Below are 288,358 nucleotides of genomic sequence, written 5' to 3'. Positions count from 1 at the left end.
TATGACCAGAGCCACTGTTATGGTCCTAAAATATTTATGGCTTATAATACAACTGATATATCTGTCATGATTTGTCTTCAATGAACTCAGAACCACACACATATAGAGCTAAAATTGAGAGTTTATTGAAAGGTAGATGGAATGGTGGATGAAGAAACCAGAGAGGCAGGACTGAACTGGAACACGGGTGTAGATGAGAGCAGGAGCTGACGGTCCGGAGAGTTCTTGGAGACCAGAGCACAGCAGCAGGATCCACAGCACGGTAGAGAGGGAACCAGAGTGCAGCAGCGGGATCCACAGCACGGTAGAGAGGGGACCTTACTGGTCAGAGTCACAACAGGATAAAATAGCTTGACTAGGTGAATACTTGCAGATCTGAGTCTTAACAGGATAGCTGCACCGAAGAGGCTGGAATAATCAATGGCAGGCTAAGGTATTGAGATGTAGAGGTGGCAGGGTTCCAGCAGCAAGCAGGGAACACTCAGGTAGACAGGCAAGAAGTAGGTGTTGTCTGATGACGAACCAGCAGAGGAGTGAAAGCAGAGGGAGGCTTAAGTAGGGAGGCTGGCAGGTGAAATGAGTCTGACTGATTAATGACCAACAGGTGTGACTGACTGCAGAGGGAGTGAAGGAGAGCTGAGTGAGGGGGAGGAGGAGCTGAAAACTAACAGAACATAAAGTCAAATCATAACTAAAACCCTAACAAAGAGGAAGAACTGAAAACTAATAGTAAACAAAAGCCAAGTCAAAACTAAACCCTGACAATATCATGTGTAGGTTACTATATAGTTAACAGTTATCTTGCACTCACCAATCAATTAATTAGGAACACCTTGCTGGCTTGAGGTTGGTCCCCCTATTACCTTCAGACTTGCCTCAGAGATTTTAGTCCATGTTGACATGATTGCATTACACTGTTGATGCAGACTTGTTGGCGGCAAATCCAAGCAGCAAATGTAACATTCCCATTCCACCACATCCCAAAGGTTGCACTGAGATCAGGTCACTGGAGGAAGATAGGCAGTGCTTCCAACAGTCTAGGTGCAAAAGATTGGTCTCCTCAAGTTCCGAAAGCGCGTGGTGGAGAGGTTGATTATTGCCATGGTTCTCAAACTGTGGGCCGCACCATCTAAAGGGGGTTTTGAAGGCATGACAGGGTTAGAACAGGCCTCTTTTTTTTTGTTCAGATACAATGCTGGTGTAACACAGTTAAAAAGGTCTGTGGGGACATTATAGATCAACCCTGCTAAATGTGACGACACCACCATCTGCTGTTTGGGCTGGACCTGCAGTCAGTGGTATGAGTAGCAAGAGATTCTGGGTAATCCTCACAGCAACGACTTCATTACATTGATGTATACATGTCTGTGAAAAGATTATATCAAGAAACTTCTTAAAGATTGTAAAACTTAATGTAATTGTATTTTGTCTTTGATAGTCATGATAATCTTGATATTATTTTTGCCATATTTTCAGGTTGTCTATTTTACGTCTCTATTTTATTTGTGATGAGGTTCATGGCTAGTTAAAGGTAACACGTGCTGCCTGTCCAGAAAAAGACTGTGCTGTGTTCCCAACTATTTGTTTTGATATCACACTAAAAACATTTAATACAATTGTCAATATTATATAAATTATATAATGTGGCAATGTTTAAAATTGGCAGTTGTTAGAAATTATTACAAGTATAAAATTTATCTAACTTGTAAAATGTAAAAGGAATTCGGAGCAACAGTTTTACTCCTTTAAGAGAGAAAACAATAAAAGTTAAATTTTTGACTCATTTTTGATTTTATTGAATTCTTCAAAGGGGGATGCAAAAGAAAAGTTTGAGAACCACTGGAAAAGGTAGATCTGAAGGTTAAGACAAGAATTTTAACATGAAATCTAGACTGCCAGTGTAGCGACTTTAAAAGAGGGGTTACATGAGCTCCTCTGTCTGAGCAAGTAAGTGGTTTTGCAGCAGAGCTTTGAACAACCCAAAGACTAGCCAGTTCCCTCTCATTAAAACAAGTAAACAAACCCTTATAATGGTCCAGTCATGTAGAGATAAAAGCACGCTATATCATCTCAAGTTCACCTGGTAAAACCATTAAACTAAGTTTAAAACTTCAAGTGTCACATAAATGTACACCCTTATCAAAGTAGATCAAGTGCTAGTGACACTATTTCATAAGTGCATGAGACATCCACTGACTGCTGATCGTTACCCACTATTTTGACTGACTGTTGGCCAATCCTGCAACTACCTGTGACTAACTGCTTGTAACTCTGTCATTGCTGATGCCTGCTCTAGCCCTGCCAGATCTTTGTAAAGTAAATCATTCAAAAATCAATTGATGGTCTCCCTGTTGAGTTATACTCAGTTAGAAATATTCTATATTTTTTTTTTTTAATTGGCATTAATAATGTGAACATTGTATGTCTTACAGGTGATTAGCTTGGATCTGGTCACCCGAGAGTGAAATACCTCAGCAAGTTAAAGGTAAGTCTATAGAACTGCAAAGCTTTCAATGACATTGATGAATGAGTCCCCACCCCAAAATAACAAAAGATTTGGATGAGTGGATCGCAGACCCAAATCATGAAGGTTACATGCGAGCCAAAATAACACCAGAGATTGCCCTAGTTAGTTTATGCTGCCGATATTCAGAGTGGAAAACTCCTGGGAGAGATGATTTTCCACTGCGCTTGAGACATCCTGCCAAGCCTGGCAAGAGACAATGCACTGCTGAGATGTGATATGTTTAATAATGGAGGCAAATCAAACCAAGACTATTTTTATTCTCTCAGCTGTGAAAACACTACAGGGGAGCTCTTAAGAGGAATGCCTCTGTAATATTAACTGGTTCATTATAAAGTCAATAAACTAATAAAAATCTTCTGTTTTGACACCATTATGAAGCATACTCAGTCATTTAAAGAGATTTCTTTTACAGATGACACCCGAGACCCCATGCCACATTTCTGCTTCAAAAATGTTTCTTTTGTCTTGAAACAATAACTTGTCACACCATTCATTCACTTTCTCTGCTTCACTACTCTTGATTAAATTATCTCTCTTCAGCTTCCTTAAGGTTTTCCTCTCTGCCCTAAATGCTTTCCATCTTCAGTGCACTTGATACATGCGCATATATTGGTATAGTTATTACTGATAATCTAGCAGTTCCTGATGTAATTTCAGTTTTAAACAGTTGAATTTATAATTACCCAGTCATTCATTGTCCACACCAGCTTTTTCATATAGGGTCGCATGACAAATTTAATCTTAAAGCTAAACTATTGACTTTGCCCATAATGAACTTTACATTCCAAGTAATTTTGATAATAACAAGATGCAAGTGCAACTGTTTTTAAATGATGGGCAGTATATATATACATATGTGTGTGTGTGTGTGTGTGTGTGTGTGTGTGTGTGTGTGTGTGTGTGTGTGTGTGTGTGAATGTGTATGTGTATGCATGTAGTTTTTTATCTTAGTTTTTTTGCATGGTTGTCACACGTAAGTGTTTAGCCACATTGGATGGTTCTTGAGCACAGCAAGTGTTCTAGGTTTTGCTGAAGAAAAACGGTCCCAGACCATCACACTACCAGCACCATATTTTACTGTTGGTATGATGTTCTTTTTCTCAAAATCAGACTCAGAGTCATCTTTATTATCCAGGTATGTCTACACACACAAGGGATTTGATTGTGGATAGTACAATGCTCACAATGTGCTTATGTATACAATAACATACTAATGCAGTAAAAAGAACAGTCTGCAGTATAGAAAACATATATAAACACACTATAATCAAGTGAAGAAGTTGAGACAATAATAAAATGGTGCGATCGGTGCCGCAGTGATTAGCGCGCATGACCCATATACGGAGGCCTTGGTCCTCGATATGGCCGACCCAGGTTCGACTCAGACTTGTGGTCTTTTGCTGCATGTCTCTCCTCCTCTCTCGTGCCTCCTTTCCTGTCAGCCCACTATAAAAAAAAAACGAGCCACTAATACTGTAAAAACCTTAAAAGAAAAAAAGAATTGAGCAAGTGTCCAAAGGAAGCAGGAATAAATATTATTTCCATTGTTATAATTATGTACATGTCGGAGGTGGAAGTGATTTACAGGTGCACATACACATACAATCATACATGTCCACAGTGTGATGAGTGTATAGAATGGGAATGCTGAAATATATGAGGGTTATACACAATAGTATGTACATGAGGTAGATGGATTTGGTATACAGTATATACAATATGACAATCCGTTTAAGTCTGACGTCACAGGTGAACATCCGGGTCCAAGCCGGCAAATCTTATCTTGAACGACAATGGCGGAGCCGGTGAATCTGTTCACTATTACCTAGTTCTTCTGTGAGGCATCACTGAGGGTGAAGAAGGGTTTAAACTCTTTCAACTCTAACCGAGTGATCAGTGTGGCCATTTTGCCTGGCGGTATAATTAAAGGTAGCCTCCAGGCATCGCTGAAAAAGAAAAATCACAAGGTTGAGGGAAACGAAAAAATGACAGCTGGAGTTGTTTTTCTTTGTCTCTGGTCTATTGAGACAGCACAGAACACAGCCCTGTGGCATATTGAATAAACGATGGACTCGGCGGGCTTGGATCCGGAAGCAGTAGTTGAAACATCACAACTTAACGGTCCCATATCAAGAGTATGAACAGCACTAAAATAGAAAATAATGCAGTTACTTTTACACCAGATACAATGGGACACACACCTTCCAAAAAGTTCAACTTTTGTCTCATCACTCCAAAGGATAGCCTTTAATGTTGTTTTTAGTCAGCAGTGATTTTCGTCTTTGTAATATTCTAGGTTCTGTTTTGGTTTGTTCACTCTCCTGCCTTAGGTTCTCTGGCTGCTTTGAGTTTTATCTTGTCTATGTTCCTGTTTTGCTTGTTTACAGTTAGTTTATCCTGTTTTGGTCATCTGTGTTAGTCTTGGCTTTATCTTCTGTTTTAGTTTTATACTTCGGGGTTGTTTCTTATAAGGTCTGGTGTAGTTTGTTTCTGTCCACTTGTCCTCTCAGCTTTTTAGGTTTGGTTTCTGATCTGTTCTTGTTTTGAGCCTCAGCACTGATGTCTGGTCTAATTACTCACTCTGCACACCTGCCTAACTCCACCCCTGCTGCAATCACCTCTCACCAGTTTCACCTGCCTCCACCTCCATATATACTGTTGAGACCAGACATCAGTGCCAGGTCGTCTTGTTGATCTTGTCATGTTTTTTGGGTGAGTCAATCCTGATCTGATGTTTGTTTTTTTGGAATTTTGACCAAGTTTTTCCCTTCCAGGGAACCTGAGTTATTTTGTCATGTTACCAGTCAGTTTCTGTTCCTATGAAGTCCTGGATGTTTTTTATTAGTCTTTTTGATTATTCAGTCCTTTTTGCATTGCTCTGCTTTTTGTTAAATAAATCCCTTTTTTAAGAACCTTTGCTGGTCTGGCTGAATTCTGGGTCCGCTGCCGTGATTCATTACGGTCTTGGACTTCGATCATGTTGGCTAATTTTGCCCAGTCTCTTTCTTATGGTGGAGACATGAACACTGACTTCAACTGAGGCAAGTGAGGCCTGCAGTTCTTTGGATGTTAATGTGGGGTCTTTTGTGACCTCTTGGATTAGTAGTCGCTGCACTCTTGGGGTAATGTTTGATGGCCAGCCACTACTGGGAAGGTTCATCACTGTTGCATGTTTTGGCCATTTGTGGATAATGGCTCTCACTGTTGCTCGCTGGAGTCCCAAAGTTTTAGAAAGGGCTTTGTAACCCTTTCAAGACTGATAGATGTCAGTTACTTTATTGGTCATTTGTTCTTGAATTTCTTTGGATCTCGGCATGATGTTAAACCTTTGAGGATGCACGTGAATTGACGGTGTATGTGACTTTGTCATGCTGGATTTATTGATTGAGAACAGGTGTGGCAGTATGCACTCATGCGCGATAAACCAGAGTTAACGTATGTTTTATAAACCTTCCCTTAATACTAAGAATCGTCATTGAAAAACTGCATTTTGTGTTCACTTGTGTTGTCTTTTACTAATACTTAAATGTTCTGAAACACTAACATGTGACAAACAAGAAATCTGGAAAGGGAGGAACACTTTTTCACGTCATAATGTGTGTGTATATCGATATATATATATATATATATATATATATATATATATATATATATATATATATATATATAATTATTTTTTTTCAATGCAGCAACGTGTGATTTAAAGCACAAGTGGAATATAGGTATGAGTACTTGACAGAATGACATCCACTTTGGTCGAGAAATTATGAATCACAGTAATGAAATGCATTAAAAGAAAAAAAAAACATGCCACTTCTCTTGATGTGCTGTCTGAAGTCTGATCAGAGAAGGTGACAGTATGAGGAAGTCAGACACAGGATTTGTGTTTATGTAACATCGTCTGTGCAAGTAGTATGGAAATCTGTGTGAGCTTAAGTCTTCACACAGACAAAAATGATGCAATGTCTGCGAAACCCTTTTCCAGACATTTTAAAATCAGCCAGCGCAGGCTTTGTGCACCATTTGACCCCTCACAACGCCCCCAAACACATACCAGCAGACTTATATCCAGGACTTCAAAGGTTGCTACATGCACGTATATTTTCTACCTAAGGACCTTCTCCAAATCGATTACTTTAACTCCAAAGTTGACCTTTAAATAACTATGATATTTAAGTTTACCGATTTGGTTTATTTCTGCAACTTTAATTTAGCTTTGAAGAAAGTTTAGATTTTTACATCATCCATACTTTAAATACACACCCACCTGAAAATAATTTGTAGCACTCTACTGATACCAGCAATGAAACCTCTACGATATCACTGTGTCTGCACTTTATGATAACAACCGCATGTTTAATTTAATAGATTGAGCTACTTATCTGGTAATGCATATGCTAAAAATTGTAAGATGCGCTTGTGTAGTAATTTAACATACAACGCACATTTGCCCAATAACAGAGCAAACCAAAACGTCCCTTTTATGTTGGTAAACATTCAGTTTCGACGTTAATGCTGTTTTTATTCAGTAAATTAGGTACATCAGGTCACACTCAAAAAATGATTAATCATATGAGAAACACTGTGACAGGACACTGAGGTTTGTTTCTTTTTGCTACTGTAAAAAATGGGAATGGCAAGAAAACATGTTTTTTTTCTTGATCCTCTTCTTGATCCTCTTAAGTCAATGGCTGTAAGGAATTTAGCCATCGATCCACCCATCCATTGTCTATACGCTCTGGTCATTGCAGGTTCGTGGGTGGCCTCGTGACCATCTCCAGCTGTCATTTGGCTAGAGGCAGGACACGTTGAACGGGTTGCGAGTACAGGGCGGAAAATAACTCTTGTGAATAAATGACTTGTATCCATAACCTGCATTGACCACGTGAAACTATTAAATAACTAAGTATATACAGTAAAATTAAGAAATAATTTTATTTCTGTAGTGAGACCTCTCTTCCAAACCAGGCTAGTACCTCTCTCTCTGAGCAGATTTAAGATAATCTTCATGTTCAAATTTTGCAATCAGTTAAGACTTTCTGGAACAAACTTACGCTATCCTCCCTGTAGAGAATGATCGTCATTTCTTCTATTAATCTTTAATAAAAAAATAAAAACAGTTTCCTTGTCCTATGTGGTTATTCTGTATGCGGGTCAAGAAATTATCTCCGATCATGACACATAATAGAAACTAGTGGGAACTCATCACATAAGAGACATATGGCATCACAGAAAAGAAGAACATTGCAGAGTAAACATACTCAAATGAAAAAGATGCATTTGTTAGTATTTTTCACTCTGAATTTATGTTACTGCAATCAAATATAAATTTTGTCTTTGTCTTTGTGCACATCTTGATGCAAGATAATATATATTTTGAGAGAGTCCTGGAAATGAAAATAAAACGATCAAAATAACCACGAACTACAAAACATAGGTTCTGTTAATAGTGCTCAAATTACTACGGCCTTTAGAAGTACCAAGTTATACCTGCTGGTGCTGCTGTTAATCTTCCAGGATGGAAATGTCTGGAGGACGTATTTAATAAAGGCTGAGAGACTGTGCAAATGTGCATAACCTCTATAATAATCTGAGGTCCATATTAAATTTAGTGGCTTGAAAAAAGACCAACAACATAACATTAACTGTGGGCCTGTGTCACAAAACTGATTTGCAGTCCTTTACATTGCTTTTCAAGTCTTGCATTGCTTTTGATAAGAGAAACGTATACTTTGAGCATTTCCAAGTACAACGCATTAACTGAAGCAGAAATGAATACTTAAATGCATGATTTAAATATCAAAATTAAATAATCACATTCATTGCTAAAAAAAGCACATTAAGTTCCTTAGACGAAATGGTCAATTTTTAATTGTAGACAAATACACATCAGAAGAAACCCGAGGCCACAGATGTATCAAGAGACGTGCTGTGCTACGGGGAGCACCTGAGCAATCAACAGCTAGCCAAGACTGAGTCGTAAGATCACAAAAGCCAAAAGATATGTCATATGTCTATTAGATGGCATTTCAAGCAGTTAATGTGGCTCTATAGCAACGAGATTGTTGGTATAAATTAAGACGAGAGGTCATATGAGCAGCTGTCTAGCATACGGGGTGTACATCTGTCACAGTGGCTCAAAGTTGGAACCAACAGGTATGTGAGGGCGCTAAATTTGTCAAACTAATCAGTATTCAGTACTAGAAGCATTCGTACTATGCCAGTTGTGCTATACAAATAAAATTGCCTTGCCTTGCCTTACATGCTACACCTCTATTTTGCATGTTTGTGCTGTTATTACAGCTGCTAAATTGTTGTGTGTGAAATCAGCTCATTCAATGTAGGTTTTAAGAAATCTTATTTCACAAAGCTTATAGTTACAGTGGCTTAGATTATCCTGAGCCATCTCTGTAGTTATGCTGCTATAGGCTTAGGCTTCTGGAGGACATAACAATCTATTTTTCTCACTCTGCTGAGTTATCCTACTGTTCTCCAATTGACATTGCTTGCTGTTATTTCAACTTTTAGTTCTCTGTGTCTTTTTCCTTTTCATAGTAGATACACCTGGTCTGGCATTCTGTTAGCTGCGATACCAGATCAACTGCCATTACCATATACCATAGAAAGGGTTCCTGGATCAATGTGTGCTTCTGTGCTTTTTCTGTCTTTGCTTTGTCTTCTCTAACCCCCAGTCAGTTAAGGCAGATGACAGTTCACACTGAGCCTGGTTCTGCTGGAGGTTTTGCTTCATATTAAAGGGGAGTTTTCCTCTCTGCTGTCGCTTCATGCATGCTCAGTATGAAGGATTGCTGCAAAGCCATTAGCAATGTAGACGACTGTCCACTGTGGCTCCATGCTCTTTCAGGAGGAGGGAATGCTGCTTGTCAAGACTATGCAATCTGCAGGGAAACTTTTTGACCAATCTTCCTGTATGAGTTGATTGAATTTGTAAAGTGCCTTGAGACAAAATGTGTTGTGAATTGGTGATAAATAAAATGTAATTGAATTGACTAATTCTGAATGGCTTTGGAGAATGTGTCCTGCAAGCCTAAGGAATCCTACAACGTGCTGGAAGCAGTGTTTCTAAGTAACATGTATGATTTCAGTATTAGTTCAGTCTGTTATGGTTTGTTAGGTCCAAAGAGTAGTTGGCTCGGATAAAGGCCGTTTTGTATTCCCAACAGAAGCGTAATACACCCGAGTCTGTTTGGAATCGGACCACATCAAAAGTATATTAGTATAATCACACGAAAGGTTCTGACCAGGTCTAGGAAAAAAACTCAGGTCCATTTAAAGGGACCAAATAGTAGTTGCCATGTCTCAGATGATTAAGAGTGTGCACAGGCAAATAAGTTCTGAGTCAGACAGTCTCTCAGAAATAGATAGAAGATATTGACCTCCCTTCAAAACGTTTGAAACCCCCAGCTGTTGAGCAATACAAATCTAACTACTAACAAGCACATCATATTGAATTATAAAATTTGTAAACACTAGAACTTGTGTAAAGTCAATATCATAAAATTACATAGACCAGAAAAAGAGACAACTTTAAAAGTGCTAATTACTCAGAGAAACGAGACAGTGTGATGTCAGTCTAACCAACAGCTCTGACTCTGCTTGATATTTGTTGCAGATAATCTGTAGTTGTTAGAGTACTGATTTTGCAGTCAATACGCCTGCCCCACTATATGATTGCAAACAATTTAAAATTATCAGCCTTACATTTTCCTACAATTTTATTTAGTACACCGTGGTTCAGTGGGGAGACACTAAGTAGGAAGTCTTAAATTATCTTGTCAATAACAAGAAACTTTAGCAAAGATGTTACAACTTACAGAGAAGAAAGTTCGCAGCAAAGAATAAGAAAACAAAAAGAATGGTCACTTTCAGCTTAGTTGATTTGATTTTTTTTTAGATGCCTTAATCAGTGATAGGGTCAGAGTTTTTGCTGATTTATGAGTCAAAACCTTTAAGGTTCAGAGACCATTGCTCTGCTGGTCACCTAGCAGAGAAAGAGACTGTGAGTGGGAATAGCATGACAAAGCTTGTTATTTTAAACTCACACAGGGAATCAGAAGGGCTTTCAGGACCCCAATCGACCTTGGAAAGGGAGCTTTTAAAATTTTGAGAGACCCTTGTCGAGCGTATTGAACTTTTCCTTTGTCTGGAAAGCTTTCAGTCACCACCCCCATGCCTTTAACCCCCCAGCCCTCTAAACCCCCACCCACCCCCACACATGCATGCATACACACACACACACACACACACACACACACACACACACACTGAAGCAGTGAAATGTCAGTTTTCATGAAGCATGTATTTTAATCTGATACACTTTGTTTTTTGCTTTTGCATAGGTATTTATAAATACGGGTGAGTGAATTTAAGAAACTATCTGTGCTGGAATTTACTAAGTATTGTTTAAAATAGAAAATAGTCTGAGGTGGAGTCTTGATATCTACTTCAGCATAAATATCTGTTTTGTTTTTCCTTTAAACTGATAAAGTAGAATACAGATTACCTGCCAGGAGAATGAATAGTGGAATTAATAGAGGAAATCACCAGCTCCATAGATAAAAAGAAGTTTGAAATAGCTCTACTTGTTGATATAAAAAAGCATATTGATCAATAAAAAGCATTATGGTGTATGGGGGTGAGGGAGATGTGGTTCTGCAGTGGATGAAGTGCTATTTAAGCAGCAAGATACAATTTGTTAAAATGGGTAATCATCAGTCATCATGTTTGAACATTGCTTGTGGTGTCCTCCACAGGTTAGTATTGGGACCAAAACTGTTTATTCTCTACATAAAGTACATGATGTAATGTTTCAAAAGTATTACAATTAGTTTTATTTGCAGATGATACAAATATTTCCTGTACAGGTGTGTGCTTGTAGCAGCTTGTGGATATTAGTCCAGAGATGAAAAAAACTTATCTTACTGTCAAACACTTGTTTGACAAAAAGAAACTGTCCTTAAATTTTGAGAAAATTAAGTTAATGTTTTCTGATTATTATAAAGAAAATAAAGATGTGAAAGTCATAATAGATGGAGCAAAGCTGGAAAGAGTAAATTAAGTTAGATTCTGGGGTGTGATTATCGACTACAAAATCTGCTGGAAACTTCACATTAAATATGTTTCGACTAAACTATCTAGAAGCACCGTAACTCTTAGTAAAGCAAAACATTTATTGAATAATAAAGCATTACACATTCTCTGCTGTTCACTTTTTATCCTACCTGAGCAATTTTGTAGAAGTCTGGGGTATCACGTACAGGACATAACTGAAACCGATATGCACACTGGAGAAAACAGCCATTAGGATGGTTCATAAGGCTGGCTATCACAAGCACACAAATCCATTATTCATTCACTTTTGCTTACTGAAATTCTCAGATCTAGTAGAATTTCCAACCTCACAGTTGTAAAGCCAGAAATAAATAGCTATCAGACAACATAAAAAAACTTTTTTAGAGAGAGAGGAAAGGTATAATTACAAGGATGACCTAAATTTTAAAAATCTTATGTGCTCAAACAAATATGAACAGAATGTGCATTGCAATAATTCATGTGAAGGCATGGAACAAACTCAGCATTTAATTAAAGCAAACCAAAGAAAAGGCTCAAAGTGGTTTTCATAAAAAGAAATAGGTAGAAGGGCAGTAAACACCGAAAGGTGACTTTTAGCCACTGCACATGGGTGTATACTTTTGCAGTGGTTGTGCTTGTGTGGGCTATGGGCTGTAGGTAATACGTGTCTGAATATAGATGTGCGCAGATACATGTGAATGTGTATATGTACAGTATATTGATTGATATGCTTACGTAATGGACTTTGGGTGGTATGGTCTCGTAAGTAAAGTAGGAATCAGGAAGATTGTTGGTGTTAAGGACTGTAGGAAGGATAAGAGGTATGACTAAATAAGTTTCACTTACTCATACCCTTTCCAGACATAATCTCTAAATAATAAATATACTGCAATTTTTATATATATATATATATATATATATATATATATAGATATATATATATATATATATATATATATATATATATATATATATATATATATATATATCTATATATATATATATATATATATATATATATATATATATATATATATCACTTTATCGCCAGGATAAGTTTACCATCAGATTCTCAATGAAAATTAAAACGATTGATAAGAGTTTTATTTAAAATTGTTATAATTCTTATTTAGAAACTGATTGAAAACAGAATAGTCAGGTACAACAGGAAATCAAGATTTCCCTGCACAGTTTATGGGAATTGTTACAACCCATAATGTTCATCTGTCTCCTGTCAAAAATCACCTTCAAGCTCAAAGTGTCATATGCAGTTTTCAAACCTGGCCCCTGCACTTCCCACACACCTTTGAATGGCACCTGCTAACAGATCCTGCTGTTATCTGCACCGAGATAACACCATGAGTGAAGTGACAAAGCCCTGGGACCTGCCTGTCAACTTCAGAAACATCAAAGGTCCGGGTGCTTGTCTCCAGCTCCTCAGCCGTGACAAAGCGCTGTCCTGTGGCAAAGCAAGGAGCTGAGGTTCAACGAGGATTCAGGGATCACAGGTGTATTTTCATTTACATACAAATAAAGAACATGAGCAAAATTAATCCCCTTCAGAATAGTATTTGTTTGCAGGATGTTACCTCAGAGTTTTGATTCTGAGCATGAGGATTTTTTTTTCATGTTTTGAAAGGACTATGTTGGGTTGTAAACTTAGAGCCATATATTTTTTGTATAAGATAGAAAACTTAAGGTGTCGTTTTCTTACCAAAGGCTGGGAGATACAAAGGCACTTCAGCTTCTTGTCAGCTTCACCTCTGCTACAAATCCCACCCCTGCTGCGTAGGAAAGAAAGCTGCAAATTGAGGGCTGTTCTTAAATGCTACAAAGCCTCTGGAGATGGGAATGCCAGGCTTTTCTAATAGCTTTCATGGTGTTGATGCCTGTATGGGACACTCGCATAAAGGCAATGGATGAATGAGAACGTCTGTGTTTATTAATGAGGCAAAGATAGGGATAATATGACAGTAATTAGGAGGTTTTTATTCACAGATTCTATGCTCATAAAGCTATCAGTAGCGAATGTAATATAATAAAAACTTCCTAAGTGTATCTTATGAACAACCAGAGATAATTGCAAAATAGGATTCACCATCCCGATTTATCAGTTATTTATACCTCTGTGTTACATATATGAAACTTAGCTTTCCAACGGTATTAGCCATATCAGGGAGTGTTATGTTACTTCCAGCTCAGGAGACAAGGCAATGCACAATATTGGGCTCATGGGAACAAGGGAAATTTTTAGCTTTTAGGTTGCTTTTGATTTTACAAACAGGGAACAGTTTTACACATCACAAACAGTGGTTTAGTATGTGTGTGACAAGAGCACAGTAATAATGTACAGGTGTGACATTATTTTGTGTTTTGTTTTATGCTTGTTAAATACTAATATGGCCCTATTGCTAAAAAGGGCTGAAAATTGTCCCTTTTGTTTTCACCAAAAGAGGTTTTATGAATTTCTCTTCAATGTAGAAATTATGTCTGACCACTATTATGTACAACCGTCTGAGTCCATATTGGTTCAAAACAGCATGCACATGAATTCTATTTCTTTCCTCTTATAATTATATATATATATATATATATATATGCAAGCAAAGTTACAAATCTATTCCTGCAGTTGCTGTTATCTCACTTTTTGAGTTAGGCACCTTTAAGACTCAGAACAGTAACTGGAAAACGAAAAGTAGAGGATGGCAAGCTTCAGAAGTCAGAAGCACTCTAGGAGCTTTCTTCACTGTCATTAGATTATTACATCAACTGTTTTTGTCCTCGAGTGATAAATATAGGAGAATAACAGCCGCAGAAAAAGTAATTGCTCTTTCTGTTTCTCTTTTCTGTCCTCTCTTTTGTAGGTGCACCAAAAGCGATGAAGCTTTACTTTTGGCCAAAATAAGCCCCTCTTCTGCTTCTGCAACTCTCATCTATGTCCAACTAGACTATTCTGATAGTTAAAATAATAATAATAATACTAAAAAATAATCTCCACTGTATCCTGTATGGACCACTTTTTTCTTTAAATAAATAAAATAAATGCTAAAATATCTAGAATTTGAAGTGGAGGTGTTTTATTTGATGTTTGCATATTTATTATTTGTATACATTTGTGCACTTCATGTTTTCAATCTATTTGATGTTTTTTTTATGTGTTACTTTGTCTTCCAATAAAACGCTTTGAAATGTAACGTGTTTGAAAGGTCCTACAGAAATAACGTTGCCTCGCTTTAACCTGTTTATGCCCAGAAAGGTTTATCAGCATAAAATGCCCCATCATTATGGGAGCCCATTTCCACCACTCTGATGGAAAAAAAATAAAAATTCTATTACAAGATAGTATCTCAAAATTATGAGATCTAGATAAGAGAAAAAAGGTGAGAAAGTATTTTCTGTGTTGTGCATGATGATGCAAGAAGCCTAAATGGTCATATGAAGTTTGCTTGTGTGACGCCATCTCCTCTCTTGCTTTTGATTGCTGCATGGAGTGCTCCTCAATTTCCACACTGGTGCATTAAAACAACTGAGAAAAATATGCATTGATCTGTGCCAATATTTTTCTAAGTACACCTATTTACGCCATGATCCACGGACTAATTTACTTTTCAACACTCCTCTATTCTCCTCCCAGAGCTGTGCGGACAGTGTCACTGCTCCACTAATTTTTTTCCCACCATTTTCTCTATTTGTGTCAGCTGTTTTGCCAATTACAACCACTTTTGCACAAGAAGGCAATCACAATTAAATGCTGTCTGCTGAGTATGAAATAATATCAAATAGATGAAGTAGTAAAATGACCAGTATAGCAAATAAAACATAACAAGCAATTCAAAACGACAAGGCTGTAAATAAGGTGTATTGATTTTGATGCTGTGTGACAGTTATTTAATTTTGCTAAAGGAAAAAAAAAGGTAACTGGTTACACAACAACTTTTTGGGGGCGTCACAGCTAAGGAGGTATGGGTACATATGCAAATGCCAATTTTCGTTTTTCTTTTCTTCAATTCTTTTTTTAATATGTGTAGAGTTTTGCTAATTTCACTTCACCAGCTTAGGCAATATTTTTCTGATCCATCAACTAAAATAAGATGATTATTTATTACTTGAAGCCAAGGATATGTTCAAGCTGCAAAACGAAATTTACATTGATGATCAAAACGGAAAAAAGGTTAAACTACTAACCAGCTACTTACCAAAACAAACTGCTGCATCTATCACACTGGAAGTTGCTTACATTATCAATCCTACAGCAGCAATCGCAGGAAAAAGTGGGTAGAGTAAAAGCAAGGAATTTGTTTCAGTTTATTAACCGATTATGAAAATAAATCATAGCAAGAGGAACTAAATGTGAACATTTAAAAAAATCTCAACTAGTGAAAATAAATCATGAGCTAAAATTAAACTAAAGGTTACCACGTAAAAAAAAAAAAAAAAAAAAAACTCATTACTCAGGTTAAATAAAATGAAAATTATCTTTCTAAATGAATTATTCCAGATGCTGTCCTCATTTTGAACCAGGAATTATCTCTTAATATGTACTCACTTCAGTGGCACCAGGGACATAAATTATTGCAGCAGTTTGAGTGCTTCCCTTCAAAACTTCTTCTGAAGGTTCATATTTCCTTGGATCAACAAGTTCCCCCCGTCGTAACACCTCTGTGCTTCTCCCCCGAGGATTTTTGGGATGTATGTGAGAGAGTGAAAGCATGCAACACTCTAAAGGTTTAACATGTCAGTCTCCTGGTGCCTGAGAATCTTCTTATTCAGAACAGGTGCGGCTGCAAGGTTCAAAGAAAGAGTCAAAGTCTCAAAATAGTAAAGATTCTTCTTTTGTTGGATTTTGTGGCTCTGAATGAAGCTTAAAGCAAGAAGAGTTGCTTGTTTAATTCCCCTTTGGCCATTTTCTACCCAAACTTGGGACATTTTCTCTGGTGCAAAAATAGTTCCTACTTGTTCACCACGGTGTAGTTTTTTTCCGCGGCAGTAACAAAGTGGCTAAGCTTTGTAATGGAAATGAGCTTAAAAATTCATGCTGCTTATCATCTTCAAGGTTTTTGTTTTCAGCTCGGTGTCCTTGTAGTTTTTTTTTTAATAAAGAGTGTAAATTCTTGGAAAAATATTAACATATCTGCTATCACTGTTGGTTTCTGTTTAAATATGCCGTGGAAAAGGAAAATCATCAAAGCAGCATGAGTTAGTGAACACTGAAATATTAAGAAAGTCTCCGTCAATAGCTACCTTGACTGACTTTGAATCCAAAATACAAATTCTTAAGCAGCATTTATAATGAAAAAAACAGCATTCCAAACACATTGAAATATTGCATTGACATTAATGAGTATATATGAGGAAAGAAGAAAGTTGGTATACCAATTGTTACACAAAAAACAGTTCTATACAGAAGACTAACAATATTTTAACGTAGTCTTGATCAATGGTTCTTCAGACTATCCAAAGGTATTTTGGTGTTTGTTTTATGTTTTTATTTCAGAGAAAAGGTGTGTATGGGAATTTGTTAATGGGTGTCTGTTTGGGTGGGTGGCGGGTAACCCCCTGACCTAGCAATGGAGAATCATTTCATCAGCCGTGTTTCATTTCCTCTTGGAGATTATTGCAAATATGAAGGAGTTTGAAGCAATTTGATTGTGATGTGCTTTTTCACAGGTTCTCGTTGGACATTTTTCTAAGACGACTCTTGACTTAAGTTTGTGTGTGAAGATCCAGTAAATTGCGTCTGCTTCAACAGTATATGCCCATTGGCATGGGATGCTACTTCAGTACTTGTTTTATTGTTATAAACAACATGCACAACAAATGTGGCAACAGTGTCAAATATCTTCCCAATTTGAAAAAAAATGCCAACAGACTGCTTCCAAACACATAGAGGTGAAATGAGTAAAATGCAAAACAAAAAGCAGAAGAGATTATACATATAAGACAAAAAGAATAGTAACTATTAGAGATTGATAGAAAAAAATATTATAAACCACAGGATTCCAAAAAGGTTCAGTTTGTAAATCATAAAATACATCTTCACATCTTGTTTTTTTGTCCATACATTTCAGAACAGAGAAAAAAGTGGCAGAGTTCCTGGTGAAAAGTGGGGAGGGATGATTATGTTTATAAAAATGTAAATGAAAAATTAACCCATAACAATTATTACATTCATTAAACACTATATTGTCAAAGGCATCTGCTCACACATCCAAATTATTGGATTCAGGTGTTCCAATCACTCCCATAGTCACACGTGTATAAAATCCAGGACCTAGGCATGCAGAATGTTTTTACAAACATCTGTGAAAGAATGGGTCGCTCTCAGGAGCTCAGTGAATTTCAGCAGAGAACTGTGATAGGATGCCACCTGTGCAACAAATCCAGTCATGAAATTTCCTTGCTCCTAAATATTCCACAGTCAACTGTCAGTTGTATCATAAGAAGATGGAAGTGTTTGGGGACACAGCAACTAATCCACGACATGGTAGGCCACGCAAACTGATGGAGGAGGGTCAGTGAATGCTGAAGCGCACAGTGCCAAGATGTCAGCAACTTTTTGCAGAGTCAATCACTACACCTCCAAACATTATGTGGCCTTAGATTAGCTCAAGGACAGTACGCAGAGAGCTTCATGAAATGGCTTTTCATGGTCGAGCAGCTGCATCCAAGCTGTACATCACCAAGTGCAATGCAAAGTGTATTATGCAGTGGTGTGAAGCACGCCACCACTGGACTCCGCAGCAGTGGAGACGCATTCTCTGGAGTGATGAATCACGCTTCTCCATCTGGAAATCTGATGGACAAGTCTGGGTTTGGCGGTTGCCAGGAGAACAGTACTTGTCTGACTTCATTGTGCCAAGTGTAAAGTTTGGTGGAGGAGGGATTATGGTGTGGGGTAGTTTTTCAGGAACTGGGCTTGGCCCCTAAGTTCCAGCGAAAGAAACTCTGAATGCTTCAGTAGACCAAGAGATTTTGGACAATCCCATGCTTCCAACATTGTGGGAACAGTTTGGAGCTGCCCCCTTCCTCTTCCAACAAGACTGTGTACCAGAGCACAAGGCAAGGTCCATAAAGACATGGATGGCAGAGTCTGGTGTGGATGAACATGACTGGCCTGCAAAGAGTCCTGATCTCAGCCCGATGGAACACTTTTGGGATAAAATAGAGCGGAGACTGAGAGCCAGGCCTTCTCGTCCAACATCAGTATGTGACCTGATAAATGCGCTCCTGGTAGAATTGTAAGAAATTTGCATAAACACTCCAGAACCATGTGGACAGCCTTCCCAGAAGAGTCAAAGCTGTGGTGGGGTGGACTGATGTCATATTGAACCCCTATGGATTAAGAATGGAATGTCACTTAAGCATATGTGAGTCAAGGCAGGTCAGCAAATACTTGTGGCAATATAGTGTATTTTTAAGCTTCTCTTATTTTCTCAGAGTCCCAACAATAATTTCATTCTTATTAAAATTAAAAATTAAGTCTGGAGTTTGGAGGAAAAGCCACCAGTGCACAACATCCAACAAAACCTTACAATAAACACATTCATAAAATAGATGTTCTGTTGACTCAATATCCCCATCACAAACTGAATAAGTGTTATTATCAATAGGACAATGCTGTCTGAGGAATTCTTTGGAGGGGTAAACACCTGAGGAGATCTTGGAGAGGAGTCCTTTTGCATTTTAAAGAGTGGGAAGATTTAAATAATTTGTTCTTCTACTTTGGTCATTTGAGAATAATTGAGAGGTGTACTTTGGATTTGATATAGATGGAAACAAAGCACTAGTTAAAAGTAGAATTTGTGAGTTTGTTAGCAGTGATATTTTGTCCATGTATCAAAAGGCCTGGCATTTCAGTTATTTCAGTATTCACTATTTCAATATTCACAAATGTATCCATCTGCAAAACTTAAGTTGACAATTGAGTTCACCTCAGGATATCTTTGCTTCTTTTTTGTCATTGCCACAGATTTTTTTTCTTCACTACACTCAAAGCAAACTGGAGCATGGTGGGCAACCACAATAACTGTCCTAGTGAAACACAGTGACTACATACTACTGTTTGAAATAAAGAAAGCATGAAGTCAGGGATTTTTGCTTCAAGAACTCTTTGTATACATAATGTCTGTTTACTGTCAGCACGGGAAACTGAAGTCAGATTTCTTGTTTGTGCACTCAATCTTGGCCATTAAAGCCGATTCTGAATAAAGGTGATTCCATTGCGATAATATAGAAATATCAGTGCTCAATATGGTCACTGTTTGATAATTTAGCAATAAGTTACAGTGAATAATAAGGGCACTGAACCTATTAAAATAAACAAACCAAAGCTGTTGAACTCACAGTGTGTTATTAAAAGATAAGAGTTGTTTGGTTAGGGTTGTAACAAGTTATTAGCACATGTATTTTGTGATACTAACCACTCCAATTAATTCAACCTGATAAAACACATCCTTCCTCAGTATTTTAAAGTCTCTGGATAATTAATTATGTATCTCTGTGTTGTGTGTTGTGGATTTTAAAAAGCCCATTATTTTTTTTATGTAGCTGCTATATTTACAAAGCATGGCAGTTCATTACAGACAGAAGACTTACTTCATGAGAAACATTTTGACATATCACTGCAGAAAGAGCTACAGTTAATCCTTCCTAGATGGAACAGAGCCCTAAACTGTGGCTTGACCAATTGAACTTTATATTTGCAAAGCAATAAGACCTAATATTGTTAAATGCCCCTTGTCTTAAATAAAAGTTTAGTTGGAAGTGGGATGGTTAGGAGTAAGTATGACAAGTCAGTATCTTATCAGCCCAAGAAAGTAATCAGATCGTTCTCAGTTTGGAAACCTTTGTAATAATCCTCATGTGGAAGTCAAACTAATATTGTGTTCCTTTTCCCTCAGAAGCTGGAACTCGGATCAAAAACCAAAGGAACTCATTCACCAGAAGAGGCTGCATATACATAACTGCTTTCATAAGCCAAAAACCATCGGAAGAGCAAATAAATGGTGTATGAGTACAATTATCACTATGTATTAGATGCCTCGCAGCCAAATTGGATTTTAAGATCAGAATTTAAAGGCAATTTTTTCGACTTGGAAATTTGAAAATATGAGTGCAAAAGGATAGCTCAACACGTTTAACAGCTGCTCTAGCAAAACATTTATTGTATATTTTAAAATGAATGCAATGTTCAATCAATGTTCTTTATTGACTAAAGATTATAGAAGTTGATTCACAAAATATTTTGTAGAATGTTTAAAGTTGTGTTAATACAGCATCTTAAATGTTGTAAAAACAGAAAATAATACAGTTCCGCTCTTATCCATCAAATGTTTGAGTGTTGTAGGTCCCACAGGCAGGCAAGGTGTAGACAGAACTTAGTGCAAAGTGTAGTTGGAGGAAAAGAGCAGACAATGTGCCCACAAAGGAGCCAAGGAGAAGGAGAAATCTCATACAAGACAGGCCGTAGAGCAATGTAGTTATCCCAATTGGGTTTTCCTCAAAGCTGACAAGAAACCCAAACGGGACTCCAGCCAACAAGGAGGACCCCAAACCCAGACCTTGACTAGTAGTCAAGGTCTGGGTTTGACTACTCCCAAAGTTGTGGGAGTTTCAGAGAAATTGACATGTTTATTTGCAGATATACAACCACATTTGCTCCATACCCTAGCTTTGTTCTAGCTTAACTGTATATTTCGCTCAGTAATTCATTTAACACAAGCACCTCATGACATGACTCAGTTCAACATATGTTTTAGTCATTAGCTCATGCTTTCACTGACACTATGTGCATTTCTGTGTAGTTAGCTTATACCAATCAGAAAGCGAGGTGAGGGATTCTACGAGAGAGAAAAAAAACAACAACTCACCTTTAAATCATAGTGCACAAGGCGTTATTTTTGCTACTTTAACCAATGGCTATTTTTTTGTTATGTTTTTTTTTCCTCTGTTAAAATTAGTTCACATACTATTGCCATTATTCTTCCTGGTCGCCCATGTTTATTTACTCTAAACTCACATTTGCTCTTGAGAGGATTCTCAAGATTTTCCAACTAATATCTGAATGATCTTAAGCAAAATCTGTTCATGTGTGGTGTGTGGAGCTTGCCCTGACCGGGCACCTGTTACATGTGATGTCTCTCAGGCTTTGAAATATGTCGACTATTTATAAAATCCTGCCTATACAGAGACATGAACAGTTCTGTGGTTCACTCTTGCATTCACCACGTACACCATCTTAGCTAAACACTGTGGATAGTTATCTTTAAATATTCTTAGTCTTGGAAATTCAGTTTAGGTCGGCATCCTTTGCAATTTAAAGCAATCATCATCTCATACTATTGTTGATTACGATTTATATATTATTTATGCAAAACATAAGCTACTGATGCATAAAGCACCACATGCCCTCTGCTGGCAAAACTCATAGACAGGCAACAAAAAAGACGTTAACAGTAGTTTCTCCCAAAGAATGTGAATGTAATCATAAAATAAAACGGTGGGTTACTATTTTAATGTGTTTATATTTTTCTTAGCGCCACACTCTCTCACAAAATTAAATGTCTCCTGACATTTCTGTTTGCATGATGCATGCAACACACCCCCACAGGCCATGATCTCCAGAAGGCATTACTCTCAATAACCTGAATCTTAAATACCTTACAATCCCTCTGAACCAAAGTTGGCTGACCTAAACTGTCTTAGCTCAGTACAGTCGGTTGCTGTGTTTGTCATTGCGGTCACGGTCTCACAGAGTCAGTCTCACCTCCATTTGATGCTAGGATGCTTCCTGGCATCAAATGGAGGTGAATGTAGTATAAAGCACTTTTCAGTCTTCAGGACTTGACACAGTGTTGTACAAGTACAGGCCATTTACCATTTTAATAGAAAACTCAAAACCTAGTGAAGGATTAACAGAATTGACCTTGCAGGTTCATTGTTTTAGAGTAGACTGTACCTTCAGAAGGATGACTAAAACTGTCTGCAAAAAGTGATGCAAGACACTTCAAATATGCAAAAATGCAACTGGATGTTGTGATTTTATCGAATAATTTTTATACGTGTACAGTATATGAATACATTTGCAGTGAGACCAGATTTACTGCTTCTGTTGGATGTTTTTTTATTTATTTAGATGTTACTTTGTTTTTTCTGGTGCTTAGCCTGCTCCCTCAGCAGCCATCTCCATTGAAAGCAATAAGTATTGATTCCTTACTCAGCTATAGGAATATTGATTCCATATGAACCTTCTGCAATAGATTACTAGTGTGTGAGGCTGATCATAATCTAAACATGGTCTCATTGATTTCAGCTCATATGCAGTGCTCAGTAAGCAACGGTTTTTAGCATGCGACAAGCCACTGGCTTTGCAGGTGGTGAGAAAGAAACAAGTCTTAAGTAGAGATTCAGGTCTCTTTCCAAGTCTGTCAAACGAAGAAATTCTTCATTATCCAGAGAGAATGGAGTATATGGACTGTACCAAGTTTTGAAAAAAAAATAAAAATGATGATGATTGCCTGGGTCTGACAGGGGGGTAACTCCCAAAGTAATGAACTTAATGTGAAGCTGACTGCTTGAAGGTTCACTAATAACATTACAGTATAAAGTGATTTTAAATTGTAACCCCCAGAAGAGGATTATAATGCAAATGAACATTCAGTACAAGTATCCAATTAAATATGCCCTAACTTGTTCTCATGTTTTAACACCACCAGTTGGAAAATATTCTGTCTTCCTTTCATTAAGAGGCTTATGCTACAAAGGCAAGATATGGCCCAGGAAAGGAAAAGCCTTTGATCTACTTTTGGGACAAAGTCTTCATCCTGTAAAGTGACAGCACAAATTCAAAGACTTTACTCTTTAGTAGACATTGTGAGGCCATAATACTTACATGGAAGGAAGCATCAGTGCTCGTTCCATCCTTTCCTGTGTTGCCAACAAACAGTCATTACTTAATGCCCTATATTCCTTTTCAAAAGGTCCTTTTTGTTGAGAAAACTATCCTTTCTTGTTTGTTTTTTTCATTTCTTGTTTTATTTTGTTGCACTAGTGGCCTTTATTTGACTTCAGAAACTGTGGCTGAGAGAGAGGAAAAAGACATGTGGCAAAGGTCCACAGGCCGGGACTCGAACCTGGCATGGCAGCGTCGAGGTTTGAGGATCGCATGCTCTACTCCGCACCACCACTGCGCCCCAAAATGAACCTTTCCTTCATTACCAAGAGATTTACAGATAGTTACAGATGCTATGTCATCAACGATATGGTAGTGGGTATGACATGGCAGGCCAGTTTTAGATGATGGATTTTGTGGCACTTCTGGCTTTTATTCACAGTAAACAGACAGGAAATGGGCAGACAGAGAAGGGGGAAGACATGCAGGAAAGTTCCTGAGGTCATAAATCACAATCCAAACACCTGTGTCACAGACAAATAGCCTTCTTAATGGATCACCCACCAAACAATTATGCTACTACTTGAAAAGCTAGTTTTGTTTTGGTGTTTTACAACTACTTATTCATGTTGAGAACCGATATAAACTTTATATAATGGAAAAAAGTATGAGACAACAACTTTTACCGTGAACCTTAAACATTACTTAAGGATTTCTTGCTGAGAGAGAAAAGATTACATTTTGAAATGTCCTTACTGATTACTTTACTTGTTAAATCAGAACATTTGTTTTTCCAGTTTGTTTACAAAAGGTACTGAACAGCAATTACCACTCCAGCAGATACTCCTCTAAATAATATTAGCACCAAACAGTTCCTCTACTGACTTTGATCCCTGATCTCCTCCCACATTTGTTTGGAGGGCTGGTCTGAAGTCTGACTACAGTAGCTGCTGATGAATGGACCAAATTACTCCATGTGTCAGAATGTGTTCTCTTTTTTGCCTTGACTGTAATTATAACAAATGAAGTCCAGATAGAGACACATTTTTTTTGCCATTCTTCCATGTATGAGAAACAATTAATTCAAAGTGAAAGGTCTGATTCCAAGACAAATGACTTGACTCAACTTTCCTCTGCAAGCAATGCTAATCTTTGCCAAAGAATTAATGTGATGCAAAGATTTGCTGACTGAAGGAAATTCATCTTTTTCAGGCGAAGTTAACCATAATCTCATTCCACATAAAATTGTTTCTAATATAATGTAATCTTATGTAATGGTGAAAAAAATGGAGTGGAGTGCAAAATATCCAAATCACAGTTACTGAAGTCATTCACACATCCTAAGTAGAGATGATAGATATTGGGTTATGTGCAAATAATGCTTAGGCTCTGTCACATTATTGGGAGAAGATTATTGTAATTAAAATTGATCCCTCACTAGTATACGAAGGGTTGATTTAATCGAGGAAACAAAGCAAAACAATTACATTATTTTAGCCATCAATGTAAAAGAAAATAGCAAAAAGGAGGAAAGAGTTTCGATACATTTTTGTTATACAATATTTAGAAACCACAAAAAAAAACACTATACCACATAAACATGTGGTGGTGTTTCAGTGGGCACGCGCAGACAACTCATGTGAAAGAAAAAAACATCAATACAGTAATGGATCAGACACAAACATTTCCACATGTTGAACATGGCCTTTATGTAGGATGGCAGGGGATACCCTGGAAGACTCAGAGGATGCTACTAACAGCCATAACAAAGCCAACATGTTTATAGTGTTCTTTTTAGAGGGAGGCACATGTGGGTTACAGTTAGAGTATTATATTTTGAAGCTGGTTAGATCTGCCTCAGTGTTCCGCTATCTCCTTACTACAATTTGTATTTAAGATCTAGCAGCTCATGATGAAAATAGGTTTGAAAAAATAATTTTGGTTGTTTTTATACAACCATCGTTGTATAATGTTTTTATACAACCGCCTCCCTGGTGAGGTGTTCTGGGCACGTCCCACCGGGAGGAGACCCAGAGGGAGACCCAGGACACGCTGGAGGGAATATGTCTCTCGGCTGGCCTGGGAACGCCTTGGGGTTCCTCCTGAGGAGCTGGCCCAAGTGGCCGGGGAGAGGGACGTCTGGGCCTCCCTACTGAAGCTGCTGCCCCCCCGACCCAACCCCGGATAAGCGGAAGAAGATGAATGGATGGATGGATGAGAAATATTGGTATTAGTGGATTTTTTTATTTTATAGATGGGCATCAGAACCTTGACAAATTAGAGTGTAGTGTCTCAATACAAACCAGCTTAAAAAAGGTATTTGAAAAATATTATCTTGATCTAAGGCGGCTAAAAATAACTTATTATATATATTATACATTTTAGGGACAAAGGTACCCCTACAAGTCATTTTTTTCCAAGTCATCAATATAGGTTTATTGTAGGACAGAAAATTCAGATACAGTGCATGGAATATGAAAAAAAAGATGTTGCATCCTATTAATATCTTGCCACAATCTAAATTTTGTTTCACAAGTGTCTCTTCACAGATAGTATGTTTACTATTCAACAGTTTAACTGGGTTTGAGTAGACAGCTTTTGTCCAATGCTGATTACTATGTAATAGGGTCGTCAAGACTAAAGAAAACTTTGTACTCATATTTTGTATGCATGTAATAATTTCTGTGTTATATATCTGGACTAATTAAGCACCAACGGAAAACATTATGATCCACTCTGAATTACTACTGAAACATAAAGCCCACTAAGGTCTAATTTTATACCCCTTCTTCGTCAGAAGAAGAGAATAAAGAGCTGTTTTCTAGATATACTAGTGAAAATGGACCCCTTAAACCTGATACCTGAAGCCTTGACACTCATCGCTGCACCTGCCAGACAAGCTCTTAACCTTGAGTCATTACACCACTGCACCGTGTCGGATGAACTTCAGCGAGTGGGCCAGGGAGGTGATTTTTGTGCATGCATACAGGCCAAGGAGTGAAATGGCTGAGGCACTAGAGGTGGAGTGCACCAGCATCTCAGTAAGAAAAGGGGGGCAATTTTCTCTGAGAGCGCTTGGCTCTGCTGCCAAGTGTCAAGGCGCTGAGATGAGACAACTCTTGGATTGCCTAGAATATCTGATGAGCCTCAATGTAAAAAAAAAAAAAAAAAAAAAAAAAAAAGAAAATACAACTTCAGAGGGTTCCAGGCCAATCAGACACTAAGTGGCTGTCAAGGCAATGCTCTATAATGTTACAACGGCACCAATTCCACCTCTCGTAGTCTGTGCTCCTTCATTTGAGATTGATGTATGTTTGTGTTCCTGCACTCATTGCATTTTTGACATTTACAAATTAGGATTCTGTCAACTGTAACACTTTAATTAAGTCACATCAATAATAAAGGGATAAATACTTAATGTGCATATTGTCTGATGACTCATACTGAGAAGGGAAACCAGTGAGCTACAACACTGAATTTAAAAGTTAGATGACTAAGCAATAAGACAATATGTTTAGGAATTGGGTTAAGATAATATCGAAGAAAAGGATTCCCCTCATGCTAAAATAATAATGAAAAAAAAAACAACTTTGAAATTCCAGCAAATTCTAAATTAGTTGCAGGAAGACGGTTAACATTAGTGAAACATCTAAAAAAATGCAGCATGGAAAGATATTCTGCTTAAGGAACAGTAGCTAGTCCATATTATTTGAATATTATAGATGTTCAGTAGCATCACTGTCGGAAAAAAACGTAGACTTTGAAACAAAGTAAAAACTGCATAATATTGTGATTTTCAGTGCATTTAAAAAAAGTCTGTTATTTTATTTTTTTTGTCACCAATTGTCTTTATAATATTAACTCTGTGGAAAGTGTTCACTGAAATCTGTTCCTCTAGAACACTGTTTCCATTTTAATGTCTAGATAGAGAAAAATAATGTTTTGGAAATGTCTTCTTTCTTTTTGTGGTATTAGTGGCCTTTATTTGACAGTTTACAAGATAAGAAAGAGGATATGGAACACAGCAATGATGATTACTTGGCACTGTGCATAGGGTGACTTCTCTATTAACTTTTGTGTGAACTTCTGGAATTGATTATAAAAATGCTGGGGCCCTGGTGCCTGCAATAGTGTACTCTGCAGCAGAGACCCAACCAGGTAATTTTTTCAACAACTAAATTTACCTTAATCCAGTTAATCACTGCAAAATGTGGGGATGGATCACACAGTGTTCAAACTTCACTTTGTTATCAGCATTACAATTAAATTATTTTTTTTCTAGATCAACAACTATTGGAAAGTTGTGCTCATTTAATGCTCACCTGTTGTTTTCCAAATAACCATGTGCTTCAGTTTGGTAAATATGAACCCTCAACAATTTCCATTGTGGAGTACTCTGGGATACTGTGCTAAATGGGTTGAAGTCTAACTTGCTAGGCTGAGTATATCAGCTCCCTGATCACTTCAGGGAGAAGAGCAAAGTTAGTGGCTAAGAAAAAAATCAGTGGTGGTGATAGTGCACTAAATAAAAGCCACTAACCTTCTCAGATGTCGAAAGGTAGTACTGGCACTGGGGATTGATCCCAGCGGCTCCATTTGGATGTTTTATTTCACATGATCCAAATCTGGTTGATGCTTGGCAGGGCAAAAGCTAGCAAGGAAGCCATTGTCAGTTTGAGTGTCATGCACGGGGAGACAGTACACAGGGCAGAGGTTTCTAGAAGTACTGGGATCCAGGCGAGCAAATCGGTAACAGGAGACACACACACCGTGCAGAGGTTTCTAAGCGGGGCAGAGACAGGAACAAGGTCTGTGGTCCAGGCTTGGGTCATACATGGCAGGCAGGAGAATCCAGAAAGGGGCAGAGGCAGACAGGCTTGGTCAAAAGACGAGGCAGACGGCTGTCCAGATATCAGGAGCCAATAGGAGTATTTAATAGGGGCAAGGCAGGCAGGAGAAAACAGGAACGAGACAGGTCAAGATCAGGAGGTCAAGATCAGGAGGTCAATACAAGAAGTGCTGGATGGTCTGCTCACACCATGGCTTTCAAGAATCTGGCAGTTAGCCATTGGGAGAGCCAGGAATATATAGTGCTCCTCCCAGGTGCAGCAGCTCCAGGGATTAGAACTGCCACAGGTGTAACGTATCAGCCTTAATTGCCGGTTCAGCGCAGAGAGCAAGACGTGCACACAGCAGCTTCTCATGCAGGAACAGAGAGGAATCATTACAGATTGGCATGTGGGTCAACCAATAGATCTGATGATACCACCGGAACGCGAGCGATAGAGGGAAGTGTGGCCAATCTTCGGACCAATCCTTACCACTCGGTCCTTTCAATTCAGGGCAATCCCTGAATTGACACACACACACACACACACACACACACACACAATGTGCTTTTAGTAAGGCAGACTCTGTGCTATGTTGCAGTCTGAGTTAGACTGAGCATTTTCAGAAATATAATTATATTCTAAAAATGGTTCTCGTTGGGTAAAAACAAGTTTTTCAAAAATCTTCAAAAGAAAGGGTAAATGAAAAAATAGACCTAAAATAGACCAGTAAACAACCACACATACAATCTGATGTGTATGCTCAGACACAAAAATCTAAAGTTCAAAACAAAAAAAGAATATTGTAGGAGTGCTGTGCGGGGAAGTGAAGCATGAGGAGCTGAGGGGAGATGGTCTGAGAAAATGTTTTTGCTACCTGGTTTGATTCACGTTTCCGCCAACAACAGAAAATCCAGGACGTGAGATTGTTAAAGTTCATTAAGGATGAGAGTGGTATTTGTGAGGAATCTGGAGTTGAACAGGGACATCCGAACAGAGCACTGGCCACTCTGCTTGGAAGCACCGACACCAAGTCAAGATGCCCCCAAATTCTGCAGCATTTACAGAGCTTGACATGCCTGCAGTCAGAAGATGTTTCCCCAGTGAGGTGAAGCCTGCAGTAGCAATATTCAGAGCGACGATGCACATCAAAAAGGCAGAGTGACATCATGGCTGGTGTGAAGATGAAGCAAGGCGTGCCTGTCACTTGATGAGGTTTTGGAGGGTACAAAATGCTGCTGCGCGTCTTTAACAAGAACATTTTTGCATATTTCCCCTGTTTTAGCCTTGCTACATTGGCTGCCAGTACATTTTAGGATTCATTTTAAAATATTTTTATTTGCTTTTAAAGCTCTTAATGGCTTTGCCCCACCTTACCTGTCTGAGCTGCTACATCTCTACACACCTTCCCGTTTCCTTAGATCAGCTGACTAGTTGTTACTGAGGGTGCTGAAAACAAAGCACAAGCAAAGAGGGGACCGTGCTTTTTCTGTAGCAGCTCCCAAGCTGTGGAATGACCTTCCTTTGGGCATCAGACAAGCCTCTTCCCTTTCTGATTTTAAATCCCCTTCTTAAGATCCATTTCTTTTCCTTGGTTTTTAGCACAATCTCAGATGTTGACTTTGTTTTAGTGCATTTTACTTTATTTAATTTTATTACTAACTTTGCTTATTGTTTTGAGATTGATCATTTGTATTTTTTGAATGTGTATAGCACTTTGGTCCTGTGGGTGTTTAAAGTGCTTTATAAATAAAATTGGTATGGTATGGCATGGGAGGTTTATGCCTCCCCTGCAACTCTAGCTGCAGTTAATGTTATGTTACTGTATGGAGCTAAATCTGATTCAGTTTCTTTGTACAGATTTGAAACCATAACAGCTCAAACTCATGAAAACACATTGGGTCCAATGCTCCTCGAGCTGAATACAGTTTGATGGAATTATATGTCAGTGTTTTTTTGTGTAGGTTTTAGTACTTACTTACTGACAGTCGAAAAAGTTTGCATTGCAGCCACACATTTTCAAAAGTTTCAATGCATTACCACGCACTTTTACCTGAATTATTTTGGGTATGAATGGTGCTATACAAAGAAAGTTTCCTTTTCAGCATCAAAAAGGTGTCCAACGTCTCATCTTGGACACGTATGTACATAGAAGTCAGACACGCTGTCAAGAGCCTCAACATTCTGACGGCACCTCTGACAAAGTGGCTCCCGTGGGGAGGAGCTACCCTGTAAATTTCCTCTGCTGGACCGGAATTAAATCAAGAGAGCGGCTTAGCTTTATTTATTGAATATTATAACATAATATGCACCATTTCTGAATTCAAAAATAATTCAGATGCATTTTATTTTGGTGAGCATCACCACCTACTGCAGGAGCTGCCCCCTGACAGGGGTTGCTTTCAGCACTATTTATGTCTCACACGAGACCAGTTTGACAACCTACTGACCGACATCGGTGCCCGCCGATGCACGTCAAACCAAATTTGCAGTAGAAATGCACAGAAAACATCCAAACGTGCAGTGCAAGATGCAAGATGCAGCACCCCCTGAAGCCCCCTCAAGACGTGTCCACCATAGAGTTTGCATGTAAATCCGATGCCCTTGTTGTTTCAAAAGGCGTTTAGTCTGAACGCAGCATTACATTTTGGACATCTGTATTCAATTATATAACTGAATTTAAAGAACATAGCCAAGCACTGAGTATTTAAGTACTGTTCTCACCAGATATTAAATAACTATTTTGGTAGTTTTACTTGTTCTGTATAATTTATTGTAAGAAATGGAGCAATCTATTTTATATGTTTTTTGCATACAAACAAGCAGATTGTAAAAAATCCGGATAACCTGAGAGAAGGTACTAATTAGGTTTAAATTCATACATACTGTTTAAATTCATACTAATTACAAATCATAATAGGTGATTCAAATATACTTATTGCATGAATTCTTGGTATTTGTATTCTTTGTATTTTAACACTCCCTGCAGACGCCTGTAATGCCCTCCTAACTTATTCACCAGTCTTTGCAACACTCCACCAATATACCATTACCCTTCAACACTCCAGTTTCATTCTGACTGACATTCAATTACGTGTTAAAGGGCAATCTACAGAGGACACTCACAAGGAAGTGAAGTAAAATAGCTCAACCAATAATTGCAGTGGGCCAATTCACTCTGAAATCAGTTTCTTCCAATTACCTCATGGATACAAAGCAATGGAAAAAGAAGGTTAAATACATTTTAGATACATAACACTTTTAGACATGAATGATCTCCTTTCTAAAATAAATAAGTTAAACAATCCACCAAAGTGATAATGTTGAGAATAAGAATTTAAGTTATTCTTACTGAAGTTGCTTTTTTCTTCCTTACAAAAGTTTCAGTGATCATTTTGTGTTAACTGTGCTCCAAAAATAAAGCACAGTTATATGTTACAGATGTGCAAAGAATGAAAGTATAACGCTTAAAATATTTATATCCTATCAAGCAGCCTTTTTCGAGGTATTGCACAGACTGATATTGACAGCAGTGACAGCAAGAATATTTTTGATATAGGATATACTGAGCATCTCTAGAGGTAGGCATAACTCAAGACTGCTTAGCTTTGCAGCAAGCTTTTTCTTCCTGTTAATGTTTTAAACTCATTTCTTTTTTAATAGTTATTTATTTTTTATTTCATTTTTTGCATCTTTACACCCAACTACATGCTTTAGAAAAAGCAGTCTGCTGCCCTGTTGACTTTAGAAAAAAAAAGAATGTCACAGATAAAGGTGTCTGAAATGTCCCAGATATATGTTCTGTCAAAATAAAGTGTGCAAACATGGAGCCAAAGGTGAGGTAAATAATAACACAAATAATAATAGTAGGTGCTACGTTACATTAGTATATAGGAAACTTTTGTGTACTGTTTGGGCACTCAAAGGTTTCCGCAATACTAACTGATCACATTCAAGTGTCTTCTACCTGTCTATCATAATGGATTAGCTAACAGTTAGGCAATTGCAGAGGATATTATTCCCTGTCTTGTTGAAGATAAAGAATAAGAATATGAAACTTCAGGGGGATATGTATGACTGCTCTTTCATATAGATAGGTAAGAAAAATCCTGAAACCTCCCAGCACCAGCCCCCTCGATTTGTTCTATTAGTTGTGTTATTTCGTCATGCACAGAGCGCTTGACACTCTTTGTAAAAGTTCCTCTTCATTTGGCAGCTTGACTAGTGCTCTGTATGAGGATTGTATGAATATTAATTTCCCCCTTGAACTTTTTCAAATAAGTTATAATGACTCCTTCTCTCTCCTTCCAGGTTCTCAGTTGACACCACTTCCCCCAGCAATTTGCAGTCTAAACTGAGTGGGAGTACACTTGACAATACTTGCTGTCAATGTGTGAACGCTTGCATTTTGAGATACATCAAACACATTTCAGCAGATGTTCATCTGAGCTCCTGTTCTGACTTTTACACTCAGATTATGACACACTTAAGGTGAAATAATTAACTTTTGCCACCCCATAGTGATGAAAAACAGCACAGACGGCTGAATGACAGTGTAGATTAAAACAAATTCGGCGCCCACATCCTTCCTCCTGCAATAACTTCACAAAGACAGACTTTCACCGGTGTGTTTACTCACAGCAAGTTCCTCGACACAATAATATCACTGCCACTTGTGGATGTCTCGTCTCGCATCGCTGTCCTTTGTTTATGTTGCTTCTTTGAGGCTCCCCACCTTTCTCTGTTACTGGTGTTCAACAATAGTCCCCCTGTATACCGCTTCCAAGTTTAGCTCTTGCCTGGCTCATTTGAAAGTCAAATACCCGTTTTGCTTCTCCCCACTACCACATTTCAAGAGCTGCACGGTGGCTGCAAACGCTTAATCAAGTCGTAGCGGCAGTGCGGCAATCAGAGATAACAGACGGGAATGTGGGTCATCCTGTGCTGTGCACCGAGCTAACCCAGAGCCACCAGAAGCACAGAGATGATTTGCTGACCCTCGCTTCTGTGGTCCAGACTGTGCTTCTGTCTGATCTCTTGACTGGTGCTGTCACATCAAATCATAGAAAGCGTACGAGGAAAAGGAAAAGAATCCAAAACATAGTGTAAGAAAAAAGGACCAAATTCCCCAGCTGTATGACACGAAACTACAGCAACAAACTGCAAATACACCACGCAATCAAAAAGAAGAAAGAGAACCTATGTTGTAGACAAAAATAAGCTTGTTTGATGAGTATGGAAGACTGAAACTACGATCAGTAAAGTGGTACACTGTCTGGACACAAGGGTTGAATACATGTAAACCATAGTAATGTAGAACACCCAGGCCCGCTTCAAGAAGGCCAACAGCTGTTGTAACTAGCCCCCAACATCGGCCAGACCAGCATGAAGTCACAGTTGATATCTGAACTGTGTGGTCTTTATCTGTGGATGGGCATGCTCTCATTAGATGCTTTTCCCAGAGTGCCATCTTATGAGGGTTAAAGGTCCTTGTATGCTTAAAATGAGATATGCAGACAAAATCTGTGGTCACTTAGTGCCTATTTTAGTCCATCTTCAAGGAGCTTGCAAATGCCTACCAAAATCAAACACCCCTGGTAAACAGAAATCTATATAGGAACAATTAAGAGGAGGTTGAGATAATTGGTAAAACTTCTCTTCAAGATGCAATGTGGCACCTCTTTTTATGTCTCTTTCTGAGTATATACCTTATAAAGCTTTCCTTCTCTGTTGCCATGTTTTTCTTTGTCTGAAACTTTTCTCTGAATTAGGAAGCTAAGACATGCAGATGCAGGATTTCGCTAACATAGTGCCGAGCCACTCGACAGTTGTGAGAGACGGCCAGTAAGCCTCATGTCAATCCTCAGCACAACCTCGCTAAAAGTCAGTCAAACTTTGTCAAGTGCTTGCGAAACTGGCTTGTTCTTATATGGGTTAAACAGGCCATTTATTTCTCCACAGAATTCAGATTACATATCATGGTGTCAATATACATAAAAAAATGTCTTATTGTAATTGACATGTGTCAGTTACACGTTTTGCTTAAACAAAAAAAAAAAAAATACATATTCTTTTATTTAAGGGCACAAGGTAATAAATGACATTACACAACCTGGAATTAAAATGGATTGTTGGAGAGTTTTCACAATTTTATTTACAGAACATACCAACAGCTTTGAAGATGTATTCATATTTTATTTTAAAGCAAACAAAAAATAGGACTTCAACACTAGTAAGTAATGGCTTTTTTTCTGGCCACTCTTCCGTAAAGCCCAGCTCTATGGAGTGTACGTCTTGTTGTGGTCCTATGGACAAGTCATCCAGTCTCTACTGTGAAGCTCTGCAGCACACAGGGTAACCTTTGGTCTCTGTGTCGCCTTTCTGATTAATGTTCCCTTTCCAAGTTTGTGAGTTTTGGTGGATGGCCCTCTCTTGGTGGGTTTATTGTGGCAATGTGTTTTCCATTTGCTGCTTTTTCGTGTTTTATTTTAACACAATTTCACTTCACCAACTTAGACTATTTTGTGCAGATTCATCACATAAAATAAGATTCAATAAATTGCAGGTTAGAATGTAACCTAAGTAAAAATCTAATCTAATGTTCCCAGATATTTCTACCAACATGTTATCAGCAAGAGAGAACAAGATTGTTTCTCTTGTTATAAAAATGCCTCTCTAAAAGTTGCAGACAGAATTGATGCAAATTGTAGAGTGGATATTTTTAAGAAATGTATGAAAATATTATGACATACAGAAAGTTTAAACATGATTACTCTAGATTATTTGCCGATTCTATAAATCTGTGACACCATGTCTTAGATACTGCAATCGATTGGAAAGTCTAAAGTTGTTCCAATAATTTCCTTAAATATTGGAACTGCTTTGTTTGGTATTTAAACTGGACCCTGGTTAAGAACACCGTTTCCGGTTAGAATGCAAAGATTAAACAATTTTAAGGCAAGACAAACTATGAAATAGCTCTGTTTCATTTTTGAGGTAGTGTTTTTTCATTAGTTTTTAACAAGTCAAACTTTTTAAAAGTTAAACATCAATCCATCCATTGTCCTCCATATATCTGAGATTGGGTCACAAGGGCAACAGGTCCAGGAGGGAACCTATCCATACCCTGGGGTAAGAACCCCAGACATCCATCTCCTCAGCAACATCTTCCATCTCATTCATACTGATCCCAAGGTGTTCCCAGGCCAGACGGCATAAATAGTCCCTCCAACAAGTTCTGGGTCTTTCCCCCAATACAACGTGGCCACAAAATTTCCAAAGGGAGATGCCCTTCTGATTGGATGCCCAAACTACATTAACTGACTTCTTTGAATGCGGTAAAGAAACATGTCTACTTTTAGCTCCCAACAGAAGACAGAATTTCTCACCCTATCTCTAAGGCTGAGCCTGGTGCAGACTGACAGAGGCAAGGCTGCCTTAAAACTGTGCCACTGTTGACCAATGCAGGTGTAGTGTCTTGCCCAAGGACACAACGGCTGAGACGGTTGGAGTCGGGGATCAAACTGGCAACCTCCCTAACTCTTGTGCCAGGGTCAGAACATAAACAAACCAGTGAACTGAGAGCATTGCTTTTTGGCTCAGCCCTTTCTTCACTACAATATACCAGAGGAGTGCCCACATTACTACAGACAAAGCCCCAATCTGCCCATCCATCAGTCGTGAACAAGACACCAAGATATTTAAACTGCTCTGCTTGAGGCAGATTCCCCACCTAGAGGGGGCAGTCCACCTTTTCTGGTCTAGGACCATGGCTTCAGACTTCAAGGAGCTGACTTGGAGATAGATATTATTATTTTATTTCAAGTTCAATGGACATATACACAGAAAGGTAAAAGAGACAAAATGCCAAAAAGGAGAAAAGGTGACAAAAATAGAGTAGAGGGAGAAGAGAGTACAAGATAACATCTTCAGAGTCTGCTTCTACACCTGGCTTGGTAAATGGCTTGTACTTGTACAGCACTTTATCAAGTCTGACGACCCCTAAAGTGCTTTACACTACAGTCAGTCATTCACCCATTCCCACCATGACAGTGGTGAGCTGTGTTAGAAGCCACACCTGGGGCAGACTGATGACTAATGTGTGTTAAAGCCAAAAGCAAGGCTGCCATACAGCTTGCCATGCGGGTGAAGTTTCTTGCTCAAGGAGACAATGACTGAGACATTCAGAGCATGGCATCAAACCGGCAACCCAATGAAAACTCACAAACTCTTAAGGCACCATCACTACTGCAGATATATATATATATATATATATATATATATATATATATATATATATATATATATATATATATATATATATATATATATAAAGAACAGCAAAATCAACCAAAAAGGTATCACAGGCACAAACAACCAATGCCTTGATAACTACTATTTAATACAAGACATATTTATAGTATAGAATGTATAGAATTGTGTCTGTAAGCACCTGTATAAAATCTAAAAATAAAATAAAATTCCAGATTATCAAGACTGCAAATTAACCCTCTGAGTCACTTTGGTTAATGATTAATAATAAACACATCTTTCTCAGTCAGATACCAAAACACAAAAAGTGGTTTCCTTACACAGTAAAAAAAATCTATAAGAAATGGTTTTACTTATGCTTTTTGAAAAATGTAAATAAAGAACATTTACAGTTATGCTTGAACAGAGGAAAAAAAAAATCATTTGAAAAAGTCGCGGGAAGTTTTCTGTAAAAATGCCAAGAACAATGGGCCCAAATACAAAAAAGTACCATGTTGAGTGACTGAATGTGTTCCTCGGATATGTCTTTCGGAGAATTATTAAAGAAGGCACCTCTCTGTTTCACTGTTCTATCCCTCCATGGTTTTTTTCTGTGCTTGTTAAACACCATAGGATATCCATTAGGGTGTGCAGCCTTGCAGAGGTCCAGTGGATCTAAATTCAAGGCCTAAGAGCTGAAGGGGGGAAATGTCTGCCCAATGTTCCTTACTTTGTCTTTAACAGCATGTTCAACAAGGCTATGGAACTCTACTGAAAATGTTAAAGCCTCAAAATTAGATAATTCTTATTTTCTGGCCTTATATTGTATTTTAGTCATACTGGGTGTAATTAAGTAAGCACAAAATTGATAAAAGTGATCAGATTTTATTTGAAAAGCTGTAAGACATCACCATCAATGTCTGTATTCAGAGACTAACAAAGCAGCATGCCTGTCCTCATCTCTTCTGTCACACTATGGTCATTGAAATCATGCATGTGCCTCTGCACTCTTAATTAATTCCGTCATACTCTGCATGCTGTTTGCATATTCACATCATTTCAATATCAAAAGGGCCTCTGAAAACCTTGAATTTAAAGGACAGCTAAGAGTGACGGAGTAAGCACAAACTCTCAAAATGAGGCCAAGGTTGGAAATATAAATTCTTAAAAGAAAAAAAAAGCCAGTGTATAAAAGAGAAAGCCATTAGTATGTATTATGTGGAATAAACACAAGTATGAACGTCCTTGAAGGTTGGAAACCAGGTTAGGGAAGCAGGATGTTCAGGATTTGTTGCTTGACATTTGTAAAATTTTCCAAGGATAAAATTTTGTTGATTTAAGTTCAGGTGTTTAATGCTCAGTTGTGAATAAGCACTTTTCATTGCTACATTGTTATAAATGAAATTGGATCATTTAGTGCAACTGCCTTACTTAGCTCATCTTATAAGACAAAATTGATAAGGCATCTCCTAAGTGTAAACGTCTTACATTTCATTTGTTTCTTAGAGAGAAGAACGCTTGGGACTAACCTTCAAAAGTCACTTAAAAAAACAGAAGCTGAATTAAGGGAAAATCAGGATAAATTGGATGGTAGTAACCCTGAATTTATATAGTGCTTTTCTTGTCATGCTAACCACTCACTCACACTTGCTAATGTGCACTCATTCATACAACGGTCAAGAGCCTTGCCTAAGGGCAGATCGACACGTGACAAGGAAAAGCTGGAATCAAATCAACAACTTTCCTATTGCAACAAGACCAGTCTACCTACTGAGCCAAAGTCAGTGGTTGTAAAATGTATTCATACATCTTTTTCATGAAAAATTATTCTTCCTAACCCCACTACTATTTGGTTAAATATTCCTGTTGGAGAATGCATCCTGGGAGAGCTGTGGTGCAATAACACCTTTAACACAGTCGTACTAGAATGTGCCGGGACATGTCAGATTTGTTAGTTTTAACACAAGCACTGAGGCTTCTGAATAGAATGACAAGATGTACTGTTCTGAGTTGTTTGATAGAAAAAAACTGAGTTGTTGTTTTTTTATGCATATCTGATGCCACCACTGTGTGTTTACTTTTAGAAGTGAAGTTGTACCTTCACACCCAGAAATCTGTTTTTTTTTTCTGTGTATCTGACCTCTCTTACAATAATTGGTTATAATTCATAGTCCCAGTGGTTAAAGAGCAGTCATCACAGACAGGGGTATCAGAATAAAGTTGGCCTCTTTTACCCATTCCAAATCCAAGTTATGTGTGTTTGGGAACACTGTACTGGTGGAGCATTTAATTTACCCAAAGGTTCCACCATTTAGTTGTTGATTTGTGGTAGTTGAATTAAAAGGTATACCTCCACAATAAAATAAATGTGTCCATAAAAACCAAATACAGCTTTGCTGCAATGCAGTTCTAATATTTTGCACTATGTAGACCTCTCTCAGAGAAAAAGAGAGCTAACCCCTGAATGTTTTGACCAAGTCATAAATGTTGTTAAATCATTATGAAAGGTTATTTAGTGACTTTTCACATTAGCATGGGTTTAAAACTGAAGTGGGTGACATTTTTAAGATGGCCTAATGAGCACAGACAGAAACTCTACCAACAGGAAAGCAAATTATTCTGTACACATCATTACGTGTAATTCAGGAAATATTCCCGAGAAAAAAGGATTTTTTATTTTTGCCTCTTGTCTGGGAAAGGTTGAGATTTGCATATAAATTGACCATTTTATTTTTCCCATTGCTACCCTTCCAGCCTTTATTTAATTTGCAGACATGTTAATGAGTTCTGCTGGTTTGGCACAGAGTGGGACTATTCATACTGTATGTTTAAATACATGTTTTCTGCTTAGCCAGTGGCCTCATTTTTTGATTAGAGTGCTATGTTCCAACCTTTTTAGACAGGTGCATATCGTATGTTGTTTTTTATGCTATAAATGTTCCTATAAATCTTTGGTTTGAATAGTCTGCTTACAAAAGTTGATAATATATTTTTCTTTACAGTAGGCTGTCTGAACTCCTAATGTCCTTTGTGGTAATGATGCTTGTGTCCCTGCAGGTATCATGTAGAAAGGTACTGCAGGAATAAAGTAGATTCCGGCGCTACACTGCTGGTAGATGTTCTTTTCTTGGCTGGATATCACTGTCTGCAGGGCGTAAGTTGTATCTTGTCATTTTGCTTTACAGCCTCTTTGGATGCATTGTCAATGAGAAGTGCAACTGAGGGGAAATATTGAGGTGTTGAGCATCAGTGCAAGTCTGTTTTTTGCAACTATTGTTAGTTTTGCAGGAGAGAAGTGAATCAGAACCAGATGTAAGAGGAAGAAGTATGCTGTCCAAAGGGGTTGATCAAAGTGGAGAGAGGAATGGGACATGAAGATCTCTTTATAACTAGGGGTGTGCTGGATTGTGAAAATCCCAGTCTCTATGGGGGATTTTAAATGTTGTTCTAGTGTAAGAGGCTTGTTGGTGGCAGGATCATATTGTGTGGCTGTTTTATTGCCAAGTACATTGCATAAAGTGAATGAAATTATGCATTCAATTGGGTGCTCCAACGAGACAAGAATCTTACTCGTATATCAAAACTGGTTTCATATGTGACAAAAGTAAGAGATGCCGAGCCCGCAGCTGAACCAAAATAAACATGGCAGTGCAGGAGGACACACGCATAGCTGCTATAACATGTTTTGCTAGAATCCATGATTTCTTCTTTGAAAGAAGAACAGCAAAAAGTGACTTGACTAGCTTACCTTCGAGTGGTTTCTCATGACATCTACTGTTTATATATTGTCATTTGATACAGTGATTGGCTAAAGATAACCTTTGTTAGGCAGGAACTATGTGTTGCTTTGCCCAATCAGCACAGAGAGTTCTGCTGAATGTCCCTCCTTTTCCCAAACTGATTAAATGGAAGCAGTCCCAAATTGAAACTGTGCAGAACGGTGAGTGCTACACATTATTAATCTGGCTGGCCAGGTTAGTTTGTTTGTACATTCATGCAAATTGCAGTTCTTTTTAACATTGTTTTGTAAACTGACTACTGTTTTTCTACTCTTTTAAGTTGAGCACTTCAGTTGCAGGAAATGCTAATGATTATTTGTACAATTTTAGCATGAATTTTCCCCCTGGAAATTTTATGCAAGTTTCACATTTTCTTACATTATGTAAATTAGCTGCTGTTTTTCTTCTTTTTTAACTTGAACATTTCATTTTTACAATATGGTATATTATCTATTAATAATTCCAAAGTATTTCCCCCCTTCTGATTCCTCAACTGCTGTACAGCTCATTGTGTTTTGCATTTTTTGAGAATTTTCTCTATGAAGGCTCATTCTTCATTTTTCCATGGGTGCTTCTTTTTTTCTGTGTTATATGTCCATTCTGAGCAGGTGTCTCACCAATATTTTCTTATAGTTACACAATAAGAATCTTGATTCTTCTTGATTCTCAATTCTTCCATGTAAAGCAGCAAAACAAAAGAAAACCCAGCTTCATAATACTTTCATCTTAATATTGTGTATTTTAAAGCCAGTTGGGATGCATGAATGTGAGGTGTTTTTTTTTTTTTTTTTTTTTTTTTTTTGTGGTAGTAAAATGTCTGTGGAGGAGATTACTTACAAGATTCAGACCAGACTAGATTCAAACATCTCTAATATATCAGGATTACCATCAGAGAGGTATTTTGCTGGCTTGCTGTTTCTCCTGATAGGACCTGGTGTGAAATTAAAAGAGAGATACTTAGAAATGAGAATAGAAATAGAAACTCTTGCACCCTGATTTGAAATAATTAGGTATCAGAAAGGTGTCATGAGCCATAAAAAATACATTGGAGCTTCTGGCCTCTGATGAAATGCTGGATAACTGAATAGTGGAGCTGAGCTCTGTTTGCCCGTGAATGCCTTGGTTGTGTGAAAACTACAAACAAAGGACAAATAATTCTGTGCACTTGTACTTTGGATTCCTGTCTTCACAAAGAGAAGAAAAGATGCAGTTTATGCATTCATAGCACATCACCTCAGTTTCCATGGCTCCACTATGAACACTGGCAGCAGTCTCACCAAATTGGTTGGAAGCCCTTAAAAAAAACAATTACGTTATGTACAATGTTTGTGTAATGAGCAATTCTTAGCGATCTATAATTTGCTCACAATGTAAACATTCACAACCTTGAGGCAAAGCGAAGGGCACTGACGCACAAAAGGGGACAAACTGAGCTGAAAGTTATCCTTGAGAATTTTTTGCTTTTGTTGATGGTTGGGTTGCTGTCAGGATCTTCCTCCACTCTTGGTGAAAAGTAACAGCCTCCTTTCTGATAAGCTGTAATTATATTGTATTCATTCATGCTGCTAACATTAATCATAAAACACTCAGAGTCAATAGCAGCCTGCTGGTCAAAGGCAGCAGAGAATAGTCAGGAGAAAACAAAACACATGTCACAATTTCAAGTGGCCATAATGGTTTTGGCAATCAGCCCCAAAATGAGGAAACTTGATCTTGCAATAAAAATGTTCTTTAAAAATGTTAAGTAGAGAAAGACCTTTATTCCACCCATATCTAATGTTTGAAAAATGTGCCTAAAGGAGGCGGTGCCCAGTGGACCAGAATGTGCGGGTGTAAGGTCTGGGGGTGGTCTGAGCTAGAAAAAGGTAAATAAATGCTAAATAAACCAACTTAATACTAAATTAATAAATCACCTGGAAATAAATAGAAAAATAGCAAATCATGTACGAGACGGAACCGCTTTAAAGCTATAGTGGGTAATCCTGTTCATAAACACTTCTGTTATGTTGGGTAAAACCATCCTTCCATCCTGAAAGTAGTCAATACATTACATATTCACAAAAAGTAAAAAAAAAAAAAGAAAAAAAAAAAAAAAAACAATCTCTCCGGGAGCTGCAGGTCTGTAAGAATCTAATCAATTGCTCCTCCTCATACTGAAGAGCAGGGACTTTTGGTCCTGCTCTCACTCCCCACTGTCCCTTAAGTTCCATGGGTATCACCTTATCTATTGGTTGTCAATAATCGGCAGTAATTCTGACGGGCTCACGTAACGCCTGTGTGCGTGCACGTTCCTTGTTAGTTTACACTTGCTGGCTGAGCATGCAGACTTCTAGTTTTAATGTATCCGGTTAGCTTAATGGTTAGCTTCGGTGTCAGCCGTTCATTATAGCTCCTCTGTTCTCACCGTATACTTTGAACATGGCTGAAAGTCACAAGAAGCAAACCGTCTACACGTTTATGAGAAGAAGAGGAAGGCCTCAGTAGAAAAAAAAATAAAACCAGATTGGATTTGGGAGATTTTTTTTCTCCAGATCCCCTAGAGAAGCGAAAAAGTAGGTAAGACAATTTTGGGCAGTTATTCAAAAAGGGACATGGGGAAAGCTCCGGAAAAAAATCACAGAGCTAGCTTTAATGTCCAACAGCGGCAGAGCTACTTATGTAAGTTTTTTCTAGGTGACCTCACATTTTTTTGAGCCAGTACTGCTTCAAAACTCAAATGCAGTACACTTGTTAAACACAAGGCTGGGGGCCACACAGACTGTTTTAGGCACAAAAGCAGGAATTCAACAAATGTGCAGTAAATTATCAAAATCAAGACCAGGAAATGTAGATACCACCATAAGCCATCCATATATACAGTTTTTTAGCAAAATAAAGGTTGATTTGGGGGATGAGTTACCCTTTAAGAAATTCTGTTTTAGTCATTTTCAAGATAAATACAAAGTTAACTAGCTTTAATGTAGAGCTGATAAAACAACCAATAAACCAACCATACAGAAATGAAACAAGGAAAATATGTAAAGTTTTGTTAAATTTTAAAATTATCTGGGATGAGAAAATTGTTATTTCCATGTCTGAGAAAGACATCCACGTGATAGGTGACAGGAGCAGCTGGAGCTTAAAGGAGCCTCTTTGAAGTATTCAGCCTCATAGGTTTGACAAGCTAAAAACAGTCACCTCATGTCAAAAGTTTGCACATCAAAGGTGTCAGGAAATGGCTGCATTTATTGTCGCTGAGAAATCAGCTGGGTGTGTCTTCTTTATGTCTGCATTTACTTATTGGTGAGATTCTGGTGCTTAAAAGAAATTCTGTGTTCTTCTCACTGAATTTTTCTTTAACATCAGGGTTTTTAAATAGAAAGGAGCACTGACTTGCTTTTTTCGTTCTTTGTTCTTCCTTTATTTTCAGTTGTGATGTCGTGGATTTAGGTTTCTTGGAAAACAATCATTACAACAAACATATCTTAAATATAAAAGAAGAGTGATTAGGTGGAAACAGGCCTAGGACACATATCCAGCACGCTGTACAGGCAGACCCTACCAGCTCCAAGCCCACACCATTCACTGAATTCAAGACGTCCTCACTGATCACAGCCAACTGATGTTCCTGCTTCCATCCAGCGGCCAACAAAATCTATACAAAGCCAAGGAATAAGACGACACAAGTAATGATCTCATTGCAGCAACTAATAGGCACCCCAGTCATCAACCTGAGAAGTTGCTCCTCCCCACCTTCGTTTATTCAAACTTTTTGCTAGATTTTTGTTTGTGCCATTATAATTTTGAAGATATTAATAAAGTTCTCAGAAGATCACCACCCCCCCCCCCCACACACACACACACACACACATATTAACCAAATCAAATCTGGTGTCAGTGTGAGTTATCTTCAGTCTTAAGACAGACTGAAGGCAATTCTCATCCAGCAAAAGAAAAAGCAGGAAAGCAGGAGTTTTTTCTGTAATTACGGGTAATTCTGCTGCTGAGAGTGACACATCGTAAAGTCCCTCCTCTCGCTCTGTGATTGGTCCACTCTGTTTTGGGTTGGAGAGAATAGAGCCTTTCCAGACTGACTAAGGCCACGTGTAATTCAGTCTGGTTGGCCAGGCTACTGGTTTGCAGCAAATTAACCAGGCTACGCAACGCATAGTTTTGTCAGAAGTTGATGTTACACATGTAGTAAACAGGAAGTAAAGCTTGCGAACTAGCATGGACCACACATTCAATAAAAATTGAGAGAGGTTATCAACAATGTATTGCTATAAGCTGTGACATTTCCATGTCAACTAGTACTGGAAATGTTCATGGTGTCCAGAGATGCAGAGAAAGAAATGCAATTATATGGTAATTATGGCAAGACGGCAACAGCAGAATCAGTCGGATGAGGTAAATGTTCACTATGCCTGAACTTATTCGGCAAATGTGTTTCCAGCTACTTTTTTGTGCATGTGTTCTTTTGCGGAAAAGCCAAAAAACAACTAAAGCAAGCGTAAAAACTTTTTTTTTCAAATTTTACCATTTCCATTAACCTTTTCTAATGTGTTATTTCAAAACGGGCATAAGAAAGTGTTGATGGATACACGGCTAATGTTGGGCCGGGTGAACATCGCCTGCCAAAAATGGATTTTTGGTTGTATAACATATTGTTATACATATTGTTATTGAATCCTCCGAATCATGGTGTTTTTCTGGACCTGGTAAAATGTGTTTTATTTTTTAGACAATTAGTAGGCAGATTACCTGTGAAATACAAAGGTTGTCAAATACCTCCAAGACCAGCTAAAAGGAAATGCTTGAGTGCATTGTAGAGGTTTATCAATAAAATAAATGGGAAAGATGTATTAGAGTCACAATTTGTTGCTGTGTAAGCTGACGAAACAGCAGATGTGGCTTGTCAGTGCATGATTGTACTCAGGTAACTCACTGAATGTACCACAGAGGAGACATTTCTGGGATTTTTCCCTCTTAAAGACAGGTGGATTGGAAATGATTTTGAAAGAAAAGCTCCAGGTGTTCAAATTCAAAAATAAACTCATTGCCCAGACTTATGATGGAGCTGCCGTGATGGGTGGTGCATCCTTCGGTTTGCAGGCTAAGCTGAGGGAGGCCTCTCCTCATCATGCCCATCAGTTAAGCCTAATCATTCAACAGGCAGGCTCATCACTTACACCTTTCAGAATATTTTCCACAAATCTATTTACTTTTAGGAACACTTTTTTCAAAATCCCCTATAACAACTGTTGTCCCAAATAAGTCTGTGGTAGGAGGATTCCAACACTGGGGCAAACAATGTGGAACTTTAAGAGCCGTGCAGTGCACATTTTGCGTGACTAGGAAGAAATCCTGAAGTCATGCTTTGAAAAAAATCTATAAAGATCCACTTGTGTCAATCAAACACACTCATTGTTTGTACACACTGCTCAAAGACAAACCATTTATTTTCTTGTTGTCATTTTTTCCAACTTGCCTTTATGCATGTGGAGAATTTACTTTTCTATGTAATAATAAAAACTCTTTTCCTTTACATATTTAGAGGGGGCATACTGTTTGGTGCACAGTTCTCTTACCAGAACCAAATGTTCTGTAAGCGATTAAGCCCCATAGTGCATCCGGGTTGACATTAAAAAGGTGAAGATCTTAAAATAACACTTATTTTGTGTGAGTTTCTGTCACCTCCACGAAAATGGCCAAACTGGGATGATCGGGCAATGCAGGCCTTTACGTAGAATTTCTCTGTCCGTTATGCTATCTTCTGTTGCCAAAAGGTTATTGGTATATGACTATGTTAATCTGATCAGCTGTATGTAATCACAAGCCAGATATCCAAGGCAGCTGATAGTTTACCAGGGCCAGGGACAACACTGTCTTTTGTGTCAAATAGTGCGGCTGCATGCTCTTGAGTTGTGCCAGTTAATATCATTCACTTAAGTTCACTTTTTTGTGGTCAAAAATGGCAGCATTTGTAGAACACTTGGTTTTACCAATGGTCTTAATAAATGACTAGATGGGGAGGGCTCAGTCTATCCGCTCCGAGGCGAATTATTTTGGCTAAAGAACTGATACGTCTTCATCCTTTCTCTCTGTCACGAAAGCTCCCTGCCTCAGCTTCTCCTGCTCCTCTCTGACTTTCAGACTGGCTCTGCCATCTTCCTGTTGTCTGTTCTGTTATAGCTTAACTGTTGCTCTTAAAGAAAACGTGTTGTGTCTTTTACACTAACTAACGGCTGCTAAGCTTGAATTCTACACTGATAAACATTATTTTCAGCTTCTTACTTGGCTCTGGATGGGCATCATTCTTCTGTGAGTCCCTTCCTGCTGCTCTTGTTCCAGTCTAACAACCCAGGAAACTGAAGGGCAGGTCACTGATTTGCATCCCACTTGGAATGTGCTTAGGAGGATGGGCCACCATGTGCTTAAAAACAGCAGTGCTCCAACAACAAATCGTGAGCCACCAGAATAGACAAAGACTCATTGATAGGTGTCAAAATGTTTCCAGAAAAACTCTTATTTCTTTTCTGTGGACCAGACTTTTGAAGGCTAGAGATTCACAAATTTTACTTCAGTAGCTTTATAGCCGTGCTCTCTGCCATTTTGTGCCTGCCAGTGGCGTTTTATGGGCTGAGGGTGGGTAAACCCAGAGTGGCACCTACTTCGTGTGCACGTCCATGCACCTACGTGCACATATATGCATGTGTGGCCGGCACAACACTGAGATAATCTGTGACGTAACCATAGTCCATCTAAAAATATACCTTTAGTTCTTCACACTTTAGTTGCCTATTCCCCCTTAAACGGTCAAAGCTCCAGTTCTGGGCGCCCCTCTTTCCTGGACCTGTGACAATAGACCCCTCCCCCCCTTCTGTCAACATGGATGCAGATATTATCTGGGGAAGTCTGAACGGACTCTTGCATGAGCCAATGGGTCTGTGGATGAGTTAGGCCCAGCTTGCATCAGGTTTCCTCCACTTGCCCCCTTAGGGGGCCAAGTACACAACTCACACCACACCATGTATTCTAATGATCCAAAAATGTGTTGATTTGTATCATGGAATATGCCTTGGAGAATCGACCTCCATGTGTTTAAAAACTGCAGTGCTCCACCTATAGATTGCTCAAGTGTGAGCCACCAGAATTGACAATGAGTCCTGGATAGGTATCAAAATGTTTTCAGAAAAACAGAGAAAAATCCTGGTTGCCTCTGATTTAAGCCTGCTTCTGGTTCCCATGGCCTATATGATTAAGAATTTGAACAGGCACATGCCTGTTTCCATTTTCAAGACTATTACTACTATGACCTATAAATACACGTTCCACAATGCATGCATTGTCTGATTTTCTGATTTGTTGAAACACACCATGGTAACCACTTTTCTTGGAGACTTGGCTTTAATTGGAAAATTATATAATTAAGTCCAACCTTCTTTGTGGGTTAGGATATAACCTGACATCTTTTGTAATCATAGTTACCATGCCATATAGTGATAATTAAAAACAAGTTATCTCTGCTGCAGAAAACTTCATCCAAGCTAACATTTTCACTGGTTGATTGGCTGACAGCTGAGTAACATCTTAGAAAATGTCTTGTTCATTATATTTAAATGGTAAAGCATTATGTTGTATTCTACCCAGAATCTGAAATGATTCTTTATTCTGTCAGTCTTTTGAAGCTTCAAGAACAGGAACCTGCCTGGAGGAACAAAGCCAACCAGTGTGTGTTTTGTGTAAGTGTGTGAGGACCACACAGCAGTAGCCGTGTTGCATTATGGTATTGATTGCTCATTCTCAGTGCTCCAGTGATTATAAGATTCAGCAGTCTAGCCTAGAGCTTGATTCCTTATTAATCCACTTCTCTCCCCAAAGCATGCAGCGCTTTTGTTGAAAATGTTTTGACAAGATAAAGATCTCACAGGCAAGGCAAAAGCTGTGGAACACCGATTCCAGGAAAGACTGGCAGTAATATGGTCATAGTAACAGAAACAAATGTTAAAACTGTCTCATTTAGCCAGTGACACAAGGAGAGCAGTATGTTTTCATTATATGCACAGAAATCTTTATGTTTTTGTATTTGCACAACTCAGCCATGTCTCCATGGCTGCTGTTGTTCCAGCTGACAAGAGGAAGAATTTAAAAGAAGAGCAAACTAAGTCATTCATGCACATTTGTGGAGATTATTTTTGCACATGTGACCTGTGACAAGCCGAGGAGGCTATTCATAAAATAAAAATGTGCAGACGTAGGTTCATAGCGATACATAATCTGCAGTAAACATAAAGACAGAGAGAGAAAACATCAACATCAACAATGTTTTTAGTAAAAATAAGATAATTGAAAATGTAAATATAGAGACCATGCATGTCCATGCACTGTAATGTATACAGCCCAGCTGACAGTTTTGCCAAAGCCCGAGACGACGCAATCTTTTCGCCCCCACCATCCCTACCCACAGAAACACAATGTCTTTGTCCCCTTTGTCTTACATGCTCTGGAAATCTCTCATAAAGCTTTCTGTATTTTATGTTGGATATGTTCTATGTAACTTAGTGCACTAGTTTACCGTTCCTCAACTTGTAGTACCCCAACTTACTAATTTTGTTTTAAAAAATCCCTGACTTTATTTATAATGGCCCTTGGAACTTATAGTTCTTGAAAGCTAAACCTGTAATGGTTGACGCTGATGAACTAGATATTCAGCGAAAAACAGAGTCACAATTTATTGAAGCGGATGAGTAATGACAGGTGAGGCAGGCAAGCAGGACCAGACTTGACCAGATGCAGGCTGGACCAGATGCAGGTAGTGACTGGCCAGACCAGTGAAGAAGGCAGGAGCTGTTCAGAACAGGCAACGTGGACTGAGGAACCACCAGAAGGAGCAGCTGGAACTCAGGGGAAAATAGGCAGACTTGTGCAGCACACAAATACTGGCAAGAGTCCAGCTGGCAGAGCACAAAGGAACTGGTAGAGGCAGAGCACATCAACAACAAGATGAGAAGAGAAGGCAGTGAGTGGATGACTGAGGCAGGTAAATGTAGGCAGGTGACCAGGTGACCAGAGTTGACGGTAATTACTGGCAGAAGGTGGAGTTGATCTGGGCTAATTGACTGGTGACTGAGCTGATTGGATACTGGCTGATTCAATTTCAGAAAAGTCCAGAAAAAAAAAATCCTAAATCATGACCAAACCAAATTATTGTTGCTCAACGCCAAAGCAACTATAAAATGTTTGTTGTGTGTGTTGTTGCCACTGCCTCCAGGACATGAAACCAACTGCGAGATGAGTGTGTTTAAAAACTTTATTTGCAAATATACAACATTATATTCATAAAGGTACTACAACAAGATACTGGGACATTAGGACTAAAATATAGTATGTTTAATGGACCTTTTTTAAATAAACCAATTAACATATTGTTGAACATAAAGGTAACAGGACAAGTGTACATTCCTGACAAATTTTCCACATAGAATAAATATATTCATCATACATTCTTAAAATGTTTTACTTGTGTGATCCATCCTAAATATGATATGATATTCTGCCTCTAAGTTTTTAAGATCTTTGACTTTTGACTCTCTTGTAATCAATAAGCCTGCTCTTAAACAATAGTTATAGGTTCTTTGAAGGTCCATTTAGGATTTTCCTTGGATTTTTGGTCCATTATTCTCTCATTTCCAGTCCAGTTATGGACCACTGGTAAGACAATTTGTGTTCACTAAGAAACGTAACTCTGACCGACAAGTCTTCTAGCCAGTCTATGCTTGAAAAACGACAGCTTCCCCTAAAGGAAAAAAAGAATAGAATCTTCACGCTCTTTGCTTTAAAGAAAATCTCCTTGAATGGAAAATATAATGAAATAAAATGGGATTAACACTTAAGAAAAGTACAGTGTAATAGCAAAATCTCTCTCTGAAAGGATTTCCATCACTGAATTCTGCAGATCCTTTTTAAACCATCAACACACCTGCAGGTCAGTGGGCTTGCTTCCCAAATAACCCCTGGGTGTGAATTTGTTTGCCTGTCACAGGTGCTTTACATCTGCAGCAGTTTTCCTTCCTTTCCTTTCAAACAGAGTCGGATTGACTCAGTGACCCTGAAAAGAAAGAGGCAGGAAGATAAATTCGATTGGCTGGCAAAGGAATTATGTCAGTTCTTCTGTCTTGCATTGTATGTTTTAAAGCACAAAGCCATCCAGTGAATGGGGTGCTGATTATTTTCAAATTCATATGAAGCTAGTGATGTGGAAAAGCATCAAGTATGATCAACCTGTTTTTAAATCAAATGTCAGGTTTATATGCATACTGGAAAAATTTACAAAGCTATATGGACAAGCTGTTTATATTACGATCTGCTAGAAAAAGCATTAAAAGTGATTTGTGTAAACACAAATATGGTATAAATACTGTTACATCTACAGGTCAGGGCTTCATATTTGTCTGTTGGAATGTTCCACCTTTGTAATATTTAAATGTTAAATTACGGAAATCCTTAACAAGTAGTACACGCACACACACACTAGTGGTCAGCAACTTTAATGTCCAAATTGTCCTTTCACCCCCCCCCCCCCCCCCCCCATACAGCAAAATAAAATTTGTTTAGAGCCACAAAAGCAATGTGCCGCTATAAAAAAATAAAATAAAAAATCCAGACAATTTCTTTTTGATTTTTTTAAAAGAGCAATCATCCTATTCCTATTTTAAGTTTGTTGCTTTTTTGTTTCGTGAAAGGCAAAAATGATTAACACTAACATTCAGAATATTGATAAATTCTTTATCTTTTTTGGCCAAAGGTATGAAGAGTTATTTTGGGGCATCAAAAGAGCTACTTGTGGTGAAGCCATAGGTTTTAGACCCGTTTACTAGGAAGTCAGAATGATGTAAACCTGTGTCAAATTCTGATTAGCACACAATGCTCACAACTAGGTTTGTGAATTTTTCTTGATTGTATTGTGCGCAAATACTTTACATTTTTAAAATAGTAGGTTTCTAATTAACTTCAACTAAAATTTTAACCTTACAAGGCTTTTTTTTTTTTTTAAGGGATTATTCACAGCTCTAGTGGCTCGCTTTTTATGACTGTTGGCTGAAAGGAAGGGAGTTAGACATGCGGCAAAGGACCGCAGGTCAGATTCAAACCCGGGTCAACCGCGACAAGGACTAAAGGCCTCTCTGTATATGGGTAGCGCTACCTGCTGCGCCACGAGCACGACCCTACAAGACTGTTTTTAAGTCCAACTGAGTGTATCTGACTGCTAAATAAAACACCATTCTGTCAGCTGGTATTGAGCTTATACAAACTTTAGAGAGCAAAGGATACATTTTGTTGTGTAATAAATATTCAAATAAAGTATACAATATATGCACCTGTATACCTCACCAGTCAGTAAGGAGAGATTAAGAAAAGTAAAGAAAGCTTTTACTTTGGGGGATGGACACAAATTCAAGCAACCCTTTTGTTTTTTCTTAGTACATTTTAAAAACCATGTTTCATTTTCCTTTCTCTTAACAATCATGCAATACTGCGTCGTATTTACACCCGATAGTCCAGTAGACTCGATTCAACTGGTGGTCATATTGCAAATTTTCAGCTGGTGTGGTTTTGCTTTAACACTGTACTTTGTCAAACCAACCAAACCATTTTACGAACCCGTTTAACCCCTTGCCTGTGGTGGTGCTGCACCAAGAAACACAGAAGATATAAGGATGGTCAGCAACACAGCACAACCGCGGAAATGTAAACAAAATGAAATGACAACAGATTTTAGTCGTGTTATTGCTATTCTGTGTTTGGCCAGTTTGCCAGACAAGCACAATTCAACAGTGGGGTCAGCATGAGTGGAGGACGAGGCAGGGGCCTTGGAGATGGTTAGATTTTACACAAGGGGAGTGAGACAGCTCCGTATGAGGTGGCGGCGAGCAAGCAGTGGCTCATACAGCTTCACTGAACTGATGTTACACTCACACAGAGGTCAAGCAAGGCGTTTGCCCTAAGGTCTATCATGTTGAATACATTGAAGTTTTGATTTATAACACTCTAAAATGTGGTAAACCTCTAAGGGTGTGAATACTTAGAAAAACACTATGCAAAAAGCTCTTCGGTCAGCTGCTTCTCTGCCTGCTGTCTTCCAGCACAGCATTTGTGCCCGGTACTTCTTAGCTGTTTTGCATAACACCGGTCCCAGATTATCATAATAAACATCAGAAAACAGCTGTGTGAATCATTTTAGTCGCACACACACATGTGACAGCTTTGTTCTGCTCCTCCTACAGGGGCACCAAATCATAAAATATATCCCGTTTGAAGGCAGTGAGTAACAATGTGGCGTTTCATTCAGCTGAGAGGGCCTTGTTGGATAACAGCCAGAGGACATGATGTGCTCCATTACTGTTGGTTGTTCATCAAACAGCTCACAGTTCTGTTTCTGTGAGGACGATAAGACAATAACTCCACCTGGCACCGTGCAAACACAGCAGCTCTGTAATTTTAAATTACGACACTCTGCCACACATTTTCTTATCTGAGGAGCACGTTTGTGTTAATAGAGTGTTCTTTTTCACTCTACACACATCTTTCAGGACTAAACTTTATATATTTTTCTCTCTGAAGTCATGCAACTCAGTCTATTGTCCTTCTGCAATTATGCACAATATATTGTGTGCCCTCACAAAAATGCCCTTATAGTTTTCTTATGTTTTTGCTCATCTTTTGCATGTAAAATTGGACCGGATTCTAGGTTACCTTCAGACGAGTCGATAGTAAACATTCAGAAAATAACACAAAAAAACAGGAGCCACAAGATACTTTTAACTGAAAAATATATTGAATTGTTTAGAAAAATAAAATACTGGTCCCTCTTGGTAAGAAATATTTAGTTACTAACCAGTGAATAAAATACCGCTTGAACATCTCTCAGCATTTAACAACTCCACCACTGAATTACCAAATACAATTCAAACAGTTGTCACTCAAAATAGAGTAAAAATTTAATATAAAGTTTCTTAACTAGAAAGAAAAGTTCTGAGTTTCTTACCTTGTTCCGTTAAGCTCTGATGATGGACCTTAGTTTAGTACACAGTTCTTCTGTTGTTTTAGGTCCTCAGTCAAATTGTTGAAAGTCATGTCATTGTCAGAGCACTCTTATAGGTCAGGTTGAGAATGTGGGGCTTTTACAGTCCAACCACAGTGTGGAGTTTCTTGATGAAGGAGCTCTTTGAATACTCCTCCAGATGAATGGGCAATTTCGCTCAAACTCCTCAAGAAAAAAAGGTGAAGGGTTCTGGAATTTTACCTTTGTAAGATAAATGTTATTCACAGACCATCTCATGCCTTAAGGCTCTAAAATGTAGGAAATGTGAGGAGGACTTTTAGCAAGCCTGACTGTCTTAAGCAGGGAAGATGGTTTTAAGCTGAGATTGTCATAAGCTTAAAACCAGCTGTTTGGCTGATCAACCGACCAAACACTGGACAAAATGAGCACATAAACTTCTATAACAGTCATACAATTATTAATACGCAGATAACATAAACTTTGTCATCCCCTTTGAGGGAAATTAGTTTTAGTGCCTCAATGGGTTAAAGGCGCGGTTTTTGTGGCATAATTTTACTGAGGATAAATAAATAATAGGAAATAATCATGTGAACATTTTTTTGAAATTTACAAAGAATATGTAAAAAAGGGGTGAGCAAGTATTTTCTGTATTGTACATGTTGATGTCAGCAGTCTAAATGGCTATTTAGAAGTTTGTTTGTGTGATGCCATCTCCTCGCTTTTGATAGGTGTAAGGAGCGCTTCTCACTGGTGCATAAACGCACTAAGGCATGCAGAGAAAAACATGCATTGATCTGTGGCCATACGGTTCAGAGTCTGTGTATTTGTGCAGTGATACAAGGACAATTTACCTTTCAACACTCCTCTATTCTCCTCACATAGCTGTCAGCTGTGCGCTGGGCAGTGCTGCCGTCCATTTGCTTTCTTGACTTTCTTTTCTCCATTTTATGTCAGTGGTTTCGCCAAATACAATCACTTACGAATAGGCAATCCCGGTAAAATGCTGACAGGTGAGTGTGCATTAATATCAAATAGATAAAGTAGTAAAATGACTGGCAAGTAAAAATAAATAAGCAAATCAAACTAATGATGAAGGTGTAAATAAGGTTTGTTCAAACATTTTGATGCTGTGTGACAATACATTTCGCTAAGTTTTATCAGCATGACACATTTCTGAATCCATACTAATCAGTTTATGTATCTTCTTTGATCACCAGGAGAGCATTGGTGTGTGTGTGTGTTTTTTTCTTGTACTATCAACCAATCACAGGTATTGAAAGACAGCGTCACACCTAACAACGGGGTCAATCACACCCCTTCACTCAGATAAAATTGTCTGTCGTCTCCTTACTCATACTCACTCTCAGAAGCCATCTGAATCTATCTTAAGGTAAGACTACTAGGTAGCAATTTTTAGGCTGAGATAGGAGCTCTCTAAGAGGACTTTGAGAATCTTTATGAAGATAGGCACAGGTTTCTAGGATTCCCAGAAAACCTAACCTGCATAAAACAGAGCTATTACTAACATCCCAATTCTAAGTCTTTCAGGTCATACCACAATCGCTGAAACATGTCTGTAACACTCTCTGTATTCCTCTCACTGTAAAACTATTTGACTATGAATTTACTTCTTTACTATTCAAGAAAAAAATAAATTATGTTTCTGTTTTTAGCCACACACAATTAGGAAATGTTTTAAACTAAACTGTTAAATGAAATAGTGTAACTAACTTTAAAATCACTGAATAAAACAAAAAAAATATGTGAAATTTACTTAATTTGATTCTCAACTGTCATCTCCAGGTACTAAACCAAAAACAGTGTTCTCATTTTCCAGTGCTGCCTATGAACAACATTACAGCAGTCAGAATGTCAATCAAGTTAAAGACAAAACAAAGTACCACATGCAAATATAAAACAGTATCAATAAGTTGAGCAAAAAAAAAAAAAAAATGTATTGCAACAGAATAGGAACCTAAGAGTTTTGCCACTTAGCTTTTCAATGACAGGCATTCAAAGAAAAAGCAGTTGCTATAGGACTTGTAATGGCAAACTTGAATGGCTGCCATACAGGGCGGCCTAGGTCTTAGCTTTAGCTTGATGGGTGTCCTCAAGTGGTAAAATAATGAAATGTCCAGACTTACATGGCAGGTTGTTGGTGCATTTAATGAGGTCCTGATTGAAGAAGGTTTTGGGGTTAATCCACATACATGTATATGTTTTTAAACATCCAGATTCCACAGGAGACAGTCAAAACATTGTTTGGGCCTATATCCAGGCCAGCTTCCACTCCAACAAAAGGCTTCGCCACCCATCCATTAAAGGAATAACCAACACTTGGCAACTCCCATACTCACCAAAATAAATGTGATTACATAACACGTAAATACTAAGTTTAAATGAAAAATTTCATGCTGATTTTTTTAACTAATAATTTTAAATATGACATTTTAAGGAGAACACACATTTTAAGGAGACAGCTTGAGTTGCCCGGATTTTCGGACTAGCAGAGTACAAATCTAGAGAGGCAACATCCACAATGCCATTAATTTTGGAAGATGACGTTTATTCCAACATGCTTCAGTTGAGAAGCAAAGCATAGTGCAGCTTAAACACTGGTTGAAATGTAGAGGCCTCAAAGTGACTGGGAAGTAAGCAGGAGAAAGGTTGAAAGGTAAAAGAGGCTGTCTTCTCCTCTAGCACAACAGATCAAATGCGAGAAAGATACCTGCTGAATCCACATAGAATGACATCTAATACAAAGAAAAATATATTATTACAGGCTTATGTTTCAAATTATAATAAGGCTTATGCCCACAAATAAATACAACAGCTTCTTTTCTAAATCTGTAAAGTCAATCATCCCGCTGTAATCAAACACTCACACCCCCTCTCACCTTCACACACCCCTCCCCAGACACACATAAACAAGATCACATACCCACATTTATACCCCTGCTGACAATTAAAAAGACCACCAGCCTATTTCATACATCGTTTTAGCACAAGTGTGTAGTGTATTGTGTGTTTACGATTATGACAATGAGACATAGTATCAGGGATTATATGATGACATTTTCATTTTGCTGAGAAAAAGACAAATCTACCTGCACAGACGTTGCAGTCATGGGTATTGGGTCTGGAAATTAGCCCCTTACCACCAACCAAATGTAGAGAGCACATATGGATTTGGTCATATTTTCCTTACAAGCCTGTATCCAACCTTGACATTTCTATGCATGTCTACAGGGTTCAGGACACTGAATTACAAAGCTCCCTTCATATGGTTGCAACCATATTGTAAGTTGCTCTGGCAGATACAAACCCAGCAGTGTTGTGTTTTTACCATATAGTGCATGGAATTCTTAAAGCTTGATGTCCTAAAATTAACCCTGACCTATCTCCTTTGAAAACATGTAAGTAGCTGCACTTGGGGAGAAGACAGTTTCACTCTACCCTGTTTAATCAAGGTCAACGCTTACGTGTTTTCTGTGTGAGACTATAAATGTTTGACAATGTTTGTATTACGTCTGCTCTGGTCAGCCGATATAGCAGAGTGTGAGAAGGAGATGGACAAATTCCAAGGAGAACAGAGCTGAGAGCAGACAAGAGGCCAAGCTGTGGCCTAGCCAGGGGTGTGATTACTTTGTCTCTGCCCTGGTTCTCAATAAGTAACCAGTTACTTCCCGAATTACTTCTTCAATAAGTTGCGGGGAAATCAATTATTATTTATTTTCCACAACACCTGTCTCTTGAGATGATTTTCAGGACAAATCTGTTCTCTGTTTGACTCACACAAGTTAACTATACAAGCTTTACCGCTCAACGTTTGTCAGAATCTAAAATGGCCACGGCATGTACATACACTGTGCTCTTCTAAATTTTGCAGTTTCATGTAATTTGAGATTAGCCACATTAGGTTCTCCCACTGGGCTAGCCGGCCATTGGCCATTACCTAAACCTTCTTGGGCACTAACCCCGATATCAGGGGGAGGAGTTTTTTTCCAGGTTCATTACTGTAAGTTCCCTTAGTTAAACACAGACATGAGGTAGCCACAGAAACCTCAGAATCTTAATGCTTATATGAGGCAACAGTGGTGCAGGACCAGATGTGACTATAAAATGTAGCCACAGCTGCTTTAAAGTCCTCTGAACTTCATAAATACAAGTAAAGCCCATTTACCACATAAATATTTTTTTATGATAACCAAACAGCTAAAACTAAAAGCTGAGGTGGTTTGACTGATGTCAATGTGTTGGATCTAGTTTGATTCTACTGGCTCCACAGATTAAAAATAGGGGTCATTTGTGAAATTCAGCCAATCCAAACTCAGCCATGTGTAAATAAGATAATCAATGAGAAGTATACCATTGCAGAGTAATGTAAAATACAAGTAAAACACACAAAATCTCCATTTGCCAAAAGGCAAATTGTCTAGGTATTTTTTTTTTTTACTAAAACCTCTGTAACTGTGGTTTAGTTTACCTTATATATACATTATATATTCAGAAAAAGGAGGTTCAAAATGTGATCTCTGTAAAAAGGGCGGTGAGGACAGCGCAGGGGATTGTGATATGCAATCTACAGGCTACTCAGTTTATGTAATACGAGTCCAGAGAAGTGCCAAACGTGTCGCCACTGATCCCATCCACCTGGGCAATGCACTGTTTGCCCCTCTCCCATCAGGTAAAAGCTTCAGAAACATCAAATCTAGAACCAATAAACTCAAAACCAGCATCTTTCCAAGAGCTGTGAGAGATATTGCCCCCTGCTGAGAGACTGTGGTCCATCATATGTTACCTATTTTTGCACACTCTTATTCTCAAGAATACCAAATTGCACATTTGTGTGAATGAAGCCTCAAGACCACTGCACAAAAATTACCTAATTACATGAGATTCATGAAGGAGGGACTAATCCATGTAACATGGCTCATATCATTCACAAACGGACAGAGATCAGAGCTCTCGGACTCTGATATGAACTTGCATGCTCTAATGTGTGAGGGGGGGGGGAAACTCCCGTAAATACTAAGTCTGTTGTGTCTGTGTGTCATGTTACCTCTGTACATCCTAAGCCGGTGTCTGCCTCAAAGTTAATTTCATCATGGTAACACATGGTGGCAATAAAATATTCTTGATTATTGAAAACTCTGACCAATCACTGCCCTTCACACCAAAGAGCAGGAATTTGCCAGAGGTTTGGTTCTGGTCTCAACCCCCTCTGTCCCTCAAGTTCCGGGGGAATCACCTTATCTATTGGTCGTCCCACATGCCAGTCATTCTGACGCACACACATAACGCCAATATGTGTGCGCGTTCCTTGTTAGTTCCGCTTGATGGCTGCCCATGCGCACCTCTAGTTTTTATGTATCCGGTTAGCTTAGTGGTTAGCTTCAGTGTTAGCCGTTCATTGTAGCTCCGCTGCTCTCACCGTATACTTTGAACATGGCTTAGAGTCGCAAGAAGCAAACCGTGTACACGTTTATGAGAAGAAGAGGAATGCCTCAATAGAAAGAAATAAGACCAGAGTGGATTTTGGAGATTTTTTCATGCGATCCCCTTGAGGAGCGGAAGAGTAAGGTAAGACGGTCTTGTCCATGTTATTCAAAAAGGGACTTGGGTAAAATTGCTACCTTTATGCGTACCAAGCCCTTTGCCTAGCCCTCTGGATCTTTCTGCCCTTGTCTGCTAGTTTGTGTATGACCTTTGACTGTATTTCCTCAAGTCTCTGCCCTCTGTCCCTGCTCTGAGATGAAGCTATTGGCGCAGAGATTAAAGAAGTTGGTGCTGCCAGCTGTGACGTCACCTCCCACTCGACTGTCATTCTCTGGATCCAAACGGAGCTCTGGGAACAGCTGATCAGACCCAGTGCATCCTCCCGATCTCTAAGAATGTTAGTGGCTTTATTTCTGAGTTATCTTGTTCTCATTGAGTTTGCCTCAACCACTAACCTATCTCTCTCCCTTTCAGTTGTCCTTGGCATTACATGTATACTGTATAATGCAGGAAAAAACCTGGTGAGGGGGAAAAAAATCCTCCTTTTTTAATGTTTTATCCTCATTTTCACTGAAACGACAGCAGCTGCTGTGATACTTGCACTTCTGAGGAAGAACTTCAAAGTGTTGGCTATTTTTGACACCAAGAGTGTTTAAATGGAATTTGTATTTGCTAAAAAAAAAAAAAAAAAAAGCATAATTAGATTTAAGCATGTTATTTTATGCACAAATTCAGGAGAATGCCTTAGGGCTTAATCAACTTTGCTAGCTCACCAAGACTGCCAAAATATATATTTTAGACACTCCTTTACTCAAAGGTGGAGCAGCTGCATTATACAATGTTCCTCTTATATGTAACATATGATTGCCACAGAGATCTACTCATCTCTGTGTCTCTAACTTGGTGCAGTATGCACCAATAACAACACTCTCTATGAAACATAGCTATGTTTGACACATTGTGTAGCGAAAAGTGGATATGTATTTAGAATATTAATACCAAGTGACTGAATGACACATTTCTTAATCAACAGAAGCTATCTTTGTGAACCAGGGCATTTTATTTGTCACAGAAAATGCACTAATGATGCCAATTAAGTGGTAGCAGGAAAGATAAAAGTGCATTTATTCAACATATAGTCATTCAATATATGCAACAGCAAAAGCACTGCGGGTGTAACTGCCTCAGTTAAGGTCAGTGCTCATAATTTGACAATAAGAAACAAAATGGCATCAATGGAAGAGTTTTAAGGCCAAAGCAACAGCTGACCTGAATGAACACAAATGTCCAGCTCAAATTGGCCAAAAGCATCTTAGTGATTCCTAAAGCTCTTTGTGAGAATGTTCTTTGGACTGAAGAGACAAAACTTTTATAAGGTGTGTATTGCATCCAGCATAAAACTAACAGCATTTCACAACATAACACCCAGAGTCAAACATGGTGGTATTAGTGTGATGGTCTGGGACTGCTTTGCTCGCTCAAGACCTGGACAACTTGCAGTAATGGAACCATGCATTATGCTCTCTTTGAGAAAGTCATGGAGGAGAACATACAACTATTGCTCAAGAGCACTTGGGTTATGCAGCAGGACAATGAACCAAAGCGCAGCAGCAAGTCTACCTCTGATTGGCTGAAATTTTAATTAAAGTCTGACATTAAATCTGTCTGAAAAATTGTGGTGTGACCATAAGCACATCTTCATGCTTAAAAATCCTCATGATAGCTGAACTACAACCATTCTGCTTGTTTAAGTGGTAAATAATTCCTCCTCAGTGATGTAAAAGAGCCATTATCAGTTATCACAAATACTGGATGGCAGTTGTTGCTGACAGAAGTGTCACAACCAATTAGGTTTGGAGGGAAATTATATATTCACACAGGGCTAGGCTGATTTGGATAACTTTATTTCCATACTAAATAAAATTATCATTTGAAAATGGCATTTGGGATTTGATCATATTATCTTTGTCTGATATTAACATTTGTTTGGTGACCTTAAAACACTACACTACAAAACATTACTTGGCAAATGCGGGAAAGACTTTTTATTTAGCTTTTCCGAGAACCAGAAGTGCTGAAAAAAAAAAACTCTGATTTTAGCAACTTTTAAAGGCATTTCGTGTGTTAGATTTTTTTTTAATTGACAATATTAACCCACAATATAATGCAGTGCATGAATGAGCCATCATAATTTCACTTTTTTTATTTCAGGTTTTGGTATTGTGAAAAGCTTATTTTCCATCTTTGGGTTCAACGACTCTCTGCAGCAAACTTCCTGATGCTGCAAATTTCCCTCTTCAATTCCCCCTTTATTTCCCTGTTGTTTCTGGTTCCTTGTAAATTGTCTTCTTGTAGTCTGCACTGTTGAAATTCTGTCAGAGAAAATGAAACAGAGATGGAAATGTTGTCCCAATGACTCCAGGGGGACTGTGATGGCTGTGATGGAAGTACAGATTATACTTTTATTTTATTATTTTCTCTTCTGTTGCAGCACTATGTTGTAAAGGGATGCGCACCAATAAATGGATCTTGTTTTATATTGTCATATCAGAGACACAGATCTGGCCTGTTTTTATTTTGTGAAGAGTTTCAAATATTTAAGGACTACTCTACTTTATTATTTTCAAATGAAAGTTATATCAGTCAAAAAGTTAAATCACTTATTGTTATTTATTATTCCCATATTTATCGCCAGTCACTGTGGATTTTCTGCACGGATCGAGTGGTCAGTAATGAGTCATTAAACGGGCTGTCTTCAAAAGGTAGATGTTTCTTCTTTCCCCCAGGGTGCAGCATTGACTGACTGAATGATTCAGGAAGTGACTGTCATCTGCTCAGTTAATTTTCTAAATACCACTGACCACATATCACACCTGTAATTGCTCATTGGGATGGGAGAGCATGTGCAGGAAATTCAATGCTGCCCTCAGAGAATGACACTACTGAGATTACTCATTTCCAGAGAAAACTGAATGGACACGTTCCTTGACCCGAAATGAGGAACTGTGCTGAACCTGTTGACACCGACACATTGGCAATTATTTCATCAAAGCAGTGATGCTGCTGCAGTCATCACCAGCTGTCACTGGTTGAATTGAATTTATGTCAAAGTGATGGATTGTTTGGGTATTGGTGGTTCTTTCTTGCATAGCAACGTTCAACTGAACTAACAAGCAAAAGGAAAAGGATAATAAGCAACCACCAGCATTCCTGGATTACCAGGTTTGACACAGTTGAAAGGACAAAAGTTGGAGGAATAAATGAAAAAAAAAAATACCTTAAAGCACCAATAGGTATACACTGAAGACTGGTTGTAGTCTGCATTAATTTATCTTTTTCCCATTTGCTTATTAATATATTCTCAGTTAAAGAGGGGCAAATAAAAACTCTATCAGACTAATGTTACTAATGTCACAATCCACATATTTAAAGGGGACATAGCATGCAAACTCCACTATTTTAGCCTTTAACTACACCTTGTTGTGTACTTGGAGTCTCTTGGATAGCTGAAAATTTGAACGTAATCTCTCCAGGCGCTGTTTAGATATCTTTATATTATTTTTGACCCATATTTTTCAAGCCATTCAGTTTTCTCTGTTTTCTGTTACGTTCTTTGAACAATTACTTCAAAATATTTAGTTTGGAACTGCTAAACAATGTTGTGAACTTCCAGCTCACTAGTAATGTGAATCCACAAATTTTATTTCTCAGAGCGATTTTGTAGTATCGGCTGTTATGCCATAGGCTGGTTGAATATGCTTATTATTATTATTAATTATAATTTGGTATTATAATTTAAATAATAAATCATTCAACTCAAAATTCCGCTATAACAAATATAGTTCAAATGGTGGTGATGTTAGCTATAAACTTGTAAGTATTTATACCACTAAGGCATTAGTTAATTTGCTGTTATGAACTCATTTATGCTGGAATAAATGATCAGGTCGGACTGTTAACCCACCAGGTTTATCCAGCAGGCTGTGAGAACCCCAATGTAACTGCAATTAGAGTTTAAATCCTTATTCCTTATCACCATCCAATGATATTGTCTCTGTATTAATATCAGATGTTAACTCCAAAGGAGGTTAGCTCTGAATTCTGAATACCCAGGCAACTGTGAATTGGACTGAACACAAAACAATGTCTATTCCGCAATCGTTGGTTTTATTGAACCAAAAGCAATTCCCTGTTACAGTAATTCTCTGATTCAAACAACTTTGGAATTCTTACTCATTACTAAACTAAAACATGCAAAATATATATGTGGAAATAAAGAACAAAACAAAAATAAACAATGGATTAAAATGAGCGGTTCGCAGATCTTAACTTAACTCGCAGTTGTTTAACACCGCCCTCGAAACATCGGCATTTGACGTATCAGCGTTGATAGACAGAACAGCTTCGGGAATCTCACTGGACGCTTTGATGTCTTACCAAAAGCTAGTTCAGCTAAGCTACCTACAGTTCAGATACACGTCACCCTCCCAAGATGGCTGCTACGATGACGTATGGAGGGAGGTCCTAATGACGTATCCACGCTTACGCTGATGGGATAATGCCTCGCTTCGAGAGGGCGCAGCTAACTGGGAGTTTAAAGCAAAGCCCGCGACTTGAGCTCGGACAAAGAGATTAAATTGATAAGAAGAACCGAAAAGAGAGAGGGGGGAAACAGGGAAGAAGATGAAAGAAATTAAGCAGTAACCCACGGCGGGGTTCTTGACGGATCACAAATCAACACAGCAAAATCAATTGTAAAATGCATGCACATACAAAGAAAATGTTCAGCAAAATAATTCCAACTTCGTCGTGGAATAAAAGCATTAACCAACACCTACAAAGTTCTAACGCCTGCCCAGGCACTTCTAAACACCCTGTTGGTGAGACAGAAATAAAAGGGGAGACCCCGTTACTTTGAGGTGCCTCGGGGCTGGTCCGGAGCGCTCCGAGTGTGGCTTTCTGGACGCGTCTTGACGAGCGCAGTTGTCCACAGGCTGCAGCGGGACGGGGAAAAAGCTCCTTCGTTTCTTCCTCCGGGTTCACAGTCGCTTTGTTGGCCAGACAAAGCGGGGTCCTCTTCGATCACTGGGAGATACGGCGTCTCTCAGTCTTTTGATCAGAGGGAATTTAAAAGTACTTATTTTAGTCGACCTCCTGTTATGTAAAGCAGGGAATAACCGTTGCGTCGAAAAATCTCGGTCCAGCGAGCAATCGAACACGTGGCGTGGGATTACCCCAACGGAAACAGCTGTGTGTGTCTTCTCGGGTTGGCTAACAGCCAGGGAAGAAGGAAGATTGTCGTGTGTGATCGGCTTTTATAGCCATCACCATAGCAACCTTATCTTGATCGGCGGCCATTTTGCCGTGTTGCGTGATGGGAGTTGGTGGCCATTTTGACCACATGAGTTGGTGGCCATTTTGACCACATTGCATCATGGGTAACGCAGTCCGTTACGTCCCGAATTGATGCCGTTTTCTGTCACGTATGAACTGGCACAACACGGCTCTAGGGTGCAGAAGCATAGACTCATTTACAGCCCATGACATTACAAAGTTGTGCATGCATTAGTGCAACAAAGGACTAGCCTTTGGCTAGTGGATACCCATTGTTTGTCCAAGATACCAGGAAGCGGGACTAAATCAAATTCCAAACAATGATTACCACTGGCATGAATACTATATTTCAGGTTGTTGCATTAATGGTTCTATGAACAATATTCTAAGAAAGGACTGAAGTTATACTGCATACCAAGGGGTAATCAGCCTTTCAGAGCTACCGAAGGCAGCGTTGGCTTCAGGCTATCAAGGACTGAGGACACTATCAGTAATGCATGTGTCTGCAGTGTTCATTTTATATGAGGTAAGGTTATCTGTCTGTTACCTGTTAACCCAGGTTTTTGTAAAAAAAAAATAAAAAAAAAATCATAATGCATAAACACACAGAGTCCTGATTCCTTGCCTTCTGTGTTTGTTTACACTAAACAAAGCCAGAGACCAAAGGCAAAGATGGAAAGGTAGGGATTATTAGCCTTGGCCTTTCTTACCATTTCTAAGCATATTGTCTCTTCCTTTACCATGTTAATGTAATATAATTTGACGGTGGCTTTGAAATTTTGCTCTATACAAAAGGATTTCAAACTTTAGAACACAAAACTCGGGAGTCAATGTCATAGTGTGTCCTGTGCATGTCTGCAAATTGTGTAGTCATTTACATCAAGTGATTTGCTCATAGCTTCTCTCTTCTGTAAACACTATCTTTCTCCACCAAATATTTATACATATCAGGCCACTGGCTATTGGGCCACTTGCTCATATCATTCAGTAACTATCCACGGATCGGGAAGCTGGTTTCCATTTGTTAAAGTTAGCTTTTTAATGTAAGCTTTACGGTCTTTCGCTAATAATGTACTCATGTACCTTGATAACACTGGGCTTCCTGCCATTGTCCCAGTGCTACACTGTGTGCACAGCTGTCTGTTTACAAACAGTAAATGGATCTATTGGATAGATCAAAATTATTCAGTTGTTCATTATACTGTCAGCCAACATACTACAAAAATGGTTGAATGGGGTGGAACACTCTGCGACCTGGAAGGGGGGGCGGGGTGAGACCGTACCAAAATCAGTTGCTCTTAGACACACCTCAGAACAGAGGTAAAAAAAGGGAATTTGGGAGTAAATTAACGAGGAAAGGAGACTATAGCATTGCTGTTCGACTTTATATAAACCACACATAAATGATGTCAGTGTGAAAAGGAATACCTGAAAAGCATGATATATACCCTTTCAGTCTGACCAAACCTCTAAACTCACTTATTTTACCTAAATCTTGATTAAAGCAGATTGATGGCTCCCAAAGCATCAGCTTTCACTCAAAGAATCTTTCATTTCGATGAAAAATCCAGCGACCTGCCACAAAGAAATCCTCTTTGTTCTCTACATAATGAGACATGCAGCATAAAGGTCAGTTAAATGTAAAATTACACACAAATTAATTAGAAGCTACAGCATCACAAATGGCTGGTAATTGCATAATGCTTGTACCATCCATGTGGCCTTGTAATCAGGACGTGCTTGCGATGATCATCAGTCATTTTCTGGTAATTTTATAAAGAATTACAAAAAGGCAACATGAGCTTCTCTTCTCAAAGTCTATCTGCATATTGCCATGTTTTCCATTTAGCTGATTCTGTTAACAAAGTGAAGAGGTCACTAGGTCACAGACACTAAGAAGGATCCACGAGCAGAGAAAATGCAACAAACCCAGCTTATTCCTTTTGACTTTGATGGATTGCAACAGAGGAACATAGGATCGGAGTCATGCATCTTCACCATGATGCTGTCAGAGGAGCGTTGAAGCAATGCAGATAAAATCTGTCAGATGGAGAAACTACAAAATAGTTTATATTGTACAAATAAGTTACTGCATCATCAGAAGTCAAAAGCCTATTGCATAACTTGTTGCGCTATTGAAGAAAGACTAAACTGCATCCTTCTTTGTTACAGCGTGCACATTTAACAGTCAACATCTAAAAAATACATGACAGTGTTTGCAATATGGCAATTGCTTAGCATAAATCATAATTCCTAAACAGTATCAGCACAGTCATGGGCCAGTTATCTGTATACCTGTGTGCCAAAGCTTTAAATTATATGATTGAGATAAATCACTTTGAGTTTGTTTGTTTTTTTGTTTTTTTTACCAAACACATTTTCAGTTACTAAACAGCAGCTGGATTACGTATTATTTATAATGCTATTCCTTTTCACAGTGTTTTAGAATCTCAGAACCACCTGTACTTATTTATTTTTTTGTACTAAATTGCAATAACAATGTTAACATTTGTTTTCTTCTAATGTTTGGTTAACTAATCAGACTTTTATCCTTTATCAGAAATTTAAGTTTTAGTTTTCTTCCATATATAATAAATCAATCAAATATCTCAACAATTAGATTCAGAAATCACTTTATCATCCCATCGGGAAATTGAACTTTGCCACACTGCTCCAGAATCAACAAAACAATATGTTTAAAAGTATGAGAACAACCTATTGAAACAGAATAAAACTAAGAATAGATAGACAGAAATATGACACACACACACACACATATATATATAAGTAAGCAAATTATGAGTCTGTTATATGCATCCAATTTGCATTAAATTATAGTATACACATTATCACAGGTAAAATAGTATTTCACAGTTATACAGTGGCATTATTTATCTCAACTGTCAGAGGTAGGAATGATTCCTTGTGCCTCTCAGTTATGCAACCTGGAAGTATAAACCGTTTACTGAACTTATTCCTATGGCTGACCAGCTCCTCACGTTGAGGGTGGAAAGGACAGTCTAAGATTGTCTTTATTTGGGACTGTATCCTCCTCTCCAACACTGTACAAGAGTCCAATTACTTACCTACAACATGGCTGGTCTTTCCCGTGATCTTCTCGAGTCTGCTAGTGTCTTTCACCCTCTAGCCACTTCCCCAGCATAAAACAGCAAGTTGGAAGCAACCAGCCACCACAGACTCAGAGAACATCTGTAGTATTGTTGAAAGATGTTGAAAGACCTGAGCCATCTGAAAACACATGGTCCTTCTCTCTGTGCCCTGTCAACAATTTTGGACCAGTCCAATTTATTGTTCCGTAGGTAGTCATAATCGCCCATCACATACACAGTGACCCCTTGGATATTAACAGGGCTCATCAAAGTACTGGTTTCCTTCAAGTTAATCACCAGTTCTTTTGTCTTAGTCACGTTGACCTGTACTTATTTGTTCCTGCTCAATGTTATAAAGTTTTTCACCACAGTCTTGTACTAACTCTCATCACTACCAAAGATACATCACACCACCCCTGAGTCATCAGAAATTTTGAAGGTGGCAGGTCTCTGAACTGTAGCTGAAGTCAGTGGTGTAGAGAATAAAAATGAAAGGAGAAAGGAAAAGTCCCGTGCGGAACCCCGATGTTGCTGATCACTGTCTGACACACAGCTCTGCAAGTGCACATACTGTGGTCTGCCAGTGAAATAATCCACAATCCAGGACACGGGTTGGGCCTTCCTCCTGCATTCCTGTAAACTTCACACCTAGGTGAACCGGCCTAACGGTGTCAAATGCCATTCCGATATAATATAATTTTGCACACTACTGCAACTCGATCAATTAAAGCAAACTCTCTGCTGCAGGAGAGGTTTTTTTCTATTGCAGGGGGAAAGCAGAGGGTGACTGGGGGACTAAGAGAATAACATTTGATTTGATTGAGGCTTAAGGTGAGTGGGTCTTCACTTCACATTGCACACACAGAGTAAACCAATAGCAAGAGATACACACCATGATGAGGGAGCTTGCAAATTCAATGAATTTAAATTCTGTTCAAATTCAAGACATTGCTGAAAACTGAAAGCTAAGATGCATTTTTTTATAGCTATACCCATTTTGTTGCCAGTTGTAGCTTAATAAATTTAAAGTTCTAAAACATCTGGTTCGCTTTATTGTTCTTTTACCATAATCATTGAACATAATAAAAATTACACCTATGGTATGGTAATAGTGCCACAATTAAGACTATTGCGCACACAGAGACAGCTGCTTATTTGTTGCAGGAGGCTATATCCATTCTGAAGCCAGCTACTGATTTGATTAATAAGAATAGGAATTTCTTTATTGTCCCTCTATGGGGAAATTAGGGTGTGACAGTGGCAAACACATGTAAATATGGACGATTTTTAGTAATGAGAAAAAAGAGTAGCAGAAGAAAAAAAAAGATAGGATGGCATAGGTTACAGAGTGGCCGGTACTCACAAATGAGAAGGAGAGTACTCGCGTAAGCATTGGAGAAGCTAGTGACTGGCATGCCCAGACTGGTCACCTACTGGATTGCCTACTTCCTCTGCAGACCATTAGCACAGATAGGCTAGCATTAGCATCAGAGAGGCTGGCTTTATCATTGGATAGCCAGTGACTTGCATAACTTGGATGGCCACCTACTATAATACACTTTAAAAAATAAAACTTTATAAAGAAACGTGGTTGACATATAAGAAATTTGTGACAGGTGCATTCGGAGGTGTTTTGTATATACATATATATATATATATATATATATATATATATATATATATATATATATATATATATATATATATATATATATATATATATAGTATATCAAGTTGCTGATATGACCAAATCCTACCAATGGCTAGAGAGGGCTGGACTGAAGGACAACACTGAAGCACTGATCGTGGCAGCACAGGAACAGGCCTTCAGCACCTGAGCAATAGAAGCGCAGATCTACCAAACCAGGTAACATCCCAGGTGCAGGCTATGCAAAGAGGCCCCTGAAACCATCCATCATCTCAGACCAGGGTGTAAGACACTAGCAAGGAAGGAATACAAGGAACGCCATAACCAAGTGGCTGGTATAGTGTACAGAAACATCTGTTCAGAATACCAACTGGAGACCTCCAGGTCAAGATGGGAGTCACCTCCCAATGTGGTGGAGAATGTCTAAGCTAAGATCCTGTGGGACTTCCAGATACAAACAGACAAAATGCTATTGGTCAACCAACCGGATGTTGGGATCATTGATAAGCAGCAGAGGACAGCTGTTGTAATCGATGTGGCCATCACAGTGATGGAAACATCAGGAAAAAAAGAGCACGAGAAACTGGGAAAATACCAAGGGCTAAATTCTGACTCTATTTCTTTAGAGTTCTTCACACACTGGCTTGCAAAAGTATTCAAACCCCTTGAACCTTTCCACATATTGTCAGATTACAACCACGAACATCAATATATTTTATTCTAAGTTTATGTGTGAGACCAACTTAAAGTGATTAGTGAAAATTATACATTATTTCTTTTTTACAAATAAAAACTGATAATGGCATTATGAGAACCCTTTTCTATTTTTAATGATTGACATGTTACTGTTGGTGTAACTCATTAAATTATATTTGATATACTGAAGGTGGAAAATTGTCAATGGATGCATTGATGGCTATAGCAGAAAAATAATGTACCTTCATGCTTCTAACAACAAACGCTTCAACAGCTCACCAGGCCTGTTTGGGAACTCTCCAGCAGTTTGGTTTACCACACTGTGTCTGCAGTGACAAGGGTAGCAAAAAAGTTGCAGTGGCTAGATTTATGCTTGAACATTCACTCCGTGTACCAGGTATCTATATTACTCAACATCCCTTACAGAATTTCTGTGACAGGACTATTGAACTGGTAATTGACTACTTTGTTAGAGAAAAAATGTCCAAATCAGTTAATCTGCAGGGTGCGATCTGTTCCGAGGAAGAGGTGTGAGCTCCTTGCATGCTGCTTTTTGTCACGCAGAACAGTAGCAGCTAGAAGGGTGAGAAACAGAAGGAAGCTCAGGAGTTATTTTACTATTCTAGCTTAAAAAAAAACTTCCAGACGTCACTTTCCATGCAGTTATTCACTTCTGAAGCGAAACTTCTTTAAACAAATAAAACACTTTAAAAATCATAAATACAAAAGCATTAAAGAGATGAGAAATTATTTAATTTGAACACTAGTGTCAATGACTGCTCTAAACTAATATTAGCCTCATTGAAAGAAAATCTGCAGACTTGGATTTTTTGTTTTGATGAGATCCTTCTAACAAATGATCCTTAGGAAAACAAAACCTGTCATGATTATATGGTTCATTTCCTCTGTAAAGTCAGACTTTTTTAATCCCACCTGTAATACAAGGTAGCCTTTGTGAGCCTTAATTTTTAAATGAGATGGGTAAAACACAGTTTTACTGTTTCATAAATGTATCTCTGCCAGTTTTTGAGCATGCAAAATTTCTTGTTTCTTAATATTCTGGATAATGTCATGTTTTGTACTTTTACAATAAACATTTGTGTGAAAGAAGTATATTTGTTCACTGAAACAAACTTGTGGAGAATAGAAATATTAATAGTATTTATGTAAAGGTACATTAAAAATATATTTATAATGTTTTGCTTATTCTGTAGTTTACTATGGATATTCATGAGAGCTATTGAGATATTCTATTTGATAACGCTATAAACCATTTAATGTTTCACCTCATCTTAGTCCTCCATCCTGGGATTGCCCTTTTTATTTAACCTGAGTACTGCTCTTTGGATACCCACTGTTAGAGCATCAGCCAATCAAGATCCTAAAAGACAACAAACCCATGACTGCGCAATTCTCACTGTGAATCCATCTTCACCCTGACAAATAGATGTAGAAACTTCAAGGAACAGCATAGGAAAGCAAAAATTTAAAGTATGTATATTGAATCCCTCTAAAAACCAATTCATTGGTTCACAGATTACCCACTCACATCAAAAAACTACAAAAAAGGTTCATACTAAGTTGAAACAAAATGGATTGACTGCACTCTCAAACTTTATAGGCGTACTTTTATGCACACAGAATTACACACAGTGTGGTACAGTTATGATTTTGTATAAACTCCCCTACATAAGAAGATGCATGGGACTTTGTGGTGAAACAGTACTTTCCTTTTATTTATTTTTCTAGAGAGCATATGTTTTATCACAGGTTGGAGTGTTCATAATCAACAAATTGAGACGAATTGGCACAATTTGTGGCAGTAATTGGCATGCAACTATCACACAGTGTTCCAGTATCTGGAAGTGACAGGAGCTCTTGATCCTTATATCCACCTGCTCTGCCTGCACTATATAATGATGCCAAGTATCAATGCCCATCTAAATGTCTTCAGGAGCACTTGGGACAGACGTCACATATCCTCTGCTGGAAACTGTCCGTCTAACCACCTGCGAATCTCTTGGCAAGTGAAGCAGAACCAATGCAACCACCATGATCAACATTCATTTTATAATGATTTTTTTTTTTTTTTGTAAAACCCTGCCTTGACATTTAATTCAAAATGGCTTTATTTATCCCAAAGGGAAAGTTTATGTGGTTGGAACTCATATTCAAGGTTTTTGAAAGAGCTGCTATATAGGCTAATAGCTTTGGGAAAAGGATCTGTCTGTATTACAGCAAATCTGAAAAAGGCTTGTACTGAAGACACTGTTTTACTGTGACTGTCTCATGAAGAGCATGCTAGTGTGCCTAGCTTTGAAAAGATTTTATTTTTAGTTTAAGTAGTTTTTGCCATTTTTTTGGCCAACCAGAGAAGATTTTGCTTTAGTCTGGGGGCCTTTCCCACTCCTTTTCTGTGTGTGCTAAGGAGTAGGCCAGGTTCTCAAACAACCCATGAGTAAATGTTAAAGTTTCGGTTCTGCTCTCACCCCTCTCTGTCCCTCAAGTTTCTGGGGAATCACCTTATCTATTGGTTGTCCCACATGCCAATCATTCTAACGCACTCACGTTATGCCATTGTGCATGCAAGTTCCTTGTTAGTTTCCGCTTGCTGGCTGCGCATGCTCACTTCTAGTGTGCCACTGGGCCATTGCAGTCAGCTAGAACCATATCTTGTCTTGTTCCCGAGAGACCTCATGTTTCCCATGATGATAGAGGAAGTCACAACTTGTAGGTTTTTCAGTTAATTTCTGTTGTCTCAAAGCTACCCTCTTCCCCTGTAATTTTTTTATTTCCTCTGCATTCCTTGTGTGTTTACTATCAAACATCCTCAGGGATCCCCCAGGTTCTGTCGCTAGAGCAACGAAACCTGGAGGGATCAGCAGATTATTTAGCAGAGGATCAGCAGATTATTTAGCAGAGGATCAGCAGATTATTTATGCCAGGGATCAGCAGATCCCTGGCACATATAATACTGGTGGCATGAAGTGCCATTAAGAAATGCAGGTGGCATGTTGGTGTCACCAAAACTCTTGCACACCTGATGGTAGCCTGGCTACAGAGGAGGAAAAGAAGGCAAAAAAATAAAGAAATGAGTCATCAAGAAAAAAAAACACTACTTAATTTATTTAGGTAGAAGGTTTAGACTTGTGAGCTGCACGGTGGTACAATTGGTAAATCTCAGCAAACAATCCCCCCCCCCCCCCCCATCCCCCATCCGGGTTTAGATGATTGATGGATTGGAAATAGGTTTGGTTCTATGTTGCTGTTTTTCTGCTTCTGTGTGACTGCCAACATAGTGTTTTGGAAAGATCCCAAAGCACACAGAGACTGAAGGAACATCTTAGATTATTAATTTGTGATCTGTAGGTCATGACAATAGGAACAATTTTAAACAAGTGACTAATTATTGTATCTGATCAAACCTGATTTTGATTTGTAGGATTTTTTTTGAAAGCAAAGCTGAAGTGACTATAACACCAACAAGTAAAACCAGCTTCTTATTTTATCAACAAAAAATAACCACAACACAAAGATATACTCTTTACCTTGTTGGATTCTATAACACTGGATTCCTGTGTCTATTAAAGACGGATGTTTGAGAAAATCTGGGTCATTCATATAATCACTCCTCGATAACTTATTCCATCATCACAACAACATAACCACGTCATTCAACTCCTTCTGTTCCTCTCTGCTGTTCTCGTTCACTAATTAATGAGAAGCCAGGGCCTGATTCAGCAGCTGATAGACAGGATCACTTCCTTATCTCAGAGTCAATCAAAGAGCTCAGACATTTATTCTCCCAGCCAGCATCCAATCTCCTAAACGCAGTACACATGCTGAGTTAGTCTGTAACCTAGAGCTGCTGATGGCAAATATTTTATACTGGCTCTGATTTATATGTCTATAAGTTGGATCTATGGAGACAGACTTTCTAACATGTTCTCAAAATGATCTTGAGCAATAGTTCAGGCTTTTTGAAAAAATTTTCAAAGGTTGTTTTTGGACTTGCATTTGTACACACTTTTAGCTCAGTACTTTGACTTGACCGACATTCACCGTAAAGGTCCATCTTAAAAATATTTAATACTGTGAAAAGGTTTAATATTTTTTCTCATTTTGTATAAAATCATTACACACAGGGTGCGCTGGTGGCGCAGCGAGTAGCGCAACCCATTTACAGAGGCTTTAGTCCTTAATGCGGTCGACCTGGGTTCGACTCTGACCCGGTCCTTTGCTGCATGTCTACCCCCCTTCCTCTCAGCCTACTGTGTTGAAAAGCAAGCCACTAGAGCTGTGAAAAAAAGGAATAAATCATTATGCACAATTAATATTTTCAATCCTTCATTTGTTGCAATGTTGAGGATTATGACTCAAACAATGAATACCCAAAATTTAGTTTCAGAAAATTAGACTACATAATACCAATAAAATTTGATATTTAAAATTGAAAATCTTCACTATGTGTAAGGCATTTATTTAATAATTTCCCTCCCTGAAATGATTGACAACTGATATCGAACCTTATTACAATATTGAAAATTTGTTGTGTCTTAAAGAAATAGTGTGGCAGCCTAATAGTATATAGGCTTAATAGGGAGTAACCAACAGTGGAAATACTCGTTGAAATGTTATGTGATGTTATAGCGTTAAGCTGCATGGTTTACAGTTAACGCGGTTGTTGTTTATTTGCTATGCAAATACATAACTTACAAGTCGGTATTTGGGGATTGGTGTGGCTAGCACTGCACCACAATGACCAAGACGGCTGTGCCAGCTATTACATTTTACATGACAGTCTTACAACTTAATGTTGAAGTGTTATATAAAAGGCAGGACTAACTCTGCAAGCTAATGCCATTTTGTCCTTGCTTCGTGAGATTAAAATAGTACTTTCAAAAGTGGGAACAATGTGAGGTTTGTCAGGATGAAGACAGTCCTAAGAACTGCAACAACTCCTTAAACACAACATCTGGAGGAGACAAAAGAATCCCATGAGTCTTCAGACTAGTGGCCACTCTTTTTTAGGTAGCTTTAATAAGAATAACAATTTAGCTGACCTTCTATTGTACACCAAGTTTTTAGCCAATAGCTCTTTGGGAATCACCTTGTTGCTGCTAAAGTCCTACATTCTGTCCTTCATAATTATCTTTATTTTTTATAGTTTGTATAAAAATTGTAGAGGACACAGAATGGTGTGTTTTCACAGGCTGTTGGCATAAAAGAGACAAAACATTTAATTTAATACATTTTATTTATTTATTTTTTTACTATGTTCTCTGATATGTGTCCACACCGGTATGGTCCTTTAGTTTAAGAATATGTTTTTTGAAAGTTTCATAAGTGAGACCTAGGTGGCTTGACACAAAATATCTGAATGGGCTTTAGTGGAGTGGACGAGACTAAAAATAAATGAAAAGGCAGTCAAAGTCCAAAGAAACTTTGTTGGACTCTTAGAAACCTTGGGGAACCATTTATTAAAACTACTTAAAAGTAAATAAATAGAAGGACATCTGCTGATTGAAAGCAGAAACTGAAACACATGAGGGACAAACAAGTGTGACCCAAATGAGTTATTTGCTTCACTTCTTTCTCATATCTCACTACTGGCTTATGGTTATTGCATACTATGTTTTAAGTGGCTGTGAATCAATTTCATTGCTCCAAAAGCAATAAAATAAACAAGATGGTGGGTCTGGTTGTCTTTGCTGTGTTGAGGCGGGTTGGCCATACAAAAAAGAGAGGACAATGGAATTGTTTTTTAATTGACTTAATTCTAGGAACATCACAGTTAACTATGTTGTGTTGAGGCCAGAGCTTATGAAAAGAGAAAATGGACAAAGTGGAGAGAGTCTGGTGAAACCAGAGAGCCGTGACAATTACAACTACAAAGAAACACAACACAACAAATGATTGAAAACAATTGGACATATGAAAATAGTTAGATCTGTCCATTTCTCACTATACCTCTGGCTATTAAAGTAGATGTTGCCATCAAAAAATCTTAAATTACATGAAATTGTTACTGTGTTCATGGCTGTTAGTGGGTGTGTATAGCGATAGGGAAGTTAGTCACCAGGGTTCCCATTGTCCAATGATATGAAAGGAAATCATCAGCATAGGGCAGACATGTCCCCAGGTAAAAAGCAACCATGATCAGAAAGCCACCACTATTCCACTCCCCTCCTATGGCCTTATGGGAATTCAACTCATCCTTAATGACAGCAGCTGAAAAAAGCTGCTGTCAATCCCCCCCCCTAGCTATCCCTGCAAAGCAAAGAGACACAAAGACCACAGCTGTCGTGCTCAAACAACATGGATATAGGACATTGAGCAAGTAAGTGGTTTCCACACAACCCACACACTGCGCAGGTCCAAGAGTACCCCACTAGCAGTCCACTGAAACTGGCCATTCCACCTAGTCTGAGCACTCCTTCAAAATGACACTGACAGACAAAACACACCCATGCACAGCTCCTGCCAATCCACAAAGGATCTGACCAGTCCATGAGACCCCTAAAGGGGTGTGGCTATGGGTGGGCCTAGGCCCACCCACTCAAAAGGCTTTCTTAAGAAAATGTATGTAATTTTGTTTTATTTTTACCTAAGGTAATCAAAAAACAAAATAAAATGAAGCAGAATAAAATTTAAACCAAGCTTTTTCCAAACATAAAAACAGCAAGCATCCTGTTCTGTCTCTCAGTAAACTGGCGACATAGAAAGTCATAGACCTAAGAGCTGTGGGACTGTATTAACCCAAATGCAAGGAAATTAAGGTAACATTACATTTGTTTAGAAACCATCAGCATGTGAAGGTGGTTTTGGATATTGTCATGATGTGTGCCAAACAGAACATTCTTGTTTGGAAACAGAAGAATACAGAGGTTGCCCATGCCCAATTTAGTCACATGGTAAAGTCGTTGCATACTTTTAAGAGGCCTTTTTAGTATCTCATAACGTTGGGGTTTCAGTCCAGACCCCTCATTTCTCCTCTTCCCTCGTTAAAAAGTAGCCCTTTACAGTCTGTATTTTATGCATTTTTTCCACTATATTTATCCCTTGAGAAAAGCGTGCACTAAAAAGAAAATAGTTTCTGCACACCTCACCTCATCAACTCGGACCGGACTTGGACCGGACAATCAGTTCCCAAACAATGTTTTATTCTACAACCATTTAGGAACCAGTGAGGCGCAGAGCTTAAAGGGCTGCACCTATTCTCATAGAATCGTACAATTTATAAATCAAAGTGACCACAACCTCGCAGAACTCATCGGTGTGTTTGCTAAATTATGCACAATTATGCAACTACATGTATTGCACAGTATTGCAGACTGGTATCTTTTTGACTTGAAAAAGAGTCCATTAGCTGCTAAAGACTATATGGATGCTTAAGCCCCTCAGGGAGAGTTGTTGTTGGCTAAAACAATCAACAGTTTTTTTTTTAAAATGGAAAGACCATGTTCTGAGTATTAAGTGTAATTATGTGCATTCTGAGCCAGTGTCTGCCTCATGAAATGTCATTATGGTAACACATAATGACAATAAAACTTCTTGATTCTTGAAATTAAATTATAGACCTACATTGATAAACAGACCCATAGATTATTGATAATCAGGGGTGTTTTTGTTGCCTGGATGTGAATCTGATTATTTAAATTGTGCCTTTATGGTCAACTGTAGCTGTATAAAAATTAAATATTGTTTTGTCTTTAAACAAAAACCGGTTTTGTAAAATGTCTGCTGGCAAATCAACTGTAATTTTCCCCATTTCCCCTTAATAACTGTAGGAGCCATACTTTGTTTTGCTGTACGTCTTGTGCTCTTCTGACAATAATATCCTCTCTATGGGTGTATGGGCACCCGCATGTGACGTCACTGGTATCTGTGGGTGGCACCGTGGGTGTGGTGTCATCTGTATTAGTTTGTTTGCTCACCTGAGTTCAACAGCGACCTGGATTACGGCCGCTGGGTGAGCTTGGGGAGAAACTTTCTGTTAACCGTCATCAACGCACGGTTTGATATATCCATGCACGACTCATAAATGTAAGTAAAAGTTTTGTGTTAAGATCGTGAGATGGAAAATTAAAACGACATCAACGTGTGAGATGGTTCAGCGTGACGCGTCGTCAGTAGCCATTACCCCTTGTCTCAGCCGGCCACGGCGTTTGCAATAATAACTGTAATAGTGTGTTCAATAAAAGAAAGGAAAAAAATAAGTTTTCCATTAATAAAATCCAGAAGTTTTTGTGTCGTGTTTGTCTTTCCATGTCATCTCATAGGTGACTTGATAGCAAGTACTAAACCCTAAGTGAACTCAACAAAAACAGTAACAATGTTTAATGAAGCAAGAACTTAATTATATAATTGAGACAAAAGAGACACACTATCAAACTATGTGGTTGAAGCCTGCCAGCCTAGACACATCACAGGGCAAGATCACAACTGACATGGGCCTGCCACCGAACAGTACCAAAACCATGTGGAGCAGGTCAAATGGAGCCCAACAAGGAAAGTCCTGCAAAGTATAGCAGGAGCAGGAGCAGGGTCACAGACCCCCAGAGTGCAGAGAGGCAGATGTGTGTGAGTGCACACGCTTGTGTGCTTGCATGTGTACTTGCTGCTCTATCTTCAAGGCGGATGACTGTTTACTCTGGCAAGCAATTTTTATCCAAAGCATTTATTAAGACGTAGTGCCTTATTATATTTAGATTTTTCTTTTTATTTTATCTTTTAAAAGACTTGAAATAGTTTTATGGATAAAGAAATGCAGAAAACCAAAAGTGATTTAAAGAAAGAGCCAGCTTCATTGGTTTCAAGCTTCTGTATTCTGTCTTCTTTGTGAATAGCCTTGTCACTGCGGTTTCTGCCTGTTTATTGATAGCGCATTTTGCTGTCATAATACCTTACTTTTATTCTCACATCTTTGTTGCCATGGCATTTCATGTTTGCCATTGAGTGCAAGTAAATATATCTGTTTTTTTACAAGACTTTCTGTGTCTGTTAACATTTTGCGCTGTGATCTTTCTCTGTGTATTTCCAGTTGCAATCAATGTGTTTAAATGTAATTTAGAAGTTTGGTCATGAACTTCTAAATCAAACAACCCTTGACTGGTGTTCCTTGTTTTTTTTTCTTTACAAGGATACTTACAGTTTTTTTATGTGCTAAGATTTAATTGCAGTAAGAAAATCTTGTTGAGAATCATTATAATGACTCATGAGAACCTTGGTGGCTGGGCTCAAGAATCACAATGATATTTAAAAGAAAGTACAAGCTAAAGTGGAGCCAAATATGATGGGGTTAATTATCCTTTCACTGGTTAGATGAGCAGCTAGTTTTAAATAATGCCTGTGCTCTGCTGACTTCAGCACTGCAAACCTTACTTTATTGGCATAATACTGAACTAAATAGCTGTGGAATTTGATTACAGCATGCATGTTATGGTGTTGATTTTCAGTACAAACAATAAAGACTTTAAAAAGCAGTTAGAAACAAAATTGCATTAGCCATCTGAATTTAAGTTTGTTTCATAGATTGATCTAATGAACAATTATTATTTAGCACATCTCTGGCTTTTTAGAAGTGTAGGTGTAAAATATGTATACATACAGCAGGTTAAATAATCATTGAAACTTTATGGTATGGTGGCAAAGTCAAAAGGGACATAGTCTGAGAGCTTTCAGTAAAGGTCGGGTGTTTCCCCTATTTTCTAGTGTAGTGTAATGGCATAGGAAGTGTTCATAGTAACGCTGCTGGACAAAAAAAAGCATTTGAAATAGCCGTTTTTTTGGGTAATGGCGTAATCTAATTACTTTTTTCATTTCGAGAACACTGTTACGGTACTTGCAATTAGCGCGACAGTTTTTCTGAAAACATTTCAACACTTATCCAGGACTCTTTGTCAATTCTGCCGGCTCGTACTTGAGCTCCAGCAGATTTAATTAAATAATGATCCTGCATATGGTACCATTGTCATTCATCTGACATTGTGATCCCCTTGTTTTATGTTAAGATGAGTTATGATGTCCTGAGAATTAAAATAGGGTGTGCTTATTTTACTGTAGGCTGTTTTTTCTTTGGGGTTTTTTTGGGTTCAATACTATACTGGATCTATAGTTATACATATATATATATATATATATATATATATATATATATATATATATATATATATATATTGACTTATATATGTATATATTTATATTACTTTGTGTGGAATGTTGTAAATATATATATATATATATATATAAATGTTTGTATATCTGGAGCGTGTAACTAAAGTAATTTCCCTCTGGGATTATTATAGTATGTCTGATTCTGAATACAGTGAACAGCAACACAAAGGTAATTTGCATTTGAGAACTTTAATTTTAAAGTTGGTAGCTGCTGGAACACGACTTTTATTGAACCAGTTCAGATTTACATCTATCCAGGCTTTTGTGATACACAAGCATACCCCCTGAGGTTTTGGTCCTCTAGGACAGATCAACTGGGTTAAATTAATCTCTAATGAACAGCTGTAGCATGAAATGTGTACATAATGTGATCCTAAATTAAAGGTACTAAATGGATTATTGAATTTGTAGTTTTTGTTCCAGATTAAGGTTTCAATACACGTCCATGTGATTTCTCACGGTTTGTTACTGATATTACAGAGCTTTACTAAAAAGTATTCACACCTAGAGACATTGTCCATGTTTTGTCACATTACAAGCACAAACCACAATGTTGTTTGTTAGGATTTTATGTAATAGACCAACACACAGTAGAGCATAACTTTGAACTGGAAGGGAACAACAAATAAAAATATAAAAAGTGTGGCATGCATTTGTATTCATCTTACTGTTACTTTATTTAACCAGGAAAGACTCATTGAGATTTAAACTCTCATTTACATGGCTGACCTTTACTCAAAAACACCTAAATAAAATCCACTACAACCAACTGCCTCTTGAAGTAATCTAGATAGTAAATAGATGCCTTCTGTTTTGAGGGTGACAAGTACTTGTACCTAAGATTTAAGACAGACGCAGTTGAGTTTAAAATGTTTATTATCAAAAAGCAGGATGACAAACAGAGATCCTCTGCAGGAGCAGAAATGGAAGCTGGCTTACTCACTACAGAGGAGAATGAAAGGATGGCCGAGGCTGGGTCTGAATCCAGGAGACAGGCTTGGGTCATGTACGGGTGGTCAGAAACTGAGAAAAACTACTCCAGGGGGAAAGACAATGCTTGCAGTTGAAGGAATAGTCCAAGGAAACAGTCCAGAAAACAGAAGCATGGGTAGATGTCCGACAAGTGCTTGGCAAGTCAGGAAAACCCAGAAAATGTGTGCGTGGTGAAAACATGGCATGAAAGAAAACCGGCATAAAGAACGCTGAACATCTAATTTCTGAGAGCTTTTAATAATCTGCTGCTGTCTTGCATTCAGGCAAATTTATAGAGAGCAGGAAACAGATGTGAGGTATGAGCCTGAATGCAGAGCATCGGAGAGGCATGCTCACAGGTGCGGACTATAAGGCTTAATTTACTGGGAGATAAGGAGGAGAGGCAGGATGAAGACACCAGTCATACTAGATTATGACACTATATAATGTAATCTATATGTCTAAAGACTACAGCAGACAGCTCAGGAACAAAGGTATGGGGAAGTTTAGAGCAGGGTTGGGTTGTAAAACAATATCCCTAACTTTAAACATCTCGTGGAGCTATGTTCAATCTACACAGCTCCACAGCTCAGGTGGGACAACTTCACATATTTGCTGAGCACTCCACAAATGTGACTTTGAGAGTTCCTGAATGGAAACCACAAGACCCATTTAAAGTTGACCATAAGTAAACATATGGTAGCATCTGAGAACTTATGGTAAGATGAGAGCAAAGTTGAACTCTTTGGTCTTCATGTAAAATACTGTGCCAGATGACAGCTTTTAAGGCCCAGGACAACATTGTCTTTTTGGGACCACCCTCACCAATATTTGGGTCCTCGTTTTCTTTCATGCTCTGTAAATTTCTCATAAAGCTTTCAGTATTTTATATATGACATGTCGGATAGGTTCTGTTATATTTAGTGCACTAGTTTACTATTTCTCAACTTTGTAAGAGAACAGCCAGCAGGCTAAGCAAAATAACACATTTCTGAGCTTCCGTTTATCATCCAGTCCCTATAGTTTTTTTTTCGTTCCATTGTGGGAGGTATAATAAGTCAAATACTTTGTGCATTCCCCTCTACATCTGCTGGCAGTTCCTTTGCCCTCTATGAGAAAGGCAACCATTTTGTCATTACAGTTACCAGGTTCATTCAATAAGAATCTGTCATTTTTGTCAGCCATAATGCAGAATTGCTGAAATTAAATGGGTGTTCAATAGCTGATCCATTCTCTCTCTGACCAGGCAGCCAGCCCCTCCATCCACACTATGACTGTTACCTGTGGTGGGCAAAGTCCTAACTTTGGGCCTACCGTTAGGGGGGTTAAGCTCTCGGCCTATTTATTTATTTATCGAATCATTTAACTTTGTTAAAGCATTCTAGTTAGTTCAGTGTTGCTGTATTAGAAATTCATTGTGACCCTCTTTATGTGATTTACTTTGCAGTTTCTTTTTCTTTTTTGGTACTCTGAAACTTTTCTGTTTCACAACTGTTCAACAATTAATTAATTAAGTCTTTTTTTTCTAATACAGTACATCATAGTTAATTTTTGTACGGTGTATTTTTCAATATACCAGAACTACTCAGATTTCCTGGTGTATTACATGGTGTGCAATTATTTGATTGGACTAAAACTGGAAATGTTTAGTTTTAATCTGCTCTCTCTCTAAAATGAAATGAAGATATAAAGACAAAGCATCTGTGAAGACAGCAGTCCTAAATATACAGTATACAAAGGTATAGTTTGAATTGAATTACAAACCTAGTCTCGGATCAGATCTAAATCAAATCTGAGCAGAGCTTAAAAGTTAAAGTTCTTGCATTTTACAAAAAATTATGAAAACATTTTTTGTGTTTTTGTTGTGCAAAGCTGGTGTCCCTCAAAATACTTATCTGTATTTGCAGTAAGAGGTGGTTCTATGGAAATGCAAGTTTTAGAGTTTTATTTGTGGAAAAAAGAAAAAAAAAGAAGAAAACTAACATTTTCCTTTCACTGTGTAGTTGTGTACTTAATCTATTGTGTAAAACGTCATTAAATAGATTTAAGTTTGTGGGACAAAGGGGGAAAGATCCATAGTCAGAGGAGTGACTTTTAAGTCATTGTAATATAAAGTTATCCTGGGAGAAATCCAGTGCTCACTGAGAAATGTCCCATAAACTGCGATCTTCTAGATTGGCCTTTGCACCGACAGCCAAACACATGAGCCAGTACTGACACATATACTACAAGTCCGTGCTTGCCAACAGCTCTGAAAGGCTAAACAGGCGCTAAACTAAACACAAGGTAATCCCAGGTAGGTCCTTAATCCGCTGCAGACGGTTCGGCATTCCCTGCGGACGTTGCCAAAGTGGGTCATTAAGCACAATCAACGCCCCAATTTCGTTCCTGTGTGAGAGTGTGTGCGTACAGGAGCCGCGCGTCTGGCTGACCTGCTCCTCTTACGCCCCTGCTGGCTCTCCTTTCGGTGGGCTCCGGGATGCTTCATGGTGTTTGTGCCATCTAGGGTTTTTCGCTGCTCTATTGCAGCCTTTCCGACGCAGATACATTACATCGCTCTATCTGCGCGCTCTCCGGACGAGCAATTCGACTTTTAAACATTAAAAAAACAAACACTTTGTTGTTTCTGATTTACCGTTTCTTTTTGCAAGAAATCCCGTTTTTGTTCGGATAACTACTTTGGATATTCCAACCATTCCAAGGACGAGGACTCAAGTAGCGAGGAGCAGACGGGGGGGAAACCTGTTTGTGTAAATGTAGCGACTTTTCCGGCGAAGAATTACACAGATAACTGCAGCGAGTTGGTTATTTTTAAAGCAAAAATGCTCTGAAGCTCCATGTCGCAGCTTGGCTTCCGGCTAAAAAAGCGCAGGTTTAACGCAGTATCTGCTGGTGCGGGGAGGAATAAAACTCGTCTTGTGCGAGACAAGGAGCGATATGCGGCTCGGCGGGCGGCTGCTTTTGCGGTTCTCCTGGAATTAGACGAGGGATGGAAAGGGAGCGGCTATAAGGTTCAAATCTTGGAAGAGGAAAAAGAGTTCTTTGGGAAGCTGTGGATGGCACATAATGGACCACTATCTGTCGTTGCAGGTAGGAAATCACAACAACTGTCCATTACATCTACTCTGTTTCTTTTGTGCTTCATCTTTTGCATGCACACTGATCACGTAGAGCCAGTTTACATTTGTGCTGGAGTCTACATAAAGACGAGGTGGGGTGTTTATTGGATGAAGGGTGGCTCAGACTCTGGACAATTACAGCTTCGCACAGAAAGTAACCTGATCAGCGAAGAGCTGCATGGAGCTCTCAGCTGGACACAAAATGCACATCTAAACGACAAAGGTTGTGTTTAAAATAGGATAGTAGCGCCCATTAATTTTGGTTGTGAATTTCTTCTCTCAAAATGTTTATGATTCCCAAAGCCGCGTATTAAACTCAATTTAAGTTAGACGAATGGACTGCTGTGTGTGAGTAGGGCTGGGGGTGAGAGGGGGGTTTAATACGAAACTCCCTGCACATCCTAAGAAAAATATTGTCGCCCGTGCGTGCATGTGTGTGTGTGTGTGTGTGTGTGTGTGTGTGTGTGTGTGTGTGCCTGTGTGTGTGTGTGAGAGTGAGTGAGTGTACAATCGCAGCTATTTATATGCTTGTGTGTATGTTTGAGGTTAGGGGGCTCTATGGCCGCCATGAGCCAGTAACGCCATCACCTTCTGTAATCACCACCCTCTTGAGGATTACATGGCAGTCGCGGAGTCGCAGTATGAAAGCCGTGTCCGGAGGTGGAAAGCAGCCGGTCGAGCTGTGCATGTAGTTCAGAACCGTGGACAGCGCACACAAATCCAATTGCTGCAGGAGGCAGCGTTTCCACTCCCACAGTGTGCTTTTTGTCGACACTTGCATGGCTGTTTACCCCCTATCTGAATTGCCATCACATTTTAACCATACGCTTTTTCAAGCAAAATCACCACTCCTCACTTATGAGAATAGTGCAATGACTCAGTGGCAGTTACGTATATATATATAAATATATACGTGTATATATATATATATATATATATATATATATATATATATATATATATAAACAAGAGTGAGAAGAGGAGAAGCAGCTCATCTAAAAGTAACACTTTTTTTGTTCACTTCCAATCCAACACATTAATCTCATCTGGGTAGAGCTATAATAGTGATATGTATTAGTCAAGCTCAGCCACCCTAGGCTTTGACATAAAATTTATATGTATGTAAATATATAACATAATAACATAAAATGTTAGACTCATTGTCACTGAATATTTAAATTTATCTTCCACATTCTTTGTGTTTTCTCAGCTGCGTTACTGTGTCCCTATTTGGTGTTTTTAAGCTTTTGTTTTATCAGCATATTTTTCTGCTTTTTTAGTGACAAGCACCATTTGCCATCTTCCCCGAAGCTTTTTGTTGTTGTTGTTGCTAACCCTAAAAGGAAACGAGTTTCTGTGAAGATACTTTCACTTTACTCTCCTTTACTTTGCTCTCTTTTGTTCAGACCAAATTCTCAAACTAGATAGCTAAAGCTAGAAGACATGACTGTTTTACAGAACATAATGGCTTCAGCTATCCATCATCTGCATTAAAGTAAGCAGTCAGTTGCTTGTTTTGATATCATATGCAAAAAGTATATTTTACTGTTCGAGGCAATGTTATGTTAGAACTATAGTTGCAAATTGCTACTTCCCTTAAAGTTATTTTGAAAACTGTTTGCCAAAGAGGTTGTTTAATTAATGTTCAGAAGTTACAGTAAATGTAACAGAAATATGTGGATCTGCTTTGGCCCCATGTGGCTCTTGCAAAATATCTAAACGTGCAGCTACTAAAAGCCTCCCTACCTCTTGCATTCTATAGTAGCTGCTGAATGCTATGCAAATTCAAGAAAAAGTGGCTTAGCTATGCATCTGAAGGCTTTTCATAACATGTATAAAACTGAAACAGTTAAGAGTTCTGGTGACTCTTGAATCATCTTAGTATTTTAGATACCGAATGGCAAGATACCTGGTTAATGTGATGTAAAAGCTTCCCAGGTGGACATGACACAGCCATTTAAAGAGTTTCTTAATTACAGGTACATTAGTTTTTAAAGTTGCCATATATTCACAAGCATTCTGATCTATTCTAAAAACAATGCCGTTTTATAAATACTTTGACAACTGCTGAATGCTTAGCTGCTAACAGTGCCCATAGCAAACTGCAACTCTAAAAGTCAGAACCTACCATTAAAATTTCTGACTTTCTAGTTACTAAATAATATAAATAGTACATTCTATGCTGATTTAAACTTTTACGGTCAATTTGAAAACTCATCAAAGAGCTTCTTGATTATCTGAGTTTTTCTGAAGTTACGGTATATTAAGGAACATTTTTGGTAAATGCTATTCTATCTGCTAAATACCTGTCTATTTGCTGCATGTGGCTAGACAGCATGATGTCAAGAATTGATTACTTACACATCAGGATGTAATTATAAAAAAAAAATAGTATACATATGTAATATTCTTTAGGGTCTGTCAATTATGAAAGCATCCGAGTTTTAGGTATGAATTGCTATGCTACCTACTAATGGCTTTAATGGGACAACCTTATCTGAAGTATAGAAGGCAAGGTAAGACAAGGCAAATTTATTTGTATAGCACAATTCAGTACAGAGCCAATGCAAAGTGCTTTAAAGGTAGGTATTTATGAGTTACAGTACATTCAGAAACATTTAGTTTTATCTCAGAACTTGTTTGTACAAGATTCCTAAAATAACTGTTTTTTTATGTAATAATTTGATTGGATTCAGTTTAACACATTATCTCTATACATCCCTGCAAACATAAATCTTGTGCTAGCTGCTAAATGTAACGCCAGAGTGAAATGTTTAGGTTCATCATGTAAACATCGGAGAGCTTCTTAATTACAGGTATAGAGGTTAAACGTGAGCATATTCAAACATTATCATCAATGTTAAAGGCTGCTTGATTCATGCTGTACTATGCAATTAACTTCCTAACTAATTAAATGTTTTCCCTTATGCAACATGCTAATTCCACAAACTAGTTAGTAAAGGTGATATCAGCAAGAGTCAGCGAGAGAATCAGTTACACCTTTGGGAATTAGTTTGAAGAAATGGTATATATGTCAAAGCATTTCGAACTGGGAGTATCTGACTTTTCACTGGCAAAATTGTAAGGTAGATTTTGAAGGTTATGCTGGGTGCTAAAAAACCTATACTTAAAGGTTTGTTTTGATAAGTTACAATTTATGCACAGAATTTTGTATATATTTTGACTTCTATGGGCGTGAAATATAGGGTGTTAGAGGGAAAATGATGCCATGCTTGGTGCATTTATTTTCCATCCTACTTCTGTTGGACTATGATTGTGTTGGAAGATATATGAATAAATATTTTCACATTTCTTTGCATTAAAATGTCAATTTTTTGTTTGGTTATAAATAAAATGTCTTTGTACTTCCTGCTTTTCAGATTATCTCATGAATATTTTATATGTTATTAGTTTTACAAATAAGATGACTCAAATTAACCCTATATCAAGGAGTACCTCATATTTTAATTCAGATCTCACCTTTAATTTGTTTAGTTTCATAATACAAATCATAATCATGAACATGTATTTACTCTGCACATAACTAAAAAGGTTTAATTGAATTTGAATCCGTTCTAGTACATGTTCACTATTGGCAACGAAAAACAGCCAATTTGTGTTAAATTCAAATGTTTCTGTTTCAGCTGACAAAATACAGATCATTGTCCCCCTTAAAGTAGATAATCAGGTTGTTTTAGCCAGGGAGCAACATGAGCAAGACATTAATTAATTCTTCCTCTGTATTCATTGTTATTCACGCTGCTCACCACAAACAGTCACAACATTAGTGTCAGCTCTGCTCATCTGATATGGCGGTATCAGTGGCATTTATTGTCTCTCAAAGCTAGACGCCATGATGACGCTGGAGGGTTAATGCCTTCTGTTGAGGCTGCTCGCTGAAATTGATAGGCCTGCTTTGACAGATGAGATAACCTGCGATTGCAGGCGAATGCAATTTACGGGTGCGGCAGATGGATGCAGAGGACACTGGGAGAAGTAGGGCAGTTTTACCTCGGGGAGCAGCACAGAAGGTTCCCAATGAACGTTGGAAAGTTGTTGTATTGCAGTGGAAATGACAGAGGGACACATAGCAGAGAGATTTAGAGGAGGCTGTTTTGCTAAACTTTGAAGGAGATCAATTTGGGTTCAGTTCCCTCCCATCAGGAGTGGCACACAGAAGATACAATTGCAGTTTACAAATTAAGAGGGGTATGGTTTGGGATTTAGCCTTAGACCACAGAGAGATGCAAATCTTCACTCACCTTCCCTGGCAGAATGCTTTGAAAATGACTGCAAACACACAAATAAATCCAAATGAAAGGTTGCGAGGATCGGACTTGCCGCCAGTCGCCTACATTTGATGCAAAGAGAAATAATGGATTTGCAGTAAAGCTCATCTTGGAATAGAACACATCTGCTGAGCACTTTTGTAATGCTTCCCCATCTTCAAAATGTGTCCCTGAATTACAGGGACACATTTCCTGTTATATTATTGCCCCTCTTGTGTCCGAGTTGGTCTTTTGTTTGTGTTTGTGTCCTGCGACTGTGGGCCATCGGCAGAAGAGCAACATCTGTGCAGAATCAGCTGCCAGGGTGAAACCCTCAGATGCAATTTTTTTTTTATTTACCCCACTTTTATACTACTATGGTATGAATTTCTCTTTCTCACCACCATCCAGCTTATGAATATTTCACAGTGCCTTGCTGAAGTATTTATACAAGTGGGATCTATTTCACATTTTTCAGATCACAATCATAAGCTTTAATATTTATTTTGATTTTACGGAAAAACTGCTGCAAACAATAACAATTGTTATTGATTACATTCAAACAGTGTGGCGCCAGGATTTTGGGGCTAAGGGTCTTGCTCACCGACTGGCAGTCTGTGAGATTCAAACCCGTGAACTTGCGGCCTCTACAATAAGCAAGTACTCTGCTCTAACCACTAGGCCACTCCTCTCACTGGCCCTGTTCTTCAGCAGGGACAGTGAAGCTATTCAATGTGAGTTGAGGAGTGGATCAATGGAAATACAGGGCAATCTGGGAAGAAAACCTGTTACCAGCTGCAAAAGACTGGTACGGAGGGTAATGTAACATTATCATAACATTAAACATACAGCAATGGAGTAATTTAGATCAAAGCAGAATGTATTTGATATATGGAATACAAGTACGTTCAGAGTCAAAACGGACACCCAGGTTCCTAATTTATTTGTATGGGTTAAAAGTCTGGGTTTATAACTTCTGTTATGTCCTGGTTGAGCTGGATGATTGAGGTCATCCAGATCTTTATATCTAAGATGCAGTTAAAAAGTGCTTGAATTGGCTGGACACAACTGAGGTCTTTTAAGGACCAACACCCACTATATTAGGAAGGAAAATTAAATGAATCGGAATGATTTCCTCAATGCTTTGAAGACAATGCTCTGGAATTGAAATACTTGTTTTGCACATTTCTGTTGTACATTTATTTTAATTTAATAAAAAGAAAATGTGAAAAAATACCATCCCTGCAGGCCCAATGTAACATGACTCTCGTCAGATGGATGTAGTTCCGCTGAGCTCCACACGGCTCCAAACATCCATCTGGAATCGCTGCCACTGGAAGGATCGCTGGGTGGGATTTTCATACATGTGGCGTATCAGGAGTGACTTTTTGGATTCAGACAGCAATGGTGACTCGCAGCGAGGACGCAAGCGGTAACATTGATGCTGCTATTCCATCAGTGTTGTCCAATCTACTGAATATTAATTCTTGAAAATAACATCAGAGAACGAGTTTAAAGGCTTTTGTTAGTGGAAACAATGTTTACGCCCTTCTTCCCACCGGGTTTGCCAAGAGCTTGTAAAGTCAGTAAAGATGACGGACAAGTGGTTTATCCAGTCATATGCAAGGATTTTTTTGATAAGGCCCCTCTTTCTGAAATACATCTCCAATGAAACAATCCCAGATGGATGTGTGGAACAGTATGGAGCTCGGTGGAAGGAAATCCATTTGGCGAGAGTCAGGTTAGGCCAAATGCTGTTGACATTAAACTGGTTTAAGTCTTTGTGAAGTTATGTAAATTTACCAGCATTATTACTAATTATCCAACGTTCCACAGAAACAATGAAGCATCAAAAACAAAATCAGAAATTGAAAACAAGAATAAAAAAATGTTTAAGAACTTTAGATACTAAACCTGCATTAATAGTTCTGTAATTTTATTATTGTGTTACATTTTCTGTACAGCTTCAATACAATTATTTTAAACATCAAGGGCCTTACGCGCATCACTGTTGCATGCTAATACCGGAACATTGATTAGGGCTTTACAATAAAGAATGACCATCAGCCTGAATTTGTCTTAATTAGGGCACAATTGTGGAACTAACAGTGCCTCATGAAAGTATTCACACCCATTTAAAATTCTTACTTTGGAATATTCTGTCATACATAAACACAAAATGGAACATATTTGACAAGTATTTGTTGCATTCCAGCCTACATTACACTGCATGGAAATATGTTGCCTTCAGAAGTCACCCCATTGATAAATAAAGTCCACCTGTATTTGACTTAACCTAAGTTTAAACATGCTTGTTTTATGAAGGACTCAAAGATTTGTTTGTACATTAGCAAACAAACCACATTGTGAAGACAGTGGACAATCACCTGACGATGCACCCGGAATTGAAAGCATAGCATCAATCTGAAAAGCAGCAAGAGGTCTATGGTAACTCTGCAGATGCTGCAGTGACCCATGGCTCAGGTTGGAGAAACTGTTGAACTTAAAGTCCAGCATTCATAAGTGTGGTATTTAAGGAAGAGGGGCAAGAAAAAAGGTAAAGTTTAGGAGAACGCCACGAGAAAACCCATTTCAATGTCAACCACAAGTCGTGTATGGGGATGCAGCAAATGTGTGGAAGTAAGTTCTGGTCAGATGAGTTCAAGAATGATCTTTTTGGTCCTCTGGTATAAACCCTGTGTGGCTTAAACCTAACACTATACGTCAGCCTGAACATATCATCCCCTACAATGAAATATGGTGGTGGAAGCATCATGCTCTGGGGAGGCTGTTCTTTAACACGGACACAGAAGATGTTTAGCTTTCTCCTAGAGCTGAGCAAAGCTGGTAGAGACATACACTCAAAAGACTTGAAGCTGTAATTGCAGCCAAATGTGCCTTTACAATGTTACTAGTGAGAGGATATGAATACAAATGCATGATATACTTTTCACCTTTATATTTGTAAAACAGTGTTGATAATCATGTTTTTATTCTACAGTTATGCACATCATTGTATTGGTATATCACATAAAAGTTAAATCCTGTGAAGTTGTTGCGGAAAAATCAAGGGTTAATTAAACTTTTGCAAAGCTCTGTATGATGTCCTCAATATTCATTGAGGACATCATTGTAAAAAAAAAATTTGTTTTGTATTTTTACCAGAGTACATTTTGTTCCAGTTGTTCATGCCTTGCTTGCATTTTTACCATTATATATTTCCACAGTAGTGTGTTTCTATTGTTTGAAAAAAATGACATGAAAAGTAATCCAGGTGAGAGGTGGATGAGCACTTTTAGTAAACAGTTCATGCTGTTCACCATTTTAAGGAATTTCTGAGTGTTTTACTTCAACAAAAAAGTCCCATCAACATATTCAGAAACTAAAGAAATAAAAAGAACGTCAAGTGTGGAGGTTTTGAAATAGATGATCTGAACTCAGTTTTCAGAAGAAAAAAAGACTGCAGCTTTTTTTCTTCTTTTATTTATTTCTTTTGTTTCACCAGCTGCCTCCAAAGACTCGAGTGTGGGATCTGGAGCTTCCTACTAGCTGAAATTGAAAGCAGCAACCCTGAAGCCTTTTCAGAGTCAATACCATCTATAGCTTTGCTTTCATGTGGTTTAAGTCATATCCCAGTGGTGTTAGTATAGGAAGGCTGTGTGGAAATGTAAAGCAAATTTAATTTTACTGCAACAAGGAGTCAATATGACACGCTATCTATTTGGGTTAACTTATTTGGCTCTTTATTTATTTAAGAAGCTTTAATAATTTTGTTAACAGAGGTGAAATTATCTTGTGGTGTGTGACCAACCAACCAACCAAACAATCAATCAATCAATCAATCAATCAATCAATCAATCAATCAATCAATCAATCAATCAATCAATCAATCAATCAATCAATCAATCGGATGAGAGCGCTTTTTATAACATAATTTTTAAGGAAAAAGTGCTTTTACAGAAGTTAAACACAGAGGATTAATCATTCAAGCAACAACGATACCAACAAATACTGAACTTATTAACTTATATAATTTTTGGACAACCAATATATTATGACTAAAAAAAAACATAGAACCAAGGAAATAAAACTGCAACCTTATAAAAAAGAAACACCAGGGAAAATTTTGAGCAATAAAAAAAATTGAAAAACAAAGATCTACATAAAACCATATTTACTGGATAAAATTCCACGTATTGCTTACTGAGCTACTAGTTAACCATATAGGACCACAATAATATTCAGTCATCCCGTATTTCTTCATATTCTCCTGCCAAGCAAGCAGACTTGATTGGAATCTTTTAAAATGGTTTTGATCAATAGTTCTCTGTGCTTTCCGAAGATCTTTCAACATTCTTTTATGGAGTTGGCTGTTTTTTTGATGTTTATTCAGTCAAGTTCTTATATTAGCTCTTGCCATGGCCGATACTGCTGCTTTATTTGACTCTAATACAGTAAAATGTGTTCACTCCATTTAATATTTACTTTTTAATTAAAAAATAGGTATGCATTGATGTTTAATCTTGATTTTATAATGAGCAATTCATTTAAAGGTAAACTTAGAAATGTGCTTGTAAACCAAGGAAAATGTTGGGAAACGTATCCCCTAATAGTTAGTCTCTGAGATAACTTCAATGAGATATTTTATTGTATTCATCTACTGGTCTCTGACATCAGCCAGAGAAAAGTTTGCCCCACTCCTCGCTTTTAGCTGTAAGGTGCTTTGTGATGTGCAGCCAGTTTCAAGTCGCCTCACAGCTGCTCAGTCAGATCAAGCTCTGGGCTTTAACTTACCCATTGCAGAACTTGATTTCATAGTCTTTGAACTCTCCTTAGCGGAGTCACCTTTATTATTCAGGTCATCGTGATGTTGCAGCTTCAGTTCTCACACTTTGGTCATGCATCCTCTGATAGAGGGTCGGATCCATCATGGACTCTTCGATAGTGAGCCGGTGGGGTAAAGGATCAGCAAACTATGACACTTCCACCCGTTTCACATTATTCCACAGGTTGTGGCCTTTGTCTATGTTTTATAGAAGGCTTCAGTTTGGCCTTTATGTCTATACTTTGTAAGCAAAGTTTTCCTCTTGGCACACCTTCCATAAAAGTCAAAACATTTACAATTTACATCCAATTTCACAGAATTTCACATCAAAAACATCTCAACCTTTTCTGTTTTTTAAAGACTTCTTTTAGCATCTTGCTGTCTGCTTTCAGGGTGAACTTGCTTGGATGACCAGCACTGTGAATTTTCAAAGTTGCTTTAAATGACCTCCACGTGTAGACCATTTGCCATTCAGAGATGTATTTCAAATTCTCTTTAGATTTCTTCAGATCATTTACCAGACTCACAAGCTGCTACTGTCTTCTTTGTAAAGGCTTTAAACAACTCTTTTGAACTCCCCATGATGTCCATTTTCACTTCAACAATCAGGAGCCCAGCATACTAAGTGTCTGAGGTTAAAAGAGGGCAAACCTTTTGCAAAATAGAGTAGCAATATTTTATTTATGTGAACCTGATGTGATATGCCTGTTTATAATTTTAGCTATTTCAGTGCAGAACAAAATTAGAATTGTCCTAATTTGGTTATCACTGGATTTAACTTTTTTTATTTTATTTTTCAGGTGTTAAAATATATTTTATTTATTTTTTTATTGTTTATGTATATCACTTGAAACTGAGCATTGTTAAAGTTGTAACTATTGAAATTTCTAAATATTATAGGAAAAACGCAGATTGTCATAAGGTGTCCCAATTTTTTCAAAGAGCTATATACTAAGATAAACTTGTAATTTATGTCTCAGCAAACAGAGAATAAGGTGCAGATAGACTTCAAATATTACCCTAACGTACTGTTTGGGTGCACCTGCCTGTGTTTTATTGAGGCGGCCTAGCTGCTAAACTGGCCGGACTGTGACGTGTTTGCAGCTTAAACCATCGCAGCAGGAAGCTTTTCACTCCGGGCTGAATCAAAGAGAGCTGCAGATTTTAGAGGACCGAGTTGTGAAACAAGTCGGAACACCGCTTGGCCACAGCTCATTGATCAGCGCAACTGTGGGGACACAGACAGGAGAGGATGTGAAACATGAGAGCATTTAGCCGTCTTCTGCTGGAACCAGCATGTCTGGGGCTCAAACTCTTGTTACCATCACAGCTAAGCACTTTAAATACATTAAGGGGGAAAACAACACCACATGGTCAGGTTACAGAGGACTAAGTTCCCCTTTTTGGTTTCATACTCTTTATTCTATTTAATTTCCTACTTTAGCCAAGCCGGCTCTGTTTCACTGTGACCCCTTTCTTCCCTCCCACATGACTGCTTTGCTGTTGTTGCTGCTGCACTTTTGAGCACAGTGGCGCAGTTAATGGCAGGTTCATTTATCTAAGTCAGCAGTTACAGCCCACTCCAGCTGGATTTCAACTGACTTTTAGATTTTAAAAGCCTGCAAGCTGCTTGGATTGAAGGTCCAGGCTGAACACAGACTCTGAGGAAAATCTGACGTTATGTTTGCATTGAGAATTTACCTTGTTCCCTGCTGTTTTAATGTTTATGAAGACTATCAAGCAGGGGGTGGGTTCAAACTTTTCCCAGTTGACTGAGGCCTGGCTTGCTGTCAGCAAACTCGAGGTGTAATGTACCGCTGCCTGCTACAATAATTTACAACTCACAGGCTTCATGGATCACAGCCTTGGAGGAGAAAGGTGGCAGAAATGTCTGCCAATGTAGGAGCTAGTGAGGGGCGATTAGCTAAAACTGTTTTTGACAGAAAGTGTTCTGCTAAAGCAGCTGCTTTTCTCCACCCATCTGTCTCTTTTTCCTTACTTAGTTTCTAAGTTTAACTTATTTTCCTTACCACGCTTAGGCGTGGAATACCTTGGAATACCTTAGTTCTGCGTATTATCAATCTGCGACTGCTCCCATTGAATATGTTTGGGGAAAGGGGGGACATTTAGCAGAACTTTCCGAGCTGATTGGGCAAAGCGACACTGAGTGCCCGCCTATCAGAGGTCGGTTTTAGCCAATCACAGTATCACATGAAAATGTTGTAAGCAGCAGGTGCCATGAGTAACGACAACTGGCTATGTTGGCCAAGGCCCTTTTTGCTGTGCATCTTTCAAAGAAGAAATTACGGATTCTGACAAAACAGCAGCTATGCAATCGTCCTCCTGCGCTGCCATGTTTATTTTTGTTCAGCTGTGGGCTTGGCAAACCATAACACTGCAATGTTATTGGCCTGAACAGTTTTTGGTTCAGGCCCAAACAGATGAAACGGGAGCAGGATAAGATGATTCCTGTCTGTTTGTAAACACACAGATACCACGAGAATTCAGCTTGCAGGCAAGGCTATTAAAAAAGTTATTCTAACAATAGTTTTCTTTTTTGGTGAAAGAAATTGGAAAAGTGTTGTGTAAATAGATTCCAAGTCTGTTGTTTCATTTCAGCATAAATCCAGTTGTTTTGTCAAGGCTTCAGTGCAGCTCTTTCTTCTGTGGAAGAAGGCGCTCTGGTCAATTGTGACTAAAACAGGATATTTTGACTTTTGATTTTTAAATATATGTGTGAAAAAAAACTAAAACTGACCAACCCTCTTAAAACATCAACCCCCCCCCCCCCCCCCCCCCCCCCCCCATTGCAAAGCATGGTAGTAGAAGGATCATGCTGGGAGATGCTTTTCTTTAGCAGATACAGGAAAACTGGTCAGAGTTGATGAGAATGTGGAAAAGATTTTCCTGGTAAATACAGGGCAATATAGGAAGAAAACATTAGTAAAAGCTGCAAACGATTTGCAACTGGGCCAGAGGATTTTCTTCCAACATGTCTCTACACATACAGCCATATTTATAATGCAATGGTTTAGATAAAAGCATATTCTAAATCTGGACCTAGATAAATGAGAAAAATGATAATTCAAAGATGCTCCATATCAAACCTGACCAAGGTTGAGCTAGTTTGCAAAGAAGAATGGGCAAAGAAATTCAGGCTCTAGATGTGTAAAGCTGGTAGAGACATTATGTTTCTGCTGTAATTATAATGAATGCTGATTGTTCAAAGTACTGTCTCAAGGGGATTGAGTAGAAGGTAATTCAATATATTGCTCATAAAATATTTAGTGCTTTCAAATGTAGCCTTCAGAAATAAATAATGCTGTCTAATTCCTTTCAAAAACTAGGAGATTTAAAAGTCTTCAACAATGAGGGACCATTCGGTTCACAGTTCTTGAGTCCAAAAGGACTTTAGAGCTTAGTTTTTCCTTTCTAATCATATTCCATTTGGATATTTACAAGAAGATTAAAGCTGCAGTAGAGAATGCTGAGAAAACCGTGAACTTAGCCTGAAAATTTGAACAAGCTCATTTTACAGTTCCCTCCCTTTGCTCTCTTCTGCGCTACAGCCATCTCTCTACAGCTTCTCCCCCAACGCAGAACCTGCTGTGCTGCTCCAAAGTTTCCCCCGTTTTATTTCAGGCTAGGTCTAGGTCTTTCTTTTTATCTTGTTTTTCCTCATCTGTCTTTTTTGTTTTAGATGTCTTTCTTTCCTTGAGCAGGTGCCACTCGACAAATTGGCAGTTTTCCTGTAACGTTAGGTGGTTTCTACAATCCTGAGCTTGAATGATGGTATGTGCTGTGCGGGGGTAGGGTTGTGAGCAGCGTTTACACCAGTGTGATTGACACTGCTAAGACAGTCCTCCTGATTCTTATTTGTTGTTTCTGACTGGGAGTGGTGTATTTTTGCAAATGGAGTAGGATCACAGGGAGGAGCCAGAGGAGCTTGATATTTTACTGCCAGGACATAGTGACAGTTTTAACAAATATGTAAAAACAATATTTTTTTTATAAAAGTTCCCAATGAAGCTTTAACTGGAAAAGAGAATCCCTCTTTGGATGAAAGAAAAAGCAGCAATTGTTCAGGGAAAGGTTTTCTCCAAGCAATTGAGGACAAGTGTTTTGGGCATGTATAAAACCTTAGTAGGGAGTTTGGCATTGCTTATTATTTGGCACTTTGGGTTATTCAAAAAACATCTGTGCAATTATTACTCCATTAGTTAGGATCTGTACCTGAAGATTAATTAAAGGTAATTTCCCTGATAGAAAGTGAGATTGTTCATTCAGCTTCTGAAAGTTTTGTGTAAGTTTTGGAGCTTTGGGGGTCAACGTTGAAGTAAGTTGTTTTTTTATTGTGTTCATTTGTTTAGTCTTTCAATATGCCTGAATAATAGATTTTAGTTGGTGATATTCAAAGGAATAGTTTTATCAATTCTATATGAGGCTTCTAAAACATTAAGGGCTATGAAATATTTTCTATCAAATGTCCTTTAAGTGACTGATTTATTTATCATTTCCTTTTGAATCCCATGTGAAATGTAGAGCCCTCTTTTTTGCAGGATGTCTGGGTTGTTCCAAATGACCGTTTGTCTGTATGGGAGAATTTAAGACCTATTCATCATATTCCCACCTGGCTGTCAGAGATTAACAGATATTGATGTTTCTAAAACAGCTTTGCTGTTATATTGAGCAGATAAATGGAATATCTGAGATACAGATTTCTTTACATAGCGTTTGATTAATTTCTATCAATAAATTTTATGATTGTTTTTTTCCATACCCATTATAAAATATACCACAATCTATGTGCTAGGTTTTATTTATAAACGTTTGGAAGTTCCAAACCCTCCTAAACCTCTAGGCTTTTCTAACGTTTTTAAACTTGTGCATTGTGGTTTAGATATCATAAACATGTTAATATCACAGACACTTTATTTCAGGGAGGACGATCCTTTTAATTGCAGACACTCTTCTCATAATTGAGAAAGGGAGAGTTATCCACCACATAAGGTCATCTTCTAGTAATTTGAATAATGGAATATTATTTAATTTTGTCAAATCATACAGCCTTTTGGAAATATTGATGCACAGGTGCATGATGTTTCCAGTCTGCAAAGAAATGGAAGGAGAGAGATTAAAACTGGAGGAGATAGGAAGGGCCTTAGATTTCTTCTAATTGAAATTGTTGGGAAATTATTTATTATCACTCTATAGTGTTTTGATGCAAAAAGTAAGAATCACTGTCATCAGTTTGTGGGACTAAAATTACGCTGGTCACTGAGCACAACATGGAGCAAATCCTAATCATGTCCTGTCTTGGCTGGAACTGGCATGCAGCCAACCTGGGTCAGACATTATTCCCATATGGCAAAAATCACAGCTTTGGAGGCAAATGGAACATATAAAAAAACAGGAACTTGGTAAAATATGAACCTCAAGTGTCTTCTGTCCAACTGGAGTCAGTTGCATCCCATTATGGAAATATATGTTGACAAAAAATACAATACCCATATTAAAAATATAACACATTAAACTTCATCACCTCTTTAAACATCATTCCACGAGCAAAATGGGGCCAGGCAATATTTTCTAGAATTGTAAATGTCCACATACAATTGGTAAGAGGTCATGAAAGTTCACTATTTCAAAAGTTAAAATGCTTTTAACACAATGTTGCTGAGAAAGGCTGCCAGAAAGTATCTTGTACAGCATTATTGTAGAAGGTAATAATAGAAAACAACAGAGGTAGCTGTTTTGATATGCATGACTCATCACATGTTTGATTTCCTGTTATCTGCCCAGAGTTGAACGTGTAGCCTTGTCATTTGCCTTGAGCAGCTGCTTAGTTTGAAGCTAATCATATTGCTCAGATCAGTGGCTGGCCTCTATCAGTATAGAGGCTCGCTTAATCTTAATGTTGTCTTGTTTGCTGCACAGTACACCATGGTGGAGTAGCTCCTGCTTGATTTGTTTGCTTCCTGTGGGGCCTTCTCTGGAGGACACTTCGATATCATTTAGATTAATCCGCTGCTGTCTGTTTCCACCTTTGGGTTGCAGTAAACATGGGAGGCAATTAAATGGTGTTAGAGTTAATATGAAGGAAACACCTGATTCCCCCCTACCCCCCTCAGTGCAGTCATTTGCATTTTCACTTACACCCTTTAGATGTCCTCCATTTATAGGGCTTTTCACAACTCCCTTCATCTCTCTTCCACACACTTTTAGTAAGAGGGGAAAAAAGCGGCTTGGTGAAGTTATCGGAGAACATGACAAAAGCATCATCTTCCTCTCTCGTGTGCAGCGGGGCCTCCAAGGTTAGCTGAGAAAACAGATCTAAAACGAAGAGGTGCTCACGCCGCCGAGGAGCGATAACATTCAGGCTCTACGGGGATGTTGCCACTGTGAAGATGCTATAATTTAGAGAACAGCTTATCTTTCTGTGCAAAAATAAAAAGTATTCAGGGGTGGTAAAAAAAACAAACAGGGCTGCTGCGATCATGCAAAGACGAGGGAAATCACTGGTCTATGATAAAAGGTTCTGCAGTCAGACAGGGAGCAGTCACACTTATTCATGGCAAGAGAGAACCTGACCAGAAGTGGGCTTGAAAGGTCAATTGCTCATGCATCCCGTGGACCGGTCTTCGGCTTCTGCAGAGGTGGCTTCTGCACAGAATCAAAGCAAAAGACAAGAAACTTGATATTTTGCTTATAAAGCTGCTGGAGGAAGCTATCCTCCACCGAGTTCGATTTTCTCCTTTAGAAATGCACTTCTACATGTTCCTTACTGTGTCCTTGAGCACTGAAGGTACAGACCTGTGAAGCTCCTTTTTATTGAAACTCTCTGGAGGTAAAAGCCCATTTTGTGCAGCAGCAGCAGCAACAGCATCATCAACAACAAAAAAAAATTCCCAAAGTCACAGCTTTCAAAGATTCATTATAACTCAAGATCCCAATTTCAAAGTTGTCCGTGCGCTTTTATAAATTGCTGTCATTAGGCAGAAAACGTCCCCATTCTGCCTTAAAGTTGGAGTTCCTTCATAGCGACAACTTTGATGAATTGATAGCTGCTCTTTTAATCTCACTGTGCTCCTCTCGGGTCCTCCCAGATGATTACTCCGTTGATGGGATTCACTGCTAAGTGTTGTCCTTGTCTGACTGCAAAGGTTCACATCTGCTAAAGTACAATCTTCATATACCTTTTCTCAGTGATGCTTTTTAATGCTGAAATTTGTTTTTTCCTTTGGTTCAGTTTGGATTAAACTTAAATGACTTGATTTTGTGCTTTTTTTCTGTTGCATGAGTTTTATTTATGGGTGCAAGACTTGTAACACACCTACCTTCAGCTAGTGTTTCTCAGAAGAAATCCAATAAATTTCCACATTTTGAAGGATTTTGTCTTCATAGTTCAGATTTTATGAAATTTAAATTCAGTTTATGATACGTTATAGTTGTAGCCAGGCTCTAAATGAGTGTAAAATAATGATAGAATATTATGTTTTACTTGAGTTTTGGACCATAAACATGTTAGTAAATTGCTCAAAAGATTTTATTTAATTTTCTCATTTATGTATCATCCCATTTTCCTTCTACCTTTGTTCATGCAATGTTCCTCTTGAAAAAGGGATTTGACTTATTTCTTTTTATAGTTGCAGTTTTATCGATTACATCCTTGAATGGGATAAACCCATAATCCAAACATTTGCTGTAAATTTGCATTGCATGTTTGCACTTGATACTAAAAATAGAAAGGCTATTAACATAAATGTGATGTATGAACCCTAGAAAAAGAAAGCGTTAGTATTTCCTAATCTCAGTTTTGAACCCCAAGTCGTGTGTCACATCTTGTTCTCAGGACTTGTTCTGACTGCAAATTTACAAAATGCATGAATCCTCACATTGATTTCAGTTTTTGACCTTCCTTCATCACTTGATTGAAAAGATCAACAGGGTTGCAGCTAATATCATTACAGGAACCAAGCGAGACCACATGTCATGATCATAGTTTAGTCGCATTAGTCAGCCTCTGATTTGTCTGTTTTGCTAACCCTTTTTCCTAATAAATCGACCTGCCCCTCCCTCCCATTCTAGAAACAACTTAAATACATCAGCCTTCAACTTCAACATTACATGCGACTTTATCAGGCTATATCATGGTAGATGTAAAGTAAGGAAAATCTGAGGGGTGTGAAAACTTTTGCAAGTTTTACAATCACCGGTTTGCACAAATGTGCCAAACACGGCTGCTTGAAAGCATGTCGCTGACGGGACTTGACTTTAAACTCAAACTGACTGCACTTCAGGCAGCCGATCTTACAGCAATAAAATTCCCCTCCAAAGAAGTTAAAATGAAGAATTTCTAGCTGTCACTTTCTGTCTAGCCACAGAGCTGTCCAGAGCTTGTAAAAAAAGCTCAGTTTGCTTTTAAACAGGGTTACATTTGATCAATCCGAGCTCACACTGACTGCAGCTGAAACCTGTCTTCCAGTATTTACTCTCCCTCGCTTAGTCTCCCTGATTGGAGATCTGCTTTGTCACTTTAATCAGCATGCAGCGAACGGTGTCAGTCAGGCTCTCCAAACACACACCCACAGCTGTGGGAGGAGTTTTTCAACGCAAGCCTCAGATCTGTGCAGACAACCAGCAGTCACAGGGTGCTATTGAATGCAGGAAAACGCATGACGCAGTTGAGACTTGTAACTCACGAGGAGATAAAAAAAAAACAGAAAATCAATGTTCTCCTTGGTGTTTTGCACAGTGGGAGCACACAAGTAGTAGAGCCAGGCTGACTGACATTTAAAGAGTCTGCTTAATAGGGATCTGTTTAATCAGGGAGGATGGAATTTACTTTGAGAAAAGCAGTCATCCTGATTCAGAAAGCAGACCTGTAAAAACGAAGGATTTCACATTAATAAAATATGCCTTGAGCAATATTAAAAACATTGTGGGATGTGTATTAATTGTAGCATTTTTATATGGACATTTTAAATGTAATTTGGGGGCCTCTTTTCAGCCAAGACTTGATCAAAAGATTTTAGTCATTGAGTGTCAGTCACTCCATGAAGTTTCCCACAATACATCCATGATGTGTATGGTTTCTAAGAGTGACTCTCCTTCAAATCACAGCTATATTATGTTAGGATATACATATTAAGACATCGTACGGGATTAAATCTGACTAAGCTTTCCCTGTCTCAGGTCAGTCAGGACCACCAATATTAGAATTCCAGAAAAAAAAGTTACTTTTAAAACTGTATTTAAGATTCTTCAAATTAAGATATTTACAGTACATACATTTTGTTTGTATTTGTTCAAGTTGCCAATTTAAATTACATGACTTGAGTAAGGCGTTTGAGGTCTCCTTCCACATGCTTCTCACAGTAGTTTGGTGGATTTTTATTTCATTCCTCTTGACAGAACCTATGCATCCAACTCTGGTTTGTAGGCCTGGACCTTTCAAGCTCAGCAAACACAATTTAAGGCAACTTAAGGCACTACTAATCAATGATTAGTGCCATTCTTCATTTGGAAGACCAGTTTGTGTCCAAGCTTTAACTTACTGGCACATGTCTTGAGATGTTGCTTTGAAAGGTTCAAATAAAGTCCGTATTTTAACTCAGATGTAGTGAGTCAATCTATGAGAAGCTTACAAGATTGTATTCATTTTAGCATATGTAAACGTCTGACTTTAAAGGAAGTAATACAAAATTAAAACAAAACAAAAACAAACGTATTTCTTCATCCATAGTTTTTTTTGTTTTTTTTTTTACAATGTACATTTTCAGTGTACAGTTCAGGTTAAGCTTTAAGGCCTTTTTAGTGTAGTAACTTTGGTTGCAAAACTGTGCAGAGACTGTCTACATCCCATACTATGTGAAACTGGAAACAAAGAAAAGATTAGTAAAAGGGTCTCATTCCACAGGTTAAGCACATTAGATGACCTTTCATACTCCGGGCTCCGTTCCTCTGCCAAAAGCCTTGGAAACTTGTTACATCACATAGCAAGATATTAAAGATTGGGTTGCTTTTAAAGGGAATTGAAAATGGATCTTAAGTGGGTTAGTGTATTTGTCACTTTAAAGATTGCCTTTTGTCTTTTCAGATCTGTTTAGTTATACTTCTCTGATAAATATTGAGAGTGTGTGTGTCCGTGGTTTGAAATGTCAGTACTTATGCGCACACACGCACATATTTGAGCTCTGTGCCGTTGCAGGTCATACCCTTTTTTTTTTTCCTTTTCTGCTTTTATGAAAATGGGAGAAAGTGATCTAACCTTTACCAGCCTCACTTAAAACACATAATTTGCTGTTTGCCAGCCAAAGACCAATTTCAGTCCATTCACTTCTTTCCATTTCTATTAACACCACTAATTCCCATTAATGCAGGTAATCAAGCTTCTTCTGTGCCCGAGGAAACTCATTTGACTTCTAATCATAGTCTTACTCCTCATTTGATACAGCAGGAGATCTTTTCTTTCTCTCACTGTGAGAAAATCTCCATTCTTTTAAAGAACATTATCTCTGTTATTACGTGAACACATTAGTGCTTTGAATTTTCCTCTCTGTGACAATGTTTACACAGTTCACACAAATTTGGAAGGAATGCGACTGCAAATAGAACATCTCTTAACTGATGGTTTCACATTTATGTAAAGCAAAATGTCTGGGAGGTAAATGAGATGTCACCAGCGTGGGGTACAGATTCATTATACAGTGGATACCAATTTCCTTCCCTAACTAAGAACTGTGAAAGAACGGAGCGGAATAAACCCCCGTCCATATTGTTGACTTTTTTTTAAATTACTTTCGATGTTTTTCTTTTTACTCCTGCAATAAACAGTTTCCGGTCCTAAATAAACAAAACGCAACCCAATCTTTAAAAGGTCATTTGAACCATTCATAAATGCCAAAGGCATGGAGCATGTTAAACAGAAGCAGAGCAGCTCGCCGGGGAGAGTCAGAGAGAGAACAGGGTCATTCAAATCGCTCCACATCGGCCAAAATGCCACAGTTATAAATTCAGCTCTGCACACAAAGAGCCTGTGTGAGTTGTTTGGTGCTGTTTGTTAGCCATTCAGTGGTTTTCATCAAACCCCTTTTAGAGTTCTGGAGGCTTTTGGGGAGGAAATGCTTAGTTTAATCCATTAGTTATAAGACCCATTATGAGGATGTGTTAAGGCTTAGAAAACAGTACTGCAAATTAAACACTAGAAGTCAAAATTATATCTAGATGTATGCATTTTCGGGTCTAATTCGCAAACAGTGTTTACAAAATGTAATTAAAAAAGACCCTTTTCTTTAATGGATAGACTCCCATTTTTAGTCTTATTGTCAAATGATCTCCACGTTATTTGCCAATATAATAAAAAAAAGAAACCTCATATAATGCAGTCTAAGTATTTTCTAAAATCCTAAATGGTGACATTAAAAACTCTACAGGACCTGATGACATACATCTTGTAAAGTCTGAATTTTGTTTTCTTTTAAATCTATAAATACTAAGCGGACAGATCAGATTATGTCTGTCTTTCTTTCTTTGTTCTAAGGAATAATTCAGCGCAGCTTATATTTGAATTTAAGTGACGCCTTTATGACTAAACATAGTTTAGATCTGGGAATTGTTAGGCACATCAATGTGGGAGACAGGTGGGAAACCTTTAGCATGTTTGATGGCTGGAGCAAATGGATTCCTTTAGATTTGTCGTGAGCTCACCACAGGCCTAGAGCCACATGATGGATAGACTGAGTGACACATTGTTTTTGCCAGACTCTGAAAATCAGTCGGCAACACCCCTATTGTTGCTCGCAGGAGAAGAAGCAATTTACTTGAGGGGAAGAATCCAGAGACAGTTTTTCTTTTCTTTTTTTTTTTTTGGGGGGGGGGGGTGATAATTTCCCTTTCATTGAAGCTGAATCATGCTGACTAAGTGGAGCTCAGCTCGACTCCAGCAGGGTATTGTTCCCTGATTATTTCCTGTTACACTCACAGTTGTTCGAAAAAGATGGCCTCGGTCCGATATGTTGCTCAGGGCTCTTTTATATAACGCACATCAAATGAATCGTGAAAAACATGATAAAGCAGTTATTCTAAAGTAGGTGTGTGATGAACCCCCCACCCATCACAAACCAAAAAGAAATAAATTATGATTTTTGTGCTTTCCTCTGCCCTTTTTTGTATGCTGGTTGTCTCAGAACTGATTACTGCTCCATCACTTGATTCTGCCTTTCCATACCTGCAGGTTAAACAAGGAAAACAATCCAACATTTGTTACACTTTTTTTGTCAAACTGTTTTTTTTTTTCTTGTCTCAAAGCAGAAAGAAACAGTGAACTTAGTGCACATCCAAATTAAGATATTTTGACTTTTGGCGGTAAACTGTCAATTTATTTGAGTATTTTCTTACTTTTTTGGTTACCAGTTTTTATTTCACTTTTGTAAAAGTCTGAAATTATACAAAGAATGGAACATAACCGGATCGAGCGAGAAAATGAACAATGCCTTGACACATTGCCAGTACTTGCTACGGGCACAGACCAAAGTTCCAACACTAGAGTCGTCTCACACACACAGAGACAGGTTACTTTCTACTACCTCCAGACTTGAACTTACAGGTAGCTTACAGAGACCATGTATAATGATGTTACAAAGATACAGTCCAATGAAATAGAGTGTCGTCATCCACACATTGCTTTGGATATATGGTCTCTTGCACACAAAACCTTTAATGCACTGTGATATTACAAAATCATGCAGAGCTTGAGCAGTCTTTGCAGTGCCTTGAAGTTGTCAAGAACGCATTACAAAAGGCATATTAGAGTCTCCCATCTCCTTTTAACTTGTCCAAATCTTTCATATGGAGATCTTTGTTCCTTATTGTGCTGGTCACTAAAGTAATTTACTGTGGTTTTGGGCCTGCTGCTGGTATGAGCATCTTATCTTAAAAGTACTTTGGCCCAAACCTAACCTTTTGTGGATCACTACAACAAACTTCTACAACTAACAACCATGAAACTCGATGCTTCTTGTTAGATTTCCATCCACTTTTGGGCGTCAAAGAAACCGCTGTTATTTCTTTGGAATTTGAAGTTGCACAAAATGCTCACCAGAGGCCCAAAGCATGCAAATGTTTTAGCTCTCACCTAATTTTTCCACTTCTGGCAGGTTTCCCTGTATCCCAGAATCCTCTTGCCAGCATCTTATTATTACTAATTACAGCACAATTACAGCATTTCATGTAACCATGTGGAAAACAAGCAACACATCTTAGCAACAGTTTAAGGGAAGAATGCCAAGTAAATATTTATTTGGAACTAGAGGCTAGTAACACAGTGATATCGGAATAAACATGAATGTTTTGTCTTCTGATCTCTTTGTTTTAACTGCTTAGGGAGGATACAGACTTCATTTTCAAAAGCTGTGATCATGGAGCTTTTCTACAAAGTCTTTTCTGACAACATGGTGGCAACAAATCATTAGATCAAATGTTAGGTTTGAAGAAAAAAAAAACTTTAATGAGTCCAAAAGTGTTGAAGTGAAAAATAAATCAGTGAAATTACATAAATTCTCCATGAAACTCAATGAGTCGATTTAAAGTAGTGAAGGCAATGCTGCCAATTTCTGTGTGCTGGATGGTTTGGCTCAGCAATGTGCTTTTAAACAGCTCTTTACTTTGTACCATTGCCATGAGTACCACTATCATGGAGACATTTAAATTATCTAATTTAGAGAAGGTGATGATTATAAATTTTATAAATTCAATTTCAGTCTGTTATCTCTTTGACCATGATGATTAAAAGCAAAAAGCATGTACTATGTATGTGCGCAATACTTGGCTCGGCCTTCTTTTGTCCGTAATCCCTAATGATCACAACAAATAACAATAAAAACTTCACATTTATCATTCTTTGTTTCATTAAATTTAAAATATACTAAGTAAACAAAACAAAAATCAGGTAGCTATTGTTTATCCTTTTTCTGTCTGAAACAATTAAAACAGTTGCTGTTAAAAACAGCAATCAAAATGACCAATTACAGAATTTATTACAAAGTTTACCATATGTAGCATTAAGGAGGAGAATCAAAAAAAAGCATACCATGAACATGAAAAGGCATTAAAATGCAACATTGTGATAAATACAATCCAAAGGTCCTAATCCCTTTGTGACACCATTAGAGAATTTACTGGCAGTGATGTGTTTAGAGACACATCGTATTTGGAGTTGTCACTTACCAGCTTCGGTGCAAATAATGTAAAGCACATTTTTTTCCCCACTTTAATTCTTAGCATAAAACTTTCTAAAAATACAAAAGAATTGTGCAGCATTTTAGGAATATTATTTATTTTAGATGCAATTTATGTCCCTGTTGTTCTAGATTACAAACAAAACTCTGAGACTGTTGGCGTCAGGGCCGAAAATAAGATATCTCTACCAACAGTGGGGTTAAACATTAAGATTAAGACTGAGTCTTTGATCCAGATTGCTCATCTGTCACTGTCCCACAGCAGAGAGTCGAGTATTTCAAGCAGCAGAGTTGTGTCATCTGTCTGTTTCTCAGCATGCCCAGCACTCTATCCTCTGCCAGCTTCTGCAGTCAGGATGTAGGCTGCTATAAATAATAGAATGTTCTGTGGATTGGGAATGCATGTACCGAAAACAATGAAGGGGCCTTGCTGTTTTTGCCGAACCGAGTTAACGTCACATCTTTGCAGGCTCGTAACCTGCCTTTCTTCTTTGCAAGCTGTTTTCTTATTTCATATGCTGACCACAGTTCTTTTCTTTTTTGACATGTGCTTACTGTGAGTGCATTTTATCTAAGCTTGTCAAGCTCATGTGGAGCTTGACATCAAACTTGATATCACAATAAAAGGCTCGGTTTACACACAGGCAACCTTTATGTCTAAACCATCGATTTAAACAGACAATTCATTTTACGGTGCACTTTAAGCTGATAGATATTAATGTAAGTTTTCATTATTATGTTGATAAGATTGCATTTAAAATGCATCAAAAAGCGGTGACTACAATATGATTTGCTGCTATTGAAAGTCCACAATTATGGAGGAAATTGCAACTGTCACCTTTTAACACGGTTTGAAATACAATAGTCTAAATGCTGTCTGAATATAGAGACAATTTAGAAAGGCTAACACCAATGTTTAAATTTTTCAAATGTTGAATGCAATGTATGTAAATGTAAATAAGGTAAATAATGTGGACACGCTTTTTGCATGGTATAAAAAAGTAATGTGAACACATTACATGTGCAAGGTTTGCCCCGTTCATTTTACAATTAGTTCTGTGCCCTGATGAAAGCTTTACCAGAAGACATTCTGGTCTTAAATTTTGCTATTGTTTGACCGTTTAATTTCTTTCCTAAAGCTAACCAGGATCTTAGCTTAGAACTGTGGGGCTCTATGTTTTAACCATCTAGGTGGGCCCGCTCTGCTCAACTGGTCAATCTTCCTCAGGGGCATTTTCCCATGTTATAAGACAAAGAAAGTAAATATGATCTTAGTTTTAACTCTATCTTAGGAAAAATGGCTAACTCCCAATGTGATAAAAGTAAAATAGTCAGACTTCAAACACCTTTGCCGTTGTTTTTGCAGAAAACAAACTGAATGTGTCAGCCTTGTCTCATATTCACAGTACCATCATCTGGGCATGATGTGGGACCTGCTTCTTCAGCTGTGTTTGAAACTGACAACCATGTGATATAATGTCACATTTTAGAATGTTTTCATAGTGAAGGCTTACATAAAGATGATTGCAATGCAGTAAACCATTCTCTAGGGCTATGCCTCTTAAAGCATAAACCATGATACGTGTTGTAATTCATGTACAGCGGCACCTTGATAATTCAGAGATTACAAGCAATCCATTAATACTAAAGACATACAAATAGCTTCCTGCAAAGGTGTAAACATACCGAGATTAACTGATTTTACAGGAGGGCCTGCAACATCTCCATGTCAAAAGATTGGTGGCAATAGGTTTGATGCTGATGAAATTATAATGGTAATGAACTTTTGTTGTCAGTGCTAATGCGCTGCTTTCCTTCTGATACAACTGCTGCTGATATTACTGCTACACCTACAGTAGTCATACTACTGCTTGTGTTGTGCTGCTCAAACAAACTAATATGTAATTGCTTTCCCTCACTTAATCTTCTCTTCCACTCCTTTCTTTATTTTCTATTTGGGGGCCTGATGTCCCTTTCTTCTAGAGAGACGTTACTTTTTTCCTGTCTTGTTTTTTTTCTGGCTGTTGGATTAGTCTAAAATCCACCCAGTTGATTTAAATCGGAACAAATTAACTTTTAATCTGTCTTAGTAATTGGATAAAAAAAATTTCCTGTGAAGTGGCTTGAGATGAGACTTGCTGTGAATGTGTGCTATATAAACAAATTGAATTGAATAGAAACTCTATTTAACTTGATTAGATATTTACATTAATGATATACTGGACTGGAGGCACAGCACTGATGCTCTGTACAGGAAGGGTCAAAGCAGACGTCACCTGCCGAGGAGGCTGAGGTCGTGTCGAGTGCAAGGGACCTCCCTAAAGACCTTCTTGACCCTGTGGTGACATCAGCCATCTTCTATGGTGTCTGTTGGAGCAGTGTATCTGTGGCTGAGAGGAATTGGCTGGATAAACTCATTAGGGCCAGCTCTGGCCTGGGATGCCCCCTGGACCCAGTGCAGGTGATGGGAGACAAAAGGACAGTAACGAGAATAGCATCATTTATGGACAATGTCTCCCACGGCCATCCATGGAGCTGTTGCAGAGCTGCAGAGCACTTTCAGTGACAGAATGCTGAATCCCAGATGCTTGAGGGACCGCTTCTGCAGGCCCTTCATCCCAGCTGCTGTCAGATTTTATAATCTCCGCTGCTCACAACAGACTCAATAAGTGTTTACAAAACATGCTAATTGTGGCCCAGGTTCTGATCTTATCATAGATCCTTTACGCTGTCTCTCAGATGATAAGGTACACTTGCACACACCTTGGCTACTCTGACATTTTGCTGTTCAATCATGCAAATTCCAAATGTTCCTATATGTAGCCTAAACCAGCTGCTGTCTTTCCTCTATTTAACTTGAATATTTATTTTTTATTTTACCTGAATATGCCATATTTTCACATTATCAATAACTGTCTAATACTTACTCTGGTTGTATTGTTTTGATTAAGTAAAGCTTAAATCCGTTTAAGGGATGATAGAGAAAATCCATAATTTTTGTTAGATCAATATTCAGTCTCTCAACCACATCATTCAGCCAGCATAAATGCGATAGTAATTAATAAGAAATGTAAATAAAATGCAACAAAAAAGCTTTATTTCCAGGTCTTAGAGTACCTGAAACACCATTTTCCCTCCCCAATCTCACCTCCAAGAAGCTAACAAATTGTTTTTTGATGCAAAGCGTAACCAGCATGGAAAACAAAAACTGAGACCAAAAAAGATGTTCAGTACGGTACGGACAGTACAGTCATAAATTCAGTCATATTTACTCACTTTCAGCTCTTTAACCCTTTTAAAAGAATTTCTCACCTTTTATTATGCTCCCTTTTTGTCCACAAGATAATTTGGCAGCTATTACCAAAAACTGATGCTGATTATGAGCAAATACATTTGACAGTTGGAACCAAGGGAATCAAGGTTTATTTTCATGATTCATTGGATGTGTGCAAAGAAAATGAAGCTTGAACCAATAAAGTAGATAAATGCAATATTTTCTGACTTGCATATAACAATGTATCCGCTGAATAATATCTTAGGGTTGTTACTAAATTTAGGATCTCATATGTATCAAATTTGAATAAAAGGCTTGGAGGCAGTGGATTAAGGTTTAAAGTAGTTTCTCATAATCCTGTGGAAGTATTTGGTTTTAAACTCTTCACTCACTGAATGTTTTCCTTGCTTCTTCTTGCTTGTGTTTTTTAAATGACTTACTTACTCGATTCACCTACTTTCTCTCTCTCATTCTATGAATGAACAGCCTCTTTATGTTCCTTTGTTATTAAGGTAAATTTGAAAGAAGACAATAAGAGCTGAAAAAGCATTTAGATCTGTAGCCAAATAAGATGTTCACGTATATATTCATGACCTCAGTAGGTGACAGACTGTGATTCAATATTGTGAGCGTGGGCCCCCCCCCAAACAATATTTGATTCAGCCCTTAAAAAATTATTTAATTACTTTTAAATATATATGTTTAGTTATGCTAACACAGCATTATTTACATGCAGAAAAAAAATTATTTAAAACAAGAAAATCTGAAAAAAGTGCAAAATAATTTAGGGCTCAGGCCAACAGACTCAGATGTCAGCAGTCGTGGGTCCAAATTGTATGTTGAATTTTGTTTGGCTGATGGCACTTTGGTCAGGTAATTCTCTTGTCTGTCTAAACCTTTTGTATCAAAATGGTTGAAATACAGTTGAACACACGAGGCTCTAAAATATCTAAAATTGTTATCACCACCTGCATTTCTTTCAATTCTAATGGTCATAATCACAGCAACAAATCTTTTCAAGGAGTGCAATAATATTGGAATCCCTGAATGAAAAGAGCCGTGTCAGTCCGTGTCAGTCCGTGTCAATCCTCTTCTCTGTTAAAATAAGCCTTGGAAACATTTTAGGAACCTAGGAAGATTGGTTTATCAAACCAATCCGCAGGAGCACAAGGACATCTTCTAAAAACAAAAAAAGTAATCAAATACCAGAGTCAGAGTTGCACAGCTATAGGTTTGCTCAAAGTTTGTATTTATATTTGTTTGAAATGGTATTGTCTTGTTTTTTTTTTTTTTCCCTCAACCTTTTTGGTTCAACAGTTAAGAGATTATGGCACAAAAGAGCCTAAGTCCAAATCTGGTGGTCTCTGTGGGCTTCTAGCACAGAGGCTAAGAAGGATGAATGGGAGACGGAAAGAATTGAATCTGATCCCAGAGGGAGTTCCTCAAAAGTTCACATTCAAAGGGAGCAACAGTTTTAAACTTGGTTTTGTTTGGATTACTGTTTGTGTACAGGCGGGCAATGCGATAGAGGTCCTTCAGCTTACAATGGTTAGTTAAAAATAGTTGATCAGTTCGGACTGTTCTTGAAAAGGCTTCATGTGGGCATGCAGCATCAGCGGGCACTTAAGCGCACAGGCTCTATGCAGCTTTTTTATTTTTTACTGTATCATTGAAGTGAATGGGAGACCTCCAGGGCACAGACTCTGCATTCAACTCAACTACCACAGACAGTTTTGTTCCTTTGTGTGTTGTATCATAGTCAGCAGATGTCTAATTGAGGTTAAAGGAATTATGGGTGAATAAACTGGGCCTTGAGGGAAAACACACATGTCTGGACTGGGATTTGTCTGTTGGATGCAGCTTGTTGTGGGACCTGCGGAAGCTTAGCTGTGGATGTTTAATTCAGGAGTGATCACATGAGCTCTTGGAGTGCAAGTGAGGAGTGAAAGAAAGCTTTCATCTGCCACTTTATGGTACTGTGGGGGTCAACTCAAGGAGTCCCACAGCTGGCTTACTAAAATTAGAGATTTTTTTTTAAAGATATGGCTGCTATAGCCTATGTGTATGGCAAACACACAACCACATAGAAGATAGAGGTACATCCAATATTTCTCAGAAAACTTTGGCATAAATATTACAGTACACCAAGAATGTTCTCATTTATGCATATTTTATTTTGTGTATTTTCTTATTCCTTTTTTTCATTTGAAGGCATTCATAACCAGGTATTTGAAGTTGTACATTTCCATAAATAAATAGGAAGTACAAAGAGTAATAGAATTACAGAAAGAAAAAGAAAAAAAGGACTTCAAGCAGCTCACTTTAGCCTACAAATGCACAGGTTTCCTGTGAGAAATTTTGGATCATACCAAGTAAAGCAAAAGAAAAAAAAAAAAAAAGAATAGCTAAAAAATAGAATAGGCTTAGTAAAACAAACAATATCTACCTAAAACATCATCTATCTGCTGCCCTAAATTTAAAATACCATTATTTGCAAGACAAACTTCTGTATCGGACGTCTTTTATGTGCAAGGCATAATTGTCACATTTTTGTTGAAATAATTTGAAAAACATATTCTTTTTTGCCAGTATGACAATAATTTACCATTTTGTGTTGTTCTATCACATACATTTTAAATGAAACACCTGTAATTGTTACAAAGCCAGAGATACAACTAATAATTAATATATGAAATATGGAACGACATGGTCGCTATTGTTGGTGCAAAGATTACTGCCCCATTTAAGTCTAGTAAGATAAGTCAAATAATCATTCAGAGCAAGAGAAATTAAGTTTTAGTGGTCGTAGCTGGCTGAGTTTCTAATATGATCCATTTGAATTTTTGCTTCTAGGCATGGTGAAACAGTTTGGCAGTGAAACACTTTAAAATGTTTGATTTGTCACATCATTCTGAGTGTCAGAGCCCCAGGCTCTGCACACATTGTGTTCACAGAAGATGTTCACAAGTCAAACTACTTTTCTGAAGAAAATGTTACAAACTCCCAGAAGTGGCTAACTTTCTGTATACCTGATGTCAGTTTGAAAGATGATGGAAGGGGAATGTTTTGCTCTCTGTGAAGAGATCCACACTGGTGTATGTAGCTATGTATGTAAAAGCCAGAATCAGTTTGCAAATCGTTCTCGTATATTTAGCTGAGACAATGAAAAACACCAAACACAACAGTTTGACAGAGATAGAATAGGATTTTAGCTGGGCTGCTAGAAAAGATGGCAAGCTCTTGGGAGGGTCATATCTTTATTTTTGAATAAAGAGAGACACATAAAATGAGATTTAATCCTACACAGAGTGCATGCCTAGCACTGTGATTGAGGTTTATTTGATCATTTCTGCTTCATTTAACCCACCCCCTGTTAAAGATGCTTCTATGTTTGGGACTAATGTGAAGCTAGGGTTTGTTTTATGGCAAATACATGAGATATAATTTGCACAAAATATGGCAAGGCCTCTAATAACACCCAAATTGCAGCTGTAATGATACTCTGCCTAGCTCTATAAATGCATATACTGAGTTGCATTTTAAGATAAGCTGCTTACTCTATATGTAGCTCTAGCTTATAGAGACTTCCCTCTAATCAAATCTCATCAAGTCTGTTCTGATTTTGTGTGTCAGAATAAAACAGTGTTGTGGGCTATAGAAGACAAGTGGTGCATATGAAAATAGAAAAATACAGATTCCTCAACAACTTCAAATTCATTTGGATAATTCCTTTTGACTGGAGTTGGTAAATTGGAGCAGATTAAAAGTTACGATTCATCCAGCCACAACACTTATTTTCCATATTTCAGACCAAAGAGGTTGTCATGTATTCTGGAGATCATGTCAATAAGCTAATATTCAACCTCTAAATATGGCCAAATTAAGAAAAAAGGGGAGGACCCCACTGTCCGGCTGTATGAAGATATTATATTTTTGCAGCGTTTGGTGGAATTGCGTTTAAACTGTATCACTTTGGGCAAAAATGTTACATATCCTTCCGCAAGCTTCTCACAATAGTTTGCAAAAAAAATAAAAAAAAATGGCCCATTCTGCCAGAATGGATGTAATGGTTCCAATGCATGGATGTGATAGGGTTTATTTACAGGTAGGAAGTGGAAGTAAGAACGGACATAATGGCAATGCATAGGTATGCAATCTAATACAATGATATAGATACATAATGGAGACATAAATTGTCAGTGCTCAACCAGAAGCTTGTAACATGCCGGCCTGCTTGTGATGCCAAAACTTGTACACTATGGTGCTAATTCTATATGTTACATTTAATTTACAACTGAATTATCTGCATCAGCTTAGAAAAACTGGGCACACTATGGTTGTGTGTTTGTTCAAATTAGATCTCTACTGTCCAATTTTCGTAACTCAGTGCAACTTCTAAATTCATTTTCTTAACTTATATGGACAATTTAAAAAAAAAAATACTAGTCTGAATAAGAAAACATAGCTAGACATGGAAACCCTCTTACCTTTTGTTTGGGTTATTCGACAAAAAGCCTTTTAAGAGTCCGTCTTACACCAAGTCTTACAGGTTCACAGTGAATAATACATTTACAGTCAGAGAGGAAACAAACACATGGCAATTGTTCCTCTATAGTGTGATAGCACAGCTTATATGAAGTTGGCCAGAACCAGTCTGACATGCCTGTGTGACATTCCGTTCCTCCATATGTCAATGTGAAATCATACACAAACTATAATCTACACATGTGATCACTCCTCAATTAAACATCCACAGATAAGCTTCCGTAGGTCCCACAACAAGCTGCATCCAACAGACAAATCCCAGTCCAAACATGTGTGTTTTCCCTCAAGGCCCAGTTTATTCACCCATAATTCATTTGACCTCAATTAGACATCTGCTGACTATGATACAACACACAAAGGAACCATATCATTTCAGCTTAGTTCTACTTTGCAGTCAGGTATTTTCACAAATCATGTGGTTATTGGCCATAACAAGGTGACATCTCTATCATCCAACTGAATTATACAACATTTTGTAAAGATCTTATATTAAAACTGTGTTTATTTTTTGGACCCAGTTGGCAAAACAAGCTGGCAAATGTGTTGCCACCTTGTTTTGCCGATTGACTGCCAATAACTCTGTGTGACCTCCAGCAAGTGGATTTTAAGTGGATTTTAACTATTGGAGCTACATATTTAATTTAATAACAGCAGCAGTCTATGAATAAATATAGAAAATTGCTTTAAATCAATGGCTGTTGCAAAACCACCCTTTGGAGGGTGCAAACTGACAAACTGTACGAAACAACCTGTAAAAAAAGGTTCAATTTCAAAATGACAAAAACTGTGAAGGTACAGAATGCAGAGAGCCTCCTAAGAGAGAAAATCAAAAGCTAGGATCATCCTTGTGACTTCACCTCAAGAGTATCTTAGTTTAGACCTTTGTATCGGGAAGAAAACACAAAATGCCATATCTAATGACGTTGTACTAACACTTAAAAATTACTTTATTTAAAATAGAGAGAAATTATTTGTGCATCTCTAACCTGGCCAGCCATATTGATAATGTGTAGCACTCTAGTTCTGCACATTTTCAATCTGAGACTGATCCATTTGAATCTATTTGGGGGAAAGGAGGGCATTTCAGCAGAACTCTCTGAGCTGATTGGGCGAAGTGACACCTAGTACTCGCCTACCAAAGGTTGGCTTCAGCCAATCAATGGTATTAAATTAAAACTTATGAGAAACCACAAGAAGTTAAGCTAGTCAAGGCATTTCTTCCAGTTCTTCTTTCAAAGAGGAAATTGTGAATTCTGACCAAACAGATGTGATAACAGCAGCAATGCATGTGTCTTCCTCCTCTGCCATGTTTGTTTTGGCTCAGCTGTGGGCTGAACCACTCTTGCTTTCGGTGCACAGGTTTGTCCCGCCTTAAACTTCCATACCGCAATGTGATTGGCCCAAACCGTTTTTGGTTATGACACAAAATGTTGAAGCCGAGGCAGTACAAGATGGATTCTTGTGTTTTGTGAAAGCACAAATACCGTGAGAATTCAAGGGTAGTGTATCAGTCTCAAAGTTTACTGCTACATGTTGTAGGAAGTGGCTCTGTTGCCACAGGCTCTAACATTTTAAACTGTGATTACTTATAATTCACTGGGAACTAATGCATTCTAAAATTTAGAAGGGTTTGTAAAATTAAAGGACAGATTTTCCTAAATGTAAACCTAGAATAAGAAAAATGCATCAATTACATATATGAGCTTGTAGAGCTTAAAAATATCCAGCAGCAGAAAGAAAATAAATCATTTTGCTTTAGCATTATATTAACTGCTGAATTTGTCAGAAAAATGCTCTATAGAGCAATGCTTTTCTCAGTCATTATTATCATTTACTGCACATTTTCTTTATTTACCTATGTGTCGCTGCTAATCCTAAATGGCATGTATTGTTGTGCATGGTTGCCTTGCAAATATGTCTATACATGTGCTCATTAGGGTTTAAGGAGGTTGAAGACCTTGACAAAAATAGCTAAATTGATCATCTAGAATTATTTCCAAAGGGACAAAGTAAGTCACTGATTAACAGTTTAAGTGATGCAGATTTAACTCAATTCCAATATTCCCATGATGTCTGGTAAGGCTAAACATTTGGACTCTGGGAAATGTAGCAACAGATGCTGTTCATGTGGGAGGCATGCTTATGGTTTGCCAAATAATCTTACATTCCACTCCAGTGGGTGAGAAGTGAAAGCTGCAGAGTGGCTTTTGAAAGCAACTGCAAGCTTCTGTTTAATATAATCTGGTGTATAATTGAGTAAAGTGGCCTTTATAAGTATTTTTGACTGTGTTTGGTGTTTCCGGAAATGATGGATGATGATGAATTTTGACTGCCTAAGTTTTTTGCTTTCAGTATTTTATTTATGTATTTATTTATTTATTTATTTTGAAGGAGTGGCACAAATACTTCTTGTTTGTGTTTCTGTAAATCTGAAAAAGGAATAAGAACATTGGCAGGTCACTGATTAGCTAAACAACTCTGCACTGTCTCTAAATTCCCTGTGAGTATTCATAGTTTTTCGGGTCCAAAAGGTGAAATATATATTGTTTTCCCTGGTCAAACGAATATGGTATATTGGGATATTTTATTTGTGTATTTTGGTACCAGTTGAGTTGACACTCAACTGGTACTAAGCACGTTAAACTCCATAGACTGTGTTGTTGTTGCTGACCATATCCTTCCCTTTAACCACAATGTATCCATCCTTTAATGGTTATTTACAGCAGGATAATGTGCAATTGTACAAATCAAAATCATCTCAAAAGGATTTCTTGAACAAGACAATGAGTTCACTGTACCTTAAAGGCCCCCACTGTCACCAGATCTCAGTCCATCACCTTTGGGTGTTGGAATGATGAACAGAATATGGATCATTGATGTGCAGTTAATAGACTTGCGGCAATTACATGATGTCCTCGTGTCACACAGGGAGATCTCTGAGTAATGTGTCACGTGCCTTGTTGAATGAACTGTATGCCATCAACGGTAAAGGCAGTTCGGATAGCAAAAGGGGGTCCAATCGAGTACTTTTTGAGGTGTACCTAATAAAGTTGTCAATTAGCAAGGATTTAAACGTGAGTGTCACATATACAATAAGCAAGTTGCAGATCTCTGGTTGTGTGGTGCATTATGGGTAACTTCTGTTTTTTAGCTACCAAACAACATTCAAATTAAGCGTAAAGCAATGGAGAGAACTATGATTCTGTTCGAGACACGGGCTGCCAAATTACACTGTCTGTCCTTTGAAGGGACAAAGTCTCTGTCTTAAGATGGGACACTAAAATCAAGCTTAGTTAATTGCTTAAAGCACTGATTTGGTTGGAGGTGCAAGATGCACTAGGACCAAGAAACCCTACGGGTGTGCTAAGCAGCAAGTATTATAAGACCATGATAAAATTATTGTGTACAGTGCACCTTACTGCGATGATAAAGACAAATATATTGTCATGGTCTTTAAAGCAATATGATGTGTTACTGCAACCCATATTATATTTCTGTAATACACAAAAACCCAGTTACTCTGAAAGATGTTGTTAATTTAGACCCGGAAAGTTCATCTACTATATTTATCAGCTTTTCTCTGTTATTCCTGGACACATTTGAATTATTGAAAAAGTGGAGCTTTGCAATTGTGTTTTTTCTGCCACCGTTCAAGCCTATAATGTCCATATTAGAGCAATTGAACGTGACACAAAGAGGACCGGTCTTTGTACGACATACATATTAAAATGCCTGTGACATGAATGGTTTAAACCAGGGCTGTCAAACATACGGCCCTGTGGCTAAATGCATTATCATTATAAAAAAAAAAAAATAAAAAATTCCAGTGTCCTGTCTAGCAAGGTGGCAATAAGATGCCACAAAGAGCTCATTAGATTTGACTTTCACAAGTGGACAAGATGAAAGGAAGAGAATGATAAAACAATTTACTTTGTTTAATTGAAAATATGCAGTTCCTATATTGTCCACGAGGGGCGCTGTGTTTTAATTAGCAGATTAAGCTTCTGGTGTGGAAAAATTTAAATCATTTCTTAATTTGTATCTGTTTGATGAATTTTGTCATGCAGGACAGTGTTTTTAAGTTCCAAAAAATGTGAATAAATATTTTTCAACATTGTGTAAACACTGTGATCAGTTCTTATGCATAATGCACAAGTAGATGTTTAACTGAGTAAAAGTATTGTTGAAATTGCACATACTTTTCTTAAAAACGCTGAGGTTATTCATAATATATTGTGTAAAAGTGAAATTAACTTAATATAAAAATCAACAACAAGTCCACATTTATTAGTTCTATTTAATCTTGCAATGAGTTAACTCGTGTGGCCCTCTTGAGATCAGATTAAGCTGTATGCGGCCCCTCAACCAAAATGAGTTTGACACCCCTGGTTTAAACAAACTGAATAGACAGATAATGTCATCAAAACTGTTTTGTTATAAATATTATACCGATTAAATAAGTGGTTATTGAGATATATGGTTATAAATGACACTAAAAAGGACTCTGTTTTGAGATTCCGGTCCGCCTGGAATTCACCGTGACCTTAGTAGGAGTTCAAAAACCTGAACTTTTCTGTCAAATTGTAATCAGGGACTGGTTGTTGTTGTGACACAGTGAAGGAGTGCAGCAGAGACAAAGCTTTTTTCAATCAAAGTAGGAGATAGAAAAATGATGAAGTAAGGAATGCTATTTACAGGTTTGTGGGTGGCTCTGAATAAAGCTGTTTTGTTTAGCCCTTAGAAGTATGACCAGCTGCTGCTTCTGTGGGCGGGTCGGGTATTCTGTCTATCGGCCTCTTGCTCTCCTCTCTCCCGCTGCTTATAACTGAGCTTCATGGAGAGCACGGCCATCGGGCTCTTCTGCAGCCGAGTTGGGTGCTCTGTCTCCTGGCATCTTGCTCTGCTCTGTTCAGCTGCTCTGCCTGAGCTCCATAGCAGGAACCCTGGCACTGTTGTTCAGTTTTCCCCATTAAATGCAGCACCGTGACACGCTTGGTAAAATCCCTGTCTGCCATGTTAAGTTGAACAGAAACATGGATAGAAGCTCTTGCTATTTGATGACTCGGTGACTTGCGGTGAAGCCGGAGCTGTACAGTGAACTCCAGGCAAAGCAGGCAGAGATTTCGTAGTCACAGAACATAGAAGGAGCCGCTCCCATAACTTGTTCCCTACCAGCTGATGATGGCTGAAATTCTTCTTCTTACTTGGCTTCCTCACGAGAGCAAGTCACTATGAGTCAGCTGATAGTTGACTGAGATTTTTCTACAGAAAAGTTAAATTCTGCCCTGCTCTCTGTGTTGTCGGCCGTTGTAGATAATCTCAAATTCATCTTTGAACTTTGGCCGTTTTTTTTACTAGACTATGAAGGGAGTGTGCCTTGAAAAAAACGGGAGAGTCCGTCCGTCCGTCTTCTTCCGCTTATCCGGCTCCTCCGGGGGAATCTCAAGGCGTTCCCAGTCTAGCCGGGAGACATAATTCCTCCAGCGTGTTCCCCTGGGCCTCCTCCCAGTGGGACGTGCCCGGAACACCTCACCAGGGAGGCGTCCAGGAGGCATCCTGACCAGATGCCCGAGCCACCTCAACTGGCTCCTCTCGACGTGGAGGAGCAGCGGCTCTACTCTGAGTCCTCCTCGGATGACTGAGCTCCTCACCCTATCTCTAAGGGAGAGCCCAGACACACTACGGAGAAAACTCATTTCAACAGCTTGTATCCGGGATCTCGTTCTTTCGGTCACCACCCAAAGCTCGTGACCATAGATGAGGGTAGGAACGTAGATCGACCGGTAAATCGAGAGTTTCGCCTTTTGGCTCAGCTCTCTCTTCACCACAATGGATCGGTACAGCGCCCGCTTCACAGCAGACGCCGCACCAATCCGCCTGTCGATCTCCCGCTCCATCTTCCCCTCATTCGTGAACAAGACCCCAAGATACTTGAACTCTTCCACTAGGGGCAGCACATCCTCCCTAACCCGGAGAAGTCACTCTACCCTTTTCCGGTTCAAGACCATGGTCTCGGATTTGGAGGCACTGATTTTCATCCCGGCCGCTTCACACTCGGCTGCGAACCGCTCCAGCGAGAGCTGTAGATCACGCCCTGATGAAGCCAATAGGACCATGTCATCCGCAAATAGCAGAGACGCAATCCTAAGGCCATCAAAACGGATCCCCTCAACACCTTGGTTGCGCCTAGAAATTCTGTCCATAAAAGTAATGAACAGAATCGGTGACAAAGGGCGCCCCTGGCGGAGTCCAACTCTCACCGGAAACGAGTCCGACTTACTGCCGGCAATGTGGACCAGACTCTGACACCGGTCGTACAGAGACCTGACAGCTCTTATAAAAGGCCCCGGTACTCCATACTCCCGGAGTACCCCCCACAGGATCCCCCGGGGGACACGGTCAAATGCCTTCTCCAGATCCACAAAGCACATGTAGACTGGTTGGTCAAACTTCCATGCCCCCTCCAGAATCCTGCTGAGGGTGTAGAGCTGGTCCAGTGTTCCACGAGTGTGATTCCTCTAAAACGGGAGAGATGAAAATTAAAGAACAAAAGAATAATGGCTTGCATTTTCTCATTGACTTTGCAGTGATCCCACATACCAAGCATGCATTTAGCAACAGTGAAATAGAAACTAGCTTGTATTCAGTAACAACGACTTTTCAATGTAAAGACTTATTTTCCTCCTAAAGCTTTTGAACTAATTGATTTTCTATGTTTTAGGTCAACATGCTTAGATTAATGAGATTACCTGTTGGCCATATGGAGTTGCTCGTCATCACTTAATTTCATGCTGGTGGTGCAAAATCCTCCAGCTCAACTTCCAGGTGCTTTGAGACTACTACTATTGAAACTAAAGAGACTTTTAAGGCACAGTTAAACAGACAACTTTACCATATAGTTTTTTTATTTATTTATTTCAATTTATTGCTAATATTTTTCCTGCTCTTGAGGTTATTTTCTCAGTTTGCATTATTGCTTGTTTTTTATTGTATATTGTGCTTTTTTTCATAAAGTGTCATAAAAAACTACCTTATAATGATCCAATAAAGGATTAATTCAAATAAGGTATTTGCTTTTTTATGAGTTGACAGAACAGTGGTTCATCTCTTATACCAGGAGCCTTTTAAATAACTGACTTATTACAACTTACAAAACTTCATTCAACCTACAGGACCACATCGACAGATTACAAGTCAGTCTTACCACTTTCAAGAAAATATGAAAACAGAACAAAAACACACTGGGTATATGGAAGACAACAAGGGTAATATATCATAAAACAATGAACACCAAACCAGATAAGACATTTCTCAACTACACTGGAATTCATCCAACAAATATCCTTCTTGGAAACAATATCATTCAAACTCTATTATCCCAGACAATCGTACTCAGATTATCCAGGTCATACCATGACTATCTGTGAAGAAATAATATTGCTTTATGAACCAGTATTGTCCTTTGCTCTTTTCATGCCCGGTTCTCATCAGTGTGACGGGCTCTCCCCTTGTTTAATTAAAATATGGCTGCTGAAGGACCACTTGTTCAGTAAATACAGACAGAAACAATGGGAGAGTGAGTGTGACAAGTCTGCTTGTGAACTTAAAGGATTTGCCTTATTCCTTTAAATTTCCGCTAAGAGAGAAGTATCCTTCAATAGCTACCAATCCCTTTTTTCTCTGTGTAAAGAGTCAGTTTGTGTACACATTTACTTGAGCTGCTCTGTTTGTTAAAGTTCATTAGCTCCTTAGCTGTGTGTTTGTTATGAAGAGTGGAGAATCAGTAAGAAACAAGTTGGGAGACCTTGAATTTTTTAAAATAAAGCTACACATCTTGTATGTATAATGCATGACACTCCAAAGAAAGCCCATTAATTTCAGATGAGAGAATCGCCTTTGGTTGCATTGGGCCGCTGCAGATTCACTGAGTCAGAGTGACAGTGTCATATGCTAGCAGTTACGCCAGAATACTCAATAGTATGTATGTAAAAAACAAATCAGCTGTAATAATGTATTTATTTTTTTCCTCTGAGTGCCTTTTCAGTTCCAGCGGTTCAGCGGTGACTCACATCAAACTTGCATGCGGGTGGTTAGCAGCATAAATCCATTATAGATTAAAGATGTTGTAAGTACAGAGTAAAGCACTATGTCTTCTTGCCCTCCAATATACCAATGTGCCTCAGGCTGTGTGTTAGCATTTTAATGTTTCTGAAACCCAAAGTGGGGGAAAACACTGCCTGAGAAAACATAGCAGCTACTTTAGAAGCATATCTTAGCTGCTACGGAATGTAATGCAATGAGAAAAATGTAAAGTGTCTTATCATTTTTTATATATATATATATATATATATATATATATATATATATATATATATATATATATATATATATATATATATATATATACACACATATAAGAGGATACTGGCACTTTTAAAATTACATTTTGTAATACCAGAAAAAGGAAAAAATTCCTAGTTTCAACTAAAAAGTTGTAAATATTGTGAACCAGATGACATTCATGTTTATAGAACTGACTCATTTAGTCATTTTATTCTTTTATTGAAGTATCTTTTTTCTTTTAGCAAAGTTAAAATAGCATAGCTACAATAATTATGTAACATTTACCAGGCAACATCAGCTATTGCAATTTTTAAATTTCATGAATATGTTGATACATTTCTCTTGAAAACCACACTTTGTATAAAAAGAATGGGAAATATAATGCTCACCAAAATAAATCCTACAGCAGAGTTAAAGGATGAGGCGCAGAATAAACAATTCTATCATTCAAAGTGTACTGAGAACAGAGCCAGCAACAATAATTTCTGAATTCTTTTATCAAAATTCCTTGTGGTTTTTCTCATAAGACAATAACTCACGCTCTCAAGTTGTCTTGGGAGGGTGAGTTGGGAACAAAAACTGGTATCGTTCCTCAACTGACAATGATTTAGTATGGTTTAACTGTACAGTATGCATAATGGCAGTTGGAAAAAAGTGTTTGTGATGTTTTTTTTAGACATAAAATAGACCATGTAAACATAATGAAGAGACATTTTTTAAAAATCTTAGCTTTTATTATTTTTTGTTGCTGTTGTCCATTGGCAACACTGTATGATAGTGGAAATTAATGTTAACAAGAGAGTTTAGTTTATTACTAAGAATCTATATTTAACAACTCAGGTTATAATCTAAACAGTCCCCATTAGCATTAACAGAAATGCAAATCATCTGAAAGTTAAAATTAATTAAAAAAATTTTTTTCAACATTTTATCGTAATTTTTCATTTGAATAATTGTTTTCATTTGATTGGAGTGCCTGGACGCTGTCATCTTTGCCTTGCTGCTTGTGGTAACTGATGAAGCAGTTTCTCTCAGCTGTGAGGCAGTGCGTTGCATTCTAACAATACCTGTACAGCCTGCGCATTTGCACAGGCCCCTTTTTGCCATGACAGCAGGCCAGTGATCAGTGCGGTCCCAACGCACAGCTGTTGATGGAACTGGTGCAGTGGTAACTCTGCTCCTCTTCCCAGCCAGGTCTTCCTCAACATTTTGGGAGGGTCTTCTTCTTCCACTCCATGCTAAGGTAGTTTGCAACCTCATTTTTGAACTGGAGCATGCAGTGGATCTCTCTTTATGGGATGCTGCAGTCCCTGCAGTACAAAAGCAGTACACCCCATTGATGAGGGTGAAATCCATCATGTGGAATACAATCCTGTGGTACATGCGTATAGACACCCTTGTGGCTGTGCTCCAGTTCATTGGGGATCCTGGTAGCCCAACAATTTCTCTGGATCTTCCTGACACGCAAAGAAGTTAGATTGCTCTACCATGTTCTCGATGCAGGCCTTACTAAGCAGGCATCTGAAATTCTCAATGGAAGACTTCATGTATGTGGCTTGGTGTACACTGCCTTTCCATTTTCCATTGTTGGACTCGAGAAATGCTCCCGACTTCCTTCCACACCAGCCGTTTAGCCCTTTAGCCTTTTATGGTGCTTCCTTTGGAGTTGGACCTAAAAAATAAAGAAATTATATATATATATATATATATATATATATATATATATATATATATATATATATAAAACCTTAGTATGTTATGAACCTGCCAATCTAGAGCAACACATAAATAGTACTTGCAGTAAACTGTAGCTGCACTTTCACCCGCACTGCCCTCCCTGTCCCCACTCTTCCTCTTGTCCTTGCTGTCTCCACTGTCCTCACTCTCTGGCTCATTGTCTTCATCAATCTCACTATCTCCATCAAACTCATTTTCTCCTTGCTGGGTTGTAAGCTGCTCGTTTTCTTCATCACTAAATCCTAATTCAGCCTCACTACCATGTACAGGAAGTGCTAGTTTGGTTTTCTTCCCTAAGAAACTATAAATATCATTGCATTTATTCTGTAAATGGGAGAAAAGACTGTCAACTATAGTCATACAGTATGAAATATAATATAGGGAAACATGGAAATTATATTTTTTTTATGATTTAAGAGGAGAATAGGGTGTCAAAATTCCATTCAGAAAGTCATGCGACAAATTAAAACACTGCTCTTAGGATTCCATCTCTCTTTCAGTGAACTACATTTTGAAAGTGAAGGTACAGTGTGTTTGGATGGAATTCAATGAGTCTGTTAACAAAGGGCAACATGGTACCATGGAGGTTTATAGGCTCGTAGCATAGTTGACTAAACTAAAAATTCACTTCACACTTTAGACAGTGTGTATATAGATAAATATTTAAGGCCAAACACATACTAGTGCTGTAAATCTGGGGATCAAACCAAGTGTAAACCAAGGGATAAATATTTAATTGCACTGTTCACTCAGCTTCTGATAAAAAGGCCTGAATACATGCAAACATTGTTAGTTTAAACCCCATGCAGATGCTAACGTGGTCTCACGTTATTTATGAGGAATTTGACCAACTTTTCTTGACAGGACTCCTTTATTCCAGCCAAGCTTTAGCTGTTGGCTAGATGGCTGAACATTTGACTGTAATGTACTCAAGCCCTGCAGCTCCAAAGCAAGCCTAAATCATTACCCCTCCTCTACTTTACTTGAAAGTGAGTTTGAGGTGTTTGTGATGATATGCTGTGTTTGATTTTCATGTTACATCTCTATTTTTGCCTCATCTGTCCAGAGTGCATTGTTCAAGAAGTCTTGTGGTTGAGTTATATGCAGCATTTCACATCCAAGTCAAACTGTTTGTTTTTCTTTCATATAGTCTTCCAGTATTTTTCCAATTTTGCTGTCACAAAATTAATAACATGGGAACAGAGGACTGTGGAGTCTGAAATGCAGCTATTGGCTTTCTTGTAATTTCTCTGGACAATGTTCTGTCCTTTGGGTGAACTGTCAGGAACGTCCACTCCTGAGATTGGCAGCTCTTTTAAAGTTTTCCACTTGAGAAAAATCTTTATCTGTATATTGTTGGGCTTCAGATCCTTTGTTAAAGGACTGATAACCCTCACTTTGGCATTGACAATAGTGTATCTAAGGTCATTGCTGACATCTTCCTTGGTTACCATTGTTTATAGCTGTACATCATCTGCTTCTATAAAGATGGGAACACTTTATGATCTTTAATTGAGCATTGTGTTTATTAGCAGGGAGGTGGATTTTCATACACAGCTCTTCTGTTTTAACATACTTTTGTTTAATAATTAATCAGAGTGTGTTGAATGTTACGCATCAATGTGATGTGAATAAGATCTTAAATGACCTGAACAGTTCTTTAATTATTCCATGATATGGTCTCTCTCTTGATCCTACGTGGATTAAAATACCTGATATCTGTTTGGACCCAGAAACAACATCAATATGCTTGGATATCCTGCTTTTACTTAATTTAGGTTGTGAAATAACCTGAACCTGCTGTTACATTGTTTCCCACGTTGCCATATATGCCAGTGTTTTAAAGGAGCTTGTTTTACAAAGGTCTAAAGGGGATTTTGGAGTGGATTTTGTGACAGCTGTGATGAGTGCATCTTTGAAAAATGTGTGTCATTTTTGATGTGCTCCTAGTTTGAAAATGACATGTGTAGTAAGATGTGTGATTCTTGGCAGTCAACGCCATCAGAACCAGATACAGTATATTTGCAATGATCTCACTGTCTCTATTGTTTATTTTTTCCATGTTTAAGTAAAGACAACATGTCTTGGAATGCAATTTGAAGCTCTGTGAGTGCTACTCCAAGGCGTCAGATAATTATTTGTTAAAATCAACCAGAGAGTATAGTAAAAGGTAGTATAGTTACTTAGCTAGTAATAAAACTCTGTGCACCACAGTTAATAGGAGCATTATTTTACAATAAGCCGAGTATCTTCCTATGCCATTAGAACACAAGGTAGATATGAAACAGAATGACGGAGGTGTAACAACCACAACACAGTTATGCACTTAAACATATCCTTGTCTTAAAACAATAAAGTCACTTCAACCACCGGAAGGACAGTGTTACAAAAACACACCAGCATCATCTGCAGTCGCAGCTGAAGTGGCTTCCTAACATTCTCCATCCACAGAAAGAAATATCAGATTGCAACGCACTGACCTCGGCTGCTTGAAATCCCACTGCTGCCACAAGAGGCTTTACTATAGACTGGAAGCGGGTGAATAGGGATAATTTAATGAAACATTAGACAAGAGCACTCCACAGTCCTTTTAACAAATTGCTTCTTTTCAGTGGCAAGCTTGCCTCAGTTTTCATTGCCTGGAGGAGGAGCTGAGTTAAAGCGGAAGAATAACAAAGGACAGTTATTGACCTGTATCACTTAGGCTTTGCTAGAAACACTGAGCCCAGGCTGCAGAATTTTGGAAGAGAAGGCTGCTGCTGGAAACGTCACTGGTGGATTTATAAAACCTCTCTGCAGGATGGATTAACCAAAACAGCAAGCTGTTTACTTGAGGCCAGCAAGAGCAGAAGGCACACTTTATTCACAGCTACCTACAGATGGCCTCCTGGTAATCGTACCTTTTCAATGCCATTGCTGGGTCAAAGATAGCTGGCCTTTCAGAGATATTGGCAGGTCTCAGGGAAACATATTTGAAGCAACCCTAATTAGATTCACCCCTCATTGCCTTTCTACTCTTCTTAAGCTCAAGCTTTAAAGGAGGCTGGAGTGAAGCTTTGAATTAGCTTAATGAGATTTTGAGGCACATGACTTGGACTTCACGTGGAGAGTCACCAACAGGCATGCATTGCCAACATGACACTACGATGACTGTTGTTTGCACCCCCATTCCAAGGGTTGGACATATTTCCTTTTGAATCCCAAGTCACATTATAACAATATTTTACAAGATGGTATGTTTTTAGGATTAAGGCCAGAACAAGATGATCATCGGTTTTACTGATAATCATCATTTTAATCATATTTGGCTATATATATATATATATATATATATATATATATATATATATATATATATATATATATATATATATATATATATATATATATGTATGTGTGTGTGTCTGTGTGTGTGTGTGTGTGTGTGTTGACCAATATGCTCTTAGACTCTTTTTTACACTTCCAAGATGTGGTGGGTTTTTTCTTATATCTGAATTTTTACAAAAGATTTTGCAGCTGAAAATACTAGTTCAGATCCAGATTTCTAACTCGCCATTTATCCCAGCCTTATATTTCAGATATCACAATGTATTCATGGGCTCAATACCCTTCAACATATTCTTCCCCAGATTCACATCCTCTGAGCACGATACCCTATCTGTTTTAGATGAGCATTTGCTTCTAACTGGTTAGTAATATTAATAATAATAATAATAATAGTAAAAAAAACAGCTTGTACAAACCTGTGAATGACATATCAGTGAACAGCAGCATATCAGTAAATATGATAATCATTGAAAAAGCTATGTCAGTAATTAAAGTAATTCGAAAAGCAAAATTCATCATACTGATTCATTACACAGAATTGAAAACCAAAATCCCTGTTTCTCAGAACATTACAATATAACTTAAGGCTAATAAATAAACTCTGGGTACAGGTCCAGCCAAAAAATGAAATCACCCTTTCAATAGTGCTTTTCAGCAGAGGCTAGATGAATGACATATTCAAGAAGGGACAGAGCAGACTGTACTTCTTGAGGAAGTTAAGGTCCTCCAGTGTTTGCAACAAGATGTCGCATATCTCCTATAAGTCTGTTGTGTGGAGTGTGATCTCTTCTGTCGTACAATAACAGAGGGCCTTCGGGCAGTGGGTTTTTCAGGGGTGCTGTAAGACAGACATCTACAGAATATCATTCCAGCCAACTGCTACCAGCATCTACAACTAGTCTTTGAAGAAAGATGCATAATTTGAGTTACAACATTTAATTTCCATTTGGGATTATAATAAATTCTTTATTGAATTGAATGGAATTGAATACAACACAGTTGACCAACATCAGCAGATGATATGTCTTCCCAAATCATCACTGAATTTATAAAGTTCCTACCAGATCTCTAGTAACTCAGATTCTGTGCATGATTTTTTCCTCCTCCAGACTGCTGGAACAGTTATTCTGAATGAAATGTTAAATTGACTTGTCTAAAATAAGAACATTTGACCACTGAGGACCAGGTTAATACTTTTCTCCTTAGAAGTGTCAAACCCCTCTGATTTAGAAGTGCCTAAACACAAGGAGTACACTTTAAGCCCAAGTCCTAGATATGTCTGAGTGGGGTGCCTTTTGAAGTACTGTCTCCAGCAGCAGTCCACACCTTGTGAACCTTGTGAAACTACCACACATTTTCTTTCTACTCTACTTTCCTTCCATGGATATAGGCATGAATTCTGCTCTCTACGAGCTTCTTTAGCAATAGCTTGTTATGGCTTATCTTTTTTGTGTAGGGTATCATTGTCTCACTGATGGGCAGTTGTTAAGCCAACACTCTTCCAATGATGACAAGGCCATGACATAACATGACTGTATTCAATAAAACCCCAAATCATTGAAACTAAATAATCGTAAAATACATCAGTCTGTGCGTTCAAGTAATCTATGTGTTTTACTCTTTGTACTGAATTTTTTTTAAAAAAAACTCACTCTTGATTATGTTTGGTGTTTAGATTTAACCACAATCTACATACCATTTTGCTCCAAGACTACATACCATGGCAAAACCTTTGTTTAATGCTCTACCGTCAGTATGCCTGGATTTGTATCCTTCAGCTTTTTTTTTTTTTTTTTGCTATTCCAGCATAGCTGTAAAAACATGACTCACACTGCAAAAGAAACTTTTGACACCAATTTCAGGTAAACTTCAGTTCACAACTTTAATTCAACATTTCCTGCTGTTGAGTAAGTTAAGTTTTTTTCTTCTTCTATGGATTAAAGGATTTTAAGTTTGCTATACTTCTTCATCCAAATAAAGTAACAGCTAATCCAACAAAACTTGGATCATTCACAATGTGAACAACAGGTTGACCTCATGTTTCTGAATCCCACTGATCTATTTCATGCAATGCGTCAGTGATGTGTTAGGGCTTCTGACAGTCACCAGGGGATTATTTTTATTCCTACATTTGCTTAGTGTATTTGCCAAACCTACTAGGGAGGCTGTGCAGGGGGATTTAACAGGTTTGCAAAGCTTGCTTCTTTTGGAAGCAACTTTTTTTTTGTCATATGCTTTTTTTTTTTCTTTTTTTTTTGTTACTCTTAGGTTAAAGTGTAATTGCGCCTGTCCTGCCAAATGCACAGGCAGCAGTCAGGGAAAAGAATTAAAACAATTTCTGCAGATAATCTGCTAACCATTCCCAGGACTCAGCAAAAAATGAAGTTAAGGAGCCATTGAAATGTAGCAAAGCATGGGGTTAACAGACTAAATTCAGCTGTGTTTGTGGACCCGGTTTAAAGGCTTTGTGCAACAGAAGCAGCTTTAATGCAGAATCAGAGAGTGTCCATTGTGTTAAATTATCACACATTTACAATACTGTGGCTGGACTGTTATTATAAGGACATGTTTAAGAAGAAAGTTTAAGGTGGCTACATATGGAGGTTTGTTGCCTGTTCTACTCTATGTTAATTTGGGGAAATATTTTAGGGGAAATAATCTGTTTAGTATCTAATGGTACAAAAAGGATTACATTCAAATTTAATCAAACTTAGGAGACACAATTGCTCATTTAAGTCTTAATGTGTCCACATCTATTTTTCCAGAGAAGCTACAGAATCAAGTTGTTTGTCACAGAAAAGAGGGCTTCTTATTAATTTTCAAATGTAGTCACTCTGTTTAAATTAAGGATAGGTTACTGGAATAGCTGGTGTCCTGTAGGTTTATAATGTGCTTCTGTCCCAACACACCTGATTCATATGGCTGAAGGACCTATCGTCTCAGCTTGTCTGTTTTGAAGCCTGTTAATCAGCCACTTATTTAAAGCAGTGCAGTGTAGCCTTTTGCCACTAGGAGCGTTACACTTGTAACTTCCAGCTTTAGTTCCCCTGAAGGGAGTGTTTTAAGAATCTTATATCAGACCACTTTGAACCAGCAGATTGAGAATTTATCAACGTACGTAACTCACATAACCTATAGAGCTGTAGGTCATGTGACCCATTTAGCGATGGTTCTGACCCTATCAAGTTATACTGGGGAGTTTTTGAGAAAGGCAGCCCGCAAGAAGCACCGATGCGTGCCAAGTGCTGTATATTGACCTGAACAATCATTTATCTCAAATTAAGATAATACTTGGGTCAAAATTTACACATTGCTGCTGTTGTTAAACGCTGTTGATTTATACAGTACATGTACACCTACTGGGTCACTTAGGTTCACTCTTTCGACCACTACATCAAACAAATAGCAAACCGGGCTATCACATGGCAACAAGTTAATCCATCCGGGAATCTTTGCTTTAGTTCAATCCAACCTCAGATTGGGTACGGATGGGGTTTCTGACAATAGCAATGAGTTAAATGTACTTCAATGACCTCCAGAGTCACCAGATCTAAATCCATTAGGGCATCTTTGGGATGTGGTTGGAACAGGAGAGGTCCCATCAATGATGTGCAGCCAACAAGTCTGCCACAACCATATGATGTTATTATGTCAATATTGATAAAAATTCTGAGGAACGTTTCCAATGCCCTGTTGTGTATATGCCACAGAGAAATAAGCCTAGGTAGCAAGGTGTAACTAGAAAAATGGGTAAGTGAATGGATTACTGATTATTAGCTAAATTAATTGGCATGGGAAACTTATCTTTAAACCAGTTGCTTGATTTAGGCTTGTTTTCTGAGATTTGGCTATGCTTTCTTGTCTCATAATTCTGCAGTTTTGAATATTGTTCGTCAGTAAGTCTGCAGCTTTGCCCACATGTAACTGGATATCTGGGAAAACAAGAATTTCTGTGCATTTTTGGCCTTCCATCCACATGAATAGTCTGTTTTACACCAATAGAAATGATTACTTTGGAAAACTTCAACCAAAGCGGAGATTTGACAAAATGGTGCTTTGTGTTTGCATGGCAAAACAGAGTTTTAGGGTCTGTCGCAATGTTAAACGACACAAAACCACTGCTATGAAATCAACGGCACCGCTAATTGTTTATTTCCAGCTGACATTAATCTGGCAACCACACAGCATTTCCTGTCTTCCCCTTGATATCGAGACTTCAATGTAAAAGCATTCATGAGCGTCATAATCATTACAGTTGGTTCAGACGAATTTTGCTTGTTTGTTTTTGCAAGCCCAACTGCTCCAATACGTTAAGGTGCAAAGAAGAAGGAATGCTTGGAGGTCAGCTGTTTTGCATCAACTCTTCCTCCCAATACAGAGGGACCACATGGTTGTTTTGAAAGATTCTGATTGGCTGACAAATTTTAGCTTTGCAGTTTACTGCCTATTATGCACTTGGCCTGTTTAAAATGTTCAGCGGCATGTGGGTTTGTGTGAATGAAAACCTTTCTGAAAACAATCCTGTTTGTATGATATTTTTTAAAAACAATCCAGGGGAGATATACATTTTTATAAAGTCCTGGTTATGTGTGTACAAGGCCCGACAGAGCAGTTTATTCTTTCCATTGTAGTGGCCTTTAATAACATACTGAAGCATTAATAGTCAGAAATGTCCCTAACAGTTTGATCTTTGCTTTGAAGGTAAAACATATATATAACTAGTCATATTATAAATTATTTCTGTTATAATTAGAGTAATTACAATACTGAACTGCAGTCATCGAAGCAGTCATCGAAGCATCAATACCTGTAATATTCGTGAATGCAATAATTGGAATGTCATACCGTAAGAGTGATATGTTGATGGGATTTTACAGCCTTGGGTTTCACTCTTGACATAAATATTAGTGATCAAGATAATAAAGCTCAGAGAATTTTAAGAAATCTCAGACAGAGTAATATTTTTTTTTTCTGGAATAATCACATTCATGTTTTCCTAAAATCATGCAGCCCTAGTTCGATGATTTAGATAAATGCACCAACCCAGGCAAGCTTTAAAATGTGAGATTTCATGTCTGAAGTTTTAATTATCTTTAAACTGTTTCACATAATTGTCAGTGTGTTGTAACTGAAGGAAGGAAGTGTTTTGTTTGACATGGTTTCAGAAGATAACAAAAGCACTGATTGTAGCCCATGTGTTATTCCATGTGTTGCTGTTCATGTTGTTTTAACAGCTCTTATTTAATCATAGAGATGCATTATCACACATTTGTATAGTTATGTCTTGTTTACGCGTCCTGATTGTGTGGTATACAAAATGCTAATTGTGGTGATTGAATGTTGAGTGGGATGTAGTCTTGCGTATCGTTTAATCACTGCTCTAGCTGATAATTAAAACAAAAAAAAAATATCAGCGCAAACTGTGAGGAGATGCTGCCAATGACAGAGACCACAAGTTTTGGCTTTGTAGTTGAGTCTGCTCATCTGTGGAGGGCAAGCATTTCTACAAACCTCTGCTTTTGATATAACAAGCAGAGCTAGTTTTTTCTGCGTGCAGCAACTATTCGCAAGCTGCCTGTTAAGGTCCCTCTTTCAGGTTAAGAGCTGTCTGTGGCTGCTTGTTTTGTGCCACTTTGTTGCGGAAGTTAATCAGATAAGAAGACAGTAAGCAAGCTGCCTTCATCTGCTGTAACATGCTCATACCTTAGACTTATGTTTACCAAATGAAACATCAATCTATCGCAGTGTCAGAGGTTTGAGCCAAGCTCTACTACAGCCATATGAATAATGGAAACTTATACTAAACTGCCTATAGTAGGAGCCTTTCTCTGCTCTGATTTGTGGAAATGCTTGCAGGCCCGAGATATGCTCTGGACCTGCTGTCTCCACACATGTCTCTGAAGCTCTAAATTAGTCTGCAGGCATTTTGTCAGGTAATGCTGACGAGCAGAACATGGAAATCACATTAAACCCCGCATGAGTCATCATCCATGTGCAGGGGAGGCTTGGTAGGGGAGTATTAAACCTCCTCATGGCAGCGTAACTTTGATCAAGAGCGGCCGGCGACACAGTAAAACCATAAGCTGCTGTATCTACCATGTTCAAACGGTTGGAGACAAGTTATCTCAGTTTTACAAAGTATTTCAAAAGCTCCAGGTATTCATAAATATTTCATCTTGTGTTCAGTCAGTGTTTACAATCAGCTCAGAGGAGAATTTTGATGTCAGGAGATTAGCTTTTTACACCTGAGGGCTTTTGTGTCGGTATATCACAGTCACAGTTTGGTCCATTAGACTGGCTTGGATTTTTATTTTCATGAGAGTGAAAGAATACAATGTCTTTTGAGACCCTAATATCAAATCTTTATTACTTTACGTTTAATATTTTATGACTTTATAGTCTTCGTCTAAAGTGGACAGCTTCCACAGCTCCTTATCCGGTGCAGAAATGTTTCCCCTCAGTGTCCCATCTGCTGTAAATTAACTAAATTGTTGTAAATGTAAATTGATTTTATGTCCTCGCATTTTTCAGGCTGAAAAGGGGGCTGACAGGTGCCATAAGAAGCTTAACAGCAAGTTAAATCTTCTCTGTGACAAAGCTTATCTTACCTGGGTGCTACACTAAATGTTTAATCCACGCTCCTACTTGTTTACATATTTGGTATGTAGAGACTGTCAGATATGGTCTAACCAGTGTGACAAAATGTGTGATATGTTATAGAGGGGGTGTCCTCCCCAAATGTTTGAAATGAAATAGCAATGATTTTCAGTGATTGTGAAGAATTTGTGAAGAATTGCTTGAAGGACCCTTTAAACGAAAGAGAGTTGTGAAAATGATAATGTAAAAAAAAACACTTGCCTTCTTACAGATTTCATCTCTTTCCTGATTTGCTAAATGTTTCAGACTATCAAAGACATGGTAATATCAAACAAAGATGAGTAATACCTGAGTAAAAACAAAAAGCAGTTTTAAAATAATGATTTAACTCAATGGGGAAAAGACAACCTGCAGGTGCCTGATGGATCCATCACTAACCCCAAGATATAGTGATTTACAGTAACCCAGCCTAGATGTAACAAATTTTGAATCAACGTTTCAAAAAGCTGCCTTAATATGAATGGTTTTACTGTAGGTAGCTGCTTCAAATTAAAAAAAGTTTGAGTTTACAATCTTACTCATCCGGCTTTCAAGTTTAGGGTCTGCATCTACCTTAAATTCCAAATTTGTGATAATTGGCCAAACATATCATGCCAGAGAACCAAGATCTTTGTTTGAGGTGTCAGATGTGCCACCAAAAACCATGATCTGCTTTTTTTTTTTGCTCATTCAAATGTAAAACAATTGAAATAACTGTGATGAACACACATTCTTTGGAACGTCGAGTTAAATTTTACTTGTCACCACCAAGCTACACTCCCGCTTGGTTTGCAGAATTAAAAAATAACCTAAACAGGAGGGGGCTAAAAGACCTCACACATCATGTTGTGATCTAAAAGAAATGAGATGAGGAGCAAAGATATTGATGTATTTTGATCTGACAAGAGTTGGTTAGCCAGACAGTCCATGTGTAAAATATACAAAACGGGGGCTTTAATCATAAAAGCCAACTTCCTAAGAGCTTTAGACCATGGCTCCAAAAGATTTATTTTCTTAGGCCCTGAGAAACTAGCTTGCTATTATTGCTTCTTGCTGCTGTACAATTCAAATACACCAGTTTTTAAAGAATATGTGGTTCAGTATGGTCACTAGGCACTAGACCTGGAAGTTACAGGTCTACCACCCATGAAGGCCACTGGCAACACTGCACTGCAAAATTAAACAGCCTTGCTCCATGTTTTGGAATCTGAAAGCAGACGTTTATCCTTGTCTTTACAAGACAGGCCTTGTAAAGACAAGGCTTGAGCGCCGCTGTAGGTCACATGACCCATTCAGCAACGGATCCAACACTCTCAAGTTACATAGGTGAGTTTTTGAGAAGAAAAGCGATACTTGCCAAGAGCTGTATATTGACCTGAAAAATAATTTAATATATCTTAAACTAAGCTATTATTACTTGGGTCAAAACCTATATGGTACTGCTTTAACTAATCACCTTTAAGAGTAAGGCAAGGCAAATTTATTTGTATAGCACATTTTAGTACAAAGACAATGCAAAGTGCTTTACATGATTAAAGCATGGGAAAAATAAAAACACAATAAAAGCAACTTGGAATAAAATGTAGAACAAAAACATGGGAAAATGGAAACTAAAAGCAAATATTAAAAAAAATTGTACTACAAACTTCAGCTAAAGATGTTTCAGTTTTACTGAAAAAAATGTCAAGGGCAATCGTAAACAAATGTTTTTTAATCTTTATTTAAAGGACTCTCTCTTTCAGCACACATTTTCAGGACGTTTGCTCCAGAAAAGTAGAGCATAGGAACTAAATGCTGCTTCTCCATGTTTAGATCTGGTCTGGGTATGGAGAGTAGGCCGGATCCAGAAGACCTTAGTGGTCTGGAGGGTTGATACACTGATAACAAGTCTGTGATGTATTTAGCTGCCAAGCCATTCAGTGATTGGTAGACTAACAGGAGTATTTTAAAGAGTACTTGAAAGAGATACAGGGAGCCAGTGTAAGGACTTTAGAACTGGGGTTATGTGCTCTACTTTCTTGGTCTTAGTGAGGAAGCAGGCAGCAGCGTTCTGGATCAGCTGCAGCTGTCTGATCAACTTTTTGGGCAGACCTGCGAAAACACTGTTGCAGTAATCAATTCCACTAAAGATAAACACGTGGATTAGTTTTTCCAGATCCTGCTGAGACATTAGTCCTTTAATCCTAGAAATGTTCTTCAGGTGATAGAGGGTAGATCTTATAATTGTCTTTAGATGCTTTTGGAGAGTCAGGTCGGAGTCCATCACTACAACCAGATTTCAGGCCTGATCAGTGGTCACTAGTTGAAGCAACTGAAGCTGTGTGCTAACTCTTGATCTCTCCTCTAATGGACCGAAAATTATTACTTCAGTTTTGTTTTCATTCAATTGAAGAAAATTTTGGCACATCCAGGCATTGATTTCATCTAAGCATTTACTCAGTGCTTGAATGTGTTAATATTTACCTGTTACATGGTTATGTAGAGCTGTGTGTCGTCTGCATAGTTATGGTAACTGATGTTTTTTATTATCTGAGCTAGAGGGAGCATGTAGATATTGAACAGGAGGGGACCCAGGATGGACCCATGGGGAAACCCCAAATGGGATTTTTGTTTTCTCTAATGTAAAATTACCTACTGACACAAAAAAGTCCCTGTCCTTTAAATAGGATTTAAACCAGTTGTGTACTGTACTAGAAAGGCCCACCCAGTTTTCCAGGTGCTCTAAGAGAATGGATTGATCGACGGTATTGAATGCTACACTAAGGTCCAATAGTACCAGCACTGTGATTCTTTCACATTCTTCATTTATATACATGTCATTAAACACTTTGACGAGTGCAGTCTCTGTACTTTGGTGACCACGGAAACCTGAGTGAAAAGCGGCTGGTCATTATTAAGAAAGTGTATAACTGTTGAAACACAGCTGCTTTTTTAATAATATTTGTGATAAAAAGGAGGTTTGAGATATGCCTGTAGTTCTACAGAAGTAGTTTGTCCAAATTGTTCTTTTTCAGCAGTGGTTTGATAATTGCTTTTTTAGAGACTGGGGGAATACACCTGACAGAAGGGAGTGTCTATTATCTGAGTCAAATCAAACGCTATGACAGGCAAAACTTTCTTAAAGAAATTGTGGGTAAAACATCAAGGCAGCAGGAGGAGGAACTTAGCTGGTGAAAGATTTCCTCTGAGCTTTTGTAGTTTATTTAGCCGAATTGGGACAATTTGTCAAGATCAGTTCTATTCAATTCAATTCAATTTTATTTATATAGCGCCAATTCATGAAACATGTCATCTCAAGACACTTTACAAAGTCAAATTCAATCATATTATATTCTAGTTGGAGACAGCTTTGGTACTGAACTTGATATTGATGTACAGGCTGCCCCTCTAATCTTTTGGATTTTCTCAGTAAAGAAATTGGCAAATTCATTGCAGGCCCTGGTGGAGTGGAGTTCAGAAGCCACGGACATAGGGGGATTTGTTAAACTGTCAACCGTGACATACAACGCACAAGCATTATTAATGTTTTTGTTGATAATCTCAGAGAAGAAAGATTTTCTTGCATTTTTCAGTTTTATCTGTAAAGTTTTACAGATAAAAATGTTTTATTTGTATCTAGATGTCATAGTGATCTAGATGTCATAGTGAACCTGGAGTTTTGTCTTTCTCTACCTGCGTTCAGCTTTTCGACACTCCGTTTTTTTCACTTCTAACTGCTGGAGCACTTCTCCACAGAGATTTTTTCTTCCCAGAAACAACCTTCACTTTAATTGGAGCAATGCAGTCAATGATGTCTGTGACTTTAGAATGAAAGTTATCTACTAGTTCATCTACTGAGTTACAGTCCAAGGTTGAAGTAGCAGAGTAAGCCTGGGTAAACGTTTCCGTGGCATTGTCCTTAAAGGTGTGTTTTCTTATGATGTCCCTTTGGGTAAATGAGTCATCGGAAATTATCCTTTCAAATGAAACAGAAAAGTGGTCAGATAGGGCAGCATCAGTCACATTGAACTTGGAAATGTTTAGACCCTTGGTGATGATCAAGTCTAAAATGTGTCCCTGTTTGTGTGTTGGCTTTTTAACATGTTGATTTAAACCAAAGATTTTAATTGTGTCACACGGTTGTTTTGCACCTCTATCTTCAGGGTGGTCAACATGAGAGTTTAAATCTCCCACAATAATTGAATAGTCATATTCACAGTCACAATTTGTTACATCACAGATAGGAGATCATTAAGATCATTAAAAAAGTTTGATTTGGACTTAGGGGGCCTGTAAAAATTCAACAACATAGTAAGCTGCAAATAGTTTTTCACTCATAAATGGTATCAACCTGTCAGTGTCTGAGCACAACTTTCGTTTGCTAATGGAGCTTTTTTTTATTCAGCTTTTATTTATACAGGTAGTCTCATTGAGAGCATACTACAGAGCATTCTCCTGAAGCAAACACGGAAAGGTGACTACAATAAGGCATCAGAGGAGAAGGCACTTGAGTAAAATACTTAAGGCAGGGCAGAAAGTGGACTCAAGCTGATGTGTTTATTTTCCACTGCAGGATTCCAGTAGAAATGTAGGCAAACACATTTGAGTCCGCGGTGCAAAAGAACGAAGAGGCTGTCACCTTGCATCTAAACCCTGACGGATTAAGTACTCTTTCAAATGTCTCTTTAGTTTTCTGTTATTTTCTTTCTTTTGATTTTTTAACCTGAGATTTGGATAGGGTGATTATAGCTATCTGAAGTAATAACTCAGGGCAGTTAATCCTATTGGTTAATCATGCAGAATAATGACATCTTTGTTCATTTGACAAATAATATCAAGGTCCCCAGTCCCTCTTTCAAAAATCTTCCTTTAACCATTCAGTCGTGACGTCAAGCGGTTTTAGCGGGTGAACTAACAGTGAAGCAGCTGTACAAAAAAATAATTGAAGTACAGAACATTTAAAAAACATCTACTTTGCAGAGAACTTTGGCATGACTCAGTACAGGACAAATAAATGTGGACTTGTGTTAATCGGTGACGCACTGGAACACATAACACAACTTATTAACCTTTCATTGTGTGTGTTTAAGCAGTGAAAGCTCAAGGCAGCAGGAAAGCAAAGCATGTCAGGGGCTTTCCTTTTTAATTAGCATCAGTTAGCTTGAAAACATTTGGAGGATGTCATGTCCAGTGTAAACTTAGGGGTAAAAGTAAGTGGAAGGTTGTAATGCTAAGTAATATGTTAAAAAAGCCTGATTTCAGAGCAGATTGTGAATTTAATCTACCAATAAAGAGAGTTTCTTTAGGATAAATAGCAAGGTTTCTCTTACAGATTATGCACATTTACAGGTGAAGTGAAAAAGAGACTGTCTTGCTATATTGCATATTAGTAGGTGGGATATGTTAGGAAGCAAGTCAACATTTTGTCAGTTGTGTGATCCAAAGGACATTTAGGCTTTGCTAGATGCATCCAATCCATCCCACCTTGCAACTTCCAGAACTTAAAGGTAACTTACTAGAAATATTTTTTTTAAGACATTTGTTAACACTGCCACTATGTCCTCCTGACAGTAGAATATGAGACAGATAATCTGTGAAGACATTAAGTCGATCATGGTCCTCCCGGTGATCCTTGCTGCCATTTTCAGAAATACACTGCTCCCGGTCAGAAACGACCAATCAGAGCCAGGAGGAATGCCTTAGTAGTATCAATCAAGCTGGCGTACACACTGTCCATACCCCTCCTCCGCATAGCGCAAACTGTTGTTAAAGTGCAAGACTGCCGGTGTGCTGCGGCTGTTCTTATGTCGCAGGCAAACAATGGGGTGTTGGGGGGGGGGGTCGGGGATGGGGGGGGGGGGGGATCTCAAGTATGGCCAGATGTTTATTACTTTTTTATTATTAGAAGAAGAAAGAAGAAATCTTTATTTGTCATTGCAATTGTACATTGCAATGACAAATGTTAAAAAGCAGAAGATAAATTGTACAATTGTGCAATTTGTTTTCCGCATTTAACCTATTCCTTGGGGTGCAGTGGGCAGTTATCACAGCACTGCTCTAACCACTTGGCCACCGTCCCCCAAGGACGCGCAGCATCACAGTCCGTCTCGGTTTTCACTGACAGGTGGGAGCCTGCTGGAAAGGAAACAGCTCTAGGTGCTCAGCTAGCTAATCACACATTTTACCATCCGTTTCACCGCTTCGTCCCACTGGCAGAAAGTGTGGGAATTGTAGGAATATGCCACAAGAAATGTAGGCAGGGCAGTGTAGGGCACTGTTCTACTGACAGAGATGGATAGTTCTCTCTCTCTCTCAGGAGAGAGATGTGTACGTGAAGGGGCAGACTTATATTAGACACTTGGGAATAGTTTTTAGTGCCCTTTATACTCTGGTGTGACTTATATGTGGACAAAGATGCACAAAGACACGTTAATTCACTGTGCGCCTTATAATCCGGTGCGATTTATGGTTTAAAAAATACAGTAATTTGTCTTAATTGGAAGCTCAAAGGTCTGAGTATTTAAATGGTGTTTGCAATTTGCAGCAGCTGGTTTGGTTCTCCAGCAAGCACCAACCTAGGAGTACTCATTGCTCAGGGGTTATCAATCTGTAGTGCAGGGATGAAATTGATGTCATATAATATCACACATTTACCATACTTTTTGTACTTCCTTTTGCAGTTAAACTTATGACATCTGGGATAAGTTTACGTGAAGTCACACTAAAAATGTTATACTAGTAGGAATGGCAAACAGCTTAGCCGGTGATATTGTGTCCCCCCCCCCCCCCCCAATATGCTCAGATTCAAATGTTGCTCTAATTGTCCATGGATTATAAAACAGGTAAAAATTATTTTACCTGTTTTCACTCCAGAAAAAAAGCTGAGAACAAAGGTGCAAGTAACTTTATTATTCTTTGCAATATATGTGTGTCAAATCCAGTTTCTATTTTTGAACAATAAGCTTTTTTCACGGGTTTCTGTTTAATCTTTCCATGTTAGCACAGAGAGAGTAAGATGACAGAGGCAGGTGCAAGAATGAGAATAGCACAGAGGTGGAACAAGAACCAGGTTAAAAAAATCAAGATTATATTTTAAGCCAAATTTACTTTGCTTTCAGTAGGATTTTCTTAAATATTTTTTCTACATATATACTGATTTTATTTACTACATTTATATCTAATAATGACTGTTAAGAAAAGTTTTAAACCACGGACATTTTTATCACTCAAATAGGTCAGGAGAAATTAGGAATAAAGATATTATCAAAGTCAACAGCAGAAAGAGCAATATTGAGTTGCCAGTAATGATTAAATAAATACATAGATGGCATTTAGGACCCAATTCTGTACTTAGACTGAGATTGGTGACACCAAGACTGAATTTTAACATTAGTAATTAGTATTAATATACTATTGGTATATACTAATACGGTTATTAAAGAACAGCAGGTTAAACTTTAAGATATATAAAGCCACATATTAAATCAGTTTTGTGAACACCAACAAATTAAATAATTTTTACTTTTTTGGTGTATTAAATCACGTTTGTAATGGTAAAAAAAAAAAAAAAAATTGTACTAAGCCTCTGATGATGATAATGTCTAGCTCCGCCCCTGCAGGCATGCTGCCAATTTCTTGATTGACACCTGCTCAGAAAACAAACACAGGTAAACAGAAGGAAAGGGACGAAAAGGAATCTAAAAATAAAGAATTAGATCTAGCACAAGATAAAACAAGGGTGAACATCAGAGCAGCATGGTAGGCACCGCTGTGAGGGAGGAGCTGTGGAGGGAGGGCAGGCCAAGTCCATGCGCTTCTTAGAACTCCCTACAGCAGCATTAAAGGATCTACAGCTAACACCTTGGTGCCAGAGACCACAGGCATCTTCATGAATGTAGTGCTTTCCATGTCTAGACGAATCAGGGCTGTTTTGGCAGCTAACTGGAGACCATCACACTATAAGGGATAATGTTCTGCTTGAACAGTGTATTTTAAAGTTACTATACTTAGAAAAAGCTTTACCTGTTAATATCAACTTTCATTGTGGCATGTTTTCAATTATATCAGATGATCAGTATTTAACCACTTCTGTGAGTTGGAAAAAAAGAAATACATTTTCAGTAAAGAGAAACTGAAAAAAGTAAGTCTCCGGTAAGACCTAACTTTAGCAAATTTAAGCCTAGTAGTTTGCTAGGAATCAATAAAGGAATGTCTCATAAATTAGTAATATCCTTGAGAACACATGCGGATGTCACTGTCATGCAATAAGTGGCACAGCACTTAGCCTAAACTGAGTCTGTCTGCTGGTTGAGTGATGTAAGCTGTCAGCACCTGCCTAGAAAAATTTATTTACAGGGACAGCTTGATGAATGTGCAACTACAGTTTGAATTGGCCAAAGTCATGATGATGGGGCACCACTGAGGGAAGTAACAATGGGTTCACAGCTGGAAGACGTTTTAATGCTCTTAAACAGGCGATATGGCTCAATTCTAGCAATTGTAAGGTTGTGGGTTTGATTCTAGCTTCACATGACGATATGCCCCTGGACAAGACTGATCTACAAAATGGTGTATGAATACGAGTGTGAATGAGTGAAGAGTAAAGTGTTTTGAGTATGACTGGAAAATGCACTATTTAAATTCAATTTATTCACTCCGTAGCTGGTGGTACGAGAGAAAAACAATGCTATTTCAGGAGTAAAAAGAAATACAAAGGTAAGCCTTTAAAAATAAAGGGTCCATCCACACGAAATTATATTTTAAACTTTTCTGCAGCATTTCCACCTATAATCCACAAGGACATTACTTTATGATGAGAAATAATTACAATTTAAACAACTTTAAAAAAGTAATTAATTCTAAAACTTCTTGTCTCACCCTCACTTTCTTCTCTGTATTGTGTATGGAGTATGTACTCCAAAACAACATAGTGTAATTTTATTGCACTGTTTATCCAACATATTAAGTAGGGGTGTAACAATACACAAAAATGACTGCTATATACATATTTAGGTTTTAAAGTCTTTTTTTTTTTTTTTTGGTATGTTTCAATCAAGAAAAATGAATAAATATAATATTTGTTTTTACTTTGGTCAGCAATAAAAAAACTTTTGTAACTTCTTTAATTAATTGGATTTAATTATGTTGTAAAATTTTAAAAAGTAGAAAGTGTAGATCTGACTAGAGAGTTGGTTGGATGTTTTTTTAATGAATTAAGCAGTGTAAGCAGGCATAGTTAATGCTTAGATAGATTATACAGCAATAGAACCAATGGTCAATGTCAATGTTTCAAAATTGTCAGTAAGACTAACTGTATATGGGAACAAATCATGTTTAAATCGCTTTTGAGTCTTTTGATTTTTCAATACAATAATGCAGGTGTTGGGGCAATCCCCTCTAACAAGAGAGATTAATTTGACTTGCATCTCACACAATGTACTGGTTTGGGCAGATTGGCTATTACAGGTAGCCATTCAGACATCAGCTTTTATTTATCTAGTACGAGTGATGTTTACACTCAGCTTGATGCCAGTTTAGGTGAGTAATTCAGTTAAGTGCAGAACAAGCTATTTATTGAGTTGATTTTAAAAAATGCAAAGGCTGCTTAAAGTTTTGCTCAGTCCACCTTTTTTCTCCATTGTAGCTGCATGAGCAACTTTAATATTCCCAAATAACTCTAAAGTCTAAGGATTTTACCAGATGCTGGTAATATCAAATTTCACTAAAGTACTTAAATGGTTAATTTTCATCAGAAAATGGCAAATTAGGTAAACAGTCCCTCCGTGGTATAGTGGGGTAACTTCAGGAGGTCAAGGTTTGTATCCATGTTGCATCAGGAAGGGGGATCCACCATTAAAAACTCATCCAAGTCTGTGTTCAAGTTGTATTGAGCAGAGCTGCATAAACTCACAATGGCCAAAATTACAACAGTAAAACATCACAGTAAAACAAGGCATGATAGAGAGATCACATTAAAGGCATATTCTAAAAGTTCAAACAGAACAAATGTAAAATGCAGTATGTGTCAAATTCTCACTCGGCACTCACAGGTTATTATATGGTGAGGATGGACTATGTACATGCAAAATCTAAGACTGTGAAAATTTAAATCATGGTATAACGCTGTAATTTGATTTTGTTAATACAAAAGGACATTTAAATAAACTACTGTATTAAAGCATTATCCATTATTTTTATTATTATAATTCTGTAGAACAGAAATATTAAAAAATATAAAAAATATATCAACATATAAATATAAAAATATGTATTGAAAAAACCTCTAACAGCAACTCGGGTGCATAAAAGCTAAAAGTAAATAAAGAATTTTTATAGTGAATTCCAGATCAGCTTTAGAATTGTAACTGCCAGCCCAGGAACACCATAGCAACAGTAACAAAGGAATATGCATCACAATAGCCTGTGATGTCACAAGACTGACCTGTAAATACAGCATTCTTCAACTGTTCTCAGTGCAAGCAAGTACAGCTTTTAGCAGACAAGCTTTCTTCCACTTTCTGTCCACAAAAGAAGAGCTGGAACCCCAGGAAGACAGCAGGTCTTTTGAGTTTAGATCAGCAGTTATTCTTGAAGAAACAGAGAAGAAATACCCAGTGAGGGCAATGGAATCAGAACAAATGGAGACACAGTTGCAACAAAATTATTCAAAGAAACGGTTGGCATTTTCTTCTGTAACAGAACGCCCTGTTGCCCGAGTGTATGACAACAAAGATAACAAGCAGATTCTTGAGAATTCAGGACTTATACCCCAGTATGTTTATAAAAAGGACTTCAAAGAGGTACCAAAGTATCCGCACAACCAAAGGGATGATGATGTAGCTACAAAGACAAAGAAGCCAAAAGTCCCTCGCAAGAAGCACCAACCTGCCATTGTAGATGATTGCAAGGGCTACAAGCAGATTCTTGAAAATTCAGGACTTATCCCCCAGTACGTTTATAAAAAGGACTTTGGAGAGCTCCCAGAATACATTCAGCTGAGAAAACAAGAAGAGCAAAAGGCTAAGGAGGAGTCTCTTAAAGAGAACAGCAAAACGGAAACTAGAAAATGTGTATCTGATGAGGAGCGACACACTACTCTGAAATTACTAAAGAAGAAATGGGATGAGCGAAACAGTGAGTATTTGAGACTCCCTGTAATTATATCCACCCTTAGTAAGCAAAAATACAAGGATGAGCTGGAAGCACACATGACCAACCTGGAAAAATACATCTGCCTCTTGGAGTCAACAAAAATAATTTACTATGACTTTGAGCCCGAACAGTCTGAGATAGAAGGTGTTTCACAGGTGCCACAGATAAAAAACAAACCTCAAACACGGAATAAAGAAAAGTTTCCTCCTGTCATTCATCCAATTACGAGCTGCGTCTCACCCCTTTCCAATACTAGATTTAAGCAAAGTCAGGACCAGCAAAGCTTTACAAATCTGACCCCCCTGCCAGCAATCCCCATCAACAAAGGCAGACAAACGCCGATACCACAAACGGTGGAACTTGGCAAATTTCAAAGTGTCCGGGGTAACTTGGTCCCTCTTTCACCAATCTCCTCCAATAAACATCAATCTACTAAATGGCAACTCACTCCAGAGAATCAGCAATCTCAACCTGTCCTCCAAAACCGGTCTCCCTTGCCCCCTATCGCCACCAACAACTCTGAAAGACAGGTTGTGCCATTTGCTACTGTCATACATAGGACTGAAGCACCTCTGAAAATGATCGAGCTTTCCCGTCTCCCAGAGATTCCCACAAACAGACAGACCTACACTCCCAAGCCCCCGAGTCAAGCCCCTTCTAAAAACTTTGAAGCACGACTTAGGCGCTTTAAGAACCCCAATGTATTCATCCCACCTGCTACAAGATAGGGGCAGCAATCATGTCATTCGATACATCAACAATTAGCAAGGAATGGGGAAAAATATCATAAAATAGATGGTGGCACATCAACAAAACAACTGAAAGATTTATCCCTGATTAAATAGTGGCGTGGAAGTTATCTCTTTTGCCTTTACCAAAGTCCACATTTGAAATGCTTAAAGCTTCCTTTAAGCATTTAAATATTTGGGTTTTCTACGGGTACTCCGTTTTTTCCCCGTCAAAAACACAAAATACAAAAACACATGCATGCAACATTGTTCAATGATAGCTAAAGTCAGCAATTCCTAAATAGTCTCCTTAACCATTTTACAATAATGGTTAAGGATGTATTATTATTACATACATTTTGTAATGTAATAAGTTACTGTTGAATATTTCAATAGCTTTATTCCTCTGGGTTCTGAGAGTTTCAAAAATGACTGATCTGTAAACATTGTACTTATTATAAATATTTAGCAATAACGATTTTCTAATGTAAGTTTAGATCAACAACAGTTGTTGTCAGTGGGGTTGCAAAGTAGCAGGAAATGAAGAGTAAAGCTCCAGACACCTTCAATGGGAAGTTAAGGTGGGATATTTTGGAAATATTCCAAGTAGCGCATTCTGTGTAATTCATAGTTGTTATTTGGAAATTCAGGATAATTAAACTAAGTAATTTCAAAGTCTAAATATTTGGTTCAGTCATTGACAGACGTGCAATGTGATATTTGGAGGTTAACATGAATACCGCACATTCAATATGTTTGGTGAATAAAATAATCAAAACAGGATCCATTAGCCCTATACGATCACTCCATGCTTGCGACCATGAAACAGACATCTTCAGAACCTCTATTAGTTTTGAGTGACGTAATTTTTCCAAATTTCTAAATTGTACCCTGCCCTATGTAGCGTTGTTGCTCTTCAGCATAAGGCAGATATGATGTCACAGGTAAACTTGTAGTCATCGCTATGTGAGTGCAGTTTCACAGACATCTTCAAACAGCCACGGCTCATAAAAAACATTAAAATCATCTCAGACATATGTTGGGGGAAAGGCTGTGCAGCCCAGTCATGTGACCTGATTCCTTGATCAGCCACAAACAGTTTTACTTTTCCTTCATTTATGGTAATTACAATAAAATGCTGCCCTGAACAATGCATAATGACTGAGGGTATGGTATGTAACACACACATGCAACATCATGTGTTTAGATTGAATCTTTCTTTATTTGAGATCTTTAGCATATAGTGAAAGACCAAAGACTATGACATAAATGCATGTGTCAAAAACAAAAAAAACAAGATAATAAATAATAAAATAAATAAAAGATCCACGCAGTTACTAAACGCTGCAATAAAATTTTAGATTGTGAGACTCAGACCAAGGGAACTCAGATAATTAAAATATTTTTTAAAGATTTCCACACTCCAATCCATTTTCTAAGGTAGCCATGTGATTCATTCCAGTTGCAGTTTCGGCATGGTTATTAACATTGACTCAGAAGATCACATAAAAACAAAAAAATAAGAAAAACATCCTTTCTTGGGCTGAAAAACTATTTTCAGTTGTGAAAACCTGAAAAAGTAAGAGTGACATATAGGGAAAATAATTTAAATCAGCATAGAAAATCTAAGGTTGTTGTAATCCTTAACATTATCGAGTGTGTTGACAGTACTTATATTTTTAAGCTTTAGGTTATTTCAACCTGTGAAAGTTATCCTAGTTTCATGCTGTTGTTTTGAAATGTGGGAAAACCAACTCAACAAATTCAAAAGCAAAACTTAAATAATTAAGTTGAAGTCCGATACTTAAAATATCCCTGAAGTTTGTTGCCTTTAAATTTTGGGTTCTGCAAACGTTTCTTTTTTTACAGTGCAGAGGGCTATGGAGTCTTTATCAAGTAGTAAAAGTTATGTTAAATACATCAGATTTAAACATTTAAGAGCTGTATAAACAAGTACAATGATCTCAAAAATCTATTCTGAAAGCAACATATAGAAACTTTTTAATTAGTGTGATGTGTGCAAGTCTTTCAGTCTTTCTGTAAGTAATAAAAGCATGGGTATATTTGTAGGCTCAAGAGAGAAAATTGTACACTGCGCTTAATGCAGTTGGTGCTAAACACACACAAGCTAACTGGTATTTTAGCTAACATTAGCAGTTTAGCTCATTTTAGTGTACATGCTGTTGTAAATATAGTAGAAGGACTTACTGCTGCATTTCATTTACGTCAGAACTCGAAACTGGGAACTCAGAGTGACGTTATCTCCGAGTTGATAGCATTCAAGTTTCCTGCTTGTCTCACACAAATATAAGTAATCATGAAGGAGTACGTCAAATCAGCCAACAAAGCTGGCGAAAAAAAACAACACATTGGGTCATTGATTTACATTTGACTGAGAATGTGCTACAGGTTGCTCAAATGCGAGCCACCAGAATTAACAAATACTCCTGGATAGGTGTCGAAACGTTTTCAGAAAGAAGTGAACAAAAGTCCGGTTGCCTATGATTTAAGCCTGTTTTTGCAATGACCTGGAAAACTGAGAATTTGCACAGGCATATACAGCACTGTGTTTAATGGGGAAAGCCGAACAATGGCACCGGCATCCCTGCTGGTTCACCAGATCCTCCAGAAATGATCCCAGATCCGTGAGTCCAAGAGTTACGACTGGATCACGGTCACTTCTCGCTATGCTTTTGTCTGTCCAGGATCCGAAACTGTTATCTAGCTTTGTGAAAGAATCACCCTTACAGCAGAGTTAAGAACAGTGGGAGATCAGAGAAAGCGGGCGGGGAGAGAGACCCCAAGTGGGGAAAATGTGGCAGCTGGCCATGTCCGCTTTGGAGCTCAGACAGAAGCAGCAGGCGAGAGCAGATCAAGAGACCGACAGACAGCGTTCCGATCCAGCCCCAGAAGCGGCGGCTGACCAGGAACCTTCTGGAGGTACAAGAGGAGGAAAATTGATGAATGATTTAACAGTCCTTTAAGGGCTAAATTAAAGCTGCTTTTTTTCAAAGCCACCCACAATCCTCTAAAGAGCAGTCCTTATTTCATCCCATGTCAAGATTATTTTTTCTATCTCCCACTTTGATTGAAAAAAACCTTTGTCTCTGCTGCGCTCCTTCAAGCTGTGTCACAACCAAATCCGGTCCCTGATTGGTTGGTATGACGTGATTTGACAGAAAGGTTCAGATTTTTATACACGCTTGTTCCGCATGGAGCGAGCAAATTGCATCACTGGGTGCTTTACCGCTCCCAACAGTACGCTCAGCTGCGTTTGGTGTGAACAAACCATAAAAACTTTGAGAGATCTTTGGATTTTTTTGTTCCAGCCCAATTATCAGTAATGTTGTATATGACCTGCCGAATTCCTGAACTTAATGGTGAAAAGCCTGATCCTAAAATGCATAACATCCAGTGTCATGTTTCCTGTGATGCATTTGAACCAGTTTTTTTGTAACCAGTTATTTATTTATTTTATTTTTTTTGCTGAATGTCTTGCAAACTTATATAAATTGTTGCTATCTTGTGAAAGTCTGTTAGTAATACAATGCAGAACCTACATGTAGCATGTTTGAAGCACTGAAATGAATAAATGGTCCAGTTTTGAAATTGCAAAGCAAGTTTATGCCTGGCATTTCCATATGTAATGTTGTGAATATTCTGATATATAAGGTATATTATTACCACATGTTATTGTAAGTCACTTCTAACGGAATTTTGGTGCTGTTGATCTATAATGTTTTAAGACAGAACCTTTTTGTTGTGGTTCTCTTCAATATGCCCATGTCTTTGAATTAACTTCCACATTTAAAATTCATACACTAGAAGGAAATATGAAACGAGCCTATGTGAATTAGATTTCATATAAACTTTATGAGCTACTAAAATCATCCATCCATCAATTGTCTCTACCCATATCTTAAACTTTTCTCAGATGCAAAAATAATGATTGATAGATTTTAGACCTGGATAGACACCACAAATCAATAAACATAACTCATGTTTTTGCAATTCCAAAAAAAGTCAGGCATTTGCAACTTGAGAATGCTTGTAGAAACTAATTTAAAACAAATGACCACAAAAGCAGGATTTACAACAAAAAAGCCATTCGGAATGATAAACAGAGCTACTATTTGAACTGCAAACATCTGGAAGGCTAAAAGAAGCCTGCCTATTATTTCTTTCTAAATAAAAAGAATATGGCAGCACAAAAATGGACGAGAGTTTTGCCACTTCTCATCTGCTATGTCCTCTGTTGTCTACCTGCAGGTAAAAGATTGAATGGATGAGGTGGACAACTTCTTTGGCTGCAGCACACACAGATAGTGTAGCGTTCATTTGCGAGAGGAGGACTCCCAGGATTCGGGACTGACTGTTCCCCGAAGGAGAAATTCAAGGTCAGTTAACAAAGTTTCTCTTTGTGTAAACATACTGAGGAGGCTTCCTTCTCGCTGCTGGTTGTTTGTGTTAAGAATTACGATAAGATGTTAGGAGCAGCCCTCAACACGCACATGAACAAATACAGGAGAATATGTTTCTTTCATTTATGCCTTTATTTTTGCTCTTTGCTTGCTTTTCTTTTCCTTTGTTTGTCTCCTCCTCAGTTCTTCCTCCTTTTTGTACCTTTTATTTCTGATATTTTCTTAAGTGTATTGTATTCCTTTCTGTTGATCTTGTTACTAATCTCTTGTATTGTTGCCTTAACCAGCAACTTAGATAAAGTATAATAAAGTGCACAATCAACACAACATGAACCTTTTTGAAGATTTATAATATAAATGACGTCTGATCATCTCTTCGGTCCACTTAGAGCCCAAATGATAATTAACTACAGTGTAATCTTTGAATGCAAATTTTATTTGCTCAAAAATGTCAATTTGTATCTTAAAACTTGTATTTGGAAATAAGTTCCCCAATTAAAATAAAAGAAATGTAATTAATTTGTGCCAATCCTCCACACAAATCTAGAGAAAGGCTTGCTCATTAAAATGGTTTTAAATGAATTTGTGCAAGAACTAAAAAAAATATTTATGGCATACTTTAATAACTTATGTTTGCAGGTTTATCCCCAGGAAACCAAATTCATTTATTCCAGTAGACAAATTCAGAAATGCCCAATTCAGGCAATAGATAAACAATTTGAACCTTGAAACAGTAAAGCCACAATAGCAAAGAACTGAAATAAAATACAAAAATTAGAAACTCTGTAAAAATTCACCTGTACAGAAGACTAATATATTGTCTGTTTGCAAAGATTCATTATAGATATTTAAACAAAAAGGTATTTTTAATGAGAGAAAATGCTGATAAATATTCCAAATGCTAATATTACATTCTAACTATAAATTTATACAACAGAAAGATGGAGCGTTCTTTTCTCTCTTGTATTCTGCATGTTTTTGTGTTATTCTGGTCCCTGCTACCATTCTGTGATTACTTTCACAAGAGATTAACTCTTAACAACGCCAACTTAACTGAGATCTTAGCTAGTAGTGCAGCGGTTTTAAATGGGACCTACCAGAGACACAGATGAGGTAAAAGGACTTGTGTGCTCATAAAGCTTCTGTAATGAAGATTCTACACATCCTTTGCCTTAAATCCATTTGGCTAATTTTCACTCCATGGCCAATAAAATATAAGAAATCCTGCTTCTGATCTCTGAAAACTGACTTCTGCAGGTCTGGCGCTCTTTGTTTTACACAGTCTGTAGTGTGTTCACCAAGCACACTACAGACTGCGTACCATGCTGGTAAAAGCTCCAGGACCTGAAGGGATTTCCCCCTTCTGCCTGAAAGCCTGTGCTGAACCAATTGGCCCACATTTTTGTTAAGTTCTTTAACACATTTTTGGAGCTGCATGAGCTTTACTCCCGCTTCAAACACTCCACTATCAGCCCAATTCGCAATAAACGCACCGTCACAGGTTTAAATGGCTACAGGCCTGTAGCCCTGATAGCTATGGTCATAAAATGCTTCAATTGACTGGTGTTGGAGAATCTGAAAGAGATCACAGGCCCCTGTCTAGACCCCCTGCAAGTTTGTTTAACGAAGGCAAACAGAAAGATGATGCAGTCAGCTTGAGACTGCGATTCATCTCTCACCACCTTCTCCTCTTCTCTGTGAGCACAGATGACTGCTCCTCATCAGACTAGTCTGTCAAACTCCTGGAGGTTGCAGATAACAGCACTGCCATTAGTCTGATCTAGGACAGTGACGAGTCTGTCTACAGAGAGATAGCCTGGTCCATTGGTTCGCTCAGAACTATCTGAAACTAAAGATGCTCAAGGCAGTGGTGATGCTAGTGGACTTCTACAGAACACCATTCACACTGCCTCCCCTCACCATCCTCAATAACACTGCGTCTACTGTCGCTCACTTCCAATTCCTAAGAACTGTCCTTTCTCTGGACCTGAGATGGTTTTCATACATAGTTGCTGTTTGGAAGAAGGCCCAGCATACTTTCACACAACTTTCTATGTACATATTTGGATACTGCACTTGTGGAACAAAGTTCCCATATTTTATTTAGCAGTGACCCTTTGTGGCTTACCTTCCATGTGGAGCGTGTCAGTGGCTGTCATCTGGACTTGATGTCAAGTCAGCAGTCTTCCCCATGATTGGGTAGCCTGCTGACCAAGAATGAGAAACCATTTATACTCAGGAAACCTTTATAGGTGTTTTGTGTTAATTACCTGGTTAGGGTGTGTCACTTCCAATATATGACTTTTTAACAGTACATGTAATTGAGTTTTTTTATTATCAGAATCATAAATACTTTAATAATCCCAGAGGGAAATTACTTTTGTTACACGCTCCAGATATTCAGATATACAAACATTTATATATACACAACATTCTATACAAAATAATCTAAATATATAAATCTCTCTCTCTCTCTCTCTCTCTCTCTCTCTCTCTCTCTCTCTCTCTCTCTATATATATATATATATATATATATATATATATATATATATATATATATATATATATATATATGTATATATATGGATCTATAACTATAGATCCAAATAAAGTGATAGTGATGTTAATATCTATAAGACATTGCATTTATAAAAAATAAACTCTTGAAATATTTCATTACAGGTGTAAAGAATATATGTTGATTTATATGTTGATATGAGTTTCACTCTCTGAAATGAGACAAAAGTTTAGCTTTTATGATATTCCAATTATTGACATATACCTGAATATAGTCAGAAAATAGCCAGAAAAAAGTAAATTCAATCAAATCATTTAAAGAGATTTCAAGTCATGAACTTAGATTTAAATTGATCCTAGTTATTAAACAATATGGTCAAGTTCAACTTATTTTTCAAATTGGTCAAACAGTTTTCTATCTAAGGAAACCCAACAGACTGCATCAAGTCATTGACTTGCAGCATTCACTCCTCCTAGATGAATTTGTGGTGACAGTGGACAGTCACTTGCATTGTGTCATTGCTGCAATGTCGCATACTGAGCATGCATGTAGCGACAGCAGAAACAAAAACTCCCCTTTAATGAGAGGAAACCTCTGGGAGAATCAGGCTCAGTGCGAATGGCCATCTGCCTTGACTGACTGGGGTTATGAGAAGACGGAGCATACACACAAAAAGAACAGAGAAGCACTGAATCAGGAGTACTTTCTATGTGAAAACAAAAAAAAGTTATGGCAATACTTGCTCCTTTAGTGGCTTCATCAGAAAACTGGCACACAGAAATTCTCTGAGCCTGTCTTCAAGTGAGGGTGAAAGAGAGAAAGTCATGGTAAAACCTCAGCCAAAAGCTATGACTAGGAGAGACAGGGTTAACAACTGATACACAGGGCCAAGGGCATCATCTACAATATATACTATAGACTCTGTAAGAACAGAGACATATATTCTTTTACCCAAGGCTGCAAGAACAATAACATTATTTCTGACCAGGACATTTCATACCTTAGAAGAGCTCACATAATAAAAGATAATTCCTAGGAAGTCCTCCTACTGCAGCGCACAAGCTTTGTTTTTCCTTGACACAAAACAAGAAAAAACAGTTATTTCCAGAACATGCATCACAAACAAACTGTAGCATTAAAGATATGCAAAAACAGAATTTTGTTCTCACTATTGCACTTACTTGGTTTTGCAGAGTATATATTGGCCATTACGGAGAAGTTGGCATCACAAGCTGTTATTCAGTTGTATGGCAGACTAAATAAAAAAAGACAACCTTGTCAGGTTTGGCTAATATCCCCAGATTACATAAACATTTCAGTATTTCTCCCACTGTGTTTGTGTGGTAACGTATTTTGTAATCTGTAGAAGGAACAAAAGTGACAGATACCTGTCAAAACCTTGGCTCGATTAAACTACCAAACGTTTCTAACCCATAACCAGTTGTCTTTCAATAGCAAAAACGAAATTGTGTTTTTGTTTTTACAAAAAAATTACTAAATTCCTTGTTTCATTCATCTGAAGCCAACATCAAGCATCATTCATCTAAGAGCTAGATATATTGTTACACCGCTGTTTTAGTAGGTCATATAGATGACTGTAAAAACTAACTTGAATGCTAGTTTGCAGTGCAAGACAAATGCTGTGATGTCAATTTCAGCTGCTGTCAACATTAAGAATAGCTAACATTAGGTTTAGAAAGCTCTTCTTTTCCTTGTGTTATTTAAGGCTTTTTAAAGTGTTTGTGTTTTCTTTTATTCTTTCAGGCTTGTGTCTTCTATTTGTCTTCCTTCTTCATTTGGGTTCATTTATTTTCATTTCCTTCTTTATCTCCCTGCAGTTTGTCCTTCCTTCACATATTTTCTCCATTCTCACTTCCACTGTCCTTCCTACTGGTTTGTATCTCCCTCAGAAGCATTGTCTTTATCTGTAAAAGAAAATCACTTACCAACTCTCCAAAACAAACAATTTATTGTCCAAGGATTTTTCTCTGTGAAGTGAAAACTCTGAGAAAAATCTGGATTTTAATTGCTTCCCTATAGATCTGTCTTGTTGAAAAACTGGGATAATTGAATTAGAACATTAAGCATCGCCAGCTTCAGTTACTGCAGCGAGGATGCTGCCATGTTGCATGGTTTTTAGTCACTTGAATAATAGTAAAATAGGTGATCGCCAGGATGTCCGTCTGGTTTATGCGACATGAGTTTCAAAAGGCTTTTAAGGTGTCAGTCATGACAGGATGTGTTCTTCCACACATGTCGACACTGCAGGTTCGTCACACTGGGCAAAGTTGCTTTGAGGTGAACAATAAAAAAACACTTCTTACTGCCCTTTTTCCTCTCATTTATTTCTTCCAGACATGTTAAGCAGCCATCTTTTTTTACATATGTAGCTTGTGGTAGGAAAAAGAGATTACTTCAGGGATTTGTCATATGATCAGTTATCACTCAGGCTCTCGTGTGTTTCTTCTTTCCTTCCCCGCTTCTCATACATTTTGTTGTTGTTGTAGACACCACAATATCCAAAGATGAGGCTTGGTATTCCCTTTAGACTTCAACTTGTAGAATATTACGCCAAACGACATCGCTGGTGTAGGGTAATACTGCAAGTTTTAGTAGAATGTTTTATTTATTTTTTTAGAGTCAATCTACCTAAACTGAATGGGCAACAGAAAAAGATTCTGGTGTTGCCTTTAGCAGAGAGTGTAAACTCCATGAATCAGTTAAAAGTATGCCTAGTGGTGAAGCTTAAAGACCAGACGGCTTCAATGCAGAACTCTACAATTGCTGTTATTCTGGGCACTGCTGGCCTCCATCTAACAATGGATGGTCACAAAAACTCAGGAACCTGTGATACTCTCTGCCAACGTGAATTGTGTTAACATAAATATAATCCTTAAGCTGGATAAAGAATCTACACTTCCATCTAGTTACCATCCAATATCATTCACAACTGCCATTCTTAAAATCATCAACAAGATGTTGGCCACAAGGCTTGGAAGATAACCTCTCATGTTACACATCCTGACCAGACCTGAATAGTAAAAAAAAAAAATCAGGATTCTATAAATAATTGGGGGGGGGGGGGGGGGGGGGGGTTATGGATATAAATTAATAAAAACTATTTTAAAAAATCTGTATTTCAGATATTCCATTTATCAGCCATTTAATTAAGCAGCATAGCTATTTTAAAAGCATCAATATCAGTACATCTCACAGCCTGGCAGGAATATCTCAAAATGAATAGATGTTCAATTCCCCCATGCAGACAAATGTCCATTTGGAACAACCCAGACATCATGCAAAATAAAAGGGCTCTTAACTTGTCAACATGGAACAGTAGAGGAAAAACCACTTAGAGGATATATTTGATGGTAAGATTTCATATCCTTTAATGTTTTAGAAGATCCATATGGCATTGATGAAATATAAACTATTTCAATATCACCAACTAAAACCTATTATACTGTCCAAATTATCAGACAAATATAGGTATTTTGCGAGTAATACCTATCTTCCTTAAATATCAACCCCCAGTGTTATTATTCACAATTTACATACAGCTATCAGAAGTAGGCTTAACAATGGTAGAAATCCTATTTCTTGGAGTAAAACTTATACAAATGCTTTTAGAATTACCAAAGAATGACCAAAATGACAACCCTCAGCGTATATAATCCAAATTCATTCATAGAACGCACTGAAAATGACAAAGGATATTCCAAATGGGATTCTCACTACCGTAAATCCAAACTGCGTGGGAGATTTACCTGATGACAATCTGCATGCTTGCTGGCACCGTCTGTCTGTGGCTTTTGGCAAAAAAAGCCACAGACACAGGGGGCTCAGTGTTGTGCTCTTGCTCCTGCTCAGACACCTGCGCTGGTTTGATGAGGACTGAAGATATGGAGACGGAAGATGTAGAGAGAGCCTGGGGGTCTCTTATAGCTTTATGGTAGGGGTGGGAGCCGCGAACCCCCCTCTACACAAACACATTTCCACATATACACACAGCCCATACACACACACACATTCACTGACACACAAATTAAATGATCAAAGGACATACAAACATACATTAATACTACCTGACTGTGGCATGCGTGCCTTGATTGATTTGGTTTTATGTAGTATATCATCCAATTAGGATTCCATCTGGAGTTATCCTTTTGTAGAGCAAACTTGCCCTGCTTCAATTTAGTAACCAGCTTCTCTATATATTATGCCTGAAATGCTGCAAGAGAGCTCGTGAAGAAAAAAAAAAAGAAACTTAAAATAAAATAACTTAAAATAAAATACTACTAGTCTTAAAGGATGGGAATTCCATGGCACAAGGTCAGCTGAATACACAGGCTGGGTAGAAATTGTGGTTCAAGTCAGTGACTTGTGTCTATTCCACTTTTTTATGTGAGACTGAAAACAATTAGTTTTTTTGTTTTTTTTTCATACTTTTCCGTTTACCTGAACAGTTTGTGTTTTGCTCTAATTTGTGGCCTGAACTTGGCTCACAGTTATCCTGGCCATATAAGCATTTCTAAGTCAATTAATTAAAATATAAGTTAAGCATTTACCAGTCAAAAACTGGTATACACCACTGTTTGTCTTCAGTACTGCTTTAATTCTTCATTCCTCACAGGTTTTGGTCTATACTGACCTAATGTTATCATGCAGTTACAACAGATTAGTTTGATGACATTGATGATACAAAGCTCTTGTTCTATTTTATTCAAAAGATGATCTTTTGGATTGAGATCCGGTGACTGTGGAGGCCATCAGAGTACAATTAGCATTGTCATGTTTTTAAAAATGTTTTAGATGATTTGAACTTTGGGGCATGGTGCATTATCCTTCTGGAATTACACATCAAAGGTTGGGTTTACTGTTGTCATACATGGATTGATGTGATCAGAAATAACATATGGAGTTTAAGCAATGCTAAGTTGGCATTTAGTAGCCCAAAGTATGCTAAGGAAAAGTTTTAAAATGTTTTTTTTAAAATGAAGGAGTAGTGGCTGAAAGAACCAGACTTGAAGGATTAGTGTTGGCTGATGAGGCAGGCGGGTAGGCAGAACCAGACTTGGACAGGTATCGAAGCCACTGATGTGTCTCAAGCATGAGCAGAGCAAATAACAGAATTCCTCAGGAGTCCTTCCTTCAAGGGGATCCACACAAACACTGGTAAGCAAACTAGTGAGGGCTGACCAAGGACTGGTTCCAGGCAGAACACAGGAACAAACAAAAGGAAGCCACTGGACCAAACAACATATGCAGACAGGTTGATAAGACAAGACATTTTTGACTGTGAGTAGACGAAAGAGACAGGTATATGTAGGTAGGGGAACAGGTGCGCAGAACTGACACTAATTGACTGCAGCAGGTGGAGCTGATCAGGTGCTGAGTGGTGGCTGGTCAATGACTGAGCTGATTGGTTGGTGGCTGGTGGCTAGGGAGTGAACTGAGCTGATTGGATGGTGGCCGTGGCTGAGAGATGACAGAGCTGAATCCGGAAAAGTTCAAACAGAAAAAACTAAATCATGACAACCTGTACCATTTTACGATCCCCACCAGCTTGAATTATTGGTACAAGGCAGTGTAGGTCCATGCTGTCCTGTTCAGATCATACCATCTAAATGCGGGCACTATTCAGATTGTTTTGCTGATCTGTGATTGTCCACTTTTTTTATGACATGTTAAATTGTAGTCTTAGTTTAATGTTTTTAAACCGCACAAGACTTGCACCCAGTGTGGGCTTCTGCTGCTGCTTCAAGTTTTGAAGTGAAGAGCACAAACAGAGTATTCTGCAAACCTTGGCTGAAATCCATGGTTATTTAAACTACTGTTGCTTTTCTAAAATCTTAAATCAGTCTTACTACTTTTCCCATACGCTCTGACATCGAGACATTTTACACATCATTCTCAGTGAACCAGAGGGAAGGTTGTACATGAAAGTCCAAGTAGATCAGCAGTATTTAAAATACACAGACACACCTGTCTGGCATCGAGAACCATGACACGATTAAAGTAAAAAAAATGTCACCCTTCCCCGTTCTGATGCTCATGTTTAATGCCTCCTCTTTTTCTAGAAGGCATATTAAGTGTATGTCCTCTTATTGTCTGATATGCCCTTTGTGTGAAAAAAGTGTTTGAACAGGTGAGAGTAAAATAGGTATGTGTCTGTCAAGTTTTCTGAATTTTCTTTCAGAAATTTATATTAGCACAACCTCTGGGTTAATGGCTACAACCTTAAGTTAAGAAATGGACAGAAGGTTGAGCTGATTAAAAATAATGAGCCCCCTGTGACTGTTACAAATACACATTTGTATTGAATGTTTTTGTGTATTCTAAGTGTAATGGTATGAAAGGTTAGTTATGTGAAATACATGATTCTTTTATCTACCTTTATGCTTAGGTGAGGTTTAATGTAAGCGTTTCTCTTTATTGTATTTTAAACCTTTTTTTCCTTGTCACAATATGGTGTACAGTGTGTTTAAATAGTTCCATGAAAAAAAAAAAAAAAACTGAAACTACATATTACTTGCAGTCCTAGAGCCAAACCAAGCCATGTTAGTCAGAAAAAAAAAACTCTGGTTTAACAGCATGAATTTAATGGAGAATTAAGTAAATTGAAGATAATTTCAGCAAGCTAATACCACAAATAAGTATGGTAGGTTATGCATGCTCTACTCCAGTGGCCTTGGAATCCAGGAATGTCAAATTTAGGAATAATGTCACACCCAACTGTTTAATTTGTAGTAGTGAAATAGTATAATTTGCTAAATATAATCTGCTGTTTATTTTGGTCAGTGAGCACACTAACTTCCACCTATCAATAGTAAGACCACTACACTGAGTTTGTATCTCCTTTTGTGGATTATGCCAAATAAGATGTGATAATAGCTTTTGGATAGTAGGCCCCCTAAGCATCCACTGAGGTAGTAAGATACAAACTAAAATTTAAAAACCAACAAAACGTTTATTACATATAGCCACACATTTTATACACCTACCAGCGATATTGGAATTTTGAGGCTTTCCACATATGATTTTAAACTCTTCCAAGCTTCTAAGAACAAAGTTACCTAATGTACCAATTTATCCATGAGCTCATAGTACTATGGACTCAGATCTAAGAAAACAGCTTTAGAACTATTTTTAAAGAGTTTAAGAACAGTAAAATAAATATTCTACCATCTGCTTTGATATTTTTAGTGCCTTTTTTTCTTTTGAATTATAGGGAATTTGTTAGCAAAAGTTTGCTGGCGGGTTATCAAATTGAAAAAAAAAAATCTATTTTCATTCAATGGCTTAGCAAGCACTGCTTTAAAATTAAGGTTAAGTCATTTGCTTTGGACTTGTCGACTTATATTTGTTATGAATCAAGTCTGTTTCATGTCATCTACATACTTTCAGGTAAGACATATGGTAAAAGAAAAAGCTAATAAAACTTAAGATATGAAATACAAAATATTTTAAAATGACAAAGTGCCAGTAATATTAGCCTTTTGGTAATTTCGTCTCCAGGGGAAATTTCTATTCAGCTTTTCTTTTTTTTCTTTTTTTGTCAGGAAACTGATATATAGCTGGAGCTGCGCAATTTTCCCTCTAAAAGATTATGAAAGACTAATTGATGGGGCTAATAAAGATGTTCATGTAATTCACCACCCAAACTTGAATAGACAACTGCTACTATATGATTAAAATTTTAATAAAAGCCAATAAAATACTTTGGCAATCTCACTATATCATTTCCCAGCAGACTCCATGTGTAACATAATTCTCAACTGATGGTGTGCATTGCATTAAAATGAGCTAAAGCCCTTTCATTACTTCAATTTGTCTTTATACATTTTATTTAGTTTCTTCTATCTATTAGGCCTGAGCAGCTAAGCGCTGCGAAAGCCTATTGTAATCATATGGTTTGTGTTTCTTTTGCCTCCCAAGAACGTTTTCTTGAGGCCTAAACATGTATGAAAGCTCACCATACTTTATCAAAAGTTGTCCCACAGGTGAAATCGCAAGATGCTATTTTAATTGAAAACAGGCGGGGCAAAACTGCTCTACAGCACCACCTAGAGTGGGTTAGGCCAAACCTTAAGTTGTATAATTTGAAATTCGGTAAATAGGTAGATCACACAAAATTATGAAAAAAGTCAGTTTGGGGTATGACCTAAAACCAATAGGAAGTTAGCCACTTTGGGTCAAAGGGTCATTTTTGGCAGTTTTTGACATTGACATCTCTTGAACTTTAACAAACTTTGCAGGATTTCAATCTATTGTCTTCAGATTCGCTCAGTATGCTGTTAAGGCATGGGAAATTAAAAGCAAAATGGTGGGGCTATAACAGTGTCTAGGAGGCCTGGTTGTGGTGCAAACTGTACCTACTTGGAAATGTTTTAACTCTCACATAGAAAGTTGGAATTGAACAAATCTTAGTATGATCGATCCCTCTTAGGTACTCAGTGACCTTTTTTGGTCAAAGTCTTACATCATCAAAGCCAAACCCCCTCAGAACAGGACCCTATTGCCTTAATCAGTTCAAAACTATCTCAGAAGACAGACAACATATTGGTTCCAGATCCTTTGGATCAGAAAGTCTTTTTTTTTTTCAAGGACTTGATCAAGCATGCCAGTGTTCCTGGGCTAAGCTAGAAGTAAGCATTTTAACTTGAAAGAGACGCCATTAAATATGGTTTTAATTGGTCTAAAGCTTGGTTTTCCAAGCAAATAATTGTCCATGTGATCTTAGGTGAGCTGTGGTTCACTTAAATACCAAAGCCTTTGCATTTTTTTCTTTGCAAGCCTTTCCAGAGTGATAGATAAACAAAATTATTTCCCATTAGTCCGTGGACTTCTTTAAGGCATCACGGGTTGCTTTTTGAGATCAAGATGTATGTTTTTAGATTATTGAGATCCACATGGATACATGCAGCTTATTAAACTAGCCTTTGAAAATATTTGTATTCTTTAATAAAAGCACAGCTTAATTTCAGGCATTTGTAATTCCCTTTCAATAAAACAGGTATTTTTTTAGAATGGGGGTAGCATGTTATGTTTTATGTGTCACCAAAGAATTGCATTTTATGACTCTTAAGTCAGATAAACTGCTGCTGGGTATAAAATTTAGCTCAATTTTCTGGGCAGTATTTTTTACCTCCTGTGATTGAGCTATTATCAGAACATTTCTAGAGTGTTGCATCCTTGAATAGCGTAGCCTCCTATGGTAGCTGTAATGAACTTGTCCTAAAAATGTCAGTTTGCTTGATGAACAGATGCACGAGCCTCAGGGATTTAGCATTTTAAAGCTGAGCCACAAACATCTTAGTCAAGGATCTCCTGTGCGTTATATTAGCTCCTCAACATCCCCCTCCCACCTAAGGGGCAAACAAATTTGTCTGTCCCCTTCACCTGCAGCACATTCATGAAGAGACAGTGAAGAAGGCATTTCGTACACTTGCGTCATTCCAGCTGAGACAACGACGTGTGGTTAGATGATTCCTGGGGCTCTACCATATGTTCCCAACTTAGAGGTGCTTTCATTTGTGCTACAGGAAGTTTGGTGAGATTTTGCACAGGAAGGAGTAGAGGATGGGAGCTGCAGTGAAAACCTTGATTTGTCTCTAAGAATAAACACACACACAAGGTTGGAGAAGCTTTAAGTATTCACTATCTCTTTGGAGTTTTAGCAAGTAATGATGCTTTTCTAAAAGTCATATAACTATACATGTATGGACATATTACTGCTTTAGGTGTCTTTGTCAAACGTTGGAGAAAGGTGCTATACATCATGATCAAGCAAACGGGTTTTCACCTAAGATTACAGCTTCTTTAAAAAAATAAATAGATCAGTATTTCTTCATCCTCTATTCACAAGTAACTTTTTCTGAGTCGGAGTCAGATCTCAGGTCTGTAACCCTAATTAAAGACTGGTCCTAGTCTTGTGTCCCACAAGCGGGCCAAAAACATGACTATGTCTCCTGAAATCTGAGGGCTGGCTTTTTGTTGGACTCTTATCCCCCATTTTGCCCTTTTTCAAAATTATAAAACACTCACTCAGTGTTCTTTGTAAGTCTGGGTGAATGTTTAGGTAAATCAATTGTTGCTGTTGCATGAAGGTAATTTAGAAAAGTGGCTTTGGGTTTTGTGGAATTTTAAAAAAGAAATTCCGTGAAATGTAAATGTGTTTCAGATTTTGATTTTGTTGGTTTGCATTTTGTATTGTTCGTTTGGACTTCTTGGCCACCATACAATATACCTCACCAAATTGTCACTTAGCTCAACTTCCTCAAACTCAACTTCCCTTTCATTTCAAATCGGAAACCTGTTTTGGGTGGTTAAGATGAATGTTGTTTATTATATTATTATATTATTCCTCAATTATTGAAGCATATACAATCTTGTTTCAATGCAGTATAGATGAATACTCAGGCTGTAAGGTGTTCATTGGAGAGACAGTATTGGATAAGAAACTGTTTGTGGCGGCTAGTTTTTGTAAATAGCACTCTACAGCCAACCTGAAAGTAAAGATCTAAATGGTCTATGCGCAAGATATGTGGGGTTTGCAGAGATGTTAGCAGCCCTTTGCCTTACTCAAGACCTGTACAAGTCCTGGATGGAGAGAAGGAAAATGTACTTTTCTTATCAGGGCAGGAGAGCAAGTGCTTGAGAAAAACAATCGGTGCAGGTGCCTGTTTAAACCATTATCTCTCCAAAGGCACTAAAAAGAGTAACTAGAAGTACTTGATAGTAGCTCAACACTGCTTGTTGGTGAAGCTAAAAACTCAGCTTCTGAAGTATTCGCTTGGAGCAGTTTTTACTTCACTTGGGTTGTGCATTGGCTTTTTAAGTTGTGCAGTTAATGTTCTTGTTGAAAAAGGTTAAGGGACTTGCTGGTGTTCACTAATGAAAGACTATGTAGGAGTTAAGTTAATCCAATTAAGACACTAAAGTTTAAAATGCTCATTATATTGTAACATTAGCAAAGGTACAAAAAATAAGATTATTTAAACCACTGATTTAAATGAATGTCAATGAAGACTCCAGAACAAGTTGATTAATCAATGTGTTTTCCATTTATTGCCAACATTTAAACAACATTTATTGATTTTATCAGTTTAGATGCCGGTGTTAAAAAGGTTGTGAACCTCAACAGCTGCATTAGAAAAAGGAAAACTTTATAGCTTCTAGGTGTCTGGGGGTCCATAATGTTCTTAAGTAATTAGCCTCATTATGGCCAAACAAGACATTTAGACTGAGACTAAATTCGATACTTGTAAAGTGTGTTTCTTCATTAATAACACAGGCTATTAAGAAGGAAAAGTAGTAAGTGTCTGTTTAAAGAATAAAGACAACTGGAAATGCTTTAGCCCTGGGGTTATTCAGTTGTCAGATATCAAGTAATTTTGTACAACTTTGTTGATCCTTTGAATCATAGTTTAATCAGGCTTATTTATGCAGGTTGTTATAAAAAGACGGGCACAGGAAGGCCTTTAGAGGGCATTACAAGGAGTGGATGGAGCACGATAAGCATCACATTGTGAGTTTGGATGAGGGTGAGTTGTTGTTTTGTGCAGTTGCCCAGTGTTTGGGGTGACAGTGAAGGTTCCAGCCACTGCAATGCAGTGATATTGTGGGCCAAGTGTAAGAGATCCCCATGATACCTGCCTTTGCCATTTGGACTAAAGCGTTGGGCTTTCTACAACAGTTGTCATGAAGCACCAATGTCTGATTGACTGAATTCTGGGTTCACCTTTCCATGAGTTGGCTAATATTAAAACTAGGGCAAAGGCTAGTTTAGACACCTGGCTCAGCCATAACCAGTTGTCGGGTCCGCCGTCTTTCTAACTCTGTTCTGGTCACCTTGCCATGTTTCTGTTTCCTGTATCCCTGACATCCTATAAGCTTTAATTATTTATTAAAATTAAACTTCAGTATTCAACATGCGGCTCCCGAGGGACCGATTCCAAAACCTTTAATGGTATCAGCATGCTAACAATATTCATAAAAAAAATGTCTGCATCTTGATTAGCAGGAAATTGATTGGGCAAACAAGATCTATTGCAGAGCCATAATTACAGATCATACCTCTGAACACTTTGCATAATCTCAACAGTTTATGTGAGACAACTATACTGGCTGTTGAAGCATTTGAAACTTTGGAGACGTTTAGATGTTGTTAACTCCTGTGCTTGGAGTGCTATCTTAGTTCCAAAACTTATACATAAAGGAGGAAAATAATTTTCCTGGTTGTAAAGCAACGTTTGCTGACGTTTCACAGAAATACAGATTTTCTTTCAGCATTTCGGGCAAAGATGGTTAGATTTTTGTCTTTTGAAAGTATTTCACCCTCCAGCTTAAAAGGACTTCTTCCTCAAGCCAAATAAAGAAACATCTCAAGCTTTCATGGCAGTGAGGTTGAAGTTTCATAATCAAAAATATGGAAGACGACAGAAGAAAAGAGTCCTTTATTAAAAAGTATTGATTGAAGATAGAAGACCAGCTTGGATGTTTCCTTTAATTCACTCTTAGATTGTATGACCTTTACCTTTAGTTTACCTGACTTTCTAGCCTCCTTAAAGGCCTGGTTGGAAACTGGTTTTCCTCTCCTGCTGTGTGTAAAAACAATACCCTGAGTAATGTCTGTGTTGTAAATGAGTGTGGATACAGTAGTGACAGATCCATCACAGCCCACGTAGCTGCCTCGGTTTGGCTTTGAGTAACAGTCACTCGATGTGAAGCTGACAGATGATCGGACAGCCGCTCTCACAGTGATATGACTCAGTTTCACTTTCATTTAATGTGTTAAATACTTGTGTTTGTTCTACTGGAGCAGTAAATGTAACAATACCCCCCCCCTCCAAATTTGAACTGTGCAAAAGTCTTCATCGTGTCTTGTTTCTTTATATTTTCCTTTCAAGAAAACAGACCTTCATATAATCTTTCAATGTGGTCCAGAGTTCTCCAGGGTTTCTGAGAATTTCAGTGTGTTTCTTTGGACGTTTTCAGTTGTGACCAACATAAAGAATCTGAATAAATAACATATCATCTAAAAGTCTGGCTTACAATAAGTGCTTAGCTAAAGGAGGATCCATCTCTTAGGGCCTTAGTACTGAATCTTGGAGCTTTTTCATATTTCCCTTATAAATATACATAAGAGGATGCAACGAGATCTTTTGTAAACAACTGCTTGCTAGAATATAAGCCCTTGGCGTAATATATCTTGGCAAAGTAGCATATCTTGCAAAGTGCTATTCAGCTGCTCTTAGCAGGACTTCACCTGTTTAAATCAGTATAAGTTATCCTTATGAGCAATGAATATGAAAGTGTAACTCTTAAGCCTGACTCTAGTAGTAGAGAAGTAGTTCTTGAGTTGCCCTTTTGTTGTTGTCTGGTAAATATAGCTCGTTATTTGAACTGACATTAACAGCCAAGACCAACAGTTTAAAATCATTTATGTTGCAAAATGTAAGGGTATTGTTGATTGGTATTCATGAGCACCATGAGGAAAGACCGTACGCTGCGGCGTGGCATTTGGTTGGTAGCATCTGATCCAGCAACAAACTTAATTGCAATTTCGCTGTTTTTAAGGAATATTTACTGACTTTGATCACTTCTAGTTCAAAATTGCTTTTACTAGCCTGAATAATTTCACTGTCAACAGAAATTTTCTTTAGTTTTAACAAAATGTGTATACAGATTATTTAAGTTGTAAAATCTTCCATTACATTTTTTTATCATTTTTTTATTATCAGCTTAAATACAGACATGCAGTTTGAAGCCCTGCTATATATGGAGAAGAATTTCTATCCCTTGTTTGTTTGTTTTTCTTCCACTTTGCCAACCTGCATTCAAACTGTATTGAATGTAACTCAATGGGAGATTTTTTTTTTGTTATAGACAAGTATAAACTAGTGTGTAGTTGTAAAGTAGAGTTGTAATTCTGGACTGAAGTGCTCCACATTGATTACAGATTCTTCAAAACACCCTTTGAGATTTGTAAAAACACCACAGTGTTGTTATTAGGATGTCTGGTACTTCTGAGGAAAATGAAAAATGGTTTAAAGCCATTTCCCAAACCTGAATTATCCTCCAGAATTTAGAGTGAAAGTTACTTTAGCTGCAAATAAAAACTATAAACATATAGTAAACATCGGTTAATTAAATCTTCTGTGAGTCTGATATAATCTGGAATCAAGACCATATGTCTCAGTGAATTTAAAACCACAAGTAACCAAAAACAATAACCAAACTAGATAGGCAAAACTTAACTTTTTCTGGTTTGTGTGGTCAATTATTCAGCATTCACAGGATAAAAACATGCCTATAGCAAGCTAAAAGTATGCCACTATCTACATCAGTCTTGTATTTAACTCATGTGTGTTTACCTTGAATCTCTGCCAAAATTAAATTAAGCATATAGAGAGCCTTCAGCATGGAAATGGTACATTTTATTTCTTAACAGCAGTTAATTACATTCTCAGCATTGATAAACAGATTACCATTAGATCTATATATCAAAAGTAACATATTAGCATGATGAATGAAACGGTGTGTTACAGGAATTTTATTTGAGCAAAAATATGAGTACAGCTGTTAGCACAATTAAAATAATATTTACAGATGCCTAAACAGATTGGTAGGATGGTACAAAGCTGTGTACTGTATACGTAATGTGTATATGTTGTGATAGATTGTACATGGATTGATATACTGTAGTTTGCGTAAAATATGTCACAATTCACACTGTGTGAAGTCAGATTTGAAGTCAGAACAGCACTTTTTAGGCCCTTGAGGAAACCCTCATGCTTTAGGGGGGTTTTTCAGGAGCACAGACTAAAAATAATGACTTCAGACAAACACAACGAGGTGCTTGAAGAATACACGCTTCACACTGAGTACAGAAATTTGGCGCAGGGGCATCTTTCAGGACCAATATGACCCGAAGCGTGCAGTCGGTGAAGCACTGTGTGTGACTGTGTGTGTGGCTGAACTTTGGCCCACATTTTAACCCAGAAGACAGCTAAAAAAAGACTTCTCAAAGAGGCTTCCCATCTAATCTGAGGTGATATGAGAGGATCTGCTCGGGAGGAATGGGATAAACTCCTGAGGAAGCTCTTGAAACTAAACTCATAGAGATATAAATGACTGGAACGAGTGAAAGAATGATTATTGAAGTTGGCACCAACATTGGCTTTTGCTTTTTAAATCAAGCGTTGGCCTTTGCCTTTGACTCTGGGCGGCTCCAGATGGCTGTGATAAGTGCTCTGTACAGAGAGAGATCAGAACTAACTTTATTTGTGAGCTTAGGTGTTTTGAATTCAATAAACAGAATTTTTTTTTTTTTTTTATTTTGTCAGTTTTGTCCCTTTACATGTTTTACAATATTGCCTTGTGGTACAAACCTATGACTAATTTGTAATTAAGAATTTCTAAATAATTAAATTCATCCAAACAGTAGCATTAGCAAAAGTATCTTAGCATTGACCAAAATCAATGTTTTATTTTTAGATAATAAAACTTAAATACCAAAAATTAACTGATGAAGTTATTAATGATTTAATCACTAATCAATGGCGGTACATAATTAATGGCATTCATAATGTAACTTCTTAACAAAATACAGGAACAATCACAAAATCATACAATCTAACACAGATTAGATTGTTAGATTCTTTTTACAACTTTCTGAGTATTCTGGCAAAGCAATCCAATGAAAACACTGTAAAAAAAAACATAAGAAGTAAGATGAACATGTTTTAGTAGGGAAGTAGCCAAACTCAAACATTCCAGTGTAATCTATATGGTAAATGGCCTATACTCATATAGGGCTTTATCAAGTACAGAGCACCCCACACTACATTCAGTCATTCACCCATTCGTGTAGACATTCACACGCTAACGGTGGTGAGCTATGTCTGCGGCCACAGCTGCCCTGGGACAGACTGAGAGAAGTGAGGCTGCCATGCATTGGCACCACTGGGCCCTTTGACCACCGCTGACAGACAAAGTGGCTGAAGTGTCTTACCCAAGGGCACAACTCCCTAGCTCCCACACAACTGTCATCCCTGTATAACTAAAAATATACCACAAAGCTAGCATGTTGGAAGCAATCCTAGAACAGGTTAGCACAATGTCACATGGCATAATGCTGCCAACTATGACGAAATGCATTAACTGCTAACAATTAGCATTGGTGCCATACGAGTAATACTTAAAGGAGCAATAAGCGAAATTTCATTATTTTAGATAGAAAGAAAAAAAAAACTGTTTTGTGAAGAACTAAAGGTATCTCTTTTAGATGGACAAAGGTATGATGTCACACACCATCTCTTTGTGTTCTCTATTCCCTCGTACATAGTACGTGCATGTGTGCACGTGAACAGCTGCCACTCAGAGCTTTGCCCCTCCCTGCCCATAAAATTACACCGCCAGGCTTAAAATGGCAGATAGCACACACAGCGGACCGTACCATTATCTTGCTAATGGCATTATAAAGTTATGAGTTAGTTACTTCTTCAGTATACATGATCCTTTGCAAGGTGATGCTGTTCTGCTTTGTATTTATCCAATGCAAATGTCTAAATACAGGTGGGGGTATGGGTGCTGGGCTGCAGCCAGAGCGGAAGCAGAGAGAGGCGTGGCTTCATGCACATTTTGTTTTGGTCTACAGACGGTGCTCAAGGCCCACCTAGTGGTGAAGAATCGCTTATTGCTCCTTTAAATACATACAAATATAGACAAGTCTTATAAAACATGAACAATGAATTTAAACACTCACATGCATACATTTGCTGTTATTTGAGACTGCTTTTTATTAAAAGTCCTTTCTTGTAATTTCAGCAGTGTTGTTTCCCACATACCGGAAGTCTGGTATAATAATTCCAGCACAGATAAAGAGCACAATTAATTGTCTGAATGACTTTCACCTGGTTGCTCTCACCCTAATCATCACAAAAATTGAGAGTCATACCCTCCCACACATTAGAAGTGATTTTCTTGCTCACCATAACCAATATTAGTATGCATACAGAGCCAAGAGGTGAACCGAAGATGCAGTAATAACAGCTTTCGCCACAGCCTGGACACACCTAGAGAAGGACAACACCTACGTCAGGATGCTTTTTGTGAACTTCCGCTCTGTCATTGTTAACACTGGTATTCCACATAAATTGATTCATAAACTGAGCAACCTGGGCCTGGGCCTGGGCACTGTGTGGATGATTATTGATTTCCTCAGGAAAAGACCACAGACCACCTGAATGGGCAAGCACACATCATCAACACTGGGACACCTTAGCGGTTGTGTCCTTAGCCCCAGTCAAAGGGAACCACCCAAACAAATTGGTTTTCAACTGTGATTGAAAATAACTCAGGGTTTCTGGCATTTTGCAGTTTTGTGGAAATTTAATCCAGATGAGGGTGGCATAAAACTGGATGCTGCTTCTCCATATTTGGTTCTGATTCTGAGGATGTGGAATAGACTTGAACTGATAGACCTGAGTGGTTTGAAAGGTTGTTTCAACAGCAAAAAAAATGTAATGTATTTGGTGTCTAAGTTATTCAGTGATTTATATAATAACTGTTTCAAAGTCTTATCTCTGCAATAAAGTGAGCCAGTGTAAGGATTTTACATTTAGGATTATGTCCTCTACTTTTTTAGTTTTAGTGACCTTGGATAGCAGCATTCTGGATCAGGTGCTGCTGTCTGACTGACTTTTTGGGCAGGTGGGTGAAGGCACCACTGCAGTAATGAATTTGATAAAAGATAAATGCATGGGTGAGTTTTTCACGATTGTGCTTGTAAATTTGGCCTTTAATCCTGCAAATATTCTTTAGGTGATCGAAGGATATCATTGTAACTGTCTTAAGTGCCTCTGGAGAGTCTGGCTTCATGACTACACCCAGATTTTAGGCCTGATTCAGCCAGTTCCTAGCTGTAGGACTGGAAACTATGTGCTGAATCTTGATCCCTCCTCTTATGGTCCAAAACTGATTACTTAAGTTTTGTTTTTATTCAACTGAAGAAAATTATGTCACATTCACACATTGATTTGATCTAGGCCTCTACTCGACATTTGAATGGGTTCATAGTCACCTGGTGACACTGTTATACATGGCTGTGTATTGTTTGCTCATTTATGCTGACTTATCTTGTTGCTTCTTACAATCTAAGATAATGGGAGCATGTGGATATTATACAGAGGGCCACAACATAAAACACTGGGGAAGCCCAAATGTGTTTTTCTCGTCATGTTTGACATAAAATGACCTATTGACACAAAGAAGTCCCTGCCCTTCAAGTAAGACTAAAACCAGTCAAGACTTGAACTAAAATGACCAAACCAGTCGCTTCGTTAATATAACATGGTTGAACTGTTTACAGAGAAATTCTAGAACCATACCCCTTGCTGGTGCATGAAGATGAGCTCGTCTTCAGGTAGTCAGAATCTTGTAGAACTGGAGAAAACCTGTTTTCTGGTTGAATCTTTGTGCTTTCAAGTGAGTTGCTATTTTTTTTATAACAACAGTTCACTCCTGTTTTCTCTTTTTTGCTGGAGTTCTCCTGTTAGTTGTCCTCCCAGATTTGAAGGAAGGGATTTATCCATTGGCTTTGTGCAAATAGTTTCAGCGAGGACCATTGATCCCTTTGCTCCCATTCACTTTAGAATTTTGTTTCTTGGTGATAGTAGTTAGGGTTCTGTCAGTCTTAGCACTGTTTTGAATCATCTGTAGGGTAGTTTTATTTCTGTATACAGCATTAACCTCCACATTCGCTCCAAGCTAATGAATGTTCATCTCCATCAGTACTATTTTCTAGAAAAGCTTATTGTAGTCATTGATAGAAAAAGGAGGCATCTTATACTAATTAGCTTATGTTGCCATGAAAACGGCAACTGTTCATAATGTCGTCTGGTCCTCTTCTCAAAAGTGATAAAAAGATGTCTGAGTATCTATGATTTAAAGTAATTTGATCCACCCTTTTTGTAGGTTTTGGCTAAGAGAAAAGGAGTTAAGATAAAAAATGCAAATGAGAGCAGGTGGAGAAAACCAAAATAATGTTCTCAGATATGCAAGGGAGCTATGTCACTTCATAAAGTGATTATAACATTTGCACAAATCTGAGTTAAAATCTAAATTAAAATAATCATTAAGAACAGAGGTCTTGGTAGGGCATAAAAATCGATGGTGACTATGTCAAATGCAGGGGTCTCAAGAAAGTTGTGGAACATGTCTTTCTCGGTTTGGCTGGAGAAATGCAGTTTTGAACTGTATTTGTGTCAGCTGACTCATGAAATAAGACATTCTCTGACTCCAAAGCAGAAAAACTCTCATACTTTGTTGCTGGCATATACCATTTATAGTACCTTCAAAAGTATTGCTTAATTATCTAACAATGAGGCAGATAACTAATGAACAAAGCTTAATGTGACATACTGATCTGCTTAAAGTGTATTGTTAAAAAAAAACAGCATAATATTAAAAAAGGCAAATATGGAGTAAAACAAATTCAGTAATTTTAAACACGACACCCTAAATATTATATTTAGTTGTTGGTCTCAATGAGTCCACCTCGAGCTTCTGATGAAACTGGTTCTTAAAAATTTTACTGGAAAAGAGTTGGTCTTGAGAAAGAAACACTTTCATAACTAGTACTAAAGAAACTGTATTTTCACACTTCTGTAGCAGAGTAGAAAAACATCTGATTTATACCAAATAATGCTAGTCAACCAAGGCACTCTCCAAAGTTCATTAAAACAGCAATTTGCTGAGAATTACATTAAATATGAAAGAAAATCCATTTAATTATATTTTCCGGGTGACTTCTGACAAAATCCATCATGTTTTATTGATCAAAGGAACAGGCGAAATAGGGATCTGCTTTCTCCCCTTCTAATTAACTGACACATACATTGTACTGCCAGACAACAAAAAAGTCCCACGTCATGCAAATGTGGAGCAAACTTCACGCTCCCTTCGATGATGATGCTTGCTGCATGCTGTTTCCTGGGCTAAATTTAGAGCAGACCCTAATTCTTTATTCAAGTCTCTCTGGGGCGTTTCTGGTATTTTTGTGCTTCAGCATCTTGTTTTGTTTTTCTTTTCGTTTATTTTCGCCGTCAGCAGCTGGATATAACAGCGTTCAGGAGGCGGAAAGCTGCAGTATTACGAACAATCATCACTGCTTTCATCAAAGGGAGGCAAAGCTTTTCAGTCATATTCCTCTGACTGACAGCTTGGTAAATTTTTAATGGAATATTTTATGTAGGATCTCATGAAGTTAATTAGATGTAATGCAGAAAAAGCTGCTGCATTTTGTGTAACATGAAGGCTGGTGTTAGTCATGCCTGTCGGGGGATTTATGCTCAGCTTGACCAACAAGGAAAAGGACTGAAAGCAAACCCACAGCATTCATTATAAGATTGATTAGTTGCTGTTTAAAACTTAATGTGTCTGCTGTCTCATTAAGTCAGTATTGATCTGTAACTTGTATATAAAATCAATGAAAGTAACCCATTTAAAGGCTCCAAAATGGTTCCCAGAGAGAGAGGTCAGATGATTATGGAGGATTAAAGAAATTAATTCTAGTTCAGGCTAATGATTTTCAAACCTTTTAAGCCCCCCCCCCCCCTAGAAAATGTTTTGTTTCTCAGGACACTTATCACTTATCTTATTTCAAAGCAAAATACCAAAGGGGTTTTTGTGCAGGATTATGTTTGAGGGAAGAAAATGTTCCCAAATTACGTGTATATATATATATATATATATATATATATATATATATATACACCTCGAATGGGAAGAGGCCATTCAATTTGACCAAAAATCATACATCAGAAAATCCATTCATCTACATTCATGTTGATAAAAATACAGATATCCATAAAACTAGTGAAAATCTATACCTCCTCCTGGGACATTTAAAAGCCTAGTGGTATTTCAAGATTTTTTCCAGTGAGTTCTGAGTCTACCCTGGCATCCTTTCATAGTGGAAGATGCCCAGAAAACCTCAAAAGAGTGGAGGTGAAACTTAGCTAGATGTCTGCACCAGTTAAGCCTGCTACATTCAATGCAGAGGAGTACCACATAAGGTGCTCACGGATAATGTAGCTTATAGCCTTATCTCTAAGCCAGAACTGAGCCACCATACAAAGGAATTTCATTTCATTAGTTCGTATCTTATTCTTTCTCCATTTTTGATGATCATAGATGAGGCGTTTCATTTGTGTAGCTGTCGTTAAGCGCATGCTGACGTCTGTAACACAGCGGTGAAATCAGGTCTCTTTATAGCTCTTGTTTATCGTCACTTATTTTATAGCACAAATAAGCTACTTCACAGTAAAAAAAAAAAAAAAACACAAAAATTGTAACATTGGCTCCCATTGCTCAACAGCTTTTTAATAATAACAAGGAGAGACATCAGCCGTGTTTTTTTTTTTTAAGGAATGTTTTAAACAAAACTTTATTGAACAGTTCTAGAGACAATTAGAGAACGTAGCCTGAGACGCCAGGTCTGGGACCTTTAAGGAGGAAATCTTTATCTCATGTAATCAATGGTTTAAACAAAGATGTAAAAGAGAAGGAAAATAATAAAGTAACTCCAACACCCTACCCTCTCACTACTGGATCTTCACAATAAAAGCAGTTCCAAATCGTTGCTTCATATTTTAATCAATACTTTTTTTTACCTTTATCAACAAAAGAATGAACTGCTCGATTTGGCTGTTGCAGTGTTGGAGTTCAAACATCTAGATGTTGTGTACACGAGTGATTGTACAGTGGAGCAGGAGATCAAATGATTGATACACGTATCTAACCAGAGAAGCAGCCAAATAAAAAAAAACTTTGTGAACAGCAGACTAAGCTGAACACTTCCAGTTTTGCATACTAAAAGTCATTTTGAAGGATTTATTCAAAACATGAGTATAATAAAAGAATACCTTTAAACATATATATATAAAAAACAATTCTGATGCATCAAAAAATATTTGGCTCTAGACTTGATTTTCCAACAAAACTAAATAAAAAATCCCAAAACACTGCAAAGTTTTTACTACAGTGAGTTATTAACGGGGATAGAACCAAGTTGCTGGTGAACTATTTAAAGAAACCAAATTCTGGTCGTATGTCAGTGAGGAAAATGCAGCATTTAAAACACTATATAAATAACATAGTCGTGACCTACCAGTTATCTGCCAGTAGGGAAAGAAAAAAAGGTGGTGTGCCATGAGTAGAGGTTTAAAGGAGGAAGAGTTACCTTACATTCACACTGTATGAGCTGACCTTTAAAAATGCCAGGCTTTGTCGTCTGCGACCGACCTGCCGAGGAGAGTAGCTTCACCTCTGCAACACCAGCAACATTTAATAGAGCCACGCTGCTGCTGTTTCTTTAATGAGAAATACACACACACACAAACACACGCACACACACACACACACACACACACACACAGAGACAGAGAAACTACCTCATGCAAAACAAAATAAATTCAAAGAATGTGAGGGGAGATAAAATATGTCCATATTAGGCTTGTTTTCAAAGTCTGTTTTGGGTGTAATCCATCCTAAACTAACATCTTGCAAATCAAATGGGACTACATTGTAATCTGACAGCTAATGGGCTTAGGGGCCTTAGTCTTCATGAAAACTGTATTTAAATATTCTTCTGAAACTTTTTGTACTAGAGTAAATCCTTCAGGAATTTAAAACACATTATCCTTTGTGCATACATAATATACATAAATACATTCCCTTTCTGAGTTCTTTATTTAAAAGGGCAGTAAGTGAAATGTCATTATTTATCTAAAAAATAGTTTTGTAAAGAACTAAAGGTATCTTTTTAGATGGACAATGGTATGATGTCACACACTATCTCCATGTGTTGTATACATAGCCAGGCCGGCCAGGCATGTGCGTACGTGCACATGAACAGCTGACCCCTCCCTGGCCATAAAACACCACCGCAGGCACAAAATGTTGGAGAGCACGCCCGTAAGATCAAAATGATCTTTTACCAACAGCATTATAAAGTTATGAGTTACTTACTTCTTTACTTGACATGTTACTCTGAGAGGTGATGCTGCTTTGCTGTGTTTTAACCCTTTGCAAATGGGCTCATATGAGCCAATGGGTGAGAAGTGGAAATGGGTGCTGAGTGCTGGAGGAGATATAGAGAGGCGTGGCTTGATACACATCTTGTTTTTGGTGTAAAGACAGTGCTCAAGCTCCCCCTAGTGGTGATAACTCACTTATTGCATATGAATAAGTGTATAAACACACAATCTATTTGCTCCATCTGTTGTGACGTCAAACATTGCTCTTTTTGTTCTCTGGTTGCTTTTTCACAAGAGCACACTTTTTAAAACATTTTATGAATGTGAATGCATCTGAAAGAAATAACGTAGAAATAACAGATGGATAATGTACCAATGCTACCAGCTCCAACTCAGAAAGTTCTCATCAGCGCATTGCTGCGTAACAGGCAATTATGATAAAAGTTGTCAAAATTACGCTAAAAGTAGACCGTGAGTGTAGAAGTGCTACGTGCTAAGCTAACAGTATGACATGCGTGCTTCAGAACAACATAAAGCTCATGTGCATCAGCTGTGCTCTCAACTCTCACGCATTGGCTGTGTGACACACGCATTTCACTGACTTCACACGCTCACACGCAACACATGGCATTTCACACGCAAACATGGAATTTCTCACGCATAAAAATCACAAAGCCCATCTGGGCTGCGGACTACAAAACTCCGCCTTCTGCTGAGCTGTTTCGGCTTCTTTCACAACTTGTGGCCATCAGTAATTCCTGCTGCAGTTCGTGTTAACAGAGCAGCAGGAAGAGCGATCAGAGTTATGAATAATTTTAGTCTTAACAGTGGTGAAAGTGAGCTGGTAAGGTCCTGTACCGCGTACACAGGAGGGGGGGGGGGGGGGGGGGGGGAGAGCTGCTGCCAGATGACCGGTTCATTCAGAACCAGTCATGGCTGCACTCTGGATCATAAAACAGTTCTGCTAACCAGATGCAGTTTAAAACGCCACTTGGTCTGTTTATAAGTTTTGTTTTTATTAATTCTGCATTTTTTAACTACATGCACCGTATTTCTGTGCCTCCGCGCTTGCTCCTCTCCCTCCCCTCCTTTCCCTCGGAGCCCAGAGCGCACTGACGAGAGCAATAGAGATTTGTCTGGTCAGCGCGGCGACTGACTGAGAAACCTGTCGCTGTGGGTGATAATGTTTTAAACTGTAACAGTCTAGAAGTGCATGGACCTGAAAAGAGGGAGACATCAGCAGCTGGATCGTGCGTAAAGACTTAGCGGGAACCTCTGTGTGCTTCAGTGTTGCTGCTGAGGGGAAATGTTGATCATAAAGGCTTGATGAAACTCAGCCTGATTCACCAATCAGGTTATAGATTTACAATGATAAACAACCCATAGATGAATGTGTAACAGTATAATAATTCGGTCAATAACTTGAAACTACTTAATTTTATTCAGTATTATTTGAACAATTGTGTATTTTTTATGTTTTAATCCATTAACTAAACAATAAAGTATTAATACGTCTCTTTCTCTTTTTAACACAAGTAATACATGTCTACTTCATTGTCTGGTGGGATAAAAATGAGATGGAGTTGACTCCACCAGCTCTTCCAGGGTCCTGTTAGCCCCGCCCCCAAACAAGCCCCCCCCCCCCACATTAGCATAATCTCACTCTCAACTTTTGATAAAAGTTGAGAGGTCTGTGCATCAGTGTAGTTTTAAACCGCCAGATAACAGACCACTAAGCTAGTGCTAGCTGTTATTAGGTTCATGGACAGCCCAATAGATGGGTTCTGTCGTGGTCTGGGCCCTTCGAGCTGCACCACGCAACGCTCCTCCGCTGCGTGAATGCAGACTAAAACACCGAAACAACATAAAAACATGTATTCTGCCTCTTTGTCTATAAGTTAATGTTTCAGTTAATTTTTAAGTGGTAGAGGAGCAGCATAAAGTTTTGACAAGCCCAGAGTGCCCTCTTGCAGCTATAGACGGTAATGTTTACTACTTGATTCATGTTGGTCAGTGTGATTTACCATTTAAATTAATATATAAGTCACACCTGATTATAAGTCACAGTATCGGCCAAACTATGAAAACAAAGTGTGACTTACAGTCTGAAAAATGTTAGTTATCAAATTATTAGATATTAAACCTGACCTTAAATATGGCCTCCTCTCATTACTGTCACGTTGGAGTTATAGAAATAAGAAAAGGAAACCACACTCTATTTTGACACAGAGAGGAGGTCATGGTTGAATCATTGAAAACAATGTGCCCAAGTCCTTTGTCTGCACAAGTCCAGATCATAGCATTCAAACACACTATCTTTGTTGAGATTTCAATTTGCAAATCCTTCCGTTTTAGAATTCAGAGTAGCAGTTCTTGTTTAAGAAATGGAAACATAAACCAAGTTTGGTTTGTGTCTGGTTTTAGGTTTTGGCTCAGAACTACATTAGAATACACTGCTCCCACATGTAGCCCCCTAAGGACCACATTTTTATTTGATGTGAAAAGTTAATCTTCCTCTGCTTATTTATTTCATGCAACGTTTAGTATTGAAATTTCAATGACCATCCCACACACCAGTTCCTTTAGAGAGCATCCCTCGATCCTTTATACACCTCCACTCATGCAATGAGACTTATGCATCATGATGATCTTCACACAGTAGATGGTTTCAGCTAAGATAACGTCAATTTATTTCAACTAGATTTTTTAAAATGCTTTAACACATGTGAATTATGGAGCAAAAGACCCATTTAGTTGACTCACACCGTGAGCTGCTGAACTAAACATAGCAGCCTATGTTGTCGTAAGAACACAGCAGATTCAGTGCAGAGGAGGTTTGAAAAGCTGTGAGAGGCTTTGAAGTCATGAAGTGATAAATCATGTGCACATATAAAAAGAGCAGTACATTATTTAAAAAGCGATGGAACGAGTGGACTTGTAAAAAGTAGTTGTTTAGGTTGTCGAGACATTTCTTCATTTGTAATTGAGTAAATCAAGGAAGGGAGAGACCTGCATATTTGATACATTTCTCACACAGTACACGTTGGTGAAACCAAATCTGATCTAATAAGTATTGTTTTCTTCAAGCCATTGGGCTTAACTATCTATGGGTGAACCTTTAAGCAGTACTTTGTTGGAAGGAAGGAGTAATATCACACCTCCTTGTACGATATTGAATAGTTGGTGAATTGATTGTCATAAACAGCTCCACCTCTCATTAACATTCATGGAGATGAGTCCTTTACAAAGATCAAAACAACAGCAAGATGTTTGAGTGTACAGGGTGTTTTATCTGACCCCAAATCTTTCAGGAGCCTTGTTTGCAGCTCAGACGACACATATGCAAATCCCTGCAGATAGGAGGTGTCAGAGGATATCCAGCTATCTGTCATTTTACCGTGATAGGTGTTTCCAGACAAATATTGGATGTGACTTGCAGACCCTTCCTGCAGCAATTTGATGAGCCAAATTTGGACATGTATCAAGTTACATGTGGCTTTTGTGAAGAAACTTGAAAAACTTGACAAAGTCACATCTCTACTGCTGGCTTGTTGAAATTCCTGCTCACTGTTAAAGACCATCAAAGTCAGGGTTACCCGGCTTGTTTTCACAAGTAAAAGACAAACTTTATAGTCAAGATTATTTTAGCTCTGGTCTGAAAAAGAAGACGAAGCAAAGACTCACTCTGTTAAGATATCTCACTGTGGCAAGGCAATACTTAAATATTTCATGATGTAGAATAGAAATGCACCGCACAGGTCAGAGAATTTGTTTGGAGGACAGTTATTAGTTTTGGCTTCACAAACTGGCCTTTATGGAAGGGGGGAAAAAGGAAGCCAATGTTAGAAAGAAAGCCTTAAGAAGTTCCGTTTGCTACAACCTATGGACACAGTAAACATGGCAACAGCAATGCAATCTGATCATATGACAGGAAAATGTGTATAATTATAATTAAATGGCCAACATTTAACAGCCTATGTGAATCAGAATATTAACACTGAAGAACATCCTAAACAAACCACATTTATATTAAACATGGCGATGGCTGCATCCTCCTACGGGGTTACCTTTCTTTAACTGAGGCAGGGACGTATGTCAGAGATGACTTAAAGATGGGCAGAGCTAAAGAAAACCTTGTAGAGGCTACAAAAAAAGACTGTGACATGAGACTATAGCATGTGTTCAAATTAGGACAGTGAAACTAAACAAAAAGCCAGACCTATAAAGATAATATCTATAATGGTAATGTACATGTGTTGGAATGGTCTGGTCAGAGTGCAGTCCAAGATGGAACTGGGTATATTGGAAGGTTTACAAAATGGTGTTCACAGACCCTTCATTAACTTTGCAAAGAATATAGGCAAATATTTCAGTTTTTAGATGTGCAGAGCTGCTAAAGATATACACCAATAGTCTTGCAGCTATATTTGCATCAAAATCTGGTTCAACAAAATGTGTTTTCAGCAGCGCTGAATACAAATGTAACTAGCACTTTTTATTTGTAAAGCCATCTGTAAACCTTACCTTCCACTTTACAGCTATGCACCACCTTGTGTGGAGCTGTCGCCAACATAAAATCCCTATAAGTTTATATGGGAGTTGTAAATACAAATGGAGTACAATAAAATATATCGAGTAAACAATAACTTATAATATAATAAGGAGAGCAAGTCTAGAACCCATAGACAGAAGCAAGTTGGGATATACAGGAAATAATCCAACAGAAACTGTTTCATGTAACATCACATTAGAAAGAAAAACAACATAATTCTAGCCTGGATACCTTTTTACTAAAAAAAATTACACTCCAAATTGAATATATCAAACTTGAATCCCATTTAACTTTGTATTTAAAGGGGACATATGTAAAATCCACTTCTACAGCTCTTATATACATTTTGCTGTGTACATGGAGTCTCTAGGAGTGCAGAAAATTGAAATGTAGTCTATTCAGGAGCTGTGTACATATTATATTCTTTTTGGGCCATAATGTTTTTATCCATTCAGTTTTCCTTTATGTTTACTCAGCAATGCCATGGAAATGCTAAACCATGTCATGAACTTCTGGCTTTTCAATCTCGTGAATCTGCCATTTTTATTTCTCTGATTTTGTAGCCCAAGCTGAAGAATGCCGAAGCTACAAGTCATCGGCTGTTCATTACACTGGCCCCAAGCATACTACAAAAATGGCCAAATGGGGTGAAGTGGAAAGCTCAGCAACCTGGAGGGGGACTGGGTGTGAAGTATCTCCTTTAGATTTAAAGAGATCTCAGCAAAAACAGTTGCTCTTAAATGCAAAGAGGAAATGTGGGGGGAGATTAACAAGGAATTCAGACCAAAGCTTTGCAGTTTTATTTTATATAGACCACAATTAAATAATCTCAATGGGAAAAGTTAGAACTGAAAAGCTTCATATGTCCCTTTTAATACAATAGGTTGAAAAATGTTAAATGTTTTAAATATCAACAGTTCTAACATTCTCACCCTGTTCAGAAGTTCCTTCGGCCAATCTTTGTTTTCCGCCAGGACATTTCATCATAAACTTACTATAATGTACTAGAATTTCAAAAATAAAATAAAAATGTTATTTCAGTATTGATTTATCTCTATATATGATAAATGACAGACTAAATATTGGATCATTATCCCTTTATCTCTTTGGCCTTTCTTATTTATAAACTACAGATGATCAGAGGTGGGTAGAGTAGCCAGAAATTTTACTCAAGTAAGAGTAGCACTACTTCAAGAGATTTAATATTTTAAAATGATGTTATTGGTCAGGCAACAATATTAAATGATGTACCAATTCTGGTATTTTAACGACCAACACAACATTTATAAACAATAACAATTACAAAGTGACAAATTCAGGCTTAAGAAACACTTTTCTAAACATTGTTTTTCAACATAAAACCAAGCAGGTAATGTATATGCAGTAAGTTAGGACAGTGAAAGTACTTCCAATAACAATATCTACTGTTTACTGTGGTTACTTGACCTGTAAATGGTTCGATGAGGTCAGCAGATAGAAATGATAACAATATTAACATATTATGTTGTAATATCAACATTATAACAACAAAACTTGTGTATAAACAAGACGGTCTCTGGTGCATTTTTGGTTGAAACAAGTTTGTTTTTTATTCAATAAAGTTAAATAAAGTTATTCAGTGGATTGAGTAGCCAGACATTTTTTTTTCAAGTAAGAGTAGTGAAACTTCATAATATTTACTCAAGTAAATGTAACTGTTACTACCCACGTCTGCAGATTATAAACTGTAAAAGCAAAACAAACAGAAGTAGTGTTATTTATGTATTCCCAGCAGGCTTTATTTAAACCTTCCAGAGTCTTGTAGGTTCCCTTTGGACTGATGAGTTCTTCACACTACGCTGACATGACAAATGGATGCGGAAAGAATGATTTAAAGTCTACACGAGGCATTTGTGTTTGATCCTCAGCAAGATTGATGGTATAAACATACATTTATCAGTTTCTACTGTTGCTTTATGAGTAGCAGATCCAAAGCCGTTAGCCAGATGGGGTGCTTGTATGTATTTAAGAGGACATGTTTTCAGCCTTATTTATAGACCATTTTGCAACCACAAAATCAACACAAACTGTTGAACAAAACATGCCTGTGACAAACTAAAAACAAGATATTAAGACCACTGGTAATTTATTAAATTTAAAAAATGTATTCAAACGAATGGAGTAAAATAATAAGAAAGAAATACATCGATACACGCATCCATCCATCCATTGTTGATACCCACTTTCCCTTGCATGGTTGCAGTCATTGAGCAAGATATAGGATCAACCCTAGAAAGGTTGCCAGTTTGTCACAGGGCAACACAGAAACATACAGAAATAAACAATCACCCACAGACACACACACACACACATACACATACACACACACACACGCATTCACATCTAAGGACAATTTAGAGAGACCAAATATTTCTTGATATGCAGTTGGGGGGAGGCGGGGGGCTCACAAAATCAGCAGAATGGCCACGTAAATGGCCCCGGGCCGCACTTTGAACACCCCTGGGCTACAGTTTCTGTCGAGAACTTGGAAAAACCTGGTTTGGCATGACAACTGTTGACTGTTTCCATGTGTGCCTCCAAGTTAAAACCATGTTCTGTCAGAGCATCCACATGAGAAATAATAAAGTCAGGAATTTTGCAATTTCTAAGTTTTCAAATAAAATTGCTAAGTGGACTGAACTAATATAGCGCTTTTCCAGTGATCCTGACTTCTCAAAGCGCTCTACAATCAAGCCATATTCACCCAATCACATGCACTAATGCGCACACATTCATACACCAATACACAGATCAGTAAGGTTTAAGTGCCTTCCCTATTGACATATGAAAATGGGAAGCTGGTATTGAACTCACAAGCTTCCGATTCTGACTACTCTACCAACTGAGTCACTATCGCCTCTCACTGATAAACTGGGTAGCAGAAGTTGTCCCCTGAAGACCAGCTCCTCCTCAATTGCATAATTAGGCAGAAGTGCATACAGAAATATAAAAAGGACAGGAAGAAATAAGTTGCTTTGAGGAACTAAAGAAGGTAAAAAAAATACAAGGCAGGATAAAACCAACAAAATAATTGAAACATACAGAGAGAAAAATACATTTAAAAAGTGATTAATAATAGAAATTATAACTTATATATATATATATATATATATATATATATATATATATATATATATATATATATATATATATATATATATATGAAACATTTGAAATTGTGCACTTAGTTGTATGCTTAGTTATTTTTGAACATTTCAGTTCAGTTTGTATGTCAGAGTTGGTACTCCATTTAGGCCAGTGTCGTTGTTTTAAAGTGCTTGTTGTTGAAAATAAAATAAGATGTCCACAATTGGATAGTGTTTCTGTTTTCCATTTTTTACTTCTACTATTATTCAAGCTGACAACTGCTGATGATGACCTATGTTGCACGTCAGCCAACCTCACCATATCACTTACACACAATGAAAGCCTAACTGCCTGAACTCTGGTTGGATTTTTACAACTTCATGCCTGTTTGCACCTAAAGAGGAAAAAAAAGCCCACAAGATATGGTGGGCACTTGGGCTGCTGTAGGTGGGTTAGTGGAAAAATGAAGAGCGCTACCTCCAGGCTTCAGAATCCCATTATCCATATTGTGTTGTTTGAATGAAAGCAGAGGTGTTCCTGGCAACAAATAACCACTACAACCAAGGGAGTCAGGAAATCTCTGGAGCTTTGTAAAACCTCTCACTGCAGAGGGAGCTTGTCAATTGGATTTGTGGGAGGATATTGTGTAGCTGTCACTGTGACAGAGCTAGAAATCACATGACAGAAAAATAGTCTTTTTACATCTAATAATCTTATACTTAACCTCATGATTGACAGTGTATATTCATTCCCAAAGGTGGGAGTTGTTTTCTCTGAGAATAAGAGCAGGTATCTTTGATATAACAAACCATTTTGTTGTTAGCAAAATTAATTGTCTCCAATTCTTTTACAAGTTGCATATGATTTACTTGCATTTATTGATGCATTTGTTTAAAAACCTTTTCAGATCTGATTTTGGGAACAATTAATTTCACTACTCAAATGTACTGTGGAATGTTTCTTGTTATTTAATCTCTATAGTTATCCATACTTTTTCAGCCACAGAACAACAACGCTTGGGAATCAGAATTACCCACTCCTGTATGTGACCTTGTGTGAATTTTTTTGAAAACTTCCAGAAGTGTGAGGCAGTCTTAGAATTACCAACTAGATTTCTCTCTACTCCAGTATTTGCCACATCTGTATGACACTCTTCTGCACACTCACTATGCTTTAAACATCAGCAGCACATTCCGATGTCAATTCTGCCACGTACACCCATGCTTGAAAGATTTTTGTCAAGAATCGTTCCAACATTGGTAACATCACCTTGAGTTTGGGCTGTGTGTTATCAGGCTTTGTATTATTTTGTCATTGATGAATTGAATAAACATTACAGAATAGAGGTCAGCTCATTACTTACTCTTCCCACTGCAGTCTTTTACCCATTGCTTGAAGAATTCTGCTCATCTTTATTACATTTTAGACTATGCCAGGTTGCAGAGCGTTCCACCCCACCCCATTTTTGTAGTATGCTGGGAGATGGTGTAATGAATTGTGTGGGTTTATACATCCAATTGAACATTTTCACTTATCCATGTGTAGCTTTAGCATCTTTCTGCCTGGACTACAAAATCGCAGCAAAAAATTGAAATGGTAGGTTTTTGAAATTGACAGCCGGAAGTCTATGACTTTGTTCAGCAGTTCCACAGCCAATAGTGTGATGTGATTGTTAAAATAAAGCAACAGAGAATAGAGAAAACTGCTGAATGAAGAATATGACCCAAAAGAACAAAGATATTTACATTGCTCCTGCATTTAAATTTACTGCATTGCTAAGGGATTCCAAGTACACAATTAAATGTATGTAAGGGCCAAAAATGTGGATTTCATAAGTCCCCTTTAAACTTAACTTTCAAATATGTGCTAATTAGCATAATTTGAGGTAATTTCGGCTAAGGACAAAAACATTTAATTTATGTTAAAATCACTTATCCTGTTGTTGGCCTTTGTAACCTGTATCGTGGAAGGATACATTTTTTCCCAATATGTATTGCAGAGTTGTTCCATAGCGAGGTATAAGGGTGTCTTAAATGGAATACCCCACAAATCTCAAGCCAGCTCTAAACTTTCCACTTTTTTAATTTAGAAAATAGTAAAATCAAATGCATTTCAGAAAATGTTACTGTTGATTGGAGTAAAACACATTTTATTTTGTTTGTCTTTATTGAAGCATACCAAACCGTGATTTTGGTGTACCATTACACCCCCAGTTATAACCCATTATTGTATAATTAGATCAGACATTTATTTGGATAATAGTGAATCTGGCACCAGTTTGCATGTAATTAAGAGTGTTTTCTAGCCCTCATTATAAATGTGACCATTTTTTCCTCTTAGAAACTGGCAGGTTAAAATAGTAACTGAGCATTTTTATTGGTCAATAAACAAGCAATCTGCTATCATTTTTTAATATTTGCTTTAACCATTACCATGCCTCCATAATTTAAATAATGATCATATGTTCATTCTTCTTTTGCACCAAAATGTGTATGGTTTATGTTCCCCTTGTGCAGTATGTGTTGTGTCTAGCAGGTGGAGGCCTTTAGAATAGCCTCGCTTTTAGAAAGTAGTACATTATTTAAAAAAGATAGCACTAATTGCAAAGGGACAAGGAGAACGCTTTTGTTTACTCACCTTGAATAGCTCAGCCTGAAGCCAGAACATTCAGTCTTCTCCCAAATAAATATTATTAAAACCCTGTCCTGTCCGTCTCTGTCTCTGCACGCTTTTATCTTCTCTCATTAGGATGAAACGCGGGAGAGGGTTTCTGGGAGGACATGTGCTCTGACATGGTTACAGCATTTTAATGAGGGGATATGTTAACACTGTTTTTTTTTTTTTTTTTTGCACAATTCATGATTTCCTCCTTTTTATAAAGTGATCAGATGTTGTCAAGATGGACTTTGATATGCATGTGAATCGTTCGCTTCTTGACCTCTGGGTATTTTCTTCAAACAGACCTTTAAGTCTGGAGGCTTAAATCAAAGACTTAGAGGGATGTAAAAACGAAAGTGAGCTGAAGAGGTGCTATTCTGTTTCATCTTGGACTCTAAAGTGCCCTTTTAATATTTTATGTTCCAATTCCGATAATACCATATGCCATATCTGATGACAGAAAAAAAAGCTAAAAAACACAACTGTCTCTGTTTAATACTTTGTAAGATAAATTACTGGAGCTTCAAACATTCTGTTGTGCTTTTCTTTGTCCTTTTGTAGGCGGATTGAAAAAAACAAATTGAGACGAATATATAACCAGGATGATGCAAAGTGGACTTGGACAAGTTGTTGAAATGAATCACTATGTATTTGGATACCTGACCTGATCAAACAGCATAAGCCTGATTCTGTGAGTATGAATGTGCTAATGACAATAACTTTGCATGTTTTGCAGTGTTGTTGGCAGATGGTGGTTGCAGTATTTGGACAGGATTGTGTTTGTTCGGCTCTGTGGGGATACTGGATTGGCAGGCGGTCTATTGGCGGTTCTCTCTTTTCCCTAGGTTCTGCCCACCAGCAGACCACTGGGTCATGGAGTATGTTCATCACCACACTGTGCTTACCTAATCCAGATGTAGCCTGTCATGACTTTAATTGAACAAAGTTAATGGTTCAACGGGAGGAATATCTAATTTTATCATACCATACTTATTTCTAAATAGCAGTTGACCGAAGTGCTGTACAAATATAAAAACAAATAACAATAAAACAGTGAAACAAATATGCAAAAGTAGAAATAAAAAAACACAACAGATACAAGGACAGAGTGCAATATTAACAGACATATATTAATATTATAACACTGGGTTGAAAGCCAAAGAGAAATAATGTGTTTTTAAACAGGTTATAAAAACAGTAAGAGATGGGGCCTGCCTTACCATCAGCGGCAGCTCATTCCACAATCTAAGAGCACGAGATGGCATATAAAGGTGCAACAGTTCAGAAAAATAAGAAGCTAAGACTATTCAAAGACTTAAAACCAAACAAAAGACATTTAAAATGGATTTGAAACTAAATAGGAATTCAATGAAGAGATGCCAAAACTGGAGTTATGTGTTCTTGTCTACCTGTACAAGTTACACATTGTGCAGCAGCATTTTGCACCAGCTGTAAGAGTGAGGCCTGACTAACTCTAATAAAAAAAAAGAGTTGCAGTAATCCAGACATGAAAAAATAAAAGCGTGAATCACTGTCTCTAAGTGAGGCCTAGAAAGGAAGGGTTTGATTTTCGACAGGCGCCTCAGCTGAAAAAAAGACAATTTAACCACGCTTCTGACATGACCGTCAAATTTCACGCAGAGATCCATTTTCACCCCTAATTGTGGGATAGCAGATTTTTCATATGGGACCAACAAGGTAAAATCAAAGGTGGGGATATTACTGGAGCTACCAGATTTAAAAATCAAAACCTCAGTCTTTTTTTTTCATTAAAATGGAGTAAATTAAGTGCCATGCAGTATCTGACATCATTGAGACACTCCAATAGAGACTGAGTGGAACCATTATGATTCACAAGGAAGTAGAACTGGCAGTCATCCACATATACCCGCATGCTTTTTAAAAATAGAACGTAATGGCATAAGATAAAGTGAGAACAGGATAGGACAAAAAAGGAAACCCTGGGGTACCTCCCAGGGGAGGACAGCAGAAGCAAAGGTAAAATCATCCATCATCACATTACAACTTCTATGAGAAAGGTAGGACCTAAACCACTGAAAAGCTAAACCAGTGACGACCAACCATTGTCCATTTTCTTACTTGTGTAGCACAGATTGACTACTAACACGGCAAAGCATCAGCTCCACATTGTGCTGTTTTTATGTCTCTATTATGCTTTTGCTCTGAACACAATCTAAATCTATCTATCGTTAATTTATAGTGTTTATTTTAGTAGGGACTAATATAAGCTCTAGGGGCGTAACAAGATCTCGTGGCACAAAACAAGATTTAAATCCAGTTTTAAAATCTATGACAGTCTCTGAGTCTCTCAATCCAGTCTTGGTGTGCTTGAGTTTGCAAGAGGAAAGACACACATTTTTGGTTGTGGCTTGATAAACATGTGGAAAAGATGACAAAGCAAGGAAAAGTTCAGTATCAGTTTTGTATCTGGCATTGTATCTGAACCAAGAATTTGCTCTTAAAAAGCTGCAGGATAAATTAAATAATTGTGTTAAAAGGTTAAACATGGGTAGACCTCTATAGCATTACAATCTAAACTAATTATTAAGCTTCAAGAATGAAGAATGAATCATGTAACCATAATGAATATAACACAGACACAATCAAAGACAATATTTAGCTCTTTTGACTCAGTGTTGGTAACTTTTCCTGGACATCACATTACATGTATTGATTGGTCAAATATTTCCTCATCTGGCACATTTCTTTTCTAAATATAACACTTTAACTTAGTGTGTACAAGAAAAACATGGTATATTCATCCTGTAGTGAACCTTTCCCTGAGACAATATCAAAGCAAATCTTCATCTTTGAACATTTTTTCCCTCCTTAAACATAAAATCAGTTAAAGCCTATATTCCTGTACTTTGTCCATTCATCACAGACTCTCACTTAGCTGTCAGATATATATTTTTTTCACCACTCGGTATCATTTTCTCTGACAGCAAACGTATTTCAGACTGTTTTATTTCCTTTTTTAAGATCATCATCCATGACAGCTAAAACTGGAGGCTGTTTGATAGATTGTCTCTCTGCTACATTTATGTGTTAAAGATGCCTGTAGATGCAGTTTTTGTGGACAGACACTCATCATGGTGAGAAACGCCCACTTAGCTAAGCAAACACTTTGGTACAACATTAGGCACACACGACTCAAAATGAAATCTTCTTTACACCATGTATCGACTGCTCTGGATCTCCTTTCAAAACTCACTGATATAGGTAAAATCCAACAGTTTTCAAGCTATATCGGTAGCAATAAAACCATATACCATCTAAGTGGAGATATTACTAAGAATGCTGTGTTGCAAAACAGTAGACCAGATAGAATTGTAGAGCAAAGATGTTAATATCCCTTAAGCAAGTATGTACCTTGCAAAGAACCAAATTGTTTTCTCTGATAGAAAGAGACTACCTCATTTTACTGTCCATATGATCAGAAGCTCAATTTGAAACAAAGCATTTTTACAACTGTGGCGGTGGAAGAAACCTCGCTGCAGAAACAAAATGCTGAATAAGACAAATACCTTTATTGTCTCACAATGGGGAAATTCAGGCTTGACAGTATAAACTAGATTAGCAATGAAAAACAAACTAATTCAAAGACAATTTACAGAACAATGTGAGAAAAACTATGCAACGTGTATGATTGTACAAACAAAAACCTGAGAGAAGCTGCTGCATGTTCAAATGGACATTGGAGTCTGAGAGTCAGTGTAAATGATTGATGATCAGATCAAGAACTTGTGCAACTATTAGCCTGTTTGTAAGCACTTATTGAGTTTTGAGCATCAGAAATTGCAGAGTCTATAGAAGCTGGGATAAAGGATCTGCAGAAGAGCTCCTTTGAGCATCTAGGATGCAGCAGTCTGTCATTAAAAGAGCTTTCCAACTCTGCAACTGCTCCACCAACAGTTCAAATATGTCAAATTCAAGTAAAAACATTTTAGTTAAAAATGGAATAAACAGCATTTTAGCAAGCTCAATGCAATAGAAAAAAACATCCAATGAAACCAAAGAGTCAGATTTATCCACTTAAAAAAAGACATGGATATGGTCAATATTATTTAGCAGAGCAATCATTCAGCGAATACCTGAAAGCTTAGATTATCAAAAGTTGGCTTTGAATCTTAATCTGTCTGCACAGCCTCTTTCCTATTATGATTTTTCTCTTTCTGATTGAAAATTGGCGTCACTTTCTGCTATCCCTGCAGAAGTCACTCTACCCCATTATCCCAGAGGCAAAGCTGCCATGACATTGAGTTAATCCGTGATTGTTTCACCTTTTCTTTCTGGAGGGAGGAAACAGATGAGGAGTTTTAGATAAGTGGTGGGAAGGAGACTCTTCACACACTGTGGAATGAAGAGCAGTTTAGATACAATCTGCCAGGCAAATTGGGTTAATTTTCTCAAAAATTTTGTAGAATTCTTATTTAATTATTTTGTGTTGAAAATATCCAGATTTTAAATTTATAAGAGCAGATTTTTTCTCAGTGTGATGCCGTCATGTTGCTTGTTTTAGAAACAAAACCAGAAATGGATGTTTGGATTAATTCACATCCTAAAATGCCATTACCACTTCGTTAAAGCATGACAACTACAATAAACCCTCCAATCCAACCATAGTAAATTACTTTGGAAACTGTGGTGTACCACTTCGAAACTGAGGGGGTGAGGAGGATGGCATTAACAAAGATGTATGCTTATGCAGCTGGTTAAACATATTCACACTCTTTGTGCAAGTTGATGATCTGCCGTTTTCTTCTGTACCTACCTTTAGCTACATTTACATGGACAAAAATAATTGGAATAAAGGGCCGATCAGAATACAAATGCGTCATCTAAACGCACAAATTGGAATATTGTCATTGGATTAGGCTCAATCAGAATAAAATTGTTATCCGAATGAGAGGGGTGGTTTATGCCCATAAATAATCCGCTCAACGTGCATATAAGCACATGTCAGGCTTAAGTTATTCAGAATGTGGCAAACGGAGTGCACATGTGCAGCCAATGTAAATGTGACGTATTTCCGTGTTGTTAAGTGGCGGAACCAAAACAGTTGGGACTCCTGATACAACCTTTCTGTTCGAAAAAAATAAAAGAGCTCAAAATTGTTGCTTAATAAGAAACAATATTCAATCGTGGAATTTTGTGCACGTAAGCATAGCTATTGTTTAGTTGTGTACTCTCTTATGGTACATTCACACCGAAGGCAAACAAGAGGCAAGTGTTTAACATGTCATCCCTATGTAAAGGCATGTTCAGGAGCAAAATAATGGTCTGCAATGCGAACAACATGTAAATGCAACTTTGCCATTATAATTTGCTCATGATAGCCAGGTCTATTTTGCTTTAAAACACGTTGGTTCTGTTCAGCTTCTCTTTGACTGTCCCGTTGACATAAGAGAATGGATGACTGTGAATTTCCTTAGTTTTAATGAAAACAAGACAGAGGTTATGCTTTCCCCTCTTTGGCCCCTCATTAAAAACCCAGCACCACTAATGCAAGTATAAAAATGAACCCCAGCCCAAAACTTGACACACATGTCAATTCTGTGGTTAAGTCCTTTTTCTTTGAGTTGAGGCAGCTGTCAAAAATTAAGCCCCTCCTGCCTCAATGCCACATAGAGTCGGTGGTCCATGCTTCCATCGCCTCATGCCTGGAAGATTGTAACACCCTTTTGATTGGAGTTAGCCAGGACTCACTCTCGTGTCTACAGCTAGTACAAAATGCTGCTGCATGATTTTCAACTGGTACAAGTAAACAAGAGCATAGAACTCTGGCATCCCTTCACTGGCTTCCTGTCAAGTTTTGAATCCATGTCAAAATTATTTTATTTGTTTTTAAGTCTCTGAATAATTTGGCCCCTTCTTATTTGTATTAGCTTCTTCCCTTTGCATGCTCTTAGATCAGTGGACCAGACTCAGCCTTTGCAGCAGTGGCTCCTAAATGAGCTGCCGCTGGAGGTTAGTTAGAGTCCATCTCGGGATGTTTTTAAAACTTATTTAAAAACAAACCTTTTCTTCATGGCTTTTAACTCAGAGTGAGTTGACATGTATGTCTTAATCTTTTGCTCTGTGTGTTCCTGTATCATTAAAATGATATAGCTTCACTGTATTAAAGGTAGAGTGGAGGATTTCTCCAGAAAAGTAGGTAAGAAACTCCCTAGTCCCCTTTGAATAACTGTTCACGTGCAAGACCATCTTACCTACGCTTCAGCTCCTCATGGGGATTGTGTGAAAAAAATCTCCCAAATACAATCTGGTCTTATTTCCTTCCTCTGAGGCCTTCTCCTTCTTCCTCTTCTTCTCATAAACTTGTAAGACAGTTTGCTTCTTGTGAAGCAAACTGTCATTTTCAAAGAATATGGTGAGAGCAGCAGAGCTACAATAAATGGCTAACACCAACGATAACGTTATAAATAATTACCAAAAGTGCACATGCGCAGCCAGCAAGCGAAACTAGCAAAGAACATGAAAGTGCTTTGGCATTATGTGAGCGCATCACAACAATTGCCATGTGGGACAATCAATAGATGATGATACACACACACACACACACACACACACACACACACACACACACACACACACACACACACAGAGAACTCGAGGGACAGAGGGCTGCATAGACAGGACAAGACATGAAGGCATCTGACTGGTTCTTTCCATTTGGACTGAATGGCAGGGATTGGTAGGATTTTTCACAGGACTGCAGCTCTCACAGAGGTTTTTTTCATTCCTCTTTCTGAATACGTAATGTATTGACTACTCTCAGGATGGAACCATATAAAATAAACCATAATAAAATGTTTGTTGTATATCCATAAATATACTCGCACCATTGCTGGATGTTTAAGTTACTTTTTTACTGCTGTCACTATATAACATAATGACAAATTGTTATTCTCTCAGAGATAAAGCCCTGAGATGCATCATTCTGTTTTGTAAAATTTCACCACAATGTGCACTTGTAATTTCTGGATGAGACATTTTTTTTTAACAGTGAAGAAAAAATACTTTTTGTATCAGTACAAAAAAGAGTTGTTTTGTCCATAAAAGGGATTGTATACCACAAAACCACACAATACCATAGTAGTCTGATCATTCTTCTTCATTTAACAATGAACTGTACTTGGGGACCCCAAACAGTAATCTACTTTCCATCTACTTCACTTTCCTTTTTGTTCTTGCAGATCTGTCAGGCAGTGTCATCTTCTTTCCTTTAGTTAGAAAATGAACTCTCTGGAGTTTCTCTTCATTTATCCTAATTTTTTATTGTTTCCTTTGGGGGTGAGGCAGCACACAGATTTGCTTTGGGCCACTATACTTTTAATTGTCACATCTGCTTCTTTTATAAACCAGCATTATTCAGCCGGTACTTAATTTGCAGAAGAGCTGTTGTTGGACTTTCACCAATCAGACTGGGGATTGCACTAACTAGCTGTCTTCTATCTATAAATAGGAACACAAAACCTCTTGATTAGGTCTTAGTTTAATAGAGAAAAATATGTAATAACGGCTATCCCAAGTGGAAAAATGTGTGGCTTCACCCCAGTTTTAAAAGCAGTGTGAATTAAGGATATGTCTGATCTGTAATATGTGTATTATATTTTTTAATTTGTATGATATTGTAACATAACCTATGTATATACACCATTTCAATCAAATGTTCTAAACTTTCATCAATAAGCTGTTGCTTCTAAAACAGAGTAACTTTTTTTTACACCAATATTAAAGCCCAATAGCATAATGAAGACATATGTGTGCACTAGATTGTTATTTAAAATCTGTGTTGTTTTAGGAGTTGAGGATGCCTTGCACTCTACCAGGCTTTCAAGATCAATCAAAAGAGAAACAGACCTGCATCATCATCAATCTTCCACAGTATTTAACAGTGAGCATGAGGTGCTCATCCACATATCAAGCATTTGTTTTATGCAAGAGCTACATCTATTTTTTTTTGACAAATATTTCACTCTTAGTCTCATCTAACTAAAACAGATTGTTTCAATTAAAGTTCCAACAGCTTTTGATGAATGTAGCTTGTTTAAATTTGTCATAGTAAGACAGAAACAGCTTTTCTTTGCACCCCCCTCAAGTTTTGGCTAGTTAGATAACCAGTGTTGTCATCCACCCTTTAAAGAGGACCTGCTATGGGGAGACTTTGCTGCGTGGTTAGAGCAGGGAGCTTGCGGTCTGGGAAAACTAAGAGTTCCCAGATTTGAATCCTACAGGCTGCCACTCTGGGTCCCTGAGCAAAACCCTTGGCTTAGAATGGTCCCTAGGTTCCTCATAGTGGCAGCCCTCTGCTTCCTAATGGCTGGGTTAAATGCAGAGGACAAATTTAATTGGAATGCTTGTTATTATTGTTTGTTACAGTTCTTGCTAATTTAAATGTTTTAATTAGTGTTCTGAAAATAGACATGCACAAGTTTATTCAAGCCAATATTTGATTGTAGCTACTATACTATATAAAGATCAATATAAATCTGCCTTACTTTAATGGCATGTTTCTCCTTTTTAAGAGTGCCTACGAGAAATGGGCATGTGTCATGCAATGTCAAAAAAGAGAAGCATAAATGAAAGCATAAATCACAAATATTTAATGGAGGACCTCAGGTAAATACATTTTCCAGGAACTGTACAAATGCAATATGCCAAAAACATTAAGCACCAGTGATGTTGCAAAAAAATATAGATTTTATGATGTAGGATTTTTAATGCTGAATAAATGTACTCAAATTGAAGTTTATGTTTTTCAGTGCTTGATAAGGGTGCTGCGAGACAAAAATATATATATTTTGTAGCTTTTTACACAACTTGAAAAGTGTGGAGGGTGCTTTAGTAATGTTCCTGAAAATAAATAATAATTTAACCAAATTAATTCCAAAATGTGGTTTAAAATATCTTTTTAAGCCTAAGGTCCTCACTGAGTGGTGACCACATCCAACAAAGGAGTCAAAAATGTTTCTTTCGGATGTTCTTAACAACTTTGATCCAATTTCTCATGTTTCTTCTCAAATCTTGTGGTTAGACGTTACATGTTAAATACAAACTTTTTTCCATTCTACCATAGCAGACATTAATGTCTTGTCAAAAATGCAATGGTCTGCCACTTTTTTTTTTTTTTTCAAAAAATACATGTAGCCTTCTGTAGGAACAGAAAATTGGCAAAATATCTTTTTCTCAAATTAAATAATTAAGTGTAAATATATCCCTGAAGCTACAACACGTATGTGCAGCAAAGAAAAAAAAATTTTGATTCGTGCTCCATCTTCTCTCGGCAGGTTATCAAGGAGATGTTAACATGTTAGCATCACCCTGCGATCTCACGATTACCGGTCGGTTTAACAATCTGGCTTCCTATTCCGACCGGCACTTCCTCTTCCATTCTTTTTCATTGTCCCAGGAGAGAAGTAGGGGCCACCAGACACCGGCCTTGTCGGCCCCATCACGGCTCCCTAATCCCCCTCATTAAGCTTGGCCGCAAGGCTCTCTAGACAGTTCTTCTATTCCCTCATGCTTTGCACCCTACTTGCGGCATTCATTTTTGGCAGTGTGTGAAAATATCTTTAACTTCCCATGTACAGCGTGCGTCAGGATGCTGCCTGTTTCTCTTTGTCAGCAGTAGAAGTATAGAGAAATAAAAAAAAATACTAGGTCACAGTCATTCTCCAGGTTTTGCCAGTATTCAGGCAACATTATCCGTCTTTTTTTATGTTATTAATTTTTTTTTGTTTTAATGCTGTACAACCAAACTCCCTCTGAAGTTTAAGTGTGGAAAAACAAATTAAAGCCATAAAAATCCTCTCAACGTCTCATGTAAAGGTTGTGGCAGAGCGGCAAATGCTGAGAGGATCTATATTAACCCCCCTTTGAAGTTGAGCTCTCTGGATTTCCCTAATAAAAACCTGTTATTGTGAGTCATCGTAGAAACAAGTGAAACGAATTGGGAGCTGCGCTTGTCGGTGGTCGACCCGACTCATAATACGTCAGCTATGCGATTGCATGACACCCTCTGACAAATGAAGCTAAAAGTCTGGTGACAGCAGCAGAACAAGATGAGCTCAAAGGGAGAAAAAAAAATCTAAAAGTTTAGCAGCTTTAGCTCCTTATCCAAAAATATGTTCAGAGTGATAGGATGTTCTATTTATAAATGGCTTGCAGAAGGGATTTTTTTTTCTTTTTAATCCATGGCAGGGAGGGGAATGGGCGTAAAATGTTGTACCACAAGAGGAGTTTAATGTGTCTGACAAGGTATTAAACTGAAGAACCACAGGCACTGAAGGTGATAACAGCTGACAATTATTCACCATTTTCTTTTATGTGCTGCATGTGGCATGGAGAGCACATTGTATGAAAAATATGTACTTTTTTAATGAAATTCAAATGTTTTGTTGTTTTGGGAAACCTAATTAATTTTTTGAAAATGCATAGACTGCTCCCCAATAATAGAATAACCTAAAAATATATGGTTTCAGGTCACTGACAAAATTTAAATGGATAAACTAAGAACATTCTAGGCTTGTACTTAAGAATCTAATATTTTAATGATCATTTGTACAGCTTTTTAAAGAAACGCCTTACTGTATGTATTTTAAATTTTACATATTGGCCAGATTTTATAAAATAGCCAATGCTGGCTCCATCCTCCACTATTAAAACACAGCCAAACAGTAATTATAATGTATGAAATACAAACTCAATATGGAGAGTGCTCAAAGAGGCAATGACATTATCACGGCATTGGGTCTGTAGTTTATACACAAAATTCATGTAATTTTAACCTTCTTCCTACCAGGAAAGGTACAAATTATACATACAGGCTGAAATATATTTCATAATGTACATAGACACTAATATTGGGACAATAAGCACTTTTGTAGCATCCACAGTCCTTTGGGACAATCCTGGTATGCTGTTTGACATCTATTCTTGGAATTTGTAACATTTAAATGGACTTATACTGCTCATACTGAGCATGCAGGAAGCGTGCCATGTTCCTCCTCATGAGTAATGTTTAAACTAGAAGTGCATTCATGTAGGGCAAGCCTGTGCCCCAAGTACAAGCTTGCAACAATAAACCAAGTAAGTTAATTCAATATAAAAGTTCCCTTTATACTGGCCTTATGTTAGAAATAGGGCAGTGTCCAACCACTCTGTCCTCCTGGCAGAGACAGATAATGCTCCCTCTCAGGAGAGAGCTGTGTTAAGGAGGAATAATTCACAGTGCACCTTATAATCCGGTGTGCCTTATCGTCCGAAAAATGCGGTATTTGGACCCGTCAAAATTGATAAAACAATTACTTATGTACTATATATTAACTTTTCAGTAAAATTTGTGCTTTTATTCTGCACCACTAGATGTTCTGGATCATTTTTGAAATATTAATTGTTTTGATGAAAACGTTGTAGGTATAACATTTAAGGCCGTAAATAAATTACATTCATGCTAGTCATAATATGACTTTTTCCCCAGAACTTTTTTTGGGGGGAAGCAGTATGCTTTGGGAGTCATTAATTAAAAAGTAATGAACGTTGTGATAAATGTAAGAGTGTGGACTTAGCGAGACAACAGCTGATTTGTGCAAAATCCTCTCTCTGCTCATGCCACTTTCTCATCCATATCATTTCTGCACAGCTTACAGCTGTTGTTTCTGTCTTGCTCTTCTCACAGCACACCATGGTTCATCTTATGGAACATCGCTATGTCTGTCAGTGTCACTTTTTCCTTAGTGAATAATCAAAACTGCAGAGAGAACCAAGACCATGTCAAGAAACTGATCCTGGCTGTCACTGGAGATATGTTTTTGTAACCCAGCAACTGCAGTCCCCTTGAGAGGAATGTCCTGAAAATAAGACTCATAGCTTTTCCATCAGATATAGAGCTGCCAATGAAATTTCATTTTAGGCTCCTCAGAAGAGGAGGACACTTTTAGGTTCACTGAGAAAGCTGAACGGTAAAAACAAAGCATCCCATATGAATGGGTGTGGTAAATTTAAGCAGTTCATGATTTCTTCATTGGAAGAAGCCTTATTTTCATTTATTAAGTTAGACTGTCAAATAAGGTCTTGTCTGTTTAAGGTTTTGAGGGTCTAACTTAACAGCCTGAGCATCCAAGATAAAACACAAGAGATTGAAAGTCACAAACAATATTGAAATCCTCACACATCAGAATTTTAAGTATGGACTTCAATGAAAGGCTGAAGTGACTGTAGTCACTTTACTCTGAAGTCTTATATATGTACAGTTAAGCCATAAATTATTCATTACCGTACCAAATTAAGCTTTGCAAATAAAATTTGATCTTGATGGAAAATGAAATATACATCTCCCACAAGATTAAAAAACAATGTCAAAGAAGTACAAATTGTAAAAAAAAAAAAATAAATAAAAAATACCATGTTTTTAAATAGATTTGAGTTAAATAAATGCTTATTTAAAATCTCAAAAATCAGTGGGGAAATCTTTGTTGGCAATACAACAGTTAACCCTTCTTATTGAACTGCTTTTTCCACATTTCATGTTATTGGTATTTTGAAAACTCAGGTTGTAGCTAATCTTTAGCTTCCTCAGCTGAATGTTGCTCAGCTTCAAGTGAGACTCCAAAAAGCTAACATTTGATCCAGAAACAATAATCATTTGATCAAATTAAAAGATCAGTTTTAACCTACATTTGTCATTTCACCATGTTTCATTTTGGGGGCGACTGTGGCTTGGTGATTTGAGTAGTTGTCTGGCAATCGGAAGGTTGTGGGTTTGATTCCAGCTTCCCCTTGCTACATCTTGATGTGCCCCTGGGCAAGGCACTTAACCCCAAGTTGCCTACAGAGCTGCCTCTCGATGTATGAATGTGTGCGTGCTACTGAGAGCAATTGGGTGAATGTGGCTATACAGCGGTTTGGGTGGTCAGCATGACTGGAAAAGCACTATTTAAATTCAGTCCATTTACCATTTCAGTCATTAGCCCTCAAGCTGCATTGACTTCCATTAATTTAGTAGTATCTAGTTCCCCCCCCCCCATGACCATTTTTTGGGAAGAAGGAAGTCAAGTGACATTGAATCCATCTATGTTCTCTATTTGACAAATTTGATTTGATCCAAATAGTTGGCAATTATATCAGAAGTTATTGTAGATGACAAAATATCATAGTTAAATCTATCAAATGATGAAACCAGTAACGTGCCTGAGTAACATGTCTCATAATAAACCCAGTCTAGAAGTCAGTTCTTTCGATGATACCCACTTCTCCACCAAGGTTCTTGAAATTTGTTGTTTTGCCAAATAAAATGGACAAACCACACCTTGATGAAGACAAATTACATTTGTAGCCCTGGTTATTTCTTATTATTCTAACTAATTTATCTTTAGACACCGAGTGGAGAAATACCCAATATTTCATGTATAGTTTTGTCTGCTTGAGTTGTAATTGACCCCAGAAAATAATTCAATGTCATGCCCCAGTGCTTACGTGCAACATTTCACACCCACGTTTCCCTCAGAGTTAGATGGCTTTCAGTGTAACAATTAAGCCTTTAAATTCAGCCGTTCCTGACAACAGAGTAGAAAAAACAAAACACACATTTTTCTACACAGTGAGTCTCTCTCTCTCTATCTATCCATTTTCCGTTCATGCTTGTCCCATGTGGGGTCGCAGTCTGGACAGGTTGCAAGTCTGTCACAGGGTCTATCTATATAGATATACATATACATATACACACACACACACACACACACACACATATATATATATATATATATATATAGTATCAGTTGCAGTTTTCTTTATTTTATTTTATTTCACTTAAGTTGTAAACCCTGTATAAACTCAGTTCATACTGAAAGAGATACATTTGGTTTTTGCCAAGTAATGTTCTGTCAGATTTTAGACAATCCTATTCAGTGTTTACCGACATACAGTAAAACAGTAAATTAAATATTCACAAGAATTAGATTACTGTGTGTGTGTGTGTGTGTGGGGGGGGGGGGTACACACCATCTCTTATATTCTTGTTCAAATACTCTTTTAAGTACTCTTCATCAATAATTCAGTACAGTGTGTGTGTGGTTGAAGAATTTAGTAATTTAGAACAGTTAAGAGCAAAAATAGTGTAATTAATTGTTTTACTTGTGTTGATTCACCCTGGTTATTAAGTTGTCTGCATGAGAAAAGGGGGGAGTTTGAACCCTGAAGCAACTTAGTCTTTCATCCTATCTAAAATGTATTTTTTTTTCTCTTTCCTACCATTTCCATGGATCCTTATTTGCCGTTACTGTAAGATCACTTTATTTTTCCCAGTAAATTTAACTAGATCTAAGAAAACCCATATACAGAATTATTTTATCCACTTTGACTTCTGCTCTCTTTTGAGATCCTAATGTATCTCTGACCTTTGGAAGTTCAATGCGATTAACAAAATGTTCTATATTGTTTTTGCTGGTAACCTACCCTTTAGACCAGAAGTGTGTTCTTAAGTATGCATGTGCCGTGCGTGGGTGTGTGAGTTGCTACAGGTGCTGCTGGGTGCTGCAGGCAGTCAACTTTAAAGGCCTGTCAATCAGACACACAAAATGCACAGCCCTCTGCTTGTTCAAGGGCAGGATTTTACAACTGTGGGACATTGACAGGGGGAGGAAAAGTGGATTTTTATCCTTTCCCCTGATTCCTTCTTAGTAAATATTATAACAGTGCTACAAGCCTCGAGGTACTCCGATATGTGTTCCCACATACATAATCACTGGAAAGGGACACTTATTCCAGACTTTGCTTGTGTGTCTGGCTGACACAAAAGCAAAGGTTGCATTTATTTAGCAAACTGCTGCTCTCAAGGCATTGAAATCTATTAGCAGAACCTCAAAACAACGCAAACTCCCAAAGGTATCCTTTGTGAGGGTTTTAATGCTTTATAAATAGGTCTTTATCACACTTGTAACGTTAATTTAGTCCCACAGTTTACCCTTTTTATCTCTGAGAAGCGCATTGCAGATATCGCTGGACTGATTAATCTTTTTTCTTGTCAAATATAAATGACCAAATTCTGATGCATTTATCACAAAGTATCCGTTTGAAAGGACACCATGAGCTGCCTGACTGAGTTTGCTTTTATTTTTGTCCTGGATTTAAGATCAAGGATTAAAGTTTAAGAAGGAGCAGCCGAAATGGTCATTGAATATTAGACATTAAAACTCTGTGAAATCTGTGTAAACCAAAGCTGGAGTCAGTGCTTCATGAGCCATGCCATACTGATGCAATAATTCATGCGAAAAACCCTGACCAAGCATTGACTGTGTACACAGCATAGCACATTAACTTAGGTCTGAGTCTGTCAACATATTCTCAAGTAATTTTTATATATCTTATAGAATAGTTGATTGTTTCAAAAGATATTATTTTAGTTTTTTTCTTAGCTGTAAGCCATAATCATCTCAAACAACAATATAAGCAAACATTATATATATATATATATATATATATATATATATATATATATATTTTTTTTTTTATTATTATTATTATTTTTTTTCGTTTTTTTATTGAATCTGTTCATATTCTAATTTAATAAGATGCACCTCAGCACTGACAAGAGATATTTAGTGACTCTGGACATTACACTGACTTAGTTTAGGCGCTGCCTCGTCACCTCATAACCTCACCAATACAAGCATAAAAAAATCTGAGGAGTGATGTATAATTTTGACCCTGAGTGGATCAGAGATCAATAAAAAAACTAATTCAAAAGGTGTGCACCCGGTTGTATGTTTTAAAGATCACTGAATACGTGTTTTACCTTTATGAACAAGGGCAGTTCAAATGCAGGAACACATCAGACAGGTCAGGCATAAAGATGTGAAGGTTTACAGCAGGATTAGGTTATAAAACACTATCCCATGCTTTGTACATCTTACAGAACTCTGTTCAATCTGTTACCTGAAATGAAAAGAGTATGGCAAAACTTTAAACAGTCCAAGACATGGCTGCCCTCTTAAACTGACAGTCCTGGTAAGAAGAACATTTATCAGAGAAGCAGCTGTGAGGCCCATGGTGACTCTGGAGGAGCTGATGTGAGGAGGACAGAATGAGAATCTGCTCACAGGGCAACCATTGGTCATCCACTCCACATATTTGTTCTATATGGAAGACCGGCAATGGGAAAATCATTGTTAAGGAAGCCATGAGAAGTCCCCTTTGCAGTTTGCTAGAAGCCATGTAGGAGGAACATGGCGATATGGTCATGAGACAAAAACTAATATTTTTTGGACGCATTCAAAAACTGAGGCATAAAACTAACACTGCACATCACACCCAACACAAATCTCACTCCACAGTGAAACATGTTAGTGGCAGCATAGTGCTTTGGGGATATTTTTTCCTTGAAGTTGAAAGGGAATATGGTTGGAGCAAGAGAAAAACTGTTAGACTATGCAAAAGACAAACTTGGAATTTATGTTTAACGTCCAGCAGGAAAGCAGCTTTAAACATGCAGTCAGAGTTGAGGTGGGCAGGTTTTGATCAAAGTATTTGGAAAAATGAGCAGGCAAAACTGTTTTCCACTACATATGCAGAGGTATACCCCCAAAACAGTTGCATCTGTATTTGTAGTACAGAGGTAGTACAAACGGTTGTTTAGTATAAATGCATGTCACAATTTTCTGATATATATTTGTAAAAAGATTAAGACGTGTCTCTTTTTCCACTTTGCAAATATGCACTACGTTGTAGTGGTCTAGCAAATAAAATCCCACAAAATCTATTGCATGTATTATTAGTTTTACTGCTTTGAATACTTTTGCAGGTCCCTGGCATTCATACCCAGCGTATGTTGCATCATAAAACTATGAGTGGTCGTTACCTGATAACGTCTTCAAACATTCTCTGGATGCATCTCTGAGCAAACAAATCTTGTCAGAACAAATGCTGTTCTAACATAGAAAAAAGGGTAGATTTTGTTCATTTAATTAGATTGTGTTTGGCTGGACTCTTTGGTTAAGGATCCTCAATCAACTACATCACTATTTTACAAATCCAACACATCCAAATCCTTAGAGTATATTTGAGGCAATACATTTCGAAGGTCATCAGAGGGAGAAAAAAGCTTAGACTCATGACGAAGTTCTGAGAAATTGCTGTACAGACATCAGCTGCTGGCACAAAGACCATCGCTGCCTCGGGAAGGCTTTTCACCTTGAAAATTCTCAGCCTTCGTTTTCAATTTTACACTACATTTCATTTCACATTTAGACATTTATATTGTATATTACCCTTAGCCTCGCACTGTTTGAGTGCTACCTGAATAACATTAGCCCCGAGGTAGAGAGATTCTCTGTACTCATGACAACCAGCCAAGATCCCCATGGGACATGTTTTAAACTTAGCTTGGCTCCGTTCAGGCCCACATGTCCACCAACCTCACAGGGGAGAATGGACTCCAGATGGCCCGTACGTCTGTGCCATCCAAGCTGAAGTTAACACTCGTACTCGTCCAAGCTGAGACGTCAGTAGTGACATAGTTTGTTCTGCCATTCAGGCAAAAGAAAAGCTTTTTTTTTTTTTTTTTTTTTTTTTAAATGGATCTGCAGAGGAGGAATAAAAACAACTACAAGACAAACAAAGAAGTGATGTTGAGCTTGACTCATGGTGTTTGTGAGGTCAATAGATACAGTGCTATCAAAAATCTTTATACTCAACATTTTTCACATTTCGACAAACTAAACCCCAAATGTCAATGTACATTACTGATATTTTATGTGGTGGACCAACACAAAGCAGTGTGAAATTGTGATGTTTAAGGAAATTAAGTGATACTTTTTAAAAAAAAAAAGTTATTGCATTTGTAATTTGTGTCCCTTGTGTCAATACTTTAAGAAAGTATATTTAGTTGAAAAGACAACTGAAAGTATTATGGGCTGTGTATCCTCCACAATTAAACATCTAGAGTGTGACATTTTTGCGCATTCCTCTGTCAAAATAGCTCAAGCTCTGACACACTGATAGAGAGCCTAAAGATTCTTAAATGGATTTTGGTCTGGACTTTGACTGGGTCATTTAAAAAAAAAAAAGCACCTTTCTTGTATTCTTCTACTTAAGAACCTACGTGGAAATCTATTATTTCTTTCTGATCTTTTAATGGCATAGAGTAAAAAACAAACTCTACTTAAACTGTTTCTTGCCGTTTAGCATCGCAAATTTAGATAAAAGCTTTTCAAAAAAGGCAAATAATTTTGAACTTTTATCTTTTAAAAAAGTTTTTTTTACATAGATATTATAATCTAATTGACTTTGTAAAGTTCCATGAGATGACTTGATGTGAATTGGCGCTATATAAATAAAATTGTATTAATCCTATGATCTTTAAAAAGAAGGGTCACGAGTGAAAGTGTGCCCCTCTTTTGGCCCCCAAGTCCCAAAGTCTGCAAAGACTTTTTTTGCCTGTTAATTGGCCCCAACTGAAATGGGTATAAAACAGGAGGTGGAAGGCCAAGAGAGTGTTTTTAAATATTTACTAAGAATGTATATTTATATGTTTAATATTGTTAGACTATTGATTTGAATTTCAAAAGCTTTAAGCTGTGGTGAAATATGATGGTGAAGATTCACAGTCATCCATGATCAATCCAAAAAAAGCTTAAAAAAAATAAAACATCTCGACTTTCCACTATTGTCCTGATGTCAGCTGCTTGGGCTCATATTGACTGGACAATACCTAATAGACGGAGTTATTTATTAAATATTAAATAACTTAAAACAGTGCGTAATGGCACAACAATGTGCAATTCCATGAATGTATTACACAAAACATTCCTTGTGAGGCTAAGACGTGTGCAAATAGTCATTAGCCAAAATTTAAATTACTAATAACACTGGAATACATAATTTGCATACATGGTACTTGAATTACAACAAAAGGTTGCATCTAAGCAATCCTTTGATATTGCATGCAATGATATTATGATCACAATTGTAATTTCACATATTCTATACAGCTCCAGTTACAGATAAATACTTTTTACTATAACCTGAGCTAGAAACATATCCAAACCTATTAGGAATCAGTTGAACACAAATGTTATGGAAACAAAATGTACAAATTTTTGTCATTTTATAGAATTTGGTTTTTACTTTAAAAAGTGATGAAAATATAAAAGATTTGTGATTTAGCAATATCATTACACAAAAAAGCATCTGAATACAATCCTTTACTTGTCCCTTAGCTACCTTGTAACCCCTCCCTGAGCATGTTATCTCCAGCTCTTTCTGTGTGATAACAAGTTCCTTGGCTTTGATGCTCTTTAAATGGCATTGGCTGGATGAGTGGTCACAGATATGGAGGGGAAACCACACGGACTGCGTAATGACAGCGTCTGTGGACTCGATAAAGCCTTTTCTCTCGGGCACTACAGCCACCCTTGTGGAAAACTTAATTACAATTCTCAACAGGAGGCACGGTTGGAGAATATTTTTTTTTGTGGCTGGGAGGAAACCTGAAAACCCATGTTTTTGGCTGTTCCAAACTATAACACTTACTTTCCAATGTGTGTAACGTCCGAATGGGTCTGCAAAAGATGAGTTTGTGTATCTTTGTGTCCGTCTTGTCCAAGCTGACAATCTGGCAGACGGCGACATGAGGTGAGAGGAGGCAGGTGAAGCAGTGCCTCACCACTCATCATGACAAGTAAAATACTAACACAAATACAATCAGTTTGCCCTCTTACTGCTTTATAATTATATTTATTTACTTCCAGTGTGATTTCAACATTTTCATGAAATTATTCATTGCCTGATCAAATACATGGGAAAACGGCCATGTGAGACAGTGAGGAGCTGAGCCTCCCCTCCAGTGATGGCGCTGTGCTGCACACACTGACTACAACTGGCAGTTATTGCTAGTCCATTGCTGTCTCTCCTTATATTGTCACGAACCAGAGAAGGATGGACCCAGTATTCAGGCCGAACAAGCAGGGTGAATGAAAAAGCAAGTTTAATGGAGGCGATCCTAAACAATACAGGGGCAGGCAAAACTCAGTGGTCAGAATTACAGTCCAAAAACCGGTACACAGAGAGGCAGTCCAATAACAGGCAGAAAAATCAGAAACAGAGCAGGAAAATCAGGATCAGATATCAGGCTGGCTCAGATGTCAAAAAAGGCAGTTGGGTTAAACTACAGACAATAGGGATGCTGGACAAAGCTCACCAAAGGCTAGTTAGACAATGATCTGACAGAGTGCAGGAGACAGAGGCAGATATAAGTAGGGGAGTGAACAGGTGAACAGAGTGAAACTAATTACCAGAATGGGTGAAGCTGATCAGGGGGGACAAAATGGCTGGAAGTAAACTGAAGCTGATTGGATGGTGACTGGTGAAGGGGAGTGACAGGAAGACAAAAGAATGCTGGCAGGTGAACTGAATAAAGGCTGGTGACAGAACTGATCAGAGCAGGCCAGAAGAAACTGTTAATATAAAACAAAGTACAAAATCAAACCACATAAAAACCCAAACTATTCAATTAACCAAAATTAATACATAACCTAAACCTAAGACAGAATTGATTACATGAAGAGAATTACTAAACCAAAACAGAAGTTAAACTAGACTAATCCAGAACCAAAATCAACATAAAGACCAAACCTGAGACTAAATAGAACATAAGCAAATAATAAAAACCAGAGCTAATACTAAGACAGGAGAGTGAACTAATTAAAAAGACCAACATAAACCATAACAAAACCCCAAATCATGACATATATTGCCAATATGTGTGTTAGATTACACATGTATAACACATGCTGACGTTCCACAGTCCGCTTGAAATATATCATGAATGTGTGTGACATATTCAGTCTTTGTAATTGTTCATGACGGCACGATTCAAATTTGCTGAGTGAGGCAGAAAGTACTGTTCTGCATTGATGGGGGGGGGGGGGGTAGCCTCAGCCCAGTAGGAACAAAGGGTAACAGGTGCATGTCACTGAGTGCTCTCTTCTTCTATGCACAGACTGGCTGTGCTCCTTCTCTGCTGCCCATGACTTGTATTTTCATATTTCATTTCCATAGATTTTCTCTGCATTGAAAACACTGAAAACATCTAGTCAGGATAGGACCAGTCCAGGACTCAGCTTCTTAGTGATTATCTTCACTGAAGCTTTTAAAATCAAATCAAACAAGGATGATTTTTACAACCTAGAGAAAGAGAAATTAATGGAGAGGCATATAAACTTTATTTATACACAAACAAAGTTTATTACTAACATCACACCTGATGAAGACCCTGAAGAGGCTGATCCTCAACCATCTTCATCCCCTGATGAGGTCTTGAGTGGATCCACTGCAGTTTGCCCATCAGCCTGGCATCAGACAGTGTACTTTAATTGTATTGAAATAGTTGACTTTTATAAGAAATTTGGTGTTTACCTGAACAGTAAACTGGACTGGAGTCACAACCCTGATGCTCTTTACAGGAAGGGTCAGAGCAAACTCTACCTGCTGAGGAGGCTGGAGTGTTTTGAAGTGCAAGAGATGCTCCTGCAGACATTTTCTTGGAGCAACCGCTTTTCTGTAGCTGAGAGGATGTGCTGAGTAAGCCCATTAGGAAGGCCAGCTCTGCCCTGGGATTCCCCCTGGACCCAGTGCAGGTGGTGGGTGACAAAAGGACTGTAAGAAAAATCCCATCACTGATGGACAATGTCTAACCTTGTCTGCAAACTGAATTCTCGCAGTATTTGTGCATTCACAAACTGGCGAGAATCCATCTAGCACCGCTCCCACTTCAATAGTTTCAGTATTGTGGTTTTAGGTGGGACATACCACTGCAACGAAAGCCAGAGCTGCTCAGCCCACAGCTGAACTAACATAAACAAGGCAGAGCAGGACGACACATCCATGGTTGCTGCTAGCACATCTGTTTTGTCAGAATCCACATTTCATCTTTGAAACAAGAACAGCAAGAAGTGCCTTGACCAGTGTAACTTGTTGTGGTTTGTAATGACATCTCCTGCTTACGTTTTAATTGGATACCGTGATTGGCTAAAACTAACCTTTAGTAAATGAGCACTAGGTGTTGCTACACCCAATCAGCTCAGAAAATTCTCCTGAATGTTCCTCTTTGACCCAAACTGATTTGATAGAAGCAGTACCAGATTGATAATGTGCAGAACATAGAGTGCAGCACATAACCTGGCTAGCCAGGTTAAACAAGGTTTCCCACCCATGCATGGAGCTGTTGTACAGCTAGAGAGCTCTTTCAGTGACTGACTGCTGCATCCCAGATGCTCAGAGAAATGCTTCTGCAGGTCGATCCTTCCAGCTACTGCTAGACTTTGTAATCTCCGCTGCTCACAACAAACTCAAGAAGTATTGACAAACGTGCAAATGATTTGACCTGATCATGAATCATTTACACTGTCTCTTAGATGCTAAGGTAAACTTCCACACGCATTAGATACACAATGATGTTGATTTACTATCATGCATATTGCATATTATCTCATATCAGTGTTTTTCCACTGTTTAAGTTTAATATTTCATCTGCTTTGCATGCCATGTCATCAATAATTGCAATCCTTCCTTTGGAATTTATATTTATTGCAATACTGACTCTGGTAATTATTTTTACCTTTTTTATTTTGGCATTTCTGATAAAGCTCATTCTCTGTTGCTTTAGAACTAACTTTAGATCAGATTATCTTGTTTTCTCCATTACTAGAAATTGTGTTTAACTCTGTTTTTTTGGCACTGTCATGTCCAAATTTCCCCATTGTAGGAAAATAATGGTATTACTTATCTTAAGATCACATAATTTTCTATGTTAATAAAAAGGAGGTAATGAAACGCCTCATTATGTAGCAAATTCAGACTTCAAAATGTAACAAACATCATAAAACAGCATTTTGCAATAATCGCTGCAAAATGTGCAGTATTTTGCACGTTCTGATGAGTAACATATGTTCTGCATATTCATGAAGGAAACACTAAATTCTGCTATTGTTGCTGAAGCAATCCTGTTGGCACCTGGTTTGTAGAATCCATAATATGACAGTTATTGAACATATTTTGAATATACATTTACATAAATAACCTCCATGACAAAAGTTGGTTTAATTAATTAAAAGTCAATGAAAGGATGGGTTAATACCAGTTTCATCACATTTTAAACATAAGATAAATTAAAACTATTATTGTTATTTTTTTTTTATGTTGGCGAGACGCTACCGCTACCGCCGCCGTCCCGCCAAGCCGCGGCCGCTGCCTCACCAAGCCGCAGCCGCTGCCGCTTCGCCGCCGCGGTAGCGTCTCGCCAACATAAAAAAAATTAAATAAAATAATAATAATAATAATAATAATAAAACGCGATATGCTTGCATGTTTCTTTGACGTTAACACGCGGTTCTTTGTTGTTGCTTTAGCGCGTGCATATAGTGAATGGCAGGGCAAAAACACATGGAGTTCTCTCCGTAAAGCAAGACCGACTCTCTGAGCCTGTGAGTGCGGACCGAGGGCTCTTGCAATTGCAAGTGCGGTATTTCCCCCACAGACCACCAGGGCGGCCGAGAAAACCTTTGTTCGACCTGAAATGACTCATTTAATCATCCAAAACGGAATGGAACACATTAATTAACTGAAAAATGTTGCATAGTATGCCTTTAAACATAAGATAAATTAGAATAGCTTTTAGTAAAAATATATTTAATTCTGGAAGACTACTTTTATAAAAGTACCTGCTATACATTTTCATGAGTGAAGATTAAAATCAATGGTATTAAAGTCAGCTCACATGTTTCACATAAAATAATACATTTCCTAGAATGCATATTTTCATACGTGTTTCCTATCATAACTGACACTTTTTTGTTTGGTCTGCCTTGTCTTTGTCATGATGAGAAATGGGAATAATATGAATTTCCTGGTTGTGAGAGTGGCTCAACGAACCACATATAGAGTTTGACCTTAAGCAGAACATTTGATTAAAATCTATTGTTAGTGCACTGGGACTCAGTGATGGAGCAGAAACACCATACATAGAGGCGATAGTCTCCAATACATCTGCCCGACGTTCCGGTCCCAACCCGAGCTTTTTGCTGTATGTAATCCCCTCTTTCCCTGCCTTTCTTCCTGTCTTTCCTTTAGAACTTTTTTCTGGCACATGGAAATTCACTTTTCCATACCTCGCCAACTCCTCTGGCTGAATTTTCAAGGGATCCAAAATAAGTTGCATTCATTCTTTTATACGTGGAAATTAGATTTTACTGTGAAAGATGTGGAACTTATGTTCCAAATGACCTTCAAACATCGACAATATTTAAGGATAGAAAATTATGTTCAATCAATTCTGAGAGCTCCAGGAAAAGTAATGTGTTTACGCTTAAGGTTGCTGTCAGAGATAACCTAACATAATTTGTTTTATTGACATCTTGTGTTTATTGATCAGAGTTTTTGCAATAACAGCTCCTTACATTGCAACATTCTGCCAGAATGGTAACGACCTTACATATGGTGAACACTCATCTCAGAAAATCACCCATATGTCTAAATGTAACAGAGGACCAAATGAAGGTTTAATTAAACCAGCCTGATGAAAAAAATGTAAATAAGTGAACTAAATTATTTTAGCTTTCAGTAGTTAGAAAACAAGTTATATTTCTTTCAAACAGTCAGACTTTGTCAACAGCATGTGCTGTAACTATCATATGGGTGCATCTTAATGTATTAGAACATCATCAAAAGGTTTATTTATTTCCATAGTTCAACACAAAAAGTGAACCCATATTGAATGAGCCATTGGACACAAACTGATGCATTTGAAGCGTTTATTTCTGTTATGTCTGATGATTATGGCTTAAGTTACAGCTAGTCAAAACAACATAATTCAGTTTCTAAGAATAACAGAATGTAGTATGCACCCGATACAAATTTTAATATATGTTAATGTTATGGATTAACCTAACAATTATAGGGAAGACCAGCAGACCAGAGTTATGGACTACCTGCACAAGAAAGGATAAGTCATAAAAGGTAATTGCTAAAGAAGCTGGCTGTTCGCTAAGGGCTGTTTTCAAGGATAATAATGGAAGATCGATTGGAAGGAAAAGGTGTGGTACAAAATAGAAGCACAACAAGGATAACTGGAGCCTTGAGTGAATTGTGCAGCAAAGCCCATTGAACAGTTTAGGACAAATAAACACGTTGTGTACTGCAGGTGAAGTTAGAGATTGAAGAGTCAACACACCGAGATGTGTTACAATGGTTAGAACTGCTGTGTTACATGAAGATTGTCTTACTTGGGCTAAGGAAAAATAAGTAGTCTGGAGGAAGCGTGGAGATACACAGTATCCAAGTTGCTTGGGGTAAATGTAAAGTTACCCTGTGTAGTGATGCTCATCAGTGATCTTGAGACCAAATCCTTAGTTTTGCCTTGGTCTGTGATATGGTGATTTTCTTTGATTTATCAAGACCAGTCAAGATGCAACCAATAAAGTTATTTCCTTTCAAATGTTCAACCCTGCCATCTGTGCCTCTGCATGCCGAGGATAAGATAAGAAGGATCAGAAAACAAGACGGAGAAACATTTTCTAATGCATATAAATGTATGTTTTTCTGTCTGTACAACACACAGACAGACAAAGAGTTAGGTCTTGCACCTCCATTGGTCTCCTCCATTCACTCTGTCTGTAGCTAATGCTAAGTTAGACGCAGCAGTGCAAAAAGACATTCTAAACTGCTATTTTTAGGTTAGCTTACCAATGAGATCCCACATTCAGATAATTTTTAAATGTTTTCAGGAACAATTAATTTATGATGATTACAGCAAAGTTCTTGCAAATGGTCTAATTGGTTTTGTCTTGATTTGATCTGTAGATACGTGGTCATGGCTGCAACACTAAAGTTTCCATAATCAGCAATCCTTTAAAGCCATGTCATGTGCTGGTTTTAGTTATCTGGGTTTTTTCAAATACAAAGTATGAACAGGCTCTTTGTGTTTGTGTGTGTTCCAGCTGAAGTGGCAGTCAACGAAAAATTTACTAAAAGGATCAGATTAAAGTGTTGATTTTGTTTTTATTTTTGTATTAATATATATTTTAGATTTACATTAGGAAGTCTTATGCTACTTTCACACATAAGTCCAGGTAATTTACTAGAACTATATTCTCAGGTCGAACAAGAATAAGCGCCTTTCTCATATGCAAATTTGTCCAAGTAAATTACCAGGTCAACTCTTTTCACACTTACCCTGTCTACTGTGGAATGAATGTACCTAATATCTCCCGCAGGTGGCAGTAATAAAAGGGATGTAGCTTTAACTGATCAACCCAACCTTTAAAGAAGAATTTCAGCCAGGAATTACGTCAGTCAAACAGCTGATTAGCCACAACAAAATATTGGGTTTGGGACCTGTGCTTAGTAGCTTCATGAAAACTACAGAAGAAATACAATTTCAGTAAATTTCTCAGTCAGAGAAGATGCTTGCAGACATCAGGGGAAAAGCTAAGGAAGACTACGAACGTCTGACGTTATAATGCAAATGCGTGCCTTACCACGTAATGAAACAACTTTATTCACACTAGAATGGTCCAAGTAAATTATCAGGTTTGACACTAGGTCTTTACCCGGAAAATGTTTGGGTTGGTTTAACCCGGTAATTAAATTCTGGCTTTTTTTCCCCCCAAATAAACCTGACCCAGAAAATCACTGGGTAAGGTTGTAAGTGTGAAAGGGACTTAAGATCATTTGATGCTTCCTTCTGGTGACAAATTTTGTGGTGATTTCAGAGACAATGTCTGGATTATATTCAAGAAATGATGAGAGACACGAGATCAGACAAAGTACACAAGGTGACGGCGGCCACTCACACCTCAGCAGAGCCACAGATTGATTGCATTGATGCAGTAAATCAGGCAAAAGGGGCCACAACCAAGTATTCAGGGACTACACTGGCTGACGTTTCAAAATGTTATTATTTTATTATTATTTGATATTTATTTATTTGACTTGAAAGAATAAAATAACTTATTAATGATATTCCAATTTATTGAGCTACGTTTAATCTTTTTTTTTTTTTTTACTTGCTGTTCTGGGACACAACTGTTTCAGCAGACAAAACATGAAGTCAATGTGTCAGTGAAAACGAGATAGTTTGTTTAATTTTTTGGAGCAGTTTGCCTCCTTTACAGCTCTAAATTGGTTCAAACATCCTGCACATGTCACCAGAAAACACTTTGTTGTGCATCTCCAGAATATGACCCTAATATTCTTCTGGAGGTCTTTGAACCCTTCAGGTTTACAAGCTGCAAATGATAGACTGGACAACAGGTTTACATTTGTAAATTATACTCTGTAAGACCAAAATAATTGTGCCAGACAAGAGCAAACAGATTTTAAATGCATTGTGAATGTGATTAATAGTCTTGTTGTGTTGTAATAAAACTGTGCTCTCCTGGCATCTTTTAAAGTCTCAATTCCCACATTCATTTTGCAAGCCTGAATGTGCATTGCAGCAGGTTAATGCACAAAGCAGCAGCTTTAAATGGAATCTCAATGAAGGCGGGGAAGGATAATGTGTTGTTTGCATTCTGTGACTGTTAATCCCTAGAGGATAATGACAACTTCATAAAAGAGGGGGATTTAAAATAATCAGCATTAAACTCATCACCTTCCCCGATCATTACAGTCTGTATATTTAAATCAGAATAACATTTATATGTATTTTTAGTAAAGTGTATGTTTTGCCGACGGTTAAAAAGGAGACAAAAAAGATTGTTGTCAGCTGTATACTTCAATGTGTTATGGACAAATGAAAATTGGAACTTTATATGTTGTTTTGTAAAGATGTACTATATTATAACTGATCCAATTACTAAACAGCTTACAGATGTACATTTTTAAGCCTGTTGCACACAAAAAGATTAAGATAGCAGATTCAGATCCTTAAATATCTAACAATTTTTTTATTACTTCTGAAACCTGCAGTTGAAGTATTAATTTACTCTAACTAATCTTGATGAGATGGTAATATTTAATCCTCTATGGTTATATCCAAATGAATAAAAAATAGTAGTAGATAGCAGATTTCTTTCCAATCACGCAATTGTTGAAATTATTGCTCTGCAGAATAATCAGGCTGACCTGCTAAATTCCCTACATTTTTACTGGATTAATAACACATTTGAGTAAATATATTAATACGCATCTATTTTTTGTTTTATCAAATGACACATTAGTATCTTTTAGCTTGTTTATTTTTTATTTGTTTTTAAAACTTTTTTATGTCTACTGATCAATACTTATGTCCTGCTTTTGTTATAAGACATATATACATCCATATGCATATATGTCTTGGATATGCTTAAACCCCGGTCTTCAGCAAGAGCTCTGAGGTCAGCCGATCAGGGAATGCTGTTAATCCCCACATACAAGGTTTAAGACTCACGGGGATCGGGCATTTCAGGCTGTAGCACCCCGATTGTTTAATTCTCTTCCAATGTTTTTATGCCACGTCGACTCCATTGCTAATTTCAAAAGGCAGCTAAAATATAATTGTACAGGATTTAAGCTAATTGTGATGTTTATTTTGCTTTGTTTTTTCTTGTATTCTTTGTGAAACACAAAGTGATTTTATCTGTGAAAGGTGTTGTATATTTAAATTTTACTTGTGTTTTAATTTAATAGCTGGCTTTTTTATTTATTTCATTCAATTAAATGTGTCATGCATTTATTTTGGTTTCATTTTTACCATCTGAAGCATTGATTGACTATTTTCCTTAAATATTTTTTACTTGATGTTTTTCGTTAAACTTGACTTTATATATATTTCATATATGTATATATATATATATATATATATATATATATATATATATATATTTGTTTTTTCTGTATGCAATATATTGTGTGCTTATGGTTTATGTCTGTGTTTGATTTTGTATCCAAACAACATCTATCTTTGAAAAATAATACTTTCAATGTTTCTAATGAATGTTAATTTATTTAACTGTTTTTACCTTAGAAATTGGTTTGGTTACTTAAATAATGTCTTTATAATTCATGTATCATTTTTCAACGTTTTTCATTGTATTTTGTGGATTTTTTTTATTTTTCATTTATTTTTATACCTTGGTTATGTTGGTAACTTGGTTGTGAATCTTTTTGCTTACCTTTCATTCATTTATTCTTTTATCTAATTATTAATATATGATTAGATTGTGTTTGTTGACATGTCTATAGTTAGATTATTATTTATTTATGTATTTATTTATTCACTGTATATTATGTATACCAAATATTTGTATGATTGATATATTTAACAATGGTAACTTGGTTGTTTTGGTCCCTTACATGCTTTTTTTTTGGTTCGGGTTAGTAGCAATATATGGTGTGTAAAGTCCAGCAAGGAGATAATTGAACCTAAAACAACGACTTTCTCTAGAAATCCAAGAACTGTGGAGCCGGTTTTCACTAGTCACTCAAAAGGCTGACATCTGCCTGTGGATCATAAGAGCAAAGATGAACTGGAAAGAGACACAATGGGTGGAATTACCTAACAGTCTGTATGTCTGTGAAAGCGATTTTTTTTGGCTGTCAGGATCAATAAAAATGGTTTGATCATGTTGTTCTCTGAACCCAGACATCATGAGACATGAATGGAAATCCACATGCTTACAAACAAGAGAACAAAACCGAAGGACGGTATTTTTCCTCTGCTTGCTTCTGCAAATAAACATATTGTATGTGCATGATCTTTGTGAATAATATGTAATTTATGGTTCCGCTCTCATGAAGCAGAACTCATACTTCCTCGCTGACAATCACGCGTCTGCACCCACACTCCCACTCCCACACAAATTTTCAATGCAAACACGTAATGCAGTGCCCCTGCTGCGTGTTTAGAAAGGAAAACAGCTTGTAGGGATGACTGGCCACACAAACTCTGAGAAGAAAGAGACAAATACCGGTCGTCAAGTCATTGCAGAGATTATAATGTCACTTGGGAGCCAAAGCCCAACATAAACACCCTGCTGTGCTAAATTTCAATAATTTTCCTTAAAGCAATCTTAGCCCCCTCCCTCTCTCCCTTCATTCTGCTTTTGTTTGAGAAGCACATAATTCACTGCAAATCATAGCACTGCTCTCTTGAATTTTTAAAAGGTTTTGGAACTTAGAAGAGATTTGCCCGTGGCGGAGACATATAATAACGCCTGTTTTGTTTAGGGTGTGGAGATGGTTCAGTTTTCAAACTGTGTCAAAAAGAAGATTACTCGCAGTCACAAAGGTCAAATGTGTAAAACATCAAGTGATTTGTTAATGCATAAAGGCTGCTTTAGTATTCACCTGCTAAGGAATGGCACTTGACCTTTTCAGTTTCTACACCTTTCCCACAGACATGTTCATGCAAAAGAGATGTGTGGGATGTGGACTTTGAACGACAATCTCTTTTATCTTCTCCCTGTAGGCTGATCGTGCCTCCCGCTCTCTGAGTGTGAATGTGTGGCCTGGAGGTTTTTCTGAGAGACCATATGGCACAATACACCACAATATAGGTAAGGCTGTCTTTTTTTCACAGCGTGAAAGCCTCAACTCTTTCTTATCAAAGCAGTTTCCTAGAAACATGAGGTCTTGGTGGAAGTCTGATACATGTGAGGCTTTCTGACCTGATTGGTGGATCTATTCTTCCTTTCTCTAATCAAAGAGAAGAAATTAACGAAATAAAATAAAAATAAAAACGTCGTACTGTCAGTATTTATTAGACAGAGAAGAAGCCAAAATTGAAAAAAAAAAACTGAGCAGAAAGTACACCTCAGGATTCAAAAGTAAATAGAACTACCTTTAGCAGCCATACCCCTCTGTGATTGTTTTCTGTCTTAATTTATGTTTTGCTTCATTGTGAAGGAATTGTTGTCCGCTTTACTTCACAATCTCACTCAAGCTCATTGGGTTTCCAGATATTAATTCCTGCCCAGCTCTCTTAAAGTCCCACCTAAGTGTTTCAGTTTGGTTGGGTTCCTAACTTTGAAGACGCCCTCTTTTCTTTTTCAGCCACTCTTTTGTAGATTGGCTTGGGATCAGTGACCTGTTGATAACCCAGTTTGAGGAGAGCTTCAGCTGTCAGACAGATGGTCTCACACTGGAGTCTGGGATACCTCGATGCCAGAAAAATTTATGGTTGGCTCAGTAGACTTAAAAAAACAGTTCCATTTTAACCCCACAGAGGTCCCAGTGTAAGCTGCATGTTGTTGCTCATTAATCACTAATTAAACACCCATGTTCTGCATATATGAACTTTAAAAAAAAATCAAGGAAGCATCACAAGTAGTGAAACTCGGTAGGATCCATATCGTATGTTACTACGAAATTAATGTGAGATATGACCCATTCTAAAGGGTAAAAGTGGTGTGTGAAGCCCCATGGGTTTTGTTCAGTTTTTTTAGCATAATGTCTAATGAAAAAAAAAAATACCCTTAGATGAATTACAGTGATACCACTGAATAGTGGAGTGATTGTTTTGATGCAGCAATCTGCCCATGCCCAGTGGATGTTGCTGTAAATTTCCTGACCAGCTGGTCCCACAAATCATTTCTCTTCACTACACTACACTACACCTTTGACTGGGCATGACTTGACTGGTCTCATCTGTCCAAAGGGCATTGTTCAAGTCATATTATGGTTCCTTTAGATGGAACTGTGTAAAGTTAAGTCTAAACCATGCTTTTACTTTTTTAATTTAATATCATAACCCCTAACATCAGTTACCACCTACATGCCTCAGCAAATGGTTGCTGAGGCATGTACAGTCTGAAATTAAGCTCTTGCATTTTCTCTTAGAATTACCCGGTCTTACTGGGTATTTGTATGGACACCCACAACCTAGGAAGACTGGAAAACATTTTGGGAATAGTCTTTCTCTGTGTAAAATGGTGGGCTTTAAATAATCTGAACATGACCTTATTATCTTTCCCAGACTGATGATGGCAACCCTTGCTTTTCTCTAAAGTAATTGGTGATGTTTTTCCTCTAAGTGTGGTTCAGAGCAGCTAACTCAGAAAATTCCTTATTTTGAAGGTGGTCCCCCTTGCATCCTATGGGATATGAGTAAGCTTAGTATTTGACACGTCTTATTTGCTTTGTCTTGTAAACTCGATATTAAATTTAAATAATGATGATAAGTGTTCATTCATCACCATGTCCTGATACTTATACCTTTTTTTAAACCATGATTGAATAAAAAGCCATTCATAGGAATTAATGTTTCTCATTTTTGCATTACATCTATGTTGTGAATTCAAGCAGCCAACCAAGCTATCTGCACCTCCTACACATGTAAACGCTTGCATATTATATGCACAAGACAAATATGTGCATTTGGGGCCAGTACGATTTCTGTTCATCCTAGAGCTGCTCAAACTCAAATATCACCATTGATCTTTGCTTATGTCAGTTTACATCCTTGCTGCTTAGCTTTTTTCCACTGCATTTAAATTTTGGGGGCAAGCATGGCATTGTTAAATTTGTCTCTCATTACTTTTGTGATATTATTTGGTTAACCCATGCCAAGGTAAACAATAAGACTTAACAAACTTTGGATCCCTGAAGCAAGAATTAGATCTTTGACTAAAAGCTCTAAACCTGAATAATCCATAAAAATTATTACTGCGACAACAAAGTGTGAAAATTTAAATTAGCTATTAGAATATATATGTACTATATGGCCCCACGACAGACTGGCGACCTGTCCAAGGTGTACCCCGCCTCTCGCCCAGTGAACGCTGGAGATAGGCACCAGCACCCCTGCCACCCCATGAGGGATTAAGCGGTTCAGAAAATGGATGGATGGATGGATGGATGGATGGATGGATGGATGGATGGATGGATGGATGGATGGATGGATGGATGGATGGATGGATGGATGGATGTACTATATGCACATAGATGCATTAAGCAACAGTCACGATGAGCAACAGGAAGAAATAGCCTAAGTATTACAGTTCAATTCTACTGATTAATCTCAGTGGGGATAATCTCCATCAACCTTACCGCTGTGGATGAAATGTGTAATTTTGTTTGGTTTTGCTGGAGGAAAAAAGAATATGCATACTAGTAAAATCCCACCACAGAGCTCAGATAAAATATTGCTTTTACTCAGCAGCCAGAAAGGAAAAAACACCTTGCCTGCTTTTATTCCCAAAACCAAAAGAACCACATCTTTATCTTTTTATGTTGCATAGAGCATTTTAATTTGTAAAAATAAATTTCATGTGTCCAGATACAACTAACCAACTGATTTTTTTTTTTTCAATTTCAGTTTTTACAAATGTTTTAAGTGTCAAAGGGGAAGTATTTGTATAATTGCAGATGAAATGTCAAACAAAAACCAAGTGGAGAAGCTTAAGGTTAATATAGAAAACACAAACTGCAGCCAAATGGGTGTATTAAAATAAGGACTGAGCTTCATGTAAAAAATATTAAAATAACCTGTAGTATCAAACTTAGATTTTAAACAATGTTGTTTTGGAGTCTAAATAAATAAAATCTTCAAAGATAATACTAGTCAAAAGTTTATATCCACTCATCACATACATACAGCCCATTTATGTTTCGTATAATGAACTTTGAGTTGTACCTCTCTCACAAACCGTCTGCAGTTATCAACACGAGACAAATCTAGAGACAGCACTAATTGAATATTTGACCACTCCTCTTGGTCCAATCATTAGATATTACCTAAACTGGTAAGTCACTTGTCACAAATCACATTCTTTTGTCAGGTCTCTCTTAAACAAGAGATAGTGACCTCAATAGGGACCGTTGTACCTGGAGAGTTAAATGATATAACACAAGTGCAAAAAAGTATTCAATATTCAATAGGTTTGAAACTGGGACAGTTCAGTGTCAACCTTGTGTTTTCACGGGTTTGGTATAATGTTCCTATTTAATCATTCAATTGGGTCCAGACGAGATATGAAGGAGTACTCCTCCTTCATAATTGTATCTACTTAGCGCAAGGCATCAGCTCCATTGGCATTACAGCAGGTCAAAAGCTTGTTGCTGCCACCACCATGCTTTGGACCTGGATTCTATAAAGGCTTGGCTCGTCTATGGGGCCAAAACTCAGCTGCAAATGTTCAGTTGAGCTTGCAGGTGTTTAATCTGAAGCAGAGAGTTCTATGCCTAGGACCTTCTTGGTCCATGACTATACAACTGTATTCATTGGGAACAGTGACACTGTTGTTTCCACAGTTACCATTTCATTGAAGTTTGAGTCTTGGTTGTTCCAGAACATCCTAAGCAGTTTAATTCCAATTCGAATGATTTCTGACAATTCTGCCAAGAAGACTTTGTTCACAACTGCAATCAAGCCAAGAAGCATGAGGCTGAGATGCATATTGCAAAGGGACATTTAAGCAAATTACCGGGGATATATAATATACGTGAGCCTGCATGCATGATTATGCCCCTGCGTTGATTAGCGAAAAAAATCACAATAAATAAAAAACAATGCAGTTGCACATAGTATATTGTATCCTTGAAAAGGAACAGTAATAAAAAAAAGTCCTAAAACAACTATGAAAATGACCCCATTATTAGTATATCTCCAGCAGCCAGCCCTTTTTTAAAAATTTTATCAAGCAAAAATAACGTCCCTGCCGATATTCAGATAAGGTGGAAATTGTGCAGTAAAAACTGATTGGGGAGAAGTGTTTATTGGTTTGAACAATTTCATGGGAAACCTCTAAACTAACCAGCGGCTTCATCAGATTAGGAAGTACGTGGACAGGGTGTCATATTGCTTTAGAAATGAAGATTCATTTGTTAATGATGATGTCTCTGTTGCAAGCAAGTGTCAGTTCTGAGCCGCGGTGAAAGCTGCCCTACTTTCTTCATGCACATTTTGCATCATGATGGATTTAATGCGATCAAGAGTGCACACATGCTTTTGATGCTTTGTGCCTGTTCTCTCTGGAGGAGAGAGGAGAGAACTCATTAGACTTATAGAGGACATGCAAAATAAACCTTTTTTTTTTCTTGTCAATGCTAAAATCTTTCATGAGTTTAGTAAATCCTGTACCATAACAAAACAATGCTTAAATTCTGGCTGCTGGGGGTTTATGTTGATCCAAGTGAGAGCGGAGAGTACTAAAAGAGAGGGTCGCTGTTTTTGGTTTTTAATGACAGGGAAATATGGAGAATATGTTAGAAGAAAAGCACATTTAGTGCTACTTTAGCCTGTAAATATAAGTGTTTGGTTAAAAGACTTGCCACCATTATGTGGATATTTTATATGGATGCTCTGCTCTGAAGTGTATTGACCTAAAATTTAATTTCTCTCATCAGATTTCCATAAACAGGATCTTTTTCTCTCTTTGAAGCTTTTTATTAATTTCCTTCCTGACTAAAGGAGGATACAGAAGCTTGGAAATGAACCATGAAGATATTTTTTTGATAGCACCCTGATTGAAAGCCAGATAAATCATTTTTGACTCATAGCAAGGCAATCCGACAAGCTTCCACTCAATAAAGGAATAACTCCCCTCTTCACAACATCTTGGGAAATCCATTATGAATTGTTTCAATTAGTTCCCCCTTTCAATGTGTGATTCCATGAGCCTGATGTCTTAATAGAAGCACTTAGCATGCTTTGCAGATGGTTTCACGTTACTGGAGCCATGTTTCAGTCAGGCAACCTTTACCTTAAAATTTGTGCCTTGTTTTTCTTTCTTTTTTTTGTCTGCTTGTTTACATGGGGTCTCACAAAAAAACTGCAGAGAGGAGCATATAAACGACCTGAAATAACTTTTCTTTGTGAGTGCTAAACGTTTTAGCATCTCCAGCTTGCTTCCTTAACTTGGGGGTAAAAATGTAACCCATTCTGTTATTAAAGGGGCGAGGCCATCTTGTGACAGTGCTTCAGTTCACAAAAAGATGCTGGATCAGGTGTGAGGGTGAATAATCATGTAAATCACAGTAATGATAGCATCAGTCATTAGTATTTTTGGGTGCTATCTAATTTTTAAGTTCAGGGGGCAAAACAGAGTAATGTGTGAATGTAAAGGGAGATCATACGGAGGATCATTGTGAATGAATGAATGAAATCATGTATGATATAGTGCAAGTCTCGGGAAATTGAGTTGTCAGTCATCCACGGGGGATTGAACCCACAACTTCTCCTCTGCTCCATTTGGAGTGAGGGATTCCTATTATGTGATCCAGTTTGGTTTGCACACCCATGAAAGTGGTCAGTGACCAGTCTGAGCAGCATTTAGGGGATTTGGACATTAGGGTTTCTAGTTTGTACAGGTGCTGGTCATATAAGTAGAATATCATGAAAAAGTAGATTTTTTTTCAGTAATTCCACTCAAAAGGTTAAATTTGTATGTTATATTCATGCATTACACACATTTACATATTTCCATTGTTTCTTTATTTAAATTTTGATAATTATAACTGACAACTAATGAAAACCCCAAACTCAGTGTCTCAGAAATATAGAATATTACTTAAAAACAATACAAAAAAGGATTTCTATAAATGTTGGCCAACTGAAAAGTATGAACATGAAAAGTATGAGCATGGGCAGCACTGAGTTGGGGCTCCTTTTCCCTGAATTACTGCGGCAATGGAGCGTAGCATGGCGTCCATCAGTCTGTGGCTCTGCTCAGGAGTTATGGGAGCCCAGGTTGCTCTGACAGTGGCCTTCAGCTCTTCTGCATTGTTAAGTGGACATTCCTATTGCTTGTACACTTTTTTCTACCACATTTTCTCCTTCCCTGCATCTCTCCATTAATGTGCTTGGACACTGAGCTCTGTGAACAGCCAGCCTCTTAAGCAATGACCTTCTGTGTCTTTCCCTCCTTGTGCAAGGTGTCAATGGTCGTCTTTGGGACACCCGTCTAGTCAGCAATCTTCCCCATGATTGTGTCGCCTACAGAACTAGACTGAGAGACCATTTAAAGGCCTTTGCAGGGTTTGGAGTTAATTAGCTGATTAGAGTGTGGCACCAGTTGTCTTCAATATTGGACCTTCTCATTTTCTGAAATACTAAATTTGGGTTTTTCATTAGTTGTCAGTTATAATTATAAAAATTAAAAGAAATAAACACTTTAAATATATATTTATGTGTGTAATGAATGAATATTAGATAGATAGATGTTTAATTTTCTTAATAAAAGTCAACTTTTTCATGAAGTTCTAATTAAATGACCAGCGCTTATACATCGATCACATCTCAGTTTGTTTCAGTTTGCGGTATATGTCCGTAAATCCATAGTAATTAATGTACAACAGTTGGAGTTATTTTAGTTTTTTGTTTTATCCATGTTGTTAGAACCATTTTTATGGGGTCATGGGTTTGTGCTCTGTTTTTACTAGGGAAACAGAAAATGCCTATGAATTTGGAAGAAATCAAAGAGCACTGATAGCCAGTGTTCCTGCTTAAGGCTGAGTTACACAAAACAAGGTCTCAGTTGTACACAAAAACATGTCATACCATGTAAGAACAGGAGTAGTTTGAAGAACACGTCTTATGAACCCTACACCCTTCTCAGTTCATAATAAACAAAAAATGGCCCATCATGCCCTGAGCATGGGTTTGCTAAATATAATTATACATTCTAGATACTATTACATTCCATTTCATACATTTTCTTAATTTTGATCTTAAACTTAAATTTAAATAGTGAAATACTTGAACAGTCTTTAAGGTCATGTTCCTGTAAGTTCCACTGTTTTACTCCAGCGACAGAAATAGTCACTTGTTTAAGTGTAGTTCTGGCAGATGGATGTTTAAAATCCAATCGTCTTCTGCTACTCTCCTCATTCAGAGTAAAGAGTCCTTGGATGGCAGGTGGTAACTGATAATGTTTTTCCTTTTGCATAAATAAGTGTTTGGAATTTAACTAAATCCTTAATTTTTAACAGTCCAGACTTGAAAAACAGTTCAGTGGTGTGTTCTCTAGGGGCAGCTCTGTTTATAATGATTATAGCTTTTTTTTTTGTAATACAATCAATGGCATTAGGTTGTGGGTATACGAATTGCCCCATACTTCTAAACAATGAAGAAAATATGGCAAAATCAGAAAACAATACAAAATTCACAGGGACTCATAATTCTACACATACTTAGCTTTACTTAAAACTAAAAGGTTTATACAAATGTCCTTTTTAATATATGCAATATAAGACTTCCAGCTTTATTTCTCATCTATTACAACTCCAAAGAAAATCTAAATTCTGGACCTCTTTCAATATCAATTCCATTGAAAAATAATGTAACTTTTACACTAAATTTTTATTCTTAAATAGTATAAATTTAGTTTTACTTAAATTCATTGACAGTTTATTATCCTTAAACCAATTTTGCAGTAGAACCATTTCTTGTTCAATACTATTATTGTACTATACTATTAATGTTTTTAAATCCTGTGTCATCTGCAAAAAGGACAAAGCATAATTTCTTTGTGATACATCACACAGATCATTAATGTATAAACTAAATAATTTAGGTTCTAACACGGAGCCTTGCAGAACTCCACATAACATTTCCCTACATACGCTGCAAACTCTCCATATTGTTCTCTATTTTGTAAATAACTGATTACCCATTTCAAAACTATTCCTCTTATTCCATATGCCTGTTGCTTAGATAATACCATGACTACTGCTATCAAAGCCCTTCTTAAGATCAATAAAACTCCTACTGTATGATTTTTATTTTCCATTTGTGTAGTAATATTTTTCAGTCATTCTTATCAGTACTAAAGCTGTAGAACATTTATTCGAAACCCAAACTGATTGTCATTTAGCAAAGTATGTTTTTCAATAAAAGAATTACAATTTTCTAGAAATATTTTTTCCAAATCCTTAGAAAACTGTGAAAGCAAAGATATCAGTATATAACTAGTAAGACTGTGTAAATCTTCAGATTAAAAAAAATGGGATGATTCTAGCCATCTTCATTCTAGCTGGGAAAATGCCTGTATTAAAATAAACACTAATTGTATATTTTAAAGGTTTACAAATACAATCTATAGTACTTTTAACAAACATCTAATCAATAAACATATCTAATCCATCGCTATCACATAATTAAAACATTTCTTGTATTCACAGGTTTCGAAACAGGGGGCCACATTGTCCATGCAGAAAGGGGTGATTCAGAGCTAAACTAAAAGATTTGAAGCCATTTGGTCTAGAGCTTGAAACCTGCTGTGACACGCTTGGTGCGAACACACCCTCTGTGTTTGTGTCTTGCAGTCGAGCTTTCACATGCATGGGCCGGAAGAAGAGAGGCAGGTGTGAATTCAGGAGGGAAGGGCCTTGGTGGTGGAGATAAGGAGGGGAGGGGGAGCTGATCAGGATATGGTGTAGGGAAATCTAATTTATTTTTCATACGCTGCCAAGATGGAATGTCATATATCACACTAAGCTGCAATTTTGTGCCAGCGCCAGGCTCACAAAAGATGAAAGAATAGTGATCAAAGATACAGAGAAGAGAGCCGTCTATTGGAGTTGCTATGGGAGCTACTTTCACTGAGAACAATGCTAACTGTGTTGAATTAGTCATCCAGTATACTGTCACCGTTGGTTTTCAGTGAGCTACAATTCACTTCAAATGTCTAATAGTATTAGACATTTGTGCTGTTGAGTGAGTCACTATAGAATTCAGAATGAATGAGTACTGCTGGGAAACCCTGGACTGATGGTAGATTTACAGAAAAGCACACAGTAAATAATTGTGCAATTAGCCTTTATACAAATATGTATTGACTTGAAGGTATGCTTCAATGTATTATACATCTGTTTTGGTCAGATATGCCCACATTATGAAATATAGCTTATATTTTGTGGAAAATCCATCAGGTTTTTTACTGTGGAGTTGTACTTCGACAAATGAGCTTATGTGGCAGATTTATCGGCTAGTTTGATAGGCAACTAGCTCAACCAGGTCATTCTATAACTATATAATGAATTTCAAAAACAATTGTTTGCTAGTTAGTAATTAAACACTTTGATGGTACTCTGCGTACTTAAATAAGTTTCAACATATGTTCAGTATGTTCTGTGTGTGCTTAGAAAGAATAGTTAAATAAGAAACTTTGCATGGATCTTCATAAGCTAACAGGTATAAAAATGACTCAGAATTAATGACTGTTCTGTATTAGAAAACTAACCTTTAATGGGTCACTTCTCAAGTCATACTGGACAAACGGAAATCTGAAATAATGTTCTGAGAAAGGAAGTGTTCTATAGCCTGTGCAAATACTCAGTTATCCGGATCATAGCAACAGCAAACAGGCTTAAATCAGAGGCAACCGGACTTTCACTCAGTTTTTCTGAAAATGTTTCAACATTTTGGGATGTTGGGGTTCACCTCCCGTGTCCGGGGGCTGGATAGCCCTCTGGGATGTGGACGCCTGGACCTGGGAATATAGGATGTGTGTACTGCATTCCCTTTTTTTTGTGTGTGGTTGAGGTGTTCGCAGGGGCACTAGGGTGGGAACGTGGGAATGTGACTGTGTACATGGTTTTCTGTTTGTCTACTGTCAGATTGGGTTTGAACTGCCCCCTCTCTCGGGACATCTCAGGTCTCCACTAAGTGTGGAGCCCATCCTCCCTGTCCTGCTCTCTTCCGTTGGCTGGCGCCTTGGCCCACTGGTGCATTGGTGGTATCGTTGTCCGGGGCTTGGTGCACGGATGGGCACTGGCTCACTCCTGGTGGCTGCTTCACGAGGCCTGGGCCCCCGTGTTCCTGTCGGGGGCCCCGCCGAAGGGCGGGTGCCCCTTGGCCTCAGGTTCCAGTGAGTTGGTGGTGTTCCCTTGTAAGCACTGAGTGCTCTGCTCTTCACCTCCTCCATGTACGAATTGGCCACAATGGATGATACTGGGGAACCCACGGCACACTTGTCTCTGTACTTGAAATATGTGTTTGAGAGACAGAGGTCCATGTGGCTAATAAGATGTATTACTCCTCCATCACACATAGAAACGCATAAGCCAGCTTTGCACAAGGTGCCACCCATTTCTCCCGATCAGGATTGTATCAGGAACATTTATTTTGCAGTTTGAAGTTTAAAGTACATCCTATCCTATTGGTCCTGTGAGAAATGATGAAAATAGGACATTTTCTTTAAATTATTAATTCCCCCGGATGCTCTGGATGAAATGTAAAAAGTCGACATGTCCCAGCAAAAAATAGGATGTTTGTCGCCCTAAGGAAGCTACCTTATATAGGATGTATAACAGATGTAGAACTATTTTTCCTTCTTTTAACCTTTTGGGATTAAACAACGTCTCTTTTTTGAAAAATGTAAGGGTTTTATATCTTGTGATAAACTAGCTGATACTGCTAATTCATTAATTAGTTTCCAAGTGATATAGCTCACATGGATTGATTTGTAAAAAGTAGATCAAACTTAAGCAAAAATTAGATTTAATATATATATATATATATATATATATATATATACATATATATATATATATATATATATATATATATATATATATATATATATATTGATTACAGATATTTATTCTGACTCTTCCCCCCAGTATTACTAACAAAGATAGTAAAACAACCTTAATGGGTCCAAATGGAGGCCTAAAACAATGTAAACAAAAATATTCAAGATTAAAAACATCAATATTTTGAGGAAAAATGTGCTGATTATTTTTTAATTTTAAATCTTAAAATAAAAATGTTCTTCCTTTTCTATTCAATCTCTCACATTACAAAAATGACTGTTGAAAACAAAACTGCATGAATTTGTAATGGATTTAATATTTCTATATGTTAATAATATTGTAGAAGTTACCAGACTTTTTATAGACGGTTTATCATCATAAAGCTTGGTGACCTACATACCAGATAAAAGCAGTAAGTCTTGGTAGCTTTAGTGAAAAACAGATACAAAATTTCTTGTTTGTTCAGCACTTACATGTCTGACAGTAAACTGTTGTCCTGCTGCTACTGCATATTGTTCTTTTCCAAAGATTTTATTAGTTTAGCTTTTTTTTAATTTACAGCATGTTCTTTAAAGTCTTGAATACTTCTGTAAATAAATAAGTACAATTACGGTTATCATCTTGGTATTATTTCAGGTTTTCATCTTGGAGTTGGGCCAACCAAAGGGTTTTAAAATCCAAAAACCATCCATCACATTCAAATACTTTTAGCTATTCCGTGTGACCAATTTTTTGCTTTTGAACAATAATGATTAAGCTTGGTGGTATGGCAACATTTAATGGACTAAAATTATGGTTTTATGCCTTGTTAGCTTTTTTCTTTCTCCATTCTCTGTTCTTACTGGATTTTGTTTTTGCTTATCCAACTCCTATAAAAACACTAAAAAAGATATATTGCAACACTTCTCTTTTCAATAACACATCTACCTAGGTATTTTACAGCAACTCAAACTAAATATTGGTTGATACTTCAGAAACATTCACACCCCTGAGGAGTGATAAGATGAGTCATATCCTCCGCTTTCAATTACGGTTTGATTTATTTTGTCATCCAATCAGCTTGTTATCCTCTCGATACAGGAGAATTTTAAACCTGCTCATGCTTCTGCTCGTCCTCTTACACACAAGGGATCAACTCAGAGTATCAATGTCAGGCTCAGAAGCTCTCTCTGCTTCAGCGGTGGCATGAAAAAAGATGCTCTGCTCTTTATAATGTTCCTCTTAATGATTTTCAGTGGAGATACAGAACTCCATTTTGAGGAATTCAGATCAATCAGAGCAAGAACTGTCCTTTAAAACATAAAACATTTGTACTTGTATATTTACCTGTTTTAGCTCTATTCTGCTCATATTTGTTTAACAAAGTTGTCTTAAAAATGTAAATGGATATATTTCACTTTATGGTCCCACAGAGACTCTGCTGCCAACACTGAGTGGCATGCAGGAAGAAAGCTGAGGTAAATTGTCTTGCCAGAGCGATAGGACGAGTTTCGAACCATCGACGTTTGCAGCCTCTCCTAGATGGAAGCGCCCGGCTTACTAGGCAAGGCATTTGGAGTGGTGGTCTCACTAGGCTACCACTCCCACCAGATCTTAACAGCTTTAAAAGCCACTACACATCAATATCTTTAAAATAAACACTCTGAGGCCTTAGTATAGTTTTCATGCAAAGAGCAGCACTAACAGGTTTAGCCATCAACTAAACAAACTCTTGCTAAAGGGTGACTGACGGTCATTTTCTATATATCTACTGTGTTTACGTTTGCGTAACTTTCAACAAATTAAAACTGTGATATTGTTCTTATCCATCCAATTAAAAAGTAAAACATTGTCTTATAGCCTGCATAGGGTGGGTAAAGACGTCCATCCCTTGAGCCCTTAAGAGAGATGCATCTTTTGACTACATTTTTCAAATCTTGAATCAGTTCATGGCTTAGTGCACTCTACTGTTGAGATCTAGCAACAAAGTACATGATGCAGGTATTTTGCAATTACTTCTACACCAAACTTTTCTTTTACTTTACATTAACTGATCACAAAGTAATGATATCCATGGTGTTTTTTCCCCCCTCTTTTTAGCGACGGGTTTTAGTGTGGGTTCTTCTGTTTTCTGATAGAACAATCTGAAGTCCAGTTTTAGTTGGGCAAATAAAATCCTTTTTGCAGAATTACACAGATTAATATATAATTTTGTATTTATTTTTCTGTCATTATGTGATTTCACAAGATAATTAATTTCAGTCCAGAGATGAAACTCTCCCTTCAGCAAAGTGCTTGTGATATGAATTACTCCCGGAAAAAACTAGGCCACCTCTGACACTGTGCCGACTTGCTCTCCGATGCACAATTTTTCGAAAACGAAGAGAAGTGGTCTGCACTAAATCCACGCAAATTTTCATACAATTTGGTGTGACAAACTTGCTGGAGCTGAACTAATGCTGTTTAAAAAGCTGCAGCGGATTCCATGTGCTTTTGTCTGATGATTTCCTCGCTGTGGAAAGGAAGCAAAGTCTGAATGCAGTGCTCAGTCTTGCTCAGAAAGAATGGCTTATCCGATGCCATTTATGGAAATCTCACCTGTAGGAACACATCCATAATCCTGTTGTCTGTCTGCTAAACTTTTTTTTTTTTTCGCTTTTCCACAGCATCTTCCCTCACCTGCCTTCCTGTCATCCTTTTTGCTCAGCTGTTTCGACTTTCGATGATCATTTCAGTATCATGCAAAGCAGATAGAAACCCTTAGGTTGAATTTGTTAACGTTGCCCTGTGTTGCGTCAGTAGCGCGTCCCAGAAAATTCTTTTTTTAATCCTCTGAAACATGTTTTCAGCAACAATAACTACTTTAATAAAGCAGGCATCTGAAATGACAGACAAGAACATATCATCATCCACACAAGTACACCCCACAGCCTGGTTAAGCACCTTTATCTGCAATAATTTGAAATAGTTTTCTGTATCAGTCGCTCATATTCTTCTTTACAACATTGCTTCAGTTCATAGAGGTAGAAGCATGGCTCTCTTAAAGTAGGGCCACATCTTTTTAATTATATTGAAATCTACATTTTGACTTGGCAATTGCATCACCTTGAGTCATCTCAGACTGCTTGGTAGAAGATTTGATGCCGTTTATGACTTGGTTTCATTTGACTCTTGAATCATTTGGAATACAGGGGAGTTCTTGGTTGGTTCAATGATTACAAGGTCCCCAGGTCCTATGGCTGCAATACAAACCAAAGTTGTTAAACCTCCACCACCATGCTTGATTGGCTGGTGTGACTGCTGATGTACGGTGTATGGTTTTTATCCAGAAATAGTTGTGTGCATCGTGGCCAAATATGTTTATCTTTGTCTTATCTGACCAAAGATGAAACAGAATTGCATAAAAAATAGATTTTGCATACACATGTCCTGCTCATTTTAAACACTACTAAACAGGACATTCTTGTTCAGTGTTTTTTATGTTATTTTACTGCCACAAACCTTGTTTATCATGATAACTGCAGCTGGTAGATTTGGAAATGGAACTTTTGGGATTTGTAATTTGTCTGAGCACAAATAAGAAACATTTTTAGCTGCTCAGTCGAGTACATTTTAGTCCTAAAGCACCTTCAAAAACAAGAGCTGACTAAAGTGCTGAACTGGTAGAGTATAAAAAAGAATGACATCACAGAAAAATGTATCAATTTAGATTGATTTAGGTTTACAAACCAATAAATTAAAATTAGTTTTTGATTTGGTTAAAAAATATGTACCGTAGGAGAGGTCCTAATGTGCAAGGGGAGTCTACTCCACAGTTTTAGAGCAGCTACTACAAAACTCTGGTCTTCTCTCGACTTGGATCTGGCAACAACAAGAAACTATTCTTCAGCAGATCTTGCTGATCGAGCTGGAGCTTTTATGGCTGAAAGATCACTGTGAAAACGACATGACAGTCAATTCCATAAACTAAAAATAAACAATAAAATTTCTAAAACACAAAGGCGGCCAGTGAAAAAGAGTGTGTTTTGGGGTAATGTGGTCTGAAGTCATTCTGATAGCAAAACAAAGACTATTGCAACAGTCTAGATTGGATAAAATTAAGGCATTGGTGTCCTTTTGTATGACCACCAAAAGACACAAACAGCTTGACCTTTGCTATTATTCTTAACAGAAAAATTACTGATGCCTTTCAACCCTGGCATTGTTTTGACTCGCAGGTTTATGCTCAAGAGCAGCAAACTGCAACAAACAGTTCATAACATGCTTTTGAATAGAATCACATTGTTTCCACTTTCCCTCTTAAATCCTCTTGAAGCATGAAGGGTGGTCATTCATCCATGACTGTAACCAACTAGAGACAAAGAGCTTCTGATCTATTATTGCCTTTCAACTGAGGTGGCATGAAACGCTCGAGAATCATCAGCCATTAACGGAAGTGTAAGATCGAATTCACTTTATCCTATAGATCTGAGCAGACAATGCAGTAAAACGAAGAAAAAGCTGGGTGTTCTAGTCTGTGATGAATTCATCAGATTTTTTTTTTTTTTTTGCTTTCACATTCTCATTCATCTGATTATCTTGCCAGGAAAGAGCTGAAATGGCAATGATCAATGATCCTATTAATGATCACATAAAGAATATCTAGGATGGTGAAGACTGCCCTGAATAGTGAGTATTTAATACTTACTATACTTTTGACATATCTTAAGTTAGAGTATAACAAGACTAACTGGTGTTTTGACAGTTACAGTTTGTGTTAAGATGTACTCAGATTGCAATATTGGAGATCTGATATTCAAATAATGCAAGATGTTTATCTGAGAATCCTGCCTTGTCAAAAAGAAGCCGTGAGCAGCTGACAAGGATCAATAAATAGATTTCTGGTGGTTGTCTGTTCACTCCTACTCCTCCCTAACTCTCTCTTTAGCTGCTATATATTAATCAATATACTTTTCTTTAGTCACCCAAAAGGAGCCTTTGTACACCCTAAAGCAACAATGACAAAACTGAACCTTTTTCAGTTTAAACAGTAACATCACAGGCAAAATATGACTTGATTATTTAGTAATAGTAATATCATCTTTATTGTCATTGAAACATACATTGAAACATACATTACAACGAAATTTGTTCTCTGCTTTTAACCCATCCCCTTGGGGAGCAGTGGGCTGCCATGTGCGGTGCCCGGGGAGCAATTTGGGGTTAAGGGTCTTGCTCAGGGACCCACAGTGCAGGCGCTGGGGATCGAACCGGGTACTTGCATCCTTCTCTGAGTGAAAGCGTGCTGCTCTAACCACTAGGCCATCACTCCCCCGAAATCAATGGTCCCATTGATTTCTAGGGACCATCAATGTCCTCAGATGTAAACAATTTGAAATACATCAATAAAATAAAAAAAAATGTTCATGAATCTTAACGTGACTGAAAACATATGTCTAATTTTAAAACATTTGTACAAAAATGTCTGTTTAGGGTCGACAGAAAGAGATGGAGAAACCACCCTACAATTAGGCACTGAGGTTCAGTGGTCACTACATGAACCATGTAGTAAGCAGATATTGTACCGAGGCTCAAAGATACATTTCCTGACAGAGAATTATTGATAAGTAGGCTGCAGAGTTATTGGCACCAAAAAGGCATTACTTATGACTCATGATTTAATCACTTACTTAATCACTTATGATGGCCTTAAGAATGGCCTTAAGAAAAATATTCTCAAATATAAAATTAATTTTAGACTTAATTTGCATTGAAAAGAAAATTTCACTTTAATCTCTCCCTTTTAATGAGACAACAAAATTGTTATTAAGATCACACAAAAAAAATTAAATGTGAAAACCCACTGCCTAACACGTTTTAAGAGATTATGAAAGCCATCATCTTTGATGCATTTTTTTCTATGAGACATGGAAGACTAGGACAACCCCAACAGATCAGGATACTAGAGTGATAGACTCGATCTTTAGCAAAAGGACCAGAATGTTGGTTCCAACTATCAAGGGATCAATCTTCTCAGCTTCCTAAACCGTTTGTGATGTTTGCTCAGATTAATGGTCGAACATCAGACCAAGGTCAAGCAGTGTGGCTTATGCCCCCATAGGAATTATTTAAATACCCAGTAGAGATGGGCAACTGTTGTCTCGTCTGTCCTTACTGGTATTTGAAAATGATTGTGATAGGAACTGTGACTAAATTAACAATAAACTATTTGAGTAGAATATGCTAGCAAAGCCCTAAAATATCAGTAGTGATTGTTGGTTTTGCTATTTGGACAAATGTTCCTGCTGTTGGTTCCAGGATAGCATTAATAATTATCAGTGTTTCAAAATTGCATTGAATTAACTTGTTGTTTACTGTTCAGTGGTGCAATAGTACTACTTACGGTAACTAGCCTACCTAATAATAGCCAAGCTTTGTTTTTTGAACATCTTTTGTGTTGTGGGGCTCTGATGGATGCAGTGAGATATGAACTGCCTGCCAGAAAGACTGTGAAAGACAGAGCGATGGGTTTTAAATGTATCATACCACCGTATCATATCAACATATACTACGGAATAAGTATCATTTTAAATTGACACTGCCCATTTCTCATTGTCCCAAAGTCATTAGCCTGCTAGACGGAGGGCTGTGAAAGTGATTCATGTGACCCTAACAGTTAGTGAGCTTAACGGCCACATCAGTGTGATCGTTCTGACTCAAACTCAGAAACTTCAAACCCATGAGCAGAACTGAAGAAGCCTTTTGGATGGATGAAGCTCAGTGTTTGAAAGGAACAAAACAAGTCCAGTTTCATTCTTTTTAAGCACTTAAACTAATATAATAATATATTATTCTACTGTCCAGAAATTATTAGATGCTTTTACATTATCTCCAGAAGCTAAATAGACATTCCTTGCTTCCTTGCTTTAGAATTGGCAGAGCTCTGAATAACTGGTGGCTTAATTTAGTTGTTTGAAATTCTCTCCGATTCTCCAAACTGATTGGAGTTTAAGCTTTGTCTACTGAAGGTAAGATACTGACTACTGTTAACTAATAAAGATAGCCTTGTTTCCGATGATCAAAATAAACCATATAAGGTTCAAGAATGTGATTTTTTTATGCGGTGAAAAAGAAACTATATGTCTGATGTAGCATCCCGGTTGCCACCTAGTAGTGCTGTGTATTGCCTCAAGATGTTGGTAGTGTATTCTTCTTTTGGGTGCCCTGTTTTAGGCCACTGTGGATCAGGCATGTCCAAACTGTCGGTACTTAATTGGTTGGGGATCAGGGGAGTTTGGAGGCCAGGTCAGAACCTTGGACTTTCTGGCACGTCCCTGGAGCTTTTACTGAGCAGCTTTTGCTGCATGGTGGGGGTGCATCGACCCTGGAAGAAGCATTTCTGAGCACAACATTGAAGAGCATAAGACAATTTTACTCACTTTACCCCTCTGCAGCGTATGATTGGTAATTAACCTGCACAAGCTGGCTTTTCTCCATTTCGGATGAAAGATTAAACTGTTTTCCAATATAATGTTGATGAAGCTGTTCCCTTCAGTAATCGATTTTGGAGATATCAGAGAGGGTAGATGGATCAGAGGCAATCAGAACACCACAGCTGAGCTTTAGTGTGCTGCTTCAGTGGCCTCAGCATGCACAGAAGAGGTCCACTGAGCACTATAAATTACCAGCTGCCTTTGTTGTACGTGCCTTAACTGATTGGAGATCTTTCCCTCGTCTTTGGGACAGTTTTATGACAAAGCGAGGGAACAGCATCTGCTCTGCGAAAGGGCTGTTTGTTGTGACGAACATACTGGAGAGTGCATCTCACATCAAAGGGAACATTTAGTATCTCCAAATTGCTGCCTGCTTTAATCATACAATACTTTGTGTTCTTCTATTATCTTTTATTATTTCTGAATCTAATTAAACAGCCCAGCCTTATCAGCCTTTGAAAGTACATCACATAATGAGTAAGAAACAAAAGTTAATCCTGTTATTGTAGCTGGAATACTGGCTGACTCAATAGCATGCGGATTATTTTGATTTGATCTGAGGCTTCTCTGCCGTCTCGTCTTCAGAACATGTTAAAAACATTGTGCATTCTGTCCACAAGCGACATTGCACATCAGACCCATTTCTGTTTGACAAAAAGCTGGCTCATTGGTTTTGGATATCTTAAACTCGTGTTCTGGGGATCTCTCTCTCTCCCACGACTCTGCCTGTCAGCCATTTTTCCAAACAAGCCGTCACCCCTGACTGTATGACGAGCCTTATTTAAAATCTGCTTGTGTCTCATTCAAGAAGCTTAAGCTCTTTAACACCTGCAGTATAACTTATATAACAGTCCCCCATATGGATCGACTTTTACATAAACAGACCCGTTTTGCATGCATGAGCATTAGGAGGACGCAAATGGAGACTAATCAGCCGGTATCATTTCTGTCGCCTGAGTCTATGGAGCGAGCCGGGTTAAATTTATGCTTGCTTAAACTTGTCGGTGTTTGTTTTCTCCTTGCTGCAGTGGCAGATGGGTTGGGTTTTACTGCATTAGAGGTTTTAATGTTGGGTAAAGTTTGAATTGCAGATGGCTGCATTAATTCGGCTTGCAAACATTCTCCCGCTGATTGTCTTGTCATCTCAGCTTTGCTTGCATCGTCTAGGGGAGGTTGTTTGGCCAAATGGTCCCAATCCTCAGCCAGGCTAAATGTGATGTGATGGAAAACATATACTCGTGTTTTGATGAAATCACTGTGACCCTGATCAATTCTGGTGAAAAAACCCCAAAAAGCTTAATTTTTTGGTGGCATGTAAGATAGAAACCCTCAATTTTCAAATATAAACTCAAAAACATAGGGATGCAAGAAAGGACATTTTAAATGCACCAATATTGTTCAAAATTAACTATTTGACCATTTTCGGGTGCAATCAAGTTTGTGACTGTATTATTTCTTTTTTGTTCTTGCTCCTTTTCAAAATGTAACATGCAGCTTTCACCACATTACAATTGGCTTGTTTTTCCTTCCCATCTGTGTATTATAAGGTATTGCTATACAGCTGTGTTTAAGTATTTCCAAGACACATTTTACACAACTTAATAAAAAAGAATAAAAAACAGATCATAACCCTTCCACAATGTTCATTCAGTTGTAAATTCAAATCATCCCGAGTGAGGCTGAATTCACTTGATAACAAAATTTAAAACCGTGCAATTAGCCTTTTCTAAAACAGGTAAAAAATAAAGTTGGACAAATCATGATTGTAAAGCCAAAATAAAGTAAAGGAATTTAAGTAAATAAAACATGAACAATATATAAATAAATGTTTATGATACTGCTTATTTTATCTCCTCACTTTATTTTTATTTCATGATTGGTTAATTTCTTTGGCTTTGACTTGAGTATTAAAAAAAAACAGTTTATAAACATCCGTAAGTAGTCATGACCTATACATAATCTCATTCTTATTTTTATCATCATCTAAATGGCTATATGACATACAGAATAATTCATATAACTTTAGAAATATATGATAGATATAATTGAGTCGTGTTGTAGATTATATACATTTCTGATAAAAAATAATCTCATTTAACAAACAAGTGTAACAAACAGAATTGACACAGGCTTGTCCAAATATATTTTTCAGTAATGGCACAGTGTACATCATATTTTGGCTTAGATAAATAATGGGCATGCTTTCATAAGAGTCATTACAAAGCCACATAAATGGACCTGGATCTTCACAAGCAATCTTCGTCATTTTACGTAACTCCATCTTTCTTACACCTCCGCTTAATCAAGGAGTCCCTCAAAGCTATGTGCTCAGACCACAAATCCATTTTACTTATATAATTTATTTCTTTACTTATAAAATGGTCAAATTGTCTTTTCAAGTTTCAATTTTCATCAATTAGATTATAATGCAAAATGTATCAATTGCTTAGACAGGGTAGAGCTCTCCTACCGGATTAAGATGAGCATTCCATGAAATTGATCTCCAAGGTCATTTGATATCTTTGTTTTTGTCAAACCAGTAAAGCTCTGGAAGGACTCCAGTATAACAAAAAGGCTAAGCTGCCTGTTAGCAACACATGGTTCCAACTATTAATCAGCTTTACTGGTTTCCATTTAGGTCCAAAACCAACCACAAAATTCTTCTTCTAAAAATCCAGAAACCTTCATTGGCTTTCGCCTTTGCCCGTCTCTAAACTCCTTTAACCTAACATCCCATCCCAGAACTGTAGGTCCTCTGCCGTATCACTACAAACCTAATTGTATTGTGCATTGCTCCGGGACCTTGTTGATACACCCCGTCTCATGTTCCCATCTTTCCATCTAACTAAAACGCTCTCCTCGCACACTCTGTTAACTCCTTACTGTTTGCTTGGAGGACGACTGGCACTGGTAATCAGCTTTTTCTGGCAGCCTGAAAAAGAAGTTTTAGGCAGTGAGCAGCTGCCAGCAGCCATGCGACTATGGCAGCGCGTCCATCTGTGCATGTACATCTGAAGTTTGCCACAGACCGCCGTCCTTAAGCAGAGCACACGAGAGATGTGAAGTAAAATTGAATTGTGAAGCTGTCAGCCGATGCACTTTGAGCAGCCTGTCAAAATCTAATCACAGATGGCTTCATCAGACAGTGTGTCTCACACTGGTGAAAAGGTTTCTGTCTTCCACGTGTAAAATTTGGAACGCTTCCACCTACAGTGAAGACAGCCTGAAGGTTTTTTTTTTTCTTTTTTGTTTTTTTTTACATACAGTAGCTGCATGAGTGCTACATGCTGAAGCTGTAACAAGGATGATGGATGGAACTTGCTACTCACGAGTGATTTACATCTTCTTTACTGTTGGCACAGAGCTGCAGAGGGAACCTTCAGACATGACTTGTTTTTTTTACTTCCCTTTTCACGGTCACACATCAAACTCTGTCAGAAGGCATCCAAAGTTGTCTTCCTTTGGTCTTTAGCCTCTCAGGCGCAGCGGGGGGTGGGGGGTAGAGATCGGTCTCTGACACCAGTTTTTCCCTATGCTACACTCATCCCTCCTCCTCCGCATGGTGATCTACTTTTCCTGCTGAATGTTCCTGGGCTATTCATCTCTTTCTTCCTCTTCCTCCCCACCCCTCCCCTCTACTGTATCTGCCTCCCTGCTGCAACGGCTTCATGTTGTGGTGCACCTTCGGGCTGTGTGTGGGATGGTTTTGTGGGCTGGCATCTGGCAGCCTCTGATAAGAGAGCAAGTGAGCTGGTGCTATTCCTTCTGAGATGTGTTTTAAATTATTTTTTAAGAGCATTGGCCAAGGCTTTTCACTGCAGCTGAAGGGCATTGTCTACAAAATACTTCAAGTGACCAAACGGGCGCTCCAATGAGAAACGTCTGAATATCTGCGATTTTTTTTCTACGTTGCAGCAAATCTTGGACGTCCAACAGCTGATTTTACTTGAAAATGGAACATACCTCCAGAGGGAAAAAGAAAATCCCAACTCAAGTTATTGTCAAGAGTGGGTTTTTAAAATTTTTTAGACTTGGATGTCCAAAATAAAACAAGTCACATGTTTTTAATTCTGAATATGCTCCATTTTATCTGCCAATTTCCAGCACCAAAAGCCTGGCAGACATCAGATAAAAAGAGACGTTTAAGATGTTTATTAACGTTATTGGTTTTGCCTGCAAAGTCACCATTCCCTGCTGAATCATGACAGAGTTGTACAATTTTTTCATACACCTTGTATCATTTCCAACATAGCAAACCCATATCATGATGCTGCCAGCACCTTACGTGACCGCTCAAATACATCGCTTTTAGTAAGTATATTTATTAAGCGCCTTTCACAGACAACACAATCACAAAGCACTGTACAAAAAAAACAATAAAACTATTAAATCAAAATAATAAAAATAAGATACAATTACCCTAAAATCACAATAAAAATAAACATTCAACAAAAGGCCTGTTTAAAAAAGAAAGTTTGGCTACGTTCACACTGCAGTTATTCTCCAATCGGAGCCAGCACATTATCAAGGCAATCTTTTTAAGAAGATCGAAAAGGAAGAGAGCCAAATTTTAGCGATGTGAGCGGCTTTACTGATACCGACTTCATTCATAATTTTTGAATGACAAAGGCAACCTTTTAGTGCGCCTGAACGGATCTCTTTAGCGCTCTCACATAAAAACACACATCTTCGGCGGCCATAGCAGCGAGTAAACGCGTTGCCGTGGGGCTGTATTGACTTGCAATAGGTGTTTGTTACCGCACAATAGCCAACCTGTTTTTTTTTTTAGCTAACCTCTTTGGTATAGCCAGGTCCACCATTAGTGATGTTTGTCAAGTATCAATGACGAGTAGGTCGGATGAATGCGACCTGGCTGTACAGACACAGGTCGCATTTGAAAAGATCAGATACGTATCGGATTCAGAACCACATATCCAAGCGTCCTGGGTCGCATTTGAAAAAATCCGATCTGTGTCGTTCAGAAAAGATCAGATACAGGTCGCTTATGGGCAAAAAAAAATCGGAATTGGATCACTTCAGGCTACAGTGTGAACGTAGCCTTTGTCAACTGCTTCTTAAAAGAGTCCACAAAGTCAACAAAACATAGCTGCAGAGCCAGGGACTGAAAGGCTCAATCCCCCTTTGTTTTTAATCTGGTGCGTGGAACAACTGACAATGGGCTGTGGTATATTTTGTAAGAAGATTACATTAGGAATATGGGGCCTGGTTTTTTAGTGATTTTTAGTGATTTAGTGATTTAGTGTGAACATTTTAAAGTGGATCCTGAACTCTATTGGTAGCCAGTGTAAAGAATATAAAATGGGGGTGATGTGATCTCGTTTTCTGGAATGGGTCAAAAGTCTGGCTACAGCATTTTGTATGGTTTTAAGGTTTTATGCTTAAAAGTCTTACCTTGACTCCTTTAAAACACACCTCCTGTTGTTATGGGCCATAAAATGTTTTATTTCCAGAAGCCATTTGTTTTGTCCATGTGAGCAATTGTTAGTTTCAGTAAAGCTTCAATACGTATATCATGGAGCAGGGGCTTCTTTTTTTTGGTTGGTCAGCCCATCGGTCAATCCGAGGAAACATAAAAGTAGATTCACTGTGGACAATAACACTGGTCCAACACGTTCTAATTACTTCCAGGTTTCTAGGTTGTTCTGTAATATCCATACCAATTTTATTTCATCTGGAGACTAAAATACGGATCAGTTAAAGAGATCTTAGAGATAACCAGGTACTGGTTTAAAATGGATAAAGAAGGCAAAAGTTAAGCTTTTGAGGTGGCATTTCCAAAGCCCTAAACTGATGAGGTAATGAACACTCTTGACAGGAACTGAATAGAGAGACTGTGTAACGCACAGATAACTGGGACTCTGACAAAATAATGTAGTAGTGCAGTTCTTGCATGTTTAAGACATAAAGAAAGCCCTGTAGCTTAAAAATAGCTCACTGTGGCTTATCATAAAGTTTTACCTACAATTCAAGGAATGCCATAACATAAAACCAGAATTGCTGATGCAATTTTATACTACAATGCTCTAATTATTATTATAATACTATAATTGCAATTCAGGTCCAAATTGTATCCTGTGACATAACCTGTCAGATAAGAGGATTTGTTAATGTCAAATTTTGTCTTAAGGGTTGGTTAAAAATAAGACCGAAGTATATCCATTTTTCACATTTTCACTATTAAAATACCCCCCTCCCATAGCACAAACAACAACAGCAACTTTTTAGCAGACTTTATGTGGCTTTGCCCTTTATAATCATTGTATCATCCATGTTGTCTATCTTTCTTTGTAAAAATCAGGTACGTAGATAGAGCCTAGACTCACCTGTCCTGAAAGGCTGCTAAATTGAGAGTATCTGGTTGGTTGTGCTGTGAGTTATTGTTGTTTTAATTTCTGTTTGTTCAAAGCAGAAGAGGCAGCTGAAGGGAAAATGAGATATGAAAGCTGTTCACTGAATAGATTCCCTGAAACTGTGTCACTTTTGAGCTATAGTAAAATCCATACGATTCACTCTGGATGAAGCTATTGAGGAGCAATAGTCCTTTGTTTTTCCAAATGTTTCTCATTTTGGAACCATTTATGATGTAAAATTAGGTATTAACACAATGCCCTTTACTAAAGTTTCGAATGTAGCTTTGTTTTTCATTTTTGGAAAATTTGCTTGAAAATAACTTGTTTTTGATATCAGAAGCTATTATTGTGCAGCTCATCTTATTTTAACCTTGTATCATCTTACCAATTGGCATTATTAGATCTATTGAAATTTTGATAGGACTTTGCTTAGATGTATCTGTAGCTGACTATACAGGTGCATCTCAAACAATGAGAATATTGTGAAAAAGTTCAATACTTCTTTTTAGTCATTAAGAAAGTGAAATTCATAGAGTCAAATATGCATTTCAAAGTTTTTTTATCATTATTATTATTATTATTGTTGTTGTTGTTATTATAATAGTGTCCTTTATTTGCTAGACAGGAAATAGGTGAAGAGAGCCGGGGAAAAATTACACGTGGCAAAGGTCTCCGGATCAGGACGCAAACCCATGACAGTCGCAACGTGGACTGAGGCCTCCATGCATGGGTCGCGTTTTTCTGTCTCTGAACCACCACCGCACCCGTATTTCTTGTAATTTTGATGATAGAATAAAAGCTAAACTTTACAATCATCTCTGGAAAATTTCCACACTGGCTGGAACAATCCAAATCCTGACTGGTTTAGTCCTCTCATCTCTTAATTATTTCACTTTCTTAACCCACAATCTTCTTCAGATCACTATGTGTCATTAACTTAATCTACACGTCTACACAGATTCAACTTTTATTGTTTCCACTTAATATTAGTATTGCGTAAAAACGTATTAATATTAGTAATTGATATTACCGATATTAGAATGTATTAGGTAAAAGTGAAATATTGAACATCACAGGCATCCTACATGTATTTCATGTCAAAATTCCTCAAATTGGTCTCAAATTTCCAAGGTTCTTAATTTGTCCCAGCATTTATAAATAAATTGGAAACTGTACAAAGGTACATATGGATGATAAAAGAATGTTTTTCCACACTGTTTTTCAATATCTATCCAGACCTTAAAAGTATTTAAATCATATCTTCTCAAATCTCCATTTCCATACTTTTCTAAACTGGAAAGGAACCCTGACATTAGCCTACTTTTGTTTTGTTTTGTCCATACCACACCTTGGTGGACTTATTTTCAAAGTTATCAGATGCAAAGCAATGTTACCATTAAATGGGTGTTGACCTATGACTAAAAGCTTCTTAAAACCCCAAGAAAAATGGTTCCTAACCTATTGCGCGACTTATCTGCCAACTTTGGTTCTGGAAGGTCAATTCGAGAGTTTAATTATCCAGAAAAATCACAGCGAGAGCTGTTCAAACTCTCCAAATGCCAAGAAAAGGTGTTTCATTGATTCCTTTCTTATCTCCTTGACACAAAATACACTGAAGCTTTATTTATAAAAGAGTGACCCAACAACATTAAATGGGATGCACCATAGATAGTTGTTTTTTGTTTGTTTTTTTGATAATGTTGGAGACAAAATAGAGTTGGAAAAACATGATACAAAGATTGTTTTTCTAAAACTTTGGATTCCTGTCAGTCAAATAGTGGATATGAAGATGACTGGAACTATTGAGTGAAATTTCATGTTATGATAAAGGTCATGAAGCATGACCATATATTTTACAAGCCAGAAATACCTCTCATATTTGAGTAAAAGACTTCTGCCGGAACCCTCAGGTAGTCTGCTCATTTTGTCATTAAAATCTAAAGGAAGAGAGCACAAACTCATCAGAATCTTCTGACCCACACATTGTAACCTCATATCGTGGTATAAATGGAACGGTGTAAAATTAATCATCCGAGCACCTTATTTTTCCCCTTCCTGAACACTTTACCTTACGTCGACTGAATATTTCCTCAGTGTCCTGCTTTTTAAAGACGTCGCCCTGACACGAGAAACCAGCTCATTTAAATTCTGGTGGCAGTAAGTGTTATTCACTCATATCTGTTCCTATTATGGAATAAAAATTAAAACCAAGACTGGGGATGTAGCCATATAAAAAATTTGTATCATAACTGTGCGAATGTTGCACTCAGTAAAGCCCAAAATTCAAGGGTTTCTTAGAATGGCTCAGAAAGCAGGTAACAAATAGATAACTGCTACACACGCCAAGCATCCTGCATTGAGAAAAGCGCGTAAGAATGTTGTAATGCATATTTACGCAGTGGAGGATACTATAAAATGTTTAATTTAGATTTATTATATTATTCTTTAAATAAGGCGCATACTATCTACAGTACTGTGTGAAAGTGTTTGGCAGGTATGAAAAATGCTGTAAACTAAGAATTCTTTAAAATGATATATACAAAATATGGTTTATTTTCATGAATTTACAAAATGCTAACTAAGTGAACAAAAGAAAAATCTAAATCACTTTCAAATTTATGAGGGATTGTAGTCAGGTGTGATCAACCAATCATACCAAACAGCTGCATGTAATGATTGAAACCAATTATTACATGAAATTGAAACAGCTATGTTGGAAGCTTAAAACTGCATTAGGTAAACCAAAATTCTACTAAGTTGAGGTTGTGAAAGACATTCACCATAGCAGGACTGAGCACAGCAACAAGACACAAGGTAGTTATGCTGCATCAGCAAGGTCTCTCCCAGATACATATTTCAAAGCAGACAAGCGCTTTTGAAGAAGCACAAAGAAACGGGCAATGTTGAGGATTGAAGATGCAGTGGTGAACCAAGGAAACTTAGCGCAGCAAATGAAAAAAAAAAACGTGCTTATTTCCCTTTGAATTCGGAAGACGTCGTGCAGTGCCATCAGCTTGCAGTGGGCAGAAATCAGTGAGACCCAGGTACACCCATCCACTGTCTGGAGAGCTCTGGCCGGAAAGTGTCTTCATGGAAGAGTTTCAGCCAAAAAGCCATACCTCTAACGTGGAAAAAAGACCAACCAACTCAACTGTACGTGAAAACAGAGGAACTGGGATGAAGAAAAGGCCAGCAGGTACTCGAGAATGATGAGTCAAAATCTGAAATATTTGACTGTAGCAGAAGGCAGTTTGGTTTACTGCAGGGAAACATGAAGCATGGTGCAGGTTCCTTGTAAGTTTTGAGGCTGCATTTCTGTTAATACATTTGGTCTGGATTAACAGTGTCCTCGATGTTGAAACATACAGGCAAATATTTATACATCATTCAATACCATCAAAGAGGCATATTGACTGACCCCAAAGTTATTTGCAACAGGACAATGACCCCAAACATGCAGTTAAGGTCATTGAGAACTATCTTCAACGTAAAGAAGAACAAAACGTCCTGGTAGTGATGACATGGCCCCTACAGAGCCCGGATCTCAACATTGAGTTTATCTGGGGTTACACGAAGAGACAGAAAGATTAAGGAAGCCTACATCCAGAGAACATCCAAGGTTAGCTCTTCACAATGTTTGGAACAAGGTACAATCCAAGCAGTTCAAAACTGTGCGCAAGTGTACTTAAAAGAATTGATGGTGGTGATAGCAAATATTGTGTTGATTGCATTTTCTTTGTTTGATGAAAATAAACTATTAACGCCAATTGTCGAGCACTCTCAGTTTGCAGCTTTTTTTCATATCAGCCTTAAACCTTTGTACAGTACAGTATGTTTAAGGTGCTTCTTAATTTGCATCAGTACCTCCACTGTATTGAGACTTTAGGAAAAACAAAATAGCGTGTCAAACTTTGGCACTCCTAATGAGTATAAGTAGAACTTCTCACAGAATGTAGCAATTCATGCAATCTGACAAGTTAATAAGTTAAACAAACAAATCAGACCATTCTGAAGGTCGCAATCTGGGTTGTTTCCTTCTTTCTTTAGCGAAGAAATAAAAACCACCAAAGGAAATTAAATTTTTACTTACTATTAGGAGTTATGAATTGATGTTTTATCCTGAACTGTTATTTCTATCTTACACTTATCTTAAACTTGTTGAGTTTGACAAGATGAATAAAGTAGATCGTACTTGAAAAGAGGATTTAATGGTGGAAAAATAAAGAGCCCAGACTGATGCCCTTGTATCTTTAACAGCGGCGTTTATTTCTAAAAATGGGTAAAGTTCAACACAACAAAAGCTCTAACTTTTAGTTGGCAACGGTAGAGGATTTAGATGATCCTAATACAGCCTCGTCTTCAGGCAAGTCATGTTTATGTGAAACATCCTCTGCTTTCTGATTGCAAACAGATAACCCAGGCAAGTTGGTGCAGTTTATCAATGGAAAAGATCTCCTTCCAGGAGGTTTTGGTAATTAATCTTGTACATTAGTGGGTCAATGCTCCAATATCTGGAGATAGATTTGACTCTGGGGTCTAATTTATTGAACAGTATTACCCTTCTTCCAGTTGACTCATTTTGTATTTGACTGGGAGGGTCTGGGGGCGGAGGTTAATGGAAGGACATTATTTCGAATTCATCAAGGTTGCTTCACCAAACTATTGTCTTCACAGTAGATCTTAGATGAAGAATTTACCGGCTTGTATACAAGTGGCTGTTATTGGACCTGTGATATTTCCTGAGATGCCTATTGTTCTGAGTTGGTGATATAAACTTGATAAATCCTTAAACATTTGGGCATATCTGTCTGTGAGCTAAAATATTTAACAAATCGTTTAGATATCAACATTTTTGGCAAAATATTGAAGACTCAGCATTTAGAGTGAATTTATCTCTATGGCTGAAGTATGCATTAACAGATAGTATGAAGTATGCATTCTAGGTACGCCGGTTAAGTACAAAGGTTTTGGGTTCTGAAATCCAGAATATCTCTTTGACATGTTTCTGCTGCCTTATTTGGAAAAAAAATATATTTTTTTTACTGATTTATTTTATGTTGTTTTTTTTATTTCATTTTAAAAAGGATTGAATGAAAGCCAGTTCAATTATTTTGTGTGCCACTCTCATAAATTAAACTTCAACTGATTTGATTGCAAGATCAGAGACCAGTATGAGAAATGCTCGTTACACAGCGGAGTTAATGACGGACTCAGAGTTTAAGGGGCTTCTGGACCTGATGTATACGTGGTTTTCCCCAGACATGGTGCTCTGCAAATATGGCCAAACAGCTCCGTTTGGTAGGCGGCTATTGTTTAATATGTCTTGTGGCTTATTCAGATGTATCTACCAAATCAAAATAATGCTGCCATAACTGTTTATTCAGAAGAGGCTTTCTCCTGGTAATGCTTTCAAACAAGCCATTCTTGTTCAGTCCTTTTCAAGGTTTTTTTTTTGTCTTGGACTTGAACAAACAATATGCTGATTGAAATATGTGGAGTGGGAGTTCAAACTCTGGGAGGTTTTGCAATTTTTTTGGGCATTGTATGCTCTGACATCAGGATGCAATTACTGAGATTACCAATGGGAAGATTTGCAGATTGTCTTAAATGTTCCTACTTTAGAGTATTATTTATAACTGTAAAACTAGTACAGCTCAAATAGGTTCAAATTGGCATAGTGATAAACTGGATTACCACTAATGGTTAATTATCTAATAATATTGTTGAGGTCATTCCATGTTGGCATGGCGTTAAAGCATCCCTACTTTTCAGTCATCACACTTGCTGCCTATTGGCTCTATATCCCCACATTTAAAATTAATATTTTACAACCTTATGAACAAACTTATTCAGATGGGAAAGTTTTCTCTCTTCATTATTTGTGAACATGTGCTCAAACTAAGATGTTTAGAAAAACAAATGTGCAAAGACAAAGATCCGTGACCCTGCATATTTCCCCTTTGCTCCATCTCACACTTGAAAGATTCATGGGTTCTGGCCAGGAAGTTCAGCAGGCAGGAGCGATGTGATGTGCATGGCAGGGGGCCAGCTAAATATTAAATGAACCAGATATATGGGTGGAAGGAGGCTGGATGAAGAGAGTAAAAACACGAGGCGTGGGCAGCGCGGCTTGTCAGTTACCCATTTATGTCTGAGATAGCGCAGAGCCTGCGCTTCGCCTCGGGAGGTGCGAGGAGTGTTGTGTGATGGATGCGGCAGCGAATCCACAACCAGAACGATGTACGAGGCCCAGCTTCAAACGGAGTTGTGTGGGAGATGTCTGACCATGCACAGAGAGCTCACTCAGTCTGGCTTGTATCTTTTATTTTTATTTTCAAATCGCATCTTAAAAGGAGCAGAGATTGGATTTAGTTGTGAGGATTCAGTCTGCTGCCATAAGATAAAATTAATTGGAGTGTATAAAAAAAGTTATAAAATTATGAAACTGTCATAATTCCCTCCTACGCATTTTACTATGAAGAACATTAGTTTTAGTCATAAATAAATGCAGTCTCAGCAAAAATCAGAAAGCAGGCGAAAACACCTAAAGCTCATGTGTTATTTAAAGGGCAAATATCATCTTTACACATTCTTCTCTTTAGACTAGTAGCTCACATTAGTTTTACCCACAATCAAAAATCAGGAAAGAAGAATGAAAGAAAATAGAAAGCACAAGGGAGCAAAGAATACAGTTACATAGGAGGGACCGTGTTATGCCAAAGTTAGGTGTCAATGCATATCACATGAAAAAAAATAAAAGTAGTAATAATGTTTCTTGCTCAAATTCTACTACATTAAACTAAGATTTATGTACAGTAAAAAGACATAAGTGACAAGAGATGGTGTCTGAGAGCAGTAACGTGGAGACCTAACAAACCAGCACCCTATGGAGGAATTTAAAAGTGCTCTGTCGCAATCCCAGTCTGTCTGTAACTAACTGCAGAGGAAGATGACTACATGTGACAAAAACTATAATTATAAACAAAAATAATTTAGGCAATATTCAGGCCTCCTCATCAGTCCTGCATTGTTATTCTGATGAGCGCAGACATGCTTGTAACTTGTGCAGTTACATAATCAGTACCTGTTTTATTTATGGGCGTTTAGCTGCACTACAGTAGCAAAGCTCAATTTAGGCACTCAAACCCAATCAGTCCATCTACAGTTTTACATTGTAGCACATTCGTAAAGCACAGCATACAATCAGCAGCTTCCGTCAAGCACTCTCATTTGACACTTAGCTGAAGTCAATTGTCTTGGCTAAAGATGCAGGAGGATAATTGGGAATCAGTGGTTATAAAGTCAACGCTGTCTCCGAACATCAGCAGATGTTTTCTATGTACTTTAAAAAATGTTACTTGATAAACGTTATGCTCTCAAACTAAGCTTGCCCTTACTTTGGGTTTTTCTTCACTGTAATTTCAAGACTCCAAGTGTGTCAACATTCTGGGGCTAAAAGCATTTCCAATGGAGAGAAGCTTGTTTAGTTTTTGTTTTTTGGGTGAGGAGAAATCTATCCTCCCCAGTGTTTCCTGCATTGGTGATCTTTGCAACAAAGGTGCTCCCTGTTTTATTTTCGGTGATGCTAATAGGAAGCCAGACATCCATTCAACACATTTCCCTTAAATGTTTTTTTTTTTCTGAGAACGCAGGCAGCTATTTTTTGCAACAATGGTCTATTACAGCACATACAGATGACAAGCCATCCACATATATTATTCACATCATGTTTTTAAAAGAGATGTTTACAAAGGCTTTTGTTTTCAAAAAATGTATCTAAAATTAACCTTTCTGCTTTGAAAAATAATGGAAACTAGAACTGATGTCTAATTTTAGACAAGCTTGCTGCTTTCTGCACACTCAAAATGTACTTACCTGACAAGCTAAAACATAGAAAAACCCTCTCATGTAACAAAACGAAGATGAAAAAGATTTAGAACTGAACACCAGCTAATGTATTTGTGGAGCAACATCCAGACACAAAGCTCCAGGTGGCTTAAGCAGCCTATGTCGTTATGGTGGTTGTTAAAACCCATAATACTCCATTTGCAGGAATTACATCTGAAAATGCCTCTGGTTCATGTTTTTATGACAAGACATTACAACGTGTTCTGCTTAGATAATCAAACTTTACCCCAAAATACACACATTATATTATAAAATAAGGTAATCTCATGCCAACTACCCAATGGAATGCTCCGAATTGCCTTCTTAATCTTTCTAATTCATATATTCAATTTCAAAATGTTATAATGAAATTTGTGCACGAAATGATAAACAGCCTCAGAAGATTAATAAGATAAAAGGTTAATTTGGTCAGTTTCTAATTTTATTTCCAGGAATAATTTTATATTTATTGCTGTCAGAAGCAATTTTATTAAGGGATTTAGAGACCTCCCCACCTGTGACTCTGCTGTTCATTTACTGAATACACAAGAGGAGTTTTATCTAATAGCAAGCAGGATTTGTGATTTGCCTGTGATTAACCAGTGTTTGCTTTGTCAGCTGTCAGATGTCAGCTGTACAAAGCAAAATGTAAAGAATAGGGTGCATGACCTTAAAAAAAATTACCTTTTCACTCTATGATATATGAAGCTATAAAGCAAAATAAAAACATTCAGACAAAGCTTGCCGTCTTTACGTTTATCTATAAATCTGTAAAATGTGGTTCACATTATGTATTCTGTTACCATTACCATTAAAAGACCATTTAATGGTTAATAAAAAGCCATACAAAGTCTAGTTGTCCAAAAAACAATTAAGCGAAACCGCAAAGATGAAGAAGATGTTTTTTAGCCTACATGTAAAACGCCATATGTTGTGGGAAAACACTCTAAATTTACCCTCTGCACAATGAAACACAGAATTTCCTTCACTGTCGTTGTCAAGATTAAAATGACATGAAGTGCACAGAGAATTAGATAAGTTAAATAAAATAGAAAGAAGAAGTTTGCCAATAGGATAAAGTAAAGCAACATGTTACACTCTCATGATGAGGTAGTGGAGGGACCCAAAGACTGATGTAGATGATGAAGACAATGTTTAATGAACAAGGAAACTTACAGATGTCACACAGGAACCGAATCAAAAGGGCACAGAGAAACAGGGTGACAGGAGGCATACATCCATAAGGGAAATGGGAATGAGCAGAAGATACAAAGACAGAGGAATCAGCAAATGAGAGGGTATGACCAGGCAGCTTATGTACACATGAGAAGACATGGAAAGCAGGTACGAGTAGTCAGATGAGGGTAACAGCTGAGAACAATGAAGGCTGAGAGCTGAGGGAGAGGGAGAATAATAGACAGGGGCAGAAACCTAACAGAACATCATACAAAAATGATTATCGATTGAACTAAGAGCAGAATAACTACCTAATCTACAAAAAGTATTATTTAGGTTATATAAATCCCCATTCACTCGAGTATGTGACTCAGTTTCAGTCCTGCCACAACCTGCACAAACCTAACAGCAGGTCATATCGTGCTACAGGTACACTATCTGTCATTTTCCTACTACTTCAAAACTATGCAATTCTTTGTTAATAATAATGATTATCTTTATTAGTCATGGAAACATTTGTACATTAAAATTAAATCTGTCCTCTGCATTTAATCCATTCCTTTAGCGAGCAAAGTGCTGCCACTGTGCTGTGCCCAGGGAGCATTCTGGGACTAAAGGTCTTGCTCAGGGACCCAGTGCGGCAGTCTGTGTGGGATTTGAACCAGGGAACATGCACCCTTACCAGGACTCAAGGGCCGTGTTCTAACCACTATTCCACCACTCCCCCAGTTGGTTTTTCACATAATATATTTTACAAACGTTTGTAGTTATAGTACAACAAAATGCATTAATAGTTTCCAGGGTAATGTACAGAAAACACTTTATACATACAGTGGGACCATTTTGCATGGAAATACATGTCTCTTTTGATTTTTGCTTTAACATCCAAGTATTTCATACATAATGCATTCCCAGCAATAATAAAACCCAGAGCTGTTAATAACAAATTCATTAAACTGTTTTGAGTGCAAGTTTCCCAAAATGTAACTAGATCTAGGCTTTCAAAAAAAAAAGGCTTATGTTGTAGCCCACAGGTGAGTCACTGCTGCTGCTTTTTTTAAAGCCCCTTCATAGACTGAGCACAGGCTTAAATTCTGAGTGTGACATTAAAAAAAATATATTTTTCTTTTCTCCCATTAAAACCTCCTTAAGAGTGTTCCCTTCATTTTAGCCTTGTTTTAAAGTACAAACCTTATCACAGCTTGAAAAACTGCAGACGCCATAAGACTCATAGACAAAATATATTTGCAGGCTAAAAACTCACGGGATTCTGTAAAGTTTTCAAACATCTTGAGAAAAATAACCTCGGCACTGTGGGAGGTTTTTTTTTTTCCTCATGAGGTTAACCATGGCGAGAATTCTGGCACTTTCAGATGGATTACATCACACAGAGAATGTGGGTGCACATAAATACAAAAGCTAAGGGATTAAAACATGCAAACAGAAATTATGCCAAATAACCTGCAACCTAAACATGCTGTCCTTTAACCACTGACATTATTGTTTACAGATTGACTTTTCTTCTATCCTCAAAGATGAAGGCTCATTTGACTGAATACCAAGATTACATGCAGTGCTCTAAAAAGTATTATCTTTCTTGGATTTTGCTTTTGGCTCACCCTTCAATGTTTTAAATCAAGCTAATTTTAATATCAGAAAGAAAAGCCTCAGTAAATGCAAAAAGCAATTTCAGAAAAAACCTGTCCAAAACCTACATGGCCAAATGCAGAAATATATGTGCCCCACCCCCTGTTAAATTGTTAATTACCTGTTCCTAATCACATTTCTTTGTGCAGTTTCACAAGCCGCACCCATACATGACTACTGCCAGACCTGTAGTATCAAGGACGATCTCAAATAGAACCTGACAACATTAAACAGGCTAAAAACCTCAACATAACATCTCCAGATATAAAGACATTCAATGGCCAAAATCGAAACCGGGTCAGCCGCGTCAAGGACGCCGTAGATGGTTTGTGCGCTCTACCACTGCACTATTGCAGCATACTCATGTGTTTGTATTTTTATCATGTAAAGAAAGTTGAGACCCCTCTCTAAATATGTATTATAAAGAAATGTGGACTTAATATCTAAACCACTGCAGGTCGTTCATGTCTAAGTTCAGGCCCACTCTTCACTTCCTGAACTTAAGCTCATTCTTACTTTGGCTATGCTACAAGACAACGGTCCAAAGTGCATCATTTTAAAAAAAAACAAATGGAAGTTATACAGGTGCTGGTCATATAATTAGCATATCATGAAATAGTTGATTTCTTTCAATAAGTCCATTCAAAAAGTGAAACTTGTACATTATATTCATTCATTGCACATGGACTGATATGTTTCAGGTGTTTATTTTTTTAATTTTGATGAGTACAACTGACCGCTAACGAAAACTCCATATTCAGTATCTCAGAAAATTAGAATGTTATTTAAGGTCAATAGAAAAAAAAAGGATTTCCAGAAATGTTGGCCAACTAAGTATGAGCACTCAATACTTAGTTAGGGTTCCTTTTTTCCTGAATTACTGCAGCAATGGAGCGTAGCATGGAGTCCATCAGTCTGTGGCTCTGCTCAGGTGTTATGAGAGCTCAGGTTGCTCTGATAGTGGTCTTCAGCTCTTCTGCATTGTTAGATCTGGCGTATCGCATCTTCCTCTTCACAATACTCCGTAAATTTTCTGTAGGGTTAGGCTCAGGTGAGTTTGCTAGCCAATTGAAGAACAGGGATACCATGGTCATTAAACCAGGTTCGGGTAGCTTTGGCATTGTGTGCAGGTACCAAGTTCTGTTGGAAACTGAAATCTGCATCTCCATAAAGTTGGTCAGCAGCAGAGAGCATGAAGTGCTCTAAAACTTCCTGGTAGATGGCTACGTTGACCTTGGACCTGAGAAAACACAGTGGACCAACACCAGCAGATGAAATGGCCCCCAAACCATCGCTGACTGTGGAAAGTTTACACTAGACCTCAAGCAACGTGGATTATGTGCCTCTCCTCTCTTCCTCCAGACTCTGAGACCTTGATTTCCAAAGAAAATGCAACATTTAGTCTCATCAGAGAACATAACTCTGGACCACTCAGCAACAGTCCAGTCCTTTTTTCGGTTTAACCCAGGTAAGACGCTTCTGAAGCTGTTCCACAGTGGCTTGACACAAGGAATGTGACAGCTGAAACCGTGTCTTGCAGCTGAAACTCGTGTCTTGCAGCTGAAACCATGTCTTGCACGTCTGTGTGTGGTGTTTCTTGAAGCACTGATTCCAGCTGCAGTTCACTCTTTATGAATCTCTCCCACATTTCTGAATGGGTTTTCTTTCACAATCCTCTCCATGGTGCGGTCATCCATGTTGCTTGTACACTTTTTTTCTACCACATCTTTTCCTTCCCTTCACCTCTCTATTAATGTGCTTGGACACAGAGCTCTGTGAACAGCCAGCCTCTTTAGCAATGACTTGTTGTGTCTTTCCCTCCTTGTGCAAGGTGTCAATGGTCGTCTTTTGGACACCTGTCAAGTCAGCAGTCTTCCCCATGATTGTGTCGCCTACAGAACTAGACTGAGAGACCATTTAAAGGCCTCTGCAGGTGTTTTGAGTTTATTAGCAGATTAGAGAGTGTGGCACCAGGTGTCTTCAATATTGCACCTTTTCCCAATATTCAAATTTGTTGGGGTTTTCAGTAGTTGTCAGTTAAAATTATCAAAATTTTAAGAAATAACCACTTGAAATATATATTTCTGTAATGAATGAATGAATATATATAATGCAAAGTTTACCCTTTTGAATAGAATTACTGAAGAAAATAAACTTTTTCAATATATTCTATTCATACGAACAGCACCTGTATCATGGCCTAGTTAAAATTCAGATTTAAACCTGTTGTACATTATGTAAAATGGTTATGTAAAATGCTTGGTGGCAGTTGATGCTGACCTGGGTGGCACAACCAGTCATTTCTTTTTAGGTGGCAACTACTTGTTGGGATAGGGTTTGTTTAGATAGCATTCTTCATTAATCAATTAAATCAAAGTTTTCTATTCAGGTTATGTTTGTTTAATTAGTTTGATCAGAAATTGTTCAACTTTATACCTCTTTAAAGCATTGTGTAGGCATTGTTTCAGCTTCTGTGTTGCTGTCTGTATTGTGAGATTTTTCCAAAAAACATACTCTAAGTCCAACTGATACCCACTTCTATTTATTTGAATTGCCCTGAAAACGACACCAGCGTGCCGGTGAGTCACACATTAGGAAGAAAACATAGAAAGAACACCAGTCTGTCATTTATACTCTGACTTGGGGCAACTTTATATGTGCCGTGAGAGAAGGCGGCTGTCACCATTTTTGAGTGTCAGCACCCACAAATGATGCAACGCGGCATCAGCAGCATGCGCGCAGCACTCACAGGTTTAGCCGTCATCCTGACACGTTTTATCAAATTGCAGCAGAGAGAGCGAGAGAGAGAGAAAGAAAGAGAGAGAGAGAGCAATGTAATGCAACCGAGTCCACTTCTGTCTGCGCACTAAGAGGCATTCTGAATATGCGACTCAACAAAGCAAAGACAAAAAGGCTAACTTGTAGATTGTTTGAAGAATGATTGTGCCATGTATTTTAGCTTTCGTCTTTAATTTAATTAATTTATTTGTTAGATTGCTGGAACTAAAATGCAGATAGATTTGTCAAAATGTATTTTCACAGAGGGCATGTAGGTATTTATGTCTGAATATATGTAATGAACCAATATAAAGTAGTGCATACGTATGACGCGCATAAGTATGACTTTGTCCAGCGCATATTTATGACATACGTGGTGGTGGGTAGTTGTTAAAGCGAAATTATTGGCAACAAGACTTGAACAGAGAGCCACGGAAACAGGTGGAACATACAATGACCTAAAAACAAAAATATTATGAAGCGTGATGAAGAATAAGTGAGGCCAAACAACAGAGTAAGAATAGTTGTGACAGACCTGAAATACTATGGGGTACAACTTGGATCAAGAGTAAATAAGAAATTAAACACATGAACCAGGAAATGAAATCACTTATCAGAGCATAACCTGATACATAAATGACTTAAATTATGAACCAACCAGAAGTAAAATTTTCACATAGAAATAAAGACTATAACATATCAGAACAAAGAGTTTTAGAACCCAATGGAAGTGGAAGGAAAATTTGTTTTTTGAAACTGTTTTTGCAGATAAAACTAAAAAGATAGCCTACTTAATAAATGAATTGTAATAAATGATAAAGTTTCCCTGTGTATATTTCATTCTCAGAATTAATCCAGCTGTTGTGTCTCAGGGGTTTGTTGGCGATTACTAGTAAGCAAACAACATCATGAAGTCCAAAGAACACAGCAGACAAGTCAGGGATGACAATGTGGAGAGACTTAAAGCAGGATTAGTTTATAAAATAACATCCTAAGCTTTGAACATCTGTTGACACACTCTTCAAACCATTATCCGAAAATGTATAGTGTGGCACGACTGAAACCAGAGACACCTAAATTAACACCTAAACTGACAGCCTGGTTAGGGAGGGCATTGCAGTATTTTACAATCCATGGAGATATCAGTAAAGATGTTCCAGAAGAGTATCTGGTCAGATGAGACCAAAACTGAACTTTAGGGCCTGCATGCAAAACGCTATCTGAAGCAGATAAATAACCCACACACATCACTCTGAACAAACCATGGAGGTGGAAATTTCAATACAGGTGACTTAAAGATTCTTATTAGTAACAATATCAAAAACTAAACATTTTTGGTGATTAGTTAAAAATGTGAAATCCATTAAAGTTTGTGTTTCTAATGTGAAAAAGTTCAGTGGAAAAAGTTCAACAGTAAACCAAAAAGGCAAAAAAAAAAATATTAATAGTGACAGGACACCAGAGAAATACTTTTTTTTAACATAAATTGGAAATTCGACTACATAGTATTTAACTTCCGTGTTTAATCCTTGGACTTGAACAATGGAGGGATTTATGGCTGCAGAAAGGGAAGAAGAAGCCATCAGGATCACCGCCCTCTCTCAAGGCCAGTACAACCTACAGAACAGCCGGATTTCATGTAACAGATGGCAAAACAGCTGCAGAGGCTATGTTCATGCAAAGGTTATACTTATGCTAGAGACCTCTACTCACAAAGCACACCATTTTTTTAACGAGCTGCTACTGTCACTGTGCCAGAAAGCAGATATCGTAGTTTTACGTCACACTAGCATCAGGTGAAGATAACTGGTTTCAGTTTGAGGCAGTTTAGTTTCTACGTATTTCAACAGCCATCAGATTAAAGCCATAAAGAGGCTGCAGCAGAAGTAAAGCCTTCTGCTTGATGTATGGTGAGCTAAAATCACTTCTGTTCAGCTGACTTCTGTGCCCCCTGACTTGTTTTATTTTTAAACATATGCTTTCTAATACCAATAATTATCCTCATTAACAGAGGGGAGCCATATTGTGATCCCAGTGTCTTGATATTTAATTGATATGAACATTTTATTTCGTCTATTTGGATTGGAAGTTTCTGCTCTGCTTCAAGTGAGAGAAGATAATTTAAAAAAATTCTATCGTTAAACAAAATACATTTATAATTTCTATATAAAATCTAGAGTTCTAGGGAGCGGTATACAACCACTTGTACTAATGAATATCATTAATTTGAGAATTATAATGGCACATTTACATACTTATCTGTGAATGATTATAGAACATACCACTACAGTGAATTTTAAGGACAGCAATATTATAGCATGATTCGTGGGACTTTGGTTTGTTGTTAATTTTAGGGCTTTGTTTTGTGCTTTAACTACTTGTTTTCTTGTTGTTGTTTTTTAATCCTTGCCTCCTTTACAAAGAGAGTTGCTTTCCTCTGGAATGTTTCCTTTGTAGACCCAATATGCCTGTTGACTTTGGGACAATAATGTATTTTATGTGCTGGGTGAATTCACTTTCTATGTTTATTTTACACATATTCATAGTTTAAAAAAAAAACATTTTTCTCCAGTTTTTCTAGCCACATGTGTTTGGTTATGTTATTTACTTATTGTTTGTATTGATTTCCTTCTTTGCCTTTCAGTCGTTCCTCTTCTGGCCAAGTTTTTTTTTTTTTTCAGAGAATGCTTTTTTTTTTTTGTCCTGGTTGTCCATGTGTTACTTTCCAGTACGTACACCATAAGACTTGTGTAGAGAAGATGCAACATTACGCAGATCACACAATGTTTAAGACAGTAAGCATTGATGTTGTGCATTTGGCGCGTGCATATTTTGAAGCTGTTGTGCATTGCAGCCAGCAAGATTATGAGCACCTCAATCAATGGTTTCTGCTTTAATGTTTAGATTTACTGCTGAGAGACATATTTTGAAGGAGATGGATTCTACTGACAGGTAGAAGCATATTCATGGGATTAGCTTGACACTGCAAAATTAGCATTGTGCTTGTGCTTACATACAGCCACAAATCAATTTATTGTATATATATATGACATTTAAACTAACTTAAGGAAAAAGGCATCACTATGGTATATCCTTGTTTTAAAACTGTGTTTTTTTTTAGGAAGAGGTCTTTGGTATTTTAGTTCATCTCTTTTATACATACACAGAAAATAAAGAAAATTAAAAACAGATCCCTGTGGATCACCTAGGTTTAGGACAGTGTTATTTTTGCAGATTTTTTGTGCCTTAAAAACGTTCAAATCCAAATTGAAAGGTTGCTAAAAAGTGTTTTACTTAGTTACAGCAACCTATTACCCAGGCCTGTATGGCATATGTTCTATGTATCATCTGTCATTCAGCCTGTTTGTTAGGTCAATGGAGATTAAGACTGGAGATTGACTTGGAACGTCTGCTTCTTTCTCCTTTGACTTCTCAGTTGCTTTGACAGTCCTGGACAAGATCCAACTGTCAGCTCCATGTATAATTCATTTTCTCTTGAAACAATGACATTTGGTCTTCATGTAATGCCCAAATGTTTGTCTGTAAAGAAAATATAGGGATTTGTTGATTCACTATCTTTTCATGGGAGTTCCAGCTGAATTTTGGCTGGCAGTTTTTTAAAAACACTTTCCTCCAGGCTGATTCTTTTTTCACATTCTTTTAGGGCATGTTGTTCTTTTTATGTAAAATGTTAGTATGCTGCATAGTTAATACTTTTGAATAAATCTCTCTTGATGTACTCCTTGAATCCTCGCAATGATAGCATGGGATCATAGGTGTGCTGTCTAAGAACTGACAAAACATTTGGATGTCAGTTTATGCATTTATTTTCTTTTTTTTTTTTAAATGGGTTCAAAATCTATCCACAAATAGAAAGATGATTCCCTTTCTTACTCATTTAAAATTGTATTTTTTCTTTACTTGATTGTGTTTTGTTTTGATTTAAATCTTGGCTCTGTCTCTGCTTGAAAGCAAAGCCTAAATCATCAGATTTCTTCATTTGTATCTAAACATAGATTGGTCTCAAAGCCAACCGGTTTGGTCTTAAATTAAGTGAGCAATCCAAGCCATCAAACAATTTCACAATTGAGCTAAAGGTTTTCTGGTTGTCTGTCAAGTTCTTTCATAAAGAATCACCTTTAATAACCCGGCTGGACTTGTTGCAGTTTACAAGCCTGGCTTATAAACTGCAACTTTCAATATCTTTCCAAGCTCAACCAAGGGGTGGCATGTTTAAAAGCTATTATTCATAACACTAAAATGCTGCAAGACAAAAATAGAAGCTACGCACTGCCAGTTTGAGAACATCTACAAGTATAAACTGCAAATGGAGAAAACACAACTAGACAGATTCACCAACAAACATGTACAAAACCAACAGCTGGAGAGCAACTACCCTGCAACCTTTGGGCCCTGTGTATAAAACTACTAAAACTACAAAAAAAAAAAATACTGAGTCTGAGGCTGAGTCTGAGGCTGAGTAGTTGTTTTTTTTTTTTGGTAAAACGTCAATGTTTTGTTGCTTTTCTGTTCAAAATGGCACAATCTCAAAAAAATCCTCCGTGTAATGTTTTGAAAAACTCCCAGTGACAGTTGTTGCGTAGACAGAAAAAAACAGAATTTTCCAGTCTGGGGAAGCCTTGGCATATGTGCAGTAAAATTCAGTCATGGCACCTATATATTATATATCTGTACCCCATATCATGTCTACACATTGCCATTATTGTCCCTTCCCATTTTCGTACTCATGAACCTCAGTAAAAATGATTGTTCAATTTACCTTGATCAAATAGACCAAAATACCTGAGGGACATGCTAGTAGATACAATTTATAAGAGTCATATAACAAGAAAGTCCTAACAGCAGTCTGGGTCAGGGCTTCTGGTTAGGTGGCAGAAGCGGACACAAAAAATAAAAAAATTAATAAAATAAAACTTTAGCTGTTACATATTAACACCCAGTCAGTACAAAGTGTCTTGTGGCAGAAACAAAATTGTTTTGCATGACAAACTCAGATTTGAAAATATCAAAACTTCAAAAGCAGAAAATGGGCAAAAAAAGAGAAATATGTTTTTTTAGACATTTTTGTGTACAAAAGCAATGTGGTTACTTGTTCACACTGTTACCAGTTTTCTCCCCAATATGGCGGTTTTTCTGTGTTTTTTTTAGGCAGGTGGACAGTCCATTAACTTATTAACTTATTGAGTTAACTTATTAACGTCATATTTTATCATTAGTCATTGGTTCATAGTGGTTATTGGGGGAATTTGACTCAACCATGTACTGATCACAAATCACAATGGATTGTATCATAGTTCAGAGGAGTAAGTTCAGCGTTCGGATGTTCAGCTTTTCAGCCAACGGTGGACTTTGCAATACAGATAACACCATAGTAAATAAAATTACTGTAAATGTCTTTCAAATGTGAAACGATGGTTGTTTTAAGGCCTAATCTGATCTGCAAACATGTTGGGGGAAAGATGTGTCACGTGACACTCTCACCGGATTTGTTGTTGCTGTGCTGTGTTGTGTGGTCTTTAGGAAAATTACTTGTTAGCAACTTTTTTAAAACAGTATAGATGTGCATTCAGACCCAATAAATATAACATTATATGATTGGGTGGGGTTTTGTGTGTCATGGTGGTTTTTAACAGATTTTTAGGGCTGGAAAACCTTGACTCTATCTTGCAACACTGCTTGTTCACTAGTAGATGAACAGTCTGATGTGTGCAGCTGATTAAATGAGGATAAACCATCAGAGAATAAAGTAAAACGTTTATTTCTGTAGCTGTCACAATGTTTTTTGTACAAGGTATCCATGTTGCATATTTGTTTCCAAATTCAAATCCAGACTATAAGAAGGCCTTTGCAAAAATGTCATGATATCATTCCCTTTATATGTCCTCTTATTTTCATCGTCTTTAGCAAACTCAGCTTTCATTGTGGTGATCTTTGATCTAATCACAATATAAAACACTATTATTATTAAGTGGCAACTAGCCATCACATCTGGAATACTGAAACATTTGTGGTAAATGTATCTCTTTTTAGGTCAATAAGTACTCACAGACACGATCTGATAGACTAAGAATCTGATCAGATGGTAACTGTAAGACATCTGTCTGCTTTGTTGCTCCTGGCAGGAAATTAGATCCAAATATTAATGTTCCCTTTCCGGAAATGCACAAAAATACATTGATCTCTTATCAGCTACTGTTTCGAGTCTCTACCATATGAGACAAGGACGTCAAAAAAACTAAGAATATAAATATATTTGTTTTAAATAAGCTATGTTTTTGATTTAGATTTTTACCTCAAAAGTTTATGAACTTTAGAGGTATACAAGGTTGATTCAGAAGTTTGATATCAATTACTGAAAGCTATTTCTACAGATGTTTATATTTAACCTTGAAAAACCGATGGATGGATGGATGGATGGATGGATGGATGGATGGATGGATGGATGGATGGATGGATGGATGGATGGATCACAGACAATAGACAGATAGATGGATGCATGAATGGACAGACTGATTATCAACTGATGGGTGGACAGTATTTTTACAGACATAAAGCCTGACAATAGAGATATTTTGCCATGCTTTGTCTTTATTTTTGCAAACATAGCCATCTTTTGAAGCTAAAATGAACCTCTTTACCTTTCCTTACTGTGCACAAACCCTGTAAATAAAGCCTGATGGTTTGACACTGAATGAAAATAGATGTAACCTTTCTAAAACTCATAAAATGACTGGAGGATCTTCAACTTCTACATGAACCTAACCATAGAATTAATACACTGTGGAACTGTATGGTATTTCGAGAATTTCAGCAGCAGTTGTGTCTCTATAATTCAGACCAGGCAGCAAGTAAATAGTTAAAGGCCGTAAATGCTACCCATGGCTCTCATCTCTCTACAGCTGAACCTCTTGCATCTCTGAAAGGTCAGTTTTATTTCACGTTCATCAACTTTTCGTTGCTTGGCAACCACAAACAGCACATGCTCCACAGGGTAAATTTATGATTTTCAGATTTCATTAGTATGATGAGATTCTACTGGCTCCACTTTCAGCTCTGCAGTTTCTGCTGTTTTTGAAAACGGTTGCTCCACTTAAAAAAAGGAGATGTAAAGGAACTGGAAAAAATAAGCTATTTCAGGGGCTTTTTAGTGGGTGCTTCTAGATGCCATCCATTAAAACAGGTCCGTGAGAGAAACTGTCTGTCAATGCTGACAGTTCTCGCTGTGAAGCCTTGTGGGGATTAGCTTCAGAGTGCTGAGAAGATCAGAACCGTATGCCTCAAATCTTTGGATGAAGTGAAACCCTTCCACAGGGTTTCATACAGTTTCAGCAGAGTTGTTTGAATTTTTATATGATGACTCAGTAACTTGTGGAGGCATAGAGAGAAAAGGTCAGGTTATGATCGAGTGCAGCCTCGCAGTAAACAACCTAAGTGTTTTTAAAGAAGCCAATTGGACTTCTTCAGCTCTGACTAACAGCTGGAGATACGGTATTTAGACTTTGAAATTGTCTGGACTTCCACACAGTAAGAGCCCCATGCTATTATTATTATTATTCCCAGCTGAACCATTGTGGCTTTTACCTACCCAACCAACATCTGAGGTATTTTTTGGCTGTGTTTAAGAACATGAATAACTGTGAAATTGCCTCAGGAGGAGGTTGTTTGACAACTGAGGAAACATCTTCAGTTCAAAATGTCTCATTGACCATTGTCCTTCATTTACTTTGCTCAAACTTACTATAATATAATTATGTACGGAAATGTAGAAATGCGTATATATCTGATTGAATTTTACTTTGGAAAGTGCCTTGAGAAGACATGTTTCATGAATCGGCGCTATATAAATAAAATTGAATTGAATCATTGGAATTTGGCAATCCTGAGTAGGTATGGCATTAAAAAGCACTTTGATTTTCAGACTTTATTCCTCATTCAGGGAATAATGTGTTTTTGAAATACTGAGAAGAAAAAAACACATTGTTGTAAGAAAAACTTGTTTGCAGTTTCCAAGAAGCCGTATAGAGGCCAAAGCAAAATAAAAAGTGAATGCTTTAGATCAAAGTACATTACTGTGAGTGGCCTAGTTAAAGTACATACCTACTGTAAATCTGACTGAAAATCTACAGAAAAACTTTCCATCCATTCTAGGTTTGAGCTGTTTACAAAGACGAATGGGCAAAATAACCAGTTTCTAGATATGTCAAGCTGGTAGAGTTGTATAGCAAAAAACTTGCAGCTGCAATTGCAGGAAATTATGAATGTATAAATAGAAATGAATGGTACACTCTTAACTTTATAATTGTGTTTCTTTGTCTTGGCTGTCACATAAAACATTGAAATGTGGGGTTGTAATCTGACAAAATGTGAAAGAAATGTAATGGGTATAAATATTTTTCCAGGCACACTAAATAAAAAAAACAGGGATGTAGACACTAATTTACATAAGAGTTTTCTACAGCTTATATCTCCTATACTATTTGTAGCAACAATGTTTTTGTCATCACATATCTACATTTATATCTGTAAATAAAACAAGAATGCATCCTGTAGTGGGAGTGGTTTCATGTTGAAAAATAAACATCTAATTTATTATCAACGCACAAAGATCCATGTTCAGAAAGCCTGTCTTAAAGCAGCAACTGGACCGCCGGTTTAAGCTTCAAGCTACACGGAGAAAGTCCAGCTTTGTAAAACTTGTTCATAGTTTTGTTCTATGGTTTGAACCTCCTGAGCCCTTTGCCTTTCGCTAATCTCAGAAACAGTCCACACATGAAGGCATCTTGGAAATTAAACCTGATATTAGAAAAAAGGAAAAGAAACCGATTGTGCCCATGAAAAGCAGATTAAAAACACCCACAGAAGTTTTTCATTAGTGAAAATTACTTGTGTTGAAACAAAAATGATTGATTTTTACATTTTGAGCATATTAAAAATGAAGGATACAAATGTCTTGGGGAATTAAATTTTTGCCAGATGAAGCCAAGGGATAACATTTATACAGAGGATTCAGCCAGGTGAGAGGGATGTTAAGATGTTAACCGAAGCGTGCTGATTTCATCGAACACCTCCAGCTTCTGCAGTCTTATTCGATCCAGCATTATCTTGAGTTGTAAAAATAAAAGAATAATGTCCTATGAAAAGCAATAAGCAAGAGTCAAAGGTACAGTACAGGAAAATATGATGCATATACATAAAGAGATACACCATAAAAAACTCAGTCCTGTTTTGCTTAATATCAATATGATTGATCAAAACACAAGTGGCTTTCTGCATGTGAAAAATCTCAAAACTATAACACTTTATCGTTTTCTTCTTTTCCAGGTTCCCTTTAATGAGGTAACATGGACAAAGTGGTCATCTGCCTCCTGATTCTGGGAACCGCTATGACAATGGTCCATGCATGTCCCAAATACTGCGTCTGTCAGAACCTCTCGGAGTCTCTGGGGACCTTGTGCCCCTCCAAAGGCCTGCTCTTCGTGCCACCTGACATCGACCGGAGAACTGTAGAGCTCCGACTGGGTGGCAACTTCATCCTTAAGGTCACCACTCAGGACTTTGCCAACATGACTGGTCTGGTGGATCTCACTTTGTCCCGCAACACCATCAGCAGCATCCAGCCTTTTTCCTTCATTGATCTGGAGACCTTGAGGTCACTGCACCTTGACAGCAACCGGTTGACTGAACTGGGTCCAGATGACCTACGAGGGCTGATCAATCTGCAGCACCTGATCCTCAACAACAATCAGCTAAATGAAATCTCAGAAGCAGCTTTTGAGGATTTAATGCTGACGCTGGAGGATTTAGATTTGTCTTACAACAACCTGCGCAGTGTGCCTTGGGAGGCCATCCGTAAGATGGTCAACCTCCATCAGATGAGTTTGGATCATAACCTCATCTCCTTCATTGCTGAGGGGACTTTTACAGACCTCGAAAAACTGGCTCGCCTGGACCTGACATCCAACCGCCTCCAGAAGCTCCCTCCAGACCCGATCTTTGCACGCTCCCAGAGCAGCATGGTGATGAGCACTCCTTATGCACCTCAACTCTCTCTCAGCTTTGGTGGAAACCCACTGCACTGTAACTGTGAGGTACTGTGGCTGCGAAGGCTGGACCGTGAGGATGATATGGAAACCTGTGCCTCTCCAGCCAGTCTAAAAGGGCGCTACTTTTGGTCTGTTCGTGAGGAGGAATTTGTCTGCGAGCCTCCATTAATCACTCAACATACGCATAAGTTGCTGGTGTTGGAGGGCCAAACGGCTAGCTTGCGTTGCAAAGCAGTCGGCGACCCAATGCCTACTGTGCATTGGGTTGCTCCAGACGATCGTTTGATTGGTAACTCCTCAAGAGCTACTGTTTATGAAAATGGCACCCTTGACATAGCAGTCACAACATCCAAGGATTATGGCATTTTCACTTGCATCGCTGCTAATGCTGCAGGGGAGTCTACAGCTTCCATTGAGCTATCAATCATTCAGCTGCCCCACATCACTAACAGTACTAATCGTACCACACTGCCAAAATCAGGACTTTCAGACATCACAAGCTCTACTAAGATAAGCAAAGGGGAGCCCAAGCCTCTTCCAGAAAAGGTGGTTTCTGTGTCTGAAGTGACCGCCGTCTCCGCTCTTGTTAAGTGGACTGTGAGCAAATCAACTCCAAAGGTCAAAATGTTCCAGCTTCAGTACAACTGTTCTGACGATGAAGTCCTAATTTACAGGTAAGAATAGCAAACTGCTAGCATTTATTTTCCAAGTTTAAACTGAGATCTCGTGGTCAAAGAGGTTTATTAGGTCTTAGATATAAGCCCTTTGCTTCAGAATGATGCTTCAGATGCTTCAGAATGATGAAATCAGCTCAGGTTTCTGAGCTGATTGCTAGTTGTTGTTTGCTGTGTGAGTGCTTGAGAAAATAATTTATTCCAAAGTGTTACTCTAAGATCAACATTCATCTTTCTTAATCCTTCTTTAGGTTTTTCTTTTTCTCCCCCCAAACAGAAGACAATCTGTAGTGATGTGGCTTTCACATTCTGAGAAATCCATAGAGAAATCCTTGCCCTGAACCATTAATTAGAAACCCAAGAAGAAAAAGGATTATAGAGCTCATTCTAATGTATCCTTCTTAAGCTGCTGAACTCCATACAAGTGTGGGCCTTAGCGACAGTAGCAGAAGATCTTTGGGGCTCTGTGAAATCAATTTCCTGTTTTAAATGAGACTGTCAATGGAGAAAAATTCAGACTGATAATTGTCGAGAAAATATAGAAAATAGCCACAGTCTTCAACTCCACATCACCTAGGGTGCATACAGAGAGGACAAATTGCCTATTCTAGGTTCAGTGTACCCTGAAGTAACACATTTATAGATCTTTCCAGAGAATGACCAGATTGTAAGGCACAAGCCATTCTGAAAATTAGATGCCTTTTTTTAAGCTCCAGCAGTTTTATGTGACACTTACTGAGCCCTAACAGTTAATGGTAAATTTCTTCAAAACCTTATCAGATAGTTTATTTTCCACCATTACCTGCATAGGACTGTTTTTTAGCTAGGAATCTGAGATTATAACTAAACACTGCAATGAAGAAGGATGTTATTTTGCACAAGCACTGTTGATGCATCTCACATCCCTGCAAATTCAATAATAAGCTTTTTATCAGATTTCCTTCTCTTTCATGCACATTCTGTACCAGCTTCCTCTGTTTCTGCCTGGTGACACGATGTTGGATGAGTCATCTACATTTGCATTCATGAGGAACTCGACAAAGCTAAACCAATTCCATTAAAATATATTTTTTTCTTTTAAATTACACCTTTGATGGTTTCGTTTTATTATTGATCACTAACCAAACACATGCATTAGTTTGCTATGAAGTGAAAAGCTTTTTCAGAAGTAATTAGTTCACAAAAATTCATTACATTCATTATCATGTTTTCAGGGCTATAGAGTTTCCAGAAAAGACTCTTTTCATTAGATTAAAATGAATGCACCAAAGAGCAGGTACAGTAGCTCAAATGAGCCAAACATTTCATTATTTACGTTTCAAGTCACAGCAGTTTGTCAGACTGGAGTTTTTAACCATTAAGAAGAAAAGCATTGTTCTTTTTCAAAATAAGCCAGGCTTGTCGAATTTGGCTTGTCTTGAATAAAAAAAAAAACAACACACACACAATTCAAAGTAATAATCAAAGAACCAAAGCCGTTGAGATACAATAGATGTAGACAGTTAACTATCTAAATGGTCTTTAATTTTTGGATTAAGAGAAATGCAGAAAATATTTGAGAGGACATGGATTTTGGAGGTTTCTGAGGGTGGTTTTAAAGCAATGTGGCTGAGAGGTTCAATAATTGGACCGATAGATTAATGGTGATTTTAATGGTGAAGTGTATGTTCCTGTTCACCTGGTGCTTTTAACAAGAAAATTATTTTGTGTCAGCTTTTAAATTATCCACACAGGTAATGTTCCTTGACATGTTTTTTACATTGGAAAAATTAACTGTGCCCTTGCTTCATCTATGGTACTCAAGAAGGAAATTTTTATCCAACTGGTACTTTTCAAATACGCTTAATTCTTTTTTGGTGATGCCACCTCCAATAATAGCAGGTTTTTAAATAGATTACAGCTCTGGAGCATACAAGTTGGCAGAGCCAAAAATATGTTACAAGTCACCTTAGGAAAAAATCCCGTTCATGTTCAATAATATGGGAATGCCATTGCCAAACTGAATTGCATGACTCCACAGTGAGAAAAAATATTCAGTTTCTAATGCAGACCACACATTACAGTAAAGGCCACATGTAAAGGGAAAACATTATTTTTATTTTGCTGGAGTTCAGTGTGGCTTTCCAAGCGAGCAGGACAGGACTGAACACCCTTGGTACTGAGGAAAATAATTGGTAATGAGAGAGATAGAAGGGGGTGTGAGGACTCCCCACAAAGAAGTTGCTTAATGGGAACCTTGGTGTGGTCTTTTAGCCAAGGTTTTACTATAATTATAAAAGGTAGAAAAACATTTATGGTAGCTGTTGATCTTCTTCCTAGCAAATTGAATCCAAGTTCCTAGTGTGCAGTGGCTGGAGAAAAGAAAACACAAGCTCTACCTCAGGCCCTATGGGTCTCAGCTAGGATGTTCAATGCTAGTGGTCATAACAGGACATTTAAAATTAGCCTAATCTATTTTTTTTTATGGAAAGGTTGCAAGGACAAAGACTGTTTGTCGGCCAAAAAGAAACAGAAGGCTAACTTTTGTACTTAGAGTTCTATTACAAAATGCCCTTCCTCGTTTAACTCTTCCTCTTCTGGTAGTTGTTGATCACAGGCAGATTACGTCTGCAGCACTATCAACTGTATAAAATAGAGGTTGTGACACCGCAACCTCAAGCAAATGTACAAAATCCAAAGGGATGTTGCTGTGGCCAAATTCTCTAAAGACAGCCGTTGAGCCAAAGTATGGCCACGGGTTCTGGTTTGCACATTTTTTTATCTGACAGAACCACAAGATTTCTTTGGCAGTTTTTAAAGAACGTAAAGATGCTTGGCTAACACCATGTTTGGAGAAAACCTACCACAGCATATCAGCACAAACACCTCATGCCAACTGTAGCAGTAGAGGGGTAAGGGTTTGGATTTGTTCGGCATCCACAAGACCTTGTAGCCACCGAGTTGGCCTATTAAACTGTTCTATAGTATATTGGGAGACTATGACATTTGAAGCTTGGACCCCAAAAAAATGGGTATTGACAGGGCAATGGTCCCAAATTTAGCAATACATTTACAATGCAATGGCTTAAACAGAAACTATTCAAGGTGTTGCAGTGGCCCACTCAAATTCCAGACTTTAATTCAACTGAAAGCTGTAGTGGAGCTGTAAAAGAGCTATACAGAATCAAATGTTTGCTGACTATTAGTAACAAAAGCAATGGTTTGAAGAAGAGTCAAAATTCATCCACAATGATATGAGAGTCTTATAAGGCCAGATTAAAAAGGTACTTTTCCCAGTGACTACATATATTATAAAAGATTCATGCCTAAGGATGAGTTTGAACATAAAAGTAATCTACCCGAAAGGCAGCTACAGTATCTAAAATTATAGGAGATGAATTAATATAAGTATATTGCTTGCAAATGTTCCCCTTTGACTGAGTTTTCCACTTAAGCATTCAGATGATTAAAAATCAATCATAGCCACGTGGGGCAACAGAACGACTGCATGAGTTCATGTCCAGGTTGCGGAAACAAGCAGTTATGTTGAAAAATGAACAACAGTCCCATCTGTTGCCTCCAGAGAGGTGTACCCCATGCCATCAATGGATGAATGACATAGGTGTTTCTTTATGGAATCAAGATGAATATTTGTAATTTATCATTCCTACTTAAATTAATGAGGCAATATTGGTTGCTTTCTCAGAATACATTAATTTTTAAACTTAGAGTTACTAAGGCTCATTTAATGAAACATCTTAAAACATCTGGTATAATCCTGGTTATATGTAACATCTTAAATGGAACACCTCGTGAATTACATTCAACCCAAACAATATCCAATGAGTGGAATCTAATAATTTCACATTTACATATGATTCATTCATATCAAATCCTGCACAGTGGGAGAAAAGAAGTCAGCTCCTTGAATTATTCTCTACATATGAATAGCTACTTAGCATGTGTTGATATTCTCACACTACTTCAGACATGCTTTATTCATGTTTGTTCTTATCAGTGTTTTGATCTCCTGCGTGACAATATTAGCCATGATTTATCTTCTTATTTCTGATTCCAGGATGATTCCCCGGACTCACCGGGCCTTTGTGGTCACTAATCTGGTCCCTGGAATGCAGTACGACTTGTGTGTCCTGGCTATTTGGGATGACACTGCAACCACTCTCACTGCCACCAACATTGTTGGATGTGTCCAGTTCGTCACCACAGAGGATTACCCACAGTGCCAGTCTCTGCACAGTGGCTTTATGGGTGGCACCATGATTCTGGTCATCGGTGGTATTATCGTTGCAATTCTGCTGGTCTTCATCATCATCCTGATGGTTCGCTACAAGGTCACCAGTGGAATTCAAACCAGTAAATTACCCACTGTGAGTAACACGTACTCCCAGACAAACGGGGGAGTGAACCGGTTCAATGGAGCCCCACCGCAGGTCAAGTCCACAGTGGTGGTCATGCGTGAGGAAATGCTGGAGTTTAAGTGTGGATCTCTCCAAAGCAGTCTTTCTTCGTCGTCATCGTCCTCTAACTCATTGGACAGCCAAACTGGAAGAGGAGTAGGTGACCGCTACAATGTTCAAGACAGTGAATGCAGCACCGTGCCCGGCAACAAGTTCAGGAGGCATGTGCACGGCACCAAGGCGCGGCAAAATCTGGACCACCTTTTAGGGGCCTTTACTTCACTAGAGTTACGAAGTGCAGCAAAGGACCACCAAGGACCTTCTGCCTCTTCCTCCTCCGCTGTTCCCAACGCCATGACAACAGTGGCTGTGGTACCACCATCTGATAAAGAACCCCTGCTCGGGAGGGCTGAGTCCACAACAATGCTGGGGCGTCTACTTGGGTTTCCCCAAGAGGGAAAACCTAAGAGGAGTCACTCGTTCGACATGGGACATGTCGGGGTAGCGCAGTGTCGCAGCAGCCAGCCACGCAGGATCAGTAATATCTGGACTAAACGCAGCCTGTCTGTTAATGGCATGCTTCTGCAGTACGATGACAGTGAGGACGAGAAGCCTTCTTTTGAGAGCTCTGAGTGGGTAATGGAAAGCACAGTCTGACTATGACCAAACAATAGATCTATATTAAAAACTAAACAAACATGAACACAGAGAGACGTTCGGTATGAAGTTCAACCATGTGAATACACTTTAAATGATTATGTGAAGAAAAACTAAAAGATAGCTGTCCGAGATCGGAACTCTGTTGACTATATTTGATTTTTTTTTTCATTGGAATCGACTGGAGAAATTGCCTATATGGATTAACTATCTACAGAAAGAGAAGATACTCAGACTGCATTTTCGTCTTTAAAGGAACTGAACACTGAGGAGTTACCTCAAATGGGATTACACGTTTCAGACTGGACATGGGAATACTCCAGCTGTAGAAAAAGGGGGACCACGGGAGCTAGGATAGTAGAAAATTAGAACAAAAGACATTTTTATTTTCATCTGGGTTTTTTTCTATCATTTGTACTATTTATTATTTCAAGTAATTCATCAGAAGAAAGACTCACCTCAAAACATTAGAAACAGGTTTACACAGGATGTACCAACTCTCACGTTGCCATTTTATGCAGTTTTTTTCTTTGAAATTGCAAATTTATTAATTTCCTCAGGTTGCGTATGAGGTGACAGTATGGAAAACAAAGAAAATAACTTGAATCACAGGCTTAGCTTGTACTGAACTTCTTGAAGGGGTTATTTTAGCTTTCAGTATCTTAAAGGCAGTCCACAGTCAACAGTCAGATTGATCTCATCTTGAGAAATCAGAGAGGAACTCACATTGGGAAATTGAGCTAACAGCTAATCAAAGTAGGAAAACCATATGTATGGAATCTAAAAAAGTCAGTAAAATTTTTCCCATCTGTTTAAGCTGCAAGTTTATTAAGTACCTTGACACATTCTCACGAAAATATTGTTTGTCAGTTTTTTAACCAGTGTCTGCGTATTCGTGCGTATCTATGGTCTAATACAAACAACTAGAATCCAAAGATTGCTTATAGGGTGGCTGGACTTTTTTTTTTTTTAAGAAATGGTGCAAAGCTTGGCTATTGGGAAGGAACTTAGAGTAGAATCAGTAGAATCATTGCTTCTTTGCATTGATCGGAGACAGTGAAAGCAGTTTGGGTGGCAGGTAAGAGCTTTTTAGTTATGTCCCAAGAGGAATAGGGCCCTCAAAAGAACCAGAATTTGCTGTAAATATTAAGCCTTACAGCTATCTTGAGGGTTCCTAAAAATCTAGGGGCTGTCTTTATAACTAGTAAATCTCTAGTATAGAACTGAAGGACAGATTTGGTAGTGCGTTAGATGAATATCTGCCGTGATGAGGACACTGCATCAGTGTGTAGTGATGAAGCGAGAACTGGGCCAAAAGACTATTGATTTAAATTTACAACTCCAACTAAGTTCCATCAATGGCCTGAGAGCCATCAATTGTCAAAAAGCGAAAATGTGCTCTAGGAGCAGCTGTTAGCTTGATTTCATAAGAATTTCTTCCCAATTCTCAATGTTCAGATCACTCCAACTTTTGGAAAATACTGATGGCCAATACCTATTCCACAAGACCTATATATATATATATATATATATATATATATATATATATATATATATATATATATATATAGTGGTCTGGAGACAAGGTGTGTTTGTCAAGGTGTAAATCCTGCTTTGCCGGTAATTTGATTACCTGGTGCTGGTTTGCAGGAGTCTCTGCAGACCAATGGCTCATTGATGTTAACATTGTTTGCCTCAGAGTGTGGTTTCAGATACTATCAGCACAAATTACTGTAGCCAAATGCAAATGGTGTTTGAAATTCATCAAGCCCTTTTAATCATTTGCCCAAAGCAGCCAACAGCATGATATATCACTGGACTCTGAATCTCTTCAGGCAACACAAACGAGAAACCGTGATAATTACTCATTTAGCCAGGTTAAATGGAGGAATTTGTCATTTATTGGCTGCATAAAGGTCGCTGTGCAGCTTGTGAGAGGATTGTATTTGGAAAAATAGGGAGAGATATGACTTTTAGTGAGCCAATAAGCTGCAGAGTTTGGAAATTTGTTTCGCCACATTGCATGATACAGGACCTACTTTGATTAATGTGTTATTTGACTTGATTCACCTGAGGAACAATTCATCTGTCATTCTCTTTCACACAGGGTTGTACATTGCAGTAAGGTACTTTAAATTCGTCACTTTTTGGATCACTGCCTAAAGATAACTGCAACATCCCTGCATTTCAATGCCTTTCTCAGTATTCTGTGGGACTCTGCTACATTTCAAGATGTTGGGTGATCATCATTTCCGTTTCCTCCTACAGTAGATGTACTATTATGTATATTGGTATATTTTTTTGTACAATATTTGGGTGAGAATGTAAGGGTGTGGGGTGGGGATCGTGCAGTAGTACTTTTATTTTCATGTGAAGCTAACAGTGAGAAGGTGCTTTACTGTGGTGTACCAACAAAAAGGTGGGTTTTTGTTGGCTTACTGAAATGGGATTTTACATGATGTTACGAACGGAGGACTGGAAATTCTTGCTTTGTGCTTGAAACACTCAAACGGCTAAAGCGCATATTCTGTAATCTTGATGTGTTACCCCACATAAACACTGGTTTTGTTTTTACGTATCTTCCACAACTCTAGAGCTGAATATATTGTTTCTATTTTTTTTATCCAGCTAAATCAGACTCTCAATTTGTCTAATAATTATGTTTCTGACAGCTCACATCAACCAAATTTGTGCACAAGTCATAATAAATCTAATTGTCAATGCTGTTCTTCTATAGTTGAGCGCAATCACTTGAGAATTGATTATTTTCCAATGTCTAAATGCCATTATTTTACTGCCCTTATTTCTAGAAATGGAATCAATCTCTGAACACTTTTGGTCTTTAAGACTAAATGTATATCGAAGGCATGGTCCGAAACACACAAGATATAAATAATGGGGATTTCAGCTGTAATATTGGTCATTGCAAATTAAGTATGTGCTTAAAACGCCTCTTTAAAATAAGCCTTAATGAAAACTAATTCTAAACAATGTTACCACAGGGTAATACTATTTTCCCCCAGTAGACCAACTTGCAATTCTAAACTAAACTTAAAATGAACTAATTTATGTCCATTTATCATATTTTTATATAAACTTTAGGAAAAAAACTATAGGTTGTGTATCATTTACAACCTGGGCTTTGTCTGATTATTTAAACCATCATGTTCTTTCAACACAAAAACTGAATTTCTGTAAGTCTGTATTACCTACAAACCTGCCCACATTTACATATTTTCATGTTTTAGCTTTCAAATAGAAAAAAAAGAGTTTACATTTTTATTGTATGTCATTATGACTGTCCTCGTTTGTTGTAGTTTTTAAATCCCCAATAGATTTGAGTGCCTCTAAGAAAATGCTGATTGTAATAGGCACCTTAGCTGACAAAAATGTAACTCAAGTAAATTGAAGGCAACAACTGTTTTGTTATTTCGGCTATACTTACCCATGAAATGATCTGAGAGAAAAGTTGGAAGTGACAGAATACATTAAGCTCCAGCAACGTTCCTCTGTTCAACTGTGCAAACCCAGCAGTAGACTCCGTAGAACGTCGACAAAAACAAGATGTACAAACGTCTCATTATGAGCTCAGTTTTTATTGCTTTGGGTATAAGCCTTTAGTTTGTATTGTTAGGTTTAAAACCAAAACCAGGAGAAAAGCATTACACCCTTGTTTAAAATTAGGGATTCCCACAAAGATAGATATACGTGCACCTAACAACGTCAAAGGGGGGGCCCCTAACCTCACAGACACACACAGCCATTAATGACTCAATCAATTGAAGGTGAAAGTTGGGACTTTCATAAAGTAAGTAAATGTTGCCCCAAAAGACATTTCAATGTGTTCCTTCCCAAATAAAGCCATACTTTATGTCAGCAGGAAGAATTGAGCTCAGTTCAAGGTTAGCAATTGCATAACAGTTAAATAAAGCTCAAAGTTCTCTAAAAGCATTTTTACTCCTGAAAATGTAAAATAAACTGACAAGAACAACAAACAAAGAAGACAATACTGACAGCCAGACACCATGCATCATTCCTTTAATGAACAAAAAGAGAAATCAGGATCACCATGTCCATCCTAGGAATTTACTTCAAGTTAAAAAGTGTTTGTTTACAGGGTTGATGAAATGTACATTAATAAGTTCTTTACTAATCAGTCTTTATAACATTTGTTCAAAATGTAGTGAAAATACCCTAAAGTGCTAATGTTTTTTTCTGAAAAGCTATACTTTTCCAGACCTCAAAAAAACTAATCAAATTTGTTCCATCATTTCAGAAAGTTTGGGAGACTTATACATTTTTATATTTTACAATAGGTACTTAAATGTCTTATCTACCTGTTCTTTTTAAGACTTTGTGTAAACCGTGTAAATGTGCATGGTTTAGCTACTCTTGATGACTCCTGTATCAGTCAGTAATTTAACCTTTGACCCATGGATAACTACTCTGTGCTTATAGCACAATCCATGAACTGCCAGCATTTTATACCGATTCATATAAAACACTTGAGTTATTCAGAAAAAAAAAAAAAAAAACATTTACCTACAAAAGTACTTTTTGTTTTAGAAAAAAAAAATTAGTTTCAGAAATGAAAAAAGATTAGTCATCTGCTGGCTAAAATAAAAATAAATTCTTCTTCTTGACTGAAGTGTCCTGAAAATGTACCAAACTGTGACTTTAAAACCCAAATACACATCAAATTGTAAGTTGTGTGCACCGTTAAGCCGCTACCAGCAAGCAAGCCATTGTTGGCTATGACCCTTGTGGATAATTTTTTGGGATTCCACCAAACGTTTAGCTTTGCCGCAGTTGTATCCAAGATTTCTGGTTTTCATCACACTTCAGAAATACAAATGAGGTTCATTTTTGAAAGAAGCTGCTTTTGCTGTCCGGTGTATTTTAAGTGTTAGACAGAACCTCTGTTTCATATATAAAAAACTAGACAGAATACAAAAGAACTATCAACCAAGCTTAGTTATACATTAGTTGTATCTCTTCCTAATCAAAACCCACCAATATAAAAATAATGCTATCCAATATTTTTAACATTACAGCACAACGTAATACAAGGACTTACTGCGTAGTGAAAAGTAAATGAACTCAGATAAAAGAACATGATTTATATTTTCCAAGTTATTCATTCAAGAGAACTTTGTCAATAAAATAATGTTATGTCAGACCCACAGGTTTACATTTGCCTTCATGGTAGCAGAAAAGAAAATTTCAATATACCCTTTTGCTTAGAAACTGGATAATTTCAAGATGGGATTAAACAAAATCATAATGGTGTGATGCTAAGATTTCATGGGAGGATCGTGAATGTCGTGTTCTGGGATTTTAGTGACCAGTGTGAAACAAACATTGAACCTCTGTATGTAACATCATGTATCATCCCTCTCCACTCTGCTAACACTATAAATTAAATGTATACATGGCTCGACATCGACATGATTCTCACCTGAACTTCTAGCAGAAAAATCAATTAAAAAAAAAATCTGTTTGTGTGAAAACATTTTGCTACAAAATGATATAAAATATTGATAAATTCCTATGAACCAAACTGGCTCCACTGTGTTTTCTTTTCTTTAAATATTGTTTTAATGAAATGTTTAACCCAGATCAGTTTTGGTTAGGTGTTGCCTTTCTGTGTCGCCCCACAAAGCGCTAAAAGACCTACCAAATGTCCTTCCCTTCAACATGCAGGTGAGCAGAGGGGGTTTTCCTGCTGTAATCAGGCCAGTCGCTGCTGACTCACCTCAACGCTGTCCTTATTACAAATCACCTGTACATGCAGCTCCTGGACAGAGCCCATAATAAGGCCTTAATTCATATAATCTGTTAGCAAAGGTGCTTACGGCAGCACAGAGTAAATATAATCTCTACAAGGGGCAGGCGTTGCATGACAAAGGTCCAGGATAAACATGAGCGCTGGGTGTCAAACATAGCACAAGCTCCTATTACCGGGCTTTCAGTTGTCAAATATTGGGTCAGAAAATACCAAATGAAAGTTTTAAGATGACAAGTCAGGCGTTGAGAATCAAATATTTGTTTTTGAGACTTCTAGAAGTGAAGCAAACTTAAATAGAAGCATTTATTAACTAAGTTGACAATTGTTTCTAGTATTTTCTGTTCAGTTTGCCTCTCTTTATTATGTCTATACTGAGTGTCAAACTGTTTATTAAGTCTGCCATAAATTATCATCTACAATTAGCTCATTCTTGAAAATTAAAGTTGAACAAAAGTTCACATTGCAGGTCATCTGCTTTGCATAAAAGAATAACTGGATGCAGCCGTTAATTCAATGGGAAATTTTTTCAAGCACACTTTGGATCAAGTTGAGATGTTTTTTTTTTTCATTGCTGTTATAGTTTACAGCCTCCAGTGTGAAATTAATTTACATTTAATGTATTCATTTTCTGCTCTGGAACATTTATTTCGTGTTAGGCATTACGCTAAATATGCAGAATGGAGCTTCACTCATTTTGTCTTTTTAAAGCACCAATAGCCAGATAAAATATAGCTTATGTCAGATTTCTGTTTTTTCTGTTGCTTTTGTGCAGGTGCAATTAACAGGGGGTTCGCATGTCTGTGGGTTGAGTAGGGTTCCCGCGCTTTGTCGTCAGAAAAGGAAGACCATGTTAAAGTGCTTTATGCAGGACAGAGCAGTATTTTATCCGGCTCCACAATCCGAGATAGTTTCATGCATTTCAATATGTTGAGGAGTGCCAGAAAAAGCAGCAGGTCGCCATTTATGTGAGAACTGCCACTGGGAGAAACTAATAAAATCAGCAAGTGGTTGTAAAATTGTTCCATTACAGTTCAAAAACAGCACAACATTCTTTTTTATTTGCAATTACATTAGGATTTATTGTTCATAATAGTTATATTCACTATGCTCAAAGTTGAGAATAGGCATTAAAGATCACATCCTAAAACTGTGCAACAGTGATGAATCTAAATATAACTCATAGACCTAAGACATCAATGTGTAGCACGTGGGCAACTGACCTCCAAACAGTGATACGGAAACCCCAACTGTAATATGTGTTTGCTGGGCAAATGATTATATGCCAATTTCTAGTAATGAAGTCTGAAGCAACACTGCCTTTGAGCAGCAGCTTATAAGCCTTACAAACTGGCACCTTATCCAAGTATTTAAAAGTTATCTGTGGTGAATCTAGACCGCCCTCAATATTCCTTAGTGGGAGATCACTGCTTCAAGCGAAACCAGTTGTAATTCAAAAACTAAAATTCTTGCTACATTCAGACACGCCTAATTGATTACACTGTTCTGGACATTTTCAGTTCGATAGGCATCACTCCAAAATTAATTTTGAGATCTGCTGTTTCACCAGAATACTTTATATTATTGAGCCGTGCTGCACTTTTGAAAAACATAGCAGCAGTGAATGGAAGCAGCCAAACATCTCCATTTTCTTTTACTTCTCAAAAATTGTATAAAAGTAATGCAGCTGGCAAATGTTCTTCTCAGGATAATGTCTTTCATGCCAGTCAAACTACAAGTCTGTCAGGTTAATCTTCCTACCACCACATGCTTGTGCTACAAAGTCCCTTCAACCCAATGCTACCCATGGGGTCGTTGGAAAGGGAATTTTAAAAAACTGATACACAATCTGCCACCCCTTTGGCTCAGACCCTAACAATGTAAACAAGTCGGTGTTGCATCAACGTTCCATGGGTGAGCACTTTGGAGGTTGTAGTTATTGATTTAATATAATAATATATATCGAAAGAAAAAAAAAAAAACACTTACCTGAGAACCTACTCAAAAACAACACCCGTGCTAGGATCTGGTTTCTGACTCTGTTAAAGTTTTCTGTTTTTGCGGTGCCCTGAACTATGTTTGGTCTTTACACATCAGTTTTGGGTTGTTTCTTATGTTGAAGCCAAGTCAGCAATAGTTTCTTTATCATGGGGGGAAATGTTTTCTTTTTTTTTAAGAGTGTGAAGACAAGCTTTTGGTGGGGGAGGACAAATCCACCAAATTACTTTGGGAGATAGTCAGAGGTTTCACTCTAATCTGTGTGTATTGCTTGTAATTGATCTATGTGTGTGTGTGTGTGTGTGTGTGTGTGTGTGTGTGTGTGTGTGTGTGTGTGTGTGTGTGTGTGTGTGTGTGTGTGTGTGTGTGTGAGAGAGAGAGAGGGAGAGTCACACACACACACACACACACACATATATACACACACCAGCAAAGAAAAAAAGAAAAGAAAAAGTAGACCAACTGAAACAAATTGCTCACTAAGAGATTGAATTTAAAAAGCGATCAGTCAAAAATGACAGTAATGTCATTATCCGGGCGGAAAGGATATTTAATCTTGACATTTAACAAGTTTTGTCTGCTATAAGGTCCTTAACTCAACGCAGTAACCATTTCCATTTCAAGAACTTGGCATTTCTAAAAAAAAAATAGGTTTCAATTAACCTCCATACTGGATGTAATCACAAACAAAGGATTAATTAAGGGATTATTAAAAATGCTATATTTTCATCATAAATGTTCAGGTAGTTGCCATAACAAAGTAAAACATATTTTAAATTCAGCTTTAAAAGTAACTATAGATTGATCCTTTTTATTAACAGTGAGGAAACCCTACACACACTAGATTTTTTTTAAGTAGGTGAATATGTTTTCACATTCATGTATAATGTGTGACAATGTTGTTATTCACTATTCCTTTATGCTGTTAGATTTGTGTTGAGAAATAAGATTTAAAAAGCAGACATTATTGTTAAAAAGAAACTGTAACTGTACTTTGCCCATAACTTCATTTTAAAGAAGTTTTAATCACTTAAAAACTGAGAATTTTTCCAGGGTATTTTACGCCGGAAAAATAAATGTCAAATAAAAAAAAAAAAAAAAAAACGGTTTACCAATGAAAGCATTAATCAGCAATACACAAACCGTTTATGGGTGGTAGAAATATTAGTCCTTTACTCAAACTTTGTATCTCAGATATCTGTCATTAGTTAGTAATAACTTTAAACAAATAGTGCATCAGACTTTGTTTAGAGCTGCAGTGCAAAAATATAAAAACAAATGTTGCTAAATAACACAAAAAATGGATGACAAGTTCACTTAAAAATAGAGTAAACTTAAATGTTTAAGGCAATGAAAAGCTAGTACTGTGTGATACATTGGCATAACACTGACCTACTGCTGAATTATTCAGATAAAAAATATGTAAATCTTATTCAATTCAGTAAGTATGTGTTAAAGCATTTTTATGAATAACTAGTTCTTACTATTGGGGGTTCTGCTGTCTTACACAAAAATACTTCCTGAGGATTTAAATTTTTTTTAAGTCTGGATCCCTTCATTTTTAGCTTTAATAAATAAAGTCTTATGGTATTAGAAAATGTTAAAAATACAGCTTTATATACTTTACATATTAATCACTGGTCCACATGTGTATCAAATTAACTTCAATTTTGACTAATGTGCTCAATAGTCAATATGAATTTCCGCAGATGAATTAAAAAAAAAGTGCCTTTTCTCACAGTGAAAAAAAAACAATACACTGAGAAGTCTGCTGATTTTCAGTATCAGTAAGGTGTTAAAAATGAAGCCAGGTGATAGACAGAGATGAAACCATTTATTCTACGACATGCCGACTCATGTCTGTAGATGGTGTTATTATAGGATGGAAATATTCATATCTACAGCTTCTCTGTATACGTGTCAGACCATGCTGATTCATTTGCCGCCGCCACCATAGAAAAAGAAAATCTGTCATTTGAATTACTGTGCTTGAAACAAACTTTTTTATCAGAACATGTTTAATCAGTACGCAACAAGTAGATTTGTGTTTATTTAACTGTGCTGCCTGCTGGGACGACTGATAATAATCAGCTCTCTCTTCTTTAATCTCTGACCTTCAGTTACTTTTTTCTCTTTGAGAAATCTATTACTAATGTTTTATTTTGCAGGGCAGTAACCCCTTTTAGGTTCTCTGAAGTTTTCTCTCTTTTTTTTTTTTGCACACTTTTTTGTTTTTTACTTTAATGCAGCTTTTGCACACCAGCAGCCTGCAGAGAATTTATCTATGATCTTTTATGCTTGAACATGGCCCACAGCAGTTTAGTTTGAGTTTGTATAAAAGCTCAGCAGACTGCATTGGAGGTCAGGACAAAAAGTTTGAAGAGGGAAGGTGCTGCTGGAGCGGGGTCTCATATTCCCATTAATAATGGGTATCCATTACAGAAAATGCTCTCTGAAAGCAGCTCTTATCTATCATCTGCAGCTTTATCACTACATTCAGGGGGATTCTTTATTTCCAGAACGCTGCATTAATAACCACAATATTAATAGCACAGGAGGGAAGCTCAGAGCGGGGGTTGTTTATCTAGCAGGAAAGTTGTCAAGCTAGAGGAAACTTTGAAATGTGAGCCTGGCAGATGTTACTTTTTCTTGCTTCAGAACTGGGGTATGTTCATCTTCGTACTAAAAAGCAATTAAGTGATACCTGCAGAGTGGTGTGATAAATCATGATTTGTATTTGCCAATTAAGAAACAATAATCTGACTTCTTTAAGTAATTAGAAGGGTGAATCTCATCTTAACGCTTGCTACACCTTAACCTACCTCTGTCTTCAGTGGAGCACTTTAAAGCAGTAATTCTCAAAGTCCAGATTACGATCCTAAGTGGGAACCAATCCATTTTAGGATAACCTCAGTTGAGGCTAAACCAGTCTGAGTGCGATGCAGATTGCTACTGTAACTTGGGTCATTAGTAATCAAAATGTAAAAAAACCCACATAGTTTATGAAACATGAGAACAACGCAATTATGACTTTTGTTCAAGACACAATTAATTGAAAGGGAAAACAAATAAGTTAAACTGCCAACAAGTCAGAACAAAACAGAGATCAAACTCATCTCTACTTGTTCTAATCCTTCATAGAACAAGGTGGGCATTTAGTGAAGACGTTTTTTAGCCATGTGTGGTGAGTAAGATAGTTGTTTAGAAATAAATAAAACACATGTAGATTTATCATTCATTTAAAATAGCTGGGTGTTTGGAGCTTTTCGTGATAGAAGTGGATTTACAGGCACACTTTAAAAGACACCATGTAAGTGCAATATATATAAAGTTATATTTATCTTTACCTGACTGTAATAAAGATTGGAAAGGCTGTTAATTAGATAGGAAAATAGCATGCTCAACTCTGACAGATATGTGATATGTGAGAAATGTGAGGAAGAAGAAAAAAACAGGACTGTTTTGTGTTGTGTTGTAGCCTGTTCAGAAATGGTGTAAACAATTGTAGTAACAACATCAATTGGGGTAAGTTATTTTTAATTACAAAAATAATTTAACAGAAAGGATAGGAGAAACCAATGACTTCATTTATGTTACCATGTAACATAAATGATCGTGTTTGTATTAAAGGAAATTCAAATAATGGGGCATACATTTCATTAAAGCTCATCTACCAATACAATCATGTCAGGTTCTGTAATCTACACCAATGAACACTCTTTGCAAGTAAAATCTTCCTCTGCAAAGTATCAGTCAAGTAATTTTAAAGCTGTCAAGCACAAGTGCCTTATAATTTCCATTAGTATCTAAGTCAAGCATTACTCACTGATTTGACAGTTCATTAGATGGAAACACCACAGAGTGGTGAAGGGCTTTCAGTAATTCCCTTCAGTTTTATCAAGTTTAAATTTCTGTCCCGGGGGCCAATTTTTTTCTTCACGTAACTAAGATTATTTCTTCATCTTCACACTTTTGATTCATGTTAAATGATGTACAATTTTAAACTTTTAGGAAGGGATCCTTGCTTGTAGACTGATCAACTGATGCAACTCTGTACACCCAAACTTCTAGTACTAACTTTTTATCCACTACCAAAATGTCCTGTTCAAAACATTGATCATGTTTCTACAACACTTTTTCACCATCTCCAACCCTCCATCTCACTTCCTAATGACTCCTGCTGTATTTGTTGAACGGCCTCCCATGTGAAATCCCCTCTGCCTCCTCCCGAAGCTCCGTATAGAGAGCATGTCAATACCTGTTGCAATAAGTCAAACAACACTGAAGAGCTGAAGGTGGAGAGTAAATGTTTCAATCACATTTTCAGCCACCAATGTATATTTCACCCACTTAAATTCTGTGTCTGCAAAATCTTTATACTAATCCTGCCCCTGTGGTTGGCATGTGATTAAATGTGTTTTATGGATAAAATTCTCAAAATTAGTGAATGTTCCAGTTTTGGAACATTCAAGCTCAGGTAGCTTGGTGAAAGCAGTCCGGGTGAACTCGGGCTAGCCAGTCGAGGCGAGCCCTCCATCAGCAGCCCAGGACCCAGAGATTTGCAAGACCAGCAAGGCACAGGAACTATGAATGACAGGTGCACCGAGCCTCCAAATCCCCAGTGTGCACCCTGACACAACCAAATTCTCTTGCCCAGACCCTATTCTTTCTCACCTCTACTCCACCACTCCAGCCCACCAAGCCACAACATCCACGGTCTCTGGCTCACCTCCTTGGCCAGGGACACCAGACAGGCGCCCTCCATCTGCTGTACAGACAGCCACTCCACTGGGAGCCAGAATATGCACCAAACCGCCCAGGGACCCAGTACTAAACTGCTCAGGGACCCAGCTCCAAACCCACCCACACCAGCCAGGAGAACCAACAGGCCAGACAAGAGGACACAGCGGCCCGCTGTCCACGCCCACCTCAGTGCCAGTAGCCCCAGCACCCTAACCCTACCACTGACTCCCGTGTTAGCATCCAATTGCCCAGTCTGCCTAGGGACAGCTCCGCCATAGCTTTAACATTCCCAACCCCTCCCCCCTGATGCCGAGACGCAGTACCTACTAGGAGGTGTATGTTGTGAAGAATTTTAAAGAAGTAAAGAAGTTTAATTAAGGATTAGGTTATAAAACCATATTCCAAATTTTAAACACGAATCACTGTTCAATACAGAAATAAAGCACGCTACCAAGACATGGGGGTCCACTAAAACCGACAGGCCAAGGAACAAGAGGAGTAATCGTAGCAGCAGCCAACATTTCCAGTTCAACTCTGGAGGAGCTGCAGAGATCCACAGATCAGGTGGGAGAAACCTTCAGCTGGACAACTATTAGTAATACACTCCCTAAATCTGGCCTATTTGGAAGAGTGATCTAAAGAAAGCCATTATTGAGATAAAGTCATAGAAAATTCAAGTTTAAAGTTGCAAAAAGACACAAAACGTGAGAAAGAATGTGTTCTTGTTTAGGTGAGACCAAACATTTAACTTTTTGACCTTCATGCATGCCATGTGTGGTGGGAAACTAATACCACACATCACCCTGTACTTGGTATGTTCAGGGTGATGTGTATTGTTATTTTAAACAGGTTTATGAAACTGTTCTCTGCTTGTTTTGTCACTCCTAAGTTGCCAGAAGATGATTTATTATGTTATTTACACATCACTGAATCTCTGTTTGGTTGGGATAAACTATATGACTCAAGCAGGGATTAGACTAATAAATATCTATAGCAGAGCGACGTTGCAAGCTCGCAGACTGACCTGCCAAAACCTCAAGCTGTTCCATAAAAAATGAATATCATCCAAGGTTTTATTAAAACGAAAAAATAATTTTATGTATTGATTCATTGCGGTGCGGTGCCTCATACAGCAAGCACGGAATAATAAACCTCAGTGTGACATCTGAGGCACAGCGGGATATATCTCAGCTGCTTACCTCAGCTCACCCCTTCTGTAGAACATTGTGTAAATGTCACTCAGTAAATAGAGGGAAGGAAGTGTTTGTAACCATGAACCGTTCCTCTCACAACGCCATCCGCTGGCTTATCATCCAGTTGTTTGAGATGACAAATGGAACCAAACCACTGCATCCAAGTATAGCAGGTAAATACTGTAAACCTGCTTGTTGATTTCATGCATAAACATAGCTAGCGAATTGAAGTGAGAGACGTTCTTTGAACAAGGGATGGCATAAATATTTTGCGGCATGCTGCCAAGTTATAAATGGTCCTGGGAAATTTTGTCTACAAAAAAGAATTATGTATTTGAATTCCCCCAGACCCACCTGAAAGGCAAGCCAACATGCCTGGATTCGAACTGTTTTATCTGTTTTACCCTTGTGTCAAAAATGGAGGGGAAACTGAGACGCCTTAGAAGAGATCCACAACCCTGGTGGGAGAAACTGCTGAGAAGACAACTGCTAGTTTAGCACTTTTCAAATCTCCACTTTCAGAACCAGTGTTAGGAGGAGAGCCATTGTTAAATGAAGGAAAGTAAGAAGTACCGTTTGGAATTTCAGAAAAGTCAGAAAGGGGAATACACAGCAAACATATGGAAGAAGTTGCTTGAGTTATAAGAGAACCAATTTTAACTTTCTGGCCAACATGCAATGTATTATACAGTATCTGGTGGTAACTAATGCTGTGCATCACTCTTAACACACTATACCATGAATGGATCATGGTGGTGGTATCATGATATAAGGATTTCTTCAGCAGCAAAACAGGGAATCTGTTAAAGGCTATAAGAGACTAAAGACTAAGGTTGGAGGTTCACCGTCCAGCCTGACTCCAACCCTAAAAAAAAGCTAAAATAGAATTGTTTATATCCATGGACCAGTCAATGTCCTGACCTGAATTTGTGGAAGGAATTTAAAATTGTTGTCTAAAGATGCTCTTCATCAAATCTGATTGAGTGTGAGTAGAATGGGGGAATAACCATTGTCAGTCTTTACAAAGTTAGTGGCATCATGTCTAAAATGAATTGCAGGTGTATTTGCAGCAGAGGTGTGTTTTACAACGGATTGACTCAGAGGTTTGAATACAAACGCATGCAAGAATTTTCTGTTTTTTGTAAATAAATATCTGAAAACCACAACTTATTTTATTTCCCCCTCTTAATTATCAACTTTATTTTGATCTACATCATGAAATCCTAATATTATGCACTTAGGTTTGTGGCTGTAATGATGTGAGAAATATAATTTCAAAAAGAAGAAGAGAAGGTCCAATTCGAGATTTGAACTTGTACATTTCATTTTTTGAGGCAACTGCGCAGCCTGCAAAGAAACAAACAATGCAAAATGCATATTAGCCTGTGCTTATAAGATGCACTCTCAGATCTAGGCCGACTACCTACTGCAAACAACTCATTTAATAAAATCAACCAATCCTAGAATGCAAACACACAAAACCTGTAGGCCTATACCTGTTTTGTTCACAGGTACACTCAGAAAAGAGACTGACAAATCAATGTACCAAAACTACCACTCATCAATTAAGCTAAGCTAATAAAATACATCTTCCAAACTACTTTAAAAAATACATTTTAAAAATCTAAGGTTCGATACTTGCATTGCCACAGACTTTTGACAAAATATTAGCACCCTCCTAACTCCATAGGATGCCGCATCTTCTGTAAGGATAGCAGTATGATATAAAAACTTTGTAGTTGACAAATGTGTCTGGTGCAAATTAAAGGCAACGCAAAGCAAATTTATTTGTATAGCACATTTCAGTAAAGAGACAACATAAGGTGCTTTACTTGATTAAAATATAGGAAAATAAAACAGAATGAAAGCAAGTTGTATAAAATGTAGACACAATATAAAATATGGGAGATTAGAAACTAAAAGTTGCTCCAGTGGTTGGGATTGCTTTTAATCCCTTGGTAATCATCTTTTTATTACTACTTTTTCAGGTTACCTTATTCTTTAAAATTCTATTTCATAATTTGAAAGCATGTGACAAAAAGCCAAAGGTGGGGCACATCATTTTTCACAGTACGTTGCCAGGAAAAGTCTAAAATTTGTTGGAAAATAAACAGCATAGAAAGTATACCTGTTGTAGGATAATTGTTTACTTGTTTTTTTTTTAGACATTTAGCCCAAAGCCCGCATTGCAAGTTTTTATTTTTATTTCTTTTGGCAAAAAGAAAAGAATTCAATCAAGTGAAATATGTTAAACTGCCTCTTCAAAAAAATGTCAGCCTTGTGAGACCTTGAGCTGTATCATTCAGCCATAGAAGAATGAGTACAAATGTGAGGGGGCTCTTTTTGTTGATTTATTGAAGCTTTCCACATTGAGCATCTGCCAGACTTGATGCAGGTCCAAGTTGCGTCAATTTCCTCTATTTCATCTTTTGTATTTCTCAGCAGTTTTCCCAGAACGTCCAGAGGGATCTCAGATATAACTGGAGGGAATGTTTTCAGGGCCCAGGAAGTAGAGGCAGCTTTATTTTGAACCACTCCTGCACATGGTGTCCAAGCCCTTGATGATGTCTACAGGGGCTGCCAGATCTGAAACACGTTGGTGCAAGGACACAGACTGGCCATCCCGTTACAGTTTGTATTCATGTTGTTATTAAAAAGATATGCTGCCGGTTAAAATCTCACAGGAGACATTTTTAGTTCAGAAAATCTATCCCCCCTCCCTCCCAAAGTGTTC

General features: G+C 37.7%; 1 protein-coding gene across 2 annotated transcripts; it reads left to right on the top strand.

Moving 5' to 3' along the window:
* The first annotated feature begins 83,187 nt into the window (after window positions 1-83,187).
* LOC105925643 (leucine-rich repeat and fibronectin type-III domain-containing protein 2) lies at window positions 83,188-273,438 on the top strand. Of its 2 annotated transcripts, XM_012861603.3 has the most exons (6): window positions 83,188-83,935; window positions 151,284-151,411; window positions 187,896-188,025; window positions 217,798-217,885; window positions 265,456-266,851; window positions 270,909-273,438. In XM_012861603.3, the coding sequence occupies exons 5-6, from the start codon at window positions 265,476-265,478 to the stop codon at window positions 271,903-271,905; spliced, it is 2,373 nt and encodes a 790-aa protein (XP_012717057.2). In that variant the 5' UTR covers window positions 83,188-83,935; window positions 151,284-151,411; window positions 187,896-188,025; window positions 217,798-217,885; window positions 265,456-265,475; the 3' UTR covers window positions 271,906-273,438. The 2 variants fall into 2 exon arrangements, with proteins under 2 accessions (XP_012717057.2, XP_021171612.2); XM_021315937.2 differs by lacking the exon at window positions 187,896-188,025.
* The last annotated feature ends 14,920 nt before the right edge of the window (window positions 273,439-288,358 follow it).

The sequence above is a fragment of the Fundulus heteroclitus genome, unplaced genomic scaffold, assembly GCF_011125445.2.
Source record: "Fundulus heteroclitus isolate FHET01 unplaced genomic scaffold, MU-UCD_Fhet_4.1 scaffold_55, whole genome shotgun sequence".
NCBI lineage: Eukaryota > Metazoa > Chordata > Actinopteri > Cyprinodontiformes > Fundulidae > Fundulus > Fundulus heteroclitus.
Note: the sequence above shows the minus strand (reverse complement) of the source record. Positions and strands in the feature narration are given on the sequence as shown.

Coding starts and splice junctions, on each gene's coding strand:
- LOC105925643 (XM_021315937.2), top strand. CDS start 265,476: ATGGACAAAGTGGTCATCTGCCTCCTGATTCTGGGAACCGCTATGACA. Junction 266,852..270,908: donor GATGAAGTCCTAATTTACAG/GTAAGAATAGCA, acceptor TTCTGATTCCAG/GATGATTCCCCGGACTCACC.